The sequence below is a fragment of the Lemur catta genome, chromosome 2 (assembly GCF_020740605.2).
Source record: "Lemur catta isolate mLemCat1 chromosome 2, mLemCat1.pri, whole genome shotgun sequence".
Classification (NCBI taxonomy): domain Eukaryota; kingdom Metazoa; phylum Chordata; class Mammalia; order Primates; family Lemuridae; genus Lemur; species Lemur catta.
Window position 1 is genome coordinate 13,519,038 of NC_059129.1, and position 288,358 is coordinate 13,807,395.

At 42.9% G+C, this 288,358-nt stretch overlaps 7 protein-coding genes across 14 annotated transcripts; 3 read left to right on the forward strand and 4 right to left on the reverse strand.

Moving 5' to 3' along the window:
- Positions 1-1,872: 1,872 nt before the first annotated feature.
- DCUN1D3 (defective in cullin neddylation 1 domain containing 3) lies at positions 1,873-43,900 on the reverse strand. The gene is made up of 3 exons (XM_045542741.1): positions 43,727-43,900; positions 8,697-9,232; positions 1,873-7,211 (listed from the first exon to the last, which is right to left on the reverse strand). Exons 2-3 carry the CDS (start codon positions 9,125-9,127, stop codon positions 6,728-6,730), a joined length of 915 nt encoding a protein of 304 aa, XP_045398697.1. The 5' UTR covers positions 9,128-9,232; positions 43,727-43,900; the 3' UTR covers positions 1,873-6,727.
- Positions 43,412-62,055, forward strand: LYRM1 (LYR motif containing 1). 5 transcript variants are annotated; one of them, XM_045542744.1, is made up of 4 exons: positions 43,412-43,534; positions 56,347-56,505; positions 59,929-60,021; positions 61,057-62,055. In XM_045542744.1, exons 2-4 carry the CDS (start codon positions 56,347-56,349, stop codon positions 61,171-61,173), a joined length of 369 nt encoding a protein of 122 aa, XP_045398700.1. In that variant the 5' UTR covers positions 43,412-43,534; the 3' UTR covers positions 61,174-62,055. The 5 variants fall into 5 exon arrangements, with proteins under 5 accessions (XP_045398700.1, XP_045398702.1, XP_045398699.1 ...); XM_045542746.1 differs by lacking the exon at positions 43,412-43,534 and adding an exon at positions 43,821-44,058; XM_045542743.1 differs by lacking the exon at positions 43,412-43,534 and adding an exon at positions 44,185-44,438.
- Positions 62,056-66,005: 3,950 nt separating this feature from the next.
- On the reverse strand, positions 66,006-189,371 carry DNAH3 (dynein axonemal heavy chain 3). The gene is made up of 62 exons (XM_045542748.1): positions 189,276-189,371; positions 188,814-189,056; positions 184,607-184,711; positions 183,817-184,039; positions 182,105-182,177; positions 181,536-181,710; positions 179,463-179,652; positions 177,819-178,014; positions 175,373-175,498; positions 174,040-174,235; positions 172,146-172,325; positions 168,755-168,891; positions 168,026-168,131; positions 167,651-167,829; positions 162,836-163,020; positions 161,134-161,257; positions 158,179-158,332; positions 157,918-158,062; positions 155,919-156,130; positions 151,728-151,819; positions 150,336-150,450; positions 149,610-149,726; positions 148,643-148,822; positions 148,209-148,345; positions 144,902-145,103; positions 142,549-142,641; positions 140,872-140,982; positions 138,839-138,953; positions 136,255-136,453; positions 134,850-134,958; positions 134,506-134,619; positions 133,562-133,738; positions 132,245-132,336; positions 130,738-130,957; positions 130,051-130,185; positions 127,974-128,085; positions 126,121-126,362; positions 123,699-123,799; positions 122,734-122,839; positions 120,471-120,600; positions 118,139-118,384; positions 108,486-108,589; positions 105,933-106,227; positions 104,826-105,005; positions 102,681-102,804; positions 102,432-102,588; positions 102,063-102,206; positions 100,438-101,104; positions 99,030-99,195; positions 96,927-97,143; positions 94,527-94,709; positions 90,729-90,927; positions 84,895-87,036; positions 82,949-83,174; positions 79,573-79,817; positions 77,848-77,964; positions 75,031-75,185; positions 73,513-73,680; positions 71,783-71,925; positions 69,166-69,370; positions 68,315-68,452; positions 66,006-66,401 (listed from the first exon to the last, which is right to left on the reverse strand). The coding sequence occupies exons 2-62, from the start codon at positions 188,841-188,843 to the stop codon at positions 66,048-66,050; spliced, it is 12,210 nt and encodes a 4,069-aa protein (XP_045398704.1). The 5' UTR covers positions 188,844-189,056; positions 189,276-189,371; the 3' UTR covers positions 66,006-66,047.
- A 4,771-nt stretch (positions 189,372-194,142) lies between these two features.
- Positions 194,143-209,060, forward strand: LDAF1 (lipid droplet assembly factor 1). 4 transcript variants are annotated; one of them, XM_045542750.1, is made up of 6 exons: positions 194,169-194,229; positions 194,606-194,700; positions 196,530-196,729; positions 201,699-201,867; positions 203,838-203,976; positions 208,243-209,060. In XM_045542750.1, the coding sequence occupies exons 3-6, from the start codon at positions 196,634-196,636 to the stop codon at positions 208,322-208,324; spliced, it is 486 nt and encodes a 161-aa protein (XP_045398706.1). In that variant the 5' UTR covers positions 194,169-194,229; positions 194,606-194,700; positions 196,530-196,633; the 3' UTR covers positions 208,325-209,060. The 4 variants fall into 4 exon arrangements, with proteins under 4 accessions (XP_045398707.1, XP_045398706.1, XP_045398705.1 ...); XM_045542751.1 differs by lacking the exon at positions 194,606-194,700 and having other exon boundaries at positions 194,143-194,229; XM_045542749.1 differs by lacking the exon at positions 194,169-194,229 and having other exon boundaries at positions 194,420-194,700.
- Positions 209,061-219,738: 10,678 nt separating this feature from the next.
- On the reverse strand, positions 219,739-231,568 carry ZP2 (zona pellucida glycoprotein 2). The gene is given in 19 exon segments (XM_045542126.1): positions 219,739-219,878; positions 220,032-220,121; positions 221,056-221,139; positions 221,472-221,568; positions 221,642-221,777; positions 222,631-222,820; positions 222,981-223,105; positions 223,228-223,319; positions 223,402-223,589; positions 224,433-224,559; positions 225,658-225,839; positions 225,938-226,034; positions 227,124-227,280; positions 227,426-227,478; positions 228,282-228,434; positions 230,026-230,120; positions 230,509-230,592; positions 231,343-231,431; positions 231,522-231,568. Coding segments are annotated over 19 exon segments (2,226 nt in total).
- An 11,089-nt stretch (positions 231,569-242,657) lies between these two features.
- Positions 242,658-253,647, forward strand: ANKS4B (ankyrin repeat and sterile alpha motif domain containing 4B). The gene is made up of 2 exons (XM_045542095.1): positions 242,658-242,882; positions 252,208-253,647. The coding sequence occupies exons 1-2, from the start codon at positions 242,719-242,721 to the stop codon at positions 253,277-253,279; spliced, it is 1,236 nt and encodes a 411-aa protein (XP_045398051.1). The 5' UTR covers positions 242,658-242,718; the 3' UTR covers positions 253,280-253,647.
- Positions 253,648-259,152: 5,505 nt separating this feature from the next.
- Positions 259,153-276,172, reverse strand: CRYM (crystallin mu). Its single transcript, XM_045542753.1, has 8 exons — positions 275,900-276,172; positions 275,277-275,430; positions 273,357-273,419; positions 268,132-268,233; positions 266,235-266,418; positions 262,537-262,658; positions 261,310-261,394; positions 259,153-259,491 (listed from the first exon to the last, which is right to left on the reverse strand). Exons 1-8 carry the CDS (start codon positions 276,067-276,069, stop codon positions 259,427-259,429), a joined length of 945 nt encoding a protein of 314 aa, XP_045398709.1. The 5' UTR covers positions 276,070-276,172; the 3' UTR covers positions 259,153-259,426.
- Positions 276,173-288,358: the final 12,186 nt, after the last annotated feature.

A 288,358-nucleotide genomic window follows, 5' to 3' on the forward strand; every position in this document is an offset into this window, starting at 1 on the left:
TGTATTTTACTATTCTAGCAATTTCGGCAGCAACACCCCAGATAAGCGCGGGGTCCATGGAGAGTCCCCATCAATATGGATTACAAAACCTATAGATTTAAGATGTTTTGCTGTTGACTGCATTGGTGCTGCTATAATTCCACTAGGACTTTTTTTTTTTTTTAACACCCCTGAGCCCAGAGACAGAATCCAGGTCAGAATATTGCATAGAAAGAAGCTTAAACCCATGTAGAGGCTTTATGGCTTTTTAAAGACAGGGCATCCTCAGAAGTCAAAGTAAAAAGGTTAGGCTCCCTAACCTCTCCTTCCCAGGCAGAGTAACTCTTTTTGACCTAGGTCAAAACCCATAGCTAGAGGAATAACTTCCAGAGCCAACCCAACCATGTGCTTGGCAACTGGATTTGAAAGGTGGGAAGAAGCCAGTACTAAGGTGACTCTTCTGTGCTCCTCTGAACCCTCAGCACCACCTTCAGTATACCTTTCTTGATAGAAAAAGTCCACTCCACTTGAAATTAAGTCCATCTGGTAATTGTGTGATGTTTTTTGCCCCTCATCTAACTGAAAATAGGATTTTAGCCCTATATAACCTGTGTAGCACTTTGAATGCTCCAGGCTCACTACAAGCCCCCAAATCAGTATCTTCCACTTTGTTATTTCCTAAACCTGTTCCTAAGGTTCTGGCTCAATTACTCAGAAGAAACTGGCCCAAGAGCCAACTGGGGAATGTTTTGGAGACAAAAAAGTCAGCCCCTAGTTTTCCGTCCAGTCCCCACCTGTCCAGTCCCCACCTGGGTTCTGACCTTGGTAATATGGGGAGGAGGAGGGAAAAAACTCTACATCATTGAGGAAACTTAAGAAACTTCTGCCTAGCTAGTGAATGTAGCTGTAACTCCTAGGGTCTTTGCAACTGAAAAGAAAAAACCCATCTACTCCCTCCACTATACTTACTTATACTTAGGAGATACCAACATGAGGCTGGGAATTTTAGGGGAGGCCATGAGGTCCTCCATCAAAGAAATGAGTAAGATGACCAGTCAACAGCTTTCCTGAATATAAGTAACTAGACAGAAAATACAGTGGATGGAAGCTAAGGGTCTTAAGTGTTCTGCTGTAATCAGACTTCTAGAGTATAAGATGGGAGCCTCGGATCATGTTAGCCTGAGCTTCTCCCCCACCCCCAATTTGGCACAGAGAGAAGCTGAGCTCCTAAGAGGGACAGTGTCTTGTGAAAGGTCACGTATGACCAACCCCCGACTCCTATTCTGTGGATTCCCTACATTGCTCACCTAACATCCTTTTGGAGAACCTTAAAAGAGCTTGTAATGATTGAGCACTTAGTGTCTTAGGTGCTTTATAAAGACTTTCTTTTAAATTCTAACACTGATGGAGGTAAGAGTGCCTTAATTTTATAGGTGAGTAAAAGGAAACTTAGAGGTTCACTAAACTGCCAGCGATCACACAGCAGTGGCACTTGACAGTTAAAGCCAAGTTCAGCTTGTCTCTTTTGCCTTAATCACCACCACACTGATAGATCTAGGAGCCATGCAGTTAACACAGGGCTCAAATTCAATTTTTATTCCTCATAGGAACTTACATCAGTTGCTAAGTTAAGACTATTTGGGTAATGGCCTTGTAAGAACTCATTTGCTTTGCCTGTAAGTACTGGAATCCCCAAAGCACCCCATTTAAGCTTGGTGTGTGGGAGGTGTGGGCACCCACATTTAGAATCTGGGGTTCATGTACTACTATCTGGATTGTTTCCCAAAGCATAGGAATTGTTCATCAATATATTGGTAGAGGCTCCCAGTGGGTGGTTTAATCTTGCCCCAGAATAAAGCCACGTTTTTTTTTTTTTTGTAGAAATGTTAATAGTCAAGTAAACAAATTTATTAAATCCAACAGCAGGTAACCTTCCAAATAAAAAAACATTAAAAGAAAAAAATAATGTAGACATCAAAGACAAAAATGTGTGTAACAAGTTAATAAAAATATTCAAGGGGCCATTTGGAGAGTGCAACAGTGCAGAGAATACAAACAAAAGTATGAACTTTTGTCAAGTTTGTACAACCTCAAGAAACAGACACACTGGTCACAAACCAAGAGGGATCCACAAAGGTGGAGGGTCACATGAGCAGTGGACTCATCACCTCAGCGGCTTAAGGCAGGCTATCTGTGGGACCAATTCATTCACGCCCCATTTGCCTATTGCTTCACATTCCCCCTTTGAATTAGTGCAACAGGTAAGAGCAATTCATCACAGACTGGGAGCTGGGGACCAGTTTCAGAAGGAAGACGCTTCTCCCAGAGCTAATATATGTGTGTGTGAGGGGTGGGGGGGATCCGCAGCAGCTGCTGAATGGCTTCCTTTGGCAATATCCAAGATTTGTGTTGAAAGCATCAGGAAAAGAAGACAGGTGGTGGAAGTAGGCATCTGACAGCAGGCTGGTTGTCCAGGAAGAGGGGAATGGGGAGGACATGATGCCCTAGCACCTGAATCAGAAGCAGAACCCAATGGTTACTCAAAGCTATTCAAACCACCTTGGCTTCTGCAACCAGTGCCCAAGCATCTATTTCATCCTTCAGAGTGGGTGGGGGAAACCCTGCTGATCCTCACCATCGTGCAAGTCCCAGTCCAGATTCAACTGGATATATGTTATTTTAATACCATAAGAATAAACTCTTAAGGGGGTTAGAAGGGGTGGGAACCCCATTTATACGACTCAGAAAACATTGTGGAGTAAGAGGAGGGTCAATGTCACATGTCCTCAAAGGAGTCTCAATTAACACACTTCAATAACTTTAATAGTCCTTTCAGCCATTTAAACAGATATTGCTATAGTCCCCCAAGGAAGACCTTTGTCAGTTACCAAGATGTTCAACTCATAACTAACCAAACATAGAAGACACAAGAAAAACAGCAAAGCAGGCAACTTAAAAAAAAACCAAAAAACCCTAGCAGCAGCTTTCTTCCACCCTTTATCTTGTAATTGTATAAATTACTCTACCTTTGGGGTTTTGCTACACTGAAATTTCACTTGAAATATGGCAAAATAAATGGTCCTAAACAGATATGTTTTGGATTGTAAACTTTTAGACCAGTCCTTATCCAGTAACTTCCCACCACTGTTTAATACAAGTTGGGCATGGTGTATATAGTATATGAAGCCATCAAGTAAACTATGGCATGCAACACCTTGCAGCCTCCAGCACTGAGGACTAACTTTTGGCACCAGCCCCTGGGAGATTAGTACTGTTTCAAAGACTGACTAATACTGTGTGGCTTAATCCTTTCTTACTTTCCAAGAAGGCTGGTTTGAGCCTGCCTTAGGGAAGTTGAGTATTAAAAACACTGCCTTATACATCTTCAATTATATTTCCCTGGGCTTGGAGGTTTGGTTGAAATTTAGATCTTCACCCAGCTCTAGATTTTTCTTCTTCTCTTATCAGAAGGGCAGATAAGAGTTCCTGGACCCAACTCACACATGTGGGAACATCTGGCAGGATGAGGGGAGAGCTGCTGAGGCAATCCGCTGAAGCACAGCAAAGCGTCAGTACAGAAGGTGGGGCTGAGAATGACACATTCAAATTTGGCAATCCAGCATGAGGGAAAGAGCAAGTCAATGAAGCAACACTTTAACTCATACCAGCTTTCTAATAAATTGCTAAAGAAACCACAGCAGCTCACAAAGCCATTTGCCAAAACCAAGTAATCTCCCAACACAAATATTCAGTTTGTGGTAATCACCCTCAGATGTGCCTGTTTTCAAAATGGCATCCACAGCCTGCCCTCCCCACAGCACCCAGGTGTGCCCTTGCTAAGCGAGGGTCCACTGGCTTTATCTGAGGGGCATTGGTCTTCTCTACAGAATTACTGCTTACCCATTAAGCAGCAAGCCTATTTCTAGGTTGAGAGGAACAAGGCTTTTCGTTTCTCAGAAGTGTAACTGCAGACCCTACACACACCTCACCTTGGATCCCTTTGCAAAAAAACTGCTCTTCCTGTGCTCATGAAAGAGCCAAGCACTGGCCCAGAGCTACTGCAGAAGCTTGAAATCCAGGACTAAAACCTGGAAGAAACTTATAAGTCCCTTCCTGACTGCTCCCTTTTCTGGCTTCTCATTTGCATTTCTGTAACACATGGACCATTAAAACCATAACCAAAAATAATTTTTTAATTGGCTCTTTTGTGGAGGGTGGCAAAGGTGAATCGTTAATTTAAAAATAAAACAAAAGCCTCCCACTCTAATATTTAATGTGTGGAATGTTTTCTTATAGGCTGCGGAAAGAATCTCGTTCCTCCAGAGTCCTTAGCTGCCTCCCTCTTCCATGCACCTCTCTCCTATGCACCCTTCTCATCTGGGATAGGAAGAGCCTTACCAGGCTAGCAGCAGCCTGCTTTTCCCTCATTCAACCTCTACCCAATCCAGAACTAGGAAAACCAGGTTGCAAACTGGCTGGATGAAAAGGTGGTCCTTTAAAGACCTCAGTCTGGGTATCTCAACTGCGGCTGAGCCCACAGAACCTGCTCGGGCCCCTGGAGGCTCTCATATAAGGGTCTTGTGTCTTATTTAGCTAGAACAAAGCCAGACATCTGGCCAAAGACCCCCTTCAGCCTTCCAGTATTGTTAGCCTACCGTGGATGTTTTAAAGTTTCCCATCTGCCCTGCTGAAAGGAGGAACTGTCAGGTTTAGGATTTTTTTTTTTTAAAAAAAGCAAATTCCAAGTTATGTTCCCTATGTCAATATCAATTTTATAAAAACATCGACTGCTGAAACTCCTTAAATAATCATCCTTGTAAAGATGGGAGCCCAGAGCTGTAAGGCTACTAATATAGGAATTCAAAACGTGCAATTCCTGCCCAGGTTGAAAAACACACCTGGCAGGTACAGGAGAGAAACTCCAAATGTTTAATAGACAAAATTTCATTACCTCAAGAGTATAAATATTTTTATAAGTTTTTATTTAAATGATTCCCTTTTTAATCTGATCCAAAGTGTTGGAAGCTGAACTATACAAGTTCCTGCCACCCACCTGTCCAGTACAGTTTTTTGAGGACATATTTTTTAAATGGAAAAGTAACAAGAGGACCCTCTACTGAAACCAGGTAGGACCACAGTCAGCGCCTCAGCCCCTGTGGCAGATTTGGCCAAAGCCAGACTTCCGGAGCAAGCACGCAAGGGGTCTGAGGACTGGGCCCTCCTCTTATGAGGAAAGGGCTAAGTAAGGTCATGTTCTCCTTAGTGAAAATGGTCCAAATTCAGATTCGAAAACCTCCATAATGACGTTCCCTGGCACTCTTCTTATACTTTATATATTGAAGGCAGCTCCCTCTTTTATGGCCAGTTTTAGCAGGCAAAGAAACAAAGGAATATAGATACATATATGTGTATATATATATATTTTATATAGGTAAAATATATACATATTTTATATATGTATATATACATATTTGGGGATAGGGAAAGGAGAGGAGGATCATGTAAACCTAAACAGTCATCACATTACCCCAAATGAGCCTGACATTAACAAAAAGATAATAAATAACTCCTGGGGGTCAAGTGACAACATGGGTGCAGCAAGAAGGGAAAGGGCACACATTTAACTATTAAATACACTTTGATATTTGTTTGGCAGAGTTCAGGCCAACCCCAGGCTTCTGCACTTGCCAGACAAGTAAGCTGATGATACTCAAAAGAAAAAAACAACAAAAAAAAAATTCAAGCAGAGCTCCATACCACAGTTTTCCTTCAAGTCAGTTGGCCGGCTGGCACAGTTTCCCGACCACCAGGAACAGAAACTTTGGCTCCAAGGCAAATGAAAAAAAAAAAAAGAAAAAAAAAAAAAGTATTTCCACTTTCAACATGAAAATACAGAAACTTCATCAAAGAAAGAAAACTATCGAAGAAGTCTACTTCCAGCAAAACTGAGGTAGCACTGCTTTCTCTGCATTCAATGCTTAAGTGGTTCTCAGTACAGTATGTTCTTTAAAAAAAAAAAAATGCTCACTTGACTGACAGGTACAGCATGTTGATGGATAAACTCAACATGAAATGCAATAGGTCAAAAGGAGGAATGAGCAAGAAGTGAGGGAAATACGGGTTTTGGATAAATTAGCTTAAAAGGGGGTTGTCACCAGACTATAAATGCTCTCAGTGGGCCTGGGCTCTCCAAGAGCTCTGAATCGCCTGGGAATTAATGCAATGTGGTTAACAGCTAACACTGCTATTCAAATCTGTGTGAATCCTGAAAAATAATTATTACAACCTAAATTCAACCATGTAAACAGCACTACACACAGTACAGACCTGCCCTGAAAAACAATATGCAAAACTGAGATCTGGCACTGTATCATTTTGTCATGTTAATTCAACCTAACCGTCCCATCCCCCACCCTGCTCTACACCCTCCCCCACAAAAAAAAATCTAAATTTGTGCAAGAAATGGCAGGCTTATTCTATCTGAAGGCTTCAAAAAAAGGTACACAACATGTAGCCAGGTTCAAATATTTTGGGGGACCCCCCAAAAAAGAAATAACCAAAATAACCAAAAAAATGAAGAAAGTGCCTAAAACATGATACAGCATTTTAGAGCCCTTTCAGATACAAGGCAGAGAAAGGTGTAAAGTAGAAAATATCCGGATCTTCAGTAATTTCCACAAAGGTCCAATTCCTCGGTTGGCTGCAGGGCAGCGGGCAGATCCTTGCTGCTGCTCCTGGGACAGAGCCACTAAGTCTGCTCCTCGGGACACAAGCCCTCGGGCCCTGAGCTGAGCGCACCTCTCCCTTCCCCTTCTCTCTTCCTTCGCTCCATTTCCCACTCCACAAAGGTATCGAAGAGACTTGGCCAGGCCTCATCCTCACTGTAGTTGCTGAGGTCGGGGCCAATCACCTGAGTGAAGTTAAGGAACATGTTCCAAGTGTCCCGGGAGATGCCCTTGATCCCCGAGGGGTTCTCTGTTAGGAAGTTTAGCCACTGGTCCAATACGGGAGGATTGTTCTGGGTGAAGACTAGTTTCCACAGGGCAATGGCTATTTCCCGATGCAGTGACCGCTGCCCTTCTTCAGAGTCCAGGCCAAACTGAAATGTAAACCGGTAGAGATCCTTGAATTTATCCTCTTGTTTGGCTTCCGTTAAGAGGCTAGGGAACTGTGCACAGATTCCGTCAATGCTGTCTGCACTTATTGCTTTGCAGCCATCAAAAAACTCCTTCCTGCAACAGGAAGGAGAGGGCACGATTAACATTTATAAACCACCGTTTACCGAGAGGCAATATAGCATAGCGGTTAAGAGCAGAGCGCGGCTTTGAGGCCAGATGGCCTGGATTTGAATTCCAACTCCTCCACTAATTAGTCCTACTTCCTTATCTGTCAAATGGTGAGAATACCACCCTGCTTCACAGGGCTTTGGTGAGGACTAAACAAATTAATAAACACTAACTGCTTCTAACAGTGCTGGCACAGGGTAGGCAGCTGGTAATGGTTCATTTATTCATTCATTCATCTTCCCAAAGCTAAACTCAGGTCTCCTGCTCCCTGCCCTGTTTCCCACCCTGCAATAGTGATTGAGCTGTAGATTCTTCCTCCTCAGAGGGGGAGGCTTCCTGCTTCCCTTCTGATTCTCTGTGGGTTGTTTGTTTTCGGTATATTTTTGGCGACTGCCAAGGGAGACTTTTGGAGCCAGAGATTCTGGATGAAGCTGGGTAACTCTGCCACCAGAGATCAAAGTTCTATTATTAAAAAACGAAAGTTGGTTTGCATTTTTAACATCTATACAGCTTACAGCACGCTCTCATATTGATCATCTTATCAGGGATTGCTGTACCCACTGAAGAAGTGAGGCGTCTGAGGTCTGGTGAGTAACCTACCCAGGGTAGGAGGCACGTAAACTAGAAATTCTATGGTTGGGTCTCAGAGTCAGTTCTTATTCATTCATAACCCCATGGTCTGCAAACCACACTTCCCAGAGACACATGACCATGACGATATGCACAACTACCATTTCGTAATGGGGCCAGCTGTCCTTGCTGCACGTAGGCTTGGCTGAGGGCAGGCAGTATGCTAAGAACTAGAAAGGGCAACTGGCATCATGGAGGGACCAAGGCCTATCCCCAGAGGCACTTACTGTGTTGGCACTCACAGTGCCTGGCACATGATAGGCACACAATCGATACTGAGTGAGCGAATGAAATGACAAGGCAAAGAGTGAAAGAAAAGAAAGGTCCAAGACAGCAGGGAGCTGACCAGTAGCAACAGGGCTCACCCTGGATTATTCTCACTTAAGGCAAAGATGATCAGTGCGCCCAGTTACTCAGGAATACTAGGATATGCCTGAAATCCGACCTACAAATTAGGCAAAGGCATTATTCTGTGAGAAGAAACGTGGGGTACACATTAGAACCAGATATGAAGCTTTATCAAAATGCAAATGCGTGAGCTTTATCCTCCGAGATTCAGTAGGTTTATATCAAGCCAGGTTTATATATTTTAAACCTTGAAGAGTGTCTAGGGGAGCTTCTCCGGATCAGAACCACAACTTAGCTCAGAACATTTAAGCTTTAGAAAAATTGTTCAGAAAAGGAAAAACTTACCCAAACCCTATGAAACCAAACCTGTTCTATCCTAGCTGGGTACCACTGCCCAGTGGCGCTCTCTTTCCTCCTCTGCTCACCTGGTGACATGAAGTATTTGTGACTAACCTGGTGAATTTGCACATGGTTGCAGCCTGGAACTTCCAAGCCAAGAGCAGCACTCGAAATTCTGTGGGGTCGACACACAGGTCATTGCAAAAGCGCTCCATGCCTTCCTCCAAAATTGCATCCTCCCGCTCATCCTTGTAGCGCCTAAACAGTTCTTCCAGTCTCTGCAAGGAAGACTCCTCAGCATTGGACTTGGATTCCCTCCCAGCATCTCCCGAGGACGTTGGCAACTGGCAGGCCTCAGTGGCAGCCTCCGCCTTCTTGGTCCCGTTGACGAGGATATCCCCACCCGGCTTGCCACAGGGTGGCACCAGCTCCTCACGGTGGCCTGCACCCCGCCTGCTGTGTGACTTGCTGCTGGGGTCACGGTCTCCATTCTTGCTGCCCAGGGTCGATGAGGGATTCTTGCACTTGGTGACACACTGGCCCATGGTGCTGGTAGCCCGGCCTTTAGAGTGGCCCCCTCTGGCTCGGATGCCCTCGCTGCCGCTGGCCCATGGACCTCAACATGCCATCAGCCAGAGGAGCCAGCCAACCTGGAAGGAACAAAAAGCAGTCACCTCTGGATAGGGGCGCCAGGGTATGGACACTCGAACCTCCAGGGGCTGTGCGCTGAAGCACTGCTCTATTCCAGCGGGCCGGCAACGAACCATGGGCGACACCCGAGTACATCGTCTCCCTCATAAGCCGGCTCTGTAACTTCACCTGGGAAATGCAGAGGCTAGGGCACATATGGAGAACCAATAAGGGAAATTCCTGAAATTCTTAAGGTAACATAGGTTACAAAGAGGCTGATTCATGTGTAGAACACATCAAAGACTACAGTTTTGACAGAAATATTCCAGAGGAAATCTGTCTTGCCAACTTGCCATCACAAGAAAGTTATTTGGACCTGGGTTAAGCCAAAAAGCAAAAATAAAAGGCTCATCTAATCTAGTTCCTAATGTTAACATTCTCGTATTTTCTTTTTAAGTAGGACGAGTAGGGAGAAGGGGTGGCCATATCCAAGACAACTATGCAGTCTCCTAACGGCCTAATGAGGTGAAGGATTTGCAGTATTAAGACTACAGGCAGGGGCCTCGCCAAGCAGCAAAGTGAAATTGGCCTGGCCCTCCGGATTCCTTTCTGGGCTGCCCCACACAGTAGGCGAATGCCCTTCCTCTGCCCTGCCCCACCCACCTGCACGAGCCATCCACCAAGCCTGCGCTCCAAACCGAGCTTCCCCGTCAAGGAGCTTCTTTTTCTCCCTCCCTCGGGTCCTCAGCAAGGCTGCACTCAGAATGCAAGCCAAGTTCCCACTAAACGCCACTGTCCTATAGGACCTGTAGGCTCAGTTTTCCAAAGGGGTGTGTCTCCACTTTAAAAGAAGGGCTGATCTGCTGAAATATAATCTCTAAACAGTTTGATAACTGCCAGATGAAAAAGAAAAGTCTGCACTGATACATAACAAACTCATCATGGTGGTTTATTCATTATTTAAGTAATTTATAAGTTGTTTTTTTTTTTTTTTTAAACAAATTGCTAGGAATTTCTGAGCCAGAGGTGAAGTGATTTCTCTAAGACTGCTCTGTCTATTCAGGACTCTTATTCTTACCCGCAACTAGTTTGCTAGAAAATCCATTTATAATTTAGTCCCTGTAAAATTTTGCCAACTGCTATAATAACAGCAGCCACTGTAATGATGTTGTTAGTAGAAATGTGGACCAGGAGCCAGAAATATAGCAGGCAACGCAGACACCAAAGTCAATGTTACCCCACATGGGCCTCCCCAGTTCTAGGAGCTTTCATGGACCTCCCTGATCCAAACTCAAAGCTCTTAGAGGACTGGCAGTGGGGCAGAAGGGTGGTTTTTATAAAAGGCTAGAACTTTAAACTATGCCTAAAAAATTCAGCTTCCTCCAAATAGTGCCTGGATAAACCGGGGGTTATCTTCAAGAGAAACTCCCTCTAAGGGTAAGTAAGCTCTGAGTACAGAACAGGTTTAGAATGAAGAGCAGAATCATTCCTGTAGTTACTGGAGATGAATCATATCAGGGCCTGTCCCATTCTCCACCCTCAAAGAGAATAAATGACAAAAAGACATGTCCACACATGCCCTCAAAAGACTCTGCAGTTTCACTTAGCTTCAAAAATACACTAAAACCCTTACAAGGTCTTTTGGTGTGGAAAATGGCAGTCCCAAGTAAGTTTTCTAAAGTCTTTTTAGGCTTTAAGACTATACTTAGTGAGCCATAAGCACAATCTATTAAAATTTCAAAAGGCAAGGGGTTAATTCTTGGAAGACCATCTTACAAGGGAAGCAACTGTTTGAGCTGAATTATGACAAAAAAAAAAAAGAAGGACTATACCATGTGGAGGGTCTGGTTTCCAGATTTGTGTTTCTGAAGACTAGAATGCTGAAAGAAACAAAAGGCCTAAACTTACACAAACCCCACATGCTCACAGACTGGCAACTCTAATTCCCAGGCGCGCTGACTCACCAGGGTTTGCTGCTCAGCTCCTGCTGCTGAGGGAGGCACAAGCACCCAGCGAGATAAGAGGATTTCCTGGCCTCCATCTGACCCACCTACCCCGGGCCACTCACCCCGCCCCCACTGGACAGATGCTTCATCATAGCAACTTCCTCCAAATCCTGGCACCGAGGCCTTCAGGTAGGCACAGAACAGGTGGGGCTCCCAAAGGGGCCCCAATCCCATTTACCCAACCAGCCCTCCAGGCACGAGCATCTTCTGATGACCTGACACAGCAGAACCGGCTGCAACTGAAGGCTTTTAACGTGCCGGCAGATGAGAAAAAGGAGGAGAAAATCAATTTCAACAGATGATCAATCAGCAAGTGCCAGAAGGTTGAATCCTCCTTCCATTCTGGTCCCTGTCTTTGAAATGCCCCCACTCCAGTTGAGTGTTGAGGCGAGTGCTGGTCTCAAGCCAGAAGAAAATATTTTCAGATCTGATGGTGAGTATGGCCCCCCGTTACTCTGATTCCTGCCCAATGGTCTATCTTCTTCTGTGTCTACCCTTTTCCCTGGGAAAATACTTTTGCTCCCAGAGCTTTCCCCAGGCTCAGACAAAGTGCCCAGCCCTGTGTCCCAGGCTGGCAGCGCTTCAAGTGCTTTAAAGCCGACTGTCTCTGCTGGACTCACTAGCTGTTGGCTAATAACTAATAGTAGCAGTCATCAATTATCAAGCACTTGATATGGTGCCAGGCACTATGCTAAGCACTTTAGGGACATTAACTCACACATCCTTACCACAGCCCTATTTAAAAACAGGGAAACTGAGGCTGCATAAAGTCATTACCCAAGATCACATAACAAACAGAACCTGATTTGTCTGGCTCAAGAAACCATGTACCTTTACCACTAGGCTAGACTGCTGAGCCCACCTACTGCAGAACACTAAGAGAAAACACCGACGGATGGGCCCTGAGTTTGGGAGCAACACCATAGCAACCCCAGAGCAGCAAACTGCAAATCTTACCATCAGCCACTGGAAAGAGAACAATACATGGTCTGTGCTCAGTGCTCAAGGAGGACGTCCTACCCACTGCCTTCTCCCAGGTCCGCCCGGCTGCCATGATCCCCGCAGGCCGGATACCCCTGGGCTCAGCCCCACCAGAGGTCGGTACTAGAATTAGTCCAGATGCCCTAAACTTGGGATGTCCACCAGCATGATTAAAAAGCTCCAGCTCTAAGTCAAAGCCCAATTCTGCTACTGGCTAGTTGTTTGACCCTACTGGAAACCTGAATTTCCTCAATCTGCAAAATGGTATCCACCTGATAGAGCTGTTGTAAGGCTTCAGCCAGGAAATGCAGATAAAAGGTACTTGGCACAAACTGTCTCCCAATCCACAGAGAACACTTGCTATGATGGCAATTACTGTGTCAGCAGCAGTAGTAGTAGCCGAGTAGTGTCTGGTTAGCCTGTTGGAAGCCCCAGCTTGTCTCACTTGAACAATGGGTTCCAGGCCTCAGTTTCCCCATGCCCAGCCAGGGCTATTCCTGCCTTAAGTCATTAGCCTCGTTCTTGTTCAGAACTAGATTCTCACACCACAGCACTGACCCCTACACCACTGCCCAGAAATACCTGGAGGGCCAGACCCTCTAGAGCGCGGGATTTCCTTGTGATGGATCCTGAATAAAATCAAGCTATTTGCTGTGCCAAATGGACACTGTGAATACCAGCCATGCCCTGTCCCTAACCTGGGGCAGGCTTTCAGCCAGTTCCAAACTCCTTCCCCTTTCTACTTGGTCTCATCTCTACAGATGTGCAAAAGACAGGATTTCTAGCTTTCTGTTCGGTTCCCACTTGGTCCTCCTCCTTGTCACTGCCACCCCAGATGTGGACAGCCTCAGCACCATCTGGGCACCCCAGAGCCAAATTTTCAACAGTAACAGAGCATTATTATTAATGAGTATCACTTTGTATTTGTTAGTACATTATAGTAGCTCTATCTATATAAACACAGCTCTATGGAGTAATTACCCCCATTTTACAGGAAAATAAATGCAGACACACGGAGGCCAAGCCTTGCTAGGAAAGGGGAAAACAGGAGCACAGTAATTACGAAGATGAGCTCAGACAAACCTAGATTTGAATCACGGTGATGGCTAACTGTAACCAACTGTAACTGTCAGCGTGAAACCTTAAAATGGAGCAGCTGTACCTTAAAGCTGCAGTCCCCAACCCCCGGGCCTCAGACCAGTACTGGTCAGTGGCCTGTTAGGGACTGGGCCTCAGAGCTCCGCCAAGTGCCCCCCCTCCTCTGGCGGTACTCTGTGGAAAAACTGTCTTCCAGTAAACTTATGGGCGCCCCTGACCCCCCCCCCCCCGCCCCCGGACCGCACAGCAGGAGGTGAGCGGCAGGAGGAGGGAAGCTTCATCTGTATTTACAGCTGCTCCCCACAGCTTGCATCACCACCTGAGCCCCTTCTCCCCACCATCTGTGGAAAAACCGGTTCCTGGTGCCAAAAAGGTTGGGGACCACTGCCTTAAAGGACTGTTGGGTAGAATAAACTAAAGTGCTCTGCTCAATACCTGGCTCACATTTAGTAAGCCTAGCCCAGGGCTGGGGAACCTGCAGCCAGCCTATGGCCACATGTGGCTTTCTAGGTCCTTCAGTGCAGCCTTTTGAGTGAATCCAAATTTTACAAGAACAAATCCTTTTATTAATACATTATTGTTCATCTTTTATATTTTTATTCTATTTTTAAAATGAATGTATTTAAAGTACCAAAGAATAAAATAATGCCACTGAAGCAACTTATAAAGTAGCTTATATACTCAGGAAAAAAGGAAAGCCATTCAGTGATGTAGAATTTGTGAAAGAATGTCAAAGTTGTAGGATGCTCTATTAGACTTCCGATAACATTTCAAAGTACAAACAACCGTCTCTTTCAAGGAGAACCATAACTGATCGGCAGCATGAATTGGCCTTCAACTAAATAGAACTTCATGCAATACTTCAAAAGGAAAATATATATTATTCAATTGCTTTGGATGAATCAATTGGTACTACTGACTCAGCACAGATTTTAGGGTCATAACAAGATTTTCTGTGCTACAGTTACTCACTTTGGGTAGTCTTATGAACAGAACATGGGTAATAGACATCTTCAACAACTTTCAAGATAAATGTCATAAAGTTGGACTGAATCTGGTAAATTTAGTGAACGTATGTACAGACAGTGCACCTTCCATACAAGAAAACACGAAGGGTTTATTGCACAGATTTAAAAAAAAGTATTCACAGATCCAGATGCTATCACTTCTTTTCATTGTATCTTGCGTCAGCAAAATCTCTATGCTAAAGAGAGATTTTAAGTGGTGCTTTGCAACAAGTTATAAGTATTGTTAATTCTATTTGTGCAAATGCAACACGGCATCCTCACTTTTGTAACATGCTAAAGTTGAACAATGAGGTAGTCAGTGTGGATTTGCCGTATTATTCTAAAGTGCATTGGCTATTGCAGGGACAGGCATTAGCCAAAATTTTATCTCTGTGAGAACAGATAGTTAAATTACCATTTCAGCCTCACCTAGTTGATATCACCAACGCACCTAAAGAACTACACATGGAATTGATTGAGCTCTTGGTAGATTACATTTTAAAATCATTGTCTGATGCTAAGAAAGATCCAATTGAAATATGGAAAAATGCAGCAGAATACCCACACCTTCGACAACATGCCTGAAAAAAATGTTTTCTTTGCTTTTCAACCGCTTATTGCTGTGAATCTACATTCTCCTACCTAACCCAAATCAAGACACCCTTTGTGTCAGAAAGGACTGATACCCATCTAGAGGATCAACTGAAACTGTGGACCTCCATGCTGCAACCAAATATTCAAATACTTTCCAACAAAAAGCAGATACAACAAAGTTATTAAAAGGTTAGTTAACTTTAAAATTAACAAATCATTTTCATTTTTTGAAATTATTAAGTACATAGTAGTTAGATTTTTATAAAATAATGTACATTTTTAAGTATATCTACTTGAAGTTTCTTGAATGTGGCCTTATTGGATTACAGCTAAGTTAATGTAGCTTTCCAACATGAAAAGGTTCCCTCTATGATAGTTATTATTATCACAAAGCTGGTGACAAAATCAAGCCTCCCTTGTATAGTGCCCTTTTCAGCAGCCAGCCCAGACCTCCTGTGGCAATTCAGGTGTGCTCAGCAGCAGCGCCCCTGCTCTCGCGACAAGCCACTGGCTCTCCTACTTCATTCAGTTAAGGGCCACAAACAGGTTAAATGGAGTCAAGGACAAGGAGCGGGTGGGGAGAAAGGAAAGGCAGGAAAAAAGATACAGAAAAAACCCACAAACTGGAGAAGCCTACTTCTAGGCTTTTCTTTTTCTTTTCTACTTATAGCTTTGGGTGTTTACCTGAAAGATCAAAGAGAGTAACTCTGCCCAGCTCTGCTTAGCTTATGCTGGACCAAGATCAGCCTCCAGCTTTTCTCCCTCAATTTCAGCTCCAAGTGTTTCTGCCTCTCTCCCCCTTCTCTGCACATCAGCCTCCAGACAGCCTGCTCCCCGTGCCAGCCCTGGCTGCTATTCCTGGGGAAGGGCTTGGCTGCCTGCCTGGCCCTAGGCCTGGAGCAGCCACTGCGGGGCCCAAAGGGCAATCCCCGAGGCTGCGGTCCCTGTGGATGCTCTGCTCTGGCTCCAAGGAGGGATCGGGAAGGTGTTCCTCCTATTCCTTAGGCAGTTCATGAAATGACAACCAGGCAAGTCCTTGTCTTCCAGGGGCTTACCCTCAGCTGCTGAGATAAGACTGCCTCTTATGGAATGGAACTACCACGGAGGGCTAACCCGCACTGAGACTTGGTGTGAATGGAGACAGGAAAAGGAGAGAGAAGTGTGAACTGCCCTTAGAGAAAGAAGGGTAGAGAAGGACTGAGGAAGCGAAACCAATGTACGTGAAGCTGGGGCTACATGCTTATAAGCATCATCACCCTCAAACCTCACGACCACCCTGAGAAATAGGCTGTGACACCTCTTATAGAGTAGGAAACTGAGGTTTCTTAACTACTGAGCAGCATGACTGATAAATAAAAACAGTCTGTCAGACTTCCTCTGAGAAGGCTTCCCAGAGAAGGCAGGTCTTGTTCGGGTCCTTAAATGACTATAAGTATGAAGTGAAAGGAAGGTGGGAGAGGGCTAATATGGTTGGTCCCTGGTATTAACATAGATTAATAACAATATTTTTTAAATAATTACATATATTTATTGAGGGCATTTACATGAATTATCACATTTAATCTACTATAAATCCATAAGGAAGATAATACAATTTTCATTTTACAGAGGGAGGAAGTGAATAGAGTCTGAAAGAGTTGGCCTGAGGTCACAGAGCCAGTCTAAGAAGGAAAAGGGATTCAAATCCAGGCAGTCTGACTCTAAACTGTCCCCTCTCCAGCACTGGCCTCACTATTGCTCTCTGCCATGTGTGCCAGAATATCCCCCTCCCCTAAGGAGATGATGATGCCCCAAGAAGAAAACATACAACACCTAGGTCCAGAGGTACTGAGTCACTACAAACAGAGCAAACTCCCAGGAAGCCTTTGGTTCTGGTCTGGCATCTCCCTGAGCCATGTGTGCCCTTGAGCCAGTCACTTAACCTGAGTTTCTGCGACCCCCATGTTAAAGTGAGGAGACGGTCTGGGTTAGTCTTCCCAACATCTAATGTTCTGGGACTACCTTCATTTTTTTGTCATTCAAAGAAGCCAACGTTCTAAATTTGCAACCCTCTGAGAACAGGCACTTTGTCTCCTTAGTGAACAGTTTTCACGCTTCTCCTTGCCCAAGCCTATCAGAGCCAAGGAAAAAGCAGAAGTCCAAAAGGAGAGAGAAGTCCAATCTGAACAAGAGGTGACAACAAACACTGGTTTTGCAGACCTCGCTCTCCTTAATCACCTTAGTTTGATCTCTGCAGGGTCAGTGATGGGCCCTGCCATACAGAAAACAGACCAGAACAAGCTGGCTCTTTGCTGCAGCTGGCCGGGTCAGGAAGCGCACTCAGAGGAACGCTGTGCTGGCTACGGACGCGGAACCTGTCACCCAAGAAGCAGATTTGTGAAATGAGGAGCTAGAAAACAGGAGGCAAATGCTGGCACCAAAAAGTAGTGTCAGCAAGGCGCTTGAGACCTACTCTGAGACTTCCTTGACAGAAGGGACCAATCCATTCCACTCCTCCATTCTATTCCCATCTAGAGTCTATTCAGCAGCATGAAGCCACTGACAGATGCTGGTTTCTGCGTATTAGCAATACAAGCAACTCATCTTTTCAACTTTCATCTAAACAGTTTGTAGAGCTAGCTGGGTGCATGTTTTTATTTCTTCCTGTATCTGCCAGATACCCAAAGACCGGAGAGCCCAAGTACATGGATTCCTCAGACAGCTTTTCTACAGCTGCCAGAGGCAGAAGCGGCTGTGCTGGCAGGGGCCATCCTCTGGGGAGAGGCTCGAGGCAAGACCACAAGAGCCCCCTGATCCCACCTGGCAGCCGCAGGCTCTGAGTGACCTGAGAAAAAGGTGGCAGATGGGTGGTGTCCATTTGTAAACTACTTCCTATAAAGTAAACTTATCAAATTAATGAGAAGGAAAGATTGAGGGAGTACTTTAAATGCAGAGTTGCTGCTGTCACATGGAACCTGGGACTTAGAAGATCACCTTCGGAGATTAGGTCTTAGCCAGAGCTACTTGGGAGGGAAAGCTGTTCCCTCTGCCAAAGCAAACGAGACCCGTCTGCTTCTATTTTCATGCTTTTAAAAGACTTTTTGTCCTAAAATGTACTGCAGCAGCAAGCTAATTCCAGTTAGGGTTGGGTAGGAACACATGACTGTCTACATCAACCAATCTCAAAAGTGCAAAAGAGGGATGAAGGAAGGGAGAAAGGGAGGGAGGGAAGAAGGAAAGAGAAAACGTTTAAAAAAGAAAAATGAACCAACTGCTTACATTTCTGTAAAATAATCTTAGGTCACATGACTCAGACCAGCCAGCTTAGCACAAAGTCATTTCTTTTCTTTTTAAACTGTTTTTACTGTTCCTTACCTTGTATACTTAAAACATACTACTAAGAATATACATCTAGTAGAGACCAGAGGACTGAAGCCAGCATGGGCTGGCTAGAACAAATACCATTGCCAAATACACCCAAGCCAACACACACATACTATAGAGTTTCCAAATTCCAAATAATGAAACATTTTTAGTCTCTGGGCTTCAGAACTGAGCTACATATTTAATCCCACATGACTTAACTGAAAAAGGGCCATATAATTTTGCAGGCCCACAGTTGAAGTTCTTTTTTTTTTTTTGCTGTTGCTACTGATCTGGGCGGTTCTGACTGCCCACTTAGCTGCAAGGGGGACATCATTAAGGGGTACTAGATTTCTAGGTTGGCCACTCTTTTTGTTTCCACACCAGCTTTTTCAGCGACTTTCCCTGTTTAAAACCAAAGGGCCATCTTGGATTTGTGCTCTGTAATAAAGATGGCATGCCCGCTACACTCTTCATCTCTAGCTATATGTCTGCCACGTGTCCTATTCCTTAGGATATAGCCTCATTAGACCCCACTGAAAGTAAACCACTGAGTAGACACTAATTCCCTGCTTCCAGTTAGCATAGGAATACCAGCCATCCTGGAGGTCTACCTGATTATAGGTGATTAGTCCTCAAACACCCAAATACCACATCACCTATTTACTTTTTAGTCACCTTCTGAGGAATTTACTAGTCAGCAACTGATTGAAAAATAGTTAACTGTAGATGAGATTAGATTTTTACATCTAAGTAAAAGGCAAGAAAGGAAATTGTGAAATGAGTCAAAAGATGAGGAAGGAGCACAATGTAAAGATGATAAATGACTGCATCCAAATGTCTTAAAGGGGCACCTGGACCACCGCAAATGTATGGAGGGGGTTTCTAAAGCCACACAGCCTCTAAGTAGGCCTCAGGTTCATCACATGGTAACTAATCAATCTCTTAATGTTGGGCAATTCTTTATGAGGAAAAAAAAACCCAAATCCATTAAGACCACATTTATCAGCTTTTTCCTAGAGGCCCATGATAGAGGCTGGCTGCTAATGCATAATAGACAGGAAGAGGAAGAGGGACAGAAAAGATCTGTGCAATAAAAGAATTCCTGCTTTCAACCACATCAGTAACCTGGTCAGAAAAGTGAGGCCACTAAGGCTTTCTGTCCTGCTGCCAGATTGTAAAGTATTACACAGTTATTCTGTAAATTTAGATAATATAGAGAAGCATAAAGAAAAAAAGTCAACTACTAATCCCACCACCTACAATTAACATTTGAGTATGTATATCGTTTCAGTCTTTTATGCAAGCACATATGGATGGTACACATAAATATATACATGTACATCTTTGCACATGGAACTTTAAAAAAAACTGGGGTCATATTATAAAACGTATTTTGCAATCTTTTTCACGGAACACTTTTTCATAAAAATCTTGTCTCATAAAATGATTTTAAAAGAGCAGCAATTCAGCAATAGTTTTGGTATCACCACTGCTGCTCCAGCTATTTCACGTAAAGCATAGACTATTTATACCCTACTACTCAGTCTGTCAAAAATTTGGTGCTGCTCTGCAGAAGAGAGGCAAAGCAGTTAAGACTCCCTGCGTTAGAACATTTTGAGTAGCCAAATAAGTGTCCCATTGAATGGGGATACCAAAATCTGTCAATTAAATCTCTTATTGTTAGACATTTAGCTTACTTCCAATAGTTCACTATTATAAACAATACTGGTGGGATAATAAACAGAAAAAAAAATACATATATATATATAGGGGAGAGGGAGAGAGACAGAGAAAAAAAAAAGAAGAGAGAAAGAGACTATCAATCTGACCTCCCAAAAAAGGAGTGTCAAGTTATTTTGGCAGTGTACGGAGAGTGCCTATTTCTCTCAACATCTACTTGCAGTATTTGCCAACTAATTCAATTTCTTAAAAAAAAAAAAAAAACTTGCCAAAAGCACATAAGACCTTAAGACTTTATATTTAAGGAAAAATATCAACCCTATCAAACTGCCAAAAGACAGAAGACAGGTAAAGAAAGAGACTACTTGCTTCACTGTGAATCACGTCAAAAAGGCCATCCAATCCAATCCAATGATTCCGGCTCCAAGGATTTTATGAAAGTGTTCTTCAGTGATGGGGGGGGGGGCATAAAAGAGTTTAATCATAAGACTATCTTTCAACTACATCTAAATTTCCCCAATTTATTGTTTCAAAAGAATATCAACTCTCCCCTCCCCACCACACACACAAAAAAAGAAAAAGGGGCCAGCCACCATGGCTCATGCCTATAATCCCAGCATTTTGGGAGGCCAAGGCAGGAGGATCCCTTGAGGCCAGTAGTTCAAGACCAGTCTGGACAACACAGTAAGACCCCATCTTTACCAAAAAAAATTTTTTTAATTAGCTGGGCATGGTGGCGCACACCTGTAGTCTCAGCTAGTCAGGAGGCTAGGGAGAAAGGATTGCTTGAGCCCAGAAGCTCAAGGCTGCTGGGAGCTATGATCACGCCACTGCACTCCATCCAGCCTGGGTGACAGAGTGAGGCCTTGTCTCTTAGAAAAAAGAAAGGAAAGGAAAAGGAAAAGGAAAAGGAAAAGGAAAAGGAAAAGGAAAAGGAAAAGGAAAGGAAGGAAAAGGAAAGAAAAGAAAGAAATGAGGCCCACCTTGAGGTCTACTGAGTAATGGTCCCCTTACCAAAAGTTTATCATCAGAGGTAAAAGGGTCTGGCCCATAGGACTGGCCAGAATCATTCCCAGGGAGCAAGAGGCTCATTCAAAAGGAAACTGTGGAACCCCTGAAACAGTCAATGGGCTGCATTTAGCCCCTAGGCTTATCTATGGTCTTTCAAGCTACGGATTGGAACAGAGGTCATTACTGCAAATAGACTTGTCTGCCTCCCCAGCATCCAGGCTCATCATCAGGTGATTACCCAATTTTCACTAGCAGATCCCTCTCCCTCACTCTTGGCCAACGGAATATGTGACTCAGGCCCACCAAAGCCTCACATGCATGCCCCTGGCTTCAATGACTGGATCAGGGATATGCCAGTAACTTAAGCCAGCCAAAGTGATTCTCAGCACTGAAAACATAGGAGGTTAGAGATGCTGTAGTCATCTAACCAGAAAGAGCCACTAGGGAAAATAATGACGCCTATCAAAGGGTCACTGTGAGGATTAAATGGTCCCTTCTTAGTAGATGGGTCTCAGCTCAAATGCCTGTAGAACCCAGGAATGAAATCACCAGTAGAAACAGTGCCAAGAGACAAAGAGAAACAGTTTTGAAGGCATTATTTGCACCCTGAATCCAACTGTACCTGAACAGTCGAGATCAAAGCCTGAACCTTGCAGATATATAAGCCAATAAATTCCCTTTTGCATAAGCCAGATGTCAGGTTTTCTGTCACAATTGAAAGAGTCCCTACCAAGACACAGCTTTGCCACTCAGATCTCTTCTACTCACAGAGCAAAGAAAGAGAAGATCTAAGACCCAGACATGCTGATTTATGGTCTGGGACCAGGCTACTAGGCCACAATTTCAACTCAATACATCATGGGAACCCTTAGCAGAACAACAGGACTGATGATCCCAAGCTCAGGAAAGATGTCAAATTCCATTACAACTGGGTGGGCCACCATTGAATAGATGGTATGACTCATGAGCTAAAAGAACTTTTCTGATTGCAATTTTTACAACATTAGGCCTCCTTCAGGTAGATATACCACAGAGTACTTCAGGAGATTTATTCTATTGTATTCTTTATTCGATTCTATTCTTCATCATCTTGTTCCCAAGAAGGAACCTCCTCCCAGCATTCAGACCATGTGAAAGGCTGTAAAGCTAGAACTCCCGGAAGTCTCTCTTTGTGCAATAATAACATGATCAATCTTTCAGCCGAAACAGGTATTTGATCTAAGCCACATCCTATGAAACTGAAAGACCAGATCTGATCAGAATTTGGCTACCCTCTTGGTTTCAATTACTGTCACTGAAGCAATTTCTCTTTGATTTAAGTGCTACAGATTCTATTTAGAAAGTGTTCAGGCTTTGGAGACAGTGACAGGAAATGCTCATGTTTGTGCATCTTTATTAGAAATACATGCCCTGCAGGTTGCAACTTGAGGCCCCAAGGTTTCAGCTCTCATATATTTTTTTAAAGTTACTTATTTTCACAAATACTCATATGGCACAAAGGCGCGGGGTATATTAATATGTGTAAAGATAAGCAGATAATTAAATCAAAAATAGAGCTCTGTTCCTGATGGAAGGCATAGTGGTTTTGCAAGCTTTGCAAAGTAAGACACCTGATGATTCCTGCTCAGTTCCTGCCCACTTCCCACCCACATGACCTGCCAAAATTGCCACCACCTAATGACCATCAAAATGCTGTCTATTAAAACTCTGCCCTAGTGGCTAGGCCCTATTTTAAGAAAAACCAGCATGAGAAAATTCTAAAATAAAGTGACAGCACCATAACCTCTTTAGTCATCAATAAGTCTGAAAATCCAAGGATAGCTATGGGCCCCAAAATATTAATAAGGTGTATGTACACATGAACACACGCACACACATGCTGCATCCAAAGATGGCTTGGGATGGTGTCCATGGAATTACACGCAGCTTTTCTGAACTGCCATCAGTGTTTTGCCTGTACTGCAACCACATTCAATTCCTTCACTCCAAAACCAACTGCACAGATATTGCAGCTCCTGCAGCTGCCCCAGTACAGTCGTGTGCCTTCTGGGAAGGATAGGACATGCTCTGGATACAGAATGACTGAGTTTGCACAGACCAGCCCTATTAGCTCTCCGGAGCACATTTAACCAATCCAAATCTCAGGATCCTCATCTGAAAATTGGGAAAATCAAAAGATCACTGTGAACTAGATAACCATATGCAGAAGAATGAAACTAGAGTGTCTTGGAATTCAGATTCAAACTGGAAAAAAAAAAAGAAACTAGATCCCTATCTCTCAGCATATATAAAAATCAAATCACAATGGATTAAAGACTTAAAATAAGACCTGAAACTGTGAAACTACTAGAAGAAAACATCAGGGAAATACTCTAGGACATTAGTCTGGGCAAAATTTTTTTGTATAAGACCTCAAAAGCATAGGCAAAATGGACAAACACAATTACATTAAGCTAAAAAGCTTCTGCACAGCAAAAGAAACAACCAAGAAAGTGAAGAGACAACCCGCAGAATAGGAGAAAATATTTGCCAACTATCTATCTGACAAAGGATAACCAGAATATATACCCAGATCAAATAACTCAATGGCAAAAAAACCACAAAATAATCTGATTTAAAAAAGGGGAAAAGACCTGAACAGACATTTCTCAAAAAAAAAAAAAAAAAAAAAGACATACAGATGACCCAAAGGTATATGAAAAAATGCTCACCATTAATCAGTAGAGAAATGCAAATTAAAACCACAGTGAGATACCATCTTATACCAGTTTGAATGACTGTTACTAAAAAGTCAAAAAATGATGGATGTTGGTGAGGATGCAGAGAAAAGGGAACACTGACTGGATAACACTGTTGGTGAGAATGTAAATTAGTATAACCTCCATGGAAAACAGTATGGAGATTTCCCAAAGAACTAAAACCAGAACAGCCATTTGATCCAGCAATCCCACTACTGGGCATCTAACCAAAGGAAAAAAAGTTATTATATCAAAAAGACAACCTGCACTGATATGTTTATCACAGCACTATTCACAATAGCAAAAATATGGAATCAACCCAAGTGTCCATCAATGGATGACTGGATAAAGGATGTAGTGTGGACTACTACTCTGACATAAAAAAGAATGACATCGTATCTTTTGTAGCAGCATGGATAGAACTAGAGGCCATTATGTTAAGTGAAAGAAGCCAAGCATGTATCACACGTTCTCACTCATATGTGGGAGTTAAATAAGTGGATCTCATGAAGATAGAGATGGTTATCTTCTCTAGGTAGTTATCAGAGGCCAGGATGGGTAGAGGATTGGTTAATGGGTACAAAAATACAGTTAGATAGAAGAAATAAGTCCTAGTGTCAACAGATCAGTAGGGTGACTACAGTTAACAATAACCTATTGTATCCTTCAGATAGCTAAAAGAGAATAACTTGAATGTTGCTAGCATAAAGAAGAGATAAATATTAAAGACGATGGATATCGTCTTGATTTGATCTTTACGCATTATATGAATGTATCAAATTATCACATGTACCTCAAAAATACATACAACTATTACATATCAATTTAAAAAAAAGGTCACTGTGAATAAATGGCTCCTTCATATCAGATGGGTCTCACTTCACATGCTGAGATGTGTTCCCTGTCCAACCAATCTAAGTGTCACTTCACTCTAATCCAGCACAACCCTGTTTCATTTCTTCAGAGCACTTAACACTGAAATTTCTATGTGCTGACTTTTTACTGTCTGCTCCCTTACTAGCAGGGACTTTATCTGTCTTATTGACCTTATCCTGTTCACTTAAGCTGTGTGGCACACAGCAAGAGTTGGATAAATATCTGTTGAATGAATAATCACCGATACTTACTGAGCACTCACTGTGTACAGGACTTTATCACTTTAAATGCATTAACTCATGATTGAATAAATGATGAATCTGACATGCTTAGCACTTTCCCAATCATAGTCAGTGCTCATAAAAGGTATTTATACCAATTCTAATTACATAATGTTAACAAGTACTCGACAGTAAAGGGAGCTGAGTCCTAACGATGCAGAACTCAGTATCAGTTCTCAAGGTCTGATTCTTAAGGTCCAATTTCTCCAGGACCCCTCCACTCACACCACCCACTACCTTCAGAGAGAAGAGAAAGGAGGGAATCGTTTCATTGTGCCAATTATTCCCTACCTCATCAGTTTCTCAGATAATGGGACGCAAACAAGGCTTATTGGCCAGCAGTATACAGCTCCATCTCCCCTCACTTCACAAGCTAATTTTCTCCCGAAATACAGCAAAAAGCCAGAATTTAAAGCTGAAATGAGGAGATGTTCAACCTGTCATGTCTGTTTTTGACCTGCACCTCAGTCCCTTGGAAAAAATTCATATTAACACAAATTACTCCTGCCTCTCCTTTCAGCAAGGGCGTAAATCCTAGGGTGTAGTGAAGCCATAGCCACACAGCACTCTAGGAAGCGCCAGGGGCTCACCAATCAGGGGCACTACTGTGAAAACCTTCGGGGTGCTGGTCTGAACTGCATGTCTCTCGCCTCGATAAATAAAAGCATCACAGTTAAGGTGTCTGGAGATGCAAGAACAAAAGCCAGCAGCTTTTTTGAATACTGCATACTGTTTGTTTTAAACAGGAAGGGCTCGCGGCTGGTTTTCCACTCCTTGAGATGTTACACCGCCGTGATATTTTACTAAGCTTCACTTGATAATGTGGAGGGCTGAAGCACGTACCTTGTCAAAGAGAGTAAGAGATGTGGACGGTAAAGGTCCTCCACCTCCTTAGAACCACTGGAAACAATGCACTATGTTTCACATGATGGCAAGAAAGGCCAAGAACTAAAGTCTTAAACAGGGCCCCAAAGCCAGACGTACTTGCCGAGAAAGCACAGAGCAGATTCCACCTCCGCTGGCTGGCAGGCCCACACATTCTGCTTAGCCATGTGCAACAGCCAGCTCTCGCTCTCCCCGCCCCCAGGCCCAGTTATGATATTTGGGGTAGAGAAAGAATAGCAACACCAGTGACTTTCTTTTCTAGGAGACTATTTTATAAAAATAGAGCTTCCAATTTTAGGCCTAAAATTAAAAAAAAAAATAGCCAGAATTAGAAGTTTGTTTTAACACAATATATTGAAAATTACAAGTTTAAGTGCTGGTGGCTGGGGACGGGGGATCACACCACCACATGACTTCTCAGTGAGTCATAAAAAATAGTACAGGCTTGTTTAACAGTGAGCATCCACCAGTGATAGAATTAAGAAGTCCGGTTGTGTCAGATGATGAAAAACCAAACTGACACTCCTCCTGCATTTGTTTCAGCAGTGGCAGGACTGACAAAAATGGCTTGCAGCAGCAATTACAAGACAGAAACATTAATAAACCTTTTTTGAGGCTAGTCAAAGAGGAAATGTTTGAAACCCTGAATATGACTCATTTTTCAGAAGTTGTATCAGTTTAACAGGGAAAAAAAAAACCTCTAAACTATTAATAAATCACTAACTGAAACATTTCTAGATTTCTAATGCCCAATCTTGATTAACATACCTTTGTGTCAAATAAAAGCCAAATACAGGCATTTAACAGCAAGTTGCTACGCTGTCACAGTTAGGAGAATCACTCTGGTAGAACTAGATGAGAACAAAAAAAATTAATCTTCAGGCCTAGATAGATACTGTCATGATAATAAGATAATAAAGACCTCCACAAAGGGCTTCTGGGTACCATAAATTACATAACAAATGCACTTCTGCCAGGCAGCCAGGATTAACTCCTATTCACCCAGGTATTCACTCAGTATTGCCAATGGGCTTATCAAAATGGAAAAGTCATCATCCACCACTGCTCAGCAAAAGGCAAAGTCATCTTTCTCACTGAAAATCAGTTTGCCGACATCAACTACTCATTGCAAGAGAAGTCAACTTAATCTCAAAAACAACTTTGACACTTGTGTCTTCTAGGCCAAAAAAAAGAAAAAAGAAATAGAAAAATATTTCATTAATTTCTCCCCCAGTAAGTTCTTCTGACTAAATTTTCTTAAAGTGCCTGATATGACATTTTATTACAACAGACATGTTATTATGTCTCTTGTGCATGCAAGGCTTGAATGTTATTTACTCCTATGGAACACAAACATTCATGGTTCCCAAGCAAACAAATATAACATGTACATAAAAGAGAAAGGATGTTCTTGTTTTAGTAAATTGCCAGCTCCAACAAGGGAGGGAGTGTGTATGATGACATGAAAAGGGCCAACTGGTACCTAAGAAACAGTTTCTAAGGAATCAAATGAAATATAAGCACTACTATGTATCTAGCGCACTGCACAAATCTACCTACCTGTAGAGTACTAGCCACTTTTCAGTAATGTCCACAAAGTTACCTAGGTTTACCATTTTTTTTTTTTTTTTTTTGGAGACAGGGTGTCACTCTGTAGCCCAGGCTAGAGTACAGTGGCATCTGGATAGCTCACTGCAACCTCAAACTCCTGGCCTCAAGCGATCCTCCTGCCTCAGCCTCCCTCACCAGTAGCTAGGACTATAGGCATGCACCACCACACCCAGCTAATTTTTCTATTTTTTGTAGAGATGGGTCTCACTCTTGCTCAGGCTGGTAAGGCACCACTTTCAAAGTATTTTTACATACACCAACAATAATACTCTAGAAGGTAGTAAGTGGCAAAGCCAAAATTTGAACTTTCTCACAATTAAGGATAATGCTTTTCAAAGGTATATTTTAAAAATATGGAGGTTTAAATCACCATTTTCAAACAAGCATACCATGATATGGGGCCTTTTGTTTGTTTTGGTGTGTATAAGTCTTTCAGTCACTGAGAAATGAGAGCTTGAACTAGAGCAATAGCTTTCAAACTTCAACTGCAACCTTCACTGAGAAATACATTTTATGTCCTGACCCAATGCACATATAAATACGTGTACAACTCAAAGAAAAGTTTCATGAATATTTATCCTTTTAAATATTTAGCCAATAAATATCCTTACTTCTATGATGTACTCTGATTAGCACTATTTCTTTTTTTATTTTATTTTTAATTGTTGGTTATAACCTACCAATAAGATATTTCAAACTAAGATTTCCATAGTTTGAAAATCTCAACCAAACTTGAAGATTCCCTCCAATATCTTTATTATGCCAGACAAAATTATAGGCATTTTATAATCATATAGCATTTAATCTTCACGGCTACCCTAGGAGACTGGTACTATTATTATCACTATTTTACAGACCAGGAAATAAGCTCAGAAGTAAAGCAACTTATACAAGTACCTACCCTGTGACAGAGGAAGGCCAGCTCACCAAACATTCCATCTGCTCCCCCAGTTTCTGAGCATCCTTTCAGTTAGGTGGGGAAATGTGTCTACTTCTGGCCAATGGGTTGTAGGCAGAAATGACCCAGTGAGCTCTAGGCAGATGGGATATTTACCAGTTCCAGGCCCAAGCACAGAGTTGACACATGTCATCTCAGCCATCTTTTTCCCTGCCAAGTGGAACCTACATCAGCCTGGGTCTCTGAGTGACTGCATGGAGCAAGGCACTGTTCCACCTACTGGCTCATGTGGGACATACAAGCAATGAACTTTTATCAGATTAAGCCAAACTTTGTAAATTCTAATTCCTCAATGTCAACCTCTCCTCAGCAATTCTACAGTGACTTAGTTCAGGCCTGTACCATCTTTATTGCAGTATCCTCACAAATGGTTTACCTACCTCAGGGATTGCTCCCTCTAATATCTCTTCCACATTGCCACTGGAATGATCTTTCTAACACACACACACAATGTGAGCATGCCATGTCCCTACTCAAAATAATTTAATAGTTCCCCTTCACCTACAGAATTAAATGTAAGGCATACAAAGCCTTTCTGGATTTGGCCTCATCTACTGTCACCATTCTTTCCCTCTCATTCTAAGGATCTCAGGCATACTGAAACACCTGCCATTCTCCAAGAAGTCACAGCCTCTCACACCCTCTCACATCTCTGTGGTCTTATACACGCTATTACCACTACTTGAAATGCCTCCTTATTCCTCATTCTTTAGTTTTGCTCTTTCAAGCCTAGCTCAGATTTTACTTCCCACAGGACTCCTTCATGCTGACTGAGAGCCTCTCTGCCCCTCAGCACCTTCATTTACAGCACTGCTATTTTTATAGCACTGATTTTATAACGTTTTCTAATTGTTGTGTCTGGTGTTCCTACCAGACTAGACTATAAGGTCCTTAAGAGCAAGATCTACAATAGGCATTCAAATTTGCTGGAACCAGTAGCTGGCAACATATAAACACATTTCTTCTTCCTGAAATACCATGTATCCAATCCTAGAGTCAGTCTTTCAGAAAAATTTAGACTACACACACACTCCAGTTTGAATACAACCATGAAAGCATTAAATTTTGGAGGCCAAAATTTTCTAGCTTACAAGACTGGTTCTGAGTTTCAGAAGTCCCCTATGAATAATCCACATTCTGTATGGGAAAACCAGTCCTTTGTCCATTTATTTCTCTTTTTTTTTTTTCTTTCTTTCTTTCCTTTCTTTCTTCCTTTCTTTCTTAAGAGATGGGGTCTCACTGTGTCACCCAGGCTGGAGTACAGTGGTACGATCTTAGATCACTGCAGCCTTGAACTCCTGGGCTTAAATGATCCTCCCACCTCAGTCTCCTGAGTAGCTAGGAGTACAAGTGTGCACCACCATGCCTGGCTAATTTTTAAAAATTTTTTAAGAGACAGGGCCTTGTTATATTGCCTAGGCTGGTCTCGAGTTCCTGGCCTCAAGTGATCCTCCCACCTTGGCCTCCCAAGTAACTATTTCTAACTTGAAAACTACAAAGTCCCATTCTTGTTAGGGAGGAAATATCTTATACAGGTTGAGTACCAGTATCCTTTACCCCAAAATGTTTGGGACTTGAAGTGTTTTGGATCTCAAATTTCAGATTTTGGAATATTTGCATGATATTTACTGCTTGAGCATCCTTAATCTGAAAATCTGAAATCTGAAATGTTCTAATGAGCATTTCCTTTGAGCACCAATGTTAGCACTCAAAAAGTTTTGGATTCTGGAGCATTACGGATTTTGGATTTTTGGATTAGGAATACTCAACCTGTATCTGTCTGGAAAGCTTAATATTATTAAAAGTGTTTTTTAAAGTTTTTTTCTGTTAAGCTGCTATCATAATTGAAAGCTCTTTTGCTTAAGCAGGTTATATCTAAAAGTATTAAATACTGGAGAGCTTTAGAACTTTGCCTTGAGTGAATCAATTTAGACTGTATGCAAACAGTAAAGATGAAAACCAGAAAGGGGAGGAGCTCAGGCAGAATTGCTCAGAGGGAAGGAAAAACAGGTTTCTTTCCAAATGGGGAAAAGGCAACTGGAAAAATTTTTACCTGTTGCATAACTTTTTATCATCTCTTTGACTAGGCCAAGCAATGGTTGAGAGCTGGAAACTCAGAAAAGCAAATGCTCTGATAAATTAAGCAATTCCAGTTTTTTCACTAAGTAGGTTTTAAAGTCAGAGTTAAAGATTAAGTCTTCGATTAAACATTTTTCTTTTTTTTTTTACTTGAATTTATCATGAAAGTTCAAGTTTCCAACATCCTAAAAGGGCTTTATTTTAGAAGTGAAAAGATTCCAGATAAACTGAAAGATTATTCTACTCTGAGAAGACCACAGTAAGTGGTGTTGGAAACAAGTAAGAATGGCTTGAAAAGGTATTGACCTCTACCATTACATTTGTACATCTTTCCTTCTGACTCTAAGTTATATGGTATCTGTTTAAATGTGTGGTCTTGAATGCTTATACTTTTATGGGAATGATACTCCCATGAAGATAATTATTTGTATGATTGGGAAAGAATAGTCTTCTTTCATGTGACTCTCATCTTTCAAACCCCAACTGCTCAGAGGCCCACAAGAGATCTTAACCAAGACATACCGATCCAATGGCAATTTCTCAAGAAAAGAAGGAAATAAACAACCCCACTCTCTAGCTTTGCAAAACCTAGTCTTCAGACCAAAGGCAAATGTCACAACCCCTGCCCCTCCCCTTTCAGAATTTATCTAGACTTATCAGCCATTATCTATAAATAATGACCAATTTCCACACTAAGGGAAATGAACTGTTTCAGAAACCTGATCATCCACCCTGAGTAAGGTGGTCTTGTGATTTTTACATCCAAGGAGCAAGGTACATTGTGTGGTTTAAACTCAAATAAAATCTGCACAAAGGATGCCTTGCTGCGTGACATGAATTAGGTCTTAGTGGGAAGGAAGATTTTTAATCCTGCAAAATATAGTCTTGAGTAAAAACAGGCTTTTTCCTTTTTCCCATGTGCCCAATGACATAAGTCATGACCTCTCTCAGGAGATAAGACAGTATGAATGACAAAATCAAAATTTACAAAGTATGAGGACTTGAGGCATGAACACCTGATCCCACCTCAGTTGAGATCTGAGAGTTTCTCATTATGAAATCATGTAGAAAGCTTGTATTAAGTAAATGAAGTAGGAGAAAAATCTTGGGCTACATCATCATCACCATTTTGCTCTACTTTAACCTAATCTTGACTAGTAACACTTAGTGCAGAAAGATATTAGACTTGGAACCATCTTTATAGCAATTTTTTAAAACTATAATTTGAAACACTAAGCAATTTATTACAAGGAGCTATACCAGATCCACGGTCCTTTACATTGAGTTAATTTAGAACGAGATCACTTGCAGAACACAGACCACCAAACAAATGTAGATAATGAAAGACGATAGTGTTAAGATACACATAAAATGTCTTGGGAGTATGGATAATTAAGGCTTTAAAATTAAAAGAAAAAAATCAAGAAACCAGAGACTACATCTGAAAACTGCTTTCTCGACTTCTACTGCTCAATAGAGATTTCAGTTTAATTCTGAGTTTTACTGAAAAAGAAAGCACCTCCCACAATAGTTTGCATCATTTCCACCACTACTCGTTTTCTTCTCAAGACCTCGTGAATTATGAGCAATGAGACAGAAAGTGAAACAAGATTTTAAATACTGCCTGCCTCGGTGTTCAACTTCATTTACAACACATGTCACATTATCCCTTTAAAGCAGTTTCTTGCAAGAATCAATGTCCCGGTTAGCTCTTGAGATAGGGCAGAGCCTCAGCCTTCCAGAACCTTGAATCCAAGCACTGGATTCAACAGAACAAGTCAGACCTTAAATCCTACCATGGGGAGTCCCAACACCAAAGAGTAAAAGGAATAAAGATCAATCCAGATTGCAGGAAAACTGCTAAATGTAAAAGAAGAAACAATATTATTCATTTTTTTCATTATTAAAAAAAAAAACACCAATACTAACATCTATGATATCTTAAATTCTAAACAACCTACCTATGGGTATTTTTGCCATAAACATAAAAATAGAAATTTCTCAATTTGCTTCAGTTAGGCAAGTCTTTAAATCCACTCAAATTTGAACTTGCTCTTCTGGGGCCATCACCACAAAGACTTCATTAAGTAAGGTATGGTACTGCACTAGATTTCGCCTTGGAACTTACAAAATTTAGCCATTCCTATGCCACCTTTATGATCTTAATGTATCCATTTACCATCCCAGTCACTATTCATCTAACATTTCTCTGAAAAGCTTAAAAAAAAAACCACCATATCTACTGTTAAATAAAAATTATGGAAGGCCATTGTTTTGGACTAAGCTCCTGTACTAGGCCCCAACAGACCAGACTAAAAATCAAAATGGAGTCACCCAAGCTAAAGCTCCACATGCCCAAACAAATTTATCTGACCTACCCTGACCTTCCCAGAAACCAGAAGACATAACAGCCAATTTCCCAAACAAACCAGTTTAAATCTTCAATCAGCATGATAACGAAGTTGCTCCACTTTAATCCTTACACAAAAAAGGCAGCCTGAAGTAACCTGATGTTAACTAATCAGTTATTTTTCCATTGTTCTGTCTCCCAGTCCCCACCTTATAAGAAAAGTAGCTTTGAAAGGACTAATATGCTCTTTGTTCTTTGCTTCTGCTTTCTTCAGCTCTTCTGTCTATAAAGCCAACTACTTCTCTCAGCTCATGGGAATACTTATTCTATTTTATAGAATGAAGTGTTGCCCAATTCTAGAATAGCAAATAAAGCTAATTGAGATCTGTAAACTAAATTTGTTGCAATCTTGTCCTTTGACACTACTTTAGTATCATCCTAAGCACCATTACCCATGTAGTTATGATATAGACTAGTTATGTTTTCATTAATATGCATTAAATATAGAATTTGTAAGCACAAGTATTCATCATGTACCACTAAAAATCATCTTACAACCATCAGAGGTACAAAAAACACATCTGAATGCTCATTTTAGCAGCACACACATTAAAGTGCAACAAAAGCCATACTTTGAGAAACAGTGATTTAGTTCTAAATCCTTTATTTCATAATTAAGAAAACAGACTCAAAGAGGGGATGTGACCTGCCCAATTACACACAGCAGCCGGTGGCAGAGTTTAGACTAGAATCGTGGGACTCAGTGCAGCGGGGGTCCCACTAGAGTAGATTCTCCAGATGGTTGAGCTGCAGGAAGAATTAGAGACCTGGCCTCAGAGGAGTTCACCAACAAGTGAACCTTTTAAGCAGTCAGTAAGCCCTTTGCATGTAGATCTGTGGCTTTTTACTTTCTCTGAGAAACAACACATAGAACATGGTACTTGCCAGCTGACTCTCTCAAACATTATCTGGACTGGCTGAAATAAATCTGTTTCCTTTCCAAAGGCTCATGTGGTTTTGCCCAACTCATTGAACCCCAAGGCATAGGGCCAAAGATTAAAATGTCTCCTGGATCAGTTTCCCAATTTTTGATCCAATAGTATCCTAGCTCCTGTCTCCACTGCTAGATTCAAACAGGCTCTATAGGGTTTCAGGAGGAAGATTTTCCATCTCTGGGTTTTAGGCCAGCTTTGGAAACAGGCTGGAAGTTTCCATTACAGAGTCACTAGCATATTTCCCAGATACCCAGAGGGCAGGTTTTATTTTCAAGTGATAGATAAACTTGTGTCAACTGTGTGCCTAGCAATGTTTTATACACTGTCCCATAAATTGCCTATAAGAGGTAAAAATGATATGCATAGTTCCCGGCCCCTTGAGAGTTGCCAATCCACGTGGGCTTAGCTATGAATGCCATGTAGCTAACAGCTAATATTATTAAATGTTTATTTATATGTCAGGCACTGTACCATGTCCTTCAAATGCACTATCTTATTGAATCCTCCCAACTGTTTACTGTGATTATCCTCCCTCTATACATGGGAGAACTGAGGCTTAGAGATAAGTGGCTCAGCCAAGGTCAATTGGCAAGTAGGTGGTAAAGTTCAAACTCAAATTCAGACTTAGTCTAGAGCCTATACTCTTAACCAATGTACTATGTATATACAAACCTTTCTAAAAGTCATTAAAAGGTAACATGAAATCTGCATATCTGACTTCTTATAAACTGAGCTTGTTTCCTGCATTAGGAAAGTCTAGAGTGGTTGCACCTGTGAAGTTCAAGACTACTGCACATTCTAGGAATGGCATTTTATATTGATTGAGGGAGGAGTTTACTCCTTATAGTTTGAAGCTATTCAATTTGTAGTACCTGGATGTCAAGAAACACCAAATGTTAATTATCATCTGAATAAACTTTAGGTAGCTTTATTCCATTACTAATTACGGGACACAAAACTGGAGCACTAATGTGGTATAAAAAAATATATATTTGTTCATAGTCGCAGATTCCTGCCAGTGCCCTAAAAACTCTTGGAATTTCCTGACTGAGTGTCTTTTGTTATTCATGAAGGGACCCTTCGGACTACAGGGGAGTTTATGCTAACAAGGTGATTTCAGGGTGGGCCCTTAGATAGTTTTAAGTGAAGGGCCAAGCCATAAAGACCAAGCACAACCTTAGACTTTAAAGCGCTACCTTCCATGCTCTGGGGAGGGGTGGGGTGGCTAGAGACAAGAGTTCAATCTCCAATAGCTAATGACCATGCCTACAGAATGAAACCTCATTTAAAACTCTGAAACAATGCGGCTAGAGAAGCTTCTGGGATGGTGAAACCACCCACATGCTAGGAGGGAGAGTGGCACATGCAGGAGGGGCATGGACGCTCTGTGCCCCTCAACTCATACCTTGCCCTGTGCATCTCTTCCATTTGCCTGTTCTGAGTTATATTCTTTATTTAAAAAACTACAATCCTTGCTTTCCTGAGTTCTGTAAATCACGCTAGCAAATTATTAAAGCTGGCACGGCGAGGCTGGGGTGAGTATCATGGGAACCCCTGAATTTGTAACCAACTGGAAAGAAGTTCAGGTAACGAGAATACCCAAGACCTGCAGCTGGCATCTGAAGTGGGGCAATCTTGTGGGACTGAGTCATTAACATGTGGGGTCTGTGCTAACTCCAGACAGCATCAGAACTAAATTGCTAGACACTCAGTTGCTGCCTGAGAACTGTTAGAACCATATAATTAATAACCTCAGAAAAAGAGGCTCACATTAAATCCAAATACAGTGATGCTTAGAAGCCACTTCCCTGCTTGATCCAATCATTAAATCCACATCTGTCGCCAAACCAGAGCACGGCTTGCCATTTTCAGCACCAGTAGGAAATCAGGTCCCATGGACAGATCCACAAGTACCTGGTAGATTAAAAATTTTTTATAAGACAGACTAAAGAACTAATTTGACCTGCTAAAGCGAACACAGAAGTTGTAAAAATGTGAAGTAAAAAATTATTTTCTTTAATTAATAGTTTTAGCTGTGATTTATTTCACATCTATCATAGTTCCCTCATGAATTACCTCAATAGCTGACACGTAACTATTCCCTTTGGATAGCAGACAGTGTTAAATGACAAGAGCCACCACCTAGTATTCTCTTCCTTATGTACTCTAACCCAAACTCTAATGGACCCAAGTACTTTACAATCCCTCTTATTTATCAACTTCTGATTTATTAAAATAAAATCATAAGAATTTCAAAAAAAGTTAGGCCAGCACTCCACAAGCAGTCCACCATGCCTGACTAGTCCACCCTGAAGACCACTCTGTCAAACCAGCTGCTGGGTCCCTGCGCTCATCCCTCTGTGCCAGATGTACACTTTCCAGTTGGAGGAGGACTTGTGGTCAGGGCCCTGGTCAAGGCCACTGCACTGCCCAACTCCACAGTGGGTCCTTGTCCCCCTCCTTGTGAGTGGTATTCCCGGGAGCCGGACAATCTTGTGGGCCTGTTCCTCCCCTACCCACTGTTCCCCCAGTAAGTGCCACTGTTAGCATTTTCCACCCTTTCCCAGCTGAACCACTGATGGGCATTTCTCTCCCCGCCGACACCCAGTCCACAATATGCCACCACCACCACCACTCTTCCTTCACAAAGGCCTGCTCCCCTACACACACTCCTCCCCCGCAACCGAACTACCTATCTTAATGCCTCTGGAAAAGTCTTTAGGCCTTTTCATAAAAGGTTAGGAAATCCCCAAGCAGAATTCTCCTAACCATGGGCATGAGCTACAACCAACTCTTTTGAGTAAATGACTGGACAACTAGTTATTTCAAAGAAAAATTAATTTGCTAAGAGCAAAAGAGCCATGAAACCATTCTTAAAAATGGACACAGAACATTCACTCTACCACTCCTCATTCTCAAATTCCCCTTACTGACAAGAAAGAAAATGTCACCACAACTGGGAAAAATAACTCCTCAGAGGGCCTGAGACTTCCAGCATATCCCTGATCCTGCCTCCTAGGACCCACTCTGTTGGAGCCCTAGCACCCTCACCCTCATTCCCCCTCCTGTTTAAAGAGCACTCGGTACATAGAAAGCAAGTGTTTAATTGAAAGCAAATTTGCTTCACAGATATTAAAAAAAATAAGGAATGTGTGTCCATGGTGGTTATTTCCACAGAGCTGTTCGAAAGCTTTTCTGTCAATAGGTACAGCTGGGTTTTCCTGTTCAGATTGCAGGGCAGGTCACTGGGAAAAGGAAGTATACAGTTCAGCATTTTGCACAGGTGTTCTCTAAAGCATGCCCACTAGCTTATCTTAAGAACTTACAGTGATAAAGCCACAATGCCTATTTTAATGTAATGTGGTCACTTTCAGAAATATTCTGAGGAAAAAAGGACAGCTCTCCTACTAAGTATCCACAACCTCTTCTAAACTAAGGAGCCTCCTATCCCACTACCCATTAATAACTCTACTTCACATAAGCTTCATTACAAGGAGTCTTCTCTGAAAGACTAATAGTTTGTCACAAAATGTTTGAGTACAGAACCCAAGAATATAGAAGACGAAGCACCAAGGATTCAATTAAACTCAAACTCTACTGAGTGCCTACACTGACTTGTTTGAGAGAGGCAGTGTAACCGAGAGAACAAGAATAAGTGCAAAGAAGGCCTGAGTCTAGTACTGCTTCTGCCTATACCTGATTATTCTGTAACTTCAAGCAAATTTACTTACCTTTCTTGATTTCTGTGTTCCCACTAAAATCACAGCTTTCCAACCTGTTTTCAGCTTCAAAACATTTTGTTCAACTGGAATCTTACGGGGAAGCCCAATATAACACAACATTAGAGTAACTTTTCACAGAGGGAAGCAGTGGGTGAAATGGAAGGAAAATAGCAAAACCCGCTCATCCCTACCACAAGCGTACTCCAGGAATGGCCCCTGAGAGAGCTCCTCAAAGCCCAGCTTGAAATAAACATCACACTAGATATTCTAAGGTTCTGCAAGGGTCTGACTTTTTCCTGCTTCTTCCTAAACTGGAGGAAGAGGAATCAACTACATTCAATATAGTAAATGTTATGACTTGAGACTTGTTCAGAATCAAACTTGCAGGACACACAGCAACCCACTTTAGGCAAACACTGCAGAGAGTGCAAACCCTTCACGAACGAGCTGAAAGCTGTAACTGAACTCTGCTGCTTGACTGCATGGAAGCAATCTGCTACTAAATAAGGGGGCATGTCTTCCTGACACATTCTCTCCTGGACTGACAGGCAGAGAAAGTGATCACCAGATGCTAAACACTTGCTGAAAATGAAAAGTCTCACACTCGCCATGGTGCCATCCATGATCCTCGGTCAGTCATCAGATCTGGTCTGAATCTACAGGCCTCAGTGATACAATTATTTCCAGTCACCAGGTCCTTAGGTTGAGCCCTCAGCAGGGAAGAACAGGAACACAGATGATGCTTCCCAATGCTATGCAATCTAAACTTCCATGCTGCAATTCAGCTCCAAACCCAACAACACAGCACAGCTCAGAGGACAATTGTGAGCAAGGCCAAGCCCTTAGGAAGGCAGGAGGAGTCACCAACATGTCTGTCTTTGCTTACAACCAGGTTGGCATCCAGGTGCTGGGCACAGGTGACTTATTCTGCCACAACAAGGGCTAAATCACCACCTCAAGACTCATTTGCTGAGCTTCCCTATTCCGATGTATGGTATTTAAAGGTCTCATACGCACACATCTTAAAGGAGATGATTTGGCATTTTCCCCCTGTCATTTCTTCCTTTCAGCATAACACAACTTCAAAGAATTAGAGTTTGAGCCATTTCCAACCTTTTCTCTCATTATTTCAGTGCAGCCAGCCCTCTGCATCAGCACGGATCAAAAATATTTGGAAAAAATAAATTAAAAATGCCATAAAAAATAATACAAATTTTTAAAAATACAGCATAACAACTATTTACACTGTTTTAGGTATTGTAAGTAATCTGGAAATAATTTAAAATATATAAGAGGATGTGCATAGGTTATATGCAAATACTAAATCATTTTATTGCTTTATTTATTTATTATTTTTGTGGAGACAGGGTATGTTGCTCAGGCTGGCCTCAAACTCCCAGGCTCAAGCAATCCCTCTGCTTCAAGCCTCCTGAGTAGCAGGGACTATACGTACGTGCCACTGCACCCAGCATACTAAGCCACTTTATTTAAGGGACTTGAGTATTTGTGAATTTTAGTATTCACAAGGGTCCAGGAACCAATCCCCTAGGATACCAAGGGAATATAAATTGATATATTAAATTCTAGTTTGTGATTATTCTATAATTAAATAGTCAAGTGCTGTGGTAATCTTTTCCCTCCCAAAAGAAACAGTACTCTCCATCACCTAGAAAAACAGACACAAGAACTAGTGAAACTAGATTTGAATTGAAGGACACTAACTCAACCCTAGTCTGTTGTGCAAACAGCTTCAGAACACTCTTCCAACATTTAGGGAGAATGGTTCACTGGTATCAATATCTGTAAACAGACACAGAGGTAATTATAAATTATCAAGAGCTGGGCAAACAGGAGTTACCACCCACTTATTTAATACTATTGTTTCAATCGAAGTTAAGGCTTCTGCACCTCAGAACTGACAGCCAGTGTACAATTAAGTCTCCTTACTGCAGCACATACAGATGGTCCTTGACTACTTCAAGTACCCATACAACCATTCTGTCTTTCATTTTCAGTATAGCATTAAATAAATTACCTTAGATATTCAATACCTTATTATAAAGCAAGTTTTTATTTGTCCAACTGTAGGCTAGATTCTTACGCATATTTAAGATAGGCTAGGCTATGATGTTCAGTAGGTTGGGTGTATTAAATGCATTTTCCACTTATAGTATTTTCAACTTATGATAGGTTTATGGGACCCTGCCCCATTGTAAATAGAGGAGTATCTGTATACCAAGACAGTACCAAAATCAGATTAACTTTAAGTCATTTAATGCAATGCAAAACCACTTACCCATAACTCCAACAGCAAGTGGCATCAACTGACATTCTAAGTTGCCCACCTTTCAGAAGAGTTTATCCAAAAGTCCGCAAAGTTTAAGAAACAAATCCACTGGTATCCTAAATTAAAAGGCCAGCTCAACTCCAAGAATCTAGTTCACTTAAATTTGCGGATTCTTTCCCCAAACACAATTAGTGGCCAACGTAGGCGACAATGGCTTCTCCCTATGTTCAAGTCCCCTCCTACCCATCCACCCCCTTTCAAAAATTAGAAAAGAGCCACTAGTCTCCAAACTGGCTGATGAAATTTCAGCCTACAGGGTATTTTCATACTTGAGTTATAATAAACCATTGAAACGAAGATGAATAGTGGACAGCTTAATAACCCACCAGATAGAGCATTTTATGTCCAGCATTAGCAGTAGCATACAAAGTTAAGTCCAAAATCTTTAAGCTGGGTCATAAACAAATATATCTATATCTGTATCTATTTCCATCCCTATCAGTTCTCCATTCCTTTGAGATACTCTTAAGTATGGAGGGTGGAGTCTGTTGTTTGCCTGGTCCTAGCTTAACTGTACACTTTAGGCATTTGCTTTCTAACTAAAAGACTTTTTGTTTGCAGTAAAGTCAGAATTCAGTAACTCTGTACTAGAATCTGTTCCATCCCCTTCATTACCCTAGGACTGCCCAGAAAGCTCTATTCAAGTTGGTTTTGACAATCCACCTACAGGTGCTACTAGAATACTAAAACCTAAAACAGGTGTAGTCCTCAATTTTTCTGCTGTGTTTTTCCCAACACCAGAACGTTTTATTTAGCATTTCTTTCTAATACTGAGTTTACTACAAATAGCCCTAGCAACATTTAAGTCTCTCAACTGCCTAGCTCAAAGACCCAATTCAGTCAAAGAACACACTGGCCACTATTGTGGGGTTCAAAAGAAGAAAAAAGCATATTCTTTCTGTTTCAGCCCGCTGTGATATGGCTCAAGAGGGTCAAATCAAGGAGGGGTCTTGATTGGGCCATTCAAGTGGACAATCTGGTCAAGGTGAGGCTAAAACTCAGCAGACTATTAGAAATGAATGCCCCCATCAGAAAGCAAAAGTAGGTTACATCCCTTGGTTACAGGCCAGCCCAAAGATGCCGATAGTGGAATGAAGCCCAACAATGGTCATTTATCTAATGTAATCCACTGAGTGAACTTTTAGCACCAACCTACACCTCAGCTGAGTGTTATTAGTCATCAGGAGGATGAGAAGAGTGGAACTATTGCAACATAAACTCTGCCTCCCTACAAAACACAACTTGAAACTTAGATCTTGATGGCCATCTTTGTAGACCAACAGGGGTATATTATTAACACTTGCCCAATCCTTCAACCTTAAATTCATGCAGAGCTAGAAGCAAAGGAGGATTCATACTAGAACACACTCAGAGGACTTATGCAATTTTAAATATCAGCATATAAAACAAAATACTTAAGGAAAAAGGTGTGCCCTCAATTGAACATCCTGCTGAGTTTTGAACACATAGCTCGAGATCTATTGGCCAGAAAACACCCAGGTTATCACTGCCTCCTCCTCTCCCACTCTCAGCAGGGTGACTTTGTTTATTACAATAGTCCGACAGTACCTGCAAAAAGTGCATACTTATCACTTAATAAGTAATAAGACCTTACAAAAGGCAACAGAATAAATAAAAAAAAAGGGAGCATCACTTTCTTTCTACTTCCTTCTTCTTTTGGTTCTTATTTGCCTACCTATTCTGAAGCCCACCTCCATCTCTATGACCTTGTCTCCTTTCACTCTCCCCTTTGCTCACTAAATTCTAGCCATTACTACTCCCCCATACCCCTCTCAACCTATCCCTTTCTTCCTAGTCCCTGGAACTTGTCAAACTCATTCCAGCAGTTTCTGTACTACCTACTCCCTGAACTTGAAAGACTCCTCCCCTTATCTTTTCATGGCTAGCTCTTTCTTTTTATTTAAAGCTCAACTTAAGTGTCACCTCCTGGGAAAAGTCTTCCTTGACTGCATCACAGTCAGACACTTTCTATCACATTACTCTTATTTTCTTCAGCACTTACTCAAAACCTGATTTATTTGCTTATTTATTATTTGTCTCTCTGTCCCCCCCACCAACTCCGATGTAAGCTCCATGAGGGGATGGACGTTTTGCTTGTGTCCGCCTTTGTACACCTACACCTAGTGCCTGAAACACTGGCTGGCACTCAGTAGCCAGTCAATAAATGTTTACTGAATCAATGAATTTTGGACTTTTTATTCAATAGCAAACTAGGGTCCAAATCAATTAAGGTGAGAACAGTAGTCATTCTTTTGCTATATTTCTGTGAAACATCTAAACACACTGTTACATGTACAATCAAGGCATTAAGTATTCTGTTTTATCAGGCCTGAAAGCCCTGAGAAATAGTATGATGGGACTCTCTTCCCAGCATCAGAATAACACCCACTATGGTAATTGTAGTGATACGTATAGCTTAATTACAGAGGACAGGATTTATGGACACTTCCCAATCAAAGGACCCCTAAAATTTGAGCACTATCTCTAAAGTTCTTCAGAAGACAGTTTCAGATTCAACAGAGGATTTCCAAAGAATATATCAACATCATAACAAAAATCATTACACTTCACTCTGACATTCATATGACAGGCTAGGGTCGTGCTAGTTGGTGGGTTTTTGTTTTTTTTTTAAACCATCAGCCTATCAACAAAGAGACCTTCTTTCCAATCATTCTTTGCTTTCTTCAAACAATTTTCTCACACCCGTTATTGGTTTGTATTCTTCTTTAAAACAAACTAAACAGATCACATTGTGTCATTTAAGACCACCTATACACAAAGAATCAGCTAAGTAAATAAGATGAAAATCAGCACAAGCTGAATGTGTCACTGAAGAATTGTGTGCCACACACAAACGGAGAAAAAGATAAAAGAGCTATTGTCCAATTGTAGAAACAAAAAAGTAATATGGGGTTTTCTGTTCTCTGAAGTGCATCATGAAGAGTGGGTGGAGAGAAACACAGAAATCCAGAATTAGCCTAGCATCAAATCATTTTGTAAAGAGTTGACAACATATAAATTCCTCACACATAAAGTATTTAGAGCAAGAGATCTTGATTCCTGGGCTATGATGCCATTTAGGATTCCTTGCAAGGGCTTTGGAATCCCAGTATCCATAAATGTTCATTATAATCGGGAGCTACCAGGCATTGAGAGGTACTCCCGATGTGACCGCCTGTAACTGAAGTATTACAAAGCTTGCAGTTAAGATCTGGGATAGAGACTGAACACCAAATTCAAAAGAGGTAGCCAAGGTACTAAGTACCATAAGGGAAGAAAGGGAGGAAAAAGAAACCCCACGATTGCCACTCAGCCACAAAGAATTAAAGTGGAAACGAGGGGTGTGTATGGGGAGGATGAGGGGTGACGGGGAGTGGGAAAAACAATACATTTGTCACCCCGTCCCACTTCCTATACAGGATACAGGCAAAGCCTCCAGCCCCATTACCTCAGGCACAGATGGTTATCGTTTATAGCAAAGGTGCACAGAAAGGCCTCCAGGTCTGAGCCCCTTAATTCCAGGGCTGTTAATGATTAAAGAGAAGGATGGGGGTGGGGAGCGAAATGAGGGCGGAGGGAGCTAGAGATTCACCCACCACCTCCCCTTTGGGCTCCTACCTCACAGCGCTTACCCAGGACATAGCACCAGAGTCTGCACCCCCTCCGGGGCAGCTCAGCCCCCGGATCCCCAGGCTCTGGGTTGAGGGGTGCTGGCGGTGGGGAGGCAGGGACAGTAGGTAAGTTTTCTGAGCCCTGCGGCTGACACGCCACAGGCTCCCCTCACAGCCTCTTCTTCCAGAGGGACCAGTCCAGACAAGGCGCTGATTTCCACTCCTCCCCTTCCACCCCCCCTTTCTCGAAAGTACCCAACCCCCGCCCCTTCATCTCTCAGTACCCCCCCTTTTCCTCAACTCCCCCCCCAAACTCACAGCTGCTCCAGAGGTTCCTCCAGTCAAACCCTTTCTGGAAACGACGGCGGCCCGGCGGGTCCAAACCACCTACCATCCCCGCTCGCGTTTCCAGGCTCCCTACCCACGCCGCCGCCGCCTCTTCTTCCACCACTGCCACCGCCTCCTCTTCATCTGCGGCCCACCGGTGGCGGCCGCCCCGAAGCCCCGCCCCCTCCATCGCCTCCTGCATCATCACTTCCGGTAACCCCGCCGGCCGCCAGCTCCAGGAGGGAGAATGGGAGAGGGGAGGGAAGGGAACGAGTCGAAGGTTGCGTCACGACGTACGCAAAGACGCACGAAGCCGTCGCCAAGTAAGGGCAAAGGCCTAGCAACAGGGAGGGCGGGCCAGAAGGGGCTGGGTTGGACCACTTTTTTTTTTTTTTTTAATGGGATGGAGGTAGGAGGCTAAGGAGAGGCCAAAGGGAAAACAGGGAGAGGATGGAGTTGGCTATATTGCTGGATGCGGCGGAGAATGGGGTAGAGTTTGAGGTTTAGGAAGGCTTGAGACTACCCCTGACCTGGAACTAGTGCTCCCGCACCGACGGGCCTGGTGGTTCGGTCCGGCCTGGCCTACCGGACTAGCCAGTGCTCCGTCGGCCTCCGCTCGGCTTAGGCTCCTGGCGCCGCCTCCTCCTATCCCGCCCAGGGCTGCGGCGCTTCTGGGGGTGGGGGAAGGCAGGACTGACGCAGAGTGAGTGTAGGGGATGGAGACGCTGACTCCAGGCGCGGGAGACTGGGGTGAAGGGGTTGGCTCCCCAAGGGCGGGGGGGTGAGGGTGGGGGTGCGGCGTTGCTAGGAGACGCGCCTGTGTGACCCCAGCCTCGCGAGGGCGGCTCGGTGTCATCGCTGCTGGCCTCGGGAACTTGCCTCGCGGAAGTGGCCCCCAGGCCTGGTTTGGGGACGCGGAGTTGCCGTTTGGAAGCCCATTTGAGGCTTTTGTGAAGCTTTCGGAGCCCGGAGTGTAAATGGGAGGTGGTCGGGGCAGTTCCGGGGGCGAGAGGCGTCTGGCTGGGGAAGGTCACCCAAACGAGGCACCGGACAGGAACGGAGACTTTCTAGGACAGTGAGAGCCAACTTCCTAGTTCCCTCGATCAACAAACTTGAGAGTAAGACGGGAGGCCTTGGTCCGTAACTCTTCATTCGAGTGCAGGAGAGAGTTAACAAGTAAATCAATAACGAAGATACCAGCAAGTGAGAAATGCCCCAAAGACCGGATGAAGTTATAGAAGATGGGGGGAGGGCCACTCGAAATCCGGTAAGGCTGTTCAGTGGAGGCCGCGGTTTTGCGGGGATCCGAGAGAAAAGGGAAGATAGGGCATGAGCTTTCTAGGTGGAGAAAAAAAGCCATTGAGAAGGGTTTTAAGGTAGGAAACAGCCAGAAGGCCATGTGGCTTCAGCCGAAAGAGGAAGGGGCAGGCAGAGTGCTCTGTGATGAATTTGGAGAAGTGGCCAGGCCTGACCCAGCAAAGCCTTTCAGCCCAAGGCAAGGGTTTGCCTATTGTATTACCGAAGGGTTTTAAGAAGGGAAGTGACTTAACCTGATTTACATTTTTTAAGAATCACTCTGGCTGCTGGATAGAGAAGGGTGGAAGTAGTCAGACCTGTTAGGAGGCTGTTGCAGTAGGCCAAGGGAGAGGTGACAAACAGTGTTGAAAGGGCCATCGGTGGAAATGGAGGGAATTAGATTCAGAATATATTTTGGAGGTGATTCATGTAGGACTTGTGGGGAAATTGGATGTGAAGTGTGTGGGAAGGAGGAACCAAGGGTGACTCCCTAAGAGAAAACAGTTTGGAAAGGAATATCTTAAGTACTCTTTTGAACATACTAAGTTTGACAAGTCTATTGACAATTAAAGTGAAGATGTCTGGAAGTTAGATATAGAAGTCAGGGGGAAAGTCATTGTTAGAGATAGTAAATGCAGGGTTTTTGGTTTTTGGGTTTTTTTTTTTCCCCTCATATCACCTAAGAAGAGAGTGTAGATAAAAGAGAAAGGCCCCTACACCCCTTGGGTCTCTTAACATTTAGAGATTATGTAGAGAAGGAAATGCCCAAGCAAAGGAGACTCTTCACACAAACAAGACCTCAAAGAAAAGGAGGAGGCCCCTTTAATATCCTGGAATAATCGGACCCACACTCATAATCAGGGAGACTCATCCACCCACTTGCCAGCTCTACTCATCCTCTAAGGCTTGACTCAAATCTCTTCCCTCCCTTCCTCTCTCAGCTGTTATGTCTTTTGGACATGTACACAGGTAATTTGTGTCCATTAAAGAAAACCTGACCTTTTTGATAAATTGTTTATATATCTGTCTCCCCCATGGACTGTTGCTTCTCTGTGTCTTGCCCACTAGGCTCTGTACTAGGCGGTTATAGCTGGGCAGGAGCACTGTTCATAAGGTATCAGCCATGGAATTCAACTGCTTCTGTCAAAGGGTTTTTTTTTCCTGCCACTGCTGCCAAAGCCACCACCATTATGGTCAATATCATAATGTAGTAGAAAGGGTATCAGCAGAAGAATCAGAAGGCCTGGGTTGCAGTCTTGGATCTGCTACTGACCAGCACAGTGGCCTTGTTGGATAAGGCCTCTTCTCTTTGCGTTGAAGGGTTGGCCTAGATTTCAAGTTGCAAACTGACAAGACAGATATTGCCTGCAAACATATTGTTCGGCCCACACAGTGATTTAAATTCTTTTTTAAATTTACTTGCCAACGTTTAAAAATTGGACATCCAAATCCAGATTTTCAGCTTCATTTGAAAGATCAGACAATCTGATTACACCAGCCTTAGGTTCCTATGCAACAACAGTTAGCTAGAGCTGAAAAGCAACTTCCCCCTTTGCATGTGGCTCATGCTCAGAGTTTGCCAAAGTCCTCCTCTCCCATTACCTGGCTGACCCCTGTGGGCATTTGATTTGCAATTCTTGGTCTAGAGCTGTGCTGTCCTACCTACATAGTCACTAGCCACATGCAACTATTTAACTGAAATAAAAATTCAGTTCCTCAGGTACACTAACCATATTTCAAATGTCCGGTAGCTACATGTGGGCGGTGTTTACCCTATTGGACAGAGCAGACAGAGCATTTCCATTGCAGAAAGTTCTGTTGGTCAGCACTGGACTGGAGGAACTTGAAGGTACTCTGGATGCTCGTCATTCCCCACATGTAAAAAAGTCAAGAAATTTAGTTAGGAGCTCTGCTGTCTCTGCAGATGAGAAAAATTGTCCGTTTGATAGTTATTTTGATGGGTGGAAGACACTTAGATGTTCTGAAGGCGTGAACCCCTGCACAGAGTGCAGTTATTTATCAGATAGTTGGATCGAGGGTCAGGTTCTAGAAAGCTTCAGCTGTATCTAACGTAGCCAAAACTCTTTGGTCAGTTTCCTAATCTAGTTCCTTAGAAAATTATCACAAAGCAGGAATTTAAATGAATGTTTTGTGTTCTCTGACTTCTCTAATTGATATGAAGGGTTGAAGATCCTGGCTGGAGAGTTATGAATGAATGACTGGTTGATAGTTAGCACTGGCCTTCCATTTCCAGCCCCTCCTGTGCATCTCTGACACCACCTCCTACTTCTGGTGAATGGTTTTCACTACCTCTAGCTGACCCTTGTCTTTGTCTCTTAAAATATGCTAAGGAAACAGATACTTCCATTTCTGTTGAACTGAGGAATTCATAACCCGATTTCCATGTAGAATTTCTATCCCTAAAGGGAAAAATAGCTGTTTATCTATTGGTGGTTCTATCTTGGTTGCAGTAGCCTGATTGGAGTTCCCCTATACAGGTATAATCTTGTGTGTGCTTCAGAGCTGGTAAAATATATACAGAATGGGTATGCTTGCCTCCTGTGATCTTGTTTGGGGTAGTTATTTTAGAAGTCTTCCAGACATTAATATTTTGGTTTCTCCTCATGTTCTGAAAAATTCCTATATTACAGGACCCTTACATCAACCAAAAATGTGATCTACCCTTTCCTCCCTGCCCCCATCACGGACACACCATATTCTTGTCACTTTCTACGTAAAAAAGTGCTGTTTCAGAGAATAGCTGTGGTATGATTAAGTTCACCACACAAGCATATCCTGAGATGTGCAAAACAGTGTGTGGCATTATACTTCCCTTTTTGGATTCTAGTAACCAAAAACTGAATCCAGGAAATAAGTCCACCGTGGGGGGGGCGGGGTATGTGTGTGTGTGCACGCGCGCGCGTTGATGGAGGGGAGGATAAGGGACCAGAGATGTGTGGAGCACAGTTTCACTTCAAGGTTATTTGATTGGGGTAAGGATGATATTGTATAGGGTATGAGTGTACGCCAAAAAGAAGAGAGTGTAACAGATCTAGAAGAAAAGTACACTGAAGGATAAACAAGGAGTAAGAGATAAAGGAAGAAAAATAGGAAGGGAAGCCTGGTCATGCCTTTTGTGTTGGCACCTGCATTATATTTCCAGTAAGAAGTACGCGCTGTAGTCTGAAGATAAGCAGTGCCTCCAACGGGGTTATTTACTCATACCAAAGAACAATAGCCCTTGGCTGTACAGGGATTATTAATGATCAGAGGGAAACAGCTTTAGGAAAATCCATTACTACCACAAAGCAATAAATTCGCCAACAGGCCACACATTTCTTTTCTCTCCTCTGCAGACAAAGCTTAGCACAGATAAAAGAGGCCTCATTGTTCCTCTACTATTTCCTCCTATTCAGGTAACATTTACCTTTGTTAACTCCCAGTGCTAAGTGATTTACACGGATTGTTTTATGAATAATCCTCACAACTCTTTGAAGAAGGTTCTGTTGTTACCCCATTTTATATTTTAAGAAACTGAGGCTCAGGAAGGTTAATAATTTGCCTAGTGGGGTGAAGTCAGGATTCAGACTCAGATTTGTCCACCCAGAGCCCATATGTTCATTTTTTTTGTATTATATCTGCTGTTTTTACAAATGTAGACAAACTTTAAATGCTTAAAACCAAGACAGACATTCTCTATTCTGCTATCTAGGGTAAGAAAGTCTGGTTGCTCTGGCATTATCAAGAGCATTTCAATTCTCTAGAGGTTTTCCAAATGACGAAAGTTTTTTTTTTGTTGTTGTTGTTTTTTTTTTTTTTTTTGAGACAGAGTCTCATTCTGGCACCCCAGGTAGAGTGCAGTGGTGTCATCATAGCTCACTGCAACCTCAAACTCCTGGGCTCAAGCGAACCCCCTGTCTCAGCCTCCTAAGCAGCTGGGACTACAAGAGCGCACCACAACGCTCAGCTAATTTTTCTATTTTTAGTAGAGGCGAGGTCTCACTCTTGCTCAGGCTGGTCTTGAACTCCTGAGCTCAAGCAGTCCTCCCGCCTCAGCTTCGCAGAGTGCTAGGATTACAGGCATGAGCCACCATGCCTGGCCATGACAAATTTTCTGGATTGGGTTTAACCCCTGATCATTGGGTACAACGGCCCTTATTCCCCAAAAGGATTATTTTTCAAGAAAAAAAGTATCAGAACCTCATTTTTCTATATGTTTGGTTCTAAGCTTTATGGACACATTGGAAAGCATTTCAGTCCAGTGGACAAACAAATCTTAACTGACCTTAAAAGAACTTAAGAGTGAGGGTTACATCACAGCTGCGTATCTTGTGCTGCCCTAGATGGAACTGAAAGACCTTTTCCCCAAATGACACTGAATCTTCAGTGCTTCATCCTGACACCCACTGCTCCTGAAAACATTGTGAGGGTTACTTAGTATTTTAAAGTACTCTGGGATCTTCAGTTGGGAACCTTGGTCCAAACCACCATGTATATCATGGTGAGAGTAGACATTACTAGTGACCATTCCGTGTGTATAAATTTATTCTTGTAATATTCGTCATGTTCCAACTATGTGCCAGCCTAGGAGGGTAATGAATGAGACAGTCCCAACTCCCCAGCACTCCCTCCCCTACAACACACACACAGTGGAAGAAGAAAGGTAAGTCAAACAAAATTACAATGGAGTAGGACAAATGTTATGATGGGAGTAAGCTACAGGTGCCAGGAGTGTGCATGGCAGCGGCCCTGACCCGGTCTCAGCATGAATAAGGTGCCCCTCAAGGAATGGTGGAAGCCAAAGGATGAGAAGCAGCAAATAAACAAAGGAAGGATATTTCACTTGTGTGAGTTAGAGCCTTCATATGGCAAAAAGGAAGAGGTCCCAGATCTAAGGAGATGGGGCATAAGGACATGAGATATGCACAAATGGTGCATAATGAGGACATAAGACCATGATTTCATTTGGGGGGATTTTACAATGCCTCCCCACACCCCCCCCCAAAATTCATAAAGTACTTGGGAGAGAAATTTGACTATATTACAGTCATTAGTTATGAGGGAAAAAAGAAAAATTCCACCTAGGGCATGTCTTTCCTGAAAGAATGGAAAGGTATCTTTCCCTTAACCTCCCGGGGCTTAAAAGTCAGGGTGAATTCCCCCTGCCTTTTTCTTATTCTGTTGTTTGTTCTGCAACACGTTTTCTTCAACAGAAGGCAAAGCCTCAGGAGAGTCCAACATTTGGAATTTTGACATTCCTCAGACCAGAGTCATATTTCTATAAATTTCATCTGGGGAAAGGGAATTTTCATCTCTGCTCTTAAACTCCCAAGTTGTTCATGCCGTGATAGTCTTTCCAAAGGCAGGGGAAATTGTTCCAGAGTTGGGGGAAAAAAGGTGAAGTGGATAAGGCCCCTAGTACTAGCAGATCTTTTCTTTAGGCCTCCTGTAGAACAAGGTCTAGACATACTAAGTGCCCAGGTGAGCCATGTAGAGTTGGTTCTTGGAACCCCCCAGACCCTTTCACTGTACTTGACACTCTTGACAGTGAGTAGAAAGCTGAGTGGGTGTTAGTTTTGTTGTTGTTGTTTTTTTAGATTGATCACTGCCCGTTATGAGTCTCTCATTATTTACTCCAAAATAAAAACAGAGAAAAGCTTGAAATCAGTTGGGGAAATAATTATCTAGCTTGTTTGGCTATTGATCCCTACTCAGTCCTGTCAATTAACTGGGGACATTAGGCAAGACACTTGTTTTGCCATCTATAAGAGTGGTGGAATCATACAGTAGTTTGATATCCAGCACATTTTAAAAGATGTAATTCATACCATGTTACCCCAACTTGCTTAAGATCTTCTGGTGTCTTCCTTTTGCTCTTAAACTACAAACCAAACTCCTTTCCAAGGCCTGCGCCTCCTAACCTGTGCTAGATTCTGTTGACCTGAGGCCTCCTCCCACAAAGGCTCCTGCTGCATTCGCAGTCATCCTTGAAGTTCGTTCCCACCTCAGGGCCTTCACTCGTGCTGTTGGCTCTCCTTGTACCACCCTCCCCTTAACTCAGTAGGCTCCCTCACACCATTCAGGACTCAACTCAAATATAAAATAGATCACCCAAAATAAAATAGCCCCCACCTCTGCTCATTTGTATCATAGTACTGCTTCCCTCCTTTAAAGCACATCACTGTCTGAAATTCTTTGTTTTTCTTGGATATCATTTGCCTCTGCCACTAGAATATAAGGTCTAGGGGGGTTATGTATATGGCTGCTTGTTTATCACTGTATCCCCTGGCACATGGTGAGCACTTAGTAAATGTTGAGTGAATGAATGGATGGATGCTTGGGAGGGAAGAGTAAGGCCTGTAGGGTAGTAGCTCTGCAGTGAGCCCCTGCCCTGGTGTCTGTTTTATGATGTCAGGTCCCTTTGGCTTTGGAGGGGACAGGGTTGCCGTAGGGCACAGAGGAGCAGCTCAGTCCAGCCAAGTGCCCAGCCTGCTCTAAAGGTGCTGGTATGGAACATAGTTATCGAAGAAGGGCAGTTGCAGCCTAGGGGCAGGGGCCGATAATAAATGGCAAACCTTATGAAAACACTCTTGTAATCCATGTGAAGATATAAAAAGAATTGCTTCCTTTGCTCTTTGTATAGGAAGGGAATAGAATTATTTAGCTCGTTTTGTCACGACTAAGCTGTTTAAAGCAATCAACAGACATTCAACATTTATTGAGATTGAGCAGCCTATTTAGTGATTAAAAGCATGGCTCTGACTCCAAACTGTCTGGGTTTGAATCTTGGCCCTGCCTATTACTAGTTGTGTGACCTTGGACTAGTTACTTAATCTCTCTTTGCATCAAGTTCCTCCTTTATAAAATGGGGGTAATAGTAGTATCTACCTTATAGGATTGTTATGATTATGGGACTTAATATATACAAAGCACCTAGCAGAGCATCTGGCACATAGTAAGTGCAAAGCAATGTAGCTTTTATTATTATTATTATAATGAACAAGACACAGTCCCTGCTCTGCAGGAATTCAGAGGCTCTGGGAAGAAAAATACATAAAATAACTGCAGAAGAGCAATACCTGGCCATGATAAAAGCAGGGAAGAGGGTGCTTCGGATCATAGTCAATAGGTATCCACTCTGTGGGGTGTGGTGGCTAGCAGAGAAGAGACATTTTAAGTGCAAGCCTCAGCCAGGACAAACAGAAGCATGACACAGCAGGGCACCTTAGAGCAGCAGCCCCAAACTTCTGCTACTCAGAGCCCACATGACAATTTTTGCTATCATTTACCTGTATTTTAAACCAGCTTAAAAATGTTTGTAACTCATTTATTCAATGGAAGCTCTATATCACACAAAATATAAATCATGGATTTGATGGGCCATTCTAATACACATTAATCACAACTAATTAAATAAAATCACCTTCCTAACCAATCTTTGGAACACCTGTGTTAGGAGAAACCTCCCAATTATAACCGGAGGCCAAAACACTAGCAACATCATCTGTCAGCCTTTTCTTTAATGGCACAGGCCTGCACATAGTAGGTGCTCAGTAATGAACTTCACTTCAGCACGTGTATAAACCTGTGTTTATACATGGGGTGTGATTTTAAGAAAAGAGACCAGTTTCCAGTCATTTCCTTCTGGGCACACCCCATATCTTCAGTCTTTCCTTATTCTGGGACTTGGGGGTTAGAGAGAGGAAAAAGAATAAAGAGTTTCAAGAAATATCAATCTCTGAATAAAGGCTGTAAAACTTTGTAAAATTTCTATAAGAATAGACTTCATAGCCAGTTGAGACTGCAGTTCAATTGTCCTCTAAACAAATGAATATTCCTGATATGTTGCCATGGGAAAATGCCAACAGACCCCATTGTATCAGATCAACCCCTGATATTAATGAAGAAGGACAAGGGCTACCTTAGTCTTGTGTAAATTGTGAGAGATAATTGATAGTTTTAGAGGAATAAATGTTGGTTTCAAGCCATTAAATCCAAAGGGGGGAAAACTACTTGGGAAGAGGCAGTTGTTCTAAATGAGTTGCTTTCTAGGAACAAAGACAAAAATATAAACCAAAAGGAAAAGAGCTTTTTAAATTTTTTTATATAGGGCTGATTCTGTTTCTAGAATCACAGGCTTTCTGTAGCATGAGAGATATTTGCATTTATTCAGCAAACGTTTGTTGAATACTGATTATGCACCTTTCTAGGTGCTGTGAGTTAAGCAGTAAATAAGATGAATGTGGTTGCTGTCCCCATAAAGGTTAGAGTCTTTTGGGGGAAGACATTAACCAACCATTACTTAAGTGATGAGCGCTACAAAGAATAAATATCAGGAGTTGTGGAAAGGCTCAACAGAGAGACCTGACCCAATGGGTGTGGAGGGAGGAAATGAGGGAGGATTTTCTGAGACACCCATGTTTTCACTAGGAACTGAAGGATGAATAGAAGTTGGTAGGTAAAAGGGAGGGGGATCAGGGGCGAACCTTCTAGAAAGGGGGAACAGCATGGATATGTGCCCCTAAGGCGAGAAAGAACATGGTTCCCTCAGAGAACTGAAAAGAAATCAGTAAGAAAAGAACAAAAGAAGCGTTTTTCTTTTTTTCCCTTTTTCTCTCAAGACTCAAGGAAATGGCAAGCTAGATTTGATAATAGCACACAATGGTGAATACAGTTTTGGAAATCTTTGGAACTTAGGTTTTCTGGGTCACCTGATATTGTAGAGGGAGACATCAGTTAAATTCCTTTCAGGATTAGTTTTCAAAACACTTAAACATTAATTACAGTGTTTTGAAAATAGTCCTATTAAGTACCAATTGTTAGTACTGCTTATTACCTTGAGTAACCTAATTGGAGGGCTCGTGTATCAGATTATGGTACGTGATCAGTTAAGAGTTTGAGGTGGTGGTTCTTACAGTACTAGAAGGATGCCAGTTAAAGTCGGGCTTTGGAGAAGGTCGCTGCTATTTTAATATGTCTGACCTTCTTCACTTTCCTCCTCAAGTGTCTCGCAGTCGAGGAAGTTTCGTCTGTTAATGACAGGAAAGTGAAGCAATCATTAATAGATGTTACTTACAGACTCCCTGCCCTTCACAGGAACTGACTCACGTATTTTCATATGAAACCATGGAGTTTTAGGGAGAGCCAGAAACTCGGAAACCTGTTTCCTTACCAGGAAAAATGTCATCATCTCATCTGGGTTTTTATTACGATTAGCCACAAAGCATGATGATGTTCTCTCTTGGTTTTTATGAATTCCTTTTAAGCATTTTTTCTGTGAAGCATCATGGACTCAGAATTAGTGTTGAATATAACTGGTCCTTTTAACCTTTGAATTAGGTGAAGTAGTGCTTTTAAGCTTTTCATCAATTGCTTCATTCCTTGCTCAAGAATAGTTTCAAGAAAGGTCCCCAGGCTCAAGGGTAGACAGGAAGGGCACTCACATTCAAAAGAGAAATTCTCTGTAAGGCAAATTCCTTACAGGTACTTAGAGTTTTTAGGTAAACACACCTCCTTCCAGTTCCTATCTGCATTCTTTAGCTGCTCAAATTGTCATAATTTTAGGACCACCCTGAAGCATACTATCTGCAGGGCTCATGCCTCCCCATTTGGGTTGGAAATGGATCATATTCCAATGGATCATATTCTCATGATCCTGAGCCTGCCTGTTTGCGGAAAACCCAGGACTCAGAATGCGATGTCCAAGTGCCTGGCCCTGCGACTTATTCACCAAATCTGTCCTCGCCTTCCCAGCCTGTCCTCTTGTTTAAGACAGTGCAATAGTCATTACTCTAATTCTGGCTAAGCAGAATCTTCCAGGAGTGGCACTTTTCTGTTTTCCCTGAATTTCTTTTAGATGTAAAAATGTAAATAGTAAAAAAAAAAAAAAAAAGTCTGAAGTTTTTGCATAAGTTAAAAAGAAGAAAAGCAAACACCTAATGCCCATCAATAGTTGGGATATCTTCATACAGTGGGCTGAACTGCAGCAGGGAGAATGTATGAACTAAAGCTACATGTCACAACATGGATGAATCTTACGAATATGATGGGCAAATAAAGCAAATTGCATTATTTATATATACATAATATTTAAGCTTACAAAACAATGCTATTTAATGTTAAGTATAAAGATATGCATGGCAATGATAAACAACAAATTCAGGATAGTGGTTCCTTCTAGGAGGGAGGAAGGGCTGAGGGTTTCAACTATAATGTATATGTAATTTATTCTTTAAGGCCTATTGGGAATATATGGCTATTATATTACTCTTTGTATTTTTGTGTATCTGAAATATGTTGTAATAAAAATAACTTAAAGATGATGGGAATTTTACTCTTAAAAATACAGTTAGCCTTATGGAATATACTTAGGTTGGTTCTCATTTAGCCAAGTCCTCTGACATTAAAACTGATGTTTCAGAGTAAACTCCCAGAAGGGCCACAAGCTCTTCAGTCATCAGAAAGATTTTTGGTTATACTTATTGTATAGTTGTTATCGGACAAGAAAGTAGACCGATTTTGAGAAGTATTTTCAAAGAAGTGTAAAAGAGGGGTTGCAACCTCAGAGCCTCTGGCCAGACTGGGCCCACAGACTCATTTTGTCTGCCCTGCATGGTACTCACATTTCCAAAAGTGATGACTTAATGTCTTCTTTTGAGATGCCATGTTTTAAAAATCCAGATAGCCACTTATTTTTACACTGTCAGGAAATCTGGCATCCCGAGGCCCTCACTACTACATGGCAGCAGCTGGTGGGAGCTGAGTAGCAACTGTTCCCTTTCAAGGGGGCATGTCCTGTCCAGTTGGCCATTGTCCTTATCCACCCAGGTTCCCTCATTTATATTACCTGCCAGGCACAGGAGGCACTTGTTTGCAACCAATGTATTAAATCCCAGTTCTCACTTAACTAGAAAATTCAGTTATCTAAAATGTGCCTTCTCCTGGGCATTCAGGTTAGTGATATGATTTTACCAGAATACACACTAAAAGCATCATTTCTAAGGTATTCTGGTAAGCCTGGTTTAAAGAGTAGTAAATGTGAGTTTTGGTTTTGCCTTGTTCATAAACATAGCCTTCATGGCAAACAGCATGGTTAAGCAGCCCACAGCCATGGGATGATGAACAAAGCCATTCGAGAGCTGGTGTTTCTACTACGCCTTTCTGGCAATGCTACCCAACAGATCTTTTGAGAAAGAGCAGTTATTTGTAGACTAATTAAAGATCTGGGTTTTTAAAAATGTACATCTGCCTAGCTGCCTACTGTCAAATTGCATTTTTATGCAAATTTTCCCTCTTCTATTTTGGTGGGTCTGAAGATGACAACAGCAACACGACAAGAAGTTCTTGGCCTCTACCGCAGCATTTTCAGGCTTGCAAGGAAATGGCAGGCGGCCTCGGGGCAGATGGAAGACACCATCAAAGAAAAACAGTATATACTAAATGAAGCTAGAACACTGTTCCAGAAAAACAAAAATGTAAGTAAGTTGGCCCCAGTTGGAGACTGCAAGGAGGAGAGTAGTTTCTTGTGTTTGTTCATTTCTTTTCTGACCGAAATTGAGAGGACTGAGTGGCACAGTCACGGTGGCAGAGCATGGGGCAGAAAGGGGCCAGAGGCACAGCTTGGCTAGCTTGCCCAACCACTGGAAAGTCGAGCCTAGCCTGTGTTTCTGTGTTCACTTGTTCCGGGTCTCAGTCCAGCCTGTAAGTGGCTCAGTGTCCTCAGAAGACCCCATAAGCCAGGTGACATGAGTCAGCCAATGACAGTTTTCAGAGGAGCTGTTCCTCACATACTGTGCCTGTTGCCAGCCACTCCCACAGGAGATACACAGGGAAATGTTTTTTCAATTCATAAACGATTCAAAGCATCCAAATATAAACCCATTCAAAGGAAAGAGAATAGGATTAAGACACAGGGTTCCCTTCATAACTTAGCTTTGAACTCAAGCCTCTTTGGCTAACAGAGTGAGGTTGCCCTTTGGGACCACAGAATTGGGTAAAATACGGCCTCCATTAGCTAGTGTAACAGAATTGTGCACCCAGACAGACGCCAGGGAGCCAGATTTGACCCACCCCAACAACCTGTTAGCTCACTGGGAAGACCACCTAGCACTAAGCACGAAAGAGGCTTTCGCCCCTGAATTTTCTTCAGCCTTCTTGTTACCCGTCTGATGGATTCAGTGCTGTGGCTGTTCCCCTCATGACACTTCCTAACAATCTACTCTCACTAGTTTTGCCTCCCTGACCTCTGACTGTCTCTGTTTTGGTCCTGTCATCTTCACATCCCCTGCCACCAGCTATAGAGTCCCCCGGATCTCAGCCCTCTGCACTGAGGCCCATGCAGCATGCAGCCAGCTGTGCTTTCAGCTCTCACGTCTGAATACCTAGCCTTGGCCTTTGCCCGGCCACCTGAAGGACCTCACCACAGCATGATGGTCCAAAGCAGAGTCATCTTTCCGTAAGAGCGCCCCCCTTCCCAGCCAGTCCATTGCTGTCACACGCTGCTGTCACCACTTTGCAACTCTTTGTCCTCATTCCTCATTCAACAAATATTTGAGTACCCGCCGTGTGCCAAACACCAGACTAGACACTGAGAGCCTAAAACTGAGCAACACCAAGACAGGTGCCCTCAAAGATGTTTGAGAGTTAAATGGAAAGAAATATTAATATAAAATTACAATTGAGACACGTGCTACTAAAGAAACCCTCCTAATCTACAATACCTTACCCTTCTTGGAATTACTGAAGCTTCCCTCCCTGCTTTTAAGGCCATCTTGCTTGTGAAGCTTCTCTCTACCCTTCTGACCTTCCTCTAAACCCAGCTCCTCCAAACTTTTTCTGCTCTGCTAAGCAGAGCACCTGTTCTGAATTCCTCTAGCAGTCATTAGCCTCGTTGATTATATACCACTGTGCCTTTTCTGTAGCTTTATGTATCAGAGTTGTTCTGCCCAGGCAATAACTGGTTGTCGAAGGCAGCGTCCAGCCTGGTGTTGGGGATAATCTAGTACCTGCTCAGTAAACCTTGACTACCCAAGACTTTGGATTTTCAGTTATTGTGTTAATAATAATCCTTCCTTTGCTTTTGTTCAGACTGGCCCAAGGGGTAAACCAGAGGGATGTGCCACTAAATGGGACTTGAGATTATTTGGGCGGGGGAGTGCATGGGTTTTTAATTTTAAGATATGTACTCATTTTATCATTTATTAGAAAGAAAAGAGAATGTCACACCACAGTTTCACAAATACTGCTTAGGAGAGAGTCCATTTAAAGAAAAATTTTACTATTAGTATAGGTAGTGTATACATATGGCAAAATCATGCAGGCAGCCCGTGAACGTTTTTAGAGTACTATAGCCCAGATTTGTTCAGATGGACAGCTGGAGCCCCAGAAGCCCTAGCCGCCTTAACCATATCTTTGTCAGGGATTTTCCTTTCTCCCCAATCCCTCATGCAGACATAAGCAGTTTCTTGTAACTTCATTTCCTCTGAGAGCTTAATAATCCAAAGGGACCCCATGAATTGCTCTAAATTTCAATGGACAAACAGGAACGTGGAAATCTATTCCCAATGCGGACAGCAGAGCAATAGCTTCTGAGAAGCAGAAGTTAGAGAATTGAGCCTCTGCCCCAAGGGACTCAACTGTGGTTCTCTGCATTGCTGTTCCTGGAACTCTCCAAGAGGTAACCTAGGACAGGAACTCCTTTGGAATTTCTAAGCCACGTGGACCCAGACTTTGCTGTGGGTGTTATCTGGGGCTGATGCAATCCTAGCTCTGCTTTGAGGCTCACTTGCAAACTTGTAGTAAATCCACGTCTTGATTCATTTTCCTTCCTGGGAATGAAAGTTTCTCCCCTTCTCCTACTTGGCTTTCTGTTTTTCAAAATGAACTTTCCATTCCTTTACTTGAAAGTGGATTACCAGGATTTGACTGTCTTGGAATTTCAAAAGCCCTTTGTTCCCTTTGCTAATGAGCAAGGCAGTTTACTGTTTAAAATAAGAGGTAGATCATTCTCCAGTATCTTACTCAGGGTTTTTTTGACAGCACTTGCAGAAACAACTGGGTGACTTAAAGTTTAATCAGCATGGGGAGGGTGTGAAGAATCGCTCTCATTTAGTGTTGGTGGGAATAAAATTTATAGTTTGTTGGTGGGACTATAAATTGATACAAACTCTAGAGGATAATTTGGGAATATCTGTGAGAATTAAAAGTGTATGAATATATACCCTTTGTCCTAGCAGTTCTCTCTCTAGGAATTCATCTTTTAGATATATATATATGAGCCAAAGAAAGTTCAGAGGGATCCATGGCAGAATTGTTTATAAGGGCAAAAGATTGGAAGTAACCCAGATGTCCACCAGTAGGAGATTGGTTAAATTATAATGAAGCTTTATGTTGGAAGTTTGGATAGCTGTTGAAAAGAATGGGGCAGCTCTATATGTGTGAAGACGGAAGGAGTTTCAAGTTATGTCAGTGAAAAAGCAAGGTTCAGAACAAAGTGAGCTATCATTCATGTAAGGAAAAAAAAACTAATCCTCTATATAGATGTGTGCTTATATATATATATACAACATTCCTGGAAGGACACACAAGAAACTGCTAACTGTTGTCTCTGAAAAGGGGAACCAGGAAACAAGGGTAAGAGGGACATGTCATTTTTACATTATATCCTTTTGTATTATTTGCGTTATTTTTACCATGTGTATTTATTACCTATTTTAACAATTTTAAAAGTGTAATCCACAGTAAGGTTTAATATTAAATTGCTTTTGATATTTCAAATTATAAATATTTAATATTCAATGCTGGCTAGTGAACTAAAAATGTTTGAGAAAATATATACCTACACTTTATGTACCATTAGAAAGAAGCTAACAGCCTCATTTCTTCTTCCCTTTCAATAGCTCACAGACCCAGACCTGATTAAACAGTGTATAGATGAATGCACAGCCAGGATTGAAATTGGGCTGCATTACCAGATTCCTTATCCCAGGCCAGTAAGTGTGACTCCGGTTAACAGGTGGTGGGTACTTATCCTCATCAAGCCAGTTATTTCCAAGAATGTGTACCAAGAGGGCTAGTGCTTGCTGCGAAGCCCAGAGCTACTGTGGGAGGCATGTTGGAAATAAGCTATCCTTGCATGCCGCCAACCCATCACAACAAACTGAAATGTCAATGAATGCGTGATTTCTCCTACTTGTACAGCTTTCCCACATATGGAAATGAAAACCAGCTCATATGTATACAGCTTTCTCTTTTGACTTTCATCGTTTTTATTTTCCTTATTATAAAAGACAGGCTTGTTATTATTAAAAGAATAAAGTTCAAGCATTAAGGGAATGCATTAAGTAGAAAGTGAAAATTGTCAAAAATTCTTACCCCATGGAAGTGACCACTGTAACTATTAGGTTGGACCACAGGAAACCGCCAATATTCAAATATTTGACCTACAAAAACATCAATTTTGTATTGTATTGGTTTAACCTAGTAGTTTGGTAATACATCCTTTTAGTCTTTTCAAGTACATACATTTTCTCTACATATGCAGGATTCGGGGCATACTTTTCTACTGCCTACCTATTTTACTTGATCTCTTTTGGACATCTTTGTATATAGCTCTATCTCACTCTTTTTCAATGGTTGCATTGTATGCTATTGTAAGAATATGCCATTGTATTAGTCAGGGTTTTTCAGAAAAACAGAAGCAGTAGGATAGAGATAGCTATATCTAGATACGGAAATATCTAGATATACGTGTGTGTGTGTGTGTGTGTGTGTGTCTGTGTGTGTTTATAAAAGGAGATTTATTATGAGGAATTGACTCAAATGATTATGGAGGCTGAGAATTCCCATGATTTTCCATCTGCAAGTTAGAGACCCAGGAGAAAGCCAGTGGTATAATTCAGTCGTTGAGTAAGTGTAGGTTTAGCGCTTAGCAGTAAGTATAGTACTTAGTAAATCCACAATGAACATAAGGTGCTGCAATGATTATGAATGTGGTTCTTAATATCATCATTATTCTTATTATTCAGATTCATCTGCCTCCAATGGGCCTCACGCCACTACGAGGTCGGGGACTTCGAAGCCAGGAGAAACTGAGAAGACTTTCCAAACCAATATATCTCAAATCTCATGATGAAGTTTCCTAATCCAAGAAGAAAGTTTATTTCTGGGAATGATGAGCCAGCTAGGTCTTGAATGTAAACCAAATGGCAAAACACTTCTTGATGAGGGGCAAAAATTCAAATATCTTCGTAAAACCTCCAAAACTGATTCTCACCCCACAATGTAAGCTCACATATCCCCAGAGTTTGCCCGGGTCTTACTGCCTGAGTGGATGGCATTAACCCTAGATGTCATGGGCCTCATATCCTCACTGAAGTCACCTTTGGAAACAAGACTAAGCCTGTGGGAGGATGGCTGAAGGGTGAGAAAGCTTTTCGTGGGAATGCCATTCACCACATGTGCCAGCTCGTGCAAAAAACTCAGCCAGTTGCTTGAATTTCTTACGGCTACTGTAAAACTATGTACCACTCTCAGGATTTTTTTTCAAGTTTAGATTTACTTTAAAGTGGGGTTTTTTGTGTGTGCTTTTTTTGTTGCCTTTTGACCCTTCCGATTTCCAGATAAACTCCCCTTAAAAAGTACGTCATTGGATTGATCATGGTTTTTCATGGAAATTTTATATGGAACTCATTTCTGTCTTAGTTAAATGCGTATGTTTATCTTATCTTAAAGCCTGTGATTACTTAGGCTGCACTTAGGATCTGAAAAGCTCACTTGAAACTTGTACTGCATTCATTATGAGTATTTTACTGTAACATAATTGAAAAGTACAAGGTCCAAGCTGGCTTTCAAATTATGTCTAAAGAGAAATGGGACAAATATAGATGAAAATATAAAGGATTTACATCCCTGAACCCCTAACTGGAGTTAGGCGAAAGTCCATGCCAAGTCATTTGTACATCAGTGTCATTCCCTCTTACCTACGAAGAAGATGGGCATCACCAATAAAGGCAAATTTCTATCAATTTTGGGGTCTGTATTCTTTTCCAAAATGGACTTCTGATCCTCAGAAACAGCAGTTGGAACCTATTCCTATCAGTAGGAGCATATTTTTCCATACTCAGGGTAAGTATTACATTGTTTGGCGATGACATGGAGAACAAATATGATCCAGTATCAGTGGAGTAATAATAGCATATGTATGTTTAACATGAATGCAGCTATAGGCCATAGTCTTTTTTGTGCTGCCATAACAGTGCATGAGACTGGGTAATTTATAAAGAACAGAGATTTATTTCTTATGGTTCTGGAGGGCTGAAAGTCCAAGTTCAAGGGGCCTACATCTGGGGAGGGCCTTCTTGCTAAGTCATTACATGATGGAAGGCATCCCATGGTAAGAAAGCAAGAGAGGGGTGAGCTTGCTTTTATAACAAACCCACACCTGCAACAAGATATCCTATCTCATCACTCTTAAGTTCTACCTTCCACAAAGTCCTAGGACATGGACACAATTCCACCAAGTTCTTTGCAACCATATGACAAAGGTGGCCTTTACTCCAGTTTCTAATACCTTGTTCATTATTTCTCCCTGAGACCTCATGAGAATGGTCTTTGCTGTACAATTTTCTAATCAACCATGTAAGTTATTCCTAAGAAGATTTAGGATTTTCCTACAGCTCTTGTCTTCTCAGTCTTCATCAGAATTGCCCTAATGTTCCCTTCATGGGAATCTAGGCTTTTTCTAGCCTGCTCCAAATTCTTCCAGCCTCTACCTACCACCCAGTTCCAAAGCTGCTTCCACATTTTCAGGTATTTGTTATAACAGCCCCACTTCTTGGTACCAGTTTTCTGTTTGTTTCGTGCTGCTTTAACAGAATACCTGAAACAGGATAATTTATAAAGAACAGATTTATTTCTTACAGTTCCAGGGGCCAAGAAGTCCAAATTTGAGAGGCCTGCATCTGGCAAGGACCTTCTTGCTGTGTCGTAATATGGTGACGTCATCACATTGTGAGAGCAAGAGAGGGCTGAACTCACTTTTATAACAGCCCACTCCTGTGATGACATTCATCCATTCGTGAGGGCAGAGCCCTCAAGACCTAATCACCTCTTAAAAGACCCACGCTGTGGCATTGGACATTGTTTCTAACACATGGACTTTGGGAACACATTCAAATCATAGCAAGGCCTTTGGTGAGAAGAGACAGAGAAATTTAAATGTGCCAGCAGGTGTGTTGGCCTTTCCATAGCCATTCAGTGCACACATATCCCAACCTAGCTTGAATTGAGAGACAGGAATTTGCTCCTCCTTCTGCCACTCTTCCTTCCAGCTGGTCTCATGGTGGAGGCACTCCCCTGCCCAGAGGTGGTTCTAATGTTTAAAGGTAAGTATTTCCTATGCAACATAGAGCCCGTGAAGTCAAGCCAATTACTTCATTTGGTGGTCAGCCAATGAAACAGCGATCTGTTCCTGTACTGGGGGGGAAAACTGGACCAAGTGAGACATGGCCTACCCGTCTCCATCATGGTTCCTTTCTAAGTAACTCAAGGGGATTTCGACTACATGTAATTTTTGCCTTACTCTATTGAGTGTAGAAATCACCCTTCTCACCCAGCCTCCTTCAAGACGGAAGTTTATCTAATTGCTAGCCAACCTTTGTGCATCTTCCACACGCCAGGAATCTTACCTAAATGTGACTTTTATATGCTTAGCCCCTTTGCAAAGATGCATATACTATTACTCAAAAACATAATTGTTGATTTACTATCAAACCTTCTAAGTAACTTGTGTTTTGTTTTTAATAGTGTCTTCCCCATTTTTCTCTCCAAGACTATAAAATCCCCATCTTCAGTCTTATAAAAGCAGAACCTACTTTCCCTACATCCCTTCCTTCAACGTAATTATCTTCCCATACTGACAAGGACTGAACATAACTGTTTACCCAACAGCTAGATTTTTAAAGAGCAAGGACTAGCTTGGTGACAAGGTTTGTCTGATGTCATCTGCTGAGCTATTTATAAGCAGGGCCTGCAGCTTCTCACTGAGCTGATCTCTGGCCATCTCTTCCCCAGGACTCCAGCCTCTAACTCACCACGATTTCTGAAGAGCATATTGCTCTCTCCCAGGAGGAGACATTAATTACTGCATTGGCCCCAGTGGAAAATGACCTCAAATTTAGGGCAATCTTTATTTCCAAAGTGGAGGAAATTTTTTAAATTACAAAAATTTAATCCATCATATGAAAACATTCTGTCCCTTGACCCCTGAGGAATGAAACAGTCAGTCCCTGCCACCCTCAGCTTTTTGTTGCTGAGGCTGTAGTTAGATAACTGTAATTAAAATTCAATTGTTCTCTTAGCAACTCCCTCACAGCCAGCTCTTTTACAGCTTGCAATGTTACTTACCTACCAGTCCAAGATTCAGGGATTTGAGATCCAGGACATCTTTCTGTCTGAAATGACTAACAATCTGATTTGGAACAATAAGTCAGTTCAAGCTATCTGTTCATTCTAATTTTTTTGCCCCACTGGAAAAAGTTTTGTTTCTTGGGCGAAAAAAAAAAGCTCTTAAGCCACCTACCTTGAGCTGCAAGAGACTGTCTCTTCCTCACTGTCTCTGTATTGCCACCTGGCAAGATTTGAAGAATTTCCATTGACAGTCTCTGGGATCACTTGGATCATTTGCTGATCTCAGAATTCAGAGTCCTCAATCAGCATTTGGTTGGCACCGTGAAGAAACTGAAATTTCCGGAATATGTTTATTTGGTTCTCAGAAGTTTCCCACATTCAGGAAAAATCAAAGACCCTGAGTCAGGGCATTTCTTCTGGAGATAAGGCAGAAAAGCCAGGCCAGACACATTAAGACTCTCAAACAGCCTTATGCATTTGCTCAATTGCGAAGTGACCAATGGGAACGCCCTGAAAGAAGCCATTTGGAGCCAAAGGCTACATGAGAGAATTCATGAAGAAGTAATACATCAAGAATTTGATTTTTATCTCCTTCAAGATTCTCTTCCAGCTGCCCCTAGGGAGAAACAAGTGATTGAAATTTCTTGGACAGACTTGTGTAGTTGGAGCTGAGATTCTACATCACAACAGAGCCAAGTCATTGGCAGGGAGGCAGCCTGGGGCAGTGGAAAATGCAGGGGTGCAAGAGCCAGACCAACCTCAGCTCAAACCTGGCTTTGCAAAGTGAAAGAGCTGCGTGATCCTTGGCAAGCTACTTGATCTCTCTGAACCTCCAGAGAGAGAGACAGTCACTCCCACCACACAGGGTCAAGCAAGATATCCAAAGGCCGGGGCACAAACCATGTAACACAGTAGGCATACAACAAACATTGCTTCTCTCACTTCCCCTTTCTTCCTAAAATTTCCACCCATCTGTGTAGGCGAGCAAGACAAGCAACTGGGTCTCAGTTCTATCACTGACTAGGCGTGGAACTTTGGGCTAGCTACTTGTCTAAATCTGTTTTTGCATCTGTGAAATGGAGATGAACGATTAATACCTACTGCATAAGATTGTTGTGAGTAGTGCATTTTAAATACATCAAGAACCTTAACAAATAAAAGTGGACCAAGACTCTCTCAACCTCTGAGAGGCCTTGATGGTAGGTATCCCATGTGGATAGACTGGAAAATAAGTAATTGAAATTCAATGACAGTTATAGCAAAATAATATGAAAACAATAACCATAAGAGAACCTAGCCAAATGACTAAAAGTCTAGGTCAAAGAGTCCCACAGCCTGTGTTCAAATACTACTTTAGTAGCTATCTGATTTGGAGGATATTACTTTGCTTCTCTGTATCATAGTTTCTGCAGCCATAAAAGGAGGATAATAATAATAACCTACTTTATAGGGCTGCTGTGAAATACCTGGCACATAGCAATTGCTCATAGCAATATAATCATCATCATTACCGTCATTGCCATCACTGTCATTCCACGTGACTCTCAGGAAAGCTAGGTTGTAGTAGAGAATGAAATGCCTTTTATTTTCTATTTTGAGACAAATGGCATCAGTTATCCAGCTGGCACAGTGAGGCCACCCCTCGGTTTATCCAGTGCTTCTGGGGCATGTCTGTTGGGAGCTCAATGGAGAGGACGTAGTTGGTAGAATGGCCTGTGGTGGAGAGGATTCCTCTCCGGGCGCTTGTTTTGTAGACTGGACACACGTAAATGTTCTCATGCAGAAACATGGAACTCTCCCCCGGCTTCAGCCAAATGATTGGCAACGGGTCGTACAGGATCTTGGGAAGAGACTCCCCAATCTGCATCGTTTTCCTGTCCCAACGGGCACCTTCTAAAAAGAGCCCTTTTATGTAGGCCCCATCTTCTGGGTTACTCTCCATGACCATTTCTTGTGTGGTTACCTGGAAGAGTGGAAAGCTGTGAGTTTTCCTTTTCCCACATGGGGCAGCATTAAGAGATTGGAATACTCTGATACCCAAAGTGCAACCTGGCTGCAAAGTCTGCCTCTCCCAGGAGGTATCTCCAAGGGCAGTGGGGCTTCTGCAATAATATTCCTGCCTGCCATATCTGGTCCAGGTCTGATTCCTAGTCAGCAGGCTGCCCTTCTATGTGGTGGGCACAGAGAATGCACTGAGATAGGAGCCAAGAGACCACATTAACTAAAACTAATTCAGCGATTTTGCACAATCCCTTTGCTTTTGGGACCTGGATCTTCAGATTCAGAGGCAGGATGGTAAAACAGTTCTAGAAATGAAGGTGGGGAGAATAAAGACTTGATTTGTAGTTTTTGTCAATTTCTGTGCTGTGAAGGTTCCCACCATGGTCAATTTCAGGCTACCAACTATTTAACAACCAGCTCCCCAAATTCCTGAAAATGTAAATGGCTCTAGCGACTTGGTATGATTGAGCTCCTGCACACCACTGTGTAAATTCAAATTCCTTCAGATAAATGCAGAAAATGGTTAAAGTATAGGAGAATAGGGAGTGGTGGGGAGTATGGGGAACCAGAGAGCACAAATTCCACTTAAAATCATTCAAATTCTAATATTTTTTTGTTATTGTGAATGGAATGTTTTTCCCACTTCTAAGTACTTATTGCAAGAATCGGAAAAGACTATGGATTTTTGTATATTTACCAATAACCAGAGCCACCTTACAAATTCTTCTATAGGCATTCCTTTACAGTGGGGTTATATCTCAATAAACACACTGTAAGTTGAAAATATTGTAATTCAAAAATGCATTTAATACACCTAACTTACCTAACATTATAGCCTAGCCTAATTTAAACATGCTCAGAACATTTAGCCTAAAATTGGGCAAAATTAACTAATACAAAGCCTATTTTATAGTAAGGTGTTGAACATCTTATGTAATTTATTGAATACTGTACTAAAAGTAAAAAACCCAATGGTTGTATGGGTACTCAAAGTACAGTTTCTGCTGAATCCCTTTTGCTCCATAGTAAAGTTGAAAAATTTCAAATCAAACCATTGTTAGTCAGGGACTGTCTATATATGGGTATGGGTGTGTGTGTTTTTAGAAAGAGATGGAATCTCCCTATGTTGCTCAGCCTGGGCTCCAACTCCTGGGCTCAAGCAATCCTGCCTCAGCCCTCAGCCTCCCGAGGAGCTGGAGTTACAGGTGCGAGCCACCTCACTAGGATTTCTAGGTATGCAATCATTTCAACGTCAAAAAACATGGTCTTATCGTTTTTTCCAATGTTTATCCTAGCTATTTGCTTTCTTGTTTTCATTTGGCTTAGCATAATCTTCAAAGGCCAATGAAGTTAAGTTCACTCATAAACTAAATTAAGACCTAGGGCAACCAGTTTGTGACCTCTGAACTAGATGATCTCAAAGGATCTTTCCATAGAATTAAAAATCCGACAGTGTTCTACAACAGTTCATCTCACCCCTTCCTCTCCACCTGTGGACAGGGTGATTCTTGAATATTGACTGTTCCTTTGACTTTACTCCAAGCAAAGGACTACCCAAGGCCATTAACATTCTTTCAAATGAAGAGTCCACCACATTGTGTGGGGAGGATGCTTTCATTTTTCTTGGTATGATGGTGGCAGAGTTTTCCTCTGGAAAGATTCCTTTTTATATATACAGAGACAAAGCCTTGGCTATCCTCTAATTCTGCCAGGAATAGCTTTGGAGCTACTGTAAGTCATGCTGAATACTTGATTTGTACTATCTCAGAAGCATTTGGTCCTTAATACACCCAGCTGTTTGGTGTCCTAAGTAAATCGGCAACATTGTTTTGACTGATTGGCCCCTTGAGCGGACCTAATCCAAAGCACACCTACCTCAAACTCAAATCCGATGTGGTCAATGGGGATGGTGTATTTCCGGGCATAGTTTTGAGAGACGCCCGTCAAAAAAGACTGTGTGAAGTAGAATCCGGAGATCCAAAAGACCACAGGGGGGCCCTTGTCAATCCATTCCTGGAGAGCCACAGAAATCAAAATTCAAAATCAACAACACATCAAAGATGGTCCAAAGGCAGGTAATGTAAACAAGTCCTATAAGGAAATAGGCTTTTCCTCATTCTTGAAACAGGCAGCCCTCTCGGTTTAGCTTATAGTTTCTAACTCTTGAAATGAGGGTACAAAGAAATATACTTCTACCTTAACAAAGCACAGGTGCAAGCTGGTGTCAGGGATACAACAGAGTGCTAAGGACTGTAGCAGTGGAGAATATGTGCCTTGCCTCGTCCAAACTGAGCGACAGCCACTCATCTCCAGCAACAGTCGCCGTGCAAGAATGCAGGCCCATTGTTTCAGGTGTCCCCTTTTTTTGCAGTCAAACACCTGGATTTTTATGTGTAAAAATCCAACGTTTACATGCTAGCTCAAAAATTTTTTAAATTACCAGGCAGCCAAACCAAACCTATCTATTGGTCAAATCTGGCCCATCAGCCACCAGTTTGTGACGTTTATTCTAGTTCCTGTTCCTGCCTCCATAGGCTATAATCTTTTCAAGGACTTTTAAAAGTCTCCCTCCTGCTCCTACCTCTAGGGAGACTGTTTCCAGGTGCTCAATCCAGGACGCAGCGTGGCTGCCTGCCCTATGCCCCTGCCTCTGACCTGTCATCTCAGAATGTCCTCTCTGCCTAAGTACGCATGCCAAGTGCCCAGTTACCCTGACCCCCAGGTACCTGGAAGAAGGTCAGGCGGGCCAGCAGGTCAGCCACGTAGCCCCCCAGCGGCTTTAGTGATGGGTAGGACTTGGCCGCCCACATGGCTGGCACTTTACCCACGAGCATGCTATTGAAGACCTCCTCCAGCTCTGAGGACATCAGGACCTGTCCTTTGATGGCTCGGCCAAGATCGATAAGGCTTCTGCGAACCACTTTGGTCAGCCTGCAAGGACAGAGAAGCTGGCTGGGCCTGGCTCTCCAGTCGTCCCATTCTACCCAAGTGCACTGACTCTAGGTATCCTTTTACTTTCTCCCCTTTAAAAGGTCAGATAATTAATGTATAATCATTAGTCAAGGAAAAATTAAATCACCTATTACACCCCCCCACCTAAAGATAACCTGGATGTATATTTTTCCAGATTTTCTCTGTATAAGCACAAAATATTTTTTGATGGGATCTTACTATGTTACCTTTTTGCAATTTGTTTTTCTCTCTTAGCATATAGGGAACATCTTTCCAATTCAATGAATAAAGACCTAAAGTGTCCTTTGTAATGACTGCAAAATGTTTCATTTTGTTTAACTCTTCCCCTGTTGTTGAAATATATTATTTCTAGATTGTTGTCAGTGTAAACAACATTGCTAGAAACAGCCATCCATATATCAATCTTTGTGCAAGTTTCTAGTTATTTTCTTACTAAAGGCTTTCTGGGTCAAAAGGTGTGCACAGTTTTGAGGCTTTTGATTTATATTGTCAAAGTTGTTCTTTTTAGAGACTATGAGGTACACACCTGAGAAATGGCAGCTGAAGGGCAGCCCGGGAGAATGGCAGCCAAGGTTCACCTGCCTCTCCCTCTGGCCTCTATGTCCTGAGGCCCAGCCAAGCCAAGAGGGAATTCACCTTAGGGTACCAAAAAATCTACCACCAGAAGGAGCTTGTCATCTCCAAAGATTTATAGACTCTCAACCAAATGGACAGGAGAATGATCAAATGCAGGAAAAGAATTTCTGCATGTGTAACCTCTAAACGTTCATATCAAGAGGAGTTTGAGTTTCAGACACGTGCTTTCTAAGGAGTCAAGGTACAAAGCTGCCATCTGAGGGATGACACCACAGATCTCTGTTATACCCAAAGGATTACTTGCAAAACTTTTCTTTCTATTCTTGCAACTATGAGCTCTGCTGGTTTCAAGATTTTAGTATCCAAGGAAAGAACACTTGCCCCAAAAGACACAATCACGGTTTCCCTGAATTGGAAGCTAAACTTATCGCCTAATCATTTTGGGCTTCCCCTACCACTGAGTGAACAGGTTAAAAAAAAAAAAAAAGAAAAGGTAGTGGGGAGGAATGTTAGAGTTTTGCTTGAAATGATTAATCCTGACCATCACTGGAAAATAAGATTGCTATTACCCCATCCACTCATATTACAATGGCCAGTGGTAAAGGCTATTGAAAGCCCCTGCAACCACTGAGGAAGAGCTCCACTGGCCTTAGAGAAGAAAGGGTGCAGAGGAGAGAAGCCACTAGGCCTGGTGTCTGATTGGACAGACTAGGACTATAGTCCATCGTGCCAGGGTGTCTGGCTCATACCCCACACCTTTCTTAGTCCCCTTACAACCAACTGCCTGTAGACACTAGAGAATAACCCTAACACTGGGGAAGCTGAGAAACTCTAAGAACATTCCTCCAGTTACCTAGTCCTCCAGAGTCAAGGCTGTCCCTAAAACTGAGCAATGACCCAGTGAGGCAAAACAGAGACAGCAACACGTGGAATATCTGGAGGAGCAAGAACTTTGGACTTGGAGGCAGAAGTGATGAGTGTTAGCCTGCTTGGCTCTGAGACCCTTGAGACCTGAATCAAACCACTGTCATCTCTGGACCTCAGTTTCCTCACCTGGCCTAGATGGTCTTTGGTAACCCTTTCAGTTTTGACTATTTAGAAATCAAATCAAGGTGATCCCACTGGGCTGTATGCTATAGTAACTGGAGGAGAAGAGGGACTAGAAGAGCAGGCCACAGACCCTTGGCCCCATGGCCAGCCAATAACACCCCTATCCCTGCGACAGAGGCAATGGGATGAACTTCTCCCAGCCCTTTCTACATTCACTCTGATTTCACATCTTGGTTAAGCACCTGGGCTCTGGAATCAGACTGGGTTCAAACTCAGTTCTCACACTGAATGACTGTGCAACCCTGGGCAAGTTACTTAACCCTTCTGGATCTCAGCTTTCTCATCTGTAAAATGGTGGTGGAGGGATTAATAACTGTGCATATTTCAAAAGACTATTGTGCGGGTTGAATGAGAACCATGCATAGTGCTTAGAACCATATCTGGCACTAAGGGCTCAATAAAAGTGGCTCTGATGACTACTTTTACTATTAGTTTGTGGTTGGTAGCAGTTTTAGCGTAACTTTATAGATGTCACATGAACGAACGGGAGAGAATGAAGAGGAGTGCTTTCACCCTGAGTCAACACCTGCTGGGGGTGGCCCTATTTATAGCCCTCCCTATGTGTGGGGCAAACCACTTCCTCTACACAGCAACCCTTTTCAAGCAACCCTCTCAGTTACTGCCCATTAGGTCCTCCCCCTCCCACTCCAACTCCCAAGATTCCAGCAAGACCATCCGGCCCACCTGTTGAATCTGATGATCTCCTGCCTCAGGACAGTGTTCATAGATTCCTCGTAGACCACAGGGTACAACTTCATGACCTCTTCTAGGTCAAAGTCTTTGGGAAGCTTGGAGAGTATGTCCTGGGCTAGCTCCTCAACCACTTCCTTAAAATGCAGGCAGTAAGAGAGGTGAGTGAGAAACAAGCCCCACAGGCTGTGGCTTTGTCTGGGTAACCTTGAAGTAGGGGCATCTGTCTATTCAGACATGCTATGTAGGACCTCCTGGGAACTCTCCTACAGAAGCCAATTTTTCCCTGGGGTGGGGAAAGGAGGGAACTCATCACCCTACCAGCCTTGGGGAGGACATCACCCCTTGGCCCAGAAAGTAAAGATGCTGAGCAATGAGAGCCTTGTCCTCACACCTGGGGCAAGGGCCTCAGGGCCAGTGGGTGAATTCCTGCTCAGCCAGGTAGGCTCAGGGCAGCACTGATCCTGGGTGAGGGTCTCCCAGGGCTCTCATAGCTGGCCCCTGACGACCAGCTCCTGGAGTCTGTGGGACTCTCTCTCAGTACCAGCGACATGGGGAGCAGTAGGCTATTCCTCAGCATTGAGCCAGAAAAGCCCAGGGCACTGGGCTTAGCTGCATAGGGAAGGGGACAGGCCTAGAGGCTCGAGGAGGAGAAGGACCTGGGTGTGAGTGGGACACAGAGCTCCACCACCCTGTGCACGTGGGAGGCTGGGATGTACACGTCCTTCCCTCTTCCCACTGTGAGGGAAATTTCCACTCCTACATTGGGACACACCAACCAGGCTGGTTTCCCTTCATACCAATGACCACTTACGGCACCATGAACCAAATCAAGAAACCAAATGAGCAAGTTCCACAGCTGAGAGGGGTTGGACATGAGGTAGCTGGGAAGGAGGAAAAGGGAAGGGAGGGATGGGGGTGGGTGGAGTCAGGAGACGGTGGTTCTGGGTCTTTATGAAAGACCTGACACAGCTCATTTCCTCTCCCGGGGGTCGTTTCCCTCTCACTTGTAGACTGAGTAGGGTGACTACTTCAGTGCTTCACAAAGTGTGAGTTGTGACCGCTAGAGGTACCCAAAATGATTTCAGGTGTTTCCAGTACACAAAACAATATGATAGTGTTGAGTCACAGGGTGAAAAAGCTACTCTCTTTTCAAGTTTTGGCCATTCTTCCTCTTTTCATTCCTCTCAAAGAAAAGGCGCAGGTTGGTGACAATTTCACAGTTCTGTGACACTTGCAGATCTCCCCCACCTCCTGCCCCCTGCCCTTTAGCAAGAAACCAGTAAGGCTTCAGCCAGCCACACCGTCTGGAAAGAACTTCATCACTGTTTAGCTTTCATTTTCTTTGTGTGTCTGTCATGACTTGATGGAAATGATACTGGGTTTTCCACTTAGGGTTCCAACGTGCAGTTTTTGAAATAAATGTTTTTAAGCAAAACACAGTTAGTTCTAACATATTATGTAAATGGAGTATAGGTGATACATGGATATAGCAAGAAATCACAACGTTTATACAGGAATAGTGGACATTTTGGAAATCCTTGTTCCCTTTCAGTTCTGTATTTAAAGACTCTCAGAGGTGAGACCAGAACACCCATCCCCTCCCTCAGGGGTCTGTCAGGCCTCCACTTTCTGCCTTCTTGGTCATCCTGCAATCCTGTGTGCCCACTAGATGGAAAACTGCCCGGGAGATTGGCTCAGGTCCCCGCCCCAAGCCCACTTACCTGCGGGGACTTGCCACTCCCTCCCGATTGTCTCGGCAGCGTCAGCAGCACCCCTTGAAACAGCTGGTTGGTTTCCTGCTTGTCTTTGGTGATGTCCGCGTTCTCGTGAAGGCCAAACACTTCGGGGTGGGCCGTGATGGGCAGGCTTCTGAGGTAGTCGATATAGGTCTGGAAAGGAAATCTCCAGTTCACATAAACGCAGAGACTCTGGGGTCCCACAGATGACTCAGGGCTTAGCTGTACCCGATCTGAACAGGAATTGTTACCGAAGACTCGGCACTTATCCTCAAGGCCACATCAGAAGAATGAGAACAAACGGTTTGGGGAGGAGGAAAGAGAAGGTTTATTACTTTGTCTGCAAAGGAGACAAAATGGTGGACCTTGTCATCTCAAAATCCAAATTTCCTGAACATCAGCAGAAATACAGAGCTTTTAAAGGGAGGGCCCCTCAGTTCTAGGCTACTGTGGTTAACTGTTCTAGTCATCCCGTCTCTGCCAAAGACAAAGCCTGCGGCCTCCACCAGCCACCCATCTGGGGAGCTGGTGCCACCTGGGATGGCTGAGTTATCTCTTTTAACAAAGGACTTAACCTGCATCAGGGTTAGGCTGCAGTTCCCAAAAAGAGTGGGGGACATTTGAAAGAGACAGAAAATCTTTTTTTTTCTTCAGGCCATTCCCTCTATTATACACTCACACTGTATCAGTAGCACAGGCCACACACACACACACACACACACACACACACACACACACGCACGCACAAACACACACACACACACACACACACACACACACACACACACACACACACGCTGGGCCCACACATCCCAAGCTCTTCCTCATCCAGTTTTCTGGGGAGTGAGTATGAAGGCAGATGGGGCTGAGTATCTCTCCTCCCACCACTGGCTTCCTCTCTGCTCCCCCACGATGCCTGGCTTTGGAGTCAGACAGAACTGGGTTTGGATCCTGGCTCCATCACAAGCTAACTGTGTAACCTGTAAGCTTGTCATCTGAAACCCCAGTTTCCTTACCTGTAAATGGAAAGACACATGAGGTTACAAAGGAATCAGGCCTTGGCATGTAACAGGTGATCAATGAAAGTAAGCTCTTTTTCATCCTTCCTCCATCTTTCTTGTATTCGTCTTCCCTTTCTCATTCCCCATCCAGTTTTTCTGTCCCTCACCTTTTGCTACCTTCTGTGCCTTTGTCTTCAGGCAGCAATTTCCAGTCTGCCCATGACTGAGGGTTCATCTTAATCATCTTGCTCTCCTCCACGCCCCATCTGGATGGACCCCATGTTTTGAAAGACCTTTTCTATCAAATACTCAGCATTCATTAAACAGTCACAGTGCCTCTCTTGAAGACTCTTGGGGAATATTGGAAATAGCTTATGGATCCAGGTCAGAAAGCCCTAGGTAGCCCCTGAGCTCTCCTTTGCCACATTGCAGCTCCGTAGCCATATGGGGACTACTGAGCCCCTGTGGGAGAAAGAGGTGGCCACCCTGCCCCACTCCTCACCTGGTAGGAGTCGTGGGGAGGGATGTAGTAAGTGTCTCCAGGAGCAAGTGCATAACGGTCCTGCTCGATTTCCTTACAGTAGAACGTGGACAGAAGGGACAGCAGGAGACGCCTGTCTTTGTCATCAGTCACTCTGCCTCCATAATTACATTCCCCTGGGGACAACCGACAGAGGGAGAAGTTGAGCCCAGGGATGGTCGTAATGAACTTGGTCATTAGCCTGAAACAGGGGATTCTTCCAGCCAAGGAGCTCTGCTGGCATACAGCGCTGCTGAAGCTATGCTCAGCTTGGGAAGAGAAGGCATTTTTGATATTATGGCTGCTACAAAAATAATATATTTCACCACATTAGAAATTAGAAGAGAGAGATAAACCGAAAGAAAACAATACAATCACTAAGAATTCCACCAAAGATAACTATTACTGTTTAGGCATCTTCCAGACATTTTTTTTTTGTGTATGTGTATACATACACGTGAAAGGCATTACAGAAATGTGGTTTAGGGCATAGACTTTGGCGTGAGACCATTCTCAGTTCCAGTTCCAGCTCTGCCACTTAATAGCAGTTTCTCATTGGTTGAAAAATGGAGATAACTGCAGTATCCAGCTTACCAGGTTGTGGTTAAGACTGAGATGACGTTTATAAAGCATTTAGCATGATTCTCAGCATACTGAAATAATTCCATTAATGATAGCTATTACAAAGATATATATTTTAGAAGATTGAGATTATCCTGTGTATACTGCCTTGGGGTATGATTTTCCCCACTCTGGTACTTCCTCATTAATATCATTCTCTGAGACTCAGGTCTCTACAAAAAAGAATTAGTTAATTCTTTGGAGAAGACATCAAATCCAGCTCTGCAGCCCACAACACATTTCCCAGCTGGTCCAGATTCAGGGTATGTAGGTGCTACCTGGTATTTGGCAGCTGAGGTCAACACACTAGGTCTGCAAGGAGAAGACACATGTGTGCATGCATGTGTGTGTGTGTCAGGGGGGCACAATGGCTCCCTGCAGGATGGCCTCAATCCCAATTACATCCCGTTCCAGAAAGAGGCAGGGTCTACAGAGAGGAAACAGTAGGTAAGACCCAAGTTAGGGGGTGAGAGGACTCAGCTTTTCTCGGTCCTGGCTTGGAAGGGTCTAAACGTCTTGGAGCAGGATCCTGGGTGGCTGGCTAAGGAAGAAGCAAGGGACTTAGAGGAAGCTAATATAGAGTAAGTTGAGCCCTACAGAAGCTGTTTTACCTTGAGCAGAGACTCCTGCCAATTCATGCTGGAAATGCAGAGTGGGTGAGAAACGGACCTTTAATGTCTTACACCCTTGTTATTTGGGGGTTGTTGGTTACCTCAGCCTAATTAGCCCATCCTGACTGGGACAATTGGAAAGTGACTAGCTGGCTGGCACAGTTGGGGCAGGTTGGTTTATGACCTGTAGGCAATTATCTACTCAGACCCTATCCCAGGGCAATTATGCACTCATTCTGGTCTGAAGAGGAGCCGTGGGACATGCGTCGGCATGGCCTGGAAGCCCGGGAATATGGCTCCCTTCTTGGGAGAAGTTCTTTGGCCAAACTAAGATCCATTGAACTTGTGCTGTGTGTCACCTGGGTTTTGTTTTAGGGAACACCATACTGAGTTAAGATCAGTGTGACCTTCTACAACTGAACTTAATCACTCTAAAGCACCGGCAATAAACTGTGGTCCAAAAATCCAATTTTTCAACCTTGGCCCTGCGAGCATGTTGGACTGGATAGTTCTGTGTTGATGGGGCACGCAGGTGCCAGGAGCTCTCCTGTGCATTGTAGGATGTTTAGCAGCATCCCTGGCCTCTATTCACTAGATGTAGGTAGCGATAGAGTCCTGTTAATTGTGACAAACCAAAGCATCTCCAGACATTGCCAAATATCCCCTGGGGGGCAAAATCACCCACAGTTGAGAAACACTGCTCTAAAGTCTCAGTCTCCTCAGCTGTAAAATGGGGTTATGAACATAGAGCACATAAAATTGCTGTGAAGACTCAGTGCATTGATTATGTGGATAAAGTGCCTGCTGCATGCTTGGAAAGCATACAAACTCCTTAACATATGGAGATGAAGAGGGAACTTGCCTGTGATCTTAAAGATGTCCTAGTTTTTTAATTAAGCTGCATTTTGACCTTTGGTCATGATATTCCATTTATTGAGCACATCTCTATTTTATCCCTATCCCTGGGACTACATGGTGTGTTCCTTGAAGGTAGTGACCAAGTTTTATACATTTACATTCTTCTATTATACATTATGTATGTACTGGGTGACTAATAAAAGGTTGCTGATGGATTGCTTTAATACAAAACAGCTAGTGCTGTTTCCACCTCAGGATCACTCTGCCAGAAATGCTTTTTCCTTCCCTCTCCCACTCCTGTTCTTCTTCCACTTATAAAACTCCTACTCAACCCTCAAATCCCATCTCATGCCTTCAGGAAGTTTTCATGATCATTTCCTCCCCCCACCCCTGAGATTTAATCATTATTTTGTCTACTTCATAAATGTTTCTCTTGTTGAACTTATTACTGCATTCTCATTTATTTCTTTATATTTTTCTCCTTTTGTAGACTGTGAGTCCCTTGAGAGTAGGGATTATATCTTAATTTTCTTTCTTTCTTTTTTTTTTTTACAATAACCAGCATGATGACCAGAATTAGTAAGAGCTCAATGTTTGTTGAATTAATGAGTCAGTGAGTAAATAAGGGAATGAGGACAGGGGGCAGAAGAGCAGGAATGTGGGACATGACACTGGAAGTTTACAGTAGGAAAGACTCTCCCATAAATACCTGTCAGGTAGGTCAGAGCATCAAATGGCACCTCCTTGTAGTCATTGAGAAACATCTGAATCTGCCGCATACTAATCCTAAGGTCAGATTCGTTGAATTCATAAGGAATATTCCAACCTGCACGAGGCAGAGAAGAATTAGAGGCTTCAGTGCTGAGAGCCCTTAATTTCCTCTCAGAGATTGTGCCCGTGGAGTTAAGCATCATTATGGACCAAGAGCCCCTTTCAGCCCCGTGAATATCAAGCACCGCGCCAACTATTAGCCTTGACATTTACTGCCAACGTGGGAGCCATTCCGCCCGAGAAAACATCCATTCTAAAATCAATTTCCTTATGGACCTCCCCATTTGTTAAGGAAGATGTTAACATCCTGGGATTTGTGGAATGAGAATTATTCAGCCCGGCTGGAATATTGTGGTAATGCACAGAGCTCCAAAAATAACATGAAAGCATAGCTAGAGAGCAGTAGCTGTGATTGGGCAACAGAGCCGAGTTGGTTTTGAGAATTCCCCTCCTTGTGCTCCTGGGAAAACTGCATGGCCAGCCTTGAAGAAATGACTGCTTGGATTTCCAAGGGTATAATGATAAATGCCCTCTGGGGCCAGACAGTGACATACGAGTGTGTGTGTGTGTGTGTGTGTGTGTGTGTGTGTGTGTGTAAACCGGGCCTGGTGCAGGACACCAGAGTATGGGGGGACCTGTGCTCAACAAAGAGGTTTAATTTCCTCCTAAACATTCATATTCAAATTAAAAATACAACAAAATAATAAAATGTGTGTCCTGGCAAACGGAGTACAATGGGACAGTTGGTTGTGGGCCAAAGAGTTGCAGGGCCTTTTGGAGGCCTGGCGTGGATAGGAGATGGGTGGTGGGAGAACAGGGTGTCAGAACACAGGGGCAGGGGGAGGATCCCCTGGGGCCATCTCGTCCCCCAGGGCCAGGGTGTGCAAGTAGAAGGAAAGGAAGGGGATGGTCAGAGGGAATGACCGGGAGGACAACGTGCCTCCTTTTGTAACCCCAAAGAATGGCAGAGACTACCTCAAGGGAAGTCATTTCAAGGCCACTGAACAGAATCAAAGGCAGCCCCTAGGTGACAGAAAGGCAACCCAACCCTCGGACCGTGATGATATGGGATTTGTATTTAGCAGTTTGATGATCTGCTCTCACACAAGAGTATTAAGTTACTCATAGTTAGGCCACGGATAGGTGATGTTGATAAGGAAATATATTTTTATTTTTTTGAGAGGAAGCACAGATAGTCGTCCCAGATGTATTTCTGTCTTTCGTTGTCATGCACATGTAAAGAGAGCTGCCCAGGATGTTATAAATCACCTGATAACAACTCCCTGGAGAATGGTTGTTGTCTCTGAGACAGGCAAATAAACGCCAAAACGATAGACCCTCTAGTTCTCTCATTATCACATTACTTCAGTCATGAGGGGACCTCTGGTTTTGGAGACTCACCTCTTTCCCTGACATTGACATTGATCTGGTTATGGAGTTGCCAGACTTAGCAAATAAAAATACAGGACGCTCCGTGAAATTTTAATTTCAGTTAAATAACAAATCATATTTTGTATGAGTATGTCCTAAGTATTGCATGGAACATGCTTATACCATATTTTACTGGCAACTCGGAGTGCAGACTTGAACACACACCTATAAACACGGAAGGATCACCTGTGATCCTTCCCCCAGGCAACCCAGGTGTGCTGTCATAGCTTACCCAGGGGCCCGAAGTTTCTCCTCTCTTGAACGACGGCATGGAAGAAGCAAAGGCCAAACAACAGCTTTTGCCACATCACTGCCTTTGTACAGCTTTGGAAGAACATGGGGTCCGAGATGGGGTCATTGAGGTAGGAGCGCAAAAGATTGGCTCGGAGCCCTTTGGGGGGCTCGTTGGTCATTTTGATCCCATTCTGAAGTATGCTGACTGGAAACTTCTCTGATGGATAGCTGGTTAGCCAGAGTCTAGAAGAACAACAGACCCAAGTATTTAAAGCAATGCAATAAGTTATACTGAAAAACAGTAACAGCTACCATTTATTAAGCACTCACTAGAAGCCAAAACCATGCTAGGAACTGAATATAGTCCTTTTACTTCCCTGAGTCCTCACAGCCACCCTGTGAGGGGGGTTTACGCTTCCCTTTTACCAGCGAGGAAACAGAGGCAAGGAAGGTCAAGGGGGTTTTTCAAGGACATGCCACTGGGAAGTAGCTGAATTGAGATGTGAACTCAGGACTCTGACTGCAAAGCCCCTGTTCTTAGTCACCACACCTCACTCCTCCCCTGTTGGAGTCTCTTAGCAGAGATTATGGCTAAAGCACTTCACTAGGCACCTCTGTTTCTAGCTTTCAAACACTCACAGCCTTGCTGCTGGGGGGAAATGGGGACCGTGCAAGGGATAAAAGACAAGCAAACAGGATACTATGGTACAAGGTGTTATAAAGTCAAGACCAAACGGAGGGAAGAAAATAACGAGCCAGGGGTTCCATGGGAAGAAGAGGTTTCAGTGTGTTGGGGGGAGCCAGGCAAACACCAGAGAGCAAAAGTCACAAAGTGTGGCCAGGGAGCTGAATCCAGCCCATCGCCTGTTTTTGTAAATACACTTTTACTGGAACACGGCTAAGCCTCTTCATTTACCTTTTGTCTGAGGCTGCTGTCACCCTACAATTGCCTCCAAGTAGTTGTAACAGAGACAATACGGCTCACAAAGCCAAAAATATGTACTATCTAGCTCTTTATAGAAAAGTTTGCTGACCACTGCCTTATAGGAAATTGTATTTGAAATGGGCCTGGAGAAATAGGGAGTTCTTTCTTTAAGATACAAAAGTTTATCTGTGCCCATAAAAAATGGGAACATATGTAAAAGTGTTCAGAAGGAAATAAAATTGCTAATTTTATCACCTATAGGTTAACATTTTGGCATATTGCATTCCAGGCTATTATTAATTTGGTTTTCCTACCCAAGCTCATGTTACATATACATCACGGCCTCCTGTTTTTTGTTTGTTTGTTTGCTAGACATTAGAGAGATTTTCAACAGGGTAGATTTGGGGATGGGAGGTCAGGAGAGACACAGGACACAGGCTGAGCAGCCATGTGGAGGAGGGAGAGCTGGGACGTGATCAGGCTCAGTGGGCAGTTGGCTGTGGTCCAGGCACAGGGCTGGGAGGGGGAGAAGAGGCCATAAACTGGTGGCGTAAGCCCTGACTACAGCCTACAGATGGGTGATGTTCGGCTCATGCCACGTGAACCCACACAACCCTGTAACATATTTGTAAAGTAGTTGCCAACTTTTAAAAATCTAGGGCTTTTATTTAAAACTGTAGATTCCCACTTTCCCTTTAAAATCATCTGCAGGCCAGGCACAGTGGCTCACGCCTGTAATCCTAGCGCTCTGGGAGACCGAGATAGGAGGATTGCTTTGAGGTTGCAGTGAGTTATGATGATGCCACTGCACTCTAACCTGGGCAACAGACTGAGGCCCTGTATAAAAATAAATAAATGAATGAAAATAAAAAATATATAAATAAATAAATAAAACAAAATCATCAGCAAATCTGATCAGAAGAAACCTGCATTCCTGCATGGCGACAATTAGCTAGTATTAAGCAGCACCTGCCCTTCTCTCCAGGGCACGTGCTCCCAGTTCACCGCAGTCCTCACCATTCCCTATTGTCTGATACTGAGGCTGACTGCCCTTAAGGATTGCTGATGTATTGTGGAAAGTGGACTGTTTCTTGTGTCCAGCCCTCTTCACTCATTTATGTTACATGCCTGGCCACTGTAGGCACCTGAGGTCACGACTTTTGGGTTAGGACCATATTTTAGTAGACCTTAAATGTCAGCATGAATAATTTTTTCTTCCTTAAGTATGTCACTGATGGTCAATGAATCCATGCATCATACCAACCAAAGAGCACTCTTGAAACCAACAGACTTTCCTTAAACTCTCCCCTCTGGAAATCTTACATGAATACAAATCAACTGTGACCTAATCTGACTTCGTAAATAAGCACCAAACAGACATGACTGTTTTAGGCAGACATGACTAAAATGAAAATAACCAGCAAGCTTTGTTGCCTAGAGCAGGGGTTGGCAAACTTTTCCTGTAAAGGACCAAATGGTAAATATTTTAGACTTTGTGGGCCCATGTGGTCTCTGTTGCAACTACTTGTAGCATGAAAGTAGCCATAGACAATATATGAATAAGCATGGGTGTTTTTCAATAAAACAATTTATGGACACTAAAATTTGAATTTCATGTAAGTTTTATGTGTCTTGAAACATTATTATTTAGGTTTTTTTTCCCAACTATTTAAAAATTAGTTTGCAAGCTGTACCAAAAACTGGTAGCAGGTTGGATTTGGCTGACAGGCCATACTTTGCTGACCCTTGGCCTGGAATAAGAGAATCCCTGAACATATGAGTTCAAAGGGATTTTAATGTCTGTCTGGTTCATCTCATCATTCTGTGAATGCAAAAACTGGGGCTCAGCTTTGCTGGGCTTTAAACTTTACAAAAACCAAATATTTATTTCCCATGTTGATTAAAATTCCATGGATCCCAAGAAATATAGGATAGAGGCAGGACAAATGGTACCATTTGTACAGATAAGATTTTTTTTAGGCAAATAATAATTTTAAAAAATCAAACTTGTCGACATTTAATCTACCTTCCCAGACACATCTCCTATTACCTCCTCCAACAACTTTTCATAGCATATACCCCCGAGTCATAGGATAACTTCTTAGTATTCCCTTAATACACTTCTTTCCTTTTACAAATGCTCTCTCTTTTGCCTGGAATATCCTTCCTGAAAAACTCCTATTCATCTTTCAAAACCCCAGGTGATTGTCAGGCCTCCAGGCCTTCCTCAACTTTCCCATCTTTTTTCTGTGCTCCATGGTTCTTGTTCAAATAGCTAGTATAGCAGGTATTACCTGGTGTCGATGTCATTTATCTATGGGCTGCCTTCTCCTAGACTGAGAGCTTCGTAGGGGCATGACTGGGCTTGTTCATCCTTGCATTCCCAGCTGCCAACATGATGTCTGCAGGTTGGGTCCCAGAGACAGGCAGTGGTGGGACAGCATCTCACCTGAATTTGACATTGGTGCTCTCAGGAACAATCACTTCTTCACAAATCTTCTCTAGTGCAGGCATCCAGCTTGTGGCCAGGTGGCAGTTCTGTAAGACCACCCAGGTCCCATCTTTGATGGCATTACTGATCATTTTGGCAGCAATAGGGCCTTGGCCTTGGCCAAGGGAGATGGTCTGTGTTTTGGTACCTCCCATGCCAAGATCATCAGCAAACTTCAGCAGCCCTGAGACCAGGAAGAAAGGGGGCTTTTGAAAGAGGACAGGCCACCTAAGACCATTGTAACAATAACAACACAAAAGGAGGGGTTACATTAAAATTTTGGACTCAGAAACTTACTGGCTTATGTTAATTACAAAATAAGCATCTCTCTGTGGAAGATTTAGACATATGGTAAGATGATGGATGAAGCTACAGTCAACTTCCCTTTTGCTCTAAACACATAGACATTTTTGATTAAAAAAAAATTACCCAAACTGAAAAAAAAATCAGGGTTTGAAAGAAAGAGAAATTCCCAGGTGCCAAACATGAAGAGGAAAACTCAAAAATAGAGAGATGAGTACATAACCAAACAACTATGAACTGAGTTTTTACTAATTTATTTTAATAGGAAATATATGCCTTTGTACAGTGAAATAAGTAAGTCTCTTTCACTGACCCCAGAGGTAGCCAGTGTTATTAGATTTGTGAATCCTTCCAGAGATATTTTATGCATTTAAATAAATGCATATATATTATTAAACTAAGGAGTTGAGATCTCCCAGCAGAATAGAAAACGAATCTATTCCTGTTAACAACTCAAACCCTTCTATATGTACCAATGATTTCTGGAAAAATACACAAAACTGGTAACAGTGGTTAGCTCTGGAAGGGAGAGGAGGAAGACGTACCTTACTTGCTCTCCATACCAGTTTTCTCAACCTTATCACAGTTGACATTCTAGGCCGGGTCATCTTGTCCTGGAGGAGGCTGCCCTGTGCACTGTAGGATGTCGAGCAGCATCCTTGGCCTCTATCTCCTAGATGCCAGTAGCACCCCCAAGTTGTGACAATAAAAATGTCTGCACATGTCGTCAAATGTCCCCTGAGGGGGCAAAATCACCCCTGACTGAACCACGAGCTTATATCTTTTTGCCTTGCTTGATTTTTTTTTAATTACATGTGGTATTAATTAATTAATTAACTTACTTAATTTAGAGATGAGGTCTCACTATGTCGCCCAGGGTGGAGTGCAGTGGCTATTCACAGGTGCGTTCGTTGCGCACTGAAGCCTCAAACTCCTGGGCTCAAGTGATCCTTCCACCTCAGCCTCTAAAGTAGCTGACACTCTAAGCGGGTACCACCACACTTAGCTTCTAATTATTTTTAAAAAATTAAAAATTAAAAAAATTAAGAGAAAATGGTTAAAGGCAAAGGTATAAACTGGCAGCCAGCAGGCTGAATCTAGCCCTGGGTCTGCTTGACCTCATAAGGCTTAAGAAAAAAAAAAAAAATTAAATGAGTTACCAAGATTTAAGCATGGGTAAGTTCTGCATTTTTTTTTTTTTTTCTGAGACAGAGTCTCACTCTGTTGCCCAGGCTAGAGTGCCTAGCTCACAGCAATGTCAAACTCCTGGGCTCAAGCAATCCTCCTACCCAGCCTCCCGAAGTGCTAGGATTACAGGCATAAGCCACCACACCGGACCTGCATTTTTAATTTCTCTTGAAAAATCAGATGATCTGGCGATTCTGGGCTCACATTCCCAGATGGCACAATTCGTGGGTGCTAAGTAGCAGCTGCCCCCTTTAGGCGGGAAAAGAAGTCTTCAGTTGCTTCACCTTAGCTTATTAACTGGTTGGCCTTCAAAGCCATCTGAGTTTGAGATCCCTGCTGTAAGGGACATGCTATTGCTCTCCATTCACACATTCTGGGCTTTTTATGTTCCTCATACAACATTCTGTCCTTACCTGCCATTGGGTCTGCGCCTGGAGACAACACGAAAATCAGTGGAGCACAACAACTGGAATCATTGTAGGATCCCTGGAGATCAAATGTAGGGGCTTCAATGAATATCCTTCCCATGTTCTCAGCAATGAACTCCCGAACGGCCGGGACCATTTTGTCAGGCCGCAAACATCTGAGGATCACCATCCTCTCCAATCCGTGAAGGAATCTCCAAGATCCAGGAAATAGCTCCTCATGGGGCCAGGCTGAGTCATAGATGGACTTCCATTCATCTAGATATTGTTCCAAATGTTCCATCAGGCCTTTCAGTTTTGGTAAGGCGGATGCACGGACAACCTCCGACCACGCCTTCTCAGACAGCCATTCAGGAGCTGGGTTAGGGAAGGGGTTATCCAGCGCAACGCCTCCAGTTAGAAGGAAGTACCAAATTTCCTCATTAATTTGCTTTTTCTCTTTCATGATGCCAATGGTCAGGAGGAGAGAGAAGAGAAGTTTGTCCTTCTCAAACAAAGAGCGGCACACATTGTTGTAGATGCTCAGGGTGAAATGCTCAATGATGTACTCGATACGCAGATCCAGCTCTTCGCTCTTGGTGCTGTGGGCCAGGGAATGCACGTAGAGGTTTATGAACCATGTCAGGGAGTACTGGTACATCGGCTCGATGTTGGCCAGGTCAGAGATACAGAAGAAGATGGTGGCGGAGTGGACAGCCACTGGCTTATAGCCCATCCGAGTCTCATCAATCTGCGTTTCTGTCATGGAAGCTATTTTCTGTTTCTCAGAGATTTCTTCAGATAGCTGTTTGGAGGACGACAAGATTTTGATGGCAGTTTCGTCCTCAAGGATGTTGCCCTCAGACAGGGAGAGGACCTCCAAGATCTTATCTTCAATTTCCTTTAGCTGCTGCTTGTTCGTGGCACTTTCCACAATCAACTTGTTCTTTATCTCTTCTAGTTCTGGCTTCTCCTTGGCAGCCACTATGCCCAGAAGTTGATCTTGGAGACCCAAGGGGGTGATCATGAAGTTGAGGAGACAGACTTTCACGGCAACTTCTGGGAGGTAATGTGGGTTCCTCAAACGCGTCGTGATGTATAACTTAAAATCCCTGGAGTATTCAATGATGTTTTCACCCAGCCTCATGTACTCAACGCCTTGCTGCTTGAATGTTGCCTTGAGCAAGATGGGTTCAATAAAAGCATCTAGCTCTTCTCCAACGTTTTCAAGTAAGACAGGGGTGCCAAACTGCAGAGCGTTTTCCAGCATCCTCACATAGTTGCTATCAGAGAACTTGATGACAGACAGTTTATTTGCTTTCTCCATGTTCTTAATCCACTTGTTGGCCTGCCCCTGAGGGTCAATCATTAAGGCCCAGCGTCTGGAATTGGACACAATGATGCCATTGTCAATGGAGAAGGAGTCAATGGGAAGGCCAGCAATCTGCCATGCACGGATTTTTACAGGATCCCCTAATGTGTTGCTGAGACTGAAGTCATTGGAGCCAGGGATGACCTTGTCTTTACATTGAGTCAACCACTGATTTTGGCACTGGGCCCGATACTCCACCGTAAAGGCACCCAGGTAAGCCACGGTCCCTGAGGACAGCAACACGTCCCCTGTCAGATTAGTGTAGCGGATCCCCAGCTGCCGGGCCGCCTCTGTCCATCTGTCCTTCTCTCCCCCAAGACCACTGATCAGCTTCTCTGCCCTGATCAGCTTTTGGGAGCAGATTTCAATGTTTTCCTCCAAGGTCTTTTTCTTGGTGTTCATCTTCTCAAAGTCATCATTCAGGGCCTGGAGACGGTCTTCCACCAGCTTCAGCTCTGCTCGTTTCTGGTTCAGCTTCTGCATCTGCACGTCCAGCTTGCCCTCTGCCTCCTTCAGTCGCTCCCGTTTGGGGGCCACCACCTTGGCCACGCGATCATATACCTCCATGGCCCTCACCCACTTGCACAGGCCCTCGCAGGCAGACGACACGTTTTTAATTACAGCTGGCTGGAATTCTGGGTGATCGATAAACCTTTCCCGAATCCGCTTCATGATCAATGGGGGGATGTTGTCCTTATCGTATGTCTTAAGGCTCTCTAAGAATTTCAGATCCCCAAGGATCTTTCTTGATACCCCCCAGTAATCTTCTATCATCTTACCTATTTGGTACAAGAGACAGAGATCACAGGCTGTATTAAAACACTCTGGCTGAGACTTAAAATTCTGCAGTGGCTACTGCTCATATTTGAGAAAAAATCCAAGTTCCTCATCATGGTCTGGGAGACCCAGCCGGCCTCACACACCTCATCTCTGCCTCATTCCCTAGACTTGGGTCACCAAGAACCTTCCTTCAATACCTCCATGATCCCAAGTGCTTCATGCCATGAGTCCTTTGCCTATGTTGCAAATGGCATCTAGCTGACTCCTGACCAGACTTCAGGCTTCACTTTAAACCCAACCTCCAGGGAGAAAGACACGCTATTCAATAAATGGTACTGGGAAAATTGGATAGCTACATGCAGAAGAATGAAATTGGATCTCTATCTCTCATCATATACAAAAATTAACTCCAGATGGATTAAAGACTCAAATTTAAGACCTGAAACCCTACCCATTCTAGAAGAAAACCTAGGAAAAACTCTTTTGGACCTTGGCCTAGGTAAGGAATTTATGACTAAGCACACAAAAGCAAATGCAACAAAAATAAAAATAAACAAATGGAACTTAATTAAACTAAAAAGCTTCTGCATAGTGAAAGAAATAATTAACAGAGTAAATAGACAACCTACAGAATGGGAGAACATATTCACAAACTATGCATCCGACAAAGAACTAATTTCCAGAATCTGCAAGGAACTCAGACAACTCAGCAAGAAAAAACAAAACAAGTAACTCCATTAAAAAGTGGGCAAATGACATGAACAGGCATTTCTCAAAAGAAGATAGACAAATGGCCAAGAGGTATATGAAAAAAATGTCCAAAATCTTGAAGGATCAGAGAAATGCAAATTAAAACCACAATGAAATACTGTCTTACTCCAGTCAGAATGGACATTATTAAAAAGTCAAAAAACAATAGATGTTGGTGTGGATGTGGTGAAAAGGGAATGATTATACACTGTTGGTGAGAATGTAAATTAGTACAACCTCTATTGAAAACAGTATCAAGATTCCTCAAAGAACTAAAAGTAGATCTGCCATTCGATCCAGCCATCCCACTACTGGAGATCTACCCAAAAGAAAAGAAGTCATTATACCAAAAAGAAACCTGCATTCGTGAGTTTATCACAACACAATTCACAATTGCAAAGATATGGAATCAACAACCGATGAGTGGATAAAGAAAATGTGGTGTGTATATATATACACATATATACACTGTGGAATACTACTCAGCCATAAAAAGAATGAAATAATGTCTTTTGCAGCTATTTGGATGGAACTGGAGGCCATTATCCTAAGTGAAATATCTCAGGAACAGAAAATCAAATACTGCTAAGCTTTGAGTGTGCATAGTCATATAGAGTGAAAAATAGACATTGGAAACTCAAACGGAAAGAGGGTGGGAGGGGGGTGAGGGTTACCTGTTGGGTACAATGTACACTGATTGGGTGATGGGTACACTAAAGCCCAGATTCACCACTATATTATATATACATGTAACAAAACTCCACTTGTTTACCCTAAAGCTATTGAAATCATAAAATAGTCACCTCCACAGAAAGGTTTCCTTAGACTTCTTTTATAAGGCGGGGGGGACCCTCTGTACCTCCCCCAAAAGTTTCTTTTATCTCGCTTGCTAGAAGGTCCATTCCCTTTATTGCATTTATTGCAATCTGCAAGTTTTCCTTTACTTTTGATTGCTTACCTCTCCCTCAAAGCTGTAAGCTCCTCCTGTGTTTACTAGAATCTGGAACAGCACCCAAGACTCGGTTATCAACAAATATGGATTGAATGAATGTTACCCCATTATCCCATTCAAAGATGGAGAGGGCAACAGAATCCCCAGCCCATGGGCGTGTGTTTTGAATATCTTTCCCAAGTCTGGGAGGCAGGCTGGCTGGAACGCAGTCAGTCCTCCTGGGGATGAATTGTGTGAGCGAGTGAGGCTGTGGTCTCGTGAGAAAGAGCGAGGGTGAGGGGAGCGGCTTGCAGGCTTACAGCTGGACAGAAGGCTACCCATGGCCTGCCCAGAAACAAAGCCAGGCCCTGATTCTTTGTAGCAGCCATCACTCTGACTAACAACTAATCAAGTCAGTTCCGATCCCATCCTGGAACAGTGCTCCCTTTGTTGACATGTTGGAATAAATTTGGGAGATTTTTGGCTCATGGTACTTGGCAAGTTCAGGCTCATCAAAAAAGTTGTACTCTGAGACATGACATTGAGTATGACAGGCCAAATGTGGCCCACTCTGAATTGCAAGCACAGTAACCAGACAAATGTTTCCCACGAAGGTTTTTGTTTACATTCTGGAAAATGATCTGCTCCGTTTAAATGCAAGGGACCCCCAAACTAACGCATTGCTCCATTCCAATATACTCACTAAATTCTCTGGATTGGGTGAATAATACACAGTTTGCTTTAATTTTAATTTAACGATGGGTTCTGTGCTGATCTTCAGTAATCCAAGATGACAACTGACATTCATGACCTGGCTATGCTTTGTGTATCTCAGCAGGTCTCAACACTGGCTGCATCTTAGAACCCCCCAGGAGCTTTAAAAAAATCCTAGTGCTCAGGCAACATCCCAGATCAATGGAATAAGACTCTCTAGGAGCGGTGCATGGGCTTCAGCATTCCTTAAGCTCTCCAGGTGACTTCAGGGTACAGAAGTCCTGGCTAGCTCATCCTTGCTCAGGCCAATTTACTAACTTACTATACCCCAGCTGCTTCCCTAAAGGATCCTCTTGTAAAGTCCCACTCCCTGCTCAGCTGTTCCTGATCACCTTTGCATCTTCTTCATGTGGTTGTTGGGCTGAAACCGGCCAGAGAAGAGGGAATACTAAGCAACACGAAGCAGGAACCAGAGGGTTTCAACTGAGAAATTAGGGATTTCTAACATTTCAGAAGGAACGAAGGAATAGCAGGACTTTCCCCAGGACAGAAAGACTCAAAGGGCAGGAAACTGAACTGGAGGTGGTTTCTAGAGGCCTTGTTCAGTTCTAAGGCAGGGGTCTTAATATAATTCCCTACATCTAATTTTAAGGAGAATGAATATTCACCTATTAATGTTTCTAGGCTCAATGGTAGAAGGAGCTTTCCTTCCTCCCTCTCCTATCCCTTTCCCCCCATTTCTAAGTCTCTGTATCCTTTCTCTCTCTCTGTTTCCCTGCCTCTGTCTTTCTCCTGGTTTCTTTCCCTCCTGGTCTCTTTCTCCCTATTCATTACTTTTTTATGGGTTTGTGTGTGCATGTCTGTGTGTGTCCAGCTGTCTGGGTCTCTCTTCATTTATCTCTCAATCTCTTTCTCTTTATCTCATTCTCTTTCTTTCTCTGGCTCTCTTTCTGCTTCTCTCTCTAGCTCTGTCTCTCACCCACACACAACCCTGTGTGTCTTTGCTCCACACCAGGCCTTATGTGAACATGACCTTCGTGTTTGTATTATAACACTTTGTAGGCAGAGCTCAGCTCACCCACAGATACCTGCATTTTCCCAACTGATCGAGAGGACAGAGGTTGGTGAAGAAGTATGAGAGAGGTCTCTGGTGCACATGCACATCCTGGAGCCTCTCTTAACTCCTCCATCCTCAGGGATCCTGCCTGCAGGTCTGGGGTGGGGTGCTGGCACCCTACTGCCAGGGGAGAGCAGCCTGGGCAGGCATCAGGGTGGGGTGGGGGCAGGGGGGGTTACCAGTGCCACTGGGGTCTGGCTTCCTCTCTGGTCTCAGCCCTTTCATGACACAGATGCTCTCCATGACCAGCTTGACAGGGCCTGGTGGGTTCTGCATCGACTTCACCAGAGAGATGTCTGTGGGGTTCAGGGTGTCCAGCGCAGCCAGCGCAGCCTCGAGTGCCGGCATCGCCTCAGCCAGGTCCCCCTCGCATTCGATCTGCAGGCAGCACAGGGACAATGGGGATGAGTGCCAGTGCCTGGCACACTGGGGGCGAGGCAGAGCTCCACTCCTGGAGGAAGCAGAGGAAGCACGTCCTGCCCAGATGTCCTTCAAGGATGGTGTCTCCCCTGGAGCTCCGCACTCAAGGGTGGCTCTGACTGTTGACAGCAACAGGGATGCCTGCATGGTCTTTTGGGGCTGTGGTTTGAATGTCCTGAACATTTGAGCATTTACCTTGCTTGTGATCTTTAAAAAATGAAGCTTTTGGGTTTAACACATTCTAGAGAGATATATGAATTGGGTGACTTCACACCCATTGATCAGGGTTGAGAGATGGAGCAAAGAATGAGGCGTGGAGAGGTAGATGCTTTTGCATCAGAGTCACGGAGCAGCATTTAGAACCTCCCATGGTCAAGCCCACGCCCAGAGATTCTGATTCATTCAGTCTGGGCGGGGTCTGGGGACCTGCAGTTTTAAAACTCCACAGGTGACTCTGACACACGGATCTGTTGAGCAACTTCAGCTGACACGATCGAAACACTAAAAACAAAGGGCAGGAGGGAAGAGACTTCAGTGCCCAGTGAAGCAATGGCTACTTAAAGTGTGCTGTACCTGCTCAAAATGATCATTAAGATGATTATATGACATTTTGGAAAAGTGTTCATGATAGGATGTTAAGTAGCGGGGGGGAGGGGGGGGGAGTATGATGGAAATCACAGTGATGCTATGAACGCAATAATGTGAAACCATCCGTGTGTATAGACAGGGACTACAAGGAAACTTCTAACTGAAGTTGCAATTGAAAAGGTGTTAAAATTGAGTTCTAAAAAATTCTTTCATACGTGTTGTTACAACATTTGTTTCTGTGATAAAAACAATTAAAAATGGTCCCCATGTCTTAGCAATGCAAGGAGCAACAGGGCTGGTTGAGAGGTATGAAGCTCAGTGCACTCTGACGAAATATAATCAGACCTGCAGTAATTCTGGCATCATTTATTATCCTCATTAGGAGGAAAAGAAATGATTCATTAGCTTGAAAAAAATTGACCAATTTAAGCAACCATTGTACTTGCGAGTGGAGTGTTGGAGACCTGACTCTCTTTCTTCCAGTCTCTTAATCTTCCTAGTTTAGATTCCATTTGCACAATTGAGCCCCTACTATGCATTAGGTGCCCCCACTGGGTGCTCTCCCATGTTATGGCATTTCTGGGGGTCTGAGGAAATTAGAGAAAATTTGCAGTCCTCATGTGGAGAAGGACTACAGCCCTGAAAGGTTCAGGAAGCGATTCTGGTCCAGATGAAAGCCTCAGGGGAATTACAGAGCAGACACAGGTTTCTTCTCCTCCCTGGGTAGTTTCTTTCACCTCCTGACTCACTTCTAAGGTGTCACTCCCAGGATGGGGGATGGGATGGCAGAGCATAAACCTCACCCCTTGCATCGAAACCGAGGTAGCAGTTTATTGCCTGGGAGTGGGTGTGGTGGGGAGTCCTAGGTCATCTCCTCATAAACCTCGTGTCATCTTTCACCTCCCTCCTGCTCCAGGAAGTTGCTATTTTCCCCTGACATTACAGAGCAGAATCCTGGGTGTGCCACTCCCCTTCCACCCGTGGCAAGAGGCAGGCCTTCCTCACACAGGCGAGCCCCTTGGTGTAGAGCAAAGAACAACAGTTCTGGAGAACAGCTAACATGGACCACTAAACTGACACGTGCTACAAACTTAACATGGTTTTCTTTCAGTACCTCTACTTTATAGATGGGGAAACTGAGGCTAGGAAGGGGCAGAGTAAAACTTGAGCCCTGATGTGCCCGATTCTAGTACAGAACCGTGAAAGAGTTGCAAATTCATGGGCGTGAGGGGCCAGGGCAGTGATAGGAGTGTGGGAAGCGGGTTGGCTGGGGCTTTGGTGAACGGGAACACACAGGGGCAGCATCTATTTGATGCCACTGATGAGTGTAACCCAGGAAGGCAGGTCCAATGTTGCCAGAATGCCTGATGTGTTTTTAAAAAAAAATGCAGAAAATTCAGAATTTTTACTTGAAATCTCCTGAGTTTTAAAAGTTGATAACTATTTCTGAGTTTTAAGGAGTACGGAGTGTGTCACAGTGCGCATGTGCTCCCTGGCTGCCCGTCTGCAACTTCTGCAACGACAGTTAAAAGTAAGCGTTTGGAGTCAAAGAGCTCTGGGTTTGAATGTTGATTCTGTGACTTGGTAACAGTGTGACCTTGGACAGGCCATTTACGTTCTTATACCATGATTTCCTCCTCTGTAACTGGGGAATGATAACATTTGCCTTGCAAGAAGAGGAGAATACAGTCTCCATGAGGGAAGGAATTTTGTCTATCTTGTTCACTCCTATTTCCCCACTGCCTGGAAAAGTGCCAGCACATAGTAAGTGTTCAGTAAATATTTGTTAAATGGAGGAATACCAGAGGAACCAGCATGGTGCTGATAGGTAGTAACTATCATTATCATCTCATCATGGCTTGGCAAAACACCTGCTGATTATGGGTTTTGGTGCCTGGTGGTTACTATCTTTTATGGTTTCCCTTTGCTTCCTCTCCACACTGCTGGGACTATGATTGAGCAGTTTCTGTGATCCAAAGTATTCACTGTGTGACTCTGAGACCAGGGATCAGATCTCCAAGGAATCTATCACAGGTCAGGTCTCAGGACTCATTGGAGAAAAGCCAATTGAAAAGGCCTGTCCTTTTTGAGAAAATGCCCCATGACCAACTTATGACAGAAGGAGCCCTTGTTTGAAGAATGGTCAAAAGGATTTCCTAACTTCCAAGTGGGGGTATAGGAGCAAATATCTTAAGATAAGCGCTGCGAACTTTGGATCTTAATCCCTCAACTAGCTCTGCACCTCTGGAAAGTCATTTTGCCACTGAACCTTGATGCCATCAACTCTCAGACATGGATCCCTGAGTCTGAAGGTAGCTGTGATACTCAAATGGAATCGTATACTCCAAAGTGCTGTAAGAAATATATGACATCACATCAATGTTAATCAGATTTTCTTCTACTATCTGAATGTATGTCAAGCCCTTCCCTGGACTATCTCTTCCTGGGTACAAAAATCACTTTCAAATGGGGTCCTCTGGGTTCAGCATTCTGTCATCTGACAAATATCTGTTCCACACCTACAGCATGCCAGGAATAATTAAGCAAAAATGTGATGGAGGTGGAGGAGACACCCACGTGGATATCTAAAGGAAGAGCATCTGGGGCAGAGGGAACAGCCAGTGCAAAGGCCCTAGGGTAGAAGCGTGCCTTTTGATTATTTAAGGAATAGCTAGGAGGCTGGTGTGGTCTGAGCAGAATGAATGAGGGGAAAGTAGTAAGAGATGAGGTCAGCACATGTTGAGTTTTACAGACCTTGACTCTCAGTGAGATGGAGAATATTTGGAAAACAACAATGCTTCCTGGAGAGAGCCACGTGTCAGAAAGACTTGCTTCATCACTTACTAGCTGTGTGTTGCTCGGAAAATCACCTACCCTCTCTGATCTTAACTTTTCTCCTCTGAAAGGTGGGCATGACCACGCACATTCTGCAGAACTAGTTTCCTCCCTTTCCCCTCAGCTCTTTGTACCTTGATTCCTTGAGCAATGGCAGCAGCAGCATTGGCTTCTTTTTCATCTGCCTGCACCAGAAGTTTCTTGGCATCAGCTTGTCTTGTCTCCTCTTCAATTTTCACCATCATTTTAGCAGTCTCCTCAGAGGTGAGGATGAGTTGAGGTTGAAGGGCAGTCAGTTCTTTTTGCATGACTGCCACCTGGCAAGGAGAAGGGTGAGGGATTGAGAGTCAGCTGTGTCAGTGCTGAAAACAGCAAAGTGGGCAAGAGTTGACATGATTCCCTAACTTAAGACATGTGCAGAAAATACAAACTAACGATTTTGACATAGTACTGGGTATATATTTTTGGCTAGTGATTAGCCTTTTGGTCTTTGAATGCTGGGTGTCGTATTTACCAAGCACTAGGCTAAGCACTAGACATAGAATAGAAAAGTAAAAATTTGAAAAAGGCACAGTTTCTACCTTCATTGAGCCTACATTCCAGTGTTGGAAGCAAGGAAAGACAGACCAAAAGCAAGTTAAAAAAAATTTTTTTTTTAAAAGTTACACTTTTTAAGGCTGTGAAAGAAATATACACAGCTCAGATACCTGGGATAGAAGGAACTTTCAAGGCTGTTTTTTCCAATAGTGCCGTGGACTGAATGTTTGTGTCCCGACCCCACCCTATCCCATTCCTATGTTGAAGCCTAATTCCCAATTTGATGGTATTTGGAGGCGGGACCTTTGGAAGTAATTAGTGTTAGATGAGGTCATGAGGGTGAGGCCCTCATGATGGGATAAACGCCCTTATAAAAAGAGGAAGAGACATGAGATCTATCTCTTTCTACTACGTGAGGACACAGCAAGAAGGTGGCTGCCCACAAACCAGGAAAAGAGTCTCCACCAGAACTGGCTCTGCTAGTGCCTTGCTCTGAGACTTCTCAGTCTCCACAACTGTGAGAAATAAAGGTTTGTTGTTGAAGCAACCCAGTCTAGGATATTTTGCTATGGCAACCCAAGCTGACTAAGTCCAACAGTTTGATGCCTTATAAAACATTCTTGCCAAGTGGTCTTTTGGTCTCTGTGTGAACACCTCTAATTATAGTGAGCACACTACCTCTCTTGGGAATTGTGCCATTTTTCAGACAACTAAACCCATTAGATTTTCCTGACAAAGAGCTGAAATTTACCTTCATGCAGTTTTCACCCACTGATCCTGAATCTGCCTTCTAAGGCATCTCAGACACACAGGATTGGATTTCAAGTGGATTTCAAGTATTTGGAGAGGGTTTTCATGACCTTGCGCTCACTGCCCCCAGCATCCCTGTGTGAGACCAGAAGCACAACATGCTAGCTTAGTTAGGAACATGGGCTCTGGAGTCACGCAGATCTGAGTTTCAGCTTTGGTCCGACTACTTGCCAGGCTGCGTGATCGTGGACAAGTCACCTGGCCTCTCTGCATCTTGGTTTCTTTGTGTGTAACGTGGAGATGGTGTCAGTACTTTCCTCAGACACAGCACCAGGCCTGCGTTAGGGCTCAAGGAATGTTAACTGGCACTGTCATTCTTTTTTCTGGTCTAGACTGTCTCAGGTCCTTTTGCTGTTCTTCAAACAACATAGTTTGCTCATCCTTGCCAGGAGAGACTCCAGTTTCAACATTTCTCTAAGAGCCAAGGCCACCAAGTCGTACCCAGCACCCCCAGGAGCAGGGCCACCTCTGATGTCCCCTCTCTAGTGTTGCAGTGTTTGTGGGTTTCCTGTACACAGCAATAGGCCAACCTCCTGTAAATCAGTCTTTATTGGGGCTGAGAACTCATCTCTTAGTACGGTTCTCATTTTAGATAGTTTGTCAAGTGGCTCCAAGCACAAGTTAATTAATAACTCATATGCCAGGCATTTTGCTAAGGGCTGTACTTGTGTCAGCTCATTTCATCTTCATAGCAGCCCTATGCAGTAAAACTGTTATCACCTTTTTATAGAAGAGGAATCTGAGGCCCAAAGAGGTGAAATAACATGTTCATGGCTCTATAGCTGGTGTGTGGTAGAGCTGGAATTGGAGGCCAGGTCTGACTCCACCGTCTTATCCTGCCCAGTTACCCACAAGGATGAGACGAGGAAGGCACTTGCCTGGAGCACAAAACTTAAGTGGGCACCAAAAAACTCAATACTCAAGATAATTAATACTTTATTACAATATGTGAAAAAATCAAAATTAATGCAAAAAAAGTCCATGATGAACAAAATATCAAAATATTAAACTGAGAATCCCACAGGGCTGGCATTAGGGTAAAGCAGGTGAGGTGAGCTCTGCAAATGTAGGGTCAGATCCTGTCTTTCTTTGGTGTCCTCTTAAATTCTGCACCTGAACAAATGTCTCACCACCTCCATCTTGTCCTGGGCCTCTCTTTGTCCCTGTTCTATTTTTGCAGTGCTCACCTGTGAGGATGCGAAATCGAGTTTCTGCAAGCCCGTCAGGTAACGGTTCCTCATCATATCCACCTCTTGCCTCTTGCTGTTTAGAAGAGTCTTGAAGGTTAGAATCAATTCCAGGTAGGAGGTGGGGGTAACGTAGTTGTGTCTACGAAGCGTGTTGTAATAATCGAGTGACAGCTTGTTTACACTCTCCTGGAAATATTTGCACATGGAGACGACCCTGCCGAGGACACCAAGGTGGTTAGACAGGACCCAGCTTTCTCCCGGAAGATTTGAAACAACTTTGGTTACAGATGTGAGGGTGTGAGAAGACACATGCACCGACCATGACCCACTAGAATCAAAAATCCTCTGAAGACAGGTCAACAGAGCTGAGATAGGGAAGCATCACGGTGGGGGTATGTGCATACTCTTATTGAAATGGTCTTTGTTCAAGTCATTTCTATCTCTGATCCCTTTGATGAATCACCAGGGCTTAAGCAGGAATCCCTAACCTTTGACAGCCTGGAAAAGCCTTCTGACTCTGTAGAATAATGTGGCTCACAACTGTAATCCTAGAACTTTGGGAGGCTGAGGCAGGAAGACGGCTTGAGGCCAGGACTTTGAGACCAGCCTGAGCAAGAGTGAGACCCCATCTCTACTAAAAATAGAAAACTCAGTCAAGCGTGGTGGTGCACGCCTATAGCCCCAGCTACTTGGGAGGCTGAGGCAGGAGGATGGCTTGAGCCCAGAAGTTTGAGGTTGCTGTGAGCTATGATGGCACCACTGCACTCTATTCTAGCCTAGGCGATAGAGCCAGACCCCATCTCAAAAAAAAAAAAAAAAAAAAGCAGCATAAAACAAAATATATAGAACTACCAAGGGAACCAATTATATTAAAATAGACTTTCCAAAATATTTTTAAAGCCAAATTTGTGATGTAGTAATATACATATTTCTTTATTTATGCATTAAATCAGTGGCCAGCAAACTTCCTGGAAAGGGTCAGATAGTAAATATTTTAGCCTTTGTGGGCCACATGATAGCTCTGTTGCAACTACTCTGCCATTATAGTGCAAAAACAGCCATAGCTGATATGTAAACCAATGGCATGGCTGCATTCCCATAAAACCTTATTTACAAAAACAGGTGGTGAATTGAATTTAGCCATGGACCATAGTTTTCCAACCCCTGCATTAGATAAGAAGATTGGGCAGCAGGTTTAAAACCCACCATAATTTTGAAGCAAATTATATGCTGAGCTATCTATCATGACTGAATGAGTTATGAAAAGAACTGTGATTCCTACTGGTAACAAAGTCAAAGGCCCTGCTAATCCTACTGGGGTTTATTGCCTGCATTCATCAATGAAGGAAATGCAAAGCGCCACTTGGATGTCAGTGGTAAATGAAGATAAAATTTTTTCCCATTTGTATTCACCAACCCACTGAATTCTATATTATCTGTGAGCCTGTGGACTCAGGTTAAGGGTCTTCTGTTCTATAGAATAAAATTCAAAATTCTCAAAATGGAATTTAAGGCCATAGGTACCCTAACCCTGTCTGCTTCTTCAGTTTTCATTCATTCATTTAACAAACAGTAATTGGACCTACTATGTACCCGGCACCTGCTAGGCAATAAGGATATAGAGGTGGTCAAGGAGGGTTAACTGACCCCTGTTCCCACGAAGCACCCAGAGTGGTCGACATTTTCAACTTTTCCCTTACTCTAGCCAAAATTAAGTGCTTTTTTTTTTATATCTATGCTTTATACATAAAAGAGTAAGTTTTTCACCCCCACAGGAACCAATTTTCATCCCCTCAGCTGTAATATCATTTCTGTTGAAAATGCATATTCTAAGACTATTGAAATAGCTATATTATTACATCCAGTTCCTCATAGCTATGACAACAGTGTGTCTCCAGGACAATTCTGAAAAATAAAATTTTATTCTTTTTCAGCAAAGGTACTTTATTAAATATGTAACTAAATGTGATTTGATTTTAAAAATATAAGGCATTTTCTATATGTAAATTGAGAAATCTTTAAAACAGCAACCATAATAGAGCCAATGTCTGGATTTTCGATATGGAGTATTTGGGGTAACAAAATACAGCTAACACTTACTCTCTCCGAGTGTTGTCATCAAGCTCCACATCTTCCAGAAATTTGTTGGCCACCAGCTCCAGAGCATCCGTGGGCCAGGACTGGAACCAATCAATCGTACAGCAATTGATCAGTGAAGGGAACATTCTGAGGCGGTTTCTGAAGGCGTCCCCAATTGGACTCATGGCTGATGAAAAGTAGACATTGTTAATTTTCTCCAGGGCAGGCAGACCCAAAGGGGCAGGTAGGTATTTCCAAGGATTCTGGTGGGGCAAGGGGGGTACACTCCTGTGGTACTCCAGGGGTGTGGTTGTGAACAGGGGTGTGGTTGTGAACAGCCACGAGGAGTGCCTGAGCAGCTCAGGGGAATCATGGGCTATTTTCATATAACTTTGTGGTGAGATCTCAGTGTATTATTACATTGGCCTTCTAACATACACACGCACACTATTGTCCCTTCTGCATCCTTTGGGTCACTTAGCCAGAGTGGCTTGAGCTCTTTGACCCACTTGCTCTCTTTGTGCTGACTCACAGGGAGCCATACATAGTACCTACAGACGTTGTCGTGAGGCTCTCTGCTTGTTTCTGATCCCATCTCCATCCAACCACAAATTTTGGATTTTACATCCCAAATTCCATTCCTTGTCTATTTAGACTCAGTGTGGTAGAAGGAAGCATGATGCATAGGTGGTAGTGTGAGGAATTCAGTGTGGCTGAAAAATGGGGGCAAAAGGGGAATCTTGGTTTGAGATGAAGGTGGAGAAGACACAGGCGACAGTCTGGCAGGTGGCCTTATGAGACCACAGGTTAGGAATTTTGGTCCTTACCCTATTGGAAGAAAATTTAAGCGTGTGTGGGGGGGGGAGCGCATGTGTGTGCAATAATCATATTTGCAATATATGAAAAATATCATCCTGGCTCAGTGGAACAGAAAGGACTGGAATGGACAAGAGTGAAGGTAGGAAAAACAGAAGGTTGCAGAGGTGAGGTCTGGGTGCATTGACGGCAGCTTAGCTAATGCAAAGGTGATGGAGACAAAGATAAAAGAGTGAATTTAAGAGACAGCTAGGAGGTAAAAATAGATGAGGCTTGGTAACAAGAAAAAGGTATTAAACATAATTCCTAGGTTTCTGGATACATTGGAAATGTCATTCACAGCAAGAAGAATACCAGACACTGTTCTGTGCAAGGGTCATACGCCAAAACGTGCTCTTTCTCAGAGAAGAATTTGGAGAACTGAAGAGAGTGGAACAGGTTTAAAATAGTTGTTCAGGAGAGTGGAAGAAGTTGCCAGAGAAACTCCAGGCCCTGATCCCTTGCTGGTGCCTTGGCTGGAGCAACCCTGGGACCATTGCAAAGGGATTAGGGCACTCAGAAGACCCTGAAACACCCAGAGGCAAAAGGGCAAACTGAGTTTGCCTCTTCTTACCAAGGACAATGTGAAGGTTCTTTTTCACCCTCTCAATAAAGAAGTTATACATGGCAAGGGGAGTGACGTCAACCTTCTCGCCTTCGGTCCTGGCTGCCGTGTGCATCTTCTCCACAATATCAGCCTTCTCGTCGGCAGGGAAGATATTGGGCACGTCGCCTGTGTTCAGAAGCATGTTGATGTCCTCCACAAATGACTCGTCCTTGATCTGGTTGTCAGCGAAGAGGAACACGGTACTCTTGTTGGCCACACCGGCCTGCAGCATGATCTTCTTCAGGTCCTCCCGCCAGTCAGTGCCCGTGTAGTTCTTAGTGATCTCAATCTGGTACAGCTCGTATGAGTTCATGAACGTGGACAGTTTGGTGGCACTTTGTCGTCCACTGCCCCCAATGCCCACCAGGAGCAAGTGGCCTTTGTCCTGCTTCAGGACCCTGCAGATCCTGGAGATGTGCTCAATGGCAAACCTGAACATGACCAAGGACATGGGGGCCTTACTGACGTTGTTGAACTCTTCCAGGTAGTACTCCATGACCACTGTGAGCTGTTTCAGGTCAGTGATCTCATCATAGATTTTTGAGTCACTTTCTGGCTTGAGATAATCTCCAAAGAACAGGCTACGAATGTTATCGTCAACGATCTTTCCAGTAGGTGACAAGTGGATGAGCACCTGTGAGAAGAATAAGTCTCAGCTGGGCATTCAGCCAATCCCCCAACCAGGCTGGCAGGGGGAGGTGTGGAGGGAAGGAGCCGGAGATGTGCATGTTTCCTCTGACCACGTTCTTCAAAGTCATGGTTTATCAATAGTTTGTTTTTTAAAAAACATAATATGTGGACCTGATGATTGTAAAGACTATGATGAAAGGACATTAAGGAAAGCGTATAAAAGTGAGAGTCAGTCTATTTACTAAGTGATTAAAACATTGGTGGTCAAATTATAAGGTCCCCAGAGAAGGCAGTCAAAGGATAGCATCGCTTTTTATGTGCTTGCTCCTCCACCAAATAGAGATACAGGCACTACCCCTGGTCTCCACTCTGTGCCTGGAGTAGGCATGTTTTAGATACCTCCTCTTCCCGATATTAGAACCTGGTGATGCTTCTGCACTTAGAAGAATGCAACATAAAACACTTTTGAAATTATTCTATGGAGAAATCACAGCTTCTTAGCAATGGAGGTAGAACCAGGTGATGCAAATATATGCAAGTTTACAACAACTATTTTTATATCAAAATGGAAAAGAAAAAATAGTCACAAATGGAAGACCATGACAATCTTTCACTTGGGCTTTATAAAGGCCTCAGTCAAACCATGAAAATTTATGGTTCATTTCTCAACTCACAAATTAATTGACCCTAAAAATGCATCTTAAGTTAATTATAAAAAAATGACATCATCTATTAAACCACTTTGAATGGATCCAAACTTCCATGTTACTACAAAAGTGAAGCCACATTGGAGCAAGTAAAATATCACCAAATCAAATGACTGGTTGACTCAATTCTGTTTCCAAAGATTCAGAAAACAGAGCTGTGCATCTCCATTGGGGAAGGAACCTGAAACCTGAGACTAATGTGATCAAACACTTGGAACCATTTCTGATGCCAAATGACCACAGAATCTGGTTTACCTTTTCTACAGTCTGCTTGAAGCAATTGGAAGTGGTTTCCTTCACCATGTTGAAGAAGACCTGCCTGTCCTCCTTGTCAATCAGACGGTCATAGAAGACTCGATAAATCTCATGGATCCAAAGCCGGATAAATTTTTCCACATCCTAAAAATCCAGAGTTAATTACTTGCATGAATGGAAGGTGGTAGTTCTCAAGCAGTACGTAAATCCTCGGGTGAGGATTAAACGAGATAATGTTTACAAAATACTTAGCACAATGCATAGGATAGACTAAGTTCTTAATAAAAGTTAGCTGTTACACTATGACACATCCCATGTAGCCAAGGATATTGCTGAATGATCTTGGTAGCAGAAATGACAGTGGCTGACCTGCAGGTGGGTGTGAGGGCAGAGCAGTACCCCTTGGATCACCCGTGAGAAGTCCCGCAGGTTAAAGACATAATGTGACTTAGAGGGAGTTGGCAGGAAGTTCTCCACTGCAGCTCTATAAATTATCTTAGTAGCTTGCACCAGCATCTTTCCGTACCTTGGGAGAAAGGGGGAAGGCATATCAGTCAAGGAGGGGCCAGAACTGAGAACCCCCAGGCAAATATCCGAGAAGACACAGGAACCTCTTACCTTAAGAATATCACATCGAACCCTTTCCCGAAGTGCCAGTCAACAATGGAACTGAAAATCTTGGTTAAAATATCATCTTCAAAGGCGTTGATGGAAATGATATTCAGATGGCGAGTGAATCGTCCTGGAAAACATGCACACATGTGAGGGTGCACACATGATCACACTGCCCGGACCTAGTGACCCTGGATATGGGAGAGCTGGCTTTCCCTCTGCCTTCATGTTTTAGAGCTGAGCTCTGCAACATGGCAGCATCTAGCCACATGTGGCTATTTAAATGAAAATTAATTAATATTAAATGACATTAAAAATAGATTTCCTCAGTCTTGTTAGCCACATTTCAAGTGTTCAAGAGCCATAGGTGGCTAGTGACTGCTGTATTGTACAATGCAGGCATAGAACATCTCCATGTTGCAGGAGTTCTATTAATAGGACTAGTCTAGTGCTCCAGGCTGTTTTTAAAAGATAAGGGCAACACGTGATCACTGTAAAATAGTCAAACAATTCAGAAATCTTTTGTAGAAAGTTAGTATCTCCTTCTTTCACTTACCTCCCACATACCAACGTCATTCTCCCACAGCCCAAGTTAACCACTATTAATTTGGTATCCTTTGTCGAATATAATTTCATTAAATATCAACATCAGATGTAATTATTCCATGACTAACTATAATGGAACAAGATAGCTCTGCATCCATGAAAATGACCAAATTTCCTCTCTCTCAGCTAATGTGAGTGACTCTGCTTCTTTACCAAGTGACAGCTCTAGCCCCATTTCATTCCTCTTGTTTCCTAGACAAAAATTATTATTATTTTTATTATTTTTTTTATTTCAATGCAGATCAAAACCTAGACAAAAATTAAGATACGCACTCGTAGGATTGTCTCCACTTACAGAGAGTACCCAAACCAGAACAGAGCCCCTGCTTGCTGAACCCTTCCCCCAGTCACCTAGCACAACTCATTTGACTCTCTTTCATCAGGTACTCACTCCCTCAGGCCTCCCTGGGGTGTAGACACCCTTGCTACAGCAAATTAATATACTTAATTTCACTTGACTACGGATGTGTTTCTGGCTATCGTTGGGCACTGGGCTTTATTATAGGGTCTCTGAAAGATCACATTTGTGACATAGCTTGAAAATTGTCAATTGCTGTGCAAATGGTAGTTATTACTAAATTTTTTTTTTTAAATAAATGGCATCTTGCTATGTTGCTCAGGCTGGTCTCGAACTCCTGGCCTCAAGTGATCCCTTCATCTCAGCCTCTGGAGTTGCTGGGATTACAGGCATGAGCCACTTTGCAATGAGCACTGGAAACTGATAATCTCTTTTGAATGGTTAGGTCTTAAATAGAGAAAAGTAATATACCAAGATCCTCTCCCTTTCACTGGTGAGAGAGGTGCTGAACGTATAGATGCTAGATATCTGAGACTTTGCTGTATTCAAACCCAAGGCAAAGGCACCCCTCGACTCTATACTGGAAGTGGAAGGTGATCTTTTGGGTACCCAAACGAGATCACCCTCTCCATTTTCCTTATTTTACAAATGAGAAAGCTGAGTACCAGAAAGGAGAGACTTGTCCAAGGTCACAGAATCCATGTTGGGAAACGGTATGAAGGTTCTTAATTAGAATAAAAGTATAGATTCCTATAGAACTGGATGGATCAAGTTGTACCTGAAGCAAGATATACTCCTGAACTGTTAGATGATAGGGGGAAAATTCTATTTATTTACTTATTTGCTACTATTATTATTATTTATTTTGCTTAGGCCACTTTGGATTAGGTGTTCTGTCTCTGGCAACCTGAAGAATTGTAACAAATATGACAGGTGACCCTGTCATGCACCTGTAGTTGGGGACCTCTGATCTAGCCACCTTCCTGGAACACACACTGGCCACACTGAACTCTCTTTTTCATCTGAGACTCTCTGTTTCTCTAGAAACTACGCAAAGATTCCTCAAATCTTCTTCTCACCTCCCCATCCTATTTCACACAACTTCCAACATAAAGTCTGGAGCCCACGCACACTTTTGCTCCCCACTCCATCAAGACAGGGTGCCCTGCACCAACCCTCCGTCCCTGGAGATGGCCCAGCTCTGCTGGGGTTGAGGGTAAGAGGAATGAGCTCTTTCCTTCACATACCAGTAATGTCATTCCTTCCTCCCCCAGGGGGGCCCATGGCTGTCACAAGTAGCACATCTATGATGTCCAGTCTGTTTGTGTCTTTCTTGTCAAACCAGTAACCATGGTCGATCCATTGCCTTAGGAGCTCGATGGGGGGCTGGGCCCCATATACCTCTTTGGCTGGCATGTTGAGGTCATCTGGGGAAAGAATCCAAAGTCACACATCCTAAGCCCTTGGCATCCTCTGCTCTCATGGGCAGTAAGAGGTGACAGTTGCCTTCGTGGGAGAGTCCATGCCCAGTTGTCCCATTCCACGCTCTAGGCAGGGCTTAGTCAGTGGACGTCCTGACCACATGGGAAGAGGTTTTCCTGGGTTCTGGGCTCTCCTGCCTCATTGAGGTCTCTGCGCATTGTGACTATAAGGATGCATGGATTGGCATCAACAAACAGGCATTTAATTTCTTCCCATTTCCCTCAACCAAAATACATTGATTGTCTACTATGTGCTAGACATTTTGTTAAGTGCTGAGGGTATGATGGTGAGGAAGACAGTCCAGGTTCCAGTCAATAGAAGATGTTAATTTGACCAGGAAGTAACAGCTGAACTCTGATGGGAGCTGGGGTTTTTGAGGAGCAAAACAAAAATGGCAAGAATAGGCCATGTCTTCCTTGAAGGCAGGGGCTGCATTTTCCCCAGTAGCATACTCCGCAGTCCTGGCACATAGGAGGCATTCAATAAAATAGAGGCTCTTTTAGTTTTTCTTCAACATACATTGTTTGGATGCCCAGTTTGTGTCAGGTGACATTTTAGGAACTTTACACACATTATCTTGTCTAGTCCAAAAATGACTACAAGGAAGATCGTATTGCCTCTACATTAAAGGTGAGGAACCAAGGATAGGGAGGTTAAGTCACAATAGACCAGGGATTAAAAAGGAAGTAAGGGAGGATGGAAGGAAGGTAAAAAAGAAGGGTAGGCAAATACTAAACTGTATTAATCAGAAATGTTTTATCTCCCAGAGAGAGTAAAAGGAATATACAGTGGTGCTACAAAGGGAAGCTCTGGTTTGCAGCAGTTTGGGGTGAAAGAACCCGGTTGTGTGTAGCCCCGGGCCAATGCCTTACCCACAAACACCACTGCTTTCTTCCCTATGGGAGGCCCAAAAAGGCCCTTCCGCCGACGATCCAGCTTGGACATGATGATGTCCTGGGTCTGATTGGCTGAGGTTCTGGCAGAGAAATTGAGGCTGTTGGGAAGGTAGGTATTTTTGGGCAGGCGGAGAAGGAAGTTGTTGGTGATGGCTGATTTGCCAGTGCCTGTGGGACCCACAAACAGCATCGGAATCTCATGGTACAGGTAGGTTTTTAAGAAGAAAGACTGCCGGGCTGTCTCCATGGTGGGGATGATGAGTTCTGAGACCTGCAGGACAAAGACATGGGAGAGTCTTGGTCCTGCGCCAAGGAGGCTGGGTCTTGGCATTTTAAATTCTAGCTTCATTCCTTACCATCTTTAGGACCTTGAATGAGCATTTAACCTCTCCAGGGGCCTCAGTTTCTTCATCTGTGAAATGGGAATAATAATGGCACCTACTGCACAGAGCTGGTTTGAGGATTACATGAGCTCTCACATGTAAAGGTGGGCATTATTGTCTATGTTTTGTAGATGAGGTCCACAGCCTTTCTGCAACTTGCCCAATTAACACAGCAAGTAAGTGAAAATGTGGGGATTTGAATCCAAGTTTGTCTGATTCCGAAGTCTGCAGTCTCAACTACCAAACTGCCATAAACAATAATTACAGTGAGGATCAGTCCATAGCTGCTGTCCCTTGAGACCATTGCTCTGAACCAGCCTGTCTACCTTGTCCCAGGCAAGGTCGACCTCCCATATGCTGTTTATACTGCCTGGCTCAGAAGGTTTAAGTGGGACCCTGAACCCCCATTCCCTGTGCTTGTTTCTGATCTGCTTTTCTCAATACGCAGATCCTTGATTCTAAGACCCCTCCCCCATATAATCCCTTGCCTTTTCCAACATGGGGATTGCACACATTCTTCTTAGTATTCAGGTCTCAGATGGACTCTGAGGGCTTGGTCTTGTGCTCCTGGAATCCCTATGACTTTCAATAGAACACCTTACCCTAAACTCTGTCATTAGCCATTTGGCCACATTTGTTCCCTCCACGGGGGCAGGGGAAGAGGCAGGAAGATTATATCATATGCTGAAGTCTCCTTGTATGGCTAGGCTGAATGGGACCAGTGAGGGAACTTGAGGCCACTGTGCTGCACAACTCCAGGGAACACCACTCACCCTGTGGTTCATGTCAATGGTGCCCCTTAAAGCAAAACTAGACCACAGTCAAACAGTGCCACCTGATTCTGTACAACACGGCAGCCCAATGTATACTGGTTAAAAAAATTCTTGGCTTATTTCTATAAATAATTTGATCAAAGAAAAAGGAGCAGATGAGACAAGGGAACTGAGTGGAGAAGAGGAGAATTAGCAGGTGTTGAGCTATGGATGCTCTGCCTGTATTACCTGCTGCTGTCTTCCCAGTGCCACTCTGAGGTAGATGTATGATAACGCAGATGAAAAAACTGAGGATCAAAAAAAACGGGCTAATTTATCCAAAGCCCCATAGCCTGTAAGCAATGCTGAATGCAGAACCAGGTCCAAGATGTCGATTTTGCTACCAAGACTGGGAATTTAAAGCAAGTTGGGTTTCACAGATTTTTATTTTCAGGGACTAGGACAGTTGTTTGACAAGGGGAAAAATCCCAGCAGAATTGAAAATATTTTCTGCATTGGACTCTTCTATCTGTATTAATCCAGCAAGATTTAAAATCCCTGGAGTTCAAGTGACTAAGCTCTTTAAAGAGAATTAAAGTTTAGGACCTCAGTGTTGGGAGTTTCTTTACAATACTCAGCCCCCAAGGTGTTTCCTGAAGTCAGGAAACATTCACCCTGTTTAAGGCATCCTTACTATACACAAACAGCTGTGGTCCCACTCAGTGTCTGACTTGGTTGTCAATATCCTCACTTTCCCATCCACTGTCTGCCACTCCACCCAGGGCCTAAGTGACCTGAAATCACTCCAGAAAGACAAATTATGTCCACTAGATTCTACTAACAGGGGCATAGAAGTGCTCATTTGAAAATACTTTCTGCGAGGATTGAAATGTGCTGGAGTTGTAGGTGAATAATGTGTAAACCAGGAAACTTATTAAATCAGAAAATGTTTTTCTGAAAATTCTGATCAAGGAAATTTTTCTCTGAGGATTTTAAGGCTCCTTTTTGCTGAGATGACTGAGGGGTGAACTGATGAACACCTGGTATTATTGATAATGATAATAATCAGAATAGCAACTCACATTGATCTAGCCCCTAGTGTGTGGCATGTGTTCGTGTATTCCAGCTCCAATCTTTGCACTCATCTTTTAAATGCTTTTTAAAAAAAATTTTGGTTGGGTAAACTGAGGCAGAGGGGGTGAAGGCTGAGTAAGGCAGTTGGGCTCTTTGATTCTAAAGCCTATGCTTTTGAAAGTTCAATCCAGCTCATGTTCGAATCTTTTTCTAAAGAAAGCTCTTAAAAATGCTCGCAACAAACTGTTAATTCCTGCACCTGGAGAATATTTGGGTAATTCTGGAAACCACAGTTCTGTGGACAATGCTTCTCTTCTTACCTTTGTGCCAGCTGGAATATTTTCCTCCTCTTTGGTGATATACTCTGTCCATGTGTCCCAACGTCCACTACCTTGTTTGACGAAATAAAAATCATAGATGCTTCCTGGACCCAAAGAAACAAAACAGGTCATTAGCACCCCAAAAGTTTACATTTCATATTTGAAGTATTTAACTACCTCAGCTATAGGCATCTGAAAATATGTAACTACCAATACTGGCATTGTTGTGATGAAACTTACACTTTGCCAGTAACTATATAAACTGAAACAACACTTTTTAAAGAGTAGTGACTTTATTATTTGTATAAAAATGATAAGTGCTTATTATGTAAATTATTAAGTCATTTTTAATAATGTAAACAGCAAGTGTTAAAATAGAACACAAAAGGCAATAAATCACTCCAAATCCCACATTCAAAAATAAGTTTTGATGGTAATCCCTCTAGCTTTCTCTCTAGGCACAAACATATTCTCACACAAACATATGAAGATGAAAGGACAGATAGAATGGATTTTATAAGAATGAGATAATCAAACATATACTATTTTTAAGTAAAGGTGTTAAATTTAATTTTACTTAAATCTAGCAAAAGAAAAAGAGACTGCATTCTCACCAACACGTATTGTTTTCCACCTTTTTTGTCATACCCTTCCCAGTTGTTGTGAAGTAGTATCTCATTGTGGTTTTAATTTGCGTTTCCCTGATGGCTAATAATATTGACCATCTTGTCATGTGCTTACTGGTTCTTTGTATACCTTCTTTGGAGAACTCTTTATTCAAATATCTTGCCTATTTTTAATTGGGTTCTCTTTTATTACTACTTTATCAATTCTAAATGAGTCTCTTATAAGATATATGATTTGTAAAACATTTCACCCATTCTGTGGGTTGTCTTTTCATTTGATGTTGTCCTTTGAAGTTTTAAATTTTGATGATACTCAGTTTCTTTGTTTTCTCTCTTGCTGCTTATGCATTGGGTGTCCTAAAGAAACCACTGCGTAATGTAAGTTCATAAAAATTTGCACCTATGTTTTCTTCTAAAAGTTTTATGGTTTTAGCTCTTACATTTAGGTCATTGATCTATTTTGAGTACTTTTTGACTATGGTGTGAGGTAGGGGTCCAAATTCATTCTTTGACATGTATATATTCAGTTGTTCCAGGCAGTGGGGTGGCAGGTTCTGGGCTGGGAGATGCACCATACCAGAATCCTGTTTCTCTTCCGAGCCACCACTTTTCAATATTTATAGAATTAAGTTGTAACTCTTCCTTTGGTTATTATTTTCCCATTAAATTATCTTGGCATCACTGGCAAAAAATAAGTTACCATACACATGAGGGTTTTTTTTTAACTCAATTTTATTAATCTATATATCTATCCTTTTGTCAGTATACTATACTATTCATTTTTGACCTTTAAAAGAGTAAATTCCTATTATTACTAAATTCTTTCAACATAAATATTTTCTCTCTTGGATCATTCCCTTTCTCTCTCTCTCTCTGATGTTTGCACAATCACCACACCATTCTTGCTCTGATATAATCAGGTGAATTCTTCTTGACATATTTCCCAACACTATCTGGGGCCAGTTTATCTTACCTACTTTCCTGGCTACAATTCAAGGACTAGTGTGTGGCTTTCTTTTCTGCAGCCTGAGGCTACGGGGTTGGGTAAAAGGAAATACTATTGGTCTTGCTGGGAAATCTGGACTCTGTCTGCACACTCTCTTTGGAATCTGGCCAAATTTCCTGAACCATAGACTTATCCCACTCCCATCCTGGTTAGTGACGTGCCCCACTCCTGTAGGATTCAGCTCACATCTCCCCCACAGCACGGGGTTCTGGAAGATGCAAACCCTGGTAGTTTTTCCTGCCACTACTAAGGTCCCCCAGCATTATGCAGGGCCTCTCAAGATGGAGGGTTTCTCTTAGACCATTTCTGCAGCTGCTCAGCCACCACCATAGTCCACTTTTCTCCATACTGGTGATTGCCAGTGAGAACTCTCTGAATTTTATCAACTCACCTACCTTCCTCTGTGCATCACTCTTAGCAGGACAGTGGGGTGGCTGTCCTGGACAGGTTCTGGGCTGGGAGATGCATCATACCAGACAGGTTCTGGGCCGGGAGATGCATCATACCAGAATCTTGTTTGTCTCCCTAGCCACTACTTTTCAATGTTTATAGAATTAAGTTGTAACTCTTTATTTGGTTATTCCTGGGGAGTTTTTAGGATTAAAAGGATTTTTGTTGTTCTTAATTTTATTAGCTATTTAAAAAGAGAGCTTCTGTTATTTTACGTCACTCTGCAGCTTTACCTAGAAGTCAAATCTGGTACAACATTTTTCAGAAAGCAATCTGGCACTATGCTTACAGAGCTACAAAAAATGTTCTCTACTCTAAATCAGAAATCCCATTTCTGGGAATTTGTCATAAGGAAATCATTCACAATGAAAATAATCTATATACATGAGTATGCAATACCATCTGTGATAGCAAGGAAATAACTTACATATCCTACATTAGGAGACATGGAAAAATTATGTCTTATAAGATAGATGGAATGTTTTTCAGTCATTAAAATTATAGTTTCAAAAGCTAATTGTTAACATAGAAAATGCCCTTAAGAAACAATGATAGATGAAAATAGAATAAAAAATAGAACATATACTATTATGGCAACTATGTAAAGAGATGAAATCAGGTGGATAGGCAAGAGGAAAGATTTTTTTAAAAACTGAAATACCTGTGATACGGTGGTGTGCACAAAGAGATATCTATTGATAATTTTTGTTTAATAGCATTGAATTGTTTTTATAATTAGAAAGGGGATCCTGAAAGGATGAATCAATAAAGCATTTTTTTCCTCTTCCCTTGCCGATGTTGAGATAGAGATAATTTGTAGCTTGATCCAGGCACATTGAGGCTAAAGAGAAAAGATTTAACTGAGTAAAAGTGGATTTACCAGCCTTGTGACCTTGGCCAAGGTTACCATTTGCACATCTGTAAAATGGGCCTGCTTTTATGTCGAGCTTGGAAAATCACTGCAGAGAATGAATGAGATATATGTGTCAAGCTGTTAGTATAGTTCGGGGCACACAGAAAGGCACTTGGTAAGATTTAACGCTGGGTCTCTTTTAGTTCCCATCAGAGTAGTGGGTCCTGTTTTCTTTGCATTGTGATTGTAACTAAAACTCTGGTCTGGGTGCAAGACTGGAAAGGGGAGAATAGCAGAAATCCAGGGAAACAAATGACTCTGTTTTCCTTACCCCCCTCCACCCCAGCTCTGTTTTCTTCTCCTCCACTTGAGAGAATAAGGTAAACTTTTCAACTGAGAAGTGAGTGACTTTTCAAAGGTCACACAATGAATGGGTTAATAAAGGGAAATTTAGCACTTTCTGGACAAAGAAATCCCTGGGTCGACAAACAAGGATCTACGTCAGATGATGTGAGCCCAACCTTGGTGAGAATTCCCCAAAGGTCTGCTTGCTTTTCTTAATGTACACTCCCCAAAGTGGTTCCTCCAGGATTTATTTGAGAGATCTATTTATACCATGGCTCCTAGATCATGAAAAGTCCAGAAGACAACGTCCCACAAAGTGAGGAAAGAAACATACATTTTGATTCAAATGAGTTCTGGCTAGGAGCTTCCCAATTTCCCACTAAAATACTTACGAAGGCATAGGAGAAAAAGAGAGGAATGATGTCACAGAAAACAAAAACTGAAAGAATCTGGGCAGAATCTCCTCTAATTAGAAAGTAGCTGAAATGGATTGAGAAATCCTACCTTGAGAGATGGCGTGAGGAAAGGAAAGAAAGTCCACCGGGTCTCTCCCAAAAGGCCATCCCAGGATGCAGAGCCGCAGAAGATTAGGCAGCTGGTCATCTGCCCGCCATGTATTAATCTGGCAGGACTGTCCCATCCTCTCCTCATCGTCCCCTTGCCAGGCCATCTTTCTATGGCTGAGAGGGCAGCAGGTTCCCAGACCATAACGAGTAAGAAGGAGACAGTCGTGGCACCTTAAGTTCAGTGAGGTATGTATGTCTCCCCAAGGTAAAAAGCCACAGAGCTCCTCTGTTAAGGATCTTTCCTTTTTTTGAATGTGAATGCTCACAGATGAACCAAATAGAAAAGGCTGCTTCCAACAGATGGCATTAATTGATCACATGCAGTCATTGAAGCCTGGCCACCCCACCGCTCCCTAACCTAGAGCAGAATTTACAGCCTTGGGTTCATTTTAAAGGTGTTTATGAATATGATTTATCCTGATCCTGTCCAAAAGCAGTGAGAATTTTGAAAACTAGCAGGAGGAGAGAAGTGTATGTCTACCATGAAGGCAAAGGTAAAGCTTAACTTTCCATGGATGTGTTCATGTTCATCACTTGGAATGCATCATTTTAGTCTTACTGACAACCTTTTCTGAACCAAATTTGCTTTTGCAAGAAGTTGCTGCAAAAGAAGATGGGTGAAGAAGCCAGCTTGCAGGGTGTGCTGGGAATTATAGTCTGTCTTATGCTGCATCAGTTGAGTAGGACGTGGAGGGAGGACAGGAGGCCATTGCAGGAGACAGGGATGTTGTAGGAGAAGTTACCTAGAAACTGAGTGGGAGCTTGCACATCATCGGCCCTCTAACTTCATAAGGAAAGGAAAGAAGTCACCACAAAGTGGGCCAAGAGTGGAGTCAAGGGCGATTCATGCACCATCTCTGCAGACACAGAGTGTCAACAGATTGATCTTGAAGAATAAGGAAGGCAGAAAACAACAATGGAAACTGTGAAAAAATATTGCAATATAAAAAACATTTAACATTTGTGACATACCATGCTTTATTCTAAGTATTTTCACATGCATTAACTCATTTAATCCTTACAAGAGCACCATGAATAATATGTTCTATTATTATTGTCCCCATTTTATAATTGAGGAAACTGAGAGGAAATAAGGAAGATGCTCAAGCTCACCCAACTATGAAGTGTTGGAGCCAAGATCCAAACCCTGACAGTTTTCCTCCATGGCCTGTGCTTTTAATCATTATACTAAGAGAGGATGGCAAGGAAACGAAAGACACAAAGGCAGAATTAAAATCATTCAAGGCCATAAAGAGAATAACTGAAGCTGTGGGTAACTGATATTATAATGAAAAGTCCACCTAGAAAGAGCAAAAACACAAAAACAAGGAAAGAGGAGACGACAGACATGGAAACCAGAGTGTAAAATTTTCCCTTGCTGACTGAAAGGACACACTACATTACAGGCAAAATAAACAAAAGCAGACCTCCATCTAGACACAGTCTGTAAAACAAAAACAAAACAAAAACAAGCCTACAATAGAACACTAAAAAAAAGAACATATGAAAAACAAACTGCCACTATATATATAATTCAACCTCACTTCTAATTAAAAAGAGAAGAAATTTAAATTAGATACCATTTTAACATTTCAAATGTGAACAGGATGCCAAAATACATGAAGTGAAGCTGATAGAATTTCAAGGAGAAATAGACAAATCTGATTTTACAGTTGGATACTTGAACACCCCTCTATCAGTAATTGACAGATAACAGAAAATGAGTGAGAATATAGTTTAACTGAATAGCACCATCATCACTCAACTAGATCTAATTGACATTTATAGATTACTTCATCCAACAACAGCAGACTACACATTCTTCTCAAGTTCACATGGAACATTTACCAAGATAGATCACATTCTGAGCCTTAAAACATTTAACAAATTTGGAGGAATAGATATCATACAATGCATACTCTCAGGCCACAGTGGAATTAAACTAGAAATCAATAAGAGGAAAGATAGCTAAAAAAATCCCCAAATACTTGCAGATTAAGCAACACACTTCAAAATGGCACAGAGATCAAAGAAGTCTCAAGAGAAATTTTAAAATATTATGAACTAAATGAAAATGAAAATAGAACTTTAAAAAATCTGTGGAATGCAGTGAAAGCAAAGCTTAGAGGGAAATTTATAATATTGAATATATATGTATATATATACACACACACACACACACACACACACACACATATATTAGAAAAGGAGAAAGATCTAAAATCAATAATAGTAGCCACTGCACTCCAGCCTGGGCAACACAGTGAGACCCCATTGAAAGAAAAGAAAAAAAAGAAAAAAAAAGAAAAGAAAGAAAGAAAAAGAAACAACCCAATTAAAAAATGGGCAAAGGATCTGAACAGACACCTCACCAAAGATATACAGACAGCAAATAAGAATATGAAAAGGTGCTCAACATCATGTGTCATTAGAGAACTGCAAACTAAAACCAAAACACTGACAATACCAAATGTTGCATAGATGGAGAGCAACAGGAACTCTCAATCATTGCTGGTGGGAATGCAACATGGTTCAGCCACTTTGGAGGGCAGTTTGGTAGTTTCTTACTAAGCTAGACACAGGCTTAACATATGATCTAGCAATTGAACATCTAGGTATTTACCAAATGAATTGATTGAAAAAATTACATCCACAAAAAAACCTTTACATGAATGTTTATAGCTGCTTTATTTATAATTGTCAAAAATTATTATTCAGTGATTTGAGAAATGAGCTATCCAGACACAAAAAGCCATGGAGGAAACTGGAATGCATATTGCTCATTGCTAAGTGAAATAAGCCAGTCTGAAAAGGCCACATACTATATGATTCCAAGTATATCATATCCTGGAAAAGGCAAAACCATAGAGACAGTAACAAAATCAGTGGTTGCCAGGAGCTCAGGGTAAGGAAGGGAGGATGAATAAGTGGGATACAGGACTTTTTGGGTGGTATGAAACTATTCTGCATGATACTGTAATGGTGAATACATGACATAGTACACTTGTGAAAACACATAGAACTGCACAACACAGAGTGAACCTTCATGCAGACTTTGTTAATGGACTTTGTTAGTCATAATTTAACCATATTGGTTCATCAATTGTAACAATAATACCACAGTAATGCAAGATGTTAATAATAGGGGAAATTGTGTTTGTGTGGGTGAGGAGCAAATGGGAATTCTCTGTACTTTCTGCACAATTTTTCTCTTTTTTTTCTCCTTCATGTTTGAAGAATACTGCACAATTTTTCTATAAACCTAAAATTGCTTTAAAACTGTCTGCTAAAAAATTTTTTTAAAGAAGAAAGTTAAAACAAGATATCATTTTCATTTCAAATTGCTCTAGATTTTGAAAATCCAATATTCAGTTTTGGTAGGGCACAAGGGAAGTTTAGCAGTCAAAAGCTTTAACATTTTTGGTTTTTGTTTTTCATTTAGCAACTTTATTTCTAGGAAATCATTAATATTATAAGAAAATAATCATGGATTAAGCAAATATGTAGCTACTAGAACGTTGTTCATCACAACATTGTTAATGATATTAAACACTAGAAGATAAAAGTATAGAATGCTCTCATATTTGTAACAATAAATCTAAAGGTACATATATGCATAGGAAATTATCTAAAAGGATGGTCAACAAAATGTTAATAGTGTTTTTTTATTATATGATCTATTTATATTTTTTCTTAAAGAATAAGCTTCATAACCATCAGGATGGCTATTACAAAAACACACAGAGAGAAAATTTGTTGATGAGGACTTGGAGAAATTGGAACACTTGTGCATTGCTGGTGAGAATGTACAATGGTATAGCCTCCATGGAAAACATTATGGCAGTTCCTTAAAAATTAAACATAGAATTACCATACAATCCAGATTTTCACTTCTAGGTACATACCAAAAAGAAAACAGGCTCAAAAAGGTAATATGTGTACACCTATGTTCATAGCAGCTTTATTCACAATAGCCAAAAGGTGGAAGTAATGCAAGGGTCTATAGACAGACAAATGGATTTAAAAAAATATGGTATACACATGCAATGGAATATGATTCAGCCTTAAAATGGAGGGAAATTCTGACACATGCTACAACATGGATGAAAACTGAAGACATTATGCTAACAGAAATAAGCCAGTCACAAAGTGATTCCTGTATGATTGGAATCACTGTATGATTCCACTTACATGAGGTACCCAGTATGGTTTAATTTATGGTGACAGAAAGTAGAATGGTTGTTGCCAGGGCAGGGGGGAAGGGATAATGGGGAATTATTATTTAACAGGAGTGGAGTTTCTGTTGGGGAAGATGAAAAAAGTTCTAGAGATGGAGAGCGATGGTTGTACAGCAATGTGAATGTACTTAATACCATTGACTTGAACAATTAAAAATGGTTAAAGTGGTAAATTTTATGTTATGTATATTTTAGCACAATAAAAATAGAAACAAAATCTCCCAAGCCACAAAGAAAAAAATAGGACGTTCTACTATCTAACTAATGGATTGATACAGGGTCTCCATGCAGTGATCCAACATGTATCAGATGAACTGCACCGATCACATGAAATGTGCAAGGTGTGCAGGGAAGAGTCTGTGGGTAGGGGTGGTGCTACCTACTTGCTCATTCATTATTTTATTATTACGCAACATTTCAAACATACAGAAACACTGAAAACATTGTGCAGTGAACATTTGTGTACCCACTGCCTAGATTGTACCATTAGTTTTTTGTTTATCACACACCTGTTCATCCCTCTATCATTAATACATATTATTTTTTTTGAAACATTTCAAAATAAATTGCAAAGTCTATACACTTTCTCATAAATACTTCATATGTATATCATTAACTAGGGATCAGTATTTGTTTATATATTTTTTCTTTTGGTATAAATTTTATGTACAATGAAATGCACATCTCTTAAGCCCACATTTATTAAGTTTTGGCAAATGCACATATCTGTGTAGCTCAAGACCCTCTTAATATATACAACATTACTAGCATCCCTGGAAGTTCCCTCATGGCCCTTCACATACTTGTTTTTTATAATCACAAAAAGTAAGCTATTTGGAAAATATTTATAATATGACCCACTTTATGTTATAGAAATAAAAAAAAACCTTGAAGGTAAAAACACAAAACGTGGTATTTCTAGACAGAGCAATTACCATTGATCTTAGTTTTCTTCTATTCTCTTCTCTGTATTTTCTAAATTTTATATAATGTCTTACTTGGATGGTAGGAAAAAAACAGTAAAAGCTACTTAAAAGAAGCATCTTTCTTATAGTAAATGATGTTGCACACATAGGAGAATATTTATAGCCATTAAATGGCTGGAAGTGATCATTTTGAAGATAAAGTATGTAGCAAAATTGAAAACATTTCAGTATGATATTAGATATAATGACAACATTAAAAGAAATATTAATACCATAATCACCATGATATGAAGGTATGTAAACACACAGAACATAAAAATAGAAAGGAGTATGAAAAGAGGTGACTATATTTCTCATTCTGTTTGGGTGATGGAATTATGAGCAATTTTTTGCAAAAATAAAACTGTCATATCATGTTTTTTCAAATTACAAAAGCAGTTACGTATCCCATAAGACTCTGACTTCAGGACTACCGGTCTCTTACTTACATGAGCCAGCTCTGAAGAAGTGAACCCACCCAGGAAAGCTGCAAAATCCTCCTTGGCTCTTGTAAAGGGCTCACACGGTCTGCACATTTTGGTTGGGTTTGGGACACGTAATTCAAACTATTATACTAGGACATAATAAACAGGTACTAAATTACCTTTTTCTGGAAAGCTGTTGTTTTTGGTGAGTCTGACACTTTTGGGCCTTGGGTGGCGATCGTCCATGCCCATGATCAGGTTGCGGAAAAACACATCAAATTTCTTTCTGCTGTCTGCGTTGATGGTGCCAGCCAGGGTCCACACCAAGGAAAAGAGGAACAGTCCTTGCAGCCAGAGGAAGATTTGTTGACTTGACATGCCTTCAGTAAATTCCATGTCCTCCTCTTTTATTTCCCTGATTTCATCTAAAAGTGAGAAAAGGGAACCTCAGGGCAAGCTGCAGAGTGCCACAGATGTAAAAGCTGGGAACTGGCTGGTTTTGTCCATGAAGGTGACCAGATCCCTTATCACATACATGTATTATTGTGGTAAAATGCACACAACATAAAATTTGCCATGTGATCAATTCAGTGGTACTAAGTACATTCACATTTTTGTGCAACCATCACCACCATTCATATCCAGAACTCTTTTTATCTTGCAGAATCGAAGTTCTATACCCATTAAACAATAGCTTCCCCTTCCATCCTCCCTCTACCTCCCTGGTAACCAGAATTCTACTTTCTGCCTCTATAAATCTGACTACTCTACGTATGTCCTATAGCCCATACAGTCATTTTGTGACTGGCTTATTTTACTTAGCATAATGTCTTCAGTGTTCATCCATGTTGTAGCACGTGTCAGAATTTCCTTCCTTTCTAAGGCTGAATAATATTCCATTGTATGATTATGCCACATTTTGTTTATCCGTCCATACACTGATTCTCCACATCTTCACTAACACTTACTTTCTGGTTTTTTTTATTCTAACTCTTCTAATAGGTGAGAGGTGGTATCTCATGTGGCTTTGATTTACATTTCCCTAACAATTAGTGATGTTGAACATCTTTTCATGTACTTATTGGCCATTTGTATATCTTCCTTGGAGAAATGCCTATTCAAGTTCTTTACCCATTTTTTTTTTTTTTTTGAGACAGGGTCTCACTCTGTTGCCCAGGCTAGAGTGTAGCAGTGTCATCATAACTCATTGCAACCTCAAACTCCTGGGCTCAAGCGATCCTCCTGCCTCAGCCTCCTAAGTAGCTGGGACTACAGGCATCTGCCACTGCACCCAGCTAATTTTTCTATTTTTTGTAGAGATGGTGTCTTGGTCTTGCTCAAGCTTGTCTCGAACTCTTGACCTCAATTGATCCTCCCGCCTCAACCTTATAAAGTGCTGGGATTCAGGCATGAGCCATCATGCCTGGCCCCTTTACCCATTTCGAATTATGTTGTTTATATTTTTATTGTTGAAATTTAGGAGTTTTTATATATTCTGGATATTAATCCATTATCAGAGATTAGGTCACTCAGGGTTGGAGACAGTGAGTCCATTTTTTATGCCTATGCCTTCTTTCCTAGGAAATACTACACAAGGACAGTAGACAGAGCTTGCAAAAATATGCAAAACTTGCAAATAATAATGTAAATATATGGTATTTTATGCAATTGGTGTGCTTCTGAAAAAAATTGCCTCAGAATTTAATTTTTGAAAATAAAAAACATTTGGAAGTTCTCCACTTAGCTGCTCACCATGTCACATTTTTGATCTACACCTACAATGCCTTTGGAAGCAATGAGCAGAGAAAATATGTTCATGTACCAGAAGTTATATAGAAGATTCATCTTGAGTTTCAAAAGTGCCATCTTGAAAATGAAATGATATTCATAAAAGTACTCTAAAGGGACACATCTTTTGTCATTGCCAGGAGAATCCAGTAAAATTTGATTTATGTCGATAGTTACAGAGAAATCTGATTTTACCTGGGGAAGTATATAAATCATAGGACCATTGCTTTAAATGTCCTAAAGAAGTTCCCTAGTTTTGAACACTAATGTGATTAGTTTTCTTATAGTGTATCTATATGTCTTGTGAATTCAGATTTTTGTAATGTAGGTTTTCTTAACATGTGCTAACTTCCTATATATGTTTTCAGAAAATTTTTTCTGAGATACATGCATACATAACATCTAAATTCATCTCCCTCTAGGATATCCCTGTAAGGTAAAAAGGTCAGGAATTATTACTCCCATTGTGTGGCTGAGGAACCTTAGATTAAGGAAGGATAGGGTAATTTGTTCAAGAACACTCAGAAAAATCAATGTCAGATCAAGACTAAATACATAGACTTTCTCCACCAAACTCTACTATCTACACCCCAAAGACTTTCTTGTTCTAGACCAAATATCCAGGCCCACCGCAACTAGAGGAGCAAAAGAGGAGCAGGTGCAGGGCAAATAGTCAAGGCACCCCCAACCCCACCTGGCTTAAGAATCATGGGTAGCACTTACCAAGCAGAGAGGAGTACAGTCTCATCATTGAGAAGGCAAGGTGGATGGGAGATGTCTGGACAACAAATTTACAATGAAGGCGACAAAATTCCAGGCAGGGCTTGACAAGCCACATGAACATGTCATTGACCTGAGAGTAGAAAGCTATGTGAGTCTGGATACATTATTGGAAAGTGAGTTGAAGACCAAGAGCTTGGTCTACTTTGGGAGGGTGGAGATGCTGGTAAGACTGTCGATTACTTTTGAGTGCAGGTACCTTGGGGGAAACTCACAGGCAGCAAGACCCCTGTCTCAGCTTCCTCCTTCATGGTTCTAAGACTGTGCTGCCCACAGGCCATGTTGACTCAGTTTCCCATCTCCATACCCCTGCCCAGATCCAGGTACTCAGAGAGGCTTAGAGATACCCGGGGTCAGCTACAGAATGCATGACCCAACTACTATATCTGACTTTGTTTTTATAAAAAATTTTAGGAATTCTAAACAATTAATTTACAAAAGACTGTTAGACATTGGTGAGGCAGGACTTCTGAATAAAGTGGCCACAGAAAGCACAGAGCTAAGTTTGGGGCTCATTCTTAATAATCCACCACATGTACATATGTATATATGGTACTTATTTGGGGGTATCATGATTCTTATCTCTCACCTCTGCTCCCCACTCCATATATTCTTTTAAAAAATTATTTGACTCACTTTTCTCCTACTGTTTTTTACCTTTGTTATGCTTTGTGACTTTCTCTGTATTAATATGTTAAGTTGGGTTTTTTGGAAGGAGGCAGGCCATCACTAAATAAATATATACTTAGGTATGGATATTAGTGGATACTGTGTGTATGTATGTATAGATGCATTTTTGTGTGTATATGAATATACCTGTATACATGGATATGTGGTTTATTCATTCAGTCAACAAATATTTATTGAGCATCTACCAATTGCGTTGTAGTAGTGCGGGGGATAAACAATGGACAAGATAGACAAGGCCCCTGCCCTCATGGAGCGTACAGACTGAGGGGCAGGGAAGACAATAAATAACTAAACAAGCAAGGGAATAAATATAATTCTTGCAGACCATGGAAAGTGCTAGCAGGAAACAGAAAGGTGCTACAAAGGAGAATAACAGGAAGGGTTTTTATAGGGTAGCTAGGGAAGGCTTCCTGGAGGAGGAGACCTTATGCTGAGACCTGGATGATGAGGGTGAGCCATCCGTGAGATAAACTGGGACAAGATTTCCGGGAAGAGGAATAAAAACAGCAAAAGCCTTGAGGTGGTAAAACCTGGGGTTGTCTTGGAAACAAGACAGGACAGCTGAAGAGTATAAGCTGAGGCTGAGGAGGAGAGCAGGTGATAAGATTGCAGAGGCAGCCAGGGCCAGACCACAGAGTCTCATCGGCCCTGGCAGGGAGTTAGACTTTGTGCCAAGGACATCGGAGAGTCCCTAAAGGACTTTATATGTATGGGGACTTGGCAGCTTTTGTTATGTGTGTGTGTAGATTGGTCCTTGAATGTGCATGTGGATATGTACTTGTATAAGCGCATGTGTTCATATATTATGCATGTATATAAGAGGTGGCAGACATGAAGCTGTTCTACATAATCCCCTGGAGCATTTCCACAGCAGGAATAGAACCCAACTCAGACACTTCTTGGCTTCCTCAGAGGGGACTTTCCTAAGCATCTCTATTAATGCAGGGAAGAGCAAAAGGAACCACTAATGCAGCTTCTCCCTTCCTGCTTCCCTGGCCTGACAGTGTGGTCAGGTACACACCCAAACCTGAACTTCTCTATTTCTTTTAAGTAGGGAGGGAAGGGAACAGTCACACACAGTGGCTGCGATGAAAGTGTTTCTAACCGGTTCCAGCTCCCTGGAGCTGGGAGGTATGGAGTCCGGGTTACAGGGCAGCACAAGAAGCAACACAGCTCTTCCTAAACTGGTCCATCTTAGAGAAACTTCTAGAGATGTGTGCTACTGGGGCAATGGGGACAAGTGGGACATTCCAGCCACCATAAAGAACATTCCTCAGCACTGGGATTCTCTGCTGGGGAGCTGAGGAGTGATGGAGAAAGAGGAAGAGGAAGGAGAAATTGACTGCACCATTTCTCCCCCCCAACATGAAAAGGAAAGTTGGAAAATGCCAGCAGCCAGGAAATCCCTCCCTCTCCCTGCCTCCTGAACTATGTCGGTGAAGATGTGCCTAGAAGGCCCTTGAGACGAGAAGTAGGGAGACGAGGGAGGGGAAGGAAAGGGGTACGAGGGTCTCACCAATTCCTTGTGCTCCTCAGTGAGGATGGAAGGCAGGGTGTCCATGTATGAATCCTTTAGCGGCTTCCACCCTAGCTGATGGGGCTCCATGTAGATCATCCCGCACCTGGGAAGCACAGACAGAGGACCAGTCTAGGTGCTCTCTTGCTAGTTCCTTATACCGGCTAACAATAATTGAGTGCCTACTGCATGTCAGGCACCATGCTAGGCCGTAATGGATCTTGGCAATAACCTTCATCTAACCATATGGTTCTCCTCATCTTCTTCCCTGGGTTTCCCCACCTGAGATAACACAACATCTTAAATCTTGAGTTCACCTTCCCCACGATCTCTTTCCTTCTTATAGAGTTTTATAGCATTTCCATATATTCTTAAAATGTATATATTTTTGTTTTAGTTGCTTTTAACATTGAAAAAAGGTACCATGCCGTGGGTATATTATGGGCTTACTTTTGTACATAATATTGCTAAGATTTTATCCTTAAGATAGTTACTAAGATTTATCTATATAGTCCTGTGTCAGTGTAGTTCATTTATTTTGAACGCTATACATAAATATCACAATTTCTGACTATCTTATAGTTTGTTAATTCACTCCTGTTAATGGGCATCTGGGCTGTTTCCAAGTGTTTGTTGCTGCGAGTTGTGCCACTATGAATATGTTTGTACAGATCTCCTATTGTACATGGGCAGAAGTTTTTTCTTGGGTATGTACTTAGGAGTGGAATTGCCAGGTCATGGGCATATGAAGGCTCAACTTAAGGAGACAAGGTCCAACTCCTTTCCAAAGAGCATGCTGGATTTTACATTCCCACAGGCGGTGTGGATTGAGGACTGATTTTTTATGGCAAATCTACGTGAGCAACAGATAATACAGGTGATCTGCTAGGGCTGAATCACACCTGTGGATTTTTAGAGCTTTCCCTCCCACTTAGGGCTGGTGGGGCCAGTGAAAGCTGCCTCACCTGCTCACGGTGGCCGGCGAGGCCTGCTCAAGGTCAGCGGGCTCGAAGATCAGGCTCATCTTGGGGCTCATCTGGATAATCTCTCCACTCATTAAACACAGCTGAACATGCAAAGGGGAGGGGTGGACACAGGGGTTAATTCCATCTGCAAGGGCAACGTTTCAGTGGAGACAAATTTGAATTCATTCCATGAGTATTTCTCGAGAATCCAATATGTGCCAGGCACTGTTCTAGGTGCATAAAATAAACCCAAAGTCCCTGTCCTTTTGGGATTTACATTCTGCTGGGAGGAGACAGAAAATAAGCACAATATATAGTATTTAACATGGTGAAAAATGCTCTGGAGAAAAATAAAGGAGAAGAGGGGATTGGGGAGCTCTCAGTCACGGTACAGTAAGTTGCAATTTTAAACAGGGAGGTCAGGAAATCACTGATCTTAGAAACAATCTAAGATGAAGAATCAGGAAGTTATCACACCATGCCAAGTTTCACAGTTCCTTTCTCGGTACTTAACATAGAACTTAACTGCACATCTGTATCCTATTTTATTTGCTCAGGTCATTCACAAAAGACTCCTTTTTGAACACCCATGTGGTCTAGTCCATGGCTGGAGTGACAAGATCTTTTTTGGGATGGAATAAAAAAGCATCGAAGTCCTGCTGTTTAGCAGGCATGCCCCTGTGGAAACCAGTGCACTGACATGAGAAAGACTTGGAATATATTAATACACTAAGTCAGTGGTACAACATGGGTTCCAGTGAGATGTTTAAGTCATAAGAAGAGGCCTGAGCCCTTGGTCTCTGATGAAAGAGGAGGAAACACCACTGATCCCTTCTGTTTATCCTAAGTTGTGATTAAAAACTTCCCTGCACATTAACCTGCCCACATCAAACACGTCTTGAAACAGGTCACTGCATGCATCCCCAGAAAGGTCACAGCTGTTACGGGGCTGACACCACCAGCCGTGTTATCCCTGGACAGCAAGAAAAGTAAAATAGAACCACACCTGTGACTGTAGTTTGATTTACACCCAGAGCTGAGAAGAACCGTTAGGAAATTCACTGACTATCACTGTTTTTATACTTCTAATCTCAAGACCAACTGCCACATTTACACAATTAAATTATATAAGATGGTCTATATCATGCCATAAAACTTATTTCTATTTTTATATATTATATAATCAAAATTATGCACATGCTGTAATTATGTATGTGGATAATTTAGATAATAAGGCCTCTCATTGTTGAGCATGACTCACTCTTAGTCTTGTGACATTTAAAGACAATTAAAAAATATATTTTGATTATATAAGGATGTATATTCAGTGTAGGAACTCTTCCTTGAAATGGTGATAAATTTTATTTTATTTTAACAGTTATATAGCACTTGCTATATGCCAGGCACTATTGGAATCAGTTTTCAGATATTAACTTACCTAGCCTTCCTAACAACACTATGAGGTAAGATACTAATATCCCCATTTTACAGATGATGAAAATGAGGCATTGAGAGACTAAACAGCTTGTCTGAGGTTACACAGTTGGTAAGTGGCAAGGCCAGGATCTGAACCCAGGCTGTCTGGCTTCAGCTACTATATTTACTGGGGCAGAATGTATTTTCCAAAGACTGCTGCAATGATACCTCCCATCGTATATGTGCTTTTGCAATGCGACCTTTCTCTCCTCCATCAAGAGCGGAGTCTGTTTTTCTACTTCTTGGGTAGGCACTGTGACTTCTTTGACCAACAGAATTCAGAGAAAGTGATGCTGTGTCAGTTCTAAGCACGGCCCTTAATTTCTTAGAAACATTCATTTCCTGCCTCTTGGAAGTCAGCCACCACATAAGAAGTGCCACTACCCAGAGACCATCAGGTGAGAAGCCCAAGCCATGTGTAGTGGCCTGAAAGATGAGTTGCTACTGTGTGTGTGAGAGAGAGAGAGAGAGAGAGAGAGAGAATGAGAGAGAGAGAGAGAGAGCAAAAGACAGAGAGAGCAAGAGACAGAGAAAGGGGCCAAAAAGGGATGAGCCTCCAGACATGGAGTGAAGAAGCCACTTTGGCTGTGTTTCTTCCAGCCTTGGCTGCCCCAGCTGACATCATAAGAATTCTATTAATAGACCAGGCTGGGCATGGTGGCTCATGCCTGTTATTCTATCACTCTGGGAGGCCGAGGTGGGAGGATGACTTCATGCCAGGAGCTCAAGATCAGCCTGAGCAAGAGCAAGACCCTGTCTCTACAATAAAACAGAAAAATTAGCCGGCGTGGTAGTGTGCACCTATAGTCCCATATACTCAAGAGGCTGAGGCAGGAAGATCGCTTGAGCCCAGGAGTTGGAGGTTGCAGTGAGCTAGGCTGGCTGACACCACTGTACTCTAGCCCTGGAGACATATCTCATCCATGTAAAATTGATATCAGAGTACCTTTTTATTGTCATCCAGAACAGTGTTCATATTTTCAATCCAAACAGCATCCACTGGCCCATCAAATATAATCCACTTGCGGTCATCAGACACTGAAGATGCTTGTTCCCGGAAAGCATTGGCAAGGACACCATCCGTCCACTCATGGCTCACTTGGTCAAAGCACCCATACAGTTGCCCCATGGTGATAGCCTTGGGGTTGATGATCTTATACTCCACAGCAAACTCCTCCATCTGGTTGGCTGGGCAAGAAGGTCCAATGTCAGTTACAAAAGGCTCTGGTGAGACCAGCACGTTAAACAAGAGATAATGCCATCTCAAAGATCAACCAACCTTTACCAATACGCTATACAAGGAAAGTCCTTATGAAACGTGTGCTGAGTCCTAATAAAGACTGGGATATCTGCATAAGCAATGCCTTAAATTGTTGGGTTGTTAGAGTCATTAGTTTCTCACCATACTTTCTTCTGAGCTTCATTTCAAACAGGGCAAATGTGCCAGTCGTATCCAGGACTAAAGAAAACTGACTGGGCCTCAAAGAATTCAAGCAGAAAGGGAGAGTGATGCCGTATTATCAGCCCTCTTTGTGTACCTGTTCTCATGGCCACCCTAAGAACCCTGGCCTTTACTGGAGATGAGGAAACAGCTGACATGTTCTGGAAAATGATGGTTACTTTTCTTTATCTGAAGGGCTAGTTTAGCTCTGAAGCCTCTTTCTCAGCTGCACAATAAGTGTCATTTGTTCCTGAGAAATGCACGCTGTTGAAGTACTGAAACTGAACCGGAACAACAGGCTAATGGATGGCACAGAGCACGTATTTCATAACAGAAAATAATGACACTTTTATACGATCCTTCAAAGTAAGGAAAAGTTGAAGTGCATGAGCCATGGACTAAAGAAAGAATCACTTCTGCAGTATCCTGAGGCACAGATAACAGGATAGCCTCTTTTTCCTTCATTCAGTTTCCTAAACAAAATTAATAATATAAAGAATATGAAATGAATAATGCCAAAATTATTACTTAAATTTGTACCCAAATTAGTTATTAAGGCAGAGAATAGTCCTCAAAACAAAATCTCAAAAATCCAACAGCAACTCAATCATTAAATGTTATTAGAACACAATTTTAAATGAAATACTTGAAGCAACACATGTACAACAAAGGACTGCTTTTCCAAACCACAGGTTTGTGATTTATATACAAACAAACAAATGAAAAACACAAAAAAATTTCAAACTCTTTCTTTGGTAACAAACATGGTTTCCATTTGTTGAGTAGGCTCTATGCTAGGTTGTCTATCTGCATAATCTCATTTAATTTTCACAACCATCCCATTTTACAGCTGCAAAAACAGAGGATAAGGGAGTTTTAGTCATTTGCTGAAGTCTGAATCTACATTTACCCTCTACCTTAAAAGGAAGGAAAGAAAGAAAAGAAGAAAGGGAAGGAGGGAAGAAAGAAAAGGGAAGAAAAGGAAAGAGAAGGGAAGAATCGATGGAAAGAAAAAAGGAAAAGAACAAAACTATGCAATGATTTGCTTTCAGACTAATTTTGTTGAGGCCAATGACAGGAGTGTCTCTTTCACTGGGGAACCTTTGAAGAAGCCACTGTTCAGCATTTGAGAACATTCCTCCAGCTTTAATGGCATGCACAAGAAATCCCTTGTTAGAAGTCTCCCTACCCCCACCCTTTATGTTTTGCTTGCAGACATCTGTGTGCCACGTTCTATTTCTAGCTCTGACGTCATAATCCAGGGCTGGCAAGACTCACAGCCTGGCATTAGCTCCATGGAGCCAGCCAGCTGAGCGGTGAGGCCGGTCCTCCCTGGAAGCCAGAGATGTGAGCTTTACCTGCGTGTAAATCACCCAGAGCTGCAGCCAACACTTTATAAGCAGAGGTCTTGCCGCCCATGGGGTCTCCGACAATCATGTAGCCGTGTCTTACCAGCATCATCTCGTAGATCTGGGAGGGGAGACATCATTCATATAAGAAGTGGGGAACAAACCTCCCCACACTGGAAATTACTCAGAAGTCAATGAAGAATGAGGGATCAGATGGGTATTCTCACAGTCAACTTCTACCTCTGGTAAACTAGGATCATTTTTGTGATCTATTGTTTAAATAACTTATGGATGAATAAATATATGTGTGTCTCAGATTACTTAAGGGATGGGATCTACTATTTGCTCTGCACCTATCTATGTGCTAAGGATCAAGTGATTACCCAAATTATTTAATCTACTCAGGTGTCACTAACTACCTTTCATAGGTGGGAACATTGAGCCCTAGAGAGGTGATGTAACTTGTCCAGGCTCATCAGTGGTACTGTCAGGATTTGAACACAGGGCTGCTCAACTTCAGTGTGTCTAATCTTTTCATTGCACCATTGCCATTTACTTTTAAAGAGGAAAAGAAAATAAATGGTGGTCATTTTAGCGAATTGCATTTCTATTGGGAACTTCCTTTCTTAAGGCCTAATTGTTGTTCTGACGTAATTGGAACTCTCAGCAGATGAAAATGTATTTTCTGAGCCAAGCTCTATGCTGCAAAATATAAACGACCTTCCGTGTAATTTTATCCCCTACCCTTGAGAATTAGCAGCTATGTGGAAGCTCATTTCTTGAATTTTTTTATTGGTCCTCTCTCTCTGTGATAAGTAGCCCATGACGGTTGAAATGCAAATGCTTTGGTCATTTATATTTATGTGAACTTTTATGTTTGTTTTTTAAATCTCTCTCTTTAGACTCTGAGTCACTCAGAGAAAGGGAACACATTAAATTTTTTTATTGTGAAGATTAATTTCTTATTATTATTCACCTTGGAGGTGACCAATAAGGGAGGATCTAAATGAAGGTAGTGATGATGGGGGTGGTGAAGGGACAAATGTCATTCAGCAAATGTTTATTAAGCACCTATTGCTCTAGGTACTGTAGAACAAAACAACAGAATCCTCAACCATCAAGCAGGGCTGACATTCAAGCCGGCTTGAAAGACATTGCAGATTGAATAAAGATGAATGGAGTTGACTGCTCAGAGATAAGAGAGAGGAAGATGTCAGTGACTCAACAGCCTCTCTCCTCCCCCCTCCCATGCCCTGGAACGGACTCTTGAGAAAACAGCTTATGCAAACAAGGACAAGTGGCTCCAGATACCTCATTTTCAAAAATATTACCTTGTTTTTGAAAATTGTCATGAAGCTATATAAAAGTTCACCCGCAGGTCTGCAAATGACTTCGAAATACATCAAAAAGTAAGATGGATGGATGGATAGGTAAGTGATAAAGCAAATCTTGTAAAATGTTAATTGTAAAATCTGGGTGGTGAGTGTGTGGGTGTTCTCTGTGGAATCCTTTCAATTTGTCTGCATGTGTAACATTTTTCATAATAAAATACTGGACATGAAAATTCATGCCTAGTTAACAAATGGTCCATCTGTAAAATCCCAATGAGAAATTCAATGTTGGGTTAAATGACTTGTGTCAAAAACTAGCTCACTTGGTGATATAACAGGGGGAAAATCATTATTTTTACCACAGGGTAGTTTCTAATCCCAGAATCTGGAGACCTGGGTCCTGCCTTGACCTTTATTTCTAACTAACATTGAAACTTTGGGAAATGATACCAGTGATGCTGATGGTGACTGTGGGCATGGCCAGGTTGGCAATGATGTAGTATCAGACACTGCATCTGGCACTTTACATACCTGTTTTCTCAAAATCATTTTACATATGAGGAAACTGAGGCTCTGAGAGGTGAACTAATCTGCCCAGAATTTCACAGCAAAAAACTGATGGGGGTGATTAAGTGTTTTTTTTTTTATCTTCATTTCTACTCAAGCATCTCTTATTGCTGTGAGTTCAGTTCCAATCTGCCACCAGCAAACAGTAAAACAGGCACACTTAATAATATAGGCATACAGGAACCAACCTGGATAATTTTCCCAATAAACCAAGGAACTGGCTGGAGCTTCATCTTTTTGATGTTCTCATTCAGCACTTCCAGAAAAACTTCATAGTCTGGCTTTGGAAGAACAACTCCAGGAAATAAATCTGATATAATTCCCTATTAACAAGAATTTAAGAAAAGGTGGAAAGGATAACATATCAGATATGTGATCTCAACATTTTCCCAAAATGAGATCTATAGACAGCAGACATCTTTGAAAAATTACAAACCTCTTTTCTTGCAGCAAAACTCATCCAAAATTACAAATGTCAACACTATCTGTAAAACATAATTTCTCTCCCAAATAATTTTAAAAGTCAGCAACTACTTAATGAGTCTTTCCTATCCTCCAGTTCTTGTGCTAGGAATGAACTGGCAAGGAAGACAGGCATTAAATTAATTACTAAATGAAAATGAGTACATCAGATAAAAACACCTATCCAAGCCCAACAACAAATATTATCCTAATAGTGAAGCCATTTTTATTAAAAATAAGGAAGTAGATAGAGATATTTGCTATCACCATTATTATTTAACATTTCGGGGGAGGTTATCAGGCAGCAGAGATGCTGGTTGGAGAAGACAGGGTGTCAGGAGATGGTGCCAAGGAGATTTCATCTTCAGAAGTTGAGCTTTGCTATTTGGCCAAGGTCCCAAACCTCTGCATACCTGAAACAGGGGGACATCTTGAGCTAAGAACTTGGCCAGGTTGACATCAAGCAAGGCCCGGAGCAGTAAGACACTTTCATTCTCGTCCGGATGCTTGAGCTTCAGGTTGCCTGCGGCGGTGAGCACAGACTTCACGGCGCGCATGCCATAGTCATAGTGGTGCTGGGAGGAGAGCTGTTCTGAGCACAGGCGGTAGGTCGCAACAATCTTCTGGGAGAGACTGGGAAGGCAAAGACATGTCTGCAGATCCCCAGCAAGGACCAGGTCCTGCTCAGCAGACATTCCCAGCATCCTGTCACCTGCCCCTTCAGAAACCAGGCTTGCCCATGGACTTGGGGGAGAAGGCCTATCATTTGAAAGTCTCCAGCGCTGGCCCACAAACACCTCCTCCGTGGGATCCTGTGTGCCATCCATGTGCTGTAGCCATGAGATTATAAGCAACCTGGGTCCCTGAACTGTCCCTAGGGGGAGAACTGCCCCTGATCACAAACACCTGTTTTGTATTTTCAGTGAGTGAAAATTAAGCTTTTGTTATGTGAAGCCATTGGGATTTGGAGGTCAGGGTTACCCTAACTAACATAACTTATGCACATTACCTTTATGGAGATCCTCGCTACAAAACTGATTTACTTTAAAAACAAAGACTTTGTGTTGTGCATCAGCACCTAGCACAGGGCTGGGCGTATGGTGGGTGGCTCAATGAAGGTTTGCTAATTGAATAAATAAGTGAATTGAATGGGCAAACCAATGCAATCCAGGTCTACTATAGAAAAAATAAACCTCAAATGACTGAGGCTGCCTCTTGGCCTAGGAAGAGTGATACATTCTACTGAGAATTTCTGCAGTCCCTTGGATTACAAACAAGGACACCCAGGCCACAAAGACACTGAGGGCTTTGTGGTGACATCTGTTGTAACAAAGTGTCAATTGATTGTGGCCAAGACAATGTAAAAGACAAACATAAAATTTGGAATAGACCATAAAAGCCATTTTACAATTATTATTCATAACTCTTGCACACAGACACTGATCTGTGTGTGTGTGTATTTTAGGAAACTGGGTAATACTTGAATGAAGATAACCCAATTGATTGAAGTCAATAAATGCTATATTGATAACAATTTAATTGTAAATCATACTATATTTTCATCTTCCATTTTGGAACAATTTCATGTTTTATAGTATTGCTTTAAGCCATTTAGTAATGTGGGTGTGGATGTGTTGGAGCAAGGGGTGGTGAAGGTATGAGTAGCTGCTTTCTTCAATAGGGGTCCAGGTGTATGTAAAGACAGAGGAGACCCTGTCCTGGGAATCTCGGCCATGTCCCAGTCAGAAATGAGATCAAGACCAAGGCAAGGGCTCTGTGCTCTCAGATCAGCCAGTGAGTGGAAGCAAGTTTCGCAAGTTTCTCTCTTTTCTTCCAATGGACAAACCACTTTGAAGTCACCATACAAAAAAACACTCTTTAAAGGCCTTTGGAACCCACTGGAAAACCAATGTTACATACCTTCTGGAGTCCAGAAACCCCATAGAGTAGAGGGAGATTTCTCCAATGAGGGCATAATCTGGCACCATCATGGCCACCGTCCGGAACAAGGCCTAGAAAAGAAACAACCAATCAGAACCTGAACACGTACAGTGTACATTGGGGCCAGCCACATACACAGAGGCAAAGGGAAGTAGCATGACCATCCAGGCTCCTCCAGTGACAATCAAGAAAGGAGGGCTGGAGGACAAGTTAATTCCAAGGGATCACCTTCGACAGACAGATCCACGGCTCCACCAAGCCCCCCACTGGCTCTGTCCAGGTACATGTGGGTCACATAAGGTCTCTCAGTGGTTGTGTGGAAGGTCCGAGGTGCTGGTATCCCAACAACACCTCATTCTCCTATGCCAAATGAGGACATCTCACAGTATCATTCAACTCTTGGAGCTTCCCTGTGTCCAATACGGACATCAAAATTTATTTAGAAATGCAGGGCCAATATGTATCAGAAGAATGCTGAAGTCAGACAGATCTTGATTTGAGTTATTGTTCTGCCACCTACTAGCTGTGGGCAAGTTATATAACCCCTGTAGACCTTAGTTTTTTTCATCTCAAAATAGACTAACAACTTTACCCTCTCCCAAGAGTTATCACAGAACGAATGATATACTGTAACGAAAGTGCTTACAAGAGTACTTAGGCTTAACCAGCTTAGTAATAAAGGGGGAGCTCCATGTGGTCCAGGCTGTGTTTACCAGAGCTCTCTGTTGGAAATTTGATGCTCTCTTTTAAGATTATTTATTTTGTTTGGCCTATAGTGACTTTTTTTTTCTATTGAGCCAGGATCTAAAAATCAGGAGATTTCATGTAAAAATACAAATTTCTGGTTTCTCCTGAAAAACCAAGAAGATGTGACAATCCCTGCTCAGTAATAACAGGTGGTCTGGAGCTAAAAGGTGGCTGCTGCCTCTAGATGGGGCATTTGTCAGAGTCCCTACCAAGCCTAGCTTGCTTCTCCGGTTTATATTACCGTCTGGCCCCTGTGGACAATTTAAATAGTGACCCTTGTTTGAACGTTCATTGCTTTCTGTTGCTTTCTGTTTGTCACTGGTTACTCTGTATGTGTTCCCCCTCTCCCAGGAGACTTTGCTGGGGAGGTGTTTGTATTGTGGGCCCAAGTACCATCTCGCTACCATCGACACGCCGCTATTACTTCTTACAGCTGAAAAATGCTACCTGGCCCTATTGCTGTGTTTTTCTGTGAGATCCCCTCTCCCCACTGGTGATTACCTCCAGGTGTTTCTATTCTACAAAGGATTTATACACGCTGACATTTACCTTGAGGTTATCTGGCAGCTCAGCCCTGCCAGCATATCCGGGGTTCATGGTGATGAAGACGGCACAGGTTGGGTTCAGAGAGAGCTCAGTGCCTTCAAAGATGAACGACTTTAGCTTCCGGATAATGGCTTGTTGGATGCTAAGAATCTGCTGAGCCACCACAGACAGCACTTCTACCTAGGGTAAGAATTCCTCGTTGATATACACACCTGCTCTGACAGCCACCCCTCTCTGCCAGCGTCCCCCTCACTCTCCTCACTCAACGAAAAAAAAAAGAACCCAATCACCTGGGAATTGAGAACATGAGGCCTTCATGTTCAAAATTAGGAGCATAATTTGAGGCTTCAGTAAAGAAAAAGAAAATTGGGGTGTGTGCCCGTGTGTGTGTGTGTGTGTAAATAGTTTCCATAGTATGTTATCTTTGTTTCAACACCTAGCATATTGCTTGACACACAGTAGGTATTCAGTGTATATTGGCTCAAATTGTATATTTATATTTCCTGATCTCCATTCCCTACCCAAATGGAATTAATCACCCACTCTTTTGTGATGCCTCTTTTGTATGACTACCATAGACTTTTTATCATATTCTATTTGTTTCATTTAATTTCTATTTCCCTTTACTAGATTGTAACAGTCTAGACAGCAAGCCCATTTCTTGCTCATCATTGTACCATGAATATATGCAGAGTACCTGATGTATAGTAGCTGTTCAATAAATTTTGGAATGGGTGAGTGAATGAATTAATATTATGGGAAGGTGGGGATATGTGTATAGAAAGGATTCTGTCTCCTTGGGCTGCTTTTGTTTAGTTTATTGAATACCTACTGTGTACAAGGGGCCACAGAAGAGACATACAGTCCTGTTATTAAGGAGCTGAAAGCCCAGAAAAAGGTCCCTCCATGTGCAACCCTTATGTGTTGTAGCCTAGAAACAGAGTTACCTCAATTCTGTTGAACTCGTCGAAGCAGGCCCATGCTCCTGCCTGGGCCAGCCCCTTGAAGAACTTCCCCATGGCTTTATAATCCAAACCATCTGAGCAGTTGAAGACCACACACTAGAAAGAGGGAGGATGTGGACACCATTCAGGATAGAGTCCATCACATCTGACTTATGCTGCACCATTAAACAGGGGCAGGGCTCCTCTCTTGTTCTGCTGGAGGAGCTGGGGCCCACGCTGCCTGTTACACTAAATCATCTTAAATTTCACGCTCGCTTCCCTAGACAGGGGTCCAGAGGAGGCCAGGAAGATAAGGTGGGGACAAATGGCATTTCCCATCTACCTACCTGCTTAGCCAAAGCTTTGGCCAGATCTTTGGTGGTTTCTGTCTTGCCTGTCCCAGCTGGACCCTCTGGAGCTCCCCCAAGGTTCAGCTTCAAAGCTCCCATCAATGTCCTAAGGGGAAGAAATCAGGACCTCAGTGCCTGAGTCCTAAGACACAGGGAAAAAAAAACCTGGCTTTTTGTTTATTTTGATTCATACAAGTAGTTTAAAATTTTACCCTGATTATATAACCAATACATCATCATTGTAAAAAATTCTATTTTACTCAGCACTGTAACCTCACAGTGCTTGGCACATGGGCAGCACCCATAAGCCTTTGTTTGAATAAATGAATGAATAAACACATGCATACTACATACATACCTGAATCAAATAAAAGTGAAAAATACTCATAAATTCTACATTCCAAAGATCACTTGTGCTAATGGAATAGTGAAAATAAATGTATTTCTCCCACTAGATCATGAACTCTTGAGTTCATGAACTGTTTTTAGTTCCATTTCATCTCTTCAGCAAGCTAACACAGTTCCTGGCATGTGATAGGTGCAAGATAAATGTTAAAAATGATGTGGTAACTGTGGTCCCACATTTTGTGCTATGAGTCTCTATGATTTTAGTTAACATGCCGTCTTGGAATTATCTGAATATATTTCCCCACCTCCGATAAGACTTAGGGTTCCTTGAGGTCATGCATGGTACATGGGAAAGTTCAAGAAATGGTTGTTGACTAATGAGTGGAATAAATGAATGAATGAAGAGGAAAATACACAGAACACAGAAAACAAGTGATTGAGGATTTTGAAAGAAGAAAATACTCTCAAGTGTTATTTTTACAATATGAAAAAAAAATCCATGGTTAGGAAATATGCAAAAGCGAAGAAAATCTAAACATCACAAAATTGACAAGTTCACAAAATCCATATTTCTAATGTTATGAATTCCATGGAAAGTGGTAAAGCACTTTGCTGAGCACAGAATGACCGTATCTGTTCATGAGACTGGTTGGCAGAGCTTAGAGACTCCTCACATGGGTCACTGACTTGGCCCCTTGTCTGACTTCTTGGCCATGGGGTCTCTAGGCACCATCGTGATTCCTGCCATTGGAGACCTTTCTACTTAAGTCCCGTGCCATGTTTACAGATGGGCACTGATATTCTGCTTGTTGGTTCAAATGTATTAATTTGCACCAGGACTCCTACTGAGTTCTCATTTCTAGTCTGAGAGCCTAGTTTCCATGCCCATCTTTGGGGCCATGCTGACTAAGGGCAAAATTTTTCAATTTGAGAATCTGAAATGTAGAGAATGAAGGTAACAAACCTGAGATGCCCCGGACCTTCCTCCCCGGAGTCTTTTTTCCCTCTGGAGTTCTCTATTCACCCCTCAGGCCTGGGAGCCCCAAGAATTTACCTGTAGCAGCGGTCGGTGAGGGGTGTAATCACCAGCCGGGGGGAGTTTCCCAGGTACTCATAGCCATACAAGGCTTCCGTAGTTATCATCTGCACCTGTACATTCTTTGCCTCCCAGTAGTACCGCAGCTGTGAGATCCACTGGAAATCATTCAGATTAGAAACCCCATCCTCAGATAACTTGGCCACCACATCACGGGCTGTTGGGACACAGACACCAGAAACAAACACATGCAGAACCATCAGAACTCTCCCATCTCCATAGAGTTCTCAGTTAGAAGAGGATTAAAAAAAAAATTTTTTTTGTAGCGCCAGGGTCTCACTACATTGTCCAGGCTGGTCTTGAACTTCTCCCTTCAAGCAATCCTCCCACCTTGGCCTCCTAAAGTGCTAGGATTACAGGTGTGAAGCACCACACCTGCCGCCCAGAAGAGGATGTTATTAAGGTCCTTCACTCTCCAGATAATTTTAGGTTCCACTACCCTCCTTGTCCACCCCCAACCTGCAGGCAGCAATATCTGTCAGAAGCTGGTATTTACTATCTACTAAAGAGCCAGGCAGAGAATCTGCTGCATTATCTTCTCTCAGACAGTAGAGCAGAAGTATTAAATGTGCATACTGTGAAATCAGACTGCCTAGGTTCAAATTCTAGTGCCACCATGAACCAGCTATGTTACTCTGGGCAAATTCCTCAATCTCTGTCCCTCAGTTTCATAATCTGTAAAATGGGGATAACATAGTACCTACATTATAGGTTCTATGCTATTATGAGTATTAAGTGAATATTATATATATATGCATATATATATACATATCTACATTTATGTACTTTAGATAGAGACAGAGATAGAGAGAAGTGTGCCTGTCATTTGAAAACATTAGGTAAGTATTAGCAACTGCTATCATTCCCAAACTCTTGGAGGACTGACCCAGAGGGCTTTGCAATATACAGTGGCCCCAAATGCTGTTATATACCCAATATGACCCTTTTGGCCCTGTTCCAGGCCTCTAGTATAGCTTGAGAGAATGCAGTCAGTGTAGTCTGATTTAGTTGGCAGGGGAAGGGAACACATGCATCCATGGTTAGATATATTCCTTCCATCTGTGGGCCTGAAAACCCAGCTGGGAGATACATTTCTAGTTTTATCCTTTTCTCTCATGGGATTGTAAGTCTAATTTAATTTTCTCACAGTGACAGGAGACTTGAGGTTGGAGAGTGGATATAGGTTTATGAGAACCATTAATTATTTTTTGTAACTCACAGGTAGAGAGCTATTAAGACCTCAGAGCTGGTATAGGAGGCTTAAAATTAGGATCTCAGAAACAACTTTGCACATGGATTCTTCCATAAGGCTACTGCCTCTCTGTGAGATAAGCCTTCTTTATTATAGTAAAACCCAAAACCCTGCAGAGAAGAGCCCTTGAAGAAGATTATACCAACAGCTCTTTCCTCCTTCCTGAGAAATTTAATTCCCCTCCAGGTTCTTGGGGGAACACACAGGGTAGCAGGAGGAGTAAGGGGAGTCTGTATGAGAGATCCAAGAAGAAAGTGAATTTCAAGGGATTGAGTTGGGGATGCCTTTGCTGTGGTGTGTGTGTGTGTGTGTGTGTGTGTGTGTGTGTGTGTGTGTGTGCGTGCATACGTGTGCATGCATGCTTGTGTTTGTGAACCCGATCACTTCACTCTGGGATACCTTGGGCAGTAACCACACACCTGCACCTATTATTCCCACAAGCTGGGTATGTGGCCATTGGAAGAGCACATTTTTCCTTCTCTCTCCTTATTTTATACTAGTCTACCTAAATGAAATCAGATTGAAATGAGCATCCACCTTGAGAGGAATAAGATGCCATGAAATGCCAGTAGGAAGCAGGGTGTGTGAGCAAGAGACTCTGTTCCCAGGCAACCAGCCTGGTCCAGCCCTAGTTTCCTTGGTGATGATGGAGTGAGGATGTGGGGGTGGTTTGTTTTATATAAAGTCCCCAATTCTTCTTCCTCCTCCTCCTCCTCCTCTTCCTCTTCTTTTATTTTTTTTTTAAAGAAAGACCTGGAAGGAATCATCTCTCACCACCCCTCCCTGCATCACTGCCCATTTCCAGTCCTTTGGGCTTAGAAGCAGACAGACATAGGAGCTTCTGCAGCTTACTAACTGTGTGCCTCTCTGCAAGTTATTTACCCCTGTAAGCCTCAGGTTCTTAATCTGTGAAATGTCTATGAAAATGAGATAATGTGTGTCAATCACTTAGCACAAAGCTTGGCACCCAGAGAGTATTCAAAACCAAGGAAATGATTCCAAGTTGTTGAAGCTCAGAAATGACTTTGGCCATCATCATTTCGGTAAGAGCCCTGCTTGGAGGGTTCCTGGAAGTAAGGTTGACGACGGGAAGGGAAACAAGGCAGAGATGCACCTAGCCCTTTGGCGTTGGCTTCTCTCCTCCAGCCACCTCCCGTAATCTCAGTTGGGAAAGCCTCTTCCTAATGGGGAAGGAAACTCTGAATCACTCCATTCAGGAGAACGGAGACAAGCAAGCACGGCTGCTATTCCTGGACAGCCAGTGACGCCAGGCAAAGTCTCCTTGCTTACCGTGGACGTCGATGACCGTGAGGGCCCCCAGAGTGAGCCGGGCTCCGCTGCTCAGCTTCCCTCGCACCAGCTGGACAATCTGTGCAATCTGATTGTTGCTCTTTTTCAGGAAATCCTGGCAGGGGCAGAGGAGGGGACAAGTGACGAAGCTGGATTCTCCTCTGGCAATCCCCATCTCAGGGAATGGCACCATCGACCCCCCGGTGGCCCAGGCCAGACTCCGGAGTGTCATCCCTCCAGCCTGTCTTTCCCCTGGGTGAATTCCAAATGCATTATGCTCACTGAAAGAGGCCAGATTTGGAAGGTTACATATTGCAAGATTTTAATTTTATGTTATTGTGGAAAAGGCAAAACTGTAGGAGCAGAAAACGGATTGGTAGGTAGCAGAGGCTTGGAGTAGCAAGAGGGGTTGAATACAAAGGGCATGAGGGAATTTTGGGAGGTGCTGTGGACCTTTCTAGATCTTTATTGTGATGGTGCTTACATGAACGCACGCATTTGTCAAAATTCAAAACCATATGCTACAAAGGGTGAATTTCACTATGCATAAATTATACAGTAAACCAGAATTAATGAAAAAAATCTGAAACTGTGAGATTAGAGGAGACAAAGGAGATATGAAAACAAAATGCAACATGTAATTTTAGATTGGATCCTGGACGAGAAAAGCTTTTTTATGTCTCCCACTAGACTACAAATCCAGAGGACAGGGACTATGTCTGTCTCTTTCACCTCTAATTCCTTTTGCCTAGTAGCAGCCCAGCAGAGACCAGATGCCAAACCAGGATTTGCTAAGTGAATGACAAGTGGATGGATGGATGGATGGTTATCCTGCGCCAACACCTGCTTCCTTTGGGATTCCGAGGCACATCACTCAACACACACGCACTCCAGGGCTTGGGTGTGTGATGGGAAATATTCTCCCTATCTGTGGGTAGAAAACTGGGGCACAGAGATACAGTCACAAAAGTCAGAAGTTTTTAGAGTTTCTAAAGTTTGAAATGATGTACATGAATGCAGTCTGCAAGTGTACAATACAATATATCTATTAGGAATTCTCAACATGGAATCTGTATCAATTTGAAACTTGGCCAAATATTAATGTTCTAATTTTAAAATATAAAGCAAAATACTGTAAATTAAAATATATTTTGGTCCACAGCCAATCTTCTATGGGGGAATAACAGGAGGTCTGATGAGATAATCATGGGAAAGTACGCCACAGTAGAAAGTTTGGGAATGGAGTCATCATTCATTCATTCAACAGACATTTATTGAGCACCTACCATGTGCTCAGCACTGCGATCACCCCTGGAGATAGAATAGTGAGCAAAACAGACATAGCCTCTTCCCTGTAGGGTTTATAGCCCCACATGTAAGTACTGAATAATTTACCGCAATCTTGTTTGACCCTCCCACAATACGATGACGTGATACAACAAGGAGACTGAGACTCAGGTTAAGTTGCTCCCAGACATGTGCTAACAAGTGGGATGTGTCAGCATTTGAACTCAAGTCCCCCTAGGTCCTGTACTCTTAAGTACTGGTGTCAACTGACTGCAAACACACGTGTTTGGATCTGAGCATAACCAGGCACTTGAGCGCACTTGCTCACAAGAGAAAGCTGAAGGAAGGGCTGGGGGCAGATTCATTTGGGACTGGGAGTGGTGAGCAGGGGGCAGTAGTGGAGGAGGAGAGGAAAATGGTGGCCCCTCAGCCTACGAAGAAAACAAGAGGTGTCTGTTGGTGGAAATTCTGCCAGGTTGATTCATGGAAGCCAAGCATGATAAGACTTAGAATCCTGCAGCCCCAAATCTCTGTCTAGCATGGGCTGTGGTAGGTCTTGCACTATAGAACTCCAAGACAGCCCCAATTTAAAATTCCTCATCCTACTGTCCTCATGAGAACCCTGACTTCTGTGATGCTATGGGTCCAAACTATTTTTTTTAAACATGGCTACTCTAATTTTACATCATTCAGACCCTAACTGATGCTCTTATCTCCTCTACAAGCTTCATGGCAGGCTCACTTACCGGTAGGGTATTTTCTACCAGGGCTTCAGACACCTCCTGGGTCCAAAAGATGGAGGAGACACAGATGACCACCTGGCCAGGCCACTGCAAGACCCAGTGATTACGAGGGACCTGGGAAAGTGCAGTGGGCTTATTATAGGATCAGTTCATCATGTATGGTTTAAACTGACTCTATAAAAACATGCCCCACCATCTCACCCCTTCAACAAAAACAAAATCCTCCTCCATCCTCAGATGCTACAAGGCTTGACATCTTTGGAATTACTGATTTATTCCTCCCTGGATTTTATGAAAAAGAAAAAAAAAATCACCAACAATCCCATCAACTTCTTGCATTTTTTTCATGCTCCCATCCAGCAATTTTTTACATAGTTATAATCAAGGTGATGTTTAGAGAGTACTTACTCATAACTATTTTTTAATTTTGTAATTTTTAATTTTTTTTTTTTTTTTGAGAGACAGGGTCTTGCTCTGTCACCCAGGCTAGAGTGCAGTGGCGTGATCACAGCTCACTGCAACCTCAAACTCCTGGACTCAAGGGATCCTCCTGCCTCAGCCTCCCAAAGTGCTAGGATTACAGGTGTGAGCCACTGTGCCCCACATAACTACTCTTTTAAATGGCTATATATTATTGCAGTGCTGGGCCACAGTTTCCTAAGCCAACACCCCTCCTCCTTTTTTTTTCTTAAACTATAGGTCAGGAGTGGGAAAACTATGTAAATAAATACATAGTTTTTTTGTAAATAAAGTTGTATCAAAACACAGCCATGCCCATCATTTACACATTGTCTATGCTGCTTTTGCATTACAAGGGCAAAGCTACAGTAACCATTCTACTATACATATGTATCTTAAAACTATGTTGTATATCTTAAACATACACAATACAATTTATTTAAAAAAAAATAGATGCAATGGGAGTGTGGCCCACAATGCTACATATTTACTATCTGGCCCTTTACAGAAAAAGTTTGCTGACTCTTGCTATAGATTCAATTGCATGACATAATTTCATACTGGTAGCATTTTTCTTTAATGTTTGATTTAGAACATGTCATAGGAAAAAGGATTGACCTTTCATTTTACGATACAAATATTACTGCAAGGGACAGCAGGGTCAGTCCCCAATACTTTAGTGTGAAGGTGTTAACTGAATATTGTTTTGTTCTATGGAAAAGGTCTGGGAATGGGAATGGGAGCCTGAAAGTAACAAAGGGCACATGAAGCAGAGGGGACAAAAGTTAGTATCAGTAACGTGATCTTGCAAGAGGCTGGCTGAAGAGTTATCAGGACAGGTTATTTTCTCTCTGGCCTTACGCCATACTTGTTCCCCCAAACCTTTGGGCATTTAATGAGTTAGGCCATTCGGGGCATCTGCAACATAAATGAATGCTCAACTGGAAGGGACTCTAAATTGACCTCACACCATCAATTCCATTTGACAGAAAGGAGAATTGAGGCCAACCCTCTTCTCTTGGATCACTTGCTTCTAACTGCAAACGTTTCACCAGAAATATGTTCATTGCCCCAGGATTTAGAGGTAAAGGCAAGACAGGCACAGACAGGTGGGTTTTGGTAGAAGGCAGAGGCCAAATTGAACAGATTCATTTAACCTTCTTCCCAAAGTTCCTTGTACTATAGCAGCGCCCTGGCATGTGAACCCCAATTCACATTTACCTTGACATATGCTTCAATCCCAAGTTCAATGACTTCCCGCAGACTGGCAAGCATCATCTGCTCCACCTGCTGAAGCCACTTCTCTACCATGCCCTGTGGGGCAAGGACAGACAGAAGCCGCAGCGTCAGTTCAAGCCCAGAGAGAATTGTGGGCAGAACCAGCTTTCCCTCTGGACAAGGCTGGAGGGAGGCCAAAGGCTCTTTGGCTTGACATCTCTTCAAGCCAATATTCTTTAACCCTTTGCTTTACATTTATTTCCTGTATTCTCAGAGGTGTACTCCTTCTAAATGGGCAATGGAGAATTTTTATAATATACATTTCTTTCATGTCATTTTCTGAAACAGACAACTTCTTGGGAGGCAAGTGAAACATGTACAGTTTGGTTAATAAAACAAATTGTTCCTTGTAAATGAATAGTTCGGATTCATGCATTATTGCAGTGCTTCCCAAACTCTGCTATGGAGATCTTTAAAAAATACGGATGCTTGATTGCCACCCCCAGGCTTTCTGGTTTAGTTAGTATGGATGCAGTCTGGCCATTTGGATTTTGATTAACGCTCCACAGGTAATTCAAATATGCAGCAAATTATTCAGTTTTAGAATTTCAGTTAACTGTAGCTATTTGACTTCAGGTGCTTGTAAGCTAGCTGGTGTCTGAGTTGGTAATGTGACTCCTGGTTGTTGCAATTTATATGCATGGGTGGCAAAAACAGTCAACAAAAGGAGGCCAAGAGTCCTTGTCTATTTCCACTTGAGGGTGTGTCATGCTTAGTAATTTACATTTTACTAATTATATAAGGACATATGTATGAAAACATGAGTTAAGTAGCATCATCTTTCATTGAGTCCATGATGTTTTATTGACCTTTAAAAACAAGTGCCCCAGGAGTACTACTCAGCCACAAAAAACAATGGTGAACTAATACCTCTTGTACTATCCCGGATGGAGCTAAAGCCCATTCTGTTAAGTGAAGTATCACAAGAATAGAAAAACAAGCACCACATGCACTCACCACCAAATTGGTACTAATTGATCAACACTTATGTGCACATATGGAAGTAACATTCATTGGGCAGGTGGGAGGCAGGAGGAGGCCACGGGTATATTCATATCTAAGGAGTGCGCACTGTCTGGGGCATGGGCACTCTTGTAGCTCTAACTCGGGTGGGGCAAAGGCAATATACATAACCTAAACGTTTGTACCCCAATAATCTTCAGAAATTAAAAAGGTAAAAAAAAAGAAAACAAACAAATCAAGTGCCTCAGGAAGCTGTCTGTCTGACTGAATCACTTTTTTTTTTTTATTTCAGCTCATCATGGGGGTACATAAGTTCAGGTCATATACATTGTCCATGTCCCGCCCATCCCCCCGAGTCAGAGTCCCAGGCCCGTCCGTTCTTTCTCCAGACAGTGCGCCTGGCACTCATCATGTAGTCATACCTCCATCCCCTCCCCCCCCACCTCCCCGGGTCTGCACCTTCAAGCATGACCATTCCCCAGACGGTGCGCAACGCACTCGCCATGTAGGCATACACCCATCCCCTCCCCCCACCCCCCATCCCAGTCTGATATCCAATTGGTATCCTTCCCTGATGTACATTTAGGTGATGATCAGGGAAACCAGTTTTCTGGTGAGTACATGTGATGCTTGTTTTTCCATTCTTTGGATACTTCACTTAATATAATGGGTTCCAGCTCTCTCCAGGAGAACCAAAGAGATGTCGTATCATCGTTATTTCTTATAGCTGAGTAGTACTCCATGGTATACATATACCACAGTTTACTAATCCATTCGTGGATTGATGGGCACTTGGGTTGTTTCCACATCTTTGCGATTGTGAATTGTGCTGCTATAAACATTCGGGTACAGGTGTCTTTGTTAAAGAATGACTTTTGTTCTTCTGGGTATATGCCCAATAATGGGATTGCTGGATCAAATGGTAGGTCTACTTGAATCTGTTTAAGGTATCTCCATATTGCTTTCCATAGGGGTTGCACTAGTTTGCACTGACTGAATCACTTTTAACTGGACTCTGCACATTGAGATCTAAACAGCATCAGTTGTTTAGATCTGATTCTTGCTTCTGCCTCTACATCAAGTTTGTTTAAAATCCTTCCACCAACTTAGTATGTCATGTGGATTGCAGTATAATCCCAAGCTTAGAGATTGGTAAACTGAGACTCAGAAAGATTAACTTCCCCACTACCAATTGTTAAGCTGAGGAACTCAAATGTTCCTCCATATCCAGGAAGTCTGGAACTAGAGTCCTAATGCTCAACCAATGTTTTCTGCCTCTCTCTGGTTTGCTCTGTTAGGGAAGAAAGAACCAAAGATGGGTAAGGGGAGTTACTTTGGCATTAGCTGGGTAGATTTTCTGTATGAATGGAACAGTTTCTTTTTCTGAGCTGATCATGCCCACAATTTCCAGACTGTCTGTAAACTCCAGCTTGGCAATTCCTTCAAAGCACTTCTTCAAGTGTGGCTGCACTCGGAGGGGGTCCTTTGTCTCAGACAAGATCTCCAGCAGCTCATCATTTGACAGGAAGAAGAACCTATTTCAAAGCAAAGGAAGATGATAACTGGAACCTCTTCTGAGAGCTTTTCTCCCCAACAGGTAGTTCACACCCAGGTGAATACCAGCTACATCCCAGGGTCTTCTCTGAGGCCCACTGTCCTTCACCATTTTTCATCTGAAGAGTAGAAGGTGGAGATTTTTTTTTTAAGAGATGGGGTCTCACTACGTTGCCCAGGCTGGACTCAAACTCTTGAGGTCAAGTGACCCCTCCTGCTTCAGCCTCCCAAGTAGCTGGAACTACAGGCATGTGATATTGCACCTGGCTTGGAGATGGTTTTGACTCTGATAGCAACAGGAAGAATGAAAGCTGGTGTATGTGAGTTTAATATGGTTGGGGGAGGGGTGCTACCAGTCAAAAGGAACCTGGATAGAGCAGTGGCTCTCAACTTTCACTGTACTTTATAATCACCTTGGGAGTTTATAAAAATTTCCAATGTCAAGGTTCCACTGCCCAGAGATTCTAATATAATTGATCTAGGGGGAGGTCTGGGAAAATTTGTTTTTTTAAAAATTCCAAGTGATTCAAATGTGCAGTCAGTCTTGAGAACCACTTGGTAGGAAGAGAGAGAGAAGACTTCCTTGTCTTTCCTTCTCTCCAGGCAGGCCAGAAAATGTCACAGGTGTGATATAAGAAAGTGAATGGTAATAATGGGCCTGTTTATATGCAGAGGCCTCTACCATCTTTTACATTAGAGATAAGACAAATTCATCTCTTGCTCAGGTCCTAAAAGTAGCAACAAACCTTCAGAAAATGTTCGATGTACAAATTCCTATTATGACCATCAGGACAGAAGTTCTAGTAATATAATGGAGGGACCATGTGATTATGGTCTTCACTGACTACAGTGGATTACAAAACTGGCCACAATATTTATACCTCCTCTCATCAAGTAGTGGAGTCTATTTTCATATTTCTTGAACCTGAGCTGGCTCTATGTCTTGCTTTGGCCAATAGCATGTAGTGAATATGAGTTTGTGCAAATTCCAAGCCTAGACTTCCACTCTTGCTGCTTTTGGGAACCCTGTGACCACCACTCTGTGAATAAACCCAGGCTAGCCTTCTAGAGGATGAAAGACATGTGGCTCAACTACCTGTTGCCCCAGACAACAGGAAGTCAACCACCAGATAAGTGATGGAGGCCATCAACTGCCAGCTGACTGCAGTTACATGAGTGAGCCAGAAGAACCACCCAGCTCAGCCCAGCTCCATCTGCCAACTCACAGAACGGAGAGCTAAACATATGGTTGTTGTTTTACACTTCTAAGATTTGGGGTGGTTTGTTATGTAGCAAAGCAAACTATTAATAATACACTGGATCTGTAGTGTTGAGCAGATAGGAAGAGTTCAACAATTATTTGTTGGCTGACTGACTAACCAATATCTAACAAAGATGTCTTAATGATTTCTTCCACTCCCAAGGGAAATTCAAGTGGGTGGTCTCTATGGATTTACATTGCCTTTGTCTCTATCATATGTGATAATAAATAAGGCTCAATGGCCATAAGAGTAATAATAATACATTTGTATAATTTTAAATTAAAATCATTATTTAGTGTTCTATATTTTCAAGATAAAATCAATTTAAATTATGTGACTATCAACATTTTCAAAGTATTTGCTTAGTGCTTAATTTTATTTTATAAAAATGTATAAAGAAATATTGGGGTGTATGTGTTTAACTTAGGGAGAAAATGTGGCTCAAAGAAGTTAAATGACTGAGTACCTTATCTAGACTTTTTGAATTTGAATTCTAGCTTGGCCATCTACCAGTCTTGTGTCTTTGGGCAAATTATTATTTTCTTATTTGTGAAATGGGGTCAATAATACTCCCAATTCCTCCTTATTATTGTGAGGATCAAATAAATCAATAAATTTAAAGCTCTTACAGCAGGGTCCTGGCATAAGGTAAGTGCTATATAAGTCCTGGTTATTCATATTTTTATTAGGAATAACAGTAGTGGGTTCAGAACTAGAAGCCCAAACTTCAAGTGTTTTCTGAGTTTAATCTTTTCCCAAGTTTTGTGCTTCCAAATTAGGGTTTCTTACACTATTTGTGTTGTTTAATACAGAAGTCATTAGCCACAGGTGGCTATTTATATTTTTAAAAATATTAAATAAATTAAAAATTTGGCTTTCTCACAGTAGCCACAATTCAAGTGCAAGAGCCACCTGTGGTTAATGGCTGTTGTATTGGACAGCACAGATGTAGAACATTCCTATCACTACAGAAAGTTCTATTGGACAATGCTACACTGGATACCAAAGACATTTCTGAATTCCAGTCAAATCACTTTTTTTTTTTTTTTGGCTGAGAGCAGGGAACTAACTTTGTCTCCATAAAAGGGAACACTAAAATTTACTTTTCTTAAAGAAAAATCGGGATCAACATACTAATTGGAGTCAAACAACATGGAGTGACCATCTGTGTGGAATTAGACATGGATGGATTATCCGGAGACAGAACCCTTCTTTCTGGACCCAGCCCTCTAAAGCTACCTTGACTTTTACGCAGAAGAACATTGGTTCTTGTGGGGGGAAAAGGAGTCAAATATTTATAAACATACCTACCAAAAACTACAAAATTTGATGGTAAAAAAATGTAGCTGACAATTCTTAATCACACAGTCTAGGTGCTAAATGTTTTACAAGCATGAGCTCATTGATCTGCACAACAAATATATGAAGTAGAGGGTCCCAGTGTTACAGTGGAGAACCTGAAGCTTGGATAGGTTTGCTGGAGGTCTCAAGACTAATACGTGGAAAAGCTGAGACTCCAAAGAGGTTCTGTTTAATTCCAAAGACTGGGCTCATAATCGTGACTACCATATGCCTTTAACTGGGAGAAACAACAATGCGGGTTGACCAAGTGTAGATTTGATCCCCACTGGTGTCCATTCAACCTCCTGCTAAATAATGACCATGAAGACAGGCCTTATTCCTGAAAGCTATCTCTTGGAGAATGGAGAATCAGGAAAGAATATGGCATAGATTGGTGGAAGCCAACTCTCAGTGTGCAAAATGTAATTCCACCTATAAATGGGTCAAGAGGGTGATTCCAAATAAAAGAACAATACTAGATACCTGGGGAAAAATAGTCTCTTCTTCTCCAGGTAATCATTCAGCCCCTTCTGGATGTCCTCCAACAGAAGGTTGGCTTCTTGAAGCTTCTCAGTCATCCGTGGCTGGTCTGCTGCTACCAGAACCCTGCTGTCTTTCACCTGGGTTCCATCAAAAAAGGTGAGCATCATCGTGGGAACTGACCAAGTTCTGAGATTGGTCATTGTCATGAATGTGTGACCAGCCCATCAACTAACAGTGCCTCCTGCCCAGCTAACTGTATGCTAATCTCCCTCCTAACTTTTGACATTAGAAAAAGATAAAAAAAAATATTGAATTTGCAAAAATCAAGTTCATTTACAAGTTTCCAGGAATGTGACTAAAATGCACAAAGAGGAAACATTTGTATGGCATCCCACATTCCTGCTGGTGATACTTACTAGGGGATAAAAACTTACCGCTTGGGACATGAGTGATTTCCAGTAACCATCAACAATGGCAAATTTCCTGCCCTCTTCTGGCATCTGGGCTATGATGTCCTCTGAACTGAAAATCGGTTCCAGGTATAGCCAGGTGGCTTGGCACTTCAACCAGGCATTCAAATTTTCCTGCACTCGAACTAGCTTTTCTTCCCATTTCTGTGAATTCAGCATTTCAAATCTGAATCACTAACCTGCCACTCTGCAGCACAGGCCCATGGACTAACCAAATGGATGGATTTATTCATTCATTCACTTGCTTAACCAAATACTTATTGAGTGCCCCCTGTGTTCTGGTCACTGTTTCAGGCAACGTGGCTATAGCAATGAATGAAACAAATGAGAGTCCTTGTCCTGATGGAGCTCACATTCTAGTGGAATAATAATAGTTATAATGCTTATTCTGTGACAAGTAGATGGTCTGAGTGCTTTATGTATATAAAACCATTTTAATCCAATAGCCTTATGAGGTAGATGTTACTAGAAATCTCACTTTACAGATGCAGAAAGGGAGACATAACAAACAGTTCAAGTAACTTGTCCAAAGTCACACAACTAACAAGGGGCTTGTGCTAGGATTTGGGCCAGGCAGTCTGGCTCCAGAGACTATTCCTTTAGCTTATGCCACCTCTGCAAACAGTGAGCATAGGAGGCCAAACCCTTACCCTCAGGTGGTTTGCAGTCTAGATTACTACCGCTCATAAGATACTTTCCAAATGTATGTTTATTTGGTGCATTCGGATCTTCTCTTTTGGCAGACAGTTTGCAAAGGCTCAGCATGCCATATACTTACTTGGATGGTCATTGCTTTCAGTCTTGTGTTATTTGTTTTCCAATCGGGAGAAAGTGAGTTTCGTTGTTAACTGAACTTGAAAACCTTCCCCCTCCTCTGAGGAACCCAGAGCTAATGGGACGTCACAAAACATTCAACCTCACTTGCTCTTACCCGGCATTCTGCTTCTATTGGTTTGATGAATGGGGAGCCACACATGGTCTGGGTCTTTATCACATGATCATCGAGTAGCAGTTGAATGTCATCCACTGCACACAAGATGCTCGTACCCTGCAAATAAAGAAGACCCATCCTATCAAAATCCTGAGACACGTCTCCCTGCCACCCCCCCCCCCCATTTTTCATGCTGATCCCGAAGGCCTCCTAGCTCAGAACTCCACTCCAGTAGGATAGGAATCTATGTTTTGCAAGGGGTGGCATTTCTACTTTCTCCCTTGAAAATGTTCTTAAAGACACTGTCCACCTCCCTTGCAGAAATCAAATACAGTGTAACCCCAGACCCGCAGTTAAGCATCTGTTGGGGAGGAAGACGCTGCCCACTTCTCTGTGTTCCTGCTTCTCTTTCCACCTGCTTTCTGGGCTCTCCTCTCTCTTGGGTAGGAGGATCAGCTGCTAACCTGGCTGCTTACGCCTAGACCCTCAGTGCCCAAACCATGCACTGACATGTCCCAGGGCACGGCAGCCAACTCAGAGTAAACAATTGTAGTTATTTAAAAATAAAACACCAATATTGCTTTTTCTTTCAATTTATATATATAATTTTTTTTCAAACATCTGCTAAGTTGATAGGACATAAATCCTTATTAAGTTGTTTGGACCTCATTACTTCACACACAAAGCTATCAGGTATTTCTTTTGGCCAGCTGGACTGAGACTCACAGTGTCCCTGTACTTCACGAAGTTGAACGTCATGTTAACCCAGTCTGACTTCATTTTCTCCATGTTTTTCTCCAGGGAATATTCCTTACTGGCAGCGGCACCAACGGGCTCCAGTCTAAAGAGAGAACATAGCAACAGTAACGGTAACAGGAGGTGGCAGAGAAAACACATCAAAGGAGGAATTTCAGCTCAGTCTTAGGAGAATTTCAAAAAGCCCTTAATTTTACCAAAATGTTTACTATCCTAACTCTAAGATTTGCCAGCTACCTCCAATGCTTCGCAGAGTTTCTCACCCTCAGCACTGTTGACTTTTTGGGCTGTGTTATGGGTTGAATATTGCCCACCCCCTAAATTCATATGTTGAAGTTCTAACCCTCAGTACCTCAGACTGTGACTCTAGTTGAAGAAAGGACCTTAATAGAGGTAATCAAGTTAAATGAGGTCATGAGGGTGGGCCCTAGTCCAATATGACTGGTGTCCTTAGAGGAAGAAGAGATGAGGACTCAGACACACAAGGAGGAGATGGCTGTCTGCAAGCCGAGGAGAGAGGCCTCAGAAGAAACCAACCCTACCAACAACTTGGTCTTGAACTTCAAGCCTCCAGAATTATGAGAAAATAAATTTCTGTTGTGTAAGCCAGTCTGTGGTACTTTGTAATAGCAGCCTGTTAAACAAAAATTACGGGAGGTCATCGTTTTGGATTGAGCTCCTGCACTAGGTCCCGACAGACCAGACCAAACCCAAACAGAGTCACTCACACTAAATGCTCACAATCAAAGTGAAACTTTAAGGAAGCAGATAGATCCCAAAACAGAGCAGTGTTTCCTGAAAACAGGAGATTCCAGTCTACCTGAATCAGCAAATAAGGAAGTCCCCTCTGCTTTAACCCTTACAAAAAAAGCAACCTGATGTTAACCAATCATGTTTTCCCCCCTATTGTTCTGTTTCCTGGTTCCCACCTTACAAAACCCACTGTTCTGCTATTGCCCAGTGGGAGCTCTCATTCTATTTTGTAGAATGGAGGCTGCCGTGATTCATGAATAACAAATAAAAGCCAATTGGAACTATAACTAAATTTGTTGCAATTTTATCTTGTGACAAGCTATATTGCAAGGGCTCAGTAGCCACATGTGGCCAGTGGCTCCCACACTGGATAGCGCTGACCTGGAGGATTTGTTAAAATGCAAATTGCAGGGCCCACCCCAATCATTAGCTCTATAGCCAAAAATGGAAGCTTCTCCAGTAGCTAGACAGCTGAAGTGGAGGTTATTAAATAGTCTTAAGTCACCCTAAACCAGAAGGAAAATAAAAACGGCCTGATATGAGCCCAGTCTGTGGTAACTCACAGATCCTTTGACCAAAAAATTTCCTGAAGGAAGGGATAAGCCTTACTTGTCAATGAATTTCCCGAATCCAAATTCCAGCATATTTGAAAGGCAAGTCGTTTCAGTGGGCTTTATTTCATAGCCGACAATCTCACTGATCTGCAAAGAAAAAACAAGTGTTTATTGTCCAAGGCGGTGCTGTCCAACAACAGAGCTTTGACAATGGAGATGTTCTTTATCCGTGCAGTCTGACAGAGTAGCCACTGGCCGCACCACAGGTGGCTGTTGAGCATGGGAAGTGTGGCTGATGTGACTGAGAAACTGATTTTTTAAATTTTATTTAATTTTAATTAATGTAATGACATAGCCACATGTACTTAGTGGCTATTGGATTGGATAGCGCAGGTCAGCTGGGGGTTGATCTCCCCATCAGTTTGTGAGCACCTTGAGAGCTGGTACTGGGTCTGGGTTTTGTTTTTTTTCTTTTTGTGCTTCCAGGGCTTAGTGCAAAGCCTGGTCTATATAATACAAGCTTCAGTCAACATTTGCTGAGTAAAGGAAGAAAAACATGGGATAGGCAGACTCCCAAATTCTGTGCTCTGAGAAGCTGGGAAGGAGGAAGGGCTCCCCCTTCAGTGTAACTCCCTTTCTACCCCTTGTGCCTACTTGTTGGAAATCCCGCATCCCTCTGGTGTTAAATGTCACCCCAGGCTTATCTCTGAAGGTCTTAAGTGAAAGCTCTGGGGGGGGGGGGGCGGTTTGAAAACTTCTCAGGGACTGAAAGATCTGGGTATTACAAGGGTCCTGCATGCTGAAGAGGATGATTGAGGGGTAATGAGGCTCTATGAGAAATCACATATACTGCTCAGTGTTGTCTCTGCCTGGCCTCCATAGGACTAAACGATGCCAGAGCAGGAAGGGGCACGAAAGCCTGTCATGTTCTGCCTTACTTAGTCCTGAGTCCCTGGGGCTGGCCTTTAGTAGGCATCAGTATTTATGGAGTGAAAGAATGAATGAACCAGCTAACTCAATGCATTCCAGTCTGGGTTCTGAGGCCACCTGGAGGACTCCTAAGGTAATGGAAATAATAAAAGTAATTAACATTTGTTGAGGGCTTACTATATAGTAATAGGCAGTGTCTTAAGAGCTTTATATACTTATTTCATTCTCACAACACAGTGAGGAAGGTACTAATGTATTATTATTTCCATTTTACATATAAAGAAACTGAGATAAGGAAATAAAGTATTTTGTCCAAAACCACCCAGCTAATACTAATAAATGGCAGAATTGGGACTTGGATTCAATTCTGACTCCAAAGCTCTTATCTATGTCACTCTAGTGTCTCTTACTAGAGTAAGGTGTTTATGTACAGTTGTGCAGATTACACACTGCATAACTTGAGAAGGTACAATTCACACTGTAGTGCACAAAAATAGCATTCCCTGCAGCTGTGCAGTACACAGTCTGCACAACTGTTCCTGGTGCTCTCATTTATTTTCTTATACCTGAAAGAACAGCCTAGAATAACACACTGACTATCTCTGGGATTAAATGATAACATCTATAGAAAGCATTTGGCATAGTACTTGACTCAGAGATTGGTAGTTTTATTTTTTAAAATGTTTTTGTTAATTATAGAGATTGACAAGGCATCTGGTTCTGTAATTGCAAGAGCCTAGACCTACACTGTCCGATACGTAGCCACTAGGCCCTTTGTGACTTCAGAGCACTTGAAATGTGGCTGGTCTAAAATGAGATGTGCTATAATTGCAAAAACACACCACATTCCAAAGACTCAGTATGAAAAACGTAATGTGAAATGCCATTTTTATATTGATTACATAAATACATGAAAATATTTTGGATATATTTCTTTAAAGAAAATATATTCATAAAATGTATTTCACCTGTTTCCTTTTATGATACCTTTTTAAAATGTGGTTACTAGAAACCTTAAAATTACACATATGGTTCCATTACCTTTCTACTGGACAGAACTGTCTTAGTCCCAGAGGGCCAGCTTTATACGTATCAGTGTGGTTTCTCCCTAAAGTCAAATGTTACCTTGTTCCATCTTGTTTTAAACCACAGTAACAAATCCTTTGCCGTTATCTGTGAAGTCTGTGCCCCAAATGTAGGGTGCTAACTTTTCCTGCTTAGGTTCTGGTAAGTGACCAGAAACCTCAGCACAGCCACTGCATGACCTCAAAAGATCCATCTTCTAGCCTCGAGAACTATAGGTGGTTTAGCCTTCAGAGACTTCCCCCAGGGCCTGCATCTGTGCAAATGGATCTCCTGAGTTAGGCATTAGGGTAAAGAACGGCTTCCCCAGGCCTGGGGCTGTCACTGGGGTGGGTTGTGGTGTGGCCCACCCTGCAGGCAGGAATGGGCTCTGAGTAGGAGCCGCCCTGAATGTATCTGGTAGGTGGCCTTTCTCCTTTCTGAGCTCATCTTTTAATTGCCTGACTGTTGAATTTGTACTTTAGGGGCTCATTCCTCGGGAGCTGCCTTCCTGGGGCCAGGCCCCACTCTCACCTATGGGTTACTGCCCCCTCCTCCCTGCGCCTTCCCTCGGACCTGATATTTCTTGCTCTCTTTTCACCTTTTTAGGCTGAATCAAAAAGCCCTAGATTCTAATTCCCTTCCCCACCACTAACTAGCCATATGACAACTTAATCTCTGCAAGTCTCAGTTTTCCTATCTGTAAAATGGACATAACAATAGTCTCTACTTCAAAGTGTTGTCGTGAGAATGACAAGAGAGAATACAAAGCATGCAACACAGCATCCGTACATAGTTGTAGTTGTACGTAGCTGGTACTCCATATGTTTTAACTATCATTGTTATTTTATTATTTTATTATAATTCTAAGGAATAGTTTTTCTAATACTACTAATGAGAATTGAGAATGTCTAGGAATGGTTGGGATTTTTAAAGTGCCCATGTGTGAGAATAGCATCATCACAGACGAAGTGATTCACCAGGTGGAAGGATGGCTTCCTGAGCCCCACTGCAGTGTTCTTTAAATGCCACTGATGAGGACACTTCGATAGTGCCACCTCATGGAGAAATCTGGCACTACCAGAGGCCGCCTGTCCACCTAACCTCCCTAACCCTCCAAGCAGGCCAAAGTTCTAGTTAGGCAAGGTCCCTAGAGAGAGGTACCCTATGAGCACCAAGCAAGGACAGCAGATCCCTCTGCCAGGGCATTTCAAAACCAGAAGTCTACTCTGATGACCTCTCCTGTCTTTCTTTACAGCACTCCACTCTTTGCTTAGGTATCAAATCTCAAGACTTTCTGAAAAATTGAAAGTAGCTCCTCCCTACAGAAAAATCCTGCATCTTTCACGTATCAAGACTTCTGTCTTCCTAGGGAGATCAAAATGCTCCTAGCCACTGGGCTCTGCTGTCTTGAATGTAATGCATGTGTTGTTGGATTGGTTCCTTTTAGAGACCACATCCTCAGCCTTGTACATGGTTCTGAGAGAGGGAATTCCAGGCCAGGTCAGAGAAGAGTCTGCCCAGGGAAAGCCATGCTCATTCCCATCTCCACATAGAGCTACTCCCTGGGAGAGGACGTTTCAAGGCCACCGCTAGCCCTGAATGTGACAATTATTTTAGAAACACAGTGAGTTTTCTTTTTTCTGCTTAGCGTTCACACCACACTTATCACCCTCACACTTGGTTGCTTATAAAAATCCCAACTATTTTTAGGGAGAATATTTATTATTCTCATTTATAGGCTCAAAGGGCTGAAAGAAGAGTGCAAAATTATTTCTGAACATAGCCTATTTGATGATGCAACTGCACACCAAAGTCACCCTGAGCAGGAGTCATTATAAGCAGCCCCGAGGGAGAGATGTGACTTTCTTTTTTGTGTATCCTAGGTCAAGGAACAAATCAAGGCTCTCCCACTGTAATTCAACACACTTATCGCCCGTTAGGACCTCCGGCAGCCTTTTGCTTAGGGAAGCAGACAAGGAGACCCTTTGTGGCCCTGGTTGGGACAGTACTCAACCACTAGCAATGGGAGGCCCAGAAAAGGGCCAACCTGTTGATGAGCCAGGTAGTTCATTCCGTATCCCACCCATCCCCTTCCGCCAGAAAGGCCACCATTCTCATTACTACCCCTTTGGCCACAAATAGATTCTCCTTTCAGAAAGAAGAAGCTTGACACAGTGACGTTTCCTGCCTTCCAAAGCACTACCAGGACCAGGTACGAGCTGGGGTGCCCAGGGTAGGCAGGGATAGGAACCTGCTGCCAGTGCCGGTCTTTCATTCCTGGGTTGCAGGCAATATTGAGGATAGGAATGTACTGCTTGAACTTATCAATCTTGATTTTTATATTCTCTGCTAAGCGCTTGGGTGCAGGCACATCAGCTAAGGTCTTGATCAATTTATATGTCGTCCTCCACATATTCCCTATGTCCTCCGCGATTTCCTCAGCATTCAGTACAAAGAGGGGTCCTGAAATAGAAAGGATGGGGTGAGGGAAGGGTAAGACCATCAAGTAGATGTCAGTCATGTGTACCTTTAATTCCTTGAACTTGGAACGTGCCTATTGTATGGATATTGGAACAAGCACAGGCTTTGGGGTGGGGTCTGGCTATAGAACTTCACTTAGCCAGTGAAACCCTGGGTGTGTTATAGGACTTCTCTAAGCCTCAACAGTATCTCCTGGGGTACAGGGGTAGCAGTGGGTACTTTGGAGGGGGATTGTGAGAATTAAGTGAGATAACATAATTACAGTGGTTAACATAATGCCTGGCATATAATGGATGTGCAGTTGGTGTATCAATTGTTATTATTGGTTTCAGATGCTATTATAGTAGTATCAAAAGGTGCTTGACAAAAGCTGTGCAATAGTAACAACTGGGGAATGTGGGTGAATGAAGATACGGGTGCTTTCTGTATAGTTCTGGCAACTTTTATGTAAGTTTGAAATTATTTAAAAAACAAAGAATGACACCTCATTTTAAAAAATGCTCCCAAACATTAATTTCCTTCTCCTTCTTTTCCCTTGTAGGGAACCTTTTCTATTTAGGTTTCACTTCACATTCAGCCACAATCTTTCTGTGCTGTTGTTTCTTTCCCCTTGGATATTCTAAATCAGTATTAACTCTTGCATCATGATGTTGCTAATTTACTCAAAAACACTGTTTTTTCAGGGATGCTGAGACTAAATACAGCTTCATTAAGTTAACATGCTTCATCAACCCAACATTTTTGTTGAGTCATCAAAAATTCAAATTTAAAAACAAAAAGAAACGTGGCTTCCATGCACCAGGAAATATCATAGGTGTGAGGCTAGAACAGAAAAGCGGACTAATCTATGTCTACAAGAGGGAAGTACACGGGATAATTTGATCTAGCCATTTCACTTTTAGGAATTCATTCTAAGAAAATAATCATAGTTGTATCTGGAAAATTGGCAATAAAGGTGCTCATCACAGTTGTGTATTTAATAATGAAGCACTAGAAATGAGCTAAAGGCTCAACCCTAAATGTCTCTGATTTTGTCCTCTGTTCTTAAGCTCTCTCCACCGGTGATATCGTTCATGGCTTTAACTGTAATCTGCACATCAATTATTCCCCCTATGTAAACCCCATCTCCCAAATATCTCTCCTGAAATCCACACTGATATACTCAAGTGCTAATTAATATTCTCATTTGGATGGTTATAAACACCTCAAACTCAATGTATTCAAGTTGGTGGGGTTTCTTTCCCCTCAACAAATTTGTCACTTCTCTTGTTCAGTGGTGACAATACCTACCAAACTGCCAAAGCCAATAATCTGGAAGTCACCCTAGGTTCTTCCCTCTTTCTCCCTGCCCCTTCACCCCATATCGGATCAGTCATTAAGTCTTGTTGATTCTACCTCCTCAATACTTCTCTAGACTTCAGGTCCTAGAGTAAAAATGTAGTTTACAGATATCTACGACATTCTGGCCTTTCTTGAAGCACCACTGCAGTGGAACGGTCAGTTTATTCTCCCACCAACTTTGTCTCTGAGTCACTGCTCGATCCATGGCCCTGGGTGACTACCCTGGAAATAAGTCTGGCTTTTTGATTCCCACTTTCCATTGTTATCATCACATCAGAAAATTTTGACTGTGGCAGCTTTAATCTGGAGTGTCAGAATCCGATGAGACGTCCAGCCAGAATCTGAAGTGCAAACCTTATTTAAGAACTGGTTGGGTGGATCCTCTACTCCATCCCCATCTGACCCAGGAGAGCGGGACCACGGCATACCGTTCATCCACTCCTCAGACTTGGTGCTGAACTCGTAAGCTGTCACCCACAGCTGCTCATAAGGCACTTTACTGGTCATCAGGGTTTGCAGAAGAGGATAGGTACTCTTCTGCTTTTCCAACAGCTCTTCCTCCCTATTGATCAACTGCAAGGCAAAGGGGGATGCTGTTTAGTGGGTGGGCTATCAGGAAAATACAAAACCAAGGACCAGAGCCAACAAACAAGGACAGAGTCATAAGTCCCCAGCATAAGACCTCAAACCTCCAATTCCACCAGTGCCAGTTCTAGGTTCTTTGAAAGTTCATTAAGCTTTTCCACATTGTGCTTCATTTCTTCTGTAGTCATCACTTCACGCTTCCTAAAACCTTCTAGTTCCTTGCTGTAGCCCTCAAGTTTCGACTCAAATTCTGAGCACCTGAAAGTAAAGACAGCCCAGTCATATTTGAACTTTCTATTTTGTCCACTTTTAAAATATCAGTGTTGCTTGCCCATATTCAAGGCTGGGGAGAATCTGATCTTCTGGTACCTACAGATCCCCTCCCTGCTCAAAATAAATGAAGAGGAAAAACTAAGTTAAGCTACTTATAATACCACCTCCCAGAGTTGCACCTACTGTGAACCTATTGGTAATTATACATTTCCAGGTGTTTTCCTGTATAGGTAAAAAAATATATATATACACACACAATGTATGTACATATATATATATAGTTTATTCATTCATTAGATATTTATTATTGAGTGTTTCATACATTCCAGAACTGCTGTAGCATCAGGAATATATTTGGGAAGTATGCTATTAAACTCTATACCCTCATGGAGCTTGTATTTTAGTTGGGGGAGACCTAGACAACAGACATGCATGGATGGATGGAGAGATGAATAAATCCATAGTTAGGATAAATATTTAATGAGACATTTCTTTCCCCCTTTTATTTTTTTGAGACAGAGTCTCGCTCTGTTGCCCAGGCTAGAGTGAGTGCCGTGGCATCAGCCTAGCTCACAGCAACCTCAAACTCCTGGGCTCAAGCAATCCTACTGCCTCAGCCTCCCAAGTAGCTGGGACTACAGGCATGTGCCACCATGCCCGGCTAGTTTTTTCTATATATATTTTTAGTTGGCCAGATCATTTCTTTCTATTTTTAGTAGAGACGGGGTCTCGCTCTTGCTCAGGCTGGTCTCGAACTCCTGACCTTGAGCGATCCACCCGCCTCGGCCTCTCAGAGTGCTAGGATTACAGGCGTGAGCCACCGCGCCCAGCCAATGAGACATTTCTGATAGTGATAAGTGTTCTGAAGAAAATAAAACAGGGCAGAGTGACTAGTGGATGGAAGTGGAGAGCTACTGCAGCTCCAGTGATCAGGGGAGACCTTCCCAGAGATTTATCTACTTCATCCATATTATCAACAAAGCAGGTCTCAAGGAAAACTGCTCCCTTTTCCTAATGAGGTAGGATAATATGGTGTTAAGTAGACAGGGTCTGGAGCCAGACAGGCTAGGTTCAAATCCCCACCTTGCCATTTAGTAGCTATATGGCTCTGAACAAGTCACTTAAACTCCCTATGCCTCAGATATATAAAGCAAGGGTAGAAAAAGTACCCACTTAATAAAGGTAACAAAAAACTGCTCAGAATTGAGCCTGGTACATGATAATCACTCTGCAAGTGTCTGCTCACATTCTCTACATGTAAATGCTATAAATACAGTTTTGTCTCCTCAATTCCTTGTTGTTCCTTCAGCACTTAGAAGAGTGTCTGGCACACAGCGAACAATCAATATTCATTGAAAGAATATGGGGGCTTGTCATTGAGATCAGCTGTAGTGACAGTCCATAAATTTGGCGATTATCTTAAGAATACTTAATTCTGTTATGGCAGTTTTAGTGTTTATTTTTTCTTAAAGTTAATTTACAGGTGGTTTGATTTGGGTTTTATATCTAATTGCACAGGGCAGTAAGCAGCCTCTGATGTGATTTCTAATGGTCCTCAGCTCCTGGTGTTCATAACCTAGTATGATCAGCTCCCCTTGAGTTTGGGCTAGACCTAATAACTAACTCCTAACAGACGGAGAATGGCAGGAGGGACGGGATACCACTTCTAAGATTGGGTTACAGAAAAACTGACTCCTATATTGCTTGTTTACTCTTTCAGTCTCTCTTGCTCAGAGGGAAGCCAGCTGTTGTGAGCTCCCTACGGAGAGGTCTTTGGGCAAGGAAGGGAGGGCAGTTTCTGGACAATACCCTATAAGGAACTAAATCCTACTAACAATCATGTGAATGAGCCTGGAATTGGATCCTCACCCAGTTGAGCCCTCAGATGAGACTTCAGCCTTGGCTGCCATTCTGACTGCAACCTCATGAGAGACCCAGAGGTGTACAGCTAAGCTGCACCTGGATTTCTCTACTTTTACCTACACTTTTCCTTTCTTGTAAGTATTATATGTGCAGGGATTATGGCAGCTACAGTTGGGCAATGGGAGTTTCCTATGTGATGGGGACAGGGTGATGCGTATGAATCAGCAGGTCGTAATCAAAGTGTTACGAGCTGGGATGGGCATGTGTGCGTGTGTGAGTGTATGTATGTGCACATGTATGTCATTACCTTGTGCATGGCACTTGGCCCACTTCAACTGATATTGTTGGATTTTTCACTATGTCTATATTTTCTCTGTCACTGGATGAAAATCTTTATTTAGCAGCCAAATGCACAAGTGTCGAATAGAGCACAGTATATCATAAAAATCCTTAATAAATACTGGTTGAGTTGACAAATAATGAATGAATAAGTGATTATAGCTGCATTAGCACTGAACAAGACCAGCTGCAAATTAGGCAATTCTCAGCCCCCTGCCATGCCTTTATTATCCCTGTTTTGATATCTCACAGATCTGTGGCCTCCAATATAAGGCTGAAAATTTCACCGTTATTATCACAGAGGCCATTATTATAATACATGCCACTATTTTGGCCTTTTTCTCTCTACACGGCCAATTCCAATTATTCAAGGGAGGGAGGGAAGACATTAGCAGGGGTTATTACATTGAAACAGTTTTAAAGAAAACATCCCTCAGTGTGAAACAAAAGGAAATTCCTTCTCCACCAATTGTTTTCAGCCTTTGTCCACACATTGCTCTGGGCTCTAGACACAACCAGGAATCTGTAGTGTGGGTTATAAAGCTGAGTCTCATTTATAAAACAATCCCAGATTCTTCCTGTACCTTTTAATCAGATCCATCTCCGCCTGATCCCTCTTGCTAAGGAGCAGGTTTCGGCTGTTTTCGAAGATATCTTCAATCTGGTCTGGCCAGAGGAACAGAGTGCTGTTCAACTTGATGTCCTCATCTGCAAAACACATACAGTCAGCTTCAGGACAACTGTTCAGCATCATCAGAGTGTTGGGAATTATCTGGCAGAACAAGAGGCCAATGGAAATGGGTATAGGGGCAGCACAGGCAGGCCCATTACGGACGAATGAATGACAGCCAACATTTATTGAGCACTTACTAAGGGCCAGGCTAGAAGGTAGATGGTATTATCAACCTTGTTTCTACAGATGGGAAATAAAGCTGTTAAGCCAAGTGGTCAAGGTTACAGTGCCAGAAGGCAGCAGAGCAGAATTCAAATCTGAGTCTGACCAACTCCAAAGCCTATGTTCTAACTAACCACTTTGCTTTATTGCCTTCCCAGGTTAGGTCTGGGTAAAGTCAGAAACCTGGGTTGAAATTCTGGTTCCACACTTCAAACTATACCACCTCACCTGAGTCTCAGTTTGCTTTTTGGTTAAATGGCAGTAATAGTACAAAAGCCCGATGCCCTACCCATCGTGTGGCTCCAGTCCATTAAAATTCCCTGGATTCTACGTGAATTTAGGGAGGGAGAGAGCACGGTGAAAGAGTCTTGGGTATGCACACATGGTCGAGGGCACAGCTCATGAATGTGCACGTGGATGGTTAGTGGACCACTCTTCACTCCCAGTCCCCATCTCTCCCTCCTTTCAACCTCCCCTCACACACACACACACACACACACACACACACACACACACACAAGTGTAAACACCAGGTAATTCACAGGAATTTTCAGATGAAAAATGGCTGTTGGAAAACATCAAATTTTCCCGTAGAACCTGGTCCTTATTTCAAAAAACTCTAACTTGGCTCAATAAGCCTTCAAGGGACCCTAACTATTTCTCTCCTTTCAAGACATGCAAGAGCATGAAGGACAGTGTTCTGGCCTCCCTAACGACTGTATTAAGATTATAGATGAGTGACATCTACCCACTTATAAAAGGGATTCTGCATTTAGAAGTGACTTTTCCAGGAATACTAGACACAAGTTGCCAAGACAGGCAACTAAGAACTGGAAGTCAAGCCTCTAGATAGTCTTCTTTTTGTCTAACATGATTCCCTTTGTGTGATTCTAATTCCTGTGGATAAGAGTGTGGAATTAATGCCTTTAACACATGGGGACACTTGAAAAGCAGCTCTCCTGAGATTTATTGCTAGAATTCCTATAACCATCCTTTCCCTAACACCTTATCAGGAAATATATAATTATAGATTGTCTTTTAAGACGGTCTCACTCTATTGCCTTGGCTAGAGTGCAGTGGCATCATCACTGCTCACTGAAACCTCAAATTCCTGGGCTCAAGCGATCCTCCTGCCTCCCAAGTAGCTGTGACTACAGGTGCGCGCCACCACACCCAGCTAATTTTTCTATTTTTTGTAGAGAGGGGGTCTCACTCTTTCTTAGGTTGGCCTTGAACTCCTGGCCTCAAGTGATCCTCCTACCATGGCCTCCCAAAGTGCTAATATTACAGGTGTGAGCCACCATGCCCAACTGTGGAATATTTTTATATGTTATATATACAAATATACATATACATATGCATTACATGTACACATATGGCTTTGGACTTACTTGGCAAATCAGCATAGTCTAATAAGAACTCCAGCCTTTCAATTGCACTTCTAAGTTGCCTCCTGAGTTTGAACACAGTGACATCGCTGGATTTCTTTAAGTATTCAATGAGGAATACCAGCTCCGCAGTGTTGGCAGGAACCTCATTGACTTTGTCTGCAATGGTGCTATACTGATTACAAATGCTACGAGAAAGAAACAACCATTATCATCACCATCATCATCACCATCATCATCATCATCATCATCATCATCATCATCATCATCATCTAAAATGAATGTCTTGTAAGACTTTGTGCTAAATAGACACAATTCCTATTTGGAGACTAAAATGATGGTTTCCCATTTTTCTCTACCTACAAATCCCTGATGGATAATATTCACATATGCACACCAGACTCCAAGGAATAATAACAGTAGTAATGGTAATAATATTTGTCTTGTATGAAGTCCTTATGAAGCATCATGCCCTATTCTAATTACTTACATATATTAACTCATTTAATCTTCACAACAATTCTAAGAGGTAGGTACTATTATTATGTACATTTCATAATGGAAGAAAGTGAATCTGAGTAACTTTCTCCAAAGCAACATGGTATGTAGGTGTCAGAGCTGAGATTTGAACCTGGGTTAATTGACTCCAAAGTTCATTCTCTTAACAAACACACATCATACTACCTCTCATGGGTAGAATCCAGATTGAGACCAAAACAAGAACACCACCACCATTAACAACAACCCCTCATATTTTATGCTGAAGGAGTGCACTAAATTAATCTGTAATCATTGCTATTAATAGCACATCAGCGAGTTTATCTTCACGCGCTGCAGGTAAGCCCTGGTGGCAGAGAGAAAGTTATGTTCAACTACTGGAACCAAGAGATCTAACTGCCTATTTCTCAAACATAAGACTGTGAAAAATGACATTATTATAGGGATAATTTGAAGATGCTCTCATTTATACAAAAGCAAATCACTGACAGTCTTCAGCATTTTAAATACAATTAAAGACAAATTCTCTGCAATACAACCATGCCTAGCACAGAGAAGCCCTCAAAAAATGTTAGCAATAATATCTGTCATAGTTTTGTTATTATTAATTGATTGCTACATGTTGATGGGTCATACACGCCTTCAATGTTTTCAGGCCTCAATATTGCATCTTAATGTATAGAGACCCCTCCAATGACGAAGCTAATTGTAACAAACGGAAGAGAAAATGATTAAAACAGTTTTGCAGATGATGCTGGGATTTTAGAAAAGAACGTTTATACAACTCAGAAACTTCCTGTAGAAAAAAATTATCTACTGCGTTACGATGTATTCAGAGTGTTCTCCACTTCTTAGTCCCGCAGCTATGTCATGTTTCCCAGCCTCCTTTGTGTTTGTACTTGGGTATTGCATAGTCGGCTCAGGCTACCGTAACAAATACATCACAGAATGGGTGGCTTAAACAACAGAAACGTGTTTTCTCTCAGTTCTGGAGCCTGGGAAGTCCATGGTCAAGGTGCCAGGTGATTCAGTTTCTGGAGAACGGCCTGTTCCTGGCTTGCCTTTTTGCTGTGTCCTCACTTGGTAGAAAGAAAAAGAGCTCTGGTGTCTCTCCCTTTCTTATAAGTGCACCTTCCGGATCAGTACCCCACCCTAATGACTTTATGCAACCTTTACTACCTCCTTATGGGCCCTATCTCCAAATGCAGCTGCACTGGGGGATAAGACCTTAACATATAAATGTGGAGGAACACAATTCAGTCCATAGTGGTTAAGGATGTGTGATTAGATCCTAGCTGGTGAGAAGTGGGAAGCAGTGATGAGTATCACTTTCGGGTACAGCACATAAAACTGTCCGTGCTCTTTCCTCCCCTCAGCTGTCTAGGATGTCAACACTCAGAATGACCTTGAAAGTTATGCACTGAAAATGTAAAGTCATCATCTGTTTGAGTTTCTGAATGCACAAAGATCTCGCCCACCCATCTGGCACTACCCTGAGCAAGATATAAACTTCTATTGTGTTCACTTACCTTGGGTCTATTTGTTATAGAATCTAGCCTATGCTAATACAGGTAGATTCTCTCCATCTGATAAACTTCTATCTGATTAGAATCCACTCTGCTTCCCTTTTGTATAAGAATGCATGGAATAAATATCTTGTGGTTACTGGCTACCAGCTTCTTGGATGAGTCCAAAAGGGTGAGAGCAGACCCACTGACTACTGGAACCCCTAAAAGTCACTGATGTCAAGAATATAACTAACATAACACTCTAGCAATAGCCAAGGATAAGCTGAGGACGGGAAACATTGCCTTCTACATGTACTGATAACATGTAAAATCTAAAACACCAGGGGTCCCATAAGTGCAGGGCTTTTCTCTGTCTGTTGCAGAGGATGACATAGGAATTGATGCCATAAATCTTGTACCAATTTGTGGCCTCTCTCCACCCTGTTGTTATTGTTTGGACAAGACTTCTCACCTCGTAGGAAAATCAGGCAGCCAAATCAAAGGAATAATGCCTCAGGGCCTTGAATTTTTGGTTAATGCTTCAGGCCATCATTCTGGCAACTTTGGACAAGCACACCGCAGTGGAGATGAATGGCATATCCACTGTCCTACTGATGCACTCCAAAGCGCCCCCTGCCTTTACAGCTGGAGAACTCAACTCTAGGAGCACCCGGTCTTTGGAAACAGCCAGATATCCCACTCGGCAACTACACCATGGTGAAATATCAAGGACAGATTTTAGGATTGGAAGACTCAAATTCAGACTCACCTACCTACTTGGGCAAGTTAGTTTTTCTTTCTGTGCCTCATTTTCTCTTAAGCAAGGGGTCTCACATCTGTCCTACTTATCTCCAAGGGCCATTGAGAAGCTCAAGTGAATTAGAGTGATTATTTTTAAGGCAGAAAGAAATTTCAGAAGTCAGCTACCAACCTGGAGGTCAGCTGCCAACGTGGGGTTTCTGCATCCTTATAAATTCCTGAGTTCACAATAGGGCCCTTATTTTTACTTATATTAAAAAGATCTAAGGAAATTATACATTTATTTTTATAAGGATGGATGCAGTGGCCAACTAAGACGCCATGTTGCTTTGATTTGACAGGAACGAATGGACTGTTGCTTAAGGAGAAAAAAACTGACTGCTCAAACTTTCCAAAGAAAGTGTCCTAGTAGTGTGAAGGCTGAAAACCTTTTACCATCCTAGTCCCAAATCTTTATTCTATAGGAAAAGAGACTGAAGATCCAAGAGGGGAAGCCAGGTGTCAACAAAGCTGGTAAATAGAAGATCTTGGATCCAAAACCACATCTCTGGCTCCCAAACCAAGAATCTGACCACTTCATCACTCAGTGAGAAAGCTGAGTGTACATAGACTTTGAGGTCAAAATAAACCAGGTTTGCAAACTGAGATGCAAAGAGAAGCCATGGAACTGTCCCTCCAGTAAGACAACAAGGTTAAGTCCTGGATGTGCCACTTGCTAACCTGTTGGAATCTCAGTTTCTTCAAAAACACAATGGAAAGAATAAGGAACAACCTCTTAGCGTTGTTGTGAGGACAGGATTAGATCTATACTATGCAGACTATAACATGTGCTGGGAAAATGGTAGCTGTTATTATCACTAATTTGCTGACAAGTTTCTGTTATGTATTATATAAACCTTAAAGTACGATAAAATGCTAAAATTACCTATATAGGAATAATACAGTATATAATATAATATTAACAGTGGTTATTATTACTAATCCATTTTAGTCTATAGTTTATTTTGGGGAAGAGAGCTAGAATGACATGGAATAACCATTTTGTAACATTCAAATAGAGACACAGTAGCAGACAGTTACTGTCTCTACCTCTCACCATCCATTCCCTCTTCTGGGAACAACACCCTAAGTCTTCTGGGGGAACTCCCCACCCTCTCTCCATTCATGTGGTTTAGGTAGGATCAACACCCACCCCAGGGATGGGAACATCAGCTAGATCTAAGCCATCCTCTTGGCCACAGTGTTTTGTTCAAAGATGTACAAAGGACTCAAGTCACGCCAACATCACAAGGGCCTGGACTTTTGCAAGGACATTGGAAAAAGAAGAAACTGTTTGCCCCTCTGGATGGGAACTTAGGAGGATATAAGCCTGAAGGTGCTAGGACACACAAACTGGAAGAGCCTGTCAGAGAAGGGAGCCAGCTCAATGGAAAGTGAAACAGAGAGCCCTGGAGAGCATCCTAATTACAGTGTTGAGGGCCTGAAGCTGGAAACCCCCAAACTTTTCAATATGTGAGCACCAAATTCTCTAAGCTAGTCTGTTTGGGCTTCTATCCCTTACAACCAAAAACGTCTTCACTAATATGTAGTTATCAGTAAAACAAAGGCACGATATAGAGTTTAAGACTGAACAGCAGAATTCCCAGACCTAAACAGCAGAGTCTGCCAAGGAGTGACTCTAAGGAAAAGGTGGCTGTAAGCAGCCTGTGTTTCAAAATATGTGCTAGTTGGCCAGTGAGAAGGGCCTGTGACCTCAGATTGCCAAGCCCAAGAAGCAGCTTGCATTCCCATGAAGTTGCCTGCAAGAGAGCAAAGCCTGCAGGATCAGAGACAAACTGCCAAAGGATACCCTCCACCGTCCTACTCCAGTCCCCATGCAGTTTTCTCCCAACCGTTCACCTTCTAGCCTGAACCTGAATTCCCCGTCACCCTCACTTTGGGGCAGAAAAAAGAACTAGAAGGTCATTGCCGGAAGGTGCAAGCTCTGGTCACTTTTTGATTCTCCAGCTGGTGCCAAATATCACTGTTATTTGTCTGCACAGAATTATGATACCTGGTATTGGTTTCCCGGTTTACATCCACTTGGAATTGAATCAGACGGTCTTTAAGATTTTGAGCTCGCTCACAGAGATCACAATTTAGGGCCATGGCATCAAGGCAGAACATGGCTAAAGGCACGGTAATGTGCATGGATGCAATTTCATTTCTCCGTTTTTTAATGGCATTTATCTCCTGTAGAAAAGAGCACATTTAGTAGCTTGATTTGCCTTGATTTGAACCTCTACCTACTTGCTCTCAGCCCCATTCCCGGCCATCCTTCATCCAATGTTGAGCACAGTATATACACTAACAAAACTCACTAACTACTCATTGGATTGTTTGCAGCACATAATCACCAAAGTATAAAATATCAAGTGGTATCTCCTACCGTTACAAAATCCTCAATTTCATGATTTTCTTTCAGGAATGCAGTGATGCTTTGCTCTGCTGTGTTATCCAGTAAGTCGTCGTACTTTTTGTATACATTTAAGTACCTTCCATATTGAAGAGTGTAAAATCAAACACACAAGTACAGATCACCAAATCAGATGCGTCAGAGTGGCAAATGAAGACATAATAACGTTAAAAAAATTAGCCCAAACCAGGGAAGAAAACTATAATGTGGCAAAAGATGCATTAAATGGAGAATTCAAAATTTTGGCTTTGAATTCCAATTTTGCCACTTCCTAGCTGCATGAACTTAGACAAGATATTGTACTTTTTCAAAGATCAGTGTCTTCAATTTTAAGTGGAACTGATAATTAACAACTCAGGATTGCTGTAAAGCTTAACTGCAATAAAGTATACATAAAGCAATTAATACTATGCCTGGTATACAGCGGATGTGTAACAAACATTACAGAAGTCCTCCCTGGTCCTCAGGAATAAGTTCCAAGACCCCCAGTGAATGCCTGAAACCGCGGATAGTACCAAATCCTTTACGTACTATGTTTTTTTCCTGTACGCACACAGCTATGATAAAATTTAGTTTACAAATTAGGCACAGTAAAAGATTAACAATAATAATAAAATAGAACAATTATAACAACATACTGTAATAAAAGGTATGTGAATGTGTTTTCGAATAACTAATAAAGTTGCAACTAAACCAACTTACTTGTGGGGGCCAACTTGATTTTTCTGAAATACCTCGAAAGTTTGACTCACAAAATCAGAAACGAGTTTTTCTTCAGCGTTAACAGTGCCAAGGATCAGATTATATCCTTTCAACTCCGGGAACAGGACAGATTCCACCTAAAGAGCAGAAGTCACTTTTGTATATCGCAAGACATCCACAAGACACATGTTGGTACCAAAATGCAAAGTCTCCTGTAACAGACTCATTTCCAGGGACACCAGCCGCACTTTTACTATATTTATTTTGACTATATTTCTGCTTAGATAGTGCTGGAATCACTCTGCTATTCCCTTTACCTCTTTCCTCTCTCATTCTGTCTCCTTTCCTTCCTGCCTGGATTACTCGCCTTTCAAATCCCTGCTCCTTTCAAGTCTCATGTCTTTAGAGAGGATACCCAGGCCCCCAGTGGGCATTGAGTTTCCCTGTTTAAAGCTCAGCTTCTGAAACTTTTCTGCTTGGCACACATCACAATTGCAATTAAATGAATGTGTAATGAGCTGTTCTAGGTGTGTCACAGAATATAAATACCCTGAGGGCCTGGACTGTATGTGACTTCTTCACTGTTGTATCCCCAGGGCCCAGCAAGAGCTGAGCACTTAGCAAGTGCTCAACAAATACTACATGAGTCAAGGAACATGACAGTGGTGCCCCCTCCTCCCCCTACCACCCACTTTTCCTCACTAATAAAAAGCTCCTGGAGACATGGATTCTAATTCTGACCCTGCCACTAACTGACAACGTGACCTCAGGTAAACTACTTCTCTTCTCTGAAGCTCCATTTTCTCATCTTTATAGATGAAAGATACATTAGATATAAAGGAGAGATACACTAGATTCTCTTCTCAGCTCAGGAAAAAAAAAAAAAAACAACTATGGCTTTGTGAACATGAGGCACCAAGAGTATCTTTTTTGAGAATTCAAACTCTGAATTCTTAACCACACGTGTATGTCTCTGAGAATGTTCCCATTTGCATGACTTGTGTAGGCTGCAAAGTCCCTGCTGGGGACCTGTTGCCTTCCCTTGCTTTTTCTGCTAAGAACGTTTTTAGTGACTGGTCTCAGAAAAGATCTTAGAGTGCTTTACTGAGTTTTAGGAGTTATATGCCTTTGATTAGAATGCATCAATTTAGAAAGGAGAAAATGCAAGTGCAAATGATGATTGTCTTCTTTGGCCAATCCAGAGGTTTTTTAACGGATAGAGGAGCTTGGCTGTGGCCGTACTGCAGACAGTGGTTGAAGGCAAGAAGATGGAGGGATTGGTGTTGGTCAACTATGAAATGGTTTAGGGCAGCACAATTGGTGCCCCCAAGCCCTGAGACAGGTCACAGGTGGACAGGATAATGGATTGTCTTTTGGGAAGGGTCTTTGACCCAAAGAGGATGAAACACCTCTTGTTGCCCTTTCACCGTGGCTGGTTCTCCCATGCCCTACAGAACAGTCTGTGAAACTGAGTCAAGAACAATCATGTCCTTTCCAGGTAATTAATTGTTACTTTCCGCTTATCTCCCTGGCTCTCTGATTCTGAACCCCTTGGTTTCATCATCACCCTTAATGCTCACACCTGCACATTTCTCCAACTTTGGAATTCCCTGGCACTTTGAGTGAAAGAATTCTCCATCAGGAGAGAGATTGGCTCTAGCCCTTTCCACAGTAATATACATATATTTTCCTTGATTATGAAAGTAATGCACTGATATGGCTGCAAATGCTGATTTAAACTCTATTTATTGCAGTTTTTGTATTATAAAACCCTTCCCTTATTTCATCCAGTTTCATTTGATTTCTGCCTCTCATTCACCTCTTTTCACTTTAGTCAGTTAATTAGAGCATCCTTGTTTTCCTCAGCTGTATTGCCGAGACAAATGTTTCTCATATTCACTTTGGTTTACTTTAGTAACTCTTTCTCACGAAGATGCTTTCTTTCTGCACCTTGAATGCTACTTACTCTATTTTCAAAAATCTCTTGCTAGCTTCCCTCCCCCTCAACTTTTAAAATTCATGTTTAACCAAAAATAAGCAGGAGTCATAGGGGGCGGAGGTACTGCCCATGTGTTGCTGTTCTTAGATATTTTTCTTATCAACTGGAGGAAGTATTTTTTTTTTTTAATTTTCACTAACCAGTTCAGAGACAAAACAGTCTAATGGGCTCAAGGAAGGAGCCAGGGCTGTGGGTGTCACCAGGCGCAGAACTCAGAGCCTGTGTTGTTTTTTTTTCACAGTCTGGGAAAGTCATTGAACCTGCTGGGCTGTTGGCGGCAGCAGCCACATGCACCATGGGCTCTCCCAGACCAGGTGCTTGCACACGTTGCAGATTGACAGCAGTGAAGGAGAACTCGAATGGAATGTGCTTTATCTGTCCCCAAGTTCCACACTTACCCCTCCAGGTTACAGGCTCTTATCTTTCATTTCCTTCCTAGGGATATCAGTTGTAGGAGAGCTTCCCATTATTTCTTCCCCCTTCCGCACACACCCAGTTTTCATGTCAATCAAGCTTGGTTGGGTTCAAAACTCCAAATGCAAAGCTCTCCGGTGAAATCAACTGGAGCATTTGACTTCTCATGCTTCCCTACAAACCCCAGCTCTAATCTTTAGCTCTTAGAACCCTCTAAATACAGGATTACAAAGAGAAGAGTGCTCAAAAGCACCCAAGCATGCATACTGTGTGGAGAGAGCAAGGAGAGGGAGACAAAGAGAGAGACAGAGATGGAGGAGGGTGGGGAAAGTGAGAGTCATGTCATAGGTCCCTTCCCTATACACGATGGGACACTGGCCCTTTTGCCATACCAACCACCTAGGAGGAATTAGAAGATGGAGCTCAAAAGAGTCACAGCCAAGTGGATGATCCTGACTAGTAGTAAACATTTGCTAATAAGTGTCTGGAATCTGATTAGTAACTCTGCCCTGGAAAGGAAACTGGAAAGGGCTTGGGCCAGGAAGAGAAGAGTTATTCTCTCCTCTAGAAACCTATAGTGGCCAAAAAACAAACAAATGCAACTTCAAAATGAAATTTACCCAAATTCTTGGCAAGTTCATGGCAATTGATCCATAATGAATTACTAACCCAAGTTAATGAATGGATCTGGCTTGGGACATAACCGCTCCTTTGAAGTTGGCATCACAGAGGAAGCTATGCTCTCTCACAATGTAACTGCTAAAGCCCTTGTTAGAAGCACAATTGTGAGCTGCATGGACATTTCTTAATGGTCCAAATCATCTTTCTGGGGTCAAGGGGTTGTACTCAGGATATATCCCCAAAGTGAAACTCCCTTAACTGAATATCACATCAACTGTGTCTTGTACAAACAGCCATTTTAAATATATTCTATTCAGTAAGTGAAGAAAAATACAAATGATTAGGTGAATACTATACCTTGGGGATTCCATTAGAGCTCTTAATAATTTCCAAGAAAGAGTTGTATATTAATTCCCAGCAGTCATCAAAAGATGGATTAAAGACAATAATGGGGTCATTGACTTCAAGTTTGATCATGATCAGCTGAGGTATAAAGAAATCCATCTCTTGGTAGGGTTCTTCAAAATCATTCCCATCCTTTAGGAGACATAAGGTATGGTAAATGTCACAAAATTGGGCTTCCACAATCATGGGAGTCTTATGCATTCATAGTACTATGTGAGCACAAGAAAAGGAAACGAAGGGTACCATGTACTATTCATGCTCAAAATAGGGGCTGGGTATGGCTTAGCCCACTCTGAGCTCATGCTCTGTCCCTTTCCCAAAGCTTTTACTCAATATTGTTTACTTTGCTTGGTAATTCCTCTACCCTAATTTCTAAATCCTTCCCATCCTTCAAAATTCAGCTCAAAATCCCCTCCTCTGGGAAGCCTCCCTGTTCCATAGCTGGATGTAATCTCCTCCACTTCTGAACCTCCATATTTGTACTTCCTTCATGGTATTTTATCTTTTTCTCTTGCAAGAATTTATATGTACATCTTATCTTCTCTACTGTAAACTTGAGGGCAGGATCTATGTCTTATCCATCTCTCTCCTCTAAAATACCCAAGACAGCCTTGAGTACCTAATAGGTGCTCAATAAAAAATTGTTGATTGGATCTAAAAGTATAGTTATTTGGATGCCTCAAATGAAGTCGCTTATAGTCTATTTCAGACACTCAAAATGTCAACCTTCCTACAACAGGAATATTGACATAGGGCTATTTCTAATTCCTTACAAAAGTTAGTAACACAAGATACCCTTCCTAAACTCCAGTACCTAATGAAATTGTCATAGGGCAGCTGTAAAGTACTTATTAAAGTAATCAATTTTAGAGATTTCTAGATCTATTTAAATATGATTGATAAACATTTGTTTAACATCTACTATGTATCAAATATCTATAAATGTCCCCCTTTTTTCAGACCTGTGAAGATTTTATATTTCCCTTTGTGTGGAATTTTAGAGTGAGGTTGGTTTCCACATCTAGGTTTCTTCTGCTTAGCAAAATAGGTGATTACAATGACCTCTATAGATCTGTCCTTTTTAGAGTGCTAATATTGCAATCAAAAGTCAGCAGCATTGTTTTCCACATTTTTTGAGCAAAGGGTCAATTGTTAATCTATATTTCATTTGGAAAACTTAAACTTTTTATAACCAGGTAATTTTTCATTTTTATTACTTTTCTTAAGGTAAAATGTGTACATCGTATAAAATTCAAAAAAATCTTCCTTGATCTCTTGGCTATGTAAATTTAGGGAATGTTATGATGCTTTGAAAACTAGGACTTAGTGTTTTTAGTTTTTATTTCAACTTCAATGAAACAGTTTCATGAAGAAAGTTATCAATTAGGTCAACAAACCCTATTGTCTTTAGAGGTGTCCCTTCAAAGACCAAAGAACAAAAGTCAATATCTACAAGGAATGTATGCGACACATCCTCAATATCAAGTGGAAGATGGAGAAAAAAACCTTTTTTAATCCCTTCCTTGTGACAGAGAATGTAAAGGTGATCTGTTCTCCCCAAACTGTAAAGTGTATGTATTCCATTTTATTCACTTTTTCTTTAAATTTCTTAACAACTTCTCCACTTCTGTAGCTTTTTACCAATTTAATAGTGAATGATTATCTCAAAAAAGCTTGGCATGTATTTAAAGAAATCATTTTTATAAACTAATAACCTCCTGATGTGTGTGCAAAGCAAGCATTTCACTTTGGGGCCTGGCTCATAGCTGAGGACACTCATAACAGAATCCTGGTTTTAACCAGGTCCATTCTCCTCAAAAGGGTCGACTATGGGTCCCTTACGTACCTTGTGTATCATGAAAAAGGAAACGAGGTCCTCCAGGGACTTAATGACCAGCTCTCTGAGCTGGAGTGACATGAATGATGCCACAGAAGCAAAATATTCCTCAATGTTTCTTGAGGAGTCATAGTTGCTCTTGGGAGCAAAATGGACCCACTGCTCCCTCCGTGAGACAAAAAGCTGGGCACAGGTAGGGATCCACCTGTAAGGACAGGAGGGCATCCATGTAAGAAGCTCTTCTGAGCTCTGAGAAATCCTCTCAGGCACCCACCCTGCACTCTGCCAAGAGGCAGGTGGGCTCATTTCCCACTCAGCAGCCTTGCAAATTGGTACTTCCATGTTCCTGGCCACCTCACCTGCCAATGCCATTTTCCTGGAAAGAAAGTAACAAGATTTGAATCAAGAGGCTGTTTTTCCATTGGCAATACCCAAATGGACAAAGGAGGTTGGTGGCACGTCCTGCTGAAAGAGTCTAGAGTTCCTTCATTATAATCAGAGATAAGGGTGAAGGGGCATAAGGAACCAGAATGTTCTGTCCAACTTCTCTCTGGTAGGTGCCTGGCCTCTGATTTAGATTTTGTAGGAGGAAAGAGAGAATGAGGAAAAAAGAAAGCTTGGGAGGAGAAACTCCAGTGTGGCGGTGGCTGCTCAGAAGTTGAGAGCAGATATTAGACAACCAAAAGAAGACAGGGATGCTTCGTTGCTCCTTTCCTCCCAGGTCCCCAGTTTCTAATTCCCAGTGGGATCCACTGGCCTTTTTTATCCTATCACATCTGCTCTCTGATTGCTAGAAAAGTATTACTCAGCCATCAGAGAAATAGTACTCATAGTTGTAGTCATAGAGGTACTAATTATGCTATTTATTGAGCAGCTACTATATGCCAACTTTTGTATATACATTTTCTCTGATAATAGAAACCCTATCAGTAGGTATTCTTATCTCCATTTTACTAAGGGAGCTTCTCTGGCTCTGGATATAATCCTGTATGCATTTGCAAAGGGAAAAGGAATAGTCTAAGTGTCTGAAAACTCCCTAACCTTGAAACCTTGAGGCTGTTGTTCAGGACCATCTGAACATAAGTCATTCAAATGCATTATCCTGTAACCCAGCAAGGTCTAAAGGATTCCAGAGGGAGGGAATGGGAGTGGTACCCACACAAGGAAGGGTAATGAGAGAATTTCAAAAAGGCGAGGGAGAACAGGAGTGAGGGGCAAACAACAGCTGGGCGTGGAAGGAAGAGGAGAGAGAAAGATGTCAGTGGGAACCAGTTTTCAGGTCAGAGCGTTTTCAGTCTTTACACTGCTGTGACACAGCCCCATCCTGGGGCCAGACACTGACTTGTTGAGAAGGATTTGGTGCGCCTCCTTGCAGTGTTTCTGGATCACGTCCTGGTATTCGTGAGGCTGCAGAGGCAATTTTCCTGCCAGTAATTCTGCTGTTCGGACAAATCTGAGGTCTCTAAACCTGCCAAAGGAGAGGGAGAAACTTCTAAGCTAAAAGATGCTTAATAACAAATCCTGTAGACAGGTGTGAAGGGGGTATATGTTCTCATTTTTCAATGAGAGGAACTGTAAGCAGAGGAAAACTAATGATGGTATGTCTGAAAATTTCGGGAGTCTGAGGAAGCTGTGGCTGGTCCAAAAGAACTCTTGCAAAGAGGAGATACATGAGTAGGCTCAAGAGGTGTTTGCCGAGCCCTCTGCGTGCCTCACTCTGGATAACCCATCTGGGAGCCAGTGGGCACTGGGCTTGCTGGGAACCTGGGATATCAAATGGACAAATCAGAGTTCTTCATAACACTGAGGACACAATGGACAGGGCCAGGCAAAGCACCATCGTCATTAACAAGTAGGTTTCACCCAAACCTCAATGTGGCCTCTTGAGCTACTTGAGACAACTTGGAGGTCTGCTTTGGTTTGAACAACAAAAAAAAAAACCTATGGACCTACCTCTTTTAGTTCTCTAAGTCCTGCCACTGTAGGGGTGAGGAAAGGCCAGCCAGGGAGAAGAAATGAGAGTTCTCCTCATTACCAGGGGGGTCCTTTTAAAATTTGAGCTGGATCATGTCACTCTGCTGGCAACCCCCCAACCACTTCCCATTTCAGAGTGAAAGCCCAGGACACACCAGGCCCCCTGTGCAGCCTGTGCCTTCTCTCTCGCTCCTCGTCTTCCCCATCACCTCCCTGACCCCTCTCCCACCACCCTCCCGACTCACCCTGCTCCAGGCACACTCACTTCATCACTGTTCCTAGAACACCCCAGCATGCTACTGCTTGGGTCCTTAGCACAGGCTGTTCCCGCTGCCTGCAGCACTCGTCCCCCCACCCCCGCCCTATAACCACGGGTCCTGTGACACTCTCACCTTTGCCTGTTTCTCCTAGATCAATGGATGTCCCACCCTTTGCCACTCTCCCCGAGACCTCTTTTGGCTCCCAGGTCCACCATTCTCTTCCTGATGTCTACTCCACTCATTTATAAATCGCTCCTTTAAATTAGCACTGTCTGTCACTGCTTCCCTTAGCTCATGTAAGAAACCGGACCAAGCCTGACTTTTCAGTGACCTTTGGTGTCTTTGCTCTCCCACCAGGATTTGTACTCTCTCTTGATGGGTCTACAAAAAGCCATAGTCTTCCTCCCATCCACTGCAACTGCTGAACAAACAAATGGTTATGTGTTTCTACGCAACTGATGAATGGATAAATAAATGTGGTGCAGCCATACAATGGATTATTATTCAGCCATTAAAAGGAATGCAGTTCTGATACGTGCTTCAGGGTGGATGAAGATTGAAAGCACTATATTTATGAGAGAAGCCACACACAAATGGTCATATATCACATGATCTCACTTATATGAAATGTCCGGAATAGGCACATCCATAGAGACAGGAAGTAGATCAGCGGTTGCTGGGGGCTTAGGGGAAGGGGCATGGGGAGTGACTGCTAACAGCTATTCGATTTCTTTCTGGGGTAATATAATATTTTTTGAATTAGACAGTGGTAAGAATTGCACAAATTCATGAATATACTGAAAATTACTGCACTGTGTGTTTTAAAAGAGCGAATGCTATGGAATGTGAGTTACATCTCAGTTTTTAAAAAGTGAAAGAGAAGACAAAAGTGACCTCTGCTGCTTCTGGACTCCTGCAATTCTCGTGACCGATTCAGCCATGGGCAGCTGAGAGATCACTGCTGGCAGCACTGTGCTGGCATTGAGCTACACAAAGGAGTAAGACCCAAGCCCCCATCTGCCTCAGAGGCTAGAGAAAGACAAACAAGCAAGCATGCAATTATAATTTCGGGGTGTTAAGTGTCCTAATGGAGGTAATGGTAACACTTAGTGGGTACTTATATCAGGCACTGTCCTAAGCACTTTGCATGTATTAAGTTATTTAATCCCCTACCAACCCTATGAAGTAGGAACTCTTATTATCCCAAATTTAGAGACAAGGAAAGCAAGGCACAGAGAGGTGAAGCACCACACCCATGTTCCTTATGAAACAGCAGAGCTGGGAGCTGGACCTGAGAAGGCTGCCTCCAAGTCTGTGCTCTTAACCAGGACACTCCAGTGCTCAGAGACAGGCTCTGGGAGCACAAACGAGGGCCACCTAAGCCTGCATGGAGAGTTGTCACTTAGAGTTGATACGTACTTTCGGTCTCAGATTTTTGTTCTTCATTTTGCCACAAGGGCAGGGTAGCTCCCACTCTGCCCAGCACTGACAGGCTCACATCCGTGTGGAAGCAATAAAGGGAGGGGATGGAGGGGGAGGGGAGGCACTTCTTACTCTGCAAACCACAGTTCTTTGAGGCACAGCATCATGGGGTTCACTGTGTGCAGATGCTCCTCGTTCCACTTCTTGGCACTCCTGTAGACACAGTGCCAGGGCACGGGGGCCCTGATCACTCTTTGGGGAAACATGCGGGGGATGCCCTTGATGAAAAGCCTCTTCCTCTCCATTGGGTCCATGAGGATGTAATCAACTGCAACAAAGACACAAACACCCTGTAAGTAACTCTGTCCATTTGCAAGGTGGTGGGTAATCCCCTGGGGGTAACCCAATGGGGCAAGTGCCACTCTGTTAATGTGCGTTTTCTTTCTGAAGGTGTTTCATGAGAAGACGGAGGGCGACCTCACAGTTCAGATCACTTAGAACCAGGGGCTGAGTCCTGTTAGGATATTTAGCATCACACATGACAGTGAACTCGTATTTGCCGACTCCTCATTAGTCATTAATCCATTTCTCACATCAAACTAGTTACACAAAGAATCAACACAATGGATGACACCAGATATGTATGAATGGAAATTTAGAGACCACATGTTTTCCATGCTAAGGAAAGATTGGTAAAAGCTTCGTAGAGGCAGTAACATTTGTGCTGGGTCATAAAGAATGAGTAGGAGTTTGTTAGATAGAAAAAGCAGGGAAGAACGTCAGGGGCAGAGGGAACGGCATGTGAGGAAGTGCAGTGCCCTCACTCTTGCATGGTGTGCTCAAGGAGCTGTGAGCTAGGCCATGGCAGAAATTTCTGGAACAAGGGGTGAAGTTAAAGGTGATAAGACCAGAGAAAGGAGTTGGAGCTGAAATGGAAGGACCCTCCGTGATTATTCTTAGGAACATGGTTCTAAGTTACAGTAGACAAGGAGCTATCACACTGACACCATGGGAAAGCTAGTTTGGAAAGTAAAAATAACTAGACAACGTGATAAAGACAACTGTTGTCCAGACAGACTAGCAAGTTGGGGAACTAATAGGATCACCCACCACCCCAAGCCCCCTTTGACGTGTTTCTCACGCTACTCACCAATCATCACATATTTCCCAAGGACACACTGTGTGCACAAGACACTGGACTAAGGATGGAGGGAAAGGAGGATCAATAATACGTCCTTCACCATCTAATAAGGGAGCCAAGACCCACGAGAAATGAAACAACAATGCCAGTGTTAAAGAACCGTAGAGAAATAAAGGCAGGGGAGAAGTTCCAAAGCAGGCTGGGTTGAAAGCAGAAAGAAAAAGTGCTACGGATGTAGAGGATGGAGTGACAACTGAGGCTGGTAGAGAGAGAAAAACTACTTGAGAGGAGAGGCAGACCTTGAGCTAGATTTTAAAGTTTAAGTAGGCTCTTGCCACTCACTGTGTTGCCCAGGGTCAGTCACCTCTGCATCACCTGGGAACTTGGCAGAAATGTAGAATCTCGGCTGTACCCCAGATTCAAATTTACTGAATCTGAATCTGCATTTTAACAAGACCTCCCGGTTATGTGGATGCCCATCAGTGCAGTGATGGCAGGGGTGGAAGGCCTTTTAATTAAAGGTTAAATGATGTTTTCGGCATTTTCAGTGGAATCATGGTGGTGACTGATAAAGTGAGAAGAAAGAAGGTGCCCTCCACATAGAAACCCCCTACCCCCTTTATGCCCAGCCTTACCAATGCTTTTCATGAGGCTGCTATAATAGTCATTCTGCTTCTCCTCCACGAGGGCTGCCAGCAGGGGCTCCAGGGGGGGACTTGTTATCAGCATGTTGGAAATCAGCTTTGAGATCCGAACCATCACTTCATCCTCCTCAGGGGCAATCATGTCTTTTCGGATTCCATTGGTCAGATAGTAATAGTATCTCTTCCGTAAACAAATCACCAGCAGGAAAATGATTGTCATTCGTTAACTGTGCCCACCTGTCCCACACATCAGCTGCCAAGGGACCCCTTTCACACAGCACCCATCCTCACCCTCCACTGGCTGGTATCTTGCTTTCTGGGCTTGTTGCTTCACACTCATTGCAACAGGATGACTGACATAAAATTCTCATGACTCCAGAGGACTCAACCAAAGCTAAAGAGATTTTAGTGGGGTACAAGGAAGGGCTTGTCAAATGCCACACAAATAGGAACAGTGGAATGAGGACATAGGCCAGGGATGGAGCTAGCACATCTGGTGACCTTTAAGGAGAGGAATGACAAGCTCCTTACATGGACTCAAATAAGTCACCCTCCTAAACGGCAATGATCATCTATCTACAAAGCACTTTGATCCTGTGGCTTGTAGCTGTCAGGAGGGAAAAATCCCCAAAGTCCGAGGGAGACCTATAATAGTTATTCTAATCCAACCATGGGCTTTTCAGTTTAGAAACCAACACAAACGAAACAAAAATGGCAAATGTGACCCAGTGATGTCAGGCAGTTTTGCTTATTTAGGATTTGCCCCTAAGCTGCTGGGTGGCTGAGTGGCTCTGGGAATGAATAAGTTGCTTCAGATGGATGAAAAGCTCAAAGTGTGGGGAAAGGGTGTGAAACCGGCTTTGCATTTCAGTGCCAACTGTCTGGGCAGAAGAGGCTGCTGCTAGTAATTGCAGCTCACCCCTCTCCAACGTTAGTGGAAGCAGCTTATACAGGGCAGTATTGCCAAACTTCCCTGATTTTAAGAACTGCCTGAATGCTGGAGTGGGAGGGTGGAGCTCTTGTTAAAGTGCAGATTCCCAGTCCCTCCCCTCAGGCAGTTAGGGGGTTTTAACAAGCACCCCAGGTGATCCTTAAATTTAGGCAAGTTTGGGAAAATGCTGCATAGCTCTTAAGAGCACAGACACTTTAGCATCAGCCAGACCTGGTGTAAGCCCTAGTTTTGTCTCCTACTGTGTAAACTTGAGCACATTGCTTAATCAGTCTATACCCCAATTTTCACAACTGGACAAAGGACATAAACATAGTACCCAGGTCTTGGATAAGGTCAAATAGTAGAGGGTTAAGCATGGGATTTGGACAATAGTACATACGCAGTCACTGTGAGTTTTTATTATTCATTTTATTATACACTATAAACCCACAAGCTGTTTTGCTCTAAAGAGTTGTTCTTTTAAGGCAGGGGCTGGAAACTCAATGTCTACCTAGAGCCAGGCAGGTAATGTTAATAAGTGAAAGCAGGCTGGACATAAGAAAATAACAAGGAATGGTGGGATGGTGACAAACTGGAGAGTGTATTTCTCATCTAAAGGAGGTAGCTACTGCTCAGTGCCAAATATTTTAACTTTTTCAAGAGAAGTTGGAAATGTAGCTTATGTGAGACTTCCCTCATCTTTAAAACACATCTACAGGCCAAATTCAGCCAATGATAGAGCTGCCAGATGAAATAGAGGACACTTTGGGATGTACGTATACTAAAAAATTACTCATTGTTTATCTGAAATTCAAATTTAACTGTGTGTCCTGTTTTTTGTTTTGCAAAATCTGGCAGTCCTAGCCTATGGGCCACCATTTTTGCAATCTACGTTCTCAGAGGACCCAAAGGCAGCAATTTCCATGACTTAGTGGAGCAGAGAACTCTCTCTCTCTTGCACACATGCATGCACACACACAGCCTCATTCGGTAGTGTGTCAGGGAGTCCGAACTTTGGTATTTTTAAAACATTCCCCAAGGGATTCTGCTGTTCTCCTCCCGTTTAGAATCACGGAGATGCCAAGAGTAATAACACTCAGCAAACGGAGGGAAAGGGGGCAACAAGAACATACCTCCAGGTCTGCTTCAGATGGTTTGCTTTCTTTCCTTTCTGTTTCCATCTCCTGCTGTAACATCACATCAATCTGCTCTTCTGGACTCATTGGTCTGCTTCCTGGGAGTACGAAAGATGTCTCTATCTGTTTCTTCACATATGAGGAGGTCGAGGTGTCGCAGACCAGCTTGATCCTGAAAGGCAGACACGGCTCAGCCCTCGGTGCTTGGTTCTGCATGAGGTGTTGTGGTGCCAGCCTACTTTCTCCAACCCGACGAGCGTGGCTCTGCAGTGGAAGCCCCTCTCCTCTGTGTCACCTAATGACATGTGTGTGTACTTCAAAGATGACCCTAACCACTGATCACCTGACAGGTATGTTAGGATGGCTTTGTTCAGTTATTTTATTTTTGTTTAGAACCTTAAAAAAATGTTTTTGGATTAAGGGAATTGGTGGACAAAAAGACGAGCCCACTGGGTATCTGGGAATGCCTTGAAACCAAGAAGCAGAGTGTGGCTTTAAGAAGACCACAGCCTCCTGGGGCTCAGCGCAGTGTTCCACATTCTCTGGTACCCACAGTGACACCTTACCCAGAGTAATCTTCTTTGTTTCTGGAGGAGAACTTCATTTTCTTCTTGATGGATTCTGATAAGCTTTTAGTTGCTGGAAGAATGGAGAAGAAAGACCTCAGTGATGGGCAGTGGCCTTGGGCCATTCTCTGCCCATAGGGACACAAATCTTTGGACAATCGTGGAGCCAAAGGAGGGGAGTGTACATCCGAAGGTGGGATGAGGCAGAAGATGTGGGCTCCGGTCCCACATGCACCATTAATTACTGTGTGACCCTGATGAAATGACTTCATCACTCTGGGCCTCAGCTTCCCCAACTGTAAAGTGGGGATGAACACACTTTCCACTCATCCATACCTTTGACAAGTACTAATAACTGCCGGCTCCATGTGCTCTCCATCATTGTACACTCCGTTTTCTAAACCTTGGTTGTATTACTGTTTAACATTTCTATTATAAATAGACTCAGGCTTGTAAACTTAATGCATTTATTTTTAAAGGAAATTTTATATGACTATCACAAATAGTCACAATAAGTATGTAATTGTTGTAAACAGAAAAACCAATCTCATTTGCAATAAATAGAAGGTCACTACAATTAAATTCAATAAATGATATAAAAACTATAAAACTGTAGCTAGATACTATCACTTGCTAAAGTCTCTAGTCTGAAGAAATTAGTAAGTAACAGAGAAATGTTAAAGATATACTGATACTATAAATTGACACTTTGAGGGAATGGGGAGAATTGAAGACTACTAATTAAGATGTAGCTTGTGTTCATACTTTGAATTTCTCAATATACTCTAAGCACAATAATAGAAAAAATACTCTTTAAAATTCGAAAAGACATTGCATTGTTCAACAAAATGCTCTTTTACATGAGGTAGCGTGAAGTAAAAGTCATAAACTCAGCTTCTGGATACAGAAGGTAGAAGTTGTGAGGAGTTTGATACCTAGGGAGTAATAGAATCCCAAAATATATCATGATGTGGGGAACTAAAACCAGGCTCACAGCATCCAGGCAGGACTGAAGCAAGATGGCACCCAGTGGTCCTCATCTTCCTGGTATCATGCTTTTGTGTAATTCCTTCCCCTGGAGTTGTGGGCTGGACTTAGTGATTCACTTCTAACAAACAGAATATGGCAAAAGTGATAGGATGTCATTTCCAAGATTAAATTTCAAAAATGACTGTGATTTCTGTCATGCTGGCTCTAAGGGAAGCCAGAAGCCATGATGTGACCTGCCCTATGGAGAGGCCTACACGGTGAGGAGCTGATATCTACGGCCAAAAACCAGCAAGGACCTGAGGACCTGAATGAGCTTGGAAGAGGATTCTTCCCTAGCTGCCTTGAGATCACTGTGGCCCTGACTGATGCCTTGATTGCACGCTTGCAAGAGACTCTGAACCAGAACCACCCAGTCAAGCCATGCCCAGATTCCTGACCCACAGAAACTGTGAGATAATAAATAGTGGTTGTTTCAAGCCACACAGTTTTGCGGCAATTTGTTATGTAATAACACAAGTACACAAAACAGTGCCTGATATATGTAAATGGTCCATAAATGTTAGCCATTATAATCATTTCCGTTTCACAGATGAGGAAAGTGAGGCTCTATGAAGTTCTCCAAAGTTATTAGTAGCTACAGCAAGAAGAGGAGCCAGGACTAGAACTCAGGAGTAGAATTTTCACTGCCATTCTGCGAGGGTATGACATACTGCCACAAGTACCTGATGACTGCCCTTGACCGGTCCTATCCCTAGGGATATGGATGGTGGCTGGCTGGTAGACATTCCTGAGGTCTTTCATCTTCAGGTCCTGGGCCATCAAGGAGTAGTTGTTGGCAATGGAGTCACTGGGCCCACGGTGGTGCTGCTGTTCTTTGAAAGGTGCAGCCAGGGTCCATGATGTGCGTTGCATCAAGGGAGGATAAAAGCTGTGTGACATGACAGTCTACGAGGGAAGAAAAGCAGAGTGAGGCATGATGAGGGGCATCTCTTGATGAGCCTGGACTCTGCTCACTCTGAGACTCATGAGATTTCCTCATGCCTCATGCTGTCCCTTCTACCTGCTGCACCCTCAGCAGAAATACTTTCTGAAAAGACACCAATTGTACTTCTCTGACCACTGCGAGCATGACTTCTGGTGTCAGGGATAATAGCTTGCCTTCAACAATAACTTTGTGACGCAGGCAATTTATATCTCTTGCCTTTATTCCTTATGGACATGGCTATAAGGTAGGTATAATTATCCTCATTTTATAGTAGAAAATGCAGATGTTCAGAGAGTTTAGATAACACAGCAGGTAAGTGGGAAGGCCAGATTTTAACTCACCTTTGTACAATGGCATGAGTCTGCCTCCCACACTGCTGCAGCCACTTCTGGTGGCAAAAAATGACCAAAGCCCACTTATTAAGTCTGACTTGTCACCCACTAGTACCTGCCAAATACCTAGAGTGGCAGGGTGTGTTCTTCACCTTGTCACCCTCAACAGAGGAGCTGGCAGCCAGGTGTACATACCTGATAGAGTTCAGATGGTTCCTCAATAGCAGAAGCAGGCAGAGGGGGCAGCTCTGGCTGCCCCTGGGAACAGCTCATGTGATGTATCGAGTCACTTTTGGTGATCTGAGGGAAATGGAAATAAAGCCACCCTTTGGGAATTAGGAAGGATTTCTAAGCCTCTGAGCCGGTAAGGACTAAAGAGGTCCCCAGGAAAGGTGTTAGGCACAGTGTACTGCCCACAAAACACCCTTCTCACTCCCATATATTATGTGTTTCACTTTTTAAAAAAATTAACAGATAAAATTATATGTGTTTTTATGATGTATAACATGATGTTTTGAAGTATACATATATATATATACACACACACACATTGTGGAATGACTAAATCTAGCTAATTAACATATGTATTACCTCACATGGTTATTATTTTTATGGTGAGACTACTTTACATTTTTCAGGAATACAATATATTGTTAACCTTAGTCACCATGCTGCAATTGATCTTTTGAACTTACTCCTCCTAACTGAAATTTTGTATCCTGTGACCAACATCTCCCCGATGAAATCCCGTTTCATTTTTTAATCATCAATCTGTCTCTCCTCTGGTGTTTCCTCCTTGGCTTCCTTACCATGAGCAAATATGTATATTTTTCTCCCTGGGGAGAGCACAAATTCTGAGGGCATTACCAGTACTCTATCCTTGGGTGTGATTAAATGGGGTGACTTTAAAAAACTGACTCTTGCATTTTCATATATGCAAAGTGCCAAAGAGGAATTTGCTCAGGCAGCGGCATTGCATTTTCTGTGTATTTAACTCACATACACGCAACTCTGTGTGCTGCTTGTGGAAAGGAAAAATATTTACTCTGTGGGTGTTTGAGTCCACCATGCCATTTGGTGAGTGTATACTTGGTAGTGAGCCTTAGGTAGGTGTGAACTTGTGGCTCCCATGGTCACTCTCAGGTCCCAAGAGCCTTTCCACCTCTCCTGAACAGAGTTGGACGTGATGGCATTGCTGAACGATAACACATGTGTTTTCGTCCTAAGACTCCTCGGCCCCTATATGCAAGACAACTGCTTCATCTGGGGCTGTGATGGAGAAGTTGCAATGTGTTCCAACACTGGAAGAAAAACTGCTGGCTTGGACTTCTTGAGAGGTATTGCTGCACAGCACTTTAAAGATGGTTGGAGGGATTTTCTAGGGCCATTTTGGCTCTCTGTGATTTTCACCTTAGGCAATGATTTTGGACTTAACTCCTGGGTAAGATGGAATGTTATCACACTGATTCCGTTTATTTGGGTCTGCAAATTATGTCATGTAAGATAACTGGTGGGGAGTGGGAGTGGGGGAAGGGAACATGACTCAGCTATTAGCTCCCTCCCATCCCTGCCCCCACACACCCTAACCCCTCACCGCTGACTCAAATTAACCCCTATTGTCTACCCTGGAGCACCTTCCTCATTAAGTAACAACAACAATATCTACCATTATTCCAAATTATTATGTGCCAGGCGCCGTACAACCTTATGAGATTTTTTTATACCCATAATCTAGCTGAAGAAAGTAAGGCTCAGAGAGAACAGGTAACACATTGCAGCCACATAGTAGGCTGACTTGTCTTCTAAGTCAGTGGCTTTTAAATACACATCACTCTACATCCCAACACACTGGAAATGGCAAGTGTCACTTACATGGCAAATCACTTTAGAAAGCTTGTAAACCTTAAAATTCAACAAAAACATGTAAACTCATAAACAAAGATGCATACTGAGCCTGGGATCTTTAAAAACATAGAATGAGTTCACTGATCTAATAATGGCCTAATTCAGTGGTTCTCAAGAATTGTGGCAGATCAGAGTCACTAATGGAAGTTTATTAAAAGTAGAAATGATTGAGCCCTACCTCAAACATGATGCATTTGGGAACTACTGACTCTGTTGTTTTCATCTTACAGAACTTGCTATGCTGCTTTAAATCACTGTGTCTGATTTTCTGCTCTTGATCTCAATTTCATGGACCCAAGAATCGACCGATCATCCCTAAAAGCCTCCTCTTTCACGAACGAAGTTAATACCAGATCTGCACTGAGTCAGGGAACAAAATGGAAAAATCCCAGCATCAATGTGAAGGCAATCCAGTCATCCAAAGCAGGTACTATACCATCCAAAGAAGATTTTTGCAACAGTACTTTCAGGGGTATGAAGTCATTCACGATTTCTTTCAGGATCCCAGACATAAGACATACCGATTGATAAGTTAGAGCTGTCTGTATTTCGTCTTTGCAAGCAAGAAGGTTTTGTGGTCAGTGGAAATCTTTCCTTTGGCCTAGTTTTTAAATCTGTTTCAAATAAAAATCTTCATTAAAAGAGCAACAAGCAAACACTACACAATTTGGACATCTTGAGTAAATTACAATAAGAATGGAAATGAGTAGTTATAACCAAAAAAACCCTGACCTTCTGCAGTCAAGAAAGATGTTAACATTATTCATGTCTTGGCTTTCATGCTTCTTCTGATTTCAGCCCTGACACCAAATGAGGATTTACTCAGCCCACCAAAAGAAGTGGAATATAGCCCTATGTACATAACTGGCTCTACTACAATTTTAATCCATGTTGTACAGTGTGGCTGGTCCCAGTCCTGCCTGCAGTGCCAGGCATGTGACACAGATCTGACCAATCAGAATACTCCACCTTCCTAGATGCAGTGATTGGTTCAGGGATAAGCATGTGATCCCAGCTGGGTTACTCCTGACGCTTTCACTACAGCTACTGAGACAGAGGCACTCTCTTTTCATTAGGGTCACTACTGTGAGGATGTTTATGACTAGAGCTCCCAACAACCAACTTTGCCTTGTGTAGGGGAAATCTGCCTTAGAATAAAGCCAACATAAAAGAAAGCAGAGCTAGTAGAAGGAGAAAGACTCTCAATGGCTTCAGCTGGACCCCTGTATCCAACGTGGACTTCTTGGTTACTTGAGCCCATAGATTGTTTTGGGTCTGAGCCAGATCGAATTATATTTATGTCCCTCCATAGGGAGCAATGGTCACCCAAGGGATGGACACAGAGGCAGCTGAGTCAATAACAGATTTCTCAAGTTAGAGAACAGAGATGCTGCATCATGCAAATAGACAGATAAGCTCTTCTTGGGATAACGAAGAAAGCAAACCATGAGCATTTGCAGAACACAATGGAGAGATGCAGAACCTCCGAAGAAAGAAGTTAAACTTTGAGCTAGTTCATAGGCACAGACTTACACACAAAGAGTCATAAATATCCTGATAGCAGAAAATATCTCAGTCTGTGGGACAGGAAAATGTGGACACACACAAGATCCGCAGATCTAGAAATCAATTCCAGAGCACAGCAAAGAGAGTTTTCTTAAAATCTCTGGCTAAGAATATCTGGCTAAGAATTCCCTGGGGCACCTTCAAGGGGAGGAGACAGAGATTCTCATAAGAACTGCCTGGCTATGCAAATTGCTTTGTTGAAAATATTAATGCTTAAGTCTTCTCTTTGGTAAACCATGGGCTCAGTTATTATCAACAAATTCACTTTAATTTTATAACGCTTCAAGTTAAAATGCTCCTCTGGACACTTCAGTGTACAACAACTTGGTGGATCTTGGCTTTTACAAACAAGATTCTGGCACCTAGATTAGATAGAACTATTACGTTCGGGCAGCTTATTCCTGATTAAACATGACATTTGCATGTTCTTCATGGAGGCAGTTCCCAAGTGCTCATCTGAGGACTCCTACACCAGAATCATTTAGGTCTTAAGTGATTCTTAAGTCGGGCCCTGAAAATATAGATTCCAGGGCCCAACTCCAAATTTTCTGGATCAGAATCTGGGGGTGGGAACCAAGACTCTACGTTTTTAAGATGGTCTCCAGAATATTCTAATGTGCGGCCACATTGAAAACTGTTGTTTAGAATATATGGTCTAATGGCTTTGGAAGGGGGAAAAAAAGGAAGAACAGGTGTCTATTCCTGAATTTTTCACAGCAAATTTGAAGATATCCAAAAGTCTAATCCAGCAAAAATGATATTTCAAAGGAGACAACATAAAAATGTGATTAACACTCTTGTTCAGTCAAGGGAATCTAACATGCCAGTTGGTCTATGATCAAAATATCCCCCTTCCCACATATTCCCAAATTCCCTATACATTAAAAATACAGGTTAAAAAAAAGAAACATGCCTTAAAATTCACACCTACCTTCTGAGATGAGCAATGCATTTTGCTCATGGTGTCCACTCTAATTGTAGCTATTTTAAGAATGAATAAAGAGCTCTCGGCTTCTCCAGGGTTGCTCCTCTCCTATCCAGTTGCTCTGAAATTTACACTTCCTTATAGCATAATGGGGATGACACCAACAATGGAACTTTGCAGATGTTCTGAAAACTCCGTTCACAGGGCTCCCTTTCTGAAGTCATAGACTTCAGCTCCCTGAGGAGTTCCCTGGTAGAAGAGGAGAGAAAGGGAAGCTAGACAATGAAGGGGAAGCCTTGGGTTTCTGCTGGGCTTGTAGCTCCAGTTCCTACTCTTCCTGAAATGGTCACTCTTCCTTTCTCTTGAGTGGCTCCTCTCTTGGAACTGTTCCAGGAACACAGTGTGTTCACTGTAGAGGAAAAATTGAAGGAGAGTTACATATTAACACAGAGAAGAGGGAGGAATTACCCCTCCAAATAATACCCTGGCAGCCTGCATTCTTCTCCCTCCTCCTCCCTGGGTTGCTTTAACACTGGCAGTGCTTTACACAGGCCCCAGGCATGGTAACCAGGCCTCAGCGTCTGTTGCTAAGGGAAGGAGGGGCCTCTGCAGTGCCCACATACAAGACTGGGCTTGACCTAGCTCCACATCCTGGTGTCTCCCTTTGCTGGTGGCCCAGATGGACAGCAGGAAGTGTTGGTAATAGAAGGGAAGATTGGTGGGTGTTCAGCAATGTTCCAGGAACACAGAAGTGAGTGGCAATAAGAGACCATACCTTTGGAGAGTTCTAAAAGCACAAAGCATGGTGGTTAAGTCCTTGGGATCTACAGTTGGACAAGTCTGGCTTCAGATCCTGTTCTTCCCCTTAATTAGCTACGTGGCTTGAGCAAGTTGCTTAATCTAAGTGTCCTTTTTGTCTGTAAAATAGCAATCATGTGAGTACCTACTTCATAGGGTTGCTTTGAAAGTTTAATGAGATAATGCTTATAGAGCAATTTGCACACAGTAGAAGGATGACCAATTTATCCCAGTTTTCCTGTGACTTTCCCAGTTTTAACACTGTAAGTCCTGCATCCTGGGAATCCTTTCAGTCCTGGGAAAACTGGGATAGTCTGGTCATCTGACACAGTGGGCACTCTATAAATTTTGTGGCTAACATCGATATTATAAAAAACACAGAATATTCAAGGTACATGTTACATGGTCACTTTCAAAGTTCTCTCAAAACCAAGTTAGACTTATTGAATTCTTTTTGGGTGTCATGCTTGCATGTCTATTTTTTCATTCAACTTTCCCCAATACTCCAAGATGTTCCCATTTTAATGACAAGGAAACCCAAATCGAAATACACATGACATTCCCAAGTTGATGCAACTTGTTCATAAGTAGGGCTGATACAATTAGAAGTCTGTCCCGATGATTCCGAGTCCACTGCTCTGTCCCTAAAGTACCTGTCCAGAACACAAACATTTCTGAGATCCTATGAAAAGAATTGCATAGCACCAAGGATTTCCATTTCCCCCTTTTCTCACTCCTTCCTCAAAGTTGGGCTCTCCATACTTTCAAAATAACCCCGAGCTTTCTCATCTCTTATATTGTGCTCTCTACTATAAAGTGTATATACTGTTTCAAATAGTGTTTGGAATAAATGAGCCAGTAGAAAGGTTTGAGACTTTGGTTTAGACAGACATGGGGTTATTACCACGCCTCTTATGCTGGGTGTGAAACCTCATGTCCCACAAATAACAGCAACTGTAACCCAATCAGATAAAGAATTAGAGTGGGCCTCGTATCGTGCTAATGAACACTGTGACCTTGTGTGTGAGTAGGAGACATATTTCCATCTGAAATTTAGTCTGTTTTAAGTCTTCCTGTGCTCAAAAACAAAACAATAATAGGTTTCCTATCTGCTGGGACTGGTGTAAAGTACTTAATGAGCATCATCTCTCTGAATCTTCTCAACAACCCAGAAGACAAATATTATAATTATCCTAAGTTTTATGATTGAGAAAACTTGCACACTAAACTAACTAACTAACCTGCTCATAGTTACTCAGCTTGGTCAGAGGCCAAGTTGGAACTTGAACCTCATTATGGAATCTGGTACATGTCTTTAAAATACCTACATGTAGTCTGAGAAAAGGTGAAAAAAAATAAAATGCCTGCCAAAGGGAATGAAAACACCATCCTCCCCAGGCAATTTCATCTGCACTAGAATTGTTTGTTGTCTAACTTAACTTTCTGTTCAATAATTTGTAAGAGAGGACATGGGCCTCAAACTCCTCAATCCCCTCAACTCTGAGTGTATAAGGTTTGCCAGATAAAACACAGGCTGTGCAGTTAAATTGGAATTTCAGGTAAACAATTTTTTCAAATGAAAGATTTTTTTAGTATAAGTATATCCCATTCAATATTTGGGACATACTTGTACTAAAAAGTTATCTGTTATTTACTTGAAATTGCAGTTTACCTGAGTATCCTGTGTTTTTATTTGCTAAATCTGGCAATGTAGGGAGGAGGGGTCAGCTGGGTTCCAGGTTGTCCCCATCTCTGTAGTATTAACAGTTTAGGGTCTCAATCTGTAGCTGGGAAATTTCCACACATTTCTATTCAAAGCCCAGTGCTCCCAGCAGATCTTTACTGAGGCCTGAAAATAGTTGCTTAATGAGAATGTGTCTTAGTCAACTGTGGCTGCTATAATAAAGTACCATAGGCCGGACGCGGTGGCTCACACCTGTAATCCTAGCATTCTGGGAGGCCGAGGCAGGCGGATCGTTTGAGCTCTGGAGTTCGAGACCAGCCTGAGCAAGAGCGAGACCCCGTCTCTACTAAAAATAGAAAGAAATTATCTGGACAACTAAAAATATATATAGAAAAAAACATTAGCCAGGCATGGTGGCGCATGCCTGTAGTCCCAGCTGCTCGGGAGGCTGAGGCAGAAGGATTGCTTAAGCCCAGGAGTTTGAGGTTGCTGTGAGCTAGGCTGATGCCACAGCACTCTAGCCAGGGCAAAAGAGCGAGACTCTGTCTCAAAAAAATAAATAAATAAATAAAGTACCATAGACTGGATGGCTTACACACAGCAGACATTTAGTTCTTACCATTCTGGAAGCTGGAAGTTTGAGATCAGGGTGTTCAGCATGGTCGGGTTCCAGTGAGGGCCCTCTTCCAGGTTGCGAACAGCCAACTTCTCATTGTATCTTCCCATGATGGAAGGAGGGCAACAGAACTCTCTGGGGTCCCTTTTATAAGGGCACTAATCCCATTTGTGAAGTCTCTACCTTCATGACCTTAAAAAAAAAAAAATCACTTCCTAAAGGACCACATCCTAATTCTATCACATTGGGGGTTAGGAATTCAACATATGAATTTGGGAGGAACACAAACATTCAGCCCATTGCAGCAAGTAATTAGGGATAGGAGAGGCTGCACGTGGACTTATCCATCTATCGAATGTTCACTGAGTGCCAAGGCCTGCTGCTATGGAGAGACGCTAGGATCACAGCCATGTGGGAATACATGATGTGGTGGAGGAGGCACAACACACAAGGACAAGCAAAACCTGGCTGGCCCCACAAAAATGCCAGAGGTGGGAGGAATTAGAAGATTCACAGAGGCACCCCTAGATGGCACCCTTAAACAAAAATTCCCGGGGAAGCCCCAACTCTGCTTTCCAAAGCAACCTCTATCCAATGAATGATGGTTGCAGTGCTTTGTTCTAAGAGGAAAAAATAAAATACCTTTTCTGGGTGAGGAGCCCCTCATATTGCAGCTGAACAAAGTGCACAAATCTAGTCAAGGTTGCCTGAAACTTAAGAATTTAGGGACACTTTTCTGTCCATGTTCTCCAATTCCCACCATTAGCTATTATTCTTTTCAGCTGTTGTGGAGGAGTTAGAGCAGGCTTCTTTCATTTATTATAATCATCATCCCCAAGCTTATTTCTCTATCCATCAGCCTTATTATTTATAGAAATATTAAGAAGTAGAAGTAATAATACCATCAAATATTTTTGAGCCCCTACTATCTAATAGGTGCTAAGTTCTTTATAGCCATGAATTCACCAGTCCTCAGTACAATCCTATAGTTGCTTCTCTCTGTATGTAAAGAGTTATTCTCCAGGTTGCTATGGCCACAGGCACAGAGGAGAAGTAGGCCAGCACAGCTCCCTGCCTGGAAAGGGCCTGAGACCTGTGCAGTAGCAGACCAACGCTCCGGCCCCTCTCTCTCCCCATTTTACAGGTGAAGCTATGCACAGAGAGGTTGCTCTGTCACACAGTAAGAGTCAGACCTGGGACCACAGCTCAAGACTGACTCCGGCCCATGGTCTTCACCAGTTTGCTCTATGGTAATGGTTTTCAATGAGGGATGATTGTGCCTCCCAGGAACATTTAGCAATGTTTTGAGACATTTTTGGTTGTCACAACTGGGGGAGGCGGTGGAGCTTATCACTGGTATCTAATGGGAAGAGGTCAGGCTGCTGCTAAAATCTTACAATGCACAGGACAACCCAGAAACACAGAATTATCCCGTCCTAAATGTCAACAGCGCTGCTATTGAGAAGCCTCACTTATGGGCTGGAGTTGGGGCCAGGAAGCATGGGTTCCTGCTCTGACCTGGATCCCTGCAAACTGAGGGATTTGGGTTTATCTTGTCTCTCTCGCTCTCGACTTTTTCATCTATAACTCGGTGATACCAATCTAATCCACCTCTAAGGGTCTCACGGGCTCACGACACTTGCATTTGAGGAGTCATGGTTAAAACTTCCAGTCAGGGTGGTACCTCATCACTTGTGTGCCTTGAGCTCCAGGGACGCTTTCGGAGAGGCTGATTTTGGGTACTCAGGAGGAGAGGCCCTAAGACCTTTCAAAAACCCATTCTCAGCTGCCAGTCCGCCGGTCTCCGAGGTGGCCCGAGCGCTCTCACTCTAAACCTCTCGGGGCTTGTCCAGGCGGCTCCAAAAGTCTGTAGGTGCAAACGGCGCTTAGCAGACGCCTTGGCGCGGCAGCTTGGTGACCCACTGCGCAAGGCTTGAGGTCGCTGGCGGGAAAAGTAGCGAAGCTGGGGGCGGAGCCACGATCGGGGGCGGAGCTGACCGGAGCCCGGGAAGGAGGCTGGGGACAGTCGGGGCGGAGCCGAGAGGAGCCAGGAGCGGGGCGGAGCTGAGCGGAGCCGGGGGAGGAGCCTGCGAAGGGGCGGAGCTGAGCGGAGCCGGGGGAGGAGCCTGGGAAGGGGCGGGGCCGAGCGGAGCCGGGGGAGGAGCCTGGAGACAGTCGGGGCGGAGCCGAGCGCGGAGCCGGGGGCGGAGGAAGCTGCTCCGGCTCCCGCCCTGGCCCCACCTTTCTTCCTCTTCTTGCCCCTCCTTCTGCCCCCTTTGCTCCGCCTGCAGACGCGGTGGGGACAGCGCGGTCGCTACGACCAGGTGAGAGCTCTAGGTTTGGGGGTCGGAGTACCCCGGCTGGCTAGGCCCCCCCATCACCAGGCGGGAAAGTGAAGGAGCGCCGGGGCGGCGGTTTGGGAGCATAGTGGGGGCCCACGCCTGCAGCCCTCTGCCCCGGGGTTAGTGATGGGGATGGGGGGCGGAAATCGTGCTTCTGAGTCACTGGGACGCGGTCTGGCGCGGACGAGGAGGCAGGATTCATCCCCACCCCCAGCACACACTACACTAGATTTGGTGAAAGAGTAGCTAACTCCAGCCCACCTCGAGACCGTGCCCCTTCTGGGGAAACCTGGCTGCGAAGAGGTCGCGTCAAACCTCCTCCCTAAGATTATTGAAAAATGGGTGCCCTCCTCTCCAGCCAGGCCTTTTCTACCGAGGTCCCCTTCCCCGTCACTGCAAAGATGAGAGCTGCAAGTACCAAAGGCGGATTCTTCTCCCCAAATTAATGACAAGGTACTCGACTCTCCCCAGGGTTCCCATTTCTCTGTCCCCTCTTGGGCGCGGGGCTCCCTCTCCGTCTGCGTCACACCCCCTTCCTCCTCCCCTTGCATCCCCCGGCCTTGATGGGGAGGGGGCGGACGGAGTAGGCCCTGCGGTTCCCTTCCCCCAATCGGAGATGCGGCCCCTCCCCCGCCCCCCACCCGGAGCCGGAACGTTCGGGGAGCCGTTTGCCCCGTAGCGCGGGGGTGCGTGAGCGGCAGGCTTATTTGGAGCCTTGGAAGGGGAGGAGCGGCTTGGCTGGAGCGGACCTGACTCGGCCCCCGGGCGCTGCTCTGGGCCGGGGACCCCCTCCGAGGAGTGAGTGAGTGACTAGGGGTCTTGGGAATTGGCGGCCAGGTAGACGCGTTTGACGGCTGTGGCCGGTGGCGTTCTCCCCACGCTCGCCCCGGCCCGACTCCCCAAACCAGTCTGGGTGGCACTCGATTTTCCCAGGCCAGAGGAGACCTGTGAGGAGAACTGGGCTTGTTTCTGCCCGCTGTTGACAGGAGATTAAGGGAACTGAGTGCTGGGAACGTCCCAAGTTCAATGTCTGTGCCCGCTGCAGCTTTAAAGACAGAATGTGGAGTGGGTTTCCTGTTTTACAAAAGGGAAGTAGCAGAGGCTCTCTAGCTGGGGTGATTAAAATGTGCTTTAATTTGTATACTAGACCCTGTAGATCTTAGTAGATAAATTCCCCCCTTCCCCCGCCCCAACTCACGTGTTTAGCATGTGGGATATTCAATATGGTAAATAGATATGAGGATTTCTCAGTTAATTTTGGCCTCTGTGACAATCTTTGAAGCATTTGTACTGCAGATCAGGAGGTTAATTGTAAGAGAGAAATGGAAAGGATAGCTCTGTGTCCAGCCTGACAGTTGTTCTGGGAAATATGAAATAAGAAAGATATATTTTTTTATTTGAAAACTCAACAAGGGCTAAAATATATGTCTAATTTAGCAAATTGCCCTTATTAAAAATAACTAAAAATTATGTGAGATTGAGACAGTTCTGGACATTCCAGGCTGTTTAGTCACAGAGTATAATTGTTGTGGCAAGATCTGCCCCCGAGGTGGGGCTTTTGTTAGGGGGAAGAGGCTGACCCACAAGTAAATAGAGAATGATTTATGGTATAACGTAATTGGGAGCCAACCTGTCCAGTAATAAAGAGGAGAAATCGGCCAAGGTCACTATTGTAGGAGAAAGGCTTTTTGGGGGGCAGAAAACAGGCAATGAGACTTGAAATAGTGTATTTAGCTCTCTTGCTTTCTGTATGTTCTTTTTAGCATTTTGTCAGGCTAAAAGATGAATATAAACTCTCAGAGATAATACTGTTAACACTTTGTTATATGTCCTTCTAGATCTTTTGCTATGCTATATTAATATGTAAAATACATGTGTATGTAACAAAATGGAGTATTTTATAATATTTTCTAAAAAAAACATGGACATCTTTTCATGTCACTAAATAAATATCCACACTATCACTTTAATGACTCTGAATGTATCATTATTTAACCAATTTCCTCCTAATGGACAGTTAGTTTCTTTCCATTGTTTTGCTAGTCATTATATTAACAACAGGGATGCAATGCACCCTTTGGTACATTTTGAGATCTGTTTGATTATTTCTTTTGTGATCCTGGAAAATAATGTGCTGGATTGAAGTGTGTGCAACTTGAAGTTTTGATAAACATTGCCAAGTTACCCTCAAAATGCATGCCCACCATCAATGTGTGAGGATAGTACAAGCTCTTGTTGAACTAACTGAATGGAGACCCACTAATGGTTTTTGTTTCCTCCAGTGACAGCCAGCAACAGGGAGACATGAGAAGTTGGACTACATGCTGCCCAGGAGAACTTAGTGGTAGGAGAATTAATCCCCAAAGAGATTGAAGTGAGTTTCAGGATGGCAAAAGAGGAACCCCCGAGTACCACAAGGGACTTGCAGGAGCTGCAGAAGAAGTTGTCTTTGCTGATAGAGTCCTTCCAGAATAACTCAAAGGTCAGTTTCCAATCACTATGTATAGTAGAAAATCCCCAAATAACAGTAGCATAAACAAGATAGAAAGTTATTTCTTTCTCAAATAGAAGAGATATGGATATAAGTCAGGAATTTTTCTAGCTCACCACCCTGCCATGTCTAAGTTGTGACCTTCAAATTCATTGTCCAACATTGACTGCAAGAGCACCAGCCATTGTATCCATAGTCCAGGCAATAGGACTGAAGGAGAAGGTGCAAGAGAGATTTGTAAGCCACTTCCTAATTAAGGAGACTTCCTGGAAGTCACACATAGTACTTCCAATTATATCTCATAGGCCAAAATTTAGTCAGATATCCATGCCTAGTGGCAAATGCAATTCTTAGGCTGTATAAAGAACAGTCTTGTGCCACATATATCATTTGTTTTGTATTGTTTTTAAGTTCAGCTTATCTGTTACCCTGAAAATAAGGGGCCAAAGCCAGTGTTCCACTAGAACTCCAGTGTCCAACAGAAATAGGATCTGAGCCACATATGTAATTTAAAATTTTCTAGACGTTTTCATGTCTTTGAAAAGTAAAAAGAAACAGGTGAAATTAATTTTAATAATGTATTTTATTTAATGTAATATATCCAAAATATTATCATTTCACCATTTAATCATTATAAAAATTAATGAAATTATTAATGAAAAAAAGTTCTTACCTTCTTTTGTACTAACTCTTTGAAATCCAGTGTGTATTTTATACTTTCAGCATATTTCAGTTTGAGTTAGTTGCTTTTCAGGTATTCAGTACTCACTCAGTGGCAAAGGGACTTGAGATAGTATATTCCACTTTCTTGCATATTTATCTTTATTGCTTTCTTTTATGTACCTTTCAGTATTTTGTCAGGGGGAAAAAGCTTTCAAAGGTAGTACTATTAACATTTTGTTGTATGTCATTCTCGACTTTTTAAAAATGCAATATACCCATCAAAATACATATGTATATGTAACAAAATGAACTGTTTTGTGATCTATTTTTATATTGCGTAGCACACTTCCACTAGGGTCTACTTGAGGAGATACTTCTTTGTGGTCTAGAGCAATATACTCTAGAGAGATCTTTTCTGGACTCACTCCAGAATGTATCTGGCACTCTTTGTGGATTTATCAAGTTATTTTTAAATTCGACAAGCAGCTTTCTAAGTCAGCTGGCTGAAACTCTTCTTTAAAAGTTAGCTCAGTAAGAAGGGTCCTCATGCCTTTTCCACATTTATAGTTGGTTCTCACTGTTCATGGTAGTTATATTCTATGAAGTCACTGCAAATGCTGAATTAGCAAATACTGAGCCATTGTTCCTAGGGGAAATACAGGATTCGGTTGGTTCAAGCCTCTGGTCACAACATTTCATCAACTGATAAGTATATATCCTTGTTCTATGTATATTTGTGTTTAAAGACATTTTATTTAATATACATTAGTGATTATTAACATTGATTTCAGGGCCCACAATACTGTGATTCATGCCTTGCACGAAGCTTATCCAACACGTGTATTTTCTCCATAAGGCACATCATAGCCTTCTTGTGCCTGGAAACAGTAGACAACACTTCAGCACTATACCTGGGGACCATTTGAAACAGTGAAATCACAGACCAAAAGCACAAAAATGTGAAAATGTGACACTAAATAGACCACAATAAGGACAGTTGTTTAAAGAGCTGAAATAAGAAGGCAGAGTGTCACCTTGCTTGACCTCAGCTGGGAACTACACACCTGTCAGGTGACTCAATTTTTCACTGCCGTTTGTCCACTAATGACCTCGAAAATGATGCAAGTATTGAATTTGAGGTTACAAATACATTTTAATGAGTAGGAGGATTCACAAATATGGAATCTGCAAATTACAAGGATTGGCATTGTATTTATTGAGCACTGACTATATGCCAAGCACTCCACTAGGCATTCGGCACGTCTTCACTTGGTTAAAAGTCACGTCCGCCTTCTGAAGTAGGCATTTCATAGCAGATGAACTCACTTTTTGGAACTTTCTTCAATCCTTCATGTCAGATCCTCAGCCATGTTTGTTGGTATAGGTTTGGGCCTGATAACTACCAGGCCAGCTGACTCCCAGAATGATTGGAAAAATTATTGATTATTTAAGTCCTGGTGTTCTCCAGACAGTCCCGAGGTAGAATCGTTTCTTCTAAATTTTTTTTATTGTATCAATTTGTTAATTAATGTTAACTGTATTAACAGCTCAGTGGAGTGATATTGGAGGAAAAAGGAGAGCAAATCCCCTGTAAACCCATCACTGCCAAATCCAGTGGTGATGATTATTATGATGATGATTATTATGCCCTTTTGGTATGTCAGTTTTACATAGTGGTGGTTGTAATCATGGCAAATAGAGTTCTGTATTTTTATTTTTGCTTGATGTTGTATCCTGCTGTTTTTCCATATTGAAGCATAGGTCTTCAGAACAATTGCTTTCCCTTGTAATACATCAGCAAAGTACATCAGATCAGCATACCATAATTTACGTAGCCATCCCCTTGTCTCTGGGGAATTTAGATGATTTCTTCCCCCCAAGTAATTTTTACCCTTTCTTTGGATGTGAACAAGCCCTCTGAACTCCAGAGGAGAACAGAGGGCTTCCAGGTGGCGTGTGTGTGAGACAGCTCCATCATCTCTTCCGGGGAGCCTCTGGGGTGCACAACCAAGTCTTAATTGTCTTACTTTTAAACCGAGAAACCTACTCAAAATAGTTTTAGCAAACAAGCAAATCAACAGGTGGAACCTGCCAGGACTTTTGGGGAATGTAAGGTGATCTTAGAAACCAGGGGCAGGAAGTGAAACCGGGCTGAGCCTCAGATGGAATTAGAACCAGGGTCTGGCGGGTCACTGGGGTCAGAGGTAACTCTCAGCGCCCTTCCTTGGCCATGCAGCTTCTTATCTTAGCTTTTCTGGTGTATCTGCTTCATTCTCCTCTCTCTGCAGCCAGGCTCCCTTGGCTTTTCCATTCATGGGGGCAGATGGGGTTGTCCAGGCTGGCACCGTGAACTCCCCACGTCTCTCAGCTGAAGCCCTCCAAGGGACCTGGTCTGGGCGTCTCAGTGCCCGATCCCTGGGAGCAAGAATCTGGTTGGCCCAGTCACCTGTGACCAAGGAGGTGGCAGCCAGGCTGGGGTATTTCATTTCACTGATATAAACATGGCTTCAGGGGCCTGCCCCTGCCTTGGGAAAGGGCTGTTTCCAGGGAAGAAGAGGAGAGATGGAAGATGAGCTGGGCTGATGACCACAGATGGTGTCTCCTTATGTGGAATATTTGTGACAAAATAGTTTTGCTCCCATGCTTAGGTTTCCTGCCACAAAGGACATTTTTAAACAAGCTCTGTGGCACCAATATGCTAACCCTGAATTGCATGCCAGCGGGCACCCAAGGACAGTAATCTGGGAAAAACAATCACACAGCACCTTTGACTTGTCATCACCAGTGATTTTAAATGGTCCTGACACCCCTCGGCTTTCTCCCTTCTGGTAACAAGAGGCAGTGAATTGCTGAGTGTCTTTTGCATTCTGACACCAGAGAATTTGCCTGGCTCCTGAATAGTCCCCATGGGGACTTTGTGTCCTCCAATACTGGCCACATTGCCCCTACTTTGGAACCTCCCGTGCCTGGGAGTGTATTAAAAAATAAACCACCTTTGACCGTGGGCAAGTCACTTAGGCTTATTGAATTTCCATCTCCCCTTTTCTAAAATAAGCACTGCCAGGCTCGTAGGTTTGTTGTGAGGGTTATCTGAGATGCTGTTTGAGAAGGCTTCAGCACAGAGCCTGGCACAAAATGTGCCAGTCTGTCCCAGCCTGGCTTTCCTGGGTCCTTCAGCGCAGCACGGTGCCTGTAAAGTCTGGGTTGGGTAACCTTTGTCTGCGCCAGGGTAGCGATGGAAAATTGCAGTGCATGTTACTGAATAATAAGCTCTCCCACTTTCCATCTTCCCATTGTATCCCTCTCTGTTGCCATGAGAATGAAAAGTTAATTGCTATGTTCTAAGCCCCTGGGTTCAACTAATATTAAGTTGTTCTTCATTATCTACCTTGAAGCATTGTAGGGAGAAATAAATGAAATACGTGGAAAATGCTTAAAACAGTGCCTGGCACCTAAGTGTTTAATGAATGTTCTCTGTCATTGTTAGGTGTGGCTGGAACGTGTCCTCCCCTCCTGTGACAGATTGGCGTAAGCCCAGCCATGCTTCCTGGGAGAAGAATCTTAAGATGATCTCTTGGCGTATCTGAATGACTTTCTATTTCTTGGTCATAGAGCCAGGTTGATGACATGAAAGCATTTTTACCTGATGAAGTGGCAGCTATTGCAAGCATACAACATTTTGAGTCAAACACCTTAGCTTTGAATGTGTAGATTTTGCCACTTGGAAGCTGTGTGCTTCTAGGCAATCGTTCAGTCCATTGCTTCTCAAACTTTAATGTGTGTACAACACACCTGAATCTTGTGGAAAAAGCAGAATCTGATTCTGCAAGACTAGGGTGGGGCCTGAGATCCTGCATTTCTAACAAGATCCTAAGTGATGCCAAGTAGCCAGGACTTAACCTCTTTATGTCTCAGTGGCTTCAGCTAGGCGAACCTCAGCCGCAAAGCAGGAGGCAAAGCAGTAGGCAAACCATACGTGTGTTACATCAACGCACACACGTGCTGGAGAGGTCTTCTGAGAGGGGGTGTGTTTAGCAGGAGAGCTGTGCCTAGGTCTTTCCTCCATCCTCAAGACTTGACCTTGGGTTGGGCCCTCAAACTTGCCACCTGTCCACAGCTGCCTTGAGTTCTTGCCTGGGTGACTCATGTCTTGGGAGAAGTCTTGTTGTAGTGACTTTTTACGTAAGAACCTCTAACTTTATGACCTCTGGTTGTACTTCCCACAGCTTGGGCACATCCATTCAACCTGGGATTCTGACATGGCACTTAATCCTGGCTCTTTGTCCTTTGCCCACAGGTGGTTGCCTTTCTGAAGTCTCCGGTGGGCCAATACTTGGACAGGCATCCTTTTCTGGCCCTCACCCTGCTGGTGTTCATTGCTGCGTCGGCCATTCCTGTTGGGTTCTTCCTGCTCCTCGTGGTGCTTACCTCCCTGGCGGCTCTTGTGGGAGTCATACTACTGGAAGGTAGCCCGCTCACTTATTCATCCCCTTGGAAAATGACTCAGTCGGGAGAACAATATTTTTGGGCATCTGCCATTGTTGTCAGAGTTTGCTGTTCTTCTCAAAATCACATCAAACAAGGCAGCTTGTTAGAGTCGTTAAAACAAGGACTCTGGAGTCTACATTAGAATTCCACCTCCACCACTGTGATGTTGGGCAAATTATTTTCCCTCTTTGAGCCTCAGATTTTTTACGTGTAAAATGGGGATATAAGATTACTTTCTCAAAGAGTTGTGAGGATTGAAACTTATACTTCCATAAAGTCCTTAGCACAAGGACTGGCACAAAGTAGCTTCTCAATGAAAGCTAACTAGCATTATTATTAGAGAGAGCATTCGTTCCACAGTGAGTTATTGAGCATAACAGATGTCTTGCTGGCTACTGGAACCCACCTTCTCCACCTTTTTTCCTGAAGTCCCACCGCCAACTGTCAATTTCTCCCTGTGTTACTAAGTTAAAATTACTGGGAAAGCAAATCTGATTGGCCCAGTTTGCCTTTTCAAATCAGATCACACCCCCACAAGATAGTGGCCAAAGAGATGGTTTCCAGTGGGTCGCGTGATCACTTCTGGTCTATTCCTTGGCTTCCCAGAGCTAGGAGCACCCGGGCTTATTTCCCTGCCCAGGGGACTGTGGACAGTTTACATTTGAAGGAGAAGGTGGGCGTGGTAGGTAGATGAGCTAAATACAGCCTGGCAGAGTGTTCGTTCAGTAAATATTGATGAATAGATGGGCAAGTGAATGAATAGGTAGAGGAATGATGAATGAGTACTGTAACAAAAGAAATTTGGAGAGAAAGAAGAGAGCAGCAGACAGGACTTTAAAGATGTATAACAACTTTGTTTTGGGGTAGGCAGGGAAGGGCTTTTTGGACAAGGGAACAGCATGTGCAAAGCCTTTAGAGCAGTGGTTCTTGAACTTGAGTATGTATAAATATTACTTCCTTTCTGAAAATGCAGACTTTCAGGCCTCATCCACTGAGTGTTATTTTAGTAGGTCTGGAATGGGGTTTACAAATCTGAATTTTTAACAAGCTTCCCTGATGCATCTGATTCTGATGCAGGTGGTCGAAGGCCACACTTTGAAAAACACTGATCTAGGATTTTGTAAATGCTTATCAAAAGGCAGCCCATCCATTTGTGTTCTCTGCTTTTCTGCTTTTTCAGGAAGGGTCCATCCTTGAAACCATCACTGTGGCTGTGGGGATGTGAGGCTGGGCTATTTGACCACTCCCGAAGCAGGGGGAATGTGCCATGTTACTCGTTCTTCATGTTCTTTCCCTTGTACCTTTTGCTCTTTTTCCCCCACAGACCCCACGTTATGAAAAATGTATTTTCCCTGTACTTATTATGTGGTAATTTATTAATATTCCCATTTAAAAGTATCCAATTGTAGATCAAAATGACCAATCAGACCTTATGATTAAAGTGTGATAGTTGTCAGGCTGGGCTGTGAAGGATATCATCAAAAGCTATATTTAGGTTTTACTTTCTTTAGCCTGCGTAGCCTTTATACCTGTAGCTTGTAAGTGAAAATAATAGTATTCACTGGGCAGTTTGAGACCTTGAGATACTCCTGCCTTGGCTGACTCCTCCTGGGGGATTGCACCGGGAGTCCATCTCTGACCTCGAGGAGGAGGGGCTCTCAAACTCAAATGCCTACAGGCAAGACAGAATGAGCAAAGTGGCACAAGTGTAATGCACTTTGGGAATGCTGGGGACAGAAGGGGGACGGGAAGGCCAGCTGCTTGTTACCATGTCGTGATCCCCACTCAGGGGGCCAGATCACCTCTTTTTTTTAAGTGATGCCAGAAATCTACATTTTTAGTGGGAAATCTCCTCACTTTAAAAAATCTGAGTGACCTGTCATTGTTTTAAGCACACTTTTCAACCTCTTTGAGATGAACGCTTCTCCTAACCCTGTTCTCCTCCTAGGCCTGGTCATCTCTGTGGGTGGCCTCTCACTGCTCTGCGTCCTCTGCGGCTTGGGCTTCGTGTCCGTCGCCATGTCAGGGACGCTCATGGTGTCCTATGTGGTGGTCTCCAGCCTTATCAACTACTGGTTTTCTCCCAGGTAAATACATGGCAGTGGAATGATTTAATCTTTGCCATTTGGAGGGATTTTCGCAAATGAAACCATAACCCCAGTGTATGTCTGGAAGCAAAATCATAAGAGGCTGCTGTTTCTCATAGCGCCCGACATACATCAGATGTCAAATGTGAATTTACAATGGAGTTTCAAACAAAAGTTATTGCTTCCATCTTCCGTGATGCACATAACTTATCTCATTGTCATAGCAGCTCTACCAGGTAGTTATTATTGATTCCTTTCAAAAGATGCCCATTTAATTTACAAAAGTCAAATTAAGGTGTTTTTTGGGAGGGTAGGGTAGGGAGAAGAGGAAAACAATGGAAGAAGAATGACCCACCATTCTATTTAACATGCCTCCCCAGAGTGGTATGGGAGCTGTGAATCTTCTGTCCCCAAAGCCTGTCTTGGTCCCCTCTGCTCTTCAGAGTGTGAGTTTCTCACCAGCTGAGTGTGAGTCTTGTGTTTGAATACATAGATTTTGTTCCTACAATATGGCTCCTAAATGCCAGCTGCTTCACTCGGGGCCTCGACTGCAGGAACAGTGATCTATTTCAATGCTGGAGGGAAACCCAGCTGTGTTGACATTACTGGGAGACACTGTGTGTGTCTATAATGTGCCACCCTCCTAACAGATTTTCAAAGGTGATTTTTTTTTTTTGTGCTTGATTTTTGTCCTATGTGTTGATTTTGGAATCTAAGTCCCAAGTCCATTAATGTACTTCATGTCAGCACTTGCTAAAGTGATGATTGTGGCTATTGAGCACTTGCTCTGTGCCAAGGCCTCTTTTACGTACTCTCCAGGCCTTGTCTCCTGTAATCCTCACAACGAGCCCCATTCTGTGATAAGGAAAATGAAGCCAAGTCCCAAAACTGAGAGAGAGTAGCACAGAAAGGACTTAAATCCAGGTCAGTTATTTCCAAAGCCCTCCTGACCAAGATACAGAGTGACCCTCTAAAATAGGGGTCAGCAAACAGTTTCTGAAAAGAGCCAGATAGTGAATATTTTAGGCTTTGCCAGGCCATGCAGTCCCTGCTGCAACTAATCACCTCTGCCCCTGTAGCACAAAAGCAGCATAGACAGTAAGCAAATGAACAGGGTTGGCTGTTTCAGTAAAATTAGTTTAGGAGAACAGGCGGCTGGCTAGATTTGGCCCCAGAACCACCCATGGTTTGCCAACGCTTTGCTCTAAAGGAACCTACGTCCTGACTTTTGTTTTTTTACAAAATAGCCCTTGAAATTCTTACCAAAAGGTTATCCCCGTTGTTAAATATTTGTCTGTTGAACAATAAAGGGTGAAGTGGCTATAATTTAAAATTGCTCTCACGGGGTGGTTCTCACAGACCTGCCTAATTGGTATCCCTGGAGTCACATGCAGCTTTTCATAAATTGTTTTGATCACTCTCAGTCTTAAAGGAGATAAAAGGAGAAATAATGGCCCATGTGGCTTATTCAGGGTGATGCTTTCCAGCCAAAATCCCTCCCTGCCCCTGAACCCTACCATAATAGGATTAAGTTCTTAAAAATCATACCGTAGCAAGTAGCAAAATCTGAATGCCTGTTTATCAATGAAGAGATTGAAAAAGATATCCAGGATTTGTTCTTAATCTTCTTTTCCTCCCTAGTCCTCCTATCCAATTGTTTTCACCTGGGCAGAGATTCTCAAGCCTTTTGCTCTCAGGATTCATGTTACCTGCTTAAGAATTATCGAGGTGTCCAAAGAGTTGTTGTTTATGTGGGTTAAGTGTAGCGATAATTACTCTATTAGAAATTATAATGGAAAATGTAAAAAAAATTATTCATTTAAAAGGAACAATATTACCTGTTGATATAAACATATTTAAATAAATAAATATATAAAATAATCCAAATATTTTAATGAAAAGCAGCTATATTTTCCAAAACCAAATCATTGTTTTATGTCTCACAAATCTCTTTAGTGTCCGCCGTAATAGAAGTTAGCCGGGTTCTTATTTGTGTGTGTGTGTTCATTCTGTTGTGATATGTTGTTCTGGTTGAAGTGTATGAAGAAGACCCAGCCTCACAAATATGCAGCTGGGGCTGGGCGCAGTGGCTCATGCCGGTAATCCTAGCACTCTGGGAGGCCGAGGCGGGAGGATGGCTCGAGACTAGCCTGAGCATAAGCGGGACCCCATCTCTACTAAAAGTGGAAAAATTAGCCAGGTGTGGTGGTACGCACCTATAGTCCCAGCTACTTGGAAGGCTGAGGCAGGAGGATCGCTTCAACCCAGGAGTTTGAGGTTGCTGTGAGCTACGATGACGCCACTGCCCTCTACCCGGGGCAAGAGTGAGACTCTGTCTCCAAAAAGAAAAGAACAAAAACAAAACAAACAAACAAAAAAACAAATGTGCAGTTGGGAGAGGGAGGAAAAGCCTTTTCAAATGGTCGTGGATATTCTTCTATGATAGTACACAAAAACTCCATTAAGTGGTAGTTTCTTAAATGATAGTTGAAATTTTTGTACTCTATTATATTAAAATCTACTGCTCTGTCTTGCACTTTTAAATGTATCTTTACCATGCATGATTTTGTAATTTCATGCATTGGTCATTTGGAGAATATTGGTTTATTGAGTCATTCAGATCTTCCAAATATACTGTGAAAAACTTCCCTTGTGAGAGAAGGTGAATGAAAAAAGACATACAATGTGTTAGGTTATTATGAACATAGTTGTCATCTGAGCCTGCCTCAGTGAATTCTTTAAAACCCAGGGAAAAGATAACTCCCTCCTTAGTTGATCCAAAGCATGGGATGTTGGGGGGAAAGGAAATATCCAATTTATTTTATGATATAATGGGATTTTGATCCTAAAACATAAAAGATAACACAGCTAAAATGTTTTAAAAAGATGTCCCTACTTATGCAAATCAGCGAAACAGTCTTTTGATGGAATACATTGCACCTGCCTCCTATGTAGATAAACTAGCCTCTGAGGAGGGAAGACCATGCTCCTTTGTTATAGGGACAGCAAGAGCTCCTGGGGCCTGCAGCTCGAGAGAAGTGGGGAGCCAGGGCAGCCTGTTTTTATTTGTAGAGCCCCCCAAGTTACCCCACATCACCCTCACTCTCCCCAAGCAGCCAGAGCATGCCTAGCCTCCTCACAGCTTAAGAGGAAGAAAAGCTTCTTTCTTAATTTTTCGTTATCAGGTAGGCATGCTTTAGGTGGCTCATGATGGAAAAAAACCAAAGCAGATCCCAGGTGAAGCAAATAGGGATTTATTTTTACTGCTTAACAAAAAGCTGGAGACAGCCCAGGGCGGGTGCAGCTGCAACATACCAGGCACCGTCTGCCTGTCTGCATTGCCCATTGGTTTGCTACCTCATGGCCATAAGATAGCTGCCGCAGTTCTGGGAACTCCAGCTACATGCAAGGCAGGATGAAAGACAAAGATGAGTGTTCACCAAGTAAGTCTGACCCTTTTTATCAAAGAAGTGAAATCTCTCCCAGGACCTCTCCCTATTCTCCCCTGGCAGACTTCACTGGCTACAACTTTGTCAGATGGCCACTCTAAACCAGGAGTATTCAGCTTTTTCATCTTCTGTAGTGTAGGTAAACTCCCAAGGAGAAGGGTGTTGGGGATGTGGGCTGGTCAGCCAAACTCCGGTGAACCCTGTGGTTTTCCATGGTGGGGCGTCAGGGCTACTTGCAATTCAAATATAATCCATAGATCCAATTAAGTTAATATTAGTAGCACCACCCCCACCCCTCCAACAGCCCTCTGAAACCTACAGTGAGAAGGACTAAAAAAGACGGCCTACTTTTCTTCCTTTTCCCCCAGCTCCTTTCCATTGAAGGTGTCAAAAAACTAACTGGAATCAGAAGATATGGGTGTGAATCCCAGCTCTGCCATTTTTTAGCTGTGTGATCTTGAACAGGCTGCTTAACTTCTCTGATCTCTGTTCGTTTCCACTGGTAAAGTGGAGCTGCTCCTTGCCCTGCCTTTCTCCCTGGATTGTTGGGCAGACACAGGCAGTTGGAGAAAACACAATATCCAAATTAGAAGAGGGGAAGGTGGTCATAACTCAACCCATAACCCAGTCATTTTAACCTCCTGTGCCCTAAGTTTCCTCTGCTGTAAAATGGATACAGCCCCAAGTCTGGTGTAGTTGCAAGAAGCAGCTAAAAATAAACTAGCAAAGAATGTCCCATATTCAGCTATGCACACTCTCAGTGTTGCTCTTTAAAAGAGGCCCTAGAACTAACCATTTTTTTCTTGTTACCAAACAGACCACTGATGCAGCAAAACCCCAGTGGTGAATGTCATCTGGCTATGAAGTCCACAGACTTTGAGGGGCTCTACCAGGAATGACCAGCTGAACATCTTTTCAAGCATCTCTGGAAAGCTGTTGAATCACACTCGCCCTGTGGCATTATGACTCAGAGAAGGGGGTTGGGTAGCCAAGCACTCCCTGGATGTGTCCGCTAGCTTTTTCACTGTTTGTAGGATCCTGCGGTGGCCCATTTGGGGATCATGTTGGTCTTGTGTTGGTTCTGTCTGCTGCCCCACCCTAACATGGGGAATCAGCAAAGAAATGCAATGGCTCAACAGCTGGCCCTGCCTCACATACCCACTCTCCAAGTGTGCCGATGTGACCTTGGCAGGGTCCTGGGCCTCTAGAGCTCTGCCCCCGACCCAAAAGCCCAGTTGGGGGCAAAAGTGTATTGGTTTTAGTGTTTTGTTTTTAGAAATGCAGAAAGATTTTTATTTTTTCACTTATTTTGAAACAAGTGAAAAAAAAATCTAAAACAGAACAAGCTCTTCTGTCTTGTGGGCTTTTTAACAGAAAGAACAGCAGCATTTGGGAATAATGGCCCATCAAAGTTGGCAAATAGAGGCCACGTGTAACTTTGTGGCCAAGAGTCTTTTTGAAAAAATGTAGAGGTATGGTTTCCACTGTTACTGTTGAATACTGTTCAGTGCTACTAATCTTTTAATATTTGCACTTGATACTTTTGTATTGTTTTAAAGAATTTGTCCTGTTAAGCTATTTCTTAAAAAAAAAAAAATAGTAAAGGACTACAAAGTAAAAAAAAAAACATCCTATGGGATTTCCCAGTAGAATTCTTCAGTGGTTTATTTGCTGTGGCATTTTATTAAATATTTGGGTGGGCTTTTTCCCTTTATTCTTTCTCCCCATCCTCCGCGTCCCTCCCGGCCCCTAATACATCAGACCTGTCAGTTTCATGGCAGATCTTGAGTAATATGACTTTTTTAGTTGCTAGTGGTAGACATTCAATTCAAAGTTGCCTTAAAAAAAGGGTGGTGTTGGTGGGAGGGATTAATATAACTCAACCAAAAAGCCCAGGGGTAGTAGATCCTCAGGCACCACTAGATCCAAGGGCCCAGGTGGTGTCATTAGGCATCTCTCAGCTTGGATTTTTTTTTTTTATTGGTGTGAGCTGCTTTACCAGGCAGGCCTGCCCCATGTGGGGGGCCCAGCAGCTCTAGTTAGCACTCTGAACACGGCAAGAAAGCTGCTCTTGCCAGTGGTACATATGGGTATTCTGGGGTTAGCTCTGATTGGATAGACTTGGGTCATGTGAGCAACCCTGAACCAATCACAGTGGCCAGAAGGATGGAATATGCCGACCGGGCAGGGTTGGGACGTGTGTCCATTCAGGACCCGGGGAAGGGAGAGGTCGGCCCCTTGGGTTCCATCTGATGGGGGATGCTGTGGTGCAGAGAGATGGGAGCAGGCTCCCAAAGGAGTGTCAGAAGAAAATGAAATGTTTGCTGGACAGACAAAAACAAATGCTACTTGCCACAGTGGGGCTCAAAGGTCTTAGGTTGATACTGAAACTTCTGCATCCCGTGACATTCACCATACTGACACTAAGGGTAGATTCATCTCCATTAGGGAACAAGAACTGCCAATTCCTGCCAATACCATGGAGTTATTAATATTAAGAATTACTGTTTATTGAATGTTTCTTTCCTTCATGCAAGTGTCTGATATTATCTACGTATGCTATCTCCCAGCTATCTACCCAGCTGGGTTCTGCAGCTTCGATAATGAAGAGTAGGTAAGTCCCTGGTCTCGCTCCTGAAGTTTTCTTTTTAATACAGGAGTCACTTAAGAGTATTATTAATAGTTATCTGTTGCTGTGTAACAGTTTACCACCAACTATCAGCTTAAAAGAGCACACATTTATTGTCTCACATTTTCTGCATGGTAGGGGTCCAGGCACGGCTTGACTGAATCCTTTGCAAGACTGTGACCACAGCGTTGCCAGGGCTGGGTTCTCCTTTAAGGTTTAACCGCGGAAGGACCAAGATTCCAAGCTCACGTGGCCATTGGCAGCTTCCAACTGGCTGCAGGACTGAAGCACTCAGGTCTGTACTACATGTCCCTCTCCCTGTGGCAGTTCACAGTGTGGCAGTTTGCTTCCTCAGAACCACCAAGGGAGAGAGCCTCTTAGCAAGATGGACATTACATTCTTAAGCAACATAATCATGTATGCGTAATCACATACATCCTGCCACTTTTTCTGTATTCTGTTGGTTACAAGCAAGTCAATAGGAACAGTCACGCTCACGAGGAGGGGCTCACACAGGGGCATGCAAACCACAGATGAGCATCATGGGCTCCACCTATCTACTCATTGCAAAAAGTAAACAAAATATTACACTGTGATAAGGCATTGAAGAAAAGTAAAAGGGTGATAAGTAACTGGGAGAGCCCACTTTAGCCACAGTGATCAGGGATTTCTTTTCTTTGACTAAAGAATGCGAAGTTGGTGCCAGACCAAGTGCTGCAGAGAGGGTGTTCCTGGCAGAGGACACAGCGGCCCAAAGACCCAGAAACTGGAAGGAGCTTAATGTGTTTAAGGAAAGAAATGATTTTGGTGTGACTGGGCCTGGTGAGCAAAGGGTAAATGCAGGAGAGGGAGGAGCTCATTGTGCAAGACCCCCTAGGTAAGAAGTTTACACCAAGAGCAAAGGGAAGATGATGAAGAATCTCACATGGGAGTGACGTGATCAGACTTGGTGCCTGAAGATGACAGCCAATGCATTGGGAATAGGAAGGCCAGTTAGGAGGTCTACAGAGGCCCAGAGCAGAGGCTGGTTGTGGCTTAAAACTTACACTATGACAGAGGTAATGAAGAACTTTCTCATTTGGAGAGCCAGCAGCATTTGGTGACATTGGAGAAGGAAAGGTGGACACAAGGTTGGCACCTAGATTTTTAGCTTGAGCCAGTGGGTGGATGGTGACACTAGTGTAGGGGCAAAGAAGGCCAAGCTTTCCCTCCACCCTCTGAAGGTTCACTGAAATGAACTGACAACAGACAGATAAATGGAGAAAAGGCATACAAATTTACTAATATGCACTTGGACATGGGAGTCCCACAGATCGGAGACTCAAAGGAAGGCCTGATGGCTGAAACTGATATATTGGAAGGCGGGGGAATTGTAGGCAATTTTGAGGGACTGTGACTTTTAGAGGAATTGAATGGGTCCAAAGAGCAGACAATAGTTTGTAAGTGATTTTCTTTAGAAACTGAATGGGAGAAGTCACTGAAAGGTAAGGGGTGGAACTGCATTTTGAACAAAGGTTGCCTGTTATGCAGATAAAGTCTCTTGTGACTTGGAGCTGCCCTCAATAGTTAAAAAAAGTCTGGGCATGGTGACAACTTTTAGTCTCTTCTCCAGTGGTTAATTTTTTTTGGTTATTTGATGAGATTCCTAGGAAGGGGGGGTCTTCAGACAATTGCATCTTTGGGAAGAAGTTTTCCTCAGTCAGACAAGGGAACTTCCAGAGAGAGCCCTTCCCTGGACGAAACAAGAGGTTAGAAAGTCCTTGATTCAGAGGCATCTTCTAGGGCCTTCCAATTTCCTTTAATTAAAAAATGCTCAGTGTGCCGAAGCACCACACTTCTTCTCTATGCCTAAGCACTATTTTCTGAGATGGGGCTGTGTGAAAATTCCAAGTCATAAAGGCCTTTTTGACACCAAGAGGACGTGTCAAGTAGACAGTTGGCTCAGAGAGCAGGTCCAGGCTGGGGATACAGGTCTGGGAGTATTTTCTGCACTGAGAGCTTTACACAGCCCTTTGTGGGACGCTCTCCACAGAGTAGCCAAAAGATTGTTTCAAAACATTTTTTTGGATCCCATCAATACCCTTGCTTCAAACTCTGCCAAGTACAAAGTGCTTTCCCAAGGCACTTAGAAGTGCTGTTTCCTCTTGTGGATCAATCCATGATCAAAGACCAATCACAAACTTCTCCTGCTTGCTTCTCATTTTTTATGTTCCATCAGCCCCTGGATTTTAGAGATGAAACCAAGACTCAAAACGACTCACCCGATTCAGCCAAGAAACGTGGCATGTAAATGAAGGCTTTGCAATGAGGTTATTAATTCAGGCCCTGTTCTTTACGCTGCGTGGGCAAAGGCCAGTGAGATGGAGTGAAATAAGGTACAGAATCCCAGCACACTGCCTGCCACAGAATACGCCCATGAAGATGAGTTATCAAAATGCACGGCTGCATGAATCACTTAAAACTGAGTGAAACAGGAACATGTAAAAGGCCTATTGTTAACCAAGCTGTGGAGGACCATTAAGGACTTAAGGCTAGGTTACTAAAAAGGTATCATTGGCCTTTTAGACACAGCCCAATGTGTGGCTCATTGGAAAGGTAATTAATCCCCAGAGTATGAACACTGTGACCTTATACAGTCATAATGTTAATTCACTAGTAAGTCCAGGGTTTTTGGGGTTTTTTTTGAGCATTTGCCATGTATTGTGTGCTATTAATATTTTAAGCCCTGTACACATCATGTTTCCAGTCAATCCTCACTACTACCCACTTTAGAGATAACGAAGCTGAAAGATTGAGAAGTTAAATTGTCCAGGAGTGCATAGAATTAGAAGTGGGATTCAAACCCAGTTTGCCTGACTGCAGAAGCCACCCTAGTAATTAGTGTGCTGTCAAATGTTAACTTCTTTGCCTGCCTTTGAGGCCTTTTGATATTTGGTCCCTTTCCACAATATGTGTCGTGGTGACAGTACCTGTGACTTTTGCTGTTGTGTGGAGTAACTCCAGGGATCGCCAGTTGCATAGAATGAAATGCAAACGGTCGGCTCCTCCTGAAATTGTGCCCATAATAGCACCGTCTCAGCCACCATCTCTGTGTGGCTTCTATTATCTTACTCTGCATAGAACAGTAGATCCCAGCCCAGAAGTCATGACAGCCAGGCGTGGCATGATCAGGTGTGAGTTGTCACAAGGTTGAGGATGACTAACAGTACTTTCATTTATATTCTGATGTGTTTCCTTGAGTAGGCGAGAAAAGGTAGAGTAGAGAGAGGAGGTAGAATTTGAGAATAACCTGCATTCTCCTGTCTGTGTCACTGCACCCTGCAAAACACGTGTGCACGTGCACACACATACCCTTAGGGATTACACGTGTGTGAGTACACATGTGTGTGTGCACACATGCTCCCTGGATGCTTGGTAAGAGTTGTGACAATTATGAATTACTGAAGTGCTTTCTTTGCCTTTCTGGGGGAAAGGAAGGGAGGGAGATTATATCCAAATAAGGTAGGCTTCTTGGATGTGTCATTGTGGTTGAATATCATCCATCACGCATGCTGGAAAAGTTGAAAATCAGTGATGCTGGAACTATCCTCCTTCCACACCTCCCATCTCCAAACATTCCCACCTTCCACGATCCAACTCAAGGCTCATCCCTCCGTGATGTCGTGTCTCACTCATGTACACAGGTGCATGAGCAGGTAACAACCTCTCTGTCCTTTGATCTCCTCTGTAATGAGAATGCTGCCCAACCCCAGAGCCACTGGGAGACTGAGGCAAGTGATCTCCAAATTGTGCAAGTGCCACAAAATGTTGGGAATATTATACCTTTGCTTGGCTAGATCTCTTGTTTGCTGTTGGTCCCTTATATTGGACCTTGCTCCCTCCTCTCCCATCCAGCCCCATCTCATGTTAGTGCCCTGGGGATGGCACTTCAGGTAGCCCAAACCTCATGCATAGAAGCTCCTGAACAATATTTTTGTTGATTAGAAAGTCTGAGAAGACTAAATCTGGAGCAGTAGTTCTCAACTGGGGGTAATTGCCTCCCCCCTCCACCCCTGGGGGACATTTGGCATTGACATTGGCGTGTCTGGAGGCATTTTTGATTGTCACGACTGTGTGTGCTTGTGGGGGCTGCTGCTGGCATCTAAGGGGTAGAGGCCAGAGATGCTGCTCATGTTCTTACCAAGCACACGACAGCCCCCCATAACCAAGAATAATCAGGGCCCAAATGTCAATAGTGCCAAGGCTGAAAAACCCTGATCTTGACAAATAATGAGAATTAAGAGAATTAGACTGAGCAATGGCAGAGCTGGTCTGGGGTGGGGCTGGAATTGGCCAGATCTGTCCCAGAGCAGCCAGTTATGTTAGTGGCATCAGGGAAACACACACCTTTACATGTGTAAAAATAGTTCAAGTTTTCAAAGAGCTTTCATATCAGTTACCATCCTCAACGTTTGATAACAGTCGGAGAAGTTATTCTGCTCTCGCTCCCATCCTCTACTCTTCAGATGAAAGAAGAGGAAACAGCTCACCAGGTTGAGTCACCTGTCCAAGTTCTCAGAGCTGTAACTAGTGATTAAGCCACAGCACCTGGTTATCAGCCCCCCAGTCCAGGCATGGTTCCTCTCCTCCTGCTGCCTTTTTTCTTAAAGCAGAAGTGACAAGGACAAGACATTGGGAGGGTGGACTTGTGTGTCCCATGGCAGCCAGGAGTTGGCCATCCATGCTGGAGAGGGCACACTCTGGGCCTCTGCTCCAGCAGTAGACGTCGTTCAGCTTTCCAAACTCGGGAGGAAACTCAAGGCCCAGCACATGCACTGGCATTCCCTATGCCCTGTTTGGAGCTGCTGTGCCAGAGCTTCAAGCCCCATCTGGAAACTTTTAAAAAACCATCAGAAGGAAATCGAAGTGTCCTAGAGGAAGTGTTTCATCTCTGAGCCAGCAGAGGGCGCTCACACGCAGGCCATCTGAAGCTGGCTCAGCGGAGACTCACTAGCGCTGAGGGCTGGAAGAAGTTATCAGAGTTTTTGAACTTGAATGTGCAAACGTACAGGGAGCCTGTGAAAGGCGGATTCTGAGTCCACAGGTCTGCAGCAGAGTTTCTGCATTGCTTACCAGCTCCCTAGCAAGGTAAGTGGCAACCCTCTCCTGTAGTTGGCAAACCTGAGGCCCAGAGAGGGAAAGCTGCTTCCTCAAGGCCACACAGTAAGTCTGCAGCGCTGGGGCTAGAACCCCTGTCTCCTACATCTGGTGCTCACTTCATGGCGTCTTCCCTGCCCCTCTAACCCTGGCACAGAAGTCAAGGAAGAGGATCCCTAAGTGGGTGAGAGGTAAGAGCCTAAACTGTATGTTTTGAATCAAGCTTCTTCGTACTACATTTTTAGTCAAATCACCTCCTTTGCAGGAGTACCAGTGGGAATTCAAAGATGAACACAACCAGACTTTGGCCCTTTGGGCTTTGAGGGAGCCAAAGCAAAATAAATTTGTCAGCCAAAGGTACTCTTAGTTTTGGTTTATACAAATTGGGCTATTAATTCAAAGAAAAGCTTACATGTAACTTGGAATGTTTTTACAGAGGCAAACTATCACCATAGATTTTATTTTAAAGCTAAAGTTTCTTTAAGCCTCAATCAGTTTTTACCTACAAAAAACAAAATGCCTCCATTTAAAAAAATAAGAATGTTTAACCTCTCACTAAACATGAAATCCAGAGGCAAGTGGTTCCAGGGCTGACTCAGGGAACACAATGAAATCCTCAAGGATTTAGGCTTGCCATGTTTTTGCCCCATCATTCTTACAGTATCTTTAGGTTTGTTTCCTCATAGCCACAAAATGGCAGCCACAGGTCAAGGAATCATGGTGTCACCTAACCACATCCAAAAGCAGGTAGAAAAGGGGCTGATTGTATATACCTTTTTTTGAAATGAAGGAAAAGAAGCCCCTGGCTCTTGATTTCCACTTAAATCTCGTTGAACACAGGGCCTCCTCTGGACAAAACTCTGACAAAGGAAGTAGGGCTTTAGCTTGATTATCTTAGGCCAATCAGGATACATTCCCTAGGGCTGCAGTCCCCACCCCCTGGGCCTGTTAGGAACCGGGCCGCACAGCAGTAGGTGAGTGGCAGGTGCTGTGGGAAAGCTTCATCTGTATTTGCAGCTGTTCCCCATCACTCTGCATCACCGCCTGAGCTCTGCCTCCTGTCAGATCAGCGGCAGCATTGGATTATGCACTATGGTGAGTTGTATCATTGTTTCCTTGTATATTACAATGTAATAGTAATAGGAAAAAAGTGCACAATAAATGTAATGTGCTTGAATCATCCTGAAACCATCCCTCCCCACCCCACCAGTCCATGGAAAAATTGGCTTCCATGAAACCAGTCCCTGGTTCCAGAAAGGTTGGGGACTGCTGCCCTAGGGGTATGCTGTGCCATGCTTGAACAAAGTCCAGGTTCTCTGGGCAGGAGAGAAGGGAAAAGAAAGGGCAAGAAGATCCCTTTTGATCAAGCCCTGTACTGTTTGTCCAGACTTCACTTCTTACAGATTCTAGTTTAGTAGGCGGGGACGGGGCAAGTTATAAATTATGTATCTGATTAAGAACCTCTGGTCTAGCACATAGCTTTATCCAACCTACAGTTATTGTTCATAAAATTACCTGAGGTTTTATTCAGAACTCTTAGAATAGTGTTGCTATTTTGCTGTTTAGATGCTCTGATGCAGCACGTACACCAATGCGATGATTATCTCATTGCAGCCTCGCGTGCTTCCAAAGGAGGCTGTATTCCCATTTTACAGACGTGGAAACAGGCTCAGATTATTCTGTCTGCCCAAGGCCACACTGCTAGGAGGGTGTAGATCCAGAATCCAATCCAGCTCTCGTTCTAGAGACCTGTGCATCCCACAGAACTGCCTGAAGCAGCAGAACAGGGCAGGGAAGAGGGGGGCATTACAGTTGGCTTCCCAGGGCACACAGGTCCATTCCCACCCTTTGCAGCCTCCACCATCGGAACTGCCCAAAGGAGTGTCAGAATCCCAAAGTCCTTTTGTTCTACACCTGGCACCTGTGTTACAGTTACAGCCCATCACTACCTGATGAGGGAGATTGCAAGCACTGGTGTTGACGAAGCAGCAGCCTTGTAGGATTTGAGCTCGACTCTCTTCCCACAGGGTTCCTGACTGAGTAGGCTGCCTCCCCCGTATGCAGTGGATGTGTAGTTTCAGAAGTTTCAAACACGACTTTAATCAACTGCTCAATATATACTCGTTCCAGGATACCATGGCAACAAGTGTTCATCCCAGCAGCTGCTCCACGCCAATTTGGCTTTCTGATCTTAAAGCTCTGCTTTAGCATTTGTGGCAAACACATCAGAACCAAGTCACGCTGTGGGGCAGCTTTGAGGCCCAACTGACTTTGATCCTGGCCTCTAATTGGACCAACTTGCAATTGAGAGATCCTAGCTCCCTGATCAAGAGCCTGTGACATCCTGGACAACCCACTCTAGGGCTCAAGTTGCTCATCTGTAAAGTGGGCATTTTTAGCAAAGTGTTTTTCAAATTGTGGGTAGTGACTCATTAGAGAGTGTATTAGTTTCCTATTGCAGCTGTAGCAAATTAAGACAAACTTAATGGCATAGTAATAAAACAGATAATCTTACAATTCTGGAGGTCAGAAGTCCAAAGGGGTACAGCAGAGCTCCTCCTGGGAATGCCAGGGGAGAATCTGTTTCTTTGCCTGTTCCTCTACCAGAGGCTGCCCATGTTCCCTGCCTTGTGGCCCTAGATCATTGCTGCAACTTATGCTTCCATCGATCCATCTGACTGACCCTCCTGCCTGCTTTATGAGGACCCTTGTGATTGGCCCAACCTGGATGATCTCACCAGGAATACCCTTAATAACATCTACAAAGTCCAAGTTACCATGTAAAGGTAACAGTATTCACAGCCTCTTAAGGATTAGGATGTAGACATGGGAGTAGGTGTCATTATTGAGCTTACCACACAGGGTCAGAAAGTCACTTAAGCAGCCATTTAAAAAAATGCCACACAGTACAGCACATGAGTTTTATTTCCAGTTGTAATGTACAACAATAACATGATAAAGTTCCAGAAAAGTTTGAATCTGAGACCATTTCTTACTTTTTCATTAGCAAAACAATGCTGTATACCCTCATAAATCAAGGTCGAAAGAATGGTCTTGGTGAGACGATTTGAGCTTTTGACCCTATTACTCTAGAAATTCCAGACCTTCCACACAGCAGAAGTACAGTTGCTTCCCCCACACGCACACCAGAGTTGAGTTTCACCCTCCTAAAAATCTAGCAAAAGGATTTGGAAAGAGGTCAGTTGAGAGAGGTTAGGAGAACTCAATAGTAGAGACCCACAGTCTACCACAAGATGACCAAGTACACACCATATTCTCTCCTTAGCTTCAAGGTGAGGTGAAAATCCTAATGCTGGAGACTTTCATAGGTCTCTACCTCACCCCATGTGTAGATATTTAAAATCATTTTCCTTGCAAAAAGTCTAGTTTAGAACCAAACCTAAGATTATCTTTGGTTTGGATGAGTTAAACACAAAATTATTGGGAGGAATGATCTGTGGTGGGAATGTAGCAGTGTATGAAAAATTCTGGGTTAAATCTATATGCTTAAGGCCATAGAGTGGTGGAATTTTCCCATTTCACTGACTCTTAGATGCTTTTAAGATGGGAGACAACCCGAAGAATATAAGTGAATTTGTTTCTATGCTAGATGTCTTGAAGATGGCCTGTTAGAGGTCCAGCATGAGCATGAATGTGACACTAGTCACATTCACGGTGTAATAGAGTAAGATTGGGCACCTTCAGGAAGGGGCCTCAGGGGCAGGTAGTGAGCAAGTGCAGGGAGTGGGGAGTAACACTTCAGGCTCAGGTTCACTTGTGGAGTCTTGACACTGGAATGTTGTAATCGTACCTAAAGAAGCTGGCACCTTATGGTATTCCTTTCCCTCCCCAAGAGTAATCCTGGTCTTTAATTCGATTAGCACTACAGGAGAGAACAGGACTATATCCTTTTCAGCTCTCAGGGAAAGTTGTCTACTTGACTAATTTGACTTAGGAACTACTTTGAAGTAGGATGACTTACTTTCTTGGAGACACACCTGGTCTCCTTTCCCCATGAGAGAAATTATGCTGGTGACCAGAGGTGGCTTCCTGCCCCCATCCTGTGTGAGTGGTGGGGGTAGAAGTGTCCCCCCAGAGATAGGCTGTAGCCGGCCATCTGCTACATTCAGTAATCCACTGTGAGTGCCAGAGGATTCAGGCCCAGGGTGAGGGGTCAGGAGAAGCCAAATGGCAGGAAGCAATGAGATCAAATCTCCCTGTCCGTGTCCACATATGGGGGGGACCTGCAACATGTGCGCCTCACATCCAAGTGTAGCCCCTTGACCAAATTCAGACTTCACAGAACAAATCTCTTCATTAAAAGGATTTATTCTGTAAAGTTTGGATTCAGTCAGAAGGCCACACTCAAGGATCCAGAGGGCCACATGTGGCCCCAATGCTGCAGGTTCCCCACCCCTGACTGCCCGGAGGCTTGTGGACAGGTGCCGCATCTGCTCTGCAGAAGGACTGAAAGTTCTTCCACACCGTCAAACCTTAATAAGGACGTAGACAGGAGGCTCATGTCAACTACTTTATTTGGAAGTCCAGTTAGCGATTTAACATTGTTTTCTTGAGCATGTAACTGACAAAACCCAGAGTTGCCCCCACACCTGCTAAGACGGCCATGGCCACCACTGCTTTGGAAGCAACATCTCCAGCAGTCCCGTGCCCTTTGGAGTCTACGACATCTGGAAAGGAAGCAGACATTCAAGTCTTAAGATCAGATTATGTTTAAATCAAAGGTAAGTTGAAGCCTTACATATCGAGGCTCCCCAGAGAAAGAGATGAAGTTAAACCTCAAGGAGCTTATTTGGGAAGTTTGCAACAGGGAATAGCCTCACCTCGTGGGCTGGCCTCCCCTGCTCTACTCCCACTCTTCTCCTCACTGTGGCCACTTGCTTTTACCAGTCCCAGGTCAGATGGGCTGACGTCTGAAAAGGACCTTAGTCTCAGCCTATTTCACATAACATCCTGATGCTAACAGATATGGTTAGCCATGCCCCTGAGTGTGTGATCTCACAGATTAAGACTATCTGGGGGCTGGGCACGGTGGCTCACGCCTGTAATCCTAGCCCTCTGGGAGGCCGAGGCAGGTGGATCGCTCGAGGTCAAGAGTTCGAGACCAGCCTGAGTGAGACCCCCGTCTCTACTAAAAATAGAAATAAATTATCTGGACAACTGAAAATTAGCCGGGCATGGTGGTGCATGCCTGTAGTCCCAGCTACTTGGGAGGCTGAGGCAGTAGGATCGCTTAAGCCCAGCAGTTTGAGGTTACTGGGAGCTAGGCTGACACCACGGCACTCACTCTAGCCCGGGCAACAGAGTGAGACTCTGTGTCAAAAAAAAAAAAAAAAAAAGACTATCTGGGGTAAGGATATGGAAGGATAACAGGAACATGATCAAATATAAATTTAAGTTTGGCAGTAGCAATTCAGAAGCACATGCCTTCTGATCAATCCTATCAGAAATATATGGTAAATTTCTTATATAGTCAGATTTTAGAGGATTCCAATATGGCATTAAGGATAGAAGTAACCTAGATGTCTACAAATGAGATCATGACTAAGAGCAATGTAGAATCCTACACAGCTGTTAACTAAGGTAGATCCCTTCGTATTGATAATGTAGACAAAAGAAGTTAAAGAGCAAGTTATAGATCAGTAGGTAGAATATGTGCCCCTATTACATCAGTGATTTCTGGAAGGGTCCATAGGAGACATAACAGAAGCCTGTCTCTGAAAAGAGACACTTATTCTGTTGTTTAGATTTACCATGAGCATGTATTATTAATACATAGCTTTTCATGCCAAGAGTTTAATGCTAAAAATCTGAATCCAAGAAGTACCTCAGGCTTTATGTCCGTACCTCTGAATGATGAGCCATCTGACAACAGGAGGATGGGTCCTGGGAGGCTGACTGTCATTTTCTCTTCCTCAGTGGGCCCTGTGGCTGGAGACATAAGTTCGTGTTTGACCTCTGGAATAGTTCAAGAGGTGTGTTGATCGAATATTTAGAAGCAGAAGCTTCATGTAATAGCCTGTTCCTTCATGTAGTTTTACCTGCCTTTGCAGGAGAAGTCATGTTTTACTATAAAAATAGGATGGATTTTCTGTCTGTAGAACTAAAGAACCTGCCATCTCAGACTTACATGGGTAAGGCAGACTAAGCCAACAAGGTGTTTCTGCAGCTCTTGAGACTAAGAATTGACACCTATCCATGAGATCTTTAATTCTTAAAGAATCTTGGTTTAAGACTCACAAACAAGGATTTGAAGTATTTACCTCGCCTTCGCCTAGATGATACAGGACAAGTCACAGAACACAGAGGGGAATCAGGAGCGAGTTGATTGCAGATTAACGCGCTACAGTGGAAGTAGACCTGGAGACAGAAGAGTAGGTGGGACCGATGCACTGACATTCGACCTGCCCCAGGTGACTTCTTAATCACTTACCAGGCTAAAGGGCTCCTGGGCTTCTGAGACAAAGGCAAAGGTCTTCACATCAAACCTCTGGTGGTGACCAGGATGGGTCACGGCGGAACCAACTGGATGGAAGGTGGTTTGGTAGTTGTCCAGATTATATTCACAGCTAGAAGGTACACACCAGGGAGGGATGTCAGTTACATGCACCCCAGAGTCAAAGTCAGTGTTTGTCCAAGTTCGGTTATGACTACTGCTGTATCTACTAGTATTAATACCTTTGTTTTACTTAAACTTCTTACCTGACCTAATGCCCATAAAGTTATAAATTGCACGTGCTAATTGTATTTCTCTACCATGTAGAAAAGTATTTGTTTGCTAACTAAGCTCATCGAAGAGGTATATGTTGTATGTATCCCTCCAGAGGACACTGGCTTCTTTCCACATGAGTGCATATTATGTCCCAGGCAGTGTGTTTTGGTGACAGAAGAGACCCTCTGCCATTTTGTAATGACCTGTGCCAGCAGGGGTGATGCTGTGAAGGACATAGGCTACGTGGTAAGTACCAAGGAAGAAAAGAGTTAGACCAGGGTAAGGGGTAAGGAGAGTCAGGGTGGGCCTCATGGGAAAGCTGGACACTGGAGCAAGTCTTTAGCAAGGTGAAGCAATGAGCCGTGCGAGTGCACTGGCTAGCTGTGGTCCTGAGGCAAGAATGTACCTGCAGGTTAAGGGCTTAGACAGCCATGGCTTCAAGAAAGCAAAGGTGCAGTTCTGTCCAGGTGCAAACCCCCGGAGAAGACACTGCAGAGCTGTGAAAATAAATCTCTACAAGTGGGTTGTAAGTCTCAGAGTATCATAGCGCTTGGGTTTTATGTTAAACGGCTCAAGTAAGTATTCTAATCTCAGTGCCACCACTTAGTCTTGCTTTGTGGCTGCTTTTCTGAAGCCTAAGAGGATTTACTCTGTCATAGGCAAGTTCTGACGTATTAGCTGGGCAGCCTTATGGTGCAGAAAGTACCTACCCATCCACAACAATGTTCCACTGGGGGATGGAGTCTGGGTCTGCGGTGGACGTTGCCCAGCAGTCATCTAAGACCAGCTTGATGTTGGGGTCATCCCTGTTAAGGACTCTTACTTCCATGTAAATTGGTTGGCGGAGGTATTTCTCTATAGGGTACTCGTTGTCCCCATAAGGTTGTTTGTAGGATTTATCTGAAATGGAACAAACACCTGTTTAGTATTCAAGTAGGTGATGGCTAACATATGCTCACAAGTCACTAGTGCTCCATTAGTCTGGCAGCATCAAAAAGCTTGTTTCAGGGAAAGGTCCCCAGAAGTATTTAAGCAAGTTTCTTAGGCCGCAGCGTCTCACCTGGGTAGGTCTGCAGGATCAAGGCAAGTGGACCTGGCTTCACTGAGGCCACTGGGGGAGGAAGACTTTCGACACTGAAGTTTAGTAGCTTGTCATCCCTGCTGTAAGAGCACTTCACTGTCATCCTGTAAGAGTGTGTTTGTGTGTGTGTGTGTTGGGGTGGGGGGCGGAGTACGAAGAATTTTAGATTAATAAAATGCTTGAGTTTAAACAGAGCTTAAGTAGTCAAGTAGCAGTTGCATCACACCTGAACTCACTATCTCTGGATATTGTGCTTGGAGGAAGATCTGTCCAGAGAGCATGTATTTCATTTTCATAGACGACTTTGTCACCTTCAAACTAAGAAATGTCAGAGAAAGTGGGTTAACAGTAACTTATTTCAAAGATGAGGCTTAACCTCTTCCCACGTGCCAGTACTAACCTTATATCTCGTTCCACATCCATTCAGGGGTATGTGAAACTGTACCAGCCTTCCAGACTGAGCCTTGAAGACAGGTTGGCAGGAAGAGTTTCCCACCCTGAGGGTAGCCAAGTTGAGAGCTGGTTTTGTTTGGTGGCTGTAGACCTTGAAGTCCATAAACCCATCCTGGGTGCACAGCTCATCTGTAACTAGGCAGAAGTGAAGGTTTAGAGAAAAAAAGTTTGTCTGCTATGTGATACTGTTGTCTGCCAACCTTGAAGTGTTATGAGGGAAAAATTGTAACTCAACAGGAGGCACCAAAATTTGTCTTAGGTTTTTGTTTGGGAAAATAGCCTGATAAGTAGCTTGACTCACAAGGAAAGCTGAAATAGTTAAGCTGCTCTGTATGAGAAGACAGAAGGATTTTTTTCCCCTCCAAGGACAGACCCAGGAGACATGGAAAGAAGTACCATATAGGGTAAGACCAGTGAGAAACCCTGGTGAGGAGCTGAGGTGACTTAAGATCAGACTTAATGTGGCTTTAAGTATATAGTGCCTGTGTTCTTGTGTTCCTTCTTTCAGTACTCACAAACCCTGAGTGGTTTTGGGGGAAGCTGAGGCAGGAACTAATGTTTCTTATGTGGTTTGACCTGATACAGATTAGATGATAGTCAGAAACACAGGGCAGAGGCAATGCTGGAGAGGAAATACCTATTCTGTATTCCTTTTGGGAATTTGTAGGAGTTTTTTGGGATGAGGGGGAAGAGTCTCTTAAACTTTCATATTCTCTCTAATTAGAAGTTTGAGCATTCTTACCTAGATGGTGGGCTTAGGGCCCTAACCCAAAATATCCAGGTTACTTAGACATGGAACAGTTATAGTGATTGTTTTGTAAGTATCATAGCACCCCATCCTAGCAGTTAGACTGATGTTTCTGATATGAGAAGTCTTTAATTTCTTCAACCATGAGCAGTACATTAAAATCGGAACTCTTGTTTTCCCATATGCACAAGAGCCCAGGTAGAGATAGGAAGTGATTAAAAGATCTTTACCTAAAGAAACTGGTGACTCACAAGGACACTCGGGATAGATCACCATGGATACCATCTCTCGTCGGAGGTAGAAGGTCAGTATGAGTGACGATAAGTAGAACTGATCAAGTAGGCATTTTTCGGAGAACTGAAATGAGAAGAATGTCAACTAGCAGCCATGACCTGTCTGGGGCTGAGTCACAGGGACACAGGAAGGAAGTCTACTGAATATCTGTAGGTCCCACTGCAGACTTGTCTGGTTTCCCTTTAAGCCAGAATAAGCGAGATCCTGTCACTTCTCCAGATTAAGATGCTTCCCCAGGCAGGAAGTTTATTGCTTTAAACTCATGCCCTGAAGTATACCCGGCACTGCACACCCTTTGCACTAGGCAGTAGACCATGGGTTAACAGATCAAATTCCAAAGAATAGTGGAGTACCCTGCCAACCCAAATCCAACTCAAAAGGACTCACAGATGTTATTACAAAATGCTATTGCAAAACACATACCAGCGTAAGATTACTCTGGTGGCCCTGACAATTCTAGTCAAGAGTAGCCTCAATGAGGACAGTATAGGACTCTTGTTTAGATCAACTGTCCTGTTCTTAGAGTATATAGCAAAGGTTCATCTCTAGATATTGGACAAGTAGTTTGTACTTCAGTGAACCTAGAAAAACTCAAGCTTCCATTTCAGAGGTTAGAGAGGCTTGGTGTTAGAAAGTGAACTTCATTATTATTTTATTTATTTATTTTTTTTTTTTTTGAGACGGAGTCTCACTGTGTTGCCTAGGCTAGAGTGCTGTGGCATCAGCCTAGCTCACAGCAACCTCAAACTCCTGGACTTAAGCAATCCTTCTGCCTCAGCCTCCCGAGCTGGGATTACAGGCATGCGCCACCATGCCCGGCTAATTTTTTCTATATATATTTAGTTGTCCAGCTAATTTCTTTCTATTTTTTCAGTAGAGACAGGGGTCTCACTCTTGCTGGTCTTGGACTCCCGCCTCAAATGATCCACCCGCCTTGGCCTCCCAGAGTGCTAGGATTATAGGCATGAGCCACTGCGCCTGGCCGAACTTATTTTAAAATTCACTTGTGCCAGATGATCAAGTAAGGCCTTCTAGAGTTTGAATCTGTTATCCTAGCATTAGCGTTTGTGAGCAAGTCACCTGCTGTATCAGGATTACCCACAAGAGTATACTCTTCAAGTCAGGATTTTGTAGAGTTCAATGGTTGACAATGGAACATACTTTCATTTTGAGAAGAGTTTTGCTGAAATGCAACCTCAAGCCATTTGTTGCTTCTATGTCAATCCCATTGTCATGCAACTGGCTCACAGCAATGTTCTTCTTTTCAAAGTTCACAGACTTCAGCTTCCCAGGAAACTCTGGTATGGTGACAGTCATGTGTGTGGCATTACAGGTCACAGGATCTGGAATAATGATCAACAGAATGCCCATTACCAGCCTCGATTAAGCGCCCAGAACAGTGTCTCCCACAACTGCAGTTGCAGCTAACCTGGGGCCTTACCTGTTACACAAATAGCTTGTGAAGAGAAGATTACCTTCTGCCCAGGAGATACAAACGTAAGTTTCAGAAACACCATGTAGAGATGACTGTTGCCTTGCTGGGGGAACAGCATTTGCAAAGACATTGGTTTACTTGAATCTCAAACCAATAAGCATTGTCAGGGCAAGCATATATTCTAGTATGGCATACCATTTTGATGCAAGTAGAACTCAGGCATTTTGTCCAGTTATTATTCTAGAGGTGCTCTAGTCTCAGCCTTGTCCCCTCTAAGACCTTGAGGACTAGTGCTGTCTATGGATATCACCTGTGGCTGTTATGTTTAAGCAGAAAAAGAGCTGGCCGAATGCTTGACCATTTTATATTATCAGCAGCTAGAGAATGTTTATGAAACTCAATCTGTTTAGTGTGAAATAGGGCCTTTTTTTTTTTTTTTTTTTTTGAGACAGTCTCGCTCTGTTGCCTGGGCTAGAGTGAGTGCCGTGGCGTCAGCCTAGCTCACAGCAACCTCAAACTCCTGGGCTTCAGCGATCCTACTGCCTCAGCCTCCCGAGTAGCTGGGACTACAGGCATGCACCACCATGCCCGGCTAATTTTTTTCTGTATATAGTTTTAGTTGGTCAGATAATTTCTTTCTATTTTTAGTAGAGATGGGGTCTCACTATTGCTCAGGCTGGTCTCGAACTCCTGACCTCGAGCGATCCACCCGCCTTGGCCTCCTAGAGTGCTAGGATTACAGGCGTGAGCCACTGCACCCGGCCAATAGGACCATTTTTATTAAATGGCTGATGTTTAAGCACTTATGTCCCAGAACCTGTCCCAAGTACTTTAACGCATTAGTTCATTTGATGTAGTGTCTTGACTGTTGGCCTGTAAAGCACCAATACTACTATGAGACAAAAATATGGAACAATGATAACCCAAACACTTTAGAAAGATTTTTAGGAGTATAGTTTTTCTATGTTGTGCCGTAGATTTAAGTCTATGGGAAAGAAGAGATTGAGATAAGGACCATGTTTATTTTGTTTACCATTATATTTTTAGTACCCTGAAGTACTTGGCAAATTGTGAGCATTAAGATATTTGAATGAGTTGTGTTATGAATTTGGAGACATGGTTGAATGCATGTTTGGATTTAGGAACATTGGCCTGTGCCCTGGTGGTAGTACAAAGAAGCTTCTACACCTACCATATAGTGAGTCACTCCAGTGGCATTGAATGGCACGTGGAAGGTCATCTTGTGGTTGTCGATCAGGAGACCAAAGCCTTCCTTCATGGCCTCTGGCAGGGACAGAGTTATGGCTTTTGGCCCATCACCAACCTCAACGCTCCACCCCATCCGAACGCTGGGACCCTAAAGTTAAGAGCTTTGTTTAGAGGGCTGGTGCTAATGTAACCAAGACTATATTGTAGTCTAATGTTTTACTGGGTTAAAGGTAATGTTACTTTTAATGGAAAAGGTTAATAAAGGTCTGTAGCTTTAAAAGTTACTTTCATACCTCATTGTCATCAGCTAAGCCAGTGAAAACCCGTGGCAAGGTAAACTGGAAGAAAAACGAATAGTGATGTGAGGCTTTGATTTGGAAGAGAAAGTTTCTAGAGTCATGCCACCTGCCCGTATGTGGAAGACATCCAGAGAAATTGCTGTGTAGTTCTCGCACCACGAAGCCTGGTTGTGGGATGCAGTAGGAAAAAATCACAAGACTAGTCACAGATACTAACTGTGCCTTAGATGTCATTTCATCTCTTTGAACTTCTGACGCTAAAAGATGATTGGAAGACCCAGGTTCCCTTCTAGTTGCAGGTTCAGACACTGGGTTCTTAAACATAAGATCTTTTACCATGTCTATAGAAGTCAAGCACCATGTAAAGCCATGCAATTCCATCATTGTGGTGTTACTTTGATATCGGTGTTACTTTTAGTTATCTATAGTCAACATTAGCTGTATTAGACTAAATTCCGTGAAGATGTGATTGGGCTGTTTTGCTCATTTATTGTATTTTAGCATCTGGGGTAGGGCTTAGAACATGGTCGATATTCAGTTTGTCAATTACTAATGTGATTATAGCTACCAATGGAGCCCCTTCCATTGCCAGGCATGATGTGCTAAGTACTGTATATACCTTTAGTCAATTCTTAGAGCCACCCTATGTAAAGTATTGTTTTGTCACTTTGGACTTGGAAACAAAGCCTCAGGGTAGTTGAGAAACTAAACCATAATCATAGCAAATAAGTAGTGAGTAGAGGATTAAGTTATGGTCCAATTTCTAAGCCCAGCTCTGTCTAGAATACCATATTCCCCCTGAAGTAACCATATCCTCCAAGTAGTCAGCCCGTTTCACTCACAGACATGGAGTCCTTCTGGCAGATCGTAGACACTGAAACCCCAGGAGTCTCTTCTACTTGCATAGCTGGACAGAAGAACTGATATTTGACAGCCCCATGTGTTGAAGCAGCACTGCTGTTCTCAAATCTGATGGTCATCTGGTGTCCACCATGCTGTGTGCGAATAGCACAGTAAGAACAGTGAGTGCTGGCACCTCAGTGGGACGGGTGATGCCAGAATACACCTGACCCACTTAACAGGCAAAATCCTTGTGATATTAATGATGCTCATTCCTGTGAGTATTCCTTGTGATACTCATTCCTGTACAAGGAGACCCTAGATAGCCCTTTGTGAAATCTTAGCAAAGGCTCATGTCGACAGAACAGTTCTAGCATTAGGAATTAGAGTTCAATTTGTGTCTCTTACCTGCTTTACATCTGGGTATCACAGTCCTGGTTGAATGGGGTTGGTATGGGGCTTCTACCCAAGTTATTAAATACTTACTGAGCACCTGAGTAACTACCATTGTGCTGGGCAGAGCCATCTTGGCTGTTACCGCTGACCTCAGGAAACTCAATTCAAAGCAGGGTCGGCCAACCTTTTTCTATTAAGCATTAGTAACTATTAGACTGTGGGTCACATACAACCCACATTTCTATGTGAGAACTATGAAAGTGTAAAAGCCATACTTGGTTCAAGGACCACTGCAGAAGGCCCTGGACTAGATATGACCATCCACAGCTTGTGGTTTACAGATCCTCGGTCTAAGGGAATGCAAATCTGAGCCCCCCAAAGTTGGGAAGGTCTTTAGAAAGAGAAAGTTTAATTACTGGAGAATCACAAAGAGCATGTGATTATTTCGTTGGTCAGTCACAGAGGGCTTTAGACCAGCTGACTCACAGTTCAAGCTTGTTTACAGAACAGAGTCTAAGAAATTATCTTCTCAATGCTCAGTCTGTAGACTTGCATCAGAATCAGATGGTATAGCCTGTTAACCATGCAGATTCCCAGAGATCAGCCCAGACCTATGTTATCAACTAATCAAGTTCCCCAGGTGATTCTGTGCACAGTAAAGCTTGAGAACCTCCGCTTAGGTTGCTTTTATTGCTCCTAATAACCTGATTGGGCAACACTGTTATTGCTTAGCTGCTGTTTGCCTTCTAACACCTGTTTAGGCAGGATAGATGTTCTCTATTTCCTGGCACCAAAGTAGCCTTCCATCTCACAGTTACAGATCTAAATAGCTCATGTTTGGACACTTGTGTCCAGCTTCTGTGCCCAGTCTTCATCTCTGTGAGGTTCTTACTCTTCAGTGACTCTGTGGAGAAGGCACCATTATCCCCATTTTCCAGTGAGCAAATAGAGGGTCCAAGAGGTTAAGCAACTTGCTTGAGATCATGCGAGATTAGGTAGTGTGAGAATCAGGGCTCAAACTCTTGAGCACAAGGGTTTCTCAGCCTAGACACTGACATTTCAGACCTGATAGTTCTGTGTTCTGGGGGCAGCCTGGGCAATGATGGTTCTCTGCAGTATTGGCTTATGCCCACTAGGTGCCCTCTTCCCAGTTGTGACAACACCAAGAGTGTCTCCAGACACTGCCAAGTGTCCTCTAGACAGGAAAAAGAAAAAGAGACAGCCCCCCGACCCTGTTTGGGAACCACACTGCTCTACCACAAAGCCTAAATTCTCAGCCACCATGTCTAAGACCAGTAACTGTTAGGTTACTATATGCTTCCCAAGTCACTCCTCAAAGCAATTACTTACCACTCTCTTGGTGCAGTTACCATATGGGGCCCTCAGGGTGAGCTTCTCTGGGTCCAGGACATAAGTACAGTTCAGCATTTCAACACCAAGGGGATCTACAGAAACCAGAGCCTGTTAGACAGGATGGCTGAGAAAGCACATTTCAGTGACAGTCAGCCCCAGCGTCAAGACTGCCAATCTATTTCTAAGGTGCTTCAGTTACTTCACTTGACTCAACTGGGTGACATGGCTCAAGCTTTGAGATGCTGCGACCCATAGCCACAAGTTTCCCAGAGATTCTCAGAAGATACACTTTCAAGGAAAGATAGGTCTCACACTCTCGGTGGCATCATGCAAATCAGGGACCCCCCGCCCACAGCATTGTAGAAGTCGGATGTCAGTTGCTGCAGGAGTTCAGGTACTCTGCTCACCAGATACATGGCACTGGCCCTGAGCTGGGGGCTGTCTCCCAGTTAGGACTAAGAGATAACACATGTTACCTACCCACCACAGATGCGTGCCATTTCTTGGCACCAAGACTGCTTGGAAACTCCACTGTTATTCCATTCTCATCACAAATGACAGTTCCTGGAGAGCAAAAGCAGCATGTTGGGTCTTTTTGAGCCATACAAGGCACAACTCCTACAGAAGTGTATGGAGAGACCTCTCCTCTCCAATGGATATCAGGGAAGGATGCCAGATGAGCAAGGCAAGCATCGTCCCCTACTTTTAGTGAGCTCACAAATGGGTGAGAAAGGCAGACGACTACAATGCAGTGTACCAGGAACAGTAAGGGCTTCCTGAAGCCTGGATTACGTCTATAGAAGCCAGGTCAGAACCTTGGCAGTGGAGCCAATGGAGGTAGGTCTGTGAAGAACTGGACAAAAGCTTTGTCAACAGGCTCTGCAAATTAAAGTTAAGAGTCCTGTGTAAGCCCAAGGACATGTTTTTAGACTAAGTTCTGCCCATGATTTGCCACTCTGCCACCTCTGGCTCAGTAATAGTGAACAGTTCCAGTTCTGCCTGTTATGTTTTTTTTTAAAAGCCATGAGTTTGTGTTTAGAGACTGCTGCTCCTAGAGATGGCTGTTCTGTGGATGCCATAAAGCTAGAGGCAGTGAAAGACTGGAAAGAATGCAGTTGTCTTTTTTAATTCTCTCATTTAGCTGCCATAGCAAGCCCATAGGTCGACACTGGGAAGGCCCAGTGACTTGGTCAAGGTAAGGAAACGGGTGAGTGGAGGTTGTCTGAGCTAGGCCTGTGTTTCCTCACCAGCTAGGCACTCGAGCTGCAACCTGTTCTCTCAGCTAAGGGGGCTTCCTGCACCCAAGAGACACACCTGGGAAGGTAGGATTCACCAACTGAGAGACGTCTATGGAGTTCACCAAAGTCACAAGGGCCAAGAAGAAATAAATCGACCTGTAGATGCTGGAAAATGATGGGGGAGAGAGTTAAGGAGAATGAACTTAAGCAAGCAGGACCATCACATCCTCTCCCTCTGCTCCCAGAATTACTCACCTCCAGCCTGGAGGACTCCCAGAATCTCCTCTCTGCCCGTGCGCCATGGCAGATCGCACTACCAAATCATCCGGATAGAGAGTGGGCTGTTCTGTGCTTTTATAGCAGGAAGCCGGCTGTGACCCTGCCCTCTCCCACTGGGGCACCTGAATCTTCTCCCACCCTCCCAGCTGAGAGGGAGGGGTTTGGGAAGGAAGTAGCATCTGTCCTTCCTGACACCTGCCTTGGGTATTCTGCCAGCTGCCTCTGTGGGCCGGGCATAAAATCAGAGTTCCCTGAAATTGGCTCCAGCTGAGTGAATTGGTGTTTTCCCATAACTTTGGGAAAAATTAGGCTCTTTTGGACAAAATATTTACAACTCCAATGTAGAGCAAAAAAGGATTGTGGGCTTTATTAAAGAAAGAACATGTCTTGTTCACACCATTAAACCTTTTTTTAAAGTAAGCTCTAGTCTGCTGCCTATTGTGGATGTTGCCCTGGCAATGTGCACCCCATAATATCCTGAATTAAAAAAATAAATAAATAAAAATAGATGAAACATTATTGACACCCAAGTATAAAAGTTTAAGCTTACTGCAAAAAAAAAAAAATACAGACAATTACAGAAAGAGAGAAAAGCTAAAAGTCACCCATAATCTTGCCACTATTAATATTTAGGTAAGTAACTTTATAGACGTTTTCTACAAATGCCACATACAATTTAAAAAAAAAACCGAGAGCAAAGTTTAAATACTGTTTTGTAACCTGCTGTTACCACTTTACAACATGTCATAGACATTTCCACATCAAACATAAAGCTCTCTGTTACCATTTTTAAGGTTGCATAGTATTCAATGTTGAGTTAAGTCAGTGTCTGTTTAATCATTCCTTAATTATGGGCATTAAGGTGGCTTCTGATTTTTCATCAGTATAAAAGATAATAATGAAATTTCTTATACGTTTCGTTGGTTAACCCTCAGGATACATTCCTAGAAATAGAATTTCTGGGTCAGGGGGAGTAGTGATCTAAGTAAGAACGTCATATTGTGAAGCACTTGGGAGTTTACAGATGGGGAAACTGAAGCAAAGCAACTTGGCCAAGTTGCTTTGAAAACTGAGTGTCAAGGCCAGGTTGAGAACTCAGATTTCCTGAGACCTGATCGGCATATCTTTTCAACATCCCTCGTGGCTCTCTCAGATGCCTAAACGTCTCCAGCCCGTGTTCCATAACGGGTGAATATAATGCTCAAACTCTGCACAAGTAGCGGGTGGCATTTGCAAATAGTGTTGATTCATGTGTTGCCTTTGTGGTGGAACGTGGGGTGTCTGAAATACTGTTAGAGGAGTGTTTCCCCAACTTCCTTGATCAAAAAGGATCACATGGGGCTCTCATTAATATCACAGATTCCTGGGTCCCACTCAAAAGCTGCTGAATTCAATTCTTCAGGGGAGGAGCCTGTGTAATGGCTGCTCAACAAGCACCACAGGTGATTCTTGTGATCGGGAAAATCTGGCAAATACCTGGAGGGAGGGAGGTGAGAAAATGAATGGTTGCCAGTGATTTGCGGGAGTTAATTAATTAGATGCTATCCCAGTGAAATCGGGAAGAGGGAGCAAATACAAATAAGCAGGTTTGGGGGGATAGAGATTGTTAATGGAAAAAAGCCAAGCTGTGTAAAATAATTTAAAGAAGTTTATTCTGAGCTGAACAAGAGTGACCGTTGGTCTGGAGCCATACGTAAGAAGACTTAAGTGGTCCCAAAGCAATTGGCTTACAGTTTGGTTTCATACATTTTAGGGAGACAGGAATTATAGGTAAAATCATAAATCAATACATGGAAGATATACATTGGTTTGGCCTGAAAAGGCAGGACATCTTGAAGTGGGAGCTTACAGGTTATACATGGGTTCAAAGATTCTTTGATTTGCAAGTGGTTAAGGAAATCAAGCTTTGTCTGAAGGCTTGGAATGTTTTAAGTTAAGGAAGTCTGTTAATCAGAGACAAGCCACAATATAGAGACTCAAGTGATCCTTAAGCAAATTGATGGTCTGCAGGTGTGATTTAACCTTTGCCTTGCATGGCTTTAGGTCCTGTTAATAATTTAGTATCTTATTGCCACAAAGAGTCTCTTTTGTCAGTCTTATGGTCTCTGTTTTAACATTAATGTTGGCCAATTTTTGTATCTAAACTCCAAAAAAGAGAGAGTATTATGAGGTGTGTCTGACCTTCCTTCTCTTCATGGCCAGGAACTCAGTTTTAAGGAGTTTTAAAGTTTTTCTGGGGTCCCCTTGGCCAAGAGGGGGTCTGTTCAGTCCACGGGGGGGGGGGGGGCGGGGGGGCTTAGGATTTTATTTTTAATTTAAAAGATGGTAAAAAGATTTCATTTCACAGGAGAAGCACAATATCAATATTTTCTCCTTCTAAGCGTAGTTCCAAAAAGTGGCACTTTTTCTACAAATGTGAAGGTAATTTGTTACCAGAATGGTGAAGATGATGATGCGAGGACATTAGAGGAAGGAGCATGGATGCAAGGTTCAGAGACCTGTTAAGGAGGTGGGCAGAGGTAATAGGTTAATGTGCTTGTTCAGCTTCCTCCGGGACCACCTGACCCAGGTTCGCTCCTCCCCCCAGACCGTGCCTTCTCTCTAGACTGGGAGGTTTGCTTGGAAAGAGCAGCATGAGTCAGAGCCCCAAACTGGGGGCTTCTGGGATGCTAAGGGGCAGCACGAAGACCCTGAGCAGGAGTCGTGGAGAGAAGAAGGACTGCTGTGGAGTTGGTGAAGGTGGTGAGTGTCCCTGAGATTAATTTCCTTCGCCTTACCTAACCCAGGCCTGTGGTGTGCTAGGGACAGTCCCTGAACAATTGGCTCCCTCCCCCTCCTCCTCTCCTCTATCCTGGTCTCTACCCAAGTATCATGAGGCCAAGTCTTTCCTGCTAATCAAGAGACATTTCTTGAAGGGGATTTTAGGTTGCTCTTAGGCATAAAAAAATCCTATAGTTTTGTTGTTGCCTCATTTGGGCTGGTGCCTTCCATTTTGACGTGCAGTTCTTATAAACAACAGTGTATAACTCTTAGAGTCTGAATCTGCTGTCTTGTTTTCCATAATTGTAAAATTATGTATTGAGGACAACATAAGTATCATCATCTGGAGATGGTTAGGTAAGCTATGGGATACTCTTCAGCTACTGGATATGATTGTATGGATTCATTCAGATCCATGGATGCTGATAGGAAAGATGTCTGCAATAAAATTGGAATTTCAGAGCTGTATGATTAGTGTGTTTTCATGTTTTGCTTTGAAAGAGAAATGAAAAACCCATTGACCTAAAGGAAGAAACTGAGGCATAGAATATAACTTGAAAGAGTTTACTTGAGCCAAAGTGAGGACAGCTGCCTGGGAAACACTTCCAAGTTGCCCTGGGGAGTGCTCCGTTCAGCCTTTGTTGCGAGCAGGTTTTCAAAGGCAAAAGGGAACAAGGAGTGGGCTGATACAAAGTTGTTTGAATTCTCATTGGTTTACAGAAATTGGCTATGCATTGGCTATCCATTGTTGACCTATGGGGTATAAGTGATGGTGTCCAGTGTATGGCACTATTAGGTTAATTTTCTGACTACTTGGAGTCAATCTACATCCCTCATAGCAAGTGGCCTCAAGAGGTTACTGCTTAGCTGAAGGTGGGAGTGAGAAGGGACCTCGTCACATTTCAACGCCTCTCTGGGCCTGATAATTTAAAAAGACTCATGATCTTTCGATAAAAAGCTTCTTTTTTTCCCTCAAACCTGTGTGTGTGTGTATACATTTATGTGTCTGCATGTGGGTATATAAACGTGTATTTGCATTACACGTGTAGAACAATGTCCCAGAGAGTTGACAGTGTCACTCAGGGGAGGAGACAGTGCCAGTGTCCAGGCAGTCCATTTGGCCATGCTAGGCACTTACAACCATTGTCCATTCTGATTCATTTGTGTTCTTGCTCTATGGATTTTAAATATGTTTAATACTATCTCTGGGAATTGGAATGAGGAGTTGGGAGTGCTGGAACTCAGCGATTCCTCACAATATGGCACTCAGGCATGCTGAATGCTTTCAAAAATATAAAGGGCTTAGAAATAAGCCTTAGAATCAAGGTCCCTCTAACCTTGTCTTGTTCCCCCACCCCCCCCCCCCCAGCAAGCACAAGGACGGATTCTCTTCAAAATTTCTGTACCTGACAAAGAAAGCTTCTTACTAAAAGAAATACAATTGCCTTTTATCCCCTCCCTGAAATCTCCTTGTCTATCACAGAAAAGTACACCGAGGAATGCAACTACGCCTGGATGGACTTTCTCACAAGATAATACCAGCCCCTTGAGCTCATTCAAATTCCAAAGAGAATCTCTTCCAAATTAGTTTCTGTCTCCCTGGTCCATTAATTCTCCCTAATAATCATTTACTGCCCCTCAAATGAATTATCTACAATCCCCATCTCCTCCTTCCCCTAAGAAAAAGGGTATATGAGCTTCTGCACCCCCTGGGGGTTTGGGGGAAGAATTAGAGGGTGACTCCCCTCATCCCCCATGCACATTAATAAATTTGTATGCTTTTTTCTCCTATCAATCTGCCTTATGTCAGTTTCTCTTCAGCGAACCTTCAGAGGGTGAAGGGGGGAGTTTTCCCTCTTTACTCCTGCATGGGAATGGGTGACTCCTGCTTTTTTGACTTAATTCATTTCTATTTTCATTGTATTGTTATAGTGATGATAACAGCCACAACAGCAAATCTGATTTCTGAGTGATCTGTATAACCCATAGAATCAAAGGCTCAATGGTCAAAACTCAAAGGTATAAAGGTATAACGCCCAAGTGAATGGATTTGGAGCGTGAAGCATCCAAAGTCCAACTCCCTATCGTAAAATGCAGATATTAAGTCTAAAGAGGTTTAGTAACTTGCTCGAGGTCATTTACCAAGTTAGTAGCAACAGAGCTCCCTGAGAAACCAGGTCTCCCGATGGTGACCCCATCCCACCCTTCCTAACTCGCTTTGATTTTCCCTATGTGTGTGTGCTTATGCACACATGAGGGGGTGTTTTAAAACTGTGCTTCTCTTTCAGTTCACTTAGCTTTAAAAGTACAAGATGACATTAATTAGAATTTAGCAGTATGAGATAAATAAGAAATATAAAAACTTCTACCAGTTATGCTAATACAGCTTAAAATAGCGTTGAAATGTCAAATACGAATTTAACTTGGAAAAATAAGGTAGATGATGTCAATGAGAATGTTCTTGAATGTTATACCGTAGTTCCTTTAACCATCTCACTATACAATGTTAATGTTGTTTTCCCCTTTGGACCTTTGGGCAGATCCAAGTTGAATGAGCCGTCTAACAGTAATGGATTCAGAAAGGACAAAGATTTTATCAATCTATAAATATAAGAGTTGGGCAGCTTGATAAATGGATGACAGAGAAGGCACAGAAGTTCTAAATAAAAGCTCATTTACGTACAAATGTTAACACAAATTACTCTGTAGCTAAGTAGCTAGGGCAGTGGTTACAGCATAGAGAAAAGGTTTCCTTAGCAGTGTAGCATACTCCTTTCGGTTTGTAGAATATGAAATATATTAAGTATCAAAGTTCTTAAGGTGATGTGGTAGATTGGTTGTAAAGGCCCCAATCTTCCACTCCTCCCTGTACTTCTGCCCTTTACAATGACTTTACAGTCCTTATTTCATATCCTCTATACCTCCCACCAAATCTGGCTGGCCTTGTGACTTGCTTTGGACCAGAGAATGTGGTGGCAGTGATGGTGTTCCTGTTCTGAGACTAGGTCTCAAGAGGCTTGTACACCCATGCTCTCTCCATGACAGCAAGCCCAGGCCAGCCTGCCGGATGACGAACAATCACAAAGAGCAGACACAGGTCATGTGAGCTGAGGCCATCCCAGAATGACCAGTCCTCAGCTGACCAGCCAGTTGACTGCTGCTGAGTGAGTGAGTGCAGCCAGGGTCAGCTCAGTACAGAGCAACCTGTGCTTCGGGAATTCTAAATAATTCTAAATAACGGTCATAGACAGCTACTGAGATAATCGTGCATAACTAAGTGGCTTAAAACAATAGACATTGATTTAACTCACAGGTTTGTGGTCAACTGTGTGTGTGCACACACACGCGCTCACACACACACACACACACACACACATATATTTTTTTTCCTAGAGTGGCCTGCAGTGATACAGCAAGAAATGGGCTGCTATTTTTAATGGTGGCAGGACTCTACTTGTTCACAGAGTGTCTGTGTAAGGTGCCCACATAGCAACAGCACTATGGGACCAGGAAAAGGCATTACTAAAACACACAGCAACTAATTCTTCTCTGTGTAGTCAGTTCTGTTAAATTTCTATATCCTTGGCAAAAAATGGTGACTTATCCTGCAAGTATGTGCGTGCACTCTTTCTCATAATCAGTAACTCACCTACAATTGCGCAGTATGCACGTTTAAGTCTTACAACCCTATGATGGCAGGTGTTAATATCCCCATATCCCAATGAGAGTAGGCTTTGTGATGCTTGGGGTTGGGCAGGAATGCAGGGAATGTTGAACAGAAGGAATTCACATAGGCTCACTATATATATAAATATTTGGTGACCGGTGCAGAAGGAAATGAGGGCTGTTCAGGATGTCTCTGGTTTGAGAGGTACTAAGGGGACACTGTCACTCCCAAGGGGCCATCAGATGCACCTGCTGGTGCCAGGCAGATACTGTACATGCATGAAGTGGGTTGGGGATGCAGAAATGGCTTCAGTGTGATGAAAAATGACAGGTGGCTAACTGTCACCCTCGGGATCAGGATTACAGCCCAGAACAGCAGGGGCTGAGGTGGAATGTCGAGCCCAGGCCACAACTAAAGGAGCAGCAGCTTCTCAGCTCAGGCAGAGGGTACTGTCAAGATCTTCAGTTTTTCAACTAGATGTTGAAAATCTAGATTCTATTACATTTCCTCAATTTCAAGGATTGATAGTTAATTTAAAAATATTTTCAAAATCTTGTGCCTGCCAAACAAGACAGATAGGCCACATTTATCCCCTCAAACACTGGCTTTTAACTCCCCCACACCTGGAGACCACTCGTTCTGCGGTGGAGCTGCTGCCTCATCCTGTTGGCGTGGAGCGGGAGTGACCCCGCAGCTCCTCCTGCTCCTCCCAGATCTCTTCCTTCAGCTTCTCTGAATGCTGGGCCAGGTGTGCGAATGCTGGGCCAGGTGTGCATGCAGCTCTGTGGTGCAAGGTGGCAGCTTATCCTGCAGACACCCCCGTCATCGAGGTTGGAGGTGGTGAGAGACAGGCATGAGTTCTGTTCTGTTCTCTGGAGTTCTCATTGGTCCTTTCTCTTCACCACTTCATGTCCCTTTTTCCATCCCAATTGCTGGCCCTACTGATTTCAGGTCTAATGCCAGGTGCAAAAGACATAGCCTTATTAGACAGTTTAGCCAACCTCTGCATTTATATAAATCTAATCCCTATAATAAATACCTTATTCAATATCATTCAGAATGGTTCTGTTTCTCTGATCAAACCTACCTGATACAGAATTTGGTTGCTACCTCCTTGTATTACTGGTGAGGAACCTGGATTCCAGATAGGTACAATAACTCTAGGTACAGTTGCCTAGCGACAGTCCTGGGAATTGAATCCAGGGCTCCCCTCAATCTCTGCAGTTTTTACTCCCCCCCATGCTTAAAAAAGTTGATTCTCACCTTTGTAGAATCTTTAAAGCATCTTTTCCCCAAAATATTTTCTTCCCATGGTCAAGTAACCACTAAGTCCTGTTAAATCTCCCTTCACCATAACTCTGTAATCCACCCCTTCCTCTTTTTGTACACCTGCACCCCTGTGAGCCTCACCTGTATTGTTCACACTTTACACAGAGTACCAGGAAAGAGTAGATGAACAACATGAGTTGTTGAGTCTTTCTAGGATGAAGGGAAGGAAATTTTGGTCAAGGCCACGATGTACAGGTCTTGTGCTAAGCACTGATGTATAAATGATCAAGACTCTTGGAGACAGAGTCTTTATAGGGGTGATTGTGTTAAATGAGGTCATTAGAGTGGGCCCTAATCCAATACGACCGGTGTCCTTATAAGAAGAGGAAATCTGGACACAGACATGTACAGAGGGAAGATGATGCAAACACAGTTCCTACAGTTTTCATACAGCTTGAATTTTGAGTGAGGATTCAGGTCATCAAGTTGTAGGGGGGACCTGTTGGTGGAAGAACTATGTTGATTGAAATCTTCAAGTCAACATACAAGAACCAATAATTAATTAGGAAACGGGAAAGGCATAAAAGAGGGAAATTTGTCCAGCTAATAAAGCCAGTTGATTCAAGTGTAAAATTTAAATTCATAGCCCCTGCTTAGACTATCCGGTATTCAAATTTTAAAGAATTTGTTTTTGGAAGCCTTTATAAAACTCTCCACTGTTACAATGTATGCCATCTGGGATTTAGCATTTATAAAATATGCAGTTAAGAGATGCCAAGAGATTCCTCATGCAAACCAGATGGTACAATAACATCTCTGTCTTTATTTTTCTGGCAGAAAAATAGGGCTTTGAATGGCTTGAAACTTATGTGAATAAATTAAGCCAAATCAATACTTCAGGGACATTATAATTTCAATAGTTAACTTACCCACCTGACTATTTTCATAAAAGTTTTCATTTGGAGAAGAAAAAACAAAGGGCAGACAATGGTTCTCTTGATTGCTTCATGTTTATATTCTTTAAAAATGTTTGTAAGGAAAACACCAACGACCTTCAATGTGGAAAAGAAAGTTTCTTCTATTTTAACAGTAACATATGTATTTAAATTAGAAATGAGGTTGCTGAAGTTTCTTTTGAGTAGGAAAAATCCATATCAAATAGGTTGGATAGTTTTCTTACTGTATTAAAAAGAAAAAAATACATGTGTAAGTGACCTCTTCTGCATCGTACATTTGCACATGTCTTTACCCAACAGATATGTTTCTCATAAATCCAAGTTCAGCACGTAACAGTGGTGTGTTAACGACGCCTTGTTTTGCCCTCGCCTGGTTCCTGTTAAGTTTTCCATGTAACAACAGGACTTTTGTAATCCCACTGAATTTCCTTTACTTTCTATTATTGTTTTTATTTTCATTAAAATTCACAATAAGATCCTCATTAGATGAAGTAATCTTGTTAAAAGCGATGTTGTGCTCTGATCTTTCTTTTTCCTTCTTACGCAAAAAATGTGCTTCCCCACCATACAAATGAATTTCTTCTGTAATTAGACGTGAATAGCTTTAGAGATCAAACAAAGTCTGCTTTTGAAAACCAGATCTCTTAGGACAGAGGGCAGTCTCATTACTAAAAATATGTGTTTCTGGGCTGCACAAGCTGTTGAAATTTCTTTCCCAATTAGCAGTGAGTGATTTTTCAGAAGAACAAGGGAGAAGTCTGGTTTGCACTTTGCTAGCATTTGTTTTTCTTGGGGGTAAACTGGACGTATCAACCACCACTAATTTTTGTCCCTTCTTTTCTTGTCCCTGAGCAAGGGAGCACACAGGACTTTATAGATAGAGTTCTAGGTAAATTCTTCATCCAAATGCTACTTCCTCTTGGCAAGGGTTGGACTCCATGGTAGATGGAACACCTGTTTAGATCACCTGCAGCTGTTATGTCAGGAGAGGCTACAAAATCATGAACACAACAATGAGTAGTTGACAATTGCTATGGGGGGAGGAGGGGACCCATGGGTGGGAGAATCTCTCCGGGTGCTGCCCCTGGGGCCTATTAACCCTGTTTTCTCTGGGCCATTGACAAAAATAAGTGCTGTCTGGATAGAAGGGCTTCATAAGGTGAAATAGTTAAATGCTTGGAGTGCCAGATAATAGGTTGAGTTTCTAGAGTTTTGGGAAAACAAAGGACGAAATAAAACCTACTTCTCTAAACCTAAATAGCAGTCGGCGGGGACACAGACATCGCTAGCAGGATGTTTCTCTAAGTTGAGTTATACTAGTATTGCAGGAGTATTGTATAGTACTAGTGTTGTAGGAAGGTGTGGGGCAGGGTGAGGCTCCAATAGGAAGATCGATGAGGGCCTTGACTTGAGTCCAGTCCTGGCCAAGAGGAAGTAGCATTTGGGTGAAGAATTTACCTAGGACTCTGATTATCTATAAAGCAGAGATCTGTGTGTTCCTTCACTCAGGGAGAGGAAAAGAAGGGACACTGCCACTCAGGTCTGATCCTCAAAGTCTCTCCACTGTGTATATGGCACATATTCTTCTCTGGCCTTCCAAGAGTTCAGCAGAACAGATTCAAATGCTTATTTACACAAGACCTTGGTATGTACCCGAGATGTGAAAATATATGTCTACACAGAGGCTTGTATGTAAATGTTACTAGCAGCATTATTCATAATTGCCAAAAATGGAAACAATCCAAATGTTCATCAACCATTGAGTGGATAAAGAACAACTGATATATTAGTACAGTGGAATATTATTCAGCAATAAAAAGGAAGAAAGGAAGAAAAGGTAGGTGGATTGAAAAAAAGCTCACTATATATTGTATGATCCCATCAATATGAAATGTCCATAATGAGCAAATCTATCTAGACAGAAAGCAGATTAGTGGTTTCCTGGGATTGGGAGTGGGAATGGGGATTGACTACAAATGAGCATGAGGGACTTTTTGGAGGTGATGGAAATACTCTGAAATTGGATTATGGTAGTGGATGCACAACTCTGTGAATTTACTAAAAATCATTGAATTGTAGACTTAAAATGGGTAAATTTTATAATGTACAAATTATATCTCATAAAGCTGGTTTTTAAAAAACCTCCCGAGTGAACTAAACTAATTCTGACTTTTTGGGAAATTATTTCATACATTCTGTGCCTAGATGACCAATCAATATTACATTCAAGACTTGTTCATGGACATAGTAAAAATGAAATGTGCCTCAAAACACTTAAGATGAACACAGCAGGCTTCAATAGTCAATGTTGTGGCCGTGCCAGAGAGAAAAGGTCTAAGTTCATTGCCTTGTAACTTTCTGGCTGCCTTCCATGAAAGGAGGCCGGAATGAAATTTGCCCTTGGGTGACACTCTTCCTTGTCACTGATTAACCTGCTCTAATAGGAAGGTTGCTCCTTCAACATCCTGCTCTGCTCTGCCTGAAGAGAGCTATCTGGCCAAGCTCTGGTGAGCAGGAAAAAATGTCCACTCGCTACCACCAAGCTGCTAGCGATAGCTACCTGGAACTTCTGAAAGAAGCTACCAAGCGAGATCTAAATCTTTCTGACGAAGATGGCATGACCCCCACTCTCCTGGCAGCCTACCATGGGAACTTGGAAGCCCTGGAAATAATCTGCAGCAGAGGGTAAGTTCAATCCGTTGGTTTCGGTTGGAAACGGTTTTTACGATAGGATTTTGCAGGCAGCAGCAAGAGGCAGGGAAGTCAGTGCAAATACTTTGTCCTTTCTAGATTGTCTAAATAACTGGCTCTTCAGAGAAAGGAAGAAAACTAGGCCTAGAGATGCTCTCGTTTCTCGCTGAGAACTGGCACCATGGGAGTGGCTCATCCCTTAGCCACACTCAGAGGAGAGACCCTGAACCCTAAGGCACTGTTATCTGCACTGGGGGCGGTGAGGGGAGGACATTTTAATTCGATGCCTTTAAAAATCTTTTGCATAAAATTTAAATAGTTTACTCTTTAAAAAGAGGTCACTATTTTACTTGATTTTCAGTTATCCACCTTGGTTGGAACAAATGCTGTGCTTTTATTTTTTCATCTATGCCATTAAAATCCCACAGCCTTTTATTATTGCTCAGTCCCAGTGAAAGCTCATGATTCTTGAATGGAGTTGCTGGTTTTACAAGCTGTAAGAGGGATCTTTAGCATATCTTAATTCTGTTACCTCTCTGGTTAGCAGATACACATACACACTCACACCTACAGCCTCTTCCTTCCCCCCAAATTTCAATAACAGGAGTTAACTATCTCTTTTCTTCTACTTGTTCTACCTGTTACGAGAGGGGCTAGGCAGTGTTGGCAACTATGTCTTAAGTGGGGGAAAGAAAGAAAAAAATAAAAGTGTAAATAAAGGAGCTAAGTGAATTCAATTCAATACATATTTATTTAGTATCTGTTATGTGCCAAAGTTATGGGACACTTTGATCAACAGGAGAGACACAGTCCCTATCAGGGTGATCAGATTTGAGAGGGAAGATGAACAGGTTGTCCATGATATGTTACAAAAGGGGAAGTAGAGGGCGGTAAATCTCAATCTCAGGGGTGAAGGAAGGCTTTCCTGAGGGTGAAGTGTTTAAGCTGGGTTTCAAAAGATGAGAAAGAGTTGGCTGGAAGGAAGAGAGTTTTCCCCCAGACAGAGCACTGTGCATCCTGGGAACTGAAGAAATTGAGTATGGCTGGCCATGGCTTGAGTAGGAACAGGGCAGGTGTAAGAGCTAAGATTAGATCACAAAGAGCCCTGTAAACTCTGGTAAGGAGTTTAACTTCATCCTAAGGGTCTGGGAAGCCATGTCTTGGCTTTATGCAGAGGAGCCACCGGGTAGATTTACATTTACAGCATTTGCTCATGTCATTGTGTAGCAGCCAGAGAGAATGGGGGCTGTTTTAATGGTCAACGTGGGATGAGTTGGACTAGGGTACTCACAGAGGGAACTGTGGATGGATGATTGGCATGAGTGGCAGTTTGGTTGTAGAGTTGAGAAGGATTGACTGGATGTTGGAAGAAAAAGGAAGAGAAGATTCAAGGCCCCAGGTTCTGGCTTCAGCAGGCTGTGGATACTGACAATCTTTTTTGAAATCAGGGACACTTCAGGGAGAGTAAGAAGAACCCAGGGGTGCAGAGGTGGCTAAGCTGAGACCGAAGGAGGAAGTGAGGGAAGCAGTTCTTCCCCATCCCTCTTGTCTGATCTAAGACTTCCTTTTCCCAGACACCTCCACCCTGCCCCCCCCCCCAGTCAGCCCTCTCTAGGTCTGTAACCTGCACATCTCACCTCTTCTCCTGCTCAGCCCAGGCTTCCCAAACTTTCTCCATCTACCAAAAGCGTCCCTCCTTGCCACAAACTGCAAGAGGTCAGTTGCTCCAAAACCAGGGAGTGAGTTTGTCCTCTTAAAAGAGGGCTTGGGGTTTTTCTCAGTCCTCAGAGAGTTCTTGCTCCACTTGAAGTCCTCTTTAAGTGGCAACACTGAAATATTCTCTCTCCCTTCTTTGTAAGCCTGAAACATTTTCTCACGGTAATTGTTCTGCTGATCTTTAATTACAAAAGTAACATGAAATGAACTCAGAAAATTAAACCACACACATAACGCACAAAATATGAAAAAAAGTCCTATCGTGCCATACTGTTAACATTTATGTTTTTAATATATTTAAAATATATTGTGTATATAAATATATACACTGTGTATAAATATACATGTATATGTATATATACCATGTCAATATAAATTCCATAATTTAATTTTCAGGTACTTCTTAGTATTCTAGTTAACAAATATATTTCTTAGTCAATCTCTCTCTTGGACAAATGATTTATTTTCCCTAAACAGTAGTGTGATGACTATCCTTGTACATAAATCTGTGCTCATAGTTTTTGAGAATAAGTCCTCCAAAGTGAAATTTCTGGATCAATTGCCATGTGTCCATTTGTGCTGCTATAAGAGAATACCTTAGACTAGGTAATTTATAAAAAACAAAAATTTATGTCTTATAGTTCTGGTGGCTGAGACATTCAAGATCAAGGCACCAGCAAGTGTGGTGTCTGGTGGGAGCCCAATCTCTGCTTCCAAGATGGTGCCTTGTTGCTGCATCATATGGAGGAGAGAAAGGCTGTGTCCTCACATGGAGAAAAAAATGAAGGGGGAAAAAAGAGACAAATTCCTTCTGTCCAGCCCTTCTATAAGGACACCCAGCCCCATTATGAGGGCAGAGTCCTCATGACTCAATCACCTCCTAAAGGCTACACCTCTTAACGCTATTATGTTGAGGATTAAGTGTTTTTTTTCTTTTTTTATTTTTTTGAAATAGGATCTTGCTATGTTGCCCAGGCTGGTCTCCAACTCCTAGGTTCAAGCAATCCTCCTGCCTCAGCCTCTTCTTCCCCCTGGATAGCTGGGATTAGAGGCGTGCATCACTGCGCCTAGCACATTGGGGATTAAGTTTCAACATGAATTTTGGAGGGGTTACAAACTTTCAAACCATAGCAGCATATGTGCAGTTTAAAAACTTTTTTGTGTGTATTGACAAATTGTCCTTCAGAAAGTGAGGACCCAATTATGCCAATCTGATAAGTTCAAAGTGATATATCAGTGTGTGTGGCTTTAATGTTCTTCTCTTTGGTTACTGATGAGGTTGAAAATTCTTTTTATGCTTAGTGGCCACTGTAATTCCACTTTTGTGAACTATGTATTTATAACCTCATCCTACTCTTATATTGGGGTCTTCAACATTTCTCATTGATTTAAAAAATGCCTTTTAAAGTTAATGACATCAATCAACCCTTTGTCACATATATGATAACTATTTTCACAATATATAATTCATACTTTTGACAACAGACATTTTAAATATAAAGTCAGACACACATATTTTTAAAGTATATGTTTTAAGTATATATAAGCCTACCAATCTTTGTTATATAATTCTAACTTTGAGGTCATGCCTAAATAATGACTGACTCTTTCGTACTTTTCTAGTTTCATTTTTTATTTTAAATACTTCATTCATATATAACTTATTGTGATTTAAGATCTGAAGTTATAATATAACTATACATTCTCCAAGTGGTTAGTTATTTGTTTCAACACAATTAGTTATATAGTCCATTTCTTTTTCTACTAAGTTGACATGGTAACATAATTTCTTTCAATGTAGTATCAAAATCCAGCCCATTTATTTATATTTATTAAACACTGGCTATGGGCACAAAAATTCTTCAAACTCTGCTTTTTCTAGTCCTTCCTTCTAAACTCTTGTTTTCTCATCGGTTCTAGTACATCTCAGAATTTTGTTTGCTTCCTCCCAGAAGTATTTAAGATCTGCTGTGTTAAGTTGGCCTGGTGTAGGCTAAAACGAAGTCTTGTGAGAATTTTTATAGGTTTCCTCCCTTTTTGACCATAGTCAATCCTAAGAACCAGTCTTGCCAATTAGATTAAAGGAGGTTAAAAAGAGAAGAAAGTTAAAAATCGAATTTTGAAGCTTATTAACTATTGAGATTCATTCCAGTTTGACGATCTGAGTGTTTACCTGTCACTACCTGACTGAGACAATGGATCCTGTTAGTAACCATTAATATCAAAACTCTGACTTTGTTGGAAAACTAACTTTCTTTTTTAAATTCAAAGATGAAAAACAGTCATTACATGTATTAGCCTATACTGGGAAGAATAATGGCCCCAATTACAAAAAAATTTCATTTTGCCTTTAAAATATACATGGAATTTTTGGTTTTGTTTTATTTTCTAAAATGGAAATAAGTTTTTTCTCCCTAATTCTTAAAAGAATACATATTATTTCATATCATATTGGAAAGATATACATAAAAGTAAAAATCATGTTAATTCTGACAGTCATCAACATTTGTGTATCTATCCTTTCAGACTTTCTCCTTTGAGCGCATGCATGCACATGTATGTTTCTCTCCCATAAAAAGGCAATCATAGTATATGAACTGTACTGAAGCCTTCTAATGAACAATATATCATGGACCATTTCCACTTAAAAGTTGAGATCTGTCGACAATAAGTTAGGGTATACTTTAAAATAACTAAAAGAGTAGAATTGGAATGTTCCTAACACAAAGAAATGATAAATGCCTGAGGTGATGGATACCCCAATTTCCCTGATTTGATTAATTCACATTGTATCATCACATGTACCCTATAAAGATACACAACTACTATATACCTAGAATAATTAAAAAGAAAAAAAAAAGTTGTGATCCATGCCACTATTTTTAATAACTAGATGGTATTCTGTTTTATTATTTCATTATTTATTTTTTAATTGGCAAATAAAAAATATGTATAATTGTGTACACATGTTTTGAAATATTTTAAATTGTAGAATGGTTAAATCCAGCTAATTAACATATGCATTACATCACATCATTCTTTTTTGCAGTGAGAATACTTAAAATCTATTCTCTTAGCAAATTTCAAGTATATAATACATTATTCTTAACTACAGTCACCATGTTTACAATAGATCTCCTGAACTTATTCCTCCTGTTTAACTGAAATTGTGTATGCTTTGACCAACATCTCAAGTCCCCAACCTGCACCCCCTGGTGACCACCGTTCTACTCTCTCCTTCTATGGGTTTGACTTTTTTAGATTCCAGGTGTAAGTGAGATCATGCAGTATTTATCTTTCTGTGCCTGGTTTATTTCATTTAACATGTCCTCCAAGTTAATCCACATTGCCAAAAATGACAGGATTCCTTTGTTTTTTAAGGCTGAATAATATTCCATTATGTGTGTATACCAAATTTTCTTTATCCATTCAACCATTGATGGACACTTAGACTGAGTCCATAATCTGTTTAAGCAGTTGCCTATTCATGACACAGTTTGAAGCCAGTCCTTTATTGTGCCAGGAAATTTGAACCACCTTATGCTTCCTCCAGCAGTGTTTCTTTCCCTACACTCCTGCCAAAACTGAGTATCACTATTCTTTTTAATCATTGCCTATCTGATGGGCAAAAAGAATGGTAGTGCATAGTTTTAATTTGTATTTCTTTGATTATTATTTAGTCCAAATATTCCTTTTTATGCAGAAAAACATTTTTGAAAGAATGATTATTTTCTGAGAACCTCACAAAAAATCAAATCCCCTTCAGGAACATATGCTCAGAGTAATTTAATTTAAGCAAATTGCCTATTTAGTGACAATAATACCAAGGCAGCTTTAAAAGTTATTACCCAAATGCATTGATTTACCAAAAATCAAGGGCAAAATGTGGATTATTTTAAAATCTCTTCAGCGAGTTTCTCTTTTTGGGGAAAAAAAGACATAGGGAAACAATCAACATTAGACTGAGCTTAACCCAAGAAAACCATAGAGCATCAGTGTTGAACTCAGATCATCAAACGAGGGGGACCCATTTGTGAATACCTGGGCAGGCAGGTATGTGCAATTGTTTGATCAAGCAAAGTGAAAAGTGACAAGGATTAAATTTAGAAGGATCATGTGCAACTTGTCAGTAGAAAATATTTTTATTTAAGTTGTATTAAATTTGGAAGGTTGTAAATAGAATTTTTTGCAAGTGTGAATAGCTTAAGTGTGCTAGGAAAACTCATCAGTCATCTTACTGCCAGTTTCATCTGTAAGTCTGGAATTTTGCATTTGAAATTTTCTCAAACGAAAACCCACTTTTAAGGTCATCTCAGATATTCTTCATGCTCTGTCTCCCATCTTGAAAGCATCATTTAAGAGTCAGTGAAATGGGAAAATTCCACTACTCTATGGCCTTAAGCATATAGATTTATCACAAACTTCTTAATACACGGCTACATTCCCACCACAGCTCATTCCTCCCAATAATTTTGTTTTTTTCTTATCCAAACCAAAGATAATTTCAGGCAAATTTAATCAGTATGTTTTTGTTTATGTTTATAACAATGTCTTGGAGGTTTCACAATCCCTCTTTGATGTCTAGGGTACTTAAGGAGTCTTTTGAATCTGGTGTTTGGTTAAAATAAATAAAAAGTGAAACCACGTGTTTAGGGGTGAGGCACTGTGCTCCTTAAGATGTAGGGCTGTGCCAAGGTTGAAAGGGGTCTCCCTTCATCCAAAACAATTAAATCAGGCTGGTTGATCAGAGCCTTCTTGAAAGCAGCTGCCCAAGAAAACTGTGCTACTCAATACTCTTTGCTTTCCTTAGATTAAATTTCATTTTCTTTCCTTTCTTTCCTAGTCCTTTCCCTTATCCCCAACTCCATGCACTCTTATCACACTGATCTATACTCCTGGTTTCCCAAATATGGCACATAATATCAGCCATCTGTGCATCTGCTTACACTGTTCTCTCTGCTCGGAAGGAGGTTGCCAATTGCTGGAGCTAGTCCACAAATGTGTTTTATTTGAACTTCACTATATTTTTCTTTTAAATTTAAGCCAACACTTAAAAATAAAAAAAATTCACATGAAAATCCAGATTTCTGGCTTCGTTTGAAAACTGGAAGCTCTGGCAATATTGTTTCTGCTATTGTTCAAGGTAGCATCTGCCACAGCTGAGTTATGGGTGTCCTTTCTAGACGGAGCATGCACTTAACTATGACCTTGTTGAAAAAACAAACCTGGCTCCATTCAGGTACTTACATTACCTGCTTGGCTTCTTCGGGTTGTGTTGCTAGGAGATACAGATGATGCAAAGGAGAAACAGACATAGGCTTTGCCTTCTAAGGTATGTTGTCTAATTAGGGAGGCAAGGCATAAATATTTGACAAATTAAGACTATAACTAATATTTAAAAAAACCCACAATAGCTATTGTGCTGCAGGAATTTACTAGATGGATGTGAGAACACATAAACATGAAATTAAGGATTATGAGTTTGGGGACAAAGGAAATGATATTAATAATAAGTAATGTTTATTGAATATTCACTATGTACCAACCACATTTCTAATGCTTTATGTGTATTAACTTGTTTAATTCACATAACAACTCTATGAGTGGGTAATATAATTATCCTCAATTTACAGATGAGGAAACTGAGTCCTAGAAAAGCTAAGCTTGAGGCCTTGTAGCAGGTAAAGTGGAAAAGCTGAGTTGTGTTCATGTAATGTTTGTGTTGGAGGTGATTAGACTTGGAGGCTGCAGTTAAGCTCTCTGAGTCCTATTTTACTCCTCTGACGACTATTCTTGCCTTCCTTCTCGAAGAGGGAGATTGTGATGGTTGGTGGCAGTGAATGTGACAGTGTTTGGTACCTAAAGAGCATGAGGCAGCCAGGGGTTCCCTTGGAGCAGTTACGAATCTGACTTATCAAATGATAGGACAACTGTCGGGCCTTGTTAACTAGTACAGCTCTTCTTAACCTGTAGTGAGCCTACAAATCACCTGGAGATCTTGTTAAAGCGTAGATTCTGATTCAGTAAGTCTGGCCTGGGGTCCAACATTCTGCATTTCTAACAAACTCGCAGCTGATGCTTCTGCTGCTGGTCTGGGGACCAAACTTTGAGCAGCCAGGAGCTAGCAGAGGGGTCGTGGTGCACTCACAGATCAATCGCAAGGGTGAGGGTCTTCTCTTCTGTTTCTTCCTTCTACTCACCAGGGATGTTAAGAGGACTTCTCAGACTCACTGTCCTCCTTCCATGGGGGCAGCCAGGCTAGAGTTTAGTGAGATCCTAATTTTGAGCTCTAGACTAGGGCAAGGAAAGATACCTTTTAGCATCTGTATAATCAGAGTCCTCAGCAGTGGCATGGGGCCAGAGCTACAGGTGAGAATAAATTATTACTTTTTATCTGTGCCTGTTTGCAAGTCAAGGTCTCATGGGAGAGGGGAGCTTGTAGCCTGGGGCAGGATTCCAGTAGGAGTTCATTCATTCCACAGATCTTCACTGAGCACCTACCATGTCCCTGTTTCTGTACCAAGCATTGCGTCTCTGGCCTTAATATCATCTAATAGCTCTCTCAGTTCCACCTTAAACTCTTGTAGAACTAGTCATGTATATGATGATGACATCACATGGAAGTAAGTTTAGGAATAGAGATAGTCTACTCATAATGAATAATGATTTGCTACCTACCCAAAATCCATTCCTTTCTTCTTTCCTGCTGATAGAGACCGAGTTTTGTTCAGTTATTTATTTCCCCTCATGTGACTCAGAGGAGGGTAGCAGAGGCATGCTGGAACCAGCTTGTGAGAGGTTATTGCTAAATTTTCAGGAAATTTGACAGTCAGTTAAATATAGCCATTATTAAAAATAAAATTTTATAAACTTACAATTTAATAAACAATATTAAAAGGGTAACACTCAAAACTCATCACTTCCTAATTGTTTTACTACATTTTATTATCACCTATTTTCTTAAGATTATACATATCTATTAGATTTCTATGGTAGAGGTAACTTTTGATGGTATGCTACTGTGTATTTCTTCCAAACTCTGTGTCCAGTGATGTCACATTGGTAGCTTGAAATTTGCCACAGTGGATATATTTATACCATAGAAATTGGCACACAATATAAATCAGGGCCTTGATTTTTTTCCCTGAATGAGCCACTTGTTAAACATCTATCACCACACCATTGGATTGTAGAATTACTGGAGAACAGTCTACACACCACCGGGAGCTAGCACACCTAGCTTTAGGGGGAAATTCTAATTGATCTGAGTTAAGTATAGTACTAGATTTCCCTTCCCTTAGGCATATGACCCAGTTCAGGCCAGTGAGACAGAAAAGTTGGTCTGCTAGAGTTTCTTGGAAAGCTTTTCTTGCTTTTGAAAAGGAGACACAGGGTAGAGATGGGAGCTTTCTGTTTCTGGCCAGGTGGCATCTAGATGTGACATGTCCAGACTTAGAGCAGGTTTCACATAACAACAATGTCAATGCAGGATGAATATGCTTGCATTAATATGCATTTTATTCTTTATTTTTATTTCTATTTTGTGGACCTTATGTTCCAAGAAGAAAAATTCAACATTTTTTTTTTATATTTTCTCTTCTAGAGGGGACCCCGATAGATGTGACATCTGGGGAAATACTCCTCTACATTATGCAGCCTCCAATGGCCATGCCCACTGCGTCTCTTTCTTGGTCAACTTTGGGGCCAACATCTTTGCCCTGGATAATGACTTACGGTCCCCGCTGGATGCTGCTGCCAGCAGGGAGCAGAATGAATGTGTTGCTCTCTTGGATAAGGCTGCCACGACCCAGAACATAATGAACCCCAGGAAGGTCACCAGGCTGAAGGAGCAGGCTGAAAAGAACGCCAGGAGGCAGATCAAAGAGTGTGAGAGGCTCCAGGAGAAGCACCAAAATAAGATGGCCCGCACCACCAGCAAGGGGGAATCTGGGACTCTTTCTTCCTCCAAGGGCACCTTCTCCAGTTCATCCTTTTCAAACGCTTCTCTTTCCAGTGCGTTCGGGTCACTGTCCAAGGGCATTAAAGACACTTTCAAGATAAAATTAAAGAAGAGCAAAGACACAGCAGAGCAGGTGGGGAAGGAAGGCAGAAGCGGGCAGAGGAACGTGATGGAAGTGTTTGGAGAGGAGGAGGAAGACTCATTCTCAGGGGACTTCAAAGAGAAGCTCCAGTTCTCAGCAGAGGAGGACGGTGGTACACAACATGAGTCCATTCTCAAACGTCCAGGTCTCGGAAATATTGTTTTTCAAAGGAACAGAGTATTAAGTCCTGAAGACATCTCAGACAGTAAGATGGAGTTGGGATTTAAAATGCCCAGTGAATTGCTTCAAAGACAAGGAGCTGAGGCTGATGAAGAGGGAGAGGAAAATGGCCTTGAAGATGATCTGCCCTGGGATGAGGGTGAAGTGGACTGGGAAGAGGATGTGGTTGATGCTACTCCCCTGGAGGTGTTCTTGCAGTCCCAGCACCTGGAAGAGTTCCTCCCCATTTTCAGGAGAGAGCAGATTGATCTAGAAGCTCTGTTGCTGTGCTCTGATGAGGACCTTCAGAGCATACAAATGCAGCTGGGTCCCAGGAAGAAAGTTCTTAATGCCATCAACAGAAGGAAGCAGGTGCTACAGCAGCCTGGGCATCTGGTCGACACCAGCCTCTGATGGAGAGGAGAGTGTTGGGTCTACAGGGTGAGCCTGCTGACTTAACATTATAATCTCTCGTCATATTAGCTTGCTTCTTCCTTTCTCATCTGTGCAGCCTGGGGATTCTAACTCCAGTGCTGTCCTTAGCTCTACGACTTTCCCCATTGTTGGAGACTAAAGTTCCTCATTGGCCTGAGGCCTGGTGTCTACTTAAATGCATCTAATCCCTTAACAGATGTTTACATGTTTACAAGTAACAGAAATGGGTCTATGATACTACTGCCTGAGAATGGAGACAGACTGGCAGGTAGGAAAAATGAAGAAAGAAATAGAATATGGGGTACCTGTTATGGACTGAATTTTGTTCCCCCCCAATTCATATGTTGGAGCCCTAAACCCCAATGTGACTGTATTTGGAGACAGGCCTTTAAAGAGGCCATTAAGGTTAAATGAGGTCATAAGGACGGGTCCCTAATCCCATATGAATGGTGGGAGAGAAGAGAAACCAAGGATGAATGCTCAGAGGAAAGGTCATGTGAGGACTCGGTGAGAAGAAGACATCTGCAAGCCAAGGAGAGAGGCCTCGGGAGAAAACAAGCGTGCCAACACCTTGATGTTGGACTTTCAGCCTCCAGAGCTGTGAAAAAATAAATGTTTGTTGTTTAAGCCACCCAGTCTGTGGCATTTTGTCGTGGCAGTCGTAGCAGAATAATACAGCACCTAAGCGAGGGGGTAGGGGAAGAGAGAAAGAAGGATACAGAAAAAAAAAAAAGTCTGCCTATTAATGATTTTTCTAAGGGCAAACACCTACGGAAACTTAAAAAAGGAAAAAAATATCTAGGTTCTTTGGAGGGGAGATTTGCTTGTAAAAGTAAATTTTACCTTTTTGTGCTCATTATGTACCTAGGTTTTATTTACTGTTGTCTATGATGATTGCTGCCTGTCTGAACACATGTAGGTTCTACAATATGAACCGGCAACATTGCTGCTAACATGTTTTGAGTGGCTATCCCAAATTCAAATTGAAACCCTACTGAATAGCTAAGTTTACTGTTGCTTTATGTGTATAATATAGAAGCAGCTGTTTATTGTCAGCATGCTTTCTGATTCATATCTGTTTGGGTTACTTATAAGAGGTACCATGGAGGGTATAAGCTTAGGGAGGACACAGATGCTCAAGTCTGATGAACAATTGGCTCCTTCTTCCTCAATGGATAGACCCAGAAAGCTTATTAGTCATTGAATAAATATGTTGCATTAAGGGATGATTATGTTTACAAATACTGTACTTTGTTCTGGAATAAACGGAAGTTGTGCTTGCCTTCATTAATGTGCATGGAAGTAGTTGGCGTATATAAGGCACTCAAAAAAGTGTGTAGGGTAAGCCCGCCTCTATTGTATTTAATGTTTCGTTATCGTAGATGCCAGGACCCCCTCTTCACATAGTGTTCAGAATCTGCCTAATGAGACACTAGTTCTACTTCCTGCCTCAACTTACATAACAACGAGACGGTCATCAGTCAGGTTGGTAGACGTGAACCTGAACATGCAACTCCCATCCCTTTTTGTGAAATGTTTGTTGCTGGGGGTCTCACCAGGCCCCTTTAGGCTCTTCTAATGCAACATATTTATTATGGATTTGGAGCCCAAGGCAATGGTATGGGCTGGTAGCTCAGATTTAGGAAATTATGAGCATGTAACTGACCTGTGCTACACGACAGCGTGAAATGTAAGCACAAGACACTCTTACCACACTGTAACTTCTCGGACTCCTCTTTTCAGGGAAACGCTCCCAGCTGCTTTTCCTGCTTATTGACTTTTATGTCAAGCTACATAGTGGGGACAAAAGCAGGGCCAGGAGCAGGGGAGTGGGGAGATCAGATGTCATTGGATTGAGCGATTCTAAGCATCTAGTTTAAGGGATGGAGGTCTGAGATCAGTGAGTATTTGAAACTCATCCTGGCACATCATCCTCTTGTCTTTGTCTCTCATCAAGGCCTTTATATTGTTCTAGCATCTTCTCTTAGGCCCCTTTAGTTAGGGTTTAGTTTGAAAGATCTGGAATTCTTAAAGCATTTATAACCTTTATAATACGGTATAAACCTTTTTTTACAACGTAGTACTGCATAATGGAAAGGCTCTATCCTCATTTATTAATTCTGTAAATCATAAGCAGCAATCCATAAGCCCAAGCCTTTTCTGACATCTCCCCTTAATTGCCTCACAAGTACTTCAAACTCAATGAGTGCAGAACTGAACCCATTTCCTCTCAAGTCAACAGTTCTCAAACTGAGCGATTTTGCTCCTTGTGCCTTAGAGGACTTCTGGCAATGTTTGAGACATTTTTGATAGTCCTGAGATGGTGGGGGTTGGGGCAGTGAGTGGGTAGAAACGATGGATGCTAAACATCCTACAATGTACAGGACAGCCTCCCCCAACAATGAATTATCCAGACCTAGGTGTTGATAGTGCTGAGGGTGAAACACTCAGCTCTAAATATCCATTTTTCATGAATGGGAAGTTTAACCCAACACTTCTTTCCCTTTTCCTTTCCTCACCCAATTGGTCATCAAGCCCTTTCAACTTTTTAATATATCTTAAATCTAAATCCTCTTCTGTGTTTGTAAGACCAGCAGTTCCCAACCTTTTTGGCACCAGGTACTGGTTTTATGGAAGACACTTTTCCATGGACCAGGGGAGAGGTGGGAGGGATGGTTTCAGGATGATTCAAGTGCATTACATTTATCGTGCAGTCAAACCTCTCTGCTAATGATAATCTGTATTTGCAGCTGCTCCCCAGCACTAGCATCACTGCCTCAGCTCCACCTTAGATCATCAGGCATTAGATTCTCATAAGGAGCCACAACCTAGATCCCTCACATGCGCAGTTTACAGTATGGTTCACGCTCCTATGAGAATCTAAGGCTGCTGCTGATCTGACAGGAGGTAGAGCTTATGCAGTGATGGAACTGATGGGGAGCGGCTGTAAATACAGATGAAGCTTTGCTAGCTGCCCCACCGCTCACCTCCTGCTGTGCGCCCTGGTTCCTAACAGGCCATGGACCAGTACTAGTCTGTGGCCTGGAGGTTGGGGACTGCAGTGCAAGACCACCTCTTGGTTCATGCCTCCATCATCATTCACCTAGACTGCTATAAGTATCCTCTGTCGCTCATTCTTCACAATGCTGGTTGAATAATCTTTTTAACATGCAGATCTCCTTTTGTCAGTTTCTACCTACCCCTTGTTTTTCTGACTCTCCCTGCCACACGCAAGTCCCTCAGATTGGAGAACCCTGTTCTGTCCTCCAAGCCTCTGGTCTCATCTCTGACCATTCTCTCTGTCCCCTAATTACAACCATACTAGATTTCTCATAGCTTCCTGAATATACCTTGTCTCACATATGTGCCTTTACACAACCATCCTCCCTCTGCTTGGAAAACCCTTCCTCCATGCAGCCATCCTCACTGACAGACTTACCCTCTCTCTCCACCGCTAGTCTGGGTGGAGTACTTTTCCTAGCTGTGCGGGCCATCTTCAGAAGTTCTGTCTACTATTTTCCACCCTGCTCTGTGTCCCAGGTGGTTGACCTCTGGGGACTGCATCAAAGGGCTCCCTTGCTCTTGGGCTTCCAGCTGGGTTTGGCCAATGGGAGTTACCAGCAAGTGATCAGAGAGTGGAAGAGAGAGAGACTGGGGCATTTATTCCTCTTGCTATTTCCCTGTTGGGCAGCAGCTGTCTTCCATCATCCAAGCCCACATGTCCCACCTGGCAGCCCTCTGCTACCTCCCCAGTTCTTGCTGGGTTCCACTAACTGCTCTTTCAACTATTGCTAACCTTGCAGTGTTTCTTTCTAAATAGCCTCCTCACTAAATTGTTTTCAATCACACCTTTTGAGTGTGGCATCTACAGACGGTCTCCAACTTAGTGATGGTTTAACTTATGATTTTTTTGACTTGACGATGGTGTGAAAGTGATATGCGTTGAGTAGAAAGTGGCAAGACACTCTGTCTGCATGCTGGGCAGTGGCAGCAAACCACAGCCATGGGATCATCAGGGTAAATAGCCAATGCTGTACAGTGTACTGTGCTGCCAGACGATTTTGCCCAACCGTAGGCTAATGAAAGCATGCTAAGCAAATCTAAGGTAGGCTAGGCTAAGCTACGACCTTTCATAGGTGTATTAAATGCATTTTTGGCTTACAGTATCTTCAACGTAGGAAAGGTTTGTCAGGACACAACCCCAAGTTGAGGAGCATTTATATTTCCTGCCATGACCCTTGATCGTATGTTCCTGCAACACCAAAGCACTGTACTGTAATTGCTTTTTTAAAAATATATTTGTTTTTCGTTCTGGACTATGTGTTCTTTGAGGGCAAGGACTATTTTTTTTCTGTTGTGTCGTAGTAGCCAGGCATAGAGTTATGATAGGGGCTGTTGTGGAATGGATGAAAGAAGAAATATATAAATGAATATTCTCATCATCCCTTCTCTACACATCTCTTAAGGTTGTGACTATTAAGATTCCCAGAAAGACTCCACAGTCCCTTGAGATGTGCAGAATCAGATCATGGGGGTATCTTATTTCAGCACAAAGGCCCCTGTCCAGACAGCCTGGCAAACATAACAAACTTTTGGCTGAGCTACCTGGAGCATGAAGAGGCCCTGCCAGGAGGAGTATGAGTAGGAAAACAAAGCAAAACAACATGCCTTGCTCTGCAGCAGACTTATCTGATAACCAGCCTGGGGGTGGGGGTGGGATTTGGACAGGGCCTTTGGCAGGACAAGGCAACACAGTTCTGCTAGTGATTCAGGGGGCCCAGGGAAGGCATCTCTGCACCTCAGTTTCCCCATCTGTAAGTTGAGGTTGGATTATCAACGCCCCATGAAACACTGACCCTGTAGTGGACATCTGTGGATTTTGCATCTGTGTTTTTGGTAAGAGATGCTTCCTTCTGTCAGCTCATGTGGTCAGATGGGCTGATTTCACTCCTGAATTCAAGGATGGGCATCAGATCTCCCTGGGCAGTGCAGTGATTCAGGGATAGGCACATGGCCCAAGCCTGGCCAAACAGAGTATTCCATTTCTTTCAGCCACGAGGTTAGGCTCAGGAATGGGCATGTGAGCTCAGTTCTGAGATGTTTAACTGTGACACGAGAAAATCTTTATTTATGCCAGGGTTGCTTAAGGACATAATTCAGGAGCTGCTGGCAAGTGTCCTGCCATGACAAAGGGAGAACTTGCTTGATATAATGGAGCCAACACTGAAGAAAACAGGACCAAGGGACAGAGAGAACCAGACTGGGAGCCCCTGGATACAGCCACACCTGAAACCAGGTACCTGTGTACTCCTTAATTATAAGAGCCAATAGATCCCATTCCCTGCTCATGCAGCTTAAGGTAGTTTGAGTCGTGGTCTCCCCCATTTATGACCAAAGGAGTCCTGACCTATATGTGGAAACCCACTGTTCCTTTAAATTTTAGTTATAAGAAGTCAGACACAAAAGGCTACATGTTATATAATTCCATTTATAAGAAATGTCCAGAAGCAGCAAATCCATAGAGCCAGAAAACAGTAGTTCCCAGGGCCTGGGAACAGGGGCAAATGGGTAGTGACTGCCAGTGGGCACCAGATCTCTTTTTGGGATAATGAAAATGTCCAGGAATTAGATGGTAGTGATGGTGTCACAACTCTGCAGATACTACAAAACCCCACTGAATTGCACACTTTTAAATAGTGAATTTTTTGGTATGTGAATTGTATCTCAATTAAAAAAGTAGAAAAGAAATTTCACCATAGTCATTGGAGTTTCCCCAGGGAGCAAAGGGAAGCACTTGACCCCTCTCAACTTTCCTAGCCACGGGGAACAGAGGTTACCAAAGCAAACACTGCCGAATTGGAAAATGCTTTATTTCGGGGAAATACAAAAGGTAGTGCCATACAAGGGAAAGAAATGCTACTGGCATAACAGAAGAAATGGTTACCTAGTTTTGCTTTCTGACTATAAATGTGAATGGGGATCTCAGGGTTGAAGGTAAAACATGACAAGCACAAAACTATAGTTTGCCAGGGACTGGATTCCTTCATCTGATCTCGAAACTGTGAGACAAGCAGTGGCAACATCCCTTGAGCCGCAGCATCCGTCTCAACACAAAGTTCCTCTGTTTCATTTGCCAGATGACCAGGCATCATACACTAGTTTGGCTGCAACCGTGTCTTCTATTGCCATTCCTGGAATGGACAGAAATCGGGTTCACCGTTTGTCAGAACAACTCTCCCTGAAACCACCCAGGCCCCGTGGCTGGCAGTTCTCTGATGCGTGTCTGTGCTGGTGCCCGGGCAGGATGATAGGGGCTGGTCCCCAGGGGTGAGCTCAGGCTTGGGTGGTCTGTGAAGGGCACATCAAGGCAGGGAACATGATCCTAAGCAAGGAATGTCCCCCCAAACAAATTTTGTATCCTTCAAGGTCTAGTTCAGGGGTCAGCAGACTTTCTGTAAAGGGTCAGACAGTAAATATTTCAGGCTTTGCGGGCCATGTGGTCTCTGTCACAATTATTCAGCTCTGCCCTTGGAGTAGAAGAGTACCCATAAACAACAGGTAAAAGAAATGAGCCTGTGTTCTAGGAACACTTTATTTATAGGCACTGAAGTTTAAATTTCATATCATTTTCATGTGTCATAAAATATTATTCTTTTGTTTGAAAATGTAAAAACCATTTCTGGCTCATGGGCCACGCATTTCTAGCAGTGGGCCCAGGTTCGGCACATGGGCGGGACTTTGCTGACCCCTGATTCAGTTCAAACCCTGTATCCTTTAGCATCTCCCCTTTGTCTTGTGGATTTGGATACGCACCTTAACCCCCGCTCCCAGCACAGAGATGTAATAGGCACTTCATATGCATGTATTATGTCAGATGAAAAGATGTGCCAACAAACAAAACCAATCCTCAAAAGTGAGAAAACAGAAACTGCTCGAAAGGGAAGAGCAGGTTTCTGCAGTGTTTTGGCTCCTTAAGATTAGGCTGATTGACCTCTGATCTGCTATGAACTCTGAAACATTCAGATGCAACTGGATCAGTGTGATGTCTCTGAACCGGGCTCTGGATAAAGTTTATATTGCCTTTGCCTGTCTTCCAGAGCATGAGAGATTGTAAAAATATTTAACCACCAGCAAAGCATGGAAGCTAACTGATGGCATGGGCGCTGAGTGGCCAGAGCCCTCTCAATGTTCTGCCGGGCATTAACACTTCCATTGCTTGATCGTGAATAAGTACAGAAGGTCTTGAGAGAGCAACAGAGGGCACTCTTGAGGGGTGCAGGATAGCAACTATTTAGCAACCAGGTGGCAGTGTTTCAATATTTAGGGATATCAGCTAAATATCAGCTCTCTTCCCAAGTACTTCTCTTTCCTTAAATCTCGTAGAGTGGGAGAGCTGGGCCAAGGGGCAGACCCGACCCTGGAAGAGCCCATCCTTTGTTGGGTTTCTACCCTCTACAAGGTACCCCATACAATCCAGGTAGCATGGGGCTCCCCTTCTCAAAGCAGCAAGTGAGGGGAACAGGGAAGGGGGAAACAGACATCTCAGGATGTACTTCCTGTCTGAATCTCTTTCGAGTTGGGTCTCTCTGCCATTTCCCTTAAGGTCCCTGTCTTTTAACATCTTTGTCCCTTGCCCCCCACCTCTGAAAGATATCTTCTTCTGGGTTTCATTGAGATCTATGTCTAAATGAGTCCTTTTACACACACGTCACACTTCATACTCACAACTCAAGGTCATAGGTGTGGAGGAAACTGTGGCTCAGAGAGGTCAGATCACTTGCCCAAGGCCACTCATCTGATGAGTGGCAGAGAAGGGACTCCAACCCCGGACTGCTCAGTTTCAGAGTTCATGGGCTTAACCGCTACACAAAGATGTAAATAATTGATCCAAGTGACGGATTTCACAATGATTCAGCTACAGAGCCTGGTGACTTGTTCCTCTTTCCACCAACGGGTGAACCTGCCTTGTGCTCTGGTTGGCTTTGTGTCTGGGGAGCAATGGATCTTACCCAAGGACTTGAACACCGTGGTCTTTTCACAGTGAGCTGGCTTCACTCCCTTCACCACCTCTCCCAGCTCAGCGAAGATCTCGGCCTGTGAAACAGACATACGCTGACCCAGGCATGACGCTAGTCTGCTCAGGGTTAGCCTCTGAAGCCCGTGCAGGGCGTCCCTGAACTGAATAAGGGATAAACTTAATAAAAAGATCATTCGTAAAATGGATAATATCAGGGAAGATGCCACCCCCTGAAATCCTTTTTGGGTAACATTTGCCTTGGTGATGCCATGAATGCAGAGATCCAAGTCGGTGTCTGGAACACTGTCCTGCTAAATCAGCAGTCCCCAACATTTTTGGCACCAGGGACCAATTTCATGGCAGACAATATTTCCATGGACTGGGGAAGGGGATGGTTTCAGGATAATTCAAGTGCATTATGTTTCTTGTGCAGTCAAACCTCTCTGCTAATGATAATCTGTATTTGCAGCCGCTCCCCAGCACTAGCATCACAGCCTCAGCTCCACCTCAGATCATCAGGCATTAGATTCTCATGAGGAGCTACAACCTAGATCCTTCGCCTTCACAGTTTACAGCGGGGTTCTTGCTCCTATGAGAATCTAATTCTGCCACTGATCTGACAGGAGGCAGAGCTTATGTGGTGATGTAACCAATGGGGAGTGGCTGTGAACACAGATGAAGTTTTGCTCGCTGGCTTGCCCACTCACCCCCTGCTGTGCGGCCCCGTTCCTAACAGGAAACAAACTGGTACCAGTCTGCAGCCTGGCGATTGGGGACTGTGGTGCTAGATCACTATGCCAGTGAGGAAACAGATGTGTTTTTATCGGAACACGCATTTCAGCAGCCCCCTTCTTGTTTCCATGCCCTGATTACAACAGAAAAAGAAGGCCAGAGGTGGCTAACCACAGTCCTATTGTGCTGGCCACATCGGGACAGTTTCTAGGCTAAAACAGGCTCCCATCCATCTCCCAATCCCACTGCATGACAGGACAGCCCCCTGGAGAAATCCATCGAGCTTCTCCCTCCAGGCAAAGGGGACAGAAAAACACATATCACCACCATGATGGGTCATGTTATTCTGGAATGGGATTTAAAAGGGTTGCAAAGATGTTCAGAAGCTCCTTCCCCATGAGGAAGTGGGGTGACCAAGGTCTGGAGCAGGCTGAACTGGAGGAAGTTACTAGAACCCTGGGATCCAGGCGAGACCAGCCAGGCTCACCCCTGACAGCAGGACATCTCCAGACTCCTTCAGGGCAGCCTCCCGGGAGTCCACGTACAGCACGGCTTGCTTCATGAGCTCATCATCCAGCTCCCTCCAGTCGGGTCTGCTGGCTCCGATCGCTAAGGGACGGCAAAACAGACCCTAAGCCCAGAAACGGTCCCGAGGGATACTCAAGGGCCAAGGCATGGGGGAGAGGTGAACAAAGGACACGTGGGAACACTCAGATTCGGGACACCGCCTCATTGCAGGCCCCTCCCAATCAGTGAGGCTGAATACTTACTAAGAATTGTCGTCCTTCCCATTGTGTACCCCACCTCGTTCCCGAAAGATTTCGAGATGACTCAGCATTCATTTATTGGGTGTCCGCTACCCGCAGGATATTTCCCACATAATATTTACGGTTCTCCCAAGTACGCTTCAATGTCTGATTCCCATTCAACAGAGGCACAAATTGAGGCTCAGAGAAGCGAAGGTCCTGGCCTGGGTTACGTGTGTGATAGGCGCCGTGGCTTTCCTGCCTCTTTGCTTAGCGTTCCAATTTTTAGTCTATGTGCTGCCAAAGCAAGCACAGCTCTTCGCTTATCAAGAGCAGCAACTTCCTCACAAAAACCCCGAAACAGAGGTGTCACTTGGAGCTTGTTCGTACCCCACACTTCTTTCCTTCCATCAACTTGCTCTTTAATCATTTTCATTCTTTAACCCCAGACGCTTCTCTCTTAACTCATGGACAAAGAGCCCAGTGTTAGGGTCATGGAGAAGCCCAGTAAAAAGCAAACTGGCACCAACCGGGCCCTGAGCTTTCACATCCTCTGCAGGGCCCAGGACCAGAATGACCGAATCCAGGGCATCAAGCCTCCTGGCGCTGGGACACAAGACACTGCAGAGGCTGCAACCAAATGCCTGCAGGGCCACACAGGTGATGAAAAGGAGCAAAGCTGCTCTGAGGGGCTGGATTTGAAGCAAGCGGGCCCTTCCAAAAGGGACAGTCATCATTCAGTTCCAGCTAATCGTTGCCATGTGTGAATTCAGGTCCATTGTTACCAGATATTCCCCCCTTCCCTTTTTTTTTTTTTTAAAGAGAAGCAGGAAATCTATTTGCATACGTTATTCCTTGATCTTTAGATCACTCTGTGTTCCAAACAAAACACGTCTGCTGGCTGGATCCAGCCCATGGCCAGCAAGTCTTTGAAAACTGCTCTAAAGCCTTATACAAATATAAGGCGGCATTTATATGCCTTCTTGCACCGACGTCCAGCTTTCTCTGTTTCCCCCCTCCCGCTGTTCTCCCGCTGTTCTCCCTTGCTCCACTTTCCAAAGAGTGGTATAAAAATGTCCATCTTGAAGGCCGTTTGTGTGGGGAGTTCTATAGAACAAAAAGCACCGGCTACTGAGGCTCGTAAATAAATCATAAGCTGGTGAGGAAAATGCTCGGTTTCTCAGGCTACCCCTCCTCACTGCGCTGTTCCCCCAGACAGCTGCTGCCTACGAAGATGGCGAATTCTCAGCGGGTTGTGTGAGGCCATGGAGGTGGGCCAGGCAGCAAAAGGAGAAGCCTGACTCAGACTGGGCTCTGGCCTGGCTTCAGGGGGGCTAAAATGCGTAAGGGTCAGAAGACTGGCCACGGTGGGGTCCTGGGGGCAGGAGGAAGGAAGTGTGGGGTTGGCTGGGATTGGGGTGCCCCTCAGCTCAGCTGTAAACTAAGAAAAATCTGTTGTTGGTGTTTCCCCATTGCCTGCGCTTGTCACACACTTTTCTTAAGTATATTTGACGCCTCTGTGAACACATAAACCAATTTTGTGCCCAGGCCAGGGAAATATAAAAGATGCTTTGACTCAAAATCAAGTCAGCCCTTCCTGGAAAGAGATTCAAAGTGCGAGAGGGATCCAACACGAGGGAGAGTCTTTGTTGCTACCTTGAGGACAGAGGGTCCCCATGACAAGGAATGTGAGTCATCTCTGGGAGCTGAGAGCAGCCCCAAGGGAACGGGCTGCCTCTGTCCTACAATGTAAGGAACTGAATCCTGCCATGACCTTTTGAGCGCAGAAGGCGGCCCCAGAGCACCAGATGAGATTACAGCCTGGATAACACCTGATTTCATCTTTGTGCAATTTGGGCAGAAGACCCAGCTAACCCAGGTCCAGACTCTTGAACCACGGAAACTGTGAGGGTTATGTGTTATGAACTGAAAAGAAAAAAGAAAAAATCAAGCCAGTTTCACTGAAGATTTGGCTGTGTCCTTGGGAAATCATTTCACTAAGGGCTGGTCCCTCTTGATTTTCCAAGTCCTTCCAGAAATGGTCTTATTGTTGATAAAGCCAGCCTTGACCCCCCTCTTACCTACCAACTAAGTCACCTTTCACCTACTCCCTGCACCCGCATCCTAACCCCAGCCCCATACAGGCTGAGACCTTCAATTTATGTTGGCCCATTCCTTAAAAGTGCCATGTTCACTACCAACCTCAGGACCTTTGCATTTGCTGTTCCCTCTGCCTGGAATGCCTTTCCTTCAGCTCTTGTCATAGCTGGTTCTTTCTTATCATTCAGGTCACAGTTCAAAAATCACCTCCTCAGAGAGCTGCTCAGATAACTCTGTTGAAAGTACCTCCCTCTACTTCCACCATCCGGTTCCGCACACAGTGTCTTGTTTCCCTCACAGGATTCATCTTTAGCCAGAACCATCTAGATCATCTATGTGTTTATTTTTTTGCTGTTGATCTCCCCTCCCTAGAATGTAACCACCGGGAAAGCAGTGACTGTGAGTGCCTGGTTTGTTGTGGCAGCCCCAGCATCCAGAACAGTGCCAGGCACATGGCAGACATTCGGTGAACATGCTCTTAGCTCCTGAGCTCACATCATGTGCTTGTCACTAAAACACAAGACATTGATACTATCTTTGAATCCTCTAGTCTTTGCCTGTTCTGCTCACCAGAATCCAATCTTCTTATTGGAAGATATTATCAAGTATGATTGAAGAGCTTGGGCTCTGAGGGTAGATTGCCTCAGTTCAAATCCCAGCTCTGCCATTAAGAACCTCTGACTTTGGGAAAGTTATTTAATCTCTCCATGCCTTGGTTTACCCACCTGTAAAATGGGGTCATGATATTATTATAATAATTCCTAAGGTGGTTGTAAGGATTAAATAACATAATACATATAAAGGATTTAGAACAGCACTTGCAATAGTAAGCATTAAACATAGATCAGCTTTTGCTATAACCCTCAGAGCCATCTGAAGGGTTTCAGGAGCCCAGGCACCCTTATGTTTAGAGTCCCCTCCCCTCCCCCTTATCCTATCAGACATATTAAAAACCATCCACATGTCATGTGTCTTTTCTACTATAATTTTTTTTGAAAAGTGTTTTTTATAATTCTAAGTGTTGTTAAGAACAAATGATTCATTTGGTTTTTGGGACTTAAACCTCATCACATTTAAGAACTGAGCTGTGATTGACTATTTGCCATAATGTTACATTTTATAGAACATTAATTAAATGGATGTTAGTTTCAGGTTTGTAATTTCCTTTTGATATTTTGGAGTGAATATAGTTTTTTGAGGTTCACATGTTTCCAAGGCCCTTAAAAATCTTGGGCATTCTGCATCATGTAAACCAGCTCTGCAGATGCAGCCCCTTGGTCCAGTCTAGGGAGGAATCCGGCTACCACCTAGCCATGGCTCGTGGAGCCACTCTACTTACCATTGATGTGAGCCCCTGGCTTTACCCATTCACCAAACAAAATGGGCTCTGTTGCCATAGTGACTGTGATGATCACATCTGCACCTGTCACAGCCTCCTGAACCGATGAGCAGACCCGTACCTCCCCTTGCACCGTGTCTGCAAACTTCTCTGCATTTCCTCTGGTGCGGTTCCATATCCTCACCTTCATTGGGGGTGACAAGAGGGACATTAGTGCCATATTTTGGCTGCTTATGTTATACCAAATCTAGGGATGCCAAGGGAAAGTTGAACCCCTCTGGAATTGGGGCTCTGGTTACTTAAATCATTCCCTAGGGTGAATGGACATTTGATCAAAGGCACAGCATTAACTGGGACAGATAGTTGGCCAGATGTTTGAAAAATGAGCTTTACCTGTCACTTTACCCTTTAAAGAAGGCTGGAAGTTTTTCAGTTCTAAGCCAGGACACGCGGTCTAAATAGCTTAATACTTACTAAATAGCTTAATAGATACTATGTAGTGTAATGATTAGCAGAGCAAATTCTGGAGCCAAGTAGGCCTGGAACCAATCCTGACTGTCACTTACTAATAGTACTTCACCTCTTTCAACCTTAGTTTTCACATCTGTAAAATGGGAATAACTGGGCAAGGTCAGTGTCAAAGTCACACTTTATGTTTGAAACCTTGTAAAGGAGTTGAAGCGGGTGTGAGATTCATAAAAATGATTATTTATGGTGATGCTTTGCATGGAATAACTTGGGGAATTATTCTGAAGAGTAGTAGGGAAGGGTCTGAAGGTGGATGGTGTAGCCAATGACAACCAAGAGTGGTAGCTACAGTTGGAATCCTGGATGGTGCTGGGGCGGGATGGGAGTAGGGTATCACTGGCCTCACCGGGAACTGGGGACTTGCTGGCTTGCTTAACAGGCCTCAGTGTTTGGGTCAGGGGTTGCCCGGCTTCAATCGAAAATAAGGCCTAAAGAATCTCTCATAAGGAAACATAACAAATATAGAAATAAACTCTATGTCTAAGTAAGATCAATCAAGATGAAAAATGATAGATATTGCCCAGTCATAAGTGAATGGTTTAATCACGTTGCCCTTCTTGATGGAAAACTATGCAAATAATATGCAAAACTTAGATAATCTGGCAAAGCGATGACATTAGAACATGACATTCAGTGAGAAGACAGGATACACAACTGTGCATATCTAACACGATTAAAACTGTGTTATAAAAAGCTGATGAGAGAAGAATGGAACCCGTTCACTGCTTGTCTTTGAAAACAGATAAAGGCATTTTTTTTCTTTTATTTTCTTCCTTATAGTCTGTATTTCCCAATGCAGAGGTATTATTTTTATCATAAAAAATCATACTTTGAATCTATTCCACTCCTCTCATATACATACATAAAATATTAATAAAATAAAAATAGCATCAAACATTCCCAGGAGGAAGCATGAGCCATGATAGGGAAAAGGTAGATCAGTGTGTAGACTGCAAAACCAGGATGCTGTGGCCTCCTGGTCTCCAGGCCTCATCCCCAGTTCCTTGATCCATAACCTTGACTACTTAAAAACTCCCAGTTTCTACTAAGAAAAACATAGGGGCTAAAAGGACAACTGAACGTATACAATGGACATGGTAGAATCCTTTAACTCACTACATAGGCTCCCAGAATCCTCAGGCATATGCTCTGTGAACTGAGAAACTGGAAAGAGGTGATCTAATCTCCCAACTCCTCCCCCCATAGTACCTTGATCGGGGCTTCTGGGGAAGTCATTAAAGTAAAAGAATGGTCTAGATCAGACTCACAACCTAATTAGCTCAGATTAACCCGTGCTGCAGTGAACAAGTACAGTCAGAGGTCACCGGCTCCCTTGCCTCCTCTCTGCCCGCCCTGCCCCCACACTTACCTCCTTGAAGGAGAACTGCTCTGCGAACACCTCGTAATGGCTGTAGGCCTGGACCCCAGCCCCGAGGATGCACAACACTTCGCTGCTGGGGGGTTTCAAGAACTATTTGAGAAAAATGAGGTGGAAAAGGTTAAGGGAGACACTAGCAGCTGGGTAAGAAACAAATACGGTTTGAAGATCAGGTGACTTCCTCTCTATCATCGGCTCCCTCAAAAGCTTGAGGGCAATCAAGGAAATGTCACTCTGTGTTTCAGTTTCCCCTCTGTAGAGTGGGGGTGAAGGAAGGAGGCTTCATTGAGCACCTAATATATGCCAGCGCTTTACCTGCATGATCTCACTTAGTCCAGACAACAGCCCTAGGAGCTAGAGATGTGTATTGTTATTTTCCTCTTAAAGACGAGGAGATTGAGGCCCAGAGAGGTTAAGTGACTTGCTCAGTCCTACAGCTATTAAAGGGCACAGCGGGGCTGCAAAACCACATATTCCATCTGTGTTCCTTCTCCTGTGCCAGCCCACCTCAGCCATGTGCTAAGCAACCCCCACCTCTCAGAGCCCTGAGCTACTTCTAAGAGCTACCTGGAACCCATGAGCCTTTGTTCCCCGGGTTCTCAGCTGCATTTTCTGGGCCCACTCTTTGTGGATTCTTTCACAGCCTCTGTCTTCCTTTACAGATGAATGTAGAGCTGGCGTTGTGGCACCTTCTGAGGGCATTCGTGTCTGTGTTTGAGCGGAGGCTTCCGTGGTCAACTCACATCAAGTGTCGCCACCCCAGTGAAGTCTCTCTGACCTCCTTGGTAGAATGCACCATACCACAGCACTTACTTGATTATAGATTTAATTTCCCGTATTGACCTTTAAGCCCAGTGAGGACAGAGGCAGTCTTATTTGCATAGAATTGGTACATGCCCACTCTGACTCACCAGAAGTAGCACTGGGTTTCTCAACCTCGGAGCTACTGACATTTGGGCCAGATAATTCTTTCTTGGGAAGGGGAGCTGTCCTGTGCTTTATAGGATGCTTAACAGCATCCCTGATCTCTATCCCTTAGATGCCTATAGCACTTCCCACCTCCTCCGCCAACCCCTCATTGTGACAACGAAAAAATCTCCAGACATTGCTAAATGTCTCTGGGGCAGGCGGCAAAAATCATGCTTAGTTGAGAATTACTGGCATAGAGGAAAAGACACCACACTTGCCCCTCAGACCATAGTATTAAATAAGACCCTCTTCTACTTTTTCACTATTTCATTTGATAAAATTTGAGCTCCTTGGGTCTGTTCTTTTTTACAGTGCTACTTATTGAAATTCTGAAGTATAACCTTAAAAGTGAAAAGTCTTAAGTGGAAAGTTTTCTTAACCATTACTAGCAAAAAGATGTCTTTGAAATATCAGGAGTTAATCATGTCTCCTGCAGCTATGGAAGGAGAGAGACCATCCTGTGCCGTAGAATGTAGTTCAAAGACCATGATTTTAAAAGGTTTCAAAATGAGAATATGCACAAGACTAACAATGTTATGCTCTTGTCCAATGAGAAGAATTAGGTGATTGTTCCTTAACTGTTATCGTTTATTTCAGTTTTCAGTTTATAGGACTCTATTGTTGGAAGTGCATTTGAGCTTTAGAAATTGTTACAGTGTCCTATAAAAATAACCTTCAACCGCCAAAACTAAATCTGTCATTCTGATTGGTTGCCTTACTTGATAATTTGTTGCCCTGGTAACAATGTTATAACTGATGTCTCTTTCCTTAAATGGTATAAATGTTTACAAGATTTATTAATAAGTATAATAAGATTAGTGGCACTTCAGTCTTTTTCCATAAGCATGCAGGTAATTAAAAACATGCATATGCCAGCCTGAGCAAGAGTGAGACCCCATCTCTACTACAAATAGAAAGAAATGATTTGGACAGCTAAAAAATATATATATAGAAAAAATTAGCTGGGCATGGTGGCGCATGCCTGTAGTCCCAGCTACTCGGGAGGCTGAGGCAGGAGGATCGCTTGAGCCCAGGAGTTTGAGGTTGCTGTGAGCTAGGCTGATGCCACGGCACTCTAGCCCGGGCAACAGAATGAGACTCTGTCTAAAACAAACAAACAAACAAAAAAAAAACACGCATATGAATCTGTGAGGTTTCTCATTTGAACAAGAGTTTGAAAGTCTGTTTCATTTGCATTTGTCAGAGCCTTGCACTGTAGGTCTGGCCCTCCCATCTCTCCAGCCCCCGCTCATGCCATGCTCCCTTGTACTTTCCCTCTTCCAGCCACAACTGCCTCCTTGCTTTCCCCAGCACACGTGCTTTCTGCAAGCACAGGCTTTTTCCTCTGCTGAGAATGCTTTCCCCTCTGCCTTTCATGAGTAACTCTTATTATCCTTCAAATCTCAGCTCCAATATCCCTTATATAGGAAAAGCCTTCCCAAATTCCACAGATTAGATCAAGCCTCCTCATTTTACACTCTCATAGCACTAGTCAGGGTTGTAGTTTCACATTCATTGGTGTGATCTTTGGATTACTATCTTGTCTCTCCCACTGGATCCTGTGCTCCAAGACGACAACACTGCTGTCTGGTTTGCTCCCCATTCTTTGCTTCATGCTGAGCACAGGGCCTTAGAACCTGGTGGACACTCAAATATTTGTTGAATAAATGCATGCGAGGGATAAACCCTAATGTATACTATCACTTTGAGAAAGCACATCAGAGTCCTCAACTAAGGTCATGTGAAACCCAAATACAAAGAAGTTACTGTGTCCATCGGGCCCCAGAGTTTCCTATACTTCTCAAAAGCCCTAAATGAAAGAGAGGTGGTAGACAAGAAAATATTCTACTCTCATTAAGGCCAAAAGTAAAATAGACCCTTTGTTCCTTATTGAAATAGCCCATCCAAGCCCCTGGAAATAAAGCTGTGAAGTTTCAGCCTTCACTTTGAAGTGTCAACCCACGGTTTATCAACTCTTCTAGGAGTACAGATTTTTATTAATGTAACAAAGCACAGTGTTATTGAAGGCTAGGTCTTCAGCAGTGTCACTCCCTAACTTGGTTATCATCAGAATCAACTATGGGCTATTTTTTTTTTAAGCCTAGTTTTCTGGGCCTCACTATCTGTGATTTTGATTCAGTAGTTCTGGAATTTGAATTAAAAAATTCAAATGCAGCAGGTGATGCTCTTGCATAGTTTGTGTTGGAAACTACTGCTCTAGGATAACAAGACCACACAGCCTGGGAAGAACCTGCAGGTACCTGGTTGTATGACTTCGGGAAATCCTAGTTTCCATTTCATTTTTGTAAAATGAAGCCAATAATACCTGCTCTGCTTTCCTCACTGAAACTCAAAGTCCAGGCAGTGGGTTGGAAATGATTTTGAAGAACACCAAAGTCCTTTACAAATCACAGGTGATATTATAAGACTCATTCTGGGCCAGACACTGTGGTTCACGCCTGTAATCCTAGCACTTTGGGAGGCTGAGGTGGGAGGATTGTTCAGGTCAGGAGTTTGAGACCAGCCTGAGCAAGAGCGAGACTCCATCTCTACTAAAAAAATTAGAAATGATCTAGACAGCTAAAAATATATATAGAAAAAAATTAGCCAGGCATGGTGGCACATGCCTGTAGTCCCAGCTACTCGGGAGGCTGAGGCAGGAGGATCGCTTGAGCCCAGGAGTTTGAGGTTGCTATGAGCTAGACTAACACCACGGCACTCTAACCAGGGCAACAGAGCGAGACTCTGTCTCAAAAAAAAAAAAAAAAGACTCATTCTGTTGTTAAATTATTAGCAAGCATAGCAAAAAGTCCTTTGATTATTTCACTCTGAGTCAGCTCTGGATATAATGCAAAACCAGTTCAACAAGGTGGGTTACATAATCTACACCCTATACAATTACCAGATTAATCCATACATTCTTCCCTCCCCATCATGTATCTACAAAACCTTAACATACAGTCTGAACACCTGGTCTTTGCTGTTCCAACCTTCCCTTGGGTTACCATGTTTACTTTATGCTTAGGAAAATCAGCATTCCAACACCTTGCACTTCTCCATTTAATGTGAAAGATTCCAGACTCCAAACGTTCCCATGGAAGCCTGTTTTGTAAGTGTCTTCTTAACTCTAACCTCTAAAAATACTGTTTTTCTTGTAGGATGCCTCAACACTGCTTAGGAACATCATCACCCCCACTACTTGCTGTTCCTTCTGCCTGGAGTACTCCTCCACATTTTTGCATGGCTCGCTCGCTCACCACTTTCAGACTTTACTCAGATGTCACCTTCTCAGTGAGGTCTTTTCTGGATAATTTAAGATGTCACACCCTTCTCCCACCCTCTCCAATACTCTCCATTCTTCTTTATTTCCATCTTTCCAACATACTATGTGGCTTTTTTGGTGGTTGTTGTGTTCATTTTTTAGCAAACTCTAAGCACTTTATTAATCATGTATTAATAAATATCAACATTTATTACCTAAATTTACATGATTAATTTATTGATTTACGTAACTCACACAATTATAAAATTACATACAATTCACATATTAATATTATTTATCAATTACTAATTATGTAGCACATTATTAAATGGAAAAGGTTTTTTTTTTTTAAGCAAATCATACTGTTTCACCTTTAATTTTGATCGTCTACCACCCCTGTGTGTGTGCCACTCTGTTTTGTTCACTGCTGTATCCAACATTTAGAACAGGGCCGAGCACATGATAGGAGCTCAGCAATACTAATTTAATGAATACGCAAATCTGGCTTAGATCTTTTCAGCTCACCCTCTGCCTCTTGTGCATACTAGCTCTTGCCTGTGTGGCAACCATACTGTCTTACCAGGAGCAGTGTGGTACAGGGATAAGAATGCAGTCCTGGAGGTCGGAGAGGTCAAGATTTAAATTCTTGTTCCACCACTTATTGGCTGTGTGATCCTGGGCAACTCATATAACCTCTCTGAGCCACAATTCCTAATGGAGATAATCATATTGACTTTGCAAGGTTGATGGGAAGATCAAGAATCATGCATGTAAGGTACTTGGAATCTGGTCATGCATATTAAATGGTAGCTGATAATTTTGGGAATTACTGTGCTCATCTGATATTTCATTTGGCATATGGAGTTCCAGCTGTGTCCAATGGAAGACCGAAATAAGTTCCTCACTTCACCCTTAGTCTCTCAAGATTGAGACACAGAACCCTACCCACCAGCTCACCTTAACAGTACGGCCAGACATAATTTACCTTGGTGGCAATGGCAGATACTGCAGCTGTTCTCTTTGCAGTTATGAGATTTCCATCCATGACCTTGGGGGTAAGGAGAGACAGTGAGCAAGGGGCACCCTTATCCACTGCTAAAGCAGAGAAACAGCTCTAAAAGAGTAGCCCTAGGAAGTGTTATAGTATCCTACAAAGAGCTTGGGCTTGGTGTCAGAACTGGATCCAATTCCCCCACTTACGAGATATGCAACTTTGAACAAACATTTTAATCTACAAGCACTGGTTTCCTCACCTGTAAAAACAAAAATAATGCCAACGATTCAGAGGGTTATTGTGAGGATTAAATGCTTTGGCACATCTGGAAACATCTAGCACATGACAAGCCTGCAAGAACTGCCTATATTTTTGCTCTGGGATTCTCAAAATACCAAATTAAAAAGGAACTTGGAGAGACGAGATTGTCATTTGACATCTGGAACAGGGCCATGAAACTCTACCCCAGTGGTTCTGAACTGCTGCACATGTGGGGAGCTTTGTGAGGAGACAGATGCCCAGATGCCACCCTTAGACTAACTAAACCTGAGTCTCTACGGGTGTGACCCAGACAGCCTTGTTTCTGAAAGTTCCCCAGGTGATTATGGTGCACAGTGAGGGTTGAGAATGATGTCTGGCTAACACTAATAACCACCCTTTGCAATTTTCTCCATTTATAAGTTATTCATGTCAGCTCACCCTCAAAGGTAGGCATCATTATTCTCACTTTACTGATGAGGCACTGAGTCCCCTAGCTCCTGGGCAGATTCAGCTGTTATCTAGTTTCAAAGCCCAGAGTCCTGCTTTCCCAGGGAACCACTGTTGGTGGGCAGTAAGGATGCCAGTTTCATTGGATGGGTATCCGTTGGGAAGAGCTAGATACATTTTTCAGAGGAGTAATGAACAGCAGTATTCCTTGATGAGCCAGACATTCGAGGGGAAGGAGGGATAATCTAGGAGCCAGCTTGTTGGAGCACACAGACTACAAGAGTTAAGAGTATAAACCCCATAGTCAGACAGACCTAGGAGTGATTTCTGAGTCTTTGTGTGACCTCAAGCAAAGTGGCTCTAGTAATCTACGCCTCAGGGCTCTTAACAGAAACTGGGGGGAAGGGGAGGTAATAAAAACTCCGACAGAGGAATTTGTCAGAATTGAATGTGATCAGTAGTCTCTCTTGCTTCGCACACAATAGGCGCCCAATAAGTAGCAGTTAAAAAGGCAGTAAAGTGTTGTCTTGAGGGAGCATAGGTTGTGGACTTAAACTGAGCAGGTTTGAAGTTCAGCTGTGCTACTTATTAGCTACATAAACTTGGATAAGTTGGGCATGGTTGTTCTATGACTCAGTTTCCTCATTTGTAAAGTGGGAGTAATAATTTACCCACCTCACAGGGTGGGTTTAAATATTAAGAGGGTTAATACATGTGAAGTGTTTAGAACAGTACCCTCCACACAAAAAGTGCTCAGTAAATGTGAGCTACTGCTACTTTTTGATACTATGTTTAGATGTTAAAACAGGTCATTGTGTACTCCTCAGAAAAGACTCCCAGGGATCACAGAACACCCTTTGTTTTCCATATTGACAAGGATTCAGCAGATAACTGTTTCCTTGGCACTGGTTTAGGTCAAGCTGTGTATGGGGTAACTGAGTATACGACAAGGACGTATACAAGAATGACATATCCATGCTTGAAGCAGCAGTACATGCTGGCGCTGCATGCACTTTCTGCATCCTCAGGCAGTCCTAGAAACAGATGCATGGTTACAGATAACCCTCACTGTCCCTGGCATCCAGCCACCTGTAGGGCACACGTGGTCACAACCAAAACTCCCCCTGCTCCTGCAGGACTAACTCCTAAGCCTAGCTCTGGACCCAAGAGTCCCACTCCACCCCATGACACAGAGATGCTCACCGCCAGCAGGGTGCCATTGCTTGGCTCAAAGAGTAGCACAGTAGCCTGGTGGGAGGGGATGGTGGAGATGGTGCTGTGGCCCTCGTAGAAGGTGACCAACTTGGTGGTCAGGGCATCTTCTACTGCACTGTAGGCGGGCATGACCCCAAGGAAGCTACAAGGAGAGAGGGAGCAGCTTCAACCCCTTCGCGTCAATGCTGGGGTCTCCTATACAGTCGCCTTATACCTTCCGTTCCCTTTCCCGCATCTCTGCCCCACCGGCCCTGTCCTCTTCCTCTGCCCCTTCCGCAGACAGCGTGCATAGTATGTTCAGGAGTCTGGCTCCGGATCAAAAACCATCCCAGCCCTGCCACTTACTAGCTGTGTAAGCCTGGCTAAGCCCCTTAAGCTTTCTGAGTCTCAAGTCTTCCACTAATAAAACGGTGGCGTCAATACCTAAGTGGACGGTGTGTTTGTTACACCTGCAAAGCGCCCACTCAGCACACGGTGGGTAGCGCATGTTAAGTGGCAGCTGTTATTAGCGATGATTAAGCAAGCTGTCTCCCTCCGCTTCCCTTCGTGTTCCCCTCCTCCTCCTCCTTCCCAGCGTCTCCTGCCCCTGGCCCCCGGCCTTTGTCACTCACCCCCTGTGTTTGGCCACCGGCACCACGGTGCGCACGGGCTGCGTGACCCCGCCGTCGGGGCCGCTGGAGAAGTTGGCCAGGGCGGTCTCCAGAGGCGGGATGAGGACGCTGGAGCTGCCGAGGTGGTCCCGCACCTCGGCCGCGCTCAGGAATGCGGGCGCCCGGCTCATCTCGCCGCCTGCCCGCGAGGCTCAGTCCCGACTCCGCGATCCGGGTTCCGCCGGCTGCGCCCTATATGAGCGCCCCGCCGCGCCGCGGTGCCACCTGCCGGTCGCCGCCCGGGCTCCGGGGGCGGAGCAACACGCCCCGCCCCCCAGGCCTGTCTCCTCCTCCTTCGCCCACCCCGACGCCTAAGGGTGGGCGAGATGGGTCCCCTCCAGCGATGGATTCCCCACGATTGGCGTCGAGGCGACAGGCTGGGCGTTAGTACTCTTGGGTCCACTTTCTCAAGTCCTGTAATCAGCTGTGGCCACATTCCTTGGCAAGATGTGTTGGTAGAGGGCTTTGTCGCGCTATGTCCCCTCCTCCCCACCAACTCCGCTATTTGCTACTGTCTCTCGGTCGCCCAGCCTGGGAAATAAGAGACAGGGGAGATGGGGCAGACGATGATGGGCCTCCTTTATTTCTTAAATTATTTCCTACTGCTCGGAAATAGATGAAAGGAGACAGAGGGTTATTAAATTTTTTTTTTCTTTTCAATCTGTCCCCATCTGGAGTCTCTTACCCTACTCTCCCTCCCACTCCCACCGCCAGATCCCGAGCTGTTGATTGCTTTAAGTGCACAATTTTCTCTCGGGACAACCTAACCTTCACCTTTAAAAGGCGGGGAGTTCCCAGGGCAAGGTGTAATGGCTTTGGTCACACAAAAAGCCAAGATGCAGGGTCTTTTCTTCAAGGAGCTTTTACTTGAGTTGGGGAAATAAGACAGTGTATCCAAAGGAAGGTAACAATGTAAGGCTTAAGGTAGTACATCCTGTGCCAAATTGGGGATAGGAGAAGTAAGGGCTTTGGGTAATTCAAAGAAAAAAGAGCAGAAAAGGGGGGTGGGGGAGGGGGAAAAGATTATTTTGACCTGGAGTGGTTAGAGAAGGGTTTCATGAAACCAAGGTCTGAAATAGTAATAATGACAACATTGATAACAACAGCAGGTTATTAATCTTTTCTATGTGCCAGGAACTGCACCATGCACTTTATGGACAATATCTCATTTAATTATAGAACCTCTTAGGGTAGACAAGTATTGTTATTATAATAGCTACTGTTCATCTGAGGCTCTGAGAGGAGAAGGGGTTTAGCCAGAGGTTCACTAAGCAAGTGAGCAGAGGAGTTGAGCTTTTCTCTTGGAGGCAGACTCCACAGCTATACTCCTAACATGAAGCTATGTTGGTAGAAGGGGAGGTAGAGGGCATCTCAGGTCAGGCGAAGCTCTAGGGTGGAAGGAATGTTGTCCAGTTCTTGGGAACAGTGAATTGCCAGATAAGTTGGACTGGAACAAGAGGCTGGTGTCTGGCAGCATCACGAGATAAAATGAGGAATGGATCTTGGAGTCAGGCGGCTAAGAATGGTGATTCTTAGGAAATAAATTACATTCTCAAAGAGATTAAACATTTGAAAAGATGGGTCTTGCGCCAATGTGTAGGCTGAAACAGATGAGCAACAGTGGAGCCTGGGAGATTAGCTCAAGAGGTGGGTAGTGCTTAAGTTGTGCTCCACTGGTATTTTGGTTGGGATTTAGAAAATGGTCACACTTCGTAGGAAATAGTCACAAAATCATAAAAGACAGTGGATGAACAAATGTCAAAATATATACCAATGAAATAAGAAATTCTATGTAATGCGTTTAGCACAGTGCTTGGCACAGAGTCACCACATAATAAACACATATTATCAAAAAAGAAGGAAGACATTGGTGGTTGGGAAAAGCTGATTTCAATTACACAATTCTGTTTCTTCCATTCACTATCCCTAGAAATTTATGCCCAGAGTTGCTGAGGTTACAGAAATGTTTATGGACCATTATTTGTGTTGTTATAATTATTACATAACAGTTTGGGCGCTTAAAAAACACAGAAGAAATAAAGAAAATCAACCGTTTGGCTACTGTTCTTGAGGAGCAAAAGGCAAAATCAAATACTCATCAACTAAAAGAGAGATATGAAATAGGAAAGATAGATATTTATTTGCTTCCGTTGTAAATTAAGGAACTCAGCCTTGGTTAAATAGAAAGCTTCAGTATTTGCTTCCAGTGAATCTTGTAGAAAGAGGATAGGTCTGTAAATCACCTCAAATCATCTTGCTTATAAAGCTTTGGTTAACATCACCCAGGTCCTCTGTAAAGTAGCACTGAGAAAGTTGATCTTGGTTGCATTAGTTGTTGAGACCAGAGACACAGAGAGCTGTCCTAAGGCTCCAATAATAAATACTATTAATAAGTAGTACATTAATTAATATTATTTGGTATTATTGAGGTTTATTATTTTATTAAAATAATTAAATTACTATTAGTAGTAATGACTTAGAATATTAATAAACTTACCAGTAACGTGGGGCCAGTATACTCTCCTTTCCCTGCCCTCCCTTGAGACCTGTGCCTGAGCCACCGGAAGTTCCTAATAATCCCTAACAGCCCCCTGGCGAGGGGGTGGTCGCTTGCACCTCCCCAGACTTCTGCCACCAGCACACTGAAGGTGACCACAAGGCAGAGCTGTCACCATGGTGAGGCAAGTAGGTGACTGAGGTACACACCTACCACACAAAATTTATGGGACATACTCAGTGCCCAAGATAAATATTAAAACATTTCAATGCAATATTTAAAAATAACTAAATTTTAAAAAATCTTCAATGAACAGAATATAAAAAATTTAAATGCAGAGTCAGGATTACAGATTTTTTTTTCCTTTTGCTTTAGACTCCAATATAGCTCCTCCTGTGATTTTATATTTAAATTTTATTTTAAAAAATTAAAAAATATTGTATTACAGTATTTCTCTTGACTAGCGAGTTGGCTTCCCCGTAAATGTTGCGGTCAAGGCGACAGTCTCACTCTCCTTACTCCTCCTCCTCTCTGTCATTCCGGAGGTGGGGCCTGTGCCCTGTGCCAGGGGGTGGGGAGCAAGGGGTGAAATATTTGGGAAGCCTGAGAAGGGTGGGCTGGTGCAGGTGGGTGCACGTTCGGTAGGGGGTCGGGGGGGCCCGGCGGTGTAGGGGGCAGGGGCGGTGCTCGCGGGTCCCCCTCACTGCCCACACCCCACCGGCCCCGGGTTCTCCACTTCCCACGCCACCCCGGCTCCCGGTCCGCGGCTCTGCGTGGTCCTCGCAACCCCGCCGGTGGGCGGCCGCCCGGGGGGCGGTTGGGGGCGTTGGCAGGAGGCGCCGGGCGGGACGCGCGCCCCTGAGCGGCGGAGGCGGTGGCGGTTGTGGGGACGCAGCGGTGAGTGTCCGGCCCTCCGGGCCTTTCCTCCTCCTGCCCAGCGCCCTTCCAAACAAAAACACAAAACTCCACCCAGTAGAGACTTATGGTTGAATTTTAACTCTTTTTTTTTTTTAGTTTAGTGCTTAGATGGGAGAGTTTGGGAGGTGTAGTCAATTTCGGTTCTAATCTGGTTTGAGGCACGTGACTTGACTTGTCTCATCAGTAGTGCAGCAATAACATGCATCCATCTTGTAGAGTTTTTCTTTTATAAAAAATTGAGGAGAAATTCAAATAACATAAATTTCACCATTTTTACCCCATTGAAGTGTACAATTCAGTGGCTTTTACTAAATTCACAGTGTTGCGCAACCACCACCATTACCTAATTCCAGAACTTTTCATCACCCCCACCCTGTGCTCATTAAGCAGTCACTCCCCACTGCTCTCTCCCCGCTGCCCTTGGCAACCGCTTATTGTGTCCATGTATTTGTGAGTTCTGCACATTTCATATAAATAGAATCATATAATATGTGTCCTTTTGTGTCTGGCCTTTTTTTTTACTTAGCGTAATGTTTTCAAGGTGCCTGCCTATGGTAGCATGTACCAGTACCTCATCCCTTTATAAAGTCAAATAATATTCACCTGTATGGATATATCATATTTTGTTTATTCATCAGTTGTTGAACTTTTGAGTTTCTACTTTTTAGCTGTTAATGAACAATACTACAATGAACATTTGTGTACATGTTTTTGTATGGACATATGTTTTCTGCTTTCTTGGGTCTATAACTAGGGGTAGAATTGGAGGGTCATATAGTAATTCTATGTTTAACTTTTTGAGGAACTGCCAAAATGTTTTATTCACTCTATCAGTGTGTGAGGGTTCTGGTTTTTCACAATCTTGCTAACTGCTATTTTCAAACAATAAAAAATATTTTGTTTTGTTTTATTACAGCCATCCTAGTGGGATGCAAAATAATATCACATTGTGTTTTTAATATGCATTTCCCTAATAACTACTGATGTTGAGCATCTTTTCATGTGCTTATTGGCCATTTGTTTAATTTCTTTGGAGAAATATCTATTTAGATTTTTTTGCCCATTATTTAATTGTATTGCCATTTTGTTGTTGAATTGTAAGAGGGCTTTATATATTCAGGACATGAAATGCTTATCAGATATATGATTTGCCAAAACTTTATTCCATTATATGGGTTATATTTTCATTTTGTTGATAGTGTACTTGATGCTAAAAAGTTTTTTTGTATTTTAAAGCCCATGTTATCTAAACTTTCTTTTGGTTTTATATCTAAGAATGTGTTACTAAATTCAGATCATGAAGATTTACTCATGTTTTCTTCTAAGAGTTTGTTTTAGCTGTTAAATTTGGATCATTGATTCATTTTGAGTTAATTTTTGTACGTGGGATGAGGTAGGAGTCCAGCTTTATTCTTTTGCATGTGGCTATTTAGTTGTTCAAAACACTGTTCTTTTCTTATTGAATGAGCATGGCACCCTTGTCAAAAGTCAACTGGTCATAGCTGTATGAGTTTATTTCTGGACTCTCAATTCTATTCTATTGACTTGTATGTCTGTGCTTATATCAGTACCATATTGTTTTGATTACTGTCACTTTGTAGAAAGTGTTGAGGTTGGGAAGTGTGAAACCTCCAACTTTGTTCTTCTTTTTCAAGATTGTGTGGATATTCAGTGTTCTTTATAATTCCATATCAATTTTAGGATCAATATATCCATTTCTGCAAAAAAAGGAAGGGGTTTGCTTAACTCTGTAGATCAATTTGGGGACTATTGCTATCTTAAATTAACAATATTAGATCTTTCAGTCTGTGAACATGGGATGCCTTTACATTTATTTAGGCCTTCTTTACTTTCTTTTAAACAGTGTTTCATATTTTTTAGTGTAGAAGTATTATAGATCCTTAGTTAAATTTATTCCTAAGGTCTTTTGCTCTTTTTGATGCCACTGTAAATGGAATTATTTACCTAATTTTCTTTAAAGATTGTTCATTACTAGCGATTAGAAATATAACTAATTTTTATTTGTTGACCTTATTTCCTGAAACTTTGCTGAATTTATAAGCTCTTGTAGCTTCTTTGTGGGTTCTTTAGAATTTTCTGTATATAAGATTTTGTCATCTGCAATAGAGATAGTTTTGCTTCTTCAATTACAACTTGGGTGACATTATTATTTTTCTCTAATTGTTCTAAGACTTCCAGTACAATATTGAATAGAAGTGGTGAGACTAGATACCCTTATTTGTTTCTGATTTTAGGAGGATATCTTTCAGTCTTTTACTATTGAGTACAGTGTTATCCATGAGTTTTTCATAGATTCCCTTTATCATGTTGAGAAAGTACCCTTCTATTCCTAGTTTGTTGAGTGTTTTTATCATGAAAAGGTGTTGGATTTTTGTCAAATGCTTTTTCTGCATCAATTGAGATCATCATGTTGTTTTTTTTCGTACAATAGAAAACTTTTTTATAAAGCAAATTGTCCACATGAATTTAAAGAGCTGAGAGTTAGGAAAACTGTAATAAGTACCCAAATGTCTAGGAGCACATCTATAAAAGTCAACTACAGCCGGGTGCGGTGGCTCACGCCTATATCCTAGCACTCTGGGAGGCCGAGGCAGGTGAATCGCTCGAGGTCAGGAGTTCAAGACCAGCCTGAGCAAGAGCGAGATCCCGTCTCTACTAAAAATAGAAAGAAATTATCTGACCAACTAAAATATATATAGAAAAAATTAGCCGGGCATGGTGGCGCATGCCTGTAGTCCCAGCTACTCGGGAGGCTGAGGCAGTAGGATCGCTTAAGCCCAGGAGTTTGAGGTTGCTGTGAGCTAGGCTGACGACACGGCACTCACTCTAGCTAGGGCAACAAAGTGAGACTGTGTCTCAAAAAAAAAAAAAAAAGTCAATTACACCATTCCACATGTCCAGGAGGGACGAACCACTTTCACAAAATCAAACAATTCAGCAACTGAAGCTAAAACAGGGTTGGAGAAGCATTGATTCCAAGCTGTGATTCAAGAGTACAATTCTGACATTTTTAAAAAATCCTAATTTTTTTCATGTTAATTCAATACATGTATTTACTGATCTACTTTGCTCAGCATCATGTTGGTTTTTTCCCTTTATTTAATATGTATGTTAAACTGTATTGATTTTCTTTTTCTTTTCCTTTCCTTTTCTTCCTTCCTTCCTTCCTTTTTTTTTTTTTTTTTTTTTGATTTAGGGTCTCACTCTGTCTCCCAGGCTGGAGGGAATTGTCACTGTCATAGCTCACTGTAATCTTGAATTCTCCCACCTCAGCCTCCATAGTAGCTAGGACTACAGGCAAATACTACCACGCCTGACTAATGTTTTGTTTTGTTTTGTTTTGTTTGTAGAGACAGGGAGGGTCTTACTATGTTGCCCAGCCTGGTCTTGAACTCCTGGCCTCAAGCAATACTTTTGCTTTGGCCCCCCAAAGTGCTGGGATTTCAGTGTGTGAACATGGGATAAGATTATAGGCGTGAGCCACTGCACCTGGCCATGATTGATTTTCATATCTTGAATCAGTTTTGCATTCCTGAGATAAATTCCACTTGGTCATGTGGTATAATCCTGTTGACCTAAAAGGAAGAAGCTGTGGCAAAATTAATGTAAGTAGAGAGTTTATTGCAAATAGGGAGGATTGCAACTTGGGAACATAGATTCAAGTTGTCCTGAATTTGTACCCTGATTAGCAGCAGTTACAAGTGGATTTTTAAAGGCAAAAAGGGAGACAGGGAGTGGCCTGATACAAAGTTGTTTGTCAGTAATTCTCATCTGTTTAAGAAATAACATTGATTAGTGATTGGCTATCCATTTTTAAGCTCTAGGGTGTGGGTTATAGTGTCTGGTGCAGCACTATTAAGTTAATTTGTAGCTACTTGTGGCAATAGCCAGCAGTTTCAAGACATCAATATATGGCTAAAGGGAGAAGTAGGATGTAATTGCTGTCTCATTTTAATATCTCTCTGGGCCTAGAATCTGACTTACACTTCTCAGATAAAAGTTCTTTTCTTTTCTCAATACTTTTAATATTCTGCTGGATTCAGTTAGCTACTATTTTATTGAGGTTTTGCATTTATACTCATAAAGGATATTGGTCTGTAGTTTTCTTTTCCTGTGATGACTTTCTTTGGCTTTAATGTAAAGGTAGTTCTGGCCTCAGAATAAGTTAGGAAGTGTTCCCTCCTTTTCTATTTTTTGATAGACTTTGAGATGGTATGATATAATAAAAATATATGCCTCCCAATTTGCTTAAGATTACTTTCGCTGTATGAGGTCTTCTCTGGTTCCATACAAAGTGTAGAATTATTTTTTCTAGATCTGCAAAGAATGATGTTGGTATTTTGATTCCTATTGCATTTGATTCCCATAGCATCTACAGGATTGCATTAATTCTGTAGATCACTTTAGGTAGTATGGACATTTTAACAATACTGACTCTGCCAATCCATGAGCAGGGTAGGGTTTTCCATCTGTTTACACCTTCTACAATTTCTTAGTGTTTTGTAGTTCTTCTTATATACGTCTCTCATCTCCTTAGTTAAATATATTCCTAAATATTTAATTTTTATGCTATTGTGAAAGGTGTTGTGTCTTTGATTTACAACTTGACTGTTATTGACTGTTATTGCCACTGATTAGTGTGCATTGATTTGGTATCCTGAGGCCTTACTGAATTCATTTATCAATTCCAGGAGTCTCTTGGTTGAATCCTTGGGATTTTCTAGATATAATATCATATTGTCAGCAAACAGTGAGAGTTGAAAAGCTTCTGCGTAGCCAAGGAAAGTATCATTAGAGCAAATAGACAACCTACAGAAGGGAGAAAATATTTGCATGCTACACATCTGATAAAGGGCTGATAATAATAATCTCTATAGAACTTTAGAAAATTAACAAGAAAAAATCAAACAACCCCATTAAAAAGTGGACAGAGGACATGAACTGAAACTTTTCAAAAGAAGACAGACTAATGGCCAGCAAACATATAAAAAAAGTGCTCCACATCTCTAATCATCAGGGAAATGCAAATCGAAACCTCAATGAGATATCACCTAACTCCAATGAGAATGGCTTTTATGAAAAATTCCCGAAACAACAAATGCTGGCATGGATGCTGAGAGATAGGAACACTATTACACTGCTGGTGGGACTGCAAGTTAGTACAATATCTGTGGAAAGTAATTTGGAGATATCTCAAAGAACTAAAAATAGAAATACCACTTGATTCAGCAATCCCACTGCTAGGCATCTATCCAAAGAAAAAAAGACATTTTACAATAAAGACACCTGCACTCGAATGTTTATGGCAGCACAATTCACAATTGCAAAGATGTGGAAACAACCCGAGTGCCCATCAATACATGAGTGGATTAATAAAATGTGGTATATGTATACCATGGAATACTACTCAACCATAAAAAACAATGGTGAATTAACACCTCTTATATTATCCTGGGTGAAGCTACAGCCCATCCTTAGAAGTGAAGTATCACAAGAATGGAAAAACAAGCACCACCAAATTGGTATTAACTGATCAACACTTAGGTGCTCAGATGGAAGTAATATTCATCAGGTGCCGGGCAGGTGGTGGGGGTGGGTCAACTCACAACTAATGGGTGAGGAGCACAGTGTATGGGAGATGGGCACGCTTGTAGCTCTGGCTTGGGCGAGGCAAAGGCATTATATGTAACCAAAATGTTTGTACGCCCATAATAGCCTGAAATTTTTTTTAATTAATTAATTGGCAAAAAAAAAAAAAAAACCTAGAAAGAGAAGCCCCTTGTCCTGCAGTGTTCCTCCAGCGCCCTCTCCTGGCAAAGCTTAAGCTCATGTCAGTTCAAGACTCCAGCTCTGGCGCTGAGAGCGAATTCTTACCTGGCACAGCAGGGAATAGTGAATTTGCCCTCTTGATATCATCATCAGAACCTGTGGTTCTAACCACTGAACTACACTCGACGTGAGTATCGGGGTGGTGTCGGCCAAGAGGAGCAAGCATTGTAGGATTGGGGGAAGGGTAAGAAATACGCCGGAGGTGGAGTCAACGGAGTGATCGGCGGGTAAGGGCAGCGAGGGCCGGTGAAGTAGCTGGCGTGTCCCACGCGCGGACGGGCGAGGCTGGGCAGGGGACGGTGCAGAGTGGGAAAAGGGACGCGAGGACAGCGCACGGTGCGCTGGGTTTGCCCCAGGGTGGGGGCCTTTGGATGTCCCGCATGAGAGGTTTGCAAGACCCCGTGCCTCTGCTAAACCCCAATAAACTCTGGAGGGGGGAAGCCTAGGGCTCTTCTTAAACGTCCTGCGATCGAAATCTGGGCGCACTCAGGGTGACCGTGACACATAAGGGCCCTCGAGAGGAGAGCCCGCAGGCGAAAAACCTGAGGAGCACCGTAAAGGGCGCCCAGGTGGGGCTCTTTCGGGGACTCGGCGCGTGGGGCAGGGCGCGTGGGCCCCGCCGTCCGATGGGGTCACGGGCGAGGAGTCCCGTGCGTGGAGGGGGAAGGAGGTAAGAAGTGGCGCGTGCGGGGTGAACCTGCGAGCAGGTGGGGGCGCTGGGGACGCGGGGAAGGAGGTGGGACATGCTGGTGCCCAGGGCTCGGGGTGCACGCGCTGGGGAAGGACTGGGACGGCGCCTCGGGCTCGTGCTCCGCGCGCTGCCGGCTCCGGGGTCACCTCCGCTTGGTGCGCGCGAGGCCGGGGCCGCGGGGGACGGTTGGGGCCGTTGGGAGGAGGCGCCGCGTCCCTGAGCGGCGGAGGCGGTGGCGGTTGCCAGGACTGAGAGGTGAGTGTCCCGGCCCTCCCGGCCTTTCCTCCTCCTGCCCGGGTCCCCCTGCTCTGGCCGCTGCTCCCCGACGGCCCGAGAGGCCACCCCGCTGCCCGCGGTCAGCGCGCAGGGCCCGAAAGTGCGCCCCTCCCGCAACAAACCCGCAGAGCTCCAGAGACGTCCTTATACCCCAAAACACACACACACACACACAAAACTAATCAGAATAAGTCAAATACAAACACTCTAAGGAGTTTTATTTTGGCTGTGCAAAGTGATTGAACGCAATGGCTTTGGAGGCAAACGTCTTGGTTCTAGCCCTGGGTAGTCCAGAATTTATTTGCTGGGACCTATGACAGATTACTTGATTTCGCTAAGCCTCGGTTTCTTCAGAAAAGGATACTGTTTGTACCCAACTCAGACGGTGGTTATGATATTCGAATTGCTGGAACATAGTAAATGTTCAATTAATGGCGGAAGGGGGGGATGTAGAAGTTAAAATGCTACAGGTAGTTTAATTTGCTTTAGTTTTCCTCTGCCAAAGCAAAAATTGCGCAGAAAAAGTTAAAACAGCCAAGGAATACTTTCTGCAAAGCTGTTGCCGTGGGGAAAGAGACCAGAATTCAGTGAGAACTAAACTCTGCTGAAACAAAGTGGGGGAGGGTTTTTAAGGGCCAGGATGAGATCCTGGAAAAGTCCTGGAGGACATTGGGGGCCTGAGAGGTGATCAAGGGAGCACAGGAAGTTATTTCCTGAGTTTACAAACGTTTTTTCTGTGTTTAGGCCATCTGTGTTTGCTAGGTGCATTCCTTGGAAGTTAGGCTCCTACTCTCCCACAAAAATTCAAAGATAGGGGCGCTGTTATCGAGGATGACTCCATTTCAAAGGGAGGGCTCCCAGGTCCCTGAGAAAGCCATTTCTGGTTTGTAAACCTGGTAAGAGGCTTTTGGAAAGAGTTACATATATTTCAAAGAGACAAAAAATAGAACTTACAATTGAGTTTTATAAAGAAAAGACCCTAAGGGAGGTGGGGCCTAGCATCATGAAGCCTATCTAAAGTTTAGTCAAGCTGAGGGGAGTTTTAAGGCTGTCTTGGCCACCTCACCTTGTGCAACATGGGCAGAAAACTTAAAAGAAACCTATATTTTAGCAGTTCAGTGCTTTTTAGAAAAGGAGCTGAAGTTAAACTGTGTAAGCCCCATTCCAATAATTTAGGACTATCATCAATGTAATGGCTTAATTTTCAGTAACTGTATTTAATTGTTCCGTTGAGACCACAGTTCCTGCAGCTTGCTCTACAAATTTTCAGGCACTTTGAGTTCATGCCCCTAACAACCTTTCCTTCTCCCAACAAGGGCTGCATCCAAGTCACTGGGGTAGGGGTGGGGGAGTATTTAGTATTTAGGGCCAGAATGTTGAGGGTTCAGTAGTCCCTAGCCAAGCTCCTTTGGAGTCAGACCTCTTCTGCCATGTGATCCCCTGACTATCTCCTGGGAATAGTGAATGGGGTGGGATGAAAGGACGCTGAGAAGCTTTGATTTTCCTCATTGTGCATTATTTCAAACCTGTTGTTTTACCCTAGAAACGGCAAATGGAAAGAAACAGCTACTATCTTTTTAGGCTTGGTTATTGCTCTCTCTCTCTTCCCTGAGACAAAAGAAAAAAAAAAAAGATGAAATGAGAAATGGTACACAGGCTGGTACTGAACTGAAAACTTGTGATTAATATTTCAAAATAGTACCCGCCATATGATCAAGAGAATAAAGGCCTCTGTATCCGGAGGGTATTTCAGGTTCATCACAGGGTCACCCCTCCCCCATCTGAAGAAGCAGTTAGAAAAACTACAGGTTTTCTATATCTTTGTGATTCAGTGGATTATATGCGTCTAGGAATTTATTCATTTCTTCTTCAAATATGTTGTTGTATAATTGTTCATCATAGTCTCTTCTGATCCTTTGTATTTCTGTGGTATCAGTTATAATGCCTTCTTTTTCGTTTTTGATTTTACCTGTCTTACTAGTTACTCTAGCTAAAGGTTTGTTGATTTTTATCTTTTCAACAAGTTTCGTTGATTTTTTTTTATATTGTTTCTCTGGTCTCTATTTCATTTATTTCTGCTCTAATCTTTATCCTTCCTTCCGCTACTTTTGTTTTTAGTTCTTATTTTTATAGTTCCTTGAGTTATAATATTAGGCTATTTATTTGAGACCTATCTTCTTTTTTGATA

Excerpts from the sequence above, each read along its gene's own strand:
- DCUN1D3 (XM_045542741.1), bottom strand. The coding sequence starts at position 9,127 with ATGGGCCAGTGTGTCACCAAGTGCAAGAATCCCTCATCGACCCTGGGC. Across the intron at positions 7,212-8,696 it reads ACCATGTGCAAATTCACCAG|GAAGGAGTTTTTTGATGGCT; the intron begins GTTAGTCACAAA and ends TTCCTGTTGCAG.
- LYRM1 (XM_045542742.1), top strand. The coding sequence starts at position 44,946 with ATGCCCCAAAGACCGGATGAAGTTATAGAAGATGGGGGGAGGGCCACT. Across the intron at positions 56,506-59,928 it reads TGTTCCAGAAAAACAAAAAT|CTCACAGACCCAGACCTGAT; the intron begins GTAAGTAAGTTG and ends CCCTTTCAATAG. Across the intron at positions 60,022-61,056 it reads AGATTCCTTATCCCAGGCCA|ATTCATCTGCCTCCAATGGG; the intron begins GTAAGTGTGACT and ends CTTATTATTCAG.
- DNAH3 (XM_045542748.1), bottom strand. The coding sequence starts at position 188,843 with ATGAGCAAAATGCATTGCTCATCTCAGAAG. Across the intron at positions 174,236-175,372 it reads CACCAAATCCTTCTCAACAA|GTGGATCCCTACCTGTGCCC; the intron begins GTCAGTGTCTGG and ends CTGTCCTTACAG. Across the intron at positions 158,063-158,178 it reads TGGCACTGGTGGAATTGGAG|TTGATCAATAGGGAGGAAGA; the intron begins GTTTGAGGTCTT and ends TTTGCCTTGCAG.
- LDAF1 (XM_045542751.1), top strand. The coding sequence starts at position 196,634 with ATGGCAAAAGAGGAACCCCCGAGTACCACAAGGGACTTGCAGGAGCTG. Across the intron at positions 201,868-203,837 it reads GGGAGTCATACTACTGGAAG|GCCTGGTCATCTCTGTGGGT; the intron begins GTAGCCCGCTCA and ends TTCTCCTCCTAG. Across the intron at positions 203,977-208,242 it reads AACTACTGGTTTTCTCCCAG|ACCACTGATGCAGCAAAACC; the intron begins GTAAATACATGG and ends GTTACCAAACAG.
- ANKS4B (XM_045542095.1), top strand. The coding sequence starts at position 242,719 with ATGTCCACTCGCTACCACCAAGCTGCTAGCGATAGCTACCTGGAACTT. Across the intron at positions 242,883-252,207 it reads GAAATAATCTGCAGCAGAGG|AGGGGACCCCGATAGATGTG; the intron begins GTAAGTTCAATC and ends TTTCTCTTCTAG.
- CRYM (XM_045542753.1), bottom strand. The coding sequence starts at position 276,069 with ATGAGCCGGGCGCCCGCATTCCTGAGCGCGGCCGAGGTGCGGGACCAC. Across the intron at positions 266,419-268,131 it reads AGCAGTTCTCCTTCAAGGAG|GTGAGGATATGGAACCGCAC; the intron begins GTAAGTGTGGGG and ends CCCCCAATGAAG. Across the intron at positions 259,492-261,309 it reads CACGGTGTTCAAGTCCTTGG|GAATGGCAATAGAAGACACG; the intron begins GTAAGATCCATT and ends TGTCCATTCCAG.